The sequence below is a fragment of the Choloepus didactylus genome (assembly GCF_015220235.1).
Source record: "Choloepus didactylus isolate mChoDid1 chromosome 11 unlocalized genomic scaffold, mChoDid1.pri SUPER_11_unloc2, whole genome shotgun sequence".
Taxonomy (NCBI): Eukaryota; Metazoa; Chordata; class Mammalia; order Pilosa; family Megalonychidae; genus Choloepus; species Choloepus didactylus.
In genome coordinates this window covers 1,741,614-1,985,579 of record NW_023637579.1, presented here as the reverse complement: position 1 = coordinate 1,985,579, position 243,966 = coordinate 1,741,614, and the positions used below count along the sequence as shown (strand labels likewise).

General features: G+C 38.9%; 2 protein-coding genes and 2 pseudogenes across 3 annotated transcripts; all 4 read right to left on the bottom strand.

Moving 5' to 3' along the window:
* Positions 1-54,187: 54,187 nt before the first annotated feature.
* Positions 54,188-228,654, bottom strand: LOC119524581 (calcium signal-modulating cyclophilin ligand-like). Of its 2 annotated transcripts, none has more exons than XM_037823282.1 (4): positions 228,401-228,652; positions 93,516-94,086; positions 90,828-90,893; positions 54,188-55,649 (listed from the first exon to the last, which is right to left on the bottom strand). In XM_037823282.1, the coding sequence occupies exons 2-4, from the start codon at positions 94,035-94,037 to the stop codon at positions 55,611-55,613; spliced, it is 627 nt and encodes a 208-aa protein (XP_037679210.1). In that variant the 5' UTR covers positions 94,038-94,086; positions 228,401-228,652; the 3' UTR covers positions 54,188-55,610. The 2 variants fall into 2 exon arrangements, with proteins under 2 accessions (XP_037679210.1, XP_037679209.1); XM_037823281.1 differs by lacking the exon at positions 54,188-55,649 and adding an exon at positions 89,746-90,284 and having other exon boundaries at positions 228,401-228,654.
* Positions 56,982-63,156, bottom strand: LOC119524584 (annotated as a pseudogene).
* On the bottom strand, positions 155,237-156,754 carry LOC119524580 (annotated as a pseudogene).
* Positions 189,404-205,770, bottom strand: LOC119524514 (endogenous retrovirus group K member 18 Env polyprotein-like). The gene is given in 4 exon segments (XM_037823206.1): positions 189,404-191,308; positions 204,951-205,030; positions 205,542-205,565; positions 205,684-205,770. Coding segments are annotated over 4 exon segments (1,110 nt in total). The 3' UTR covers positions 189,404-190,389.
* Positions 228,655-243,966: the final 15,312 nt, after the last annotated feature.

Here is a 243,966-nt window from a genome sequence, read left to right as displayed (position 1 = left end):
GAAGCAAGGGAAGATTAATATTGGGTAGGTAGTTAAAGAATTTAGTTTTATTTCTTTTTATCCATGTTCAGATCTGTCCATTCATGGGTAAGAAACTGTTAGAGAAAGGAGAATCTAACTGCAATTGCCCTATAAATCTGCAAGATCTTTTAACTTGACAATACCAAGTATGCATATTTTTATTTTTAGTTACTGCCTCTTAATTTTGGAGGAATACTCTTTATATTAAAAGTGCATTTTTACATTTTCTTAACATGTAGAGGTTTTTCTTCATGCTTGATTAAAGCATTTAGTTTTTTCTTTCCAGGCTCCATCTATGGAATGGCTATAGGACATTTCAAGATTTTTGTTGTTTTATTTTTCCTTTGTAGGTTATCTAGGGAACTGTAGTACTCAAATATTTGACATCTAAAATATTTGGCATTGCAGATGATATCAGTACATTTTTTGCTTATACTTTGATGACTTGATATAAAATGAAACAAGCTAATAATGAACCATTTGAGTTATTAAAGTGCTACTGTTTAAACCAAATTCCAGGATGAAGCCTGCCCACTTATTATTTTGTCTATTTACTATAAAATAAACTGCATATGACTCTGTGTAAGTATTCTCCAAATTGAATTTTCTTGACACAGTTACTTCATTTTATTGATTTTTCTATATAACATTTATAAATTTTAAAGCAAAAAACCTTTAGACATTTGAGCACAATTTTAAGTGTATACAGCCATTTTTCTCTTGTTCTTTATATTCCATGTTTGTAATAGAAACCAAGTTCAGAGCCTCTTAAACTGAAAATTATTGTTTAGTCCTGCTCTCTCTTTTTTGGTTTTTCCAAATTTTTGGTCAGTTCTCATAAAAGTTTTATTTATAAGGCTTTATGTACAATAGGATTTCAAAAGAGCTTCTGTATTTTCCAGTTTAATCCAAGTTGGTGTTATTCAGAGAAGACATTTTCCCCCTTTGGAAGGTGAGTAGAAGAAAAAATGAAATGAGAAGACTTCTGGTTTTTAATGAGTTATTTTTTGTCAAGGTATGATATAAGTGTCCTCTTTCATTCCTTTGGATATCAGTTCTCCAAGAATCATTGGTTGAAGAGGTTGCTGTGTCCCAGTTCAGTCAACTCAACTGCCTTATCAAAGATCAATTGTTCAGGATGGTGGATTAGGAGAGTCAGGGCAAAAAAATGTCTCCATGAAAAACACTAGATAAAAGACAGAAAGTGATCCAGAATACCAGTTCAAGCATCGCACCAACTGGACAAGGTCTGCTAAATCCACAGGGACTGTGCACATGGTGAATCTGAGAGTCTGCCTTCAGAAATGAGTGAGTGAGGCTGCTAGGGAGCCAGCAGCCATGCTGCAGTCCGAAGAAATTGGGAGTTGGCATTTGGAGAGGGATTAATTTACAAATCCCTGAAACAGCTATGGATCTGGAAGTGAGAGCCACACAGTTGAGCATGCAGAGATTGCCATTCCACCCCAGGCACCTGACTCAGTAGCTGGCATGGATGATAGCATTTTGCACACCTGCAGCAAATTGTCCTGGAGCTAGGAGGATGGCGGTCCACAAAAAGGGGGAAATTACCGTGCCCCATACAGCCCTCTTTTCAGTGGGCTGGGAATGCCCCTGCATGGCACCATGGCCCAGAGCTACACAATGCAGTCAAGTGTGGCAGGAGCCACTGTCCAAACCTGGGCACCCACCTCAGTATCTGGCATGAATAATAGACTTTCACACACCCAGAGCTAATTGTCCTGGAGCTAGGAAGATGGAGTTCAGCTGAAGGGGAATTTACCATGCCCCATACAGCCAAACTCAGCATGCTGGGAACACAGCTGTGAGGTGCAGCTGCCCAGAGCTTCCCTTAGAGACTGCACCCACCTGTGATGTTGCACTCTCTTTCCCCCATAGAGGCCCTTGGAGGAAGAACCAGCAAAGAAGTCCCAGGAGTGCTACATTAGTATGAAGAACATGTGGGTCCATGGAACAGCAGAATGTGGGAGACTGAGCCAAAGGCTTGGACTCCTGCAACAGCTTTAAGTCTCCAGGAATGCCTGGAAGATTTGATTCTTACAGCTGCTCTCCCTCTCTACCAGCTACACACCCTCAATAGTCAGGGCTGGCAGCTCCAAATACACATGGAAATTTAATACACTGACTGGAGTCCCACAAGATTCAGAATGCCACTCAAAACATAGACAAAATTTAGGAGAACTGGCTTGAGGGAAATAGGAGGCTCATGGGTGCCATCTGCTGGTAACTCAGAGAAAGCACACAACACAAAGGTGTAACTCTGACAAACTGATAATTATTGAAATAAATCTGCAAATCCATAAAGAACCCTATCAACAGAAGCAAATGCCAAGAGGCCAAAAACAACAGAACATTTTAAAGCACATGAAGAAACCATTAGATATGGACAATCCAAATCCAAACACCCAAATCAAAAGATAAGAGGAGACACAGTACTTGGAGCAATTAATCAAAAAACTAATGATGAACAACAAGATCATGGCACAGGATATAAAGGACATGAGGAAGACTCTAGAAAAGCATAAAGAAGAATTTGCAAGAGTAAACAAAATGTAGGCAAACTTATGCAAATAAAAGAACTTGATCAAATTTAAAAGATTGTGGATACAGACAGTACTAGATTAGAGGAAGCTGAGGAGAGAATCAGTGGGCTGGAAGTAGCCAGAATGGACAGTGAAAGTACAAAAGAAAGAATGGGAAAAATTGAAAATAACAAAATGGACCTTAGGGATATTATGGACAACATAAAGCATGCAAATATAAGAATCATTGGTGTTCCAGAAGGGGAAGAGAAGGGTAAAGGTCTAGGAAAAATATTCATAGAAATTGTAGGGGAAACTTCCCATACTTTCTAAACAACATAAACACACAAATCATAGATGCACAAAGAACTCCAAACAGAATAAATCAAATAGAGACACTATGAGACATATTCTGATCAGATTGTCAAATGCTGAACAGAAGGAACAAGTTTTGAAAGCAGCAAGAGAGAAGCAATTCACCACATACAAGGGAAACAGCGTAAGACTAAGCAGTGACTACTCAGCAGCCTCCAAGGAGGTGAGAAGGCAGTGATATGACATATTTAAAATTCTGAAAGAGAAAAATTGCCAAACAAGAATTCTTTATCCAGCAAAGCTCTCCTTCAAATTTGAGAGAGAGCTTAAATTTTTTTTCACAGAAAAATGCTGAATTTGCTAACAAGAGACCTGCCCTACTTGAGATACTAAATGGAGCCCTACCACCAGAGAAACAAAAGAAAGGAGAGAGAAGTATGGAGAAAGGTTCAGAACTAAAGAGATTTAGTAAGGGTACATTAAAGGAAATTAAGAAAGAGATGGAAAAGTATATCTGAAAAACATAAACCAAAGGATAGGATGGCTGATTCAAGAAATTCCTTCACAATAATAATAACATTGAGTATTAATGGATTAAACTCCCCAATTAAAAGATATGGATTGGCAGAATGGATTAAAAAATATGAACCATCAATATATAGCTTACAAGACACCCACCTTTAATATAGGGACACAAAAAAAATAAAAGTGACAGGATCAAAAAATATTTCATGCAAGCTACAGCCAAAGGAATGAGGGAGTAGCAGTATTAATCTCAGATAAAATAGAACTTAAATGCAAGGATATTGTGAGAGACAAGAAGGCCAATACATAATAAAAAAGGGACAATAGTTAAAGGAGAAATAACAGTCATAAATGTTTTTGCACCCAAACAAGGTGCCCAAATATATATGAGGCAAACATTGGCAAAACTAAAGGAAACAATAGATGTTTACACAGTAATTCTGGGAGACTTCAATGCATCACTCACTTATATTGATAGATCAACCAGACAGAGGATGAATAAGGAAACTGAAAACCTAAACAATCTGATAAATGAATTTGAATTAACAGACATATATAGAATATTACATCCCAAATCACCAGGATACACATTGTTCTCTAGTGCTCATGGAGCTTCCTTCAGAATACTTCACATGCTGGGCCATAAAACAAGACTCAAAAAATTTAAAAAGTTTGAAAGTTTTCAAAGCACATTCTCTGATCACAATGGAATACAATTAGAAGTCAATAACCCTCAGAGACTTAGAAAATTCACAAATATATGAAGGTTAAACAACCCACACCTAAACAATGAGTGGGTTAAAAAAGAAATAGCAAGAGAAATTGCTAAATATATAGAAATGAATGAAATGAGAACACAACATATCAAAACTTATAGGGTGAAGCAAAGGTGGTATTGAGGGGGAAATTTATAGCTCTAAATGCATACATTAAAAAGGAAGAAAGAGCTAAATCAAAGAGCTAATGAAGCAACTGAAGAAGCTAGAAATTGAACAGCAAACTAATCCTAAATCAAGTAGAAGAAAAGAAATAACAAGGATTAAAGCTGAAATAAATGACGTAGAGGACAGAAAAACAGTAGAGAGAATAAATAATATCAAAAGTTGGTTCTTTGAGAAGATCAACAAGTTTGACAAGCCCCTAGCTAGACTGACAAAATAAAAAAAGGGAGAAGACCCAAACAAACAACATAATGAATGAGAGAGGTGACATTATTGCAGATCCTAAAGAAATTTTAAAAAAATTATAAGAGGATACTATGAACAAACGTATGCCAACAAACTAGGTAATATAGAGGAAATGCACAATTTCCTGGAAACACATGAATAAATTAGACTCACCAGAGAATAAATAGAAGACCTCAACCCACTAATCACAAGGAAAAAAGTCAAATCAGTCATCAAAAATCTTCCCACAAATAAACATCCAGGGCCAGATGGCTTCACAGAATTCGGCCAACATTCCAAAAAGAACTGACACCGAACTTGCTGAAGCTCTTTCAAAACATTCAAGAAAGTGGAACACAACCTAACAAATGTTATGAAGCCATCTTCGCTGTACTTCAAAAACCAGGTAAAGATGCTACAAGAAAGGAAAACTACAGGCCAACCTCCCTAATGAATATAGACGTAAAAATTCTCAAAAATATACTAGCAAATGTAATCAAAAGACACAGTAAAAATCATACACCATGACCAAGTGGGGTTCATTCCAGGCATGCCAGGTGGTTCAATATAAGAAAATCCATCAGTGTATTACAACCAGTAACAAATCTAAGGGAAAAATCAAATGATCCTCTCAATAGATGCTGAAAAAGCATTTGACAAAATCCAGCATCCTTTTTGGATAAAAACAATTCAAAAGTAGAAATTGAAGGAAAATCCTCAATATGATAATGGGCATATATGAAGAACTCACAGCCAGCATAAGGCATCTAAATTGGAAAGGAAGAAGTAAAACTTGTCAATATTTATAGATTATATGATCTTATATCTGGAATACTCTGAGAAAATGATGACAGTTACTTGAGCTATTATATAAATTTAGGAAAGTAGCAGGATACAAAATTAATGCACATAAGTTCATAATGTCCCTACACACTAGAAATGACCAATCTGAAAAGACATTCAGGAGAAAGATACCATTTTCAGTAGCAACTGAAAAAATCAAATACCTAGGAATAAAGTAAACCAAAGATGTAAAAGACCTAAACATAGAAAACTATATAACTTTACTAAAAGAAATACAAAAGGACCTAAAAAGATGGAAAAATATTCTGTTCATGGATAGAAAGGCTAAATGTCATTAAGATGTCAATTGTACCCAAACTCATCTACAGATTCAATGCAATCCCTATCAAAATTCCAACAATATTCTTTGCAGACTGGAAAAGCTAGTTATCAAATTTATCTGGTAAGGGAACATACCTTGAATTGCCAAAAAAAAAAAAAAAAAAACATTCTAAAAAAGAAAAACAAAGTGGGAGAACTTACACTCCCTGAATTTGAAGCTTATTATAAAGCCACATTAGTCAAAACAGCATGGCACTGGCATGAATAGACATATTAATCAATGGAATTGAATTGAGAATTCAGAGATAAACCCCTGATCTATGGTCAACTGATCTTTGATAAGGCTGTCAAAACCACTGAACTGGGACATAACAGTCTTTTCAACAAATAGGGCTGTGAGAGTTGGATATACATATCCAAAAGAATGAAAGAGGACCCCTACCTCACACACTACACAAAAATTAATTCCAAATGGATTAAAGACCTCAACATAAGAAACAGTTCCATAAAACTCCTAGAAAGTAATGTAGGGATACATCTTCAGGACCTTGTATTAGGAGGTCACTTTCTAGACCTTACACCAAAAGCTCAAGCAACAAAGGAAAAATAGAAGGGAACTCCTCAAACTTAAAAGCTTGTGTACCTCAAAGGAATTCATGAAAAAGGTGAAGAGGTAGCAAACTCAATGGGAAAAATTATTGGAAACCATATATCTGACAGAAGACTGATATCTTGCATATATAAAGAAATCCTACAACTCAATGACAGTAGTACAGACAGCCCAATTATAAAATGGACAAACGATATGAAAAGACAATTCTCTGAAGAGGAAATACAAATGGCCAAAAAACACAAGAAAAGATGTTTGGCTTTACTACCTATTAGGGAGATGCAAATTAAGACCACAATGTAATATAATCTCACACCAATTAGATTGACTGCTATTAAACAAGCAGGAATCTACAAATACTGGAGAGGATGTGGGTAAATTGGAACTCTTATTCATTGTTGGTGGGACTGTATAATGGTTCAGCCACTCTGGAAGTCTGGCAGTTCCTTAGAAAACTAGATATAGAGTTACCTTTGATCCAGCAATCTCACTTCTCGGTATATGCCCAGAAGAACTGAAAGCAGTGACATGAACAGATATCTGCATGCCAATGTTCATAGCAGCAATATTCACAATTGCCAAGAAATGGAAACAACCCAAATGTCCTTCAACAAATGAGTGGATAAATAAAATGTGGTATATACACATGTTGAAATACTATGCCACAGTAAGAAGGAATGATGTCATGAAACATATGAAAACACAAATGAACCTTGAAGACATAATGCTGAGCAAAATAAACCAGGCACAAAAAGAAATATTGTATGTTACCAGTAATGTGAACACTGAAAAATATAAAATAAGTGGTTTATAAAGCAGAATTTAGGGGGTCTAGCAATAGACAACAAATAGTGAAGGGGGAACAATAATCTAATAAGAACAGATAAGTTATTGTGGGTAAATTTAATGCTCTGGAAATGCTCAGGAATAACTATGATTTGTTAATTTTGGGAGGAATGGTAGGAACAAGTTTGCCATAAATGTAGTTATTTTAGGTTACTTGTTTTTCTAGTTCCTTTGCTGGGTTATAGTCTAAATATTCTCTTGGGATAGAGTAGAAACATGTTTGGAGTAATGTAGTTATAGGTTATTAGTTTTCTTCTTATTTCTTTATTTTGTTTTTGTTTGAAATGTTTTTATTGTCTTTTTGAATTATCCAATAAAGTTAATTGAAAAAATATATTGAAAAAATATATGCAGAGCCCCACTGAGGAGCTGGGGAAAAATGCAGAGGTGTTGGTTTCCTCACCTGGATGGCTGTTGATATTCTCACAAACATTGAGGACTTGTGGGATGATGGGCTGAGCCCTCTATCACAGGACTTGCCCTTATAAGACTTACTATTGCAAAGGAGAGGCTAAACCTGGTTATAATTCTGCCTAAATGTCTCCCCCTGAACACCTCTTTTTTTGCTCAGATGTGGCCCTCTCTCTCTAGGTAAGCCAACTTGCTGGGTGAAATCACTGCCTTCCCCCCTGCATGGGATCTGACACCCAGGGGTGTAAATCTCCATGGCAATGTGGGATATGACTCCCAGGGATGAATCTGGACCCAACATTGTGAGCTTGAGAACACCTTGACCAAAAGGGGGATGCAAAATGAAACAAAGTTTCAGTGGCTGAGAGCTTCCAAATGGGGTCAAGAGGTCACTCTTGTGGGCACTCTTATGCACTGTATAGATAACCCTTTTTAGGTTTTAATGCATTGGAATAACAAAGTAAATACCTGAAACTAACAAACTGCAACCCAGTAGCCTTGACTCTTGAAGACATATGTATAACAATGTAGCTTACAAGGGGTGACAATGTGATTGGGAAAGTCTTGTGGATCACACTCCCCTTTATCTGGTGTATGGATGGATAAGTAGAAAAATGGGAACAAAAAACTAAAGGAAATATAGGGTGGGGGGGGAATGATGTGGGTGTTCTTTTTACTTTTATTTTTCCCTATTCTTATCTTCAGTTTTTCAGGTACAAGGAAAATGCTCAAAAAAAAAAAAAAAATAGATGGGGGTGATGAATGAACAACTATATAATGGTAATGTGAACAACTGATGGTACACTTTGGATGATTGTGTGGTATGTGAATATATCTCAATAAAATTGAAAAAAAAAGGGCCAATTGTCCACAGATGAAACGGTCTATTTCTGAACATGCAATTCAATTCTGATTGTCAGTATATCAATGTTTATGCCAATACCATGCTATTTTAACCGCTGTGGTTTTGTAATGTGCTTTAAAGTCAGGCAATGTTAGACCTACCATTTCATTTTTTTCTCAAGCTATTTTTAGCTATTTGGGACACACTTCCCTTCCAAATAAGTTTGGTTACTTTTTGTACTTCTGCAAAGTTGTTGCAATTTTAATTGGTATTGTATTGAACCTATAAATCAATTTGCATAGAATTGTCATCTTAACTGTATTTAGTCTTTGAATCCATGAACATGGCATGTCCTTCCCTTTATTTAGTTCTTCCTTGATTTCCTTTAGCAATGTTTTGTGGTTTTCTGTGTATAGGTCTTTTATTTCCTTGGTTAAATTTATTCCTAAATATTTGATTCTTTTTGTTGCTATTGTAAATGGAATTTTTTTCTTGATTTCCTCTTCATGTTGTTCATTACTAGTATATAGAAACACTGCTGATTTCTACAGAAATTCACTTTAGTCTCAGGGAAAACATAGGGTGAAAGTGAAAGTGGGAGAAGTTTATTCCATGTGAACAGTAACCAGAAAAGGATGGGGTTAGCTATTCTAATAGTGGACAAGTAGACTTTAAAAGCAAAACTGTTAAAAGAGACAAAGAAGGACACCATATATTAATAAAAGGAGCAATGTACCATGAAGAATAACCATCATAAATATTTATCCACCTAATCAAGATGTCCCAAAGTACATGAGTCAAACCCTGGAAAAACTGGTAAAGGGCATACATGACAAAAACCTCCACTAACACACTTAATGGTGAGAGACTGAAAGCTTTCCCTCTAAGACTGGGAACAAGAAAAGGGTTCCCATTGTCACCACCGTTATGAACGGTTCAAGCAATTAAGGAAGAAAAAGAATTAAAAGGCATCAAAATTGCAAAAGGAGAAGCAAACTGTTACTATTTGTAGATGACGTACTATATTGAGATTGTCCCTAAAAATAGTATGAAAAAGTACTTGAACAAATAAACAAATTCATAAAAGTGGCATCATAAAAGATCAACACAAAAAATCAATGGTGTTTCTATACACAAGTAATAAGCTATCCAAGGAGGTAATCAAGAAAAGAATTCCATTACAGTAGCAACTAAAAATCAAATAGCTCAGAATAAGCTTAACCAAGGATGTACACAGAAAACTTACATATTTTTATTTCTCATATCTTCCATTAGTACTTCTTTGAAGTTAAATTGATTTTTTGTAGTATACAATTCATTTTTCTTTCTCATTTCCTTTCTTAAGGATATTTTTAGTTATTTTCTTAGTGATTATCCTGGTGATTACAATTAATTTGTATACATGACAATCCAGATTGAGCCACTATTAACAAAGAATAGTATAAAATAACTCTAAATAGTATAAAATATTCAAAAATGACAAACAAAACACCTCCCCTTTCTTTGCACACTGGTTGTGTCAGAGTATGCATTTATGCTTAACCAGACCATTTACAGTGCTGCCTTAGTTTTCATTTGCCTATATTCCAAAGCTTAATTATCAGCCAGATGTGGCAATATAGAGGGTCTTCTTAGTCCTTTTCTGAGCATAAGTGATATTGTAGACATTTGCTTGACTTTCTGGATCCCCATTAAACAGAGAAGTTTTTCAAAACCCTTATTAGCTAAAGTAACTCCTCAGCTTTTGTTGCAGGGTTTTGGTGTGTCTACTGTTTACTTCAGAGGCCATCTTTTCCCCAGGCAGCAGAGCTTGCTTATTTGCAATTCCATATTTTCAAGGAGCATCCTCACTTTCCCCACTGTTTTCCCATGAAAGTGTTCCAAGTTTGGCAAATGATGGTAAAGCACCTTGCATCAGTTTTTCTGGGAATGCCCAGAGACATAAAAATAGAGAAACATGAGTCCTTGGGAACACGATTTGCCCTGCTTCCTCTAGAATCAGGTACACACTCTGAGGACATGGGTTGCAGTCTTCAAGACCACCCACATTTGAAAGGTAGGGATGTAGGGCTAAGGTTAACTGTCCTCCCTCATTTAAGTGATGTAAATTGAGCTTTCATGTGGCAGCTATAAACTTTGAATGTTTCCCAAGGTTATAACAAGTATGATTTTGACAGTTTTTGCTCTTTTATGCATAGTTTCTGAGGAGGGATGAACTCTAGGGACTTCTTAGTCCAATATTTTTGCTGATACACCATCTGCACATTTTAAATGTATGAATTTCCCATATCATGTCAGACCCTCTAAGGCAATGGATTTAAGGGCCTCTGTACTTTGAAATTGTGTGTCAGGTTTTATAACAAATTTCATATCTAGTACCCACACAACAGATTTTGTTCTTGGTGACCCCACATTGACATTTTTTTTTTTTTTTTTTTTTACAAAACAAATTGTACTTTCGATTGTTTACAGTACCATTACATAGTTGTACATTCATCACCTAAATCAATCCCTGACACCTTCATTAGCACACACACAAAAATAACAAGAATAATAATTAGAGTGAAAAAGAGCAATTGAAGTAAAAAAGAACACTGGGTACCTTTGTCTGTTTGTTTGCTTCCCCTACTTTTCTAAACATCCATCCATAAACTAGACAAAGTGGAGTTTGGTCCTTATGGCATTCCCAATCCCACTGTCACCCCTCATAAGCTACATTTTTATACAACTGTCTTCGAGATTCATGGGTTCTGGGTTGTAGTTTAATAGTTTCAGGTATCCACCACCAGCTACCCCAATTCTTTAGAACCTAAAAAAGGTTATCTAAAGTGTGCGTAAGAGTGCCCACCAGAGTGATCTCTCGGCTCGTTTTGGAATCTCTCTGCCACTAAAGCTTATTTCATTTCCTTTCACATCCCCCTTTTGGTCAAGAAGATGTTCTCCATCCCACGATGCCGGGTCTACATTCCTCCCCGGGAGTCATATTCCACGTTGCCAGGGAGATTCACTTCCCTGGGTGTCTGATCCCACGTAGGGGGTAGGGCAGTGATTTCACCTTTCAAGTTGGCTTAGCCAGAGAGAGAGGGCCACATCTGAGCAACAAAGAGGCATTCAGGAGGAGACTCTTAGGCACAAATACAGGGAGGCCTAGCCTCTCCTTTGCAGCAACCGTCTTCCCAAGGGTAAAACTTATGGTAGAGGACTCAACCCATCAAACCACCAGTCCCCTATGTCTGTGGTCATGTTAGCAACCATGGAGGTGGGGTAGGCGAATACCCCTGCATTCTCCACAGGCTCCTCAAGGGGGCAAAAAATATTTTTTTTTTTTTTCCTTGTTTGTCTTTTTTCTTTTTTTTTTTTTTTTAACTTTCCCTTCTTTTTTAAATCAACTGTATGAAAAAAAAAGTTAAAAAGAAAACAAACATACAATAAAAGAACATTTCAAAGAGACCATAACAAGGGAGTAAGAAAAAGACAACTAACCTAAGATAACTGCTTAACTTCCAACATGTTCCTACTTTACCCCAAGAAAGTTACATAATATAGCAACATTTCAGTGAACTTGTTCCTACTACATCCATCAGAAATTAACAGACCATAGTCATTTCTGGGCATCCCCAGAACGTTAAATAGCTTATCTGTTCTTCTTGGATTATTGTTCCCCCTTCCTTAATTGCTCTCTACTGCTAGTTCCCCTACATTCTACATTATAAACCATTTGTTTTACATTTTTCAAAGTTCACATTAGTGGTAGCATATAATATTTCTCTTTTTGTGCCTGGCTTATTTCGCTCAGCATTATGTCTTCAAGGTTCATCCATGTTGTCATATGTTTCACCAGATCGTTCCTTCTTACTGCCGCGTAGTATTCCATCGTGTGTATATACCACATTTTATTTATCCACTCATCTGTTGAAGGACATTTGGGTTGTTTCCATCTCTTGGCAATTGTGAATAATGCTGCTATGAACATTGGCGTGCAGATATCTGTTCGTGTCACTGCTTTCCGATCTTCCGGGTATATACCGAGAAGTGCAATCGCCGGATCGAATGGTAGCTCTATATCTAGTTTTCTAAGGAACTGCCAGACTGACTTCCAGAGTGGCTGAACCATTATACAGTCCCACCAACAATGAATAAGAGTTCCAATTTCTCCACATCCCCTCCAGCATTTGTAGTTTCCTGTTTGTTTAATGGCAGCCATTCTAACCGGTGTTAGATGGTATCTCATTGTGGTCTTAATTTGCATCTCTCTAATAGCTAGTGAAGCTGAACATTTTTTCATGTGTTTCTTGGCCATTTGTATTTCCTCTTCAGAGAACTGTCTTTTCATATCTTTTGCCCATTTTATAATTGGGGCAGCTGTACTATTGTCATTGAGTTGTAGGATTTCTTTGTATATGCAAGATATCAGTCTTTTGTCAGATACATGGTTTCCAAAAATTTTTTCCCATTGAGTTGGCTGCCTCTTTACTTTTTTGAGAAATTCCTTTGAGGTGCAGAAACTTCTAAGCTTGAGGAGTTCCCATTTATCTATTTTCTCTTTTGTTGCTTGTGCTTTGGGTGTAAAGTCTAGGAAGTGGCCGCCTAATACAAGGTCTTGAAGATGTTTTCCTACATTATCTTCTAGGAGTTTTATGGTACTTTCTTTTATATTGAGATCTTTGGTCCATTTTGAGTTAATTTTTGTGTAGGGGGTGAGGTATAGGGGTCCTCTTTCATTCTTTTGGATATGGATATCCAACTCTCCCAGCCCCATTTGTTGAAAAGACCATTATGTCTCAGTTCAGTGACTTTGGGGGCCTTATCAAAGATCAGTCGGCCATAGATCTGAGGGTCTATCTCTGAATTCTCAATTTGATTCCATTGATCTATATGTCTATCTTTGTGCCAGTACCATGCTGTTTTGGCAACTGTGGCTTTATAATAAGCTTCAAAGTCAGGGAGTGTAAGTCCTCCCACTTCGTTTTTCTTTTTTAGAGTGTCTTTAGCAATTCGAGGCATTTTCCCTTTCCAAATAAATTTGATAACTAGCTTTTCCAAGTCTGCAAAGTAGGTTGTTGGAATTTTGATTGGGATTGCATTGAATCTGTAGATGAGTTTGGGTAGAATTGACATCTTAATGACATTTAGCCTTCCTATCCATGAACATGGAATATTTTTCCATCTTTTAAGGTCCCCTTCTATTTCTTTTAGTAGAGTTATGTAGTTTTCTTTGTATAGGTCTTTTACATCTTTGGTTAAGTTGATTCCTAGGTACTTGATTTTTTTAGTTGCTATTGAAAATGGTATCTTTTTCTTGAGTGTCTCTTCAGTTTGTTCATTTCTAGCATATAGAAACATTTCTGACTTATGTGCATTAATCTTGTATCCTGCTACTTTGCTAAATTTGTTTATTAGCTCTAGTAGCTGTATCGTCGATTTCTCAGGGTTTTCCAGATATAAGATCATATCATCTGCAAACAATGACAGTTTTACTTCTTCTTTTCCAATTTGGATGCCTTTTATTTCTTTGTCTTGCCGGATTGCCCTGGCTAGCACTTCCAGCACAATGTTGAATAACAGTGGTGACAGCGGGCATCCTTGTCTTGTTCCTGATCTTAGAGGGAAGGCTTTCAGTCTCTCACCATTGAGTACTATGCTGGCTGTGGGTTTTTCATATATGCTCTTTATCATGTTGAGGAAGTTTCCTTCAATTCCTACCTTTTGAAGTGTTTTTATCAAAAAGGGATGTTGGATTTTGTCAAATGCTTTTTCAGCATCTATTGAGATGATCAATTGATTTTTCCCTTTTGACTTGTTAATGTGTTGTAATACATTGATTGATTTTCTTAAGTTGAACCATCCTTGCATGCCCGGAATGAACCCCACTTGGTCGTGGTGTATGATTTTTTTAATGTGTCTTTGGATTCGATTTGCAAGTATTTTGTTGAGGATTTTTGCATCTATATTCATTAGGGAGATTGGCCGGTAGTTTTCCTTTTTTGTAGCATCTTTGCCTGGTTTTGGTATTAGATTGATGTTAGCTTCATAAAATGAGTTAGGTAGTGTTCCATTTTCTTCAATGTTTTGAAAGAGTTTGAGTAAGATTGGTGTCAGTTCTTTCTGGAACGTTTGGTAGAATTCCCCTGTGAAGCCATCTGGCCCTGGGCATTTATTTGTGGGAAGATTTTTGATGACTGATTGGATCTCTTTGCTTGTGATGGGTTGGTTGAGGTCTTCTATTTCTTCTCTGGTCAGTCTAGGTTGTTCATATGTTTCCAGGAAATTGTCCATTTCTTCTACATTATCCAGTTTGTTGCCATACAGTTGTTCATAATATCCTCTTATAATTTTTTTAATTTCTTCAGGATCTGCAGTTATGTCACCTTTTTCATTCATTACTTTGTTTATATGGGTCTTCTCTCTTTTTGATTTTGTCAGTCTAGCTAGGGGCTTGTCAATCTTGTTGATCTTCTCAAAGAACCAACTTTTGGTGATATTTATCCTCTCTATTGTTTTTTGTTCTCTATGTCATTTATTTCTGCTTTAATCCTTGTTATTTCTTTTCTTCTACTTGGTTTAGGATCGGTTTGCTGTTCATTTTCTAGCTTCTTCAGTTGATCCATTAGTTCTTTGATTTTGGCTCTTTCTTCCTTTTTAATATATGCGTTTAGTGCTATAAATTTCCCCCTTAGCACTGCTTTTGCTGCATCCCATAGGTTTTGGTATGTTGTGTTCTCATTTTCATTTGTCTCTATATATTTAGCAATTTCTCTTGCTATTTCTTCTTTAACCCACTGATTGTTTAGGAGTGTGTTGTTTAACCTCCAGGTATTTGTGAATTTTCTAAGTCTCTGATGGTTATTGACTTCTAATTGTATTCCATTGTGGTCAGAGAATGTGCTTTGAATATTTTCAATCTTTTTAAATTTATTGAGGCTTGTTTTATGTCCCAGCATATGATCTATTCTGGAGAAAGTTCCGTGAGCACTAGAAAAGTATGTGTATCCTGGTGATTTGGGATGTAATGTCCTGTATATGTCTGTTAAATCTAATTCATTTATCAGATTGTTCAGGTTTTCAATTTCCTTATCGGTCTTCTGTCTGGTTGATCTATCTATAGGAGAGAGTGATGTGTTGAAGTCTCCCACAATTATTGTGGAAACATCAATTGCTTCCTTTAGTTTTGCCAGTGTTTCTCTCACGTATTTTGTGGCACCTTGACTGGGTGCATAGACATTTACGATTGTTATTTCTTCTTGCTGAATTGCCCCTTTTATTAGTATGTAGTGGCCTTCTTTGTCTCTCAAAACATCCCTGCATTTGAAGTCTATTTTATCTGAGATTAATATTGCTACACCTGCTTTCTTTTGGCTGTAGCTTGCATGAAATATTTTTTTCCATCCTTTCACTTTCAGTTTCTTTGTGTCCCTGTGTCTAAGATGAGTCTCTTGTATGCAACATATTGATGGTTCATTTTTTTTATCCATTCTGCGAATCCATATCTTTTAATTGGGGCGTTTAATCCATTTACATTGAACAGTATAACCATGAAGGCATTTTGTGAATCAGCTATCTTATCCTTTGGTTTATGTTTGTCATATTTTTCCCTCTCTCTATTAATATCCTTTATTGTACCCATGCCGAATCTCTTTAGTACTGAACCTTTCTCCAATTCTCCTTGTCCTGTCTTTGTTTCTCTGTCTGTAGGGCTCCCTTTAGTATCTCCAGTAGGGCAGGTCTCTTGTTAGCAAATTCTCTCAGCATTTGTTTGTCTGTGAAAAATTTAAGCTCTCCCTCAAATTTGAAAGAGACCTTTGCTGGATAAAGTATTCTTGGCTGGAAATTTTTCTCACTCAGAATTTTAAATATATCGTGCCACTGCCTTCTTGCCTCCATGGTGGCTGCTGAGTAGTCACTACTTAGTCTTATGCTGTTTCCTTTGTATGTGGTGAATTGCTTTTCTCTTGCTGCTTTCAGAACTTGCTCCTTCTCTTCTGTGTTTGACAGTGTGATCAGCATATGTCTTGGAGTGGGTTTATTTGGATTTATTCTATTTGGAGTTCGCTGAGCATTTATGATTTGTGTATTTATGTTGTTTAGAAGATTTGGGAAGTTTTCCCCAACAATTTCTTTGAATACTCTTCCTAGACCTTTACCCTTTTCTTCCCCTTCTGGGACACCAATGAGTCTTATATTTGGACGTTTCATATTATCTATCATATCCCTGAGGTCCATTTCGATTTTTTCAATTTTTTTCCCCATTCTTTCTTTTATGCTTTCATTTTCCATTCTGTCATCTTCCAGGTCACTGATTCGTTGTTCAACTTCCTCTAGTCTTGTACTATGAGTATCCAGAATCTTTTTAATTTGGTCAACAGTTTCTTTAATTTCCATAAGATCATCCATTTTTTTATTTAGTCTTGCAATGTCTTCTTTATGCTCTTCTAGAGTATTCTTGATTTCCTTCATATCCCGTACTATGGTCTCATTGTTCATCTTTAGTTCTTTGAGTAGCTGCTCTAGGTGCTGTGTCTCTTCTGGTCTTTTGATTTGGGTGCTTGGGCTTGGGTTGTCCATATCGTCTGTTTTTTTCATATGCTTTATAATTTTCTGTTGTTTTTGGCCTCGTGGCATTTGCTGAACTTGATAGGGTTCTTTTAGGGTTTGTAGACCTATTGAAGTCCTTATCTCTAATTTATGAGATCTACAGCTTCGTGGAGTACACTTTCTCTAACTAACCAGCAGGTGGCGTCCACAAGCCACCTGTTCTTCCCAAGCCAGTTCTCCCCTGCTTAGCCTTTTTGGTGAGTGGGGGAGTGAGTCTTGTGGGGTCCACTTGGTGTACCAAGCTTGTGTGTGTAGTTGGTGTTGCCTGCCCTGTATGTGGGGCGTGTTTCTGGGCAGTCAGGGAGTGGGGGTTGGCCCTAACAATCAAATCTCCCTGGTGATCCTAGAGTTTTAAAGCTGCTTCAATAGTCTAATCCTTCAGTTCAGTCCTGCCACAGTTTGCCTCTGCCACTGACCCACAAGTCCTTAGTATTGGTGTATGGCTCCTGAGACTTGCAAGTGGGCCCCTCTTCCAGGCTGTGCACCCCCTGGTCCTCTGTTGAGGGATGACTGTTCTATGTCACAGGTAAGTGCCATCCCCCCAGGGCAGTTCTGGGCTGCTGGGCTGTGTAGGGAGGCTCCCAGTCTGCTGAAATGATGGCTGAATGGGGCTTTGTTAATTCACACTGCTCCACCTTCCCAACTCTGGGACAATCAGCTGAGGTTGCAGGGAAGGCTAATGTCCACGCCCAGTTTTGTGGTGTGTGCCTGTTATTTGAAGCACTTCCGTCACACTGGGTTGTCTGGGGCAGCTCTGGGCTATGGGGCTGGCGATGGGCAGGAGTGTTTCCTGTCCACCAGGATGGTGGCTGTGAGCGGACACCCCCCTTTTCTTGGGAAGTTGTGTTGTTTAGTGAATTTTCTCAGCCACTGGATTATTGCCTTTTGTCTCAGAGCTCTCTTAGTTCTGCTCTTGACTTGATGTGCCCAAATTGTAAGTCTTTGAAGCTTTCTGTATTGGGCTTCTTAGAGTAATTGTTTTAGAAAAAGAAAAAAGGATTAAAAAAAAAAAAAGGGCCCTCCTCAGAGATCTAATGGGTTATTGAAATGCTAAGAGACAAAGCAACCAGGGCCATTAAGGAAAGGTCCACAGGGCAGAGAGATCAGCTTTTCTTCGGGATTTGCATATGCGCCTTCTGGCCTGAGCTCCCTCCTTCCCCTTTCTATGATCACCAGAACTCCAAAAATCCTCCGCTTTTATTTTGGAGTTTTTCGTGTTGTTTTTTTTTCTATGCCTGTCTCCTCTCTGCTGGGCTGGCTGCTCTCAGATTCTCTGGTGTCTGGTCTCAGTCTATCTATGGTTGGAGTTTGGATCAGTAGAATGAGTTTCCGATAAGGGCTGCCACTGCAGTTCTCCCTTCTCCTTCCCGGAGCTGACAGCCCCTCCTCCCACGGGACTGAGCCTGGCAGGGAGGGGCTCGGGTCCCCTGGCTGCAAAAACTTACAGATTTCACTGATCTCAGCAGTTCGACGTTTTCATGAGTGTTGTATGAAGTATGCCCAAAGTCATATTGCTCTGTGGTGTCCAGTCCACGCAGTTCCTGGCTTTCTACCTACTTTCCTGGAGGAGTAACTAAAACATACAGCTCACCAGTCCGCCATCTTGCCCCACCTCTGTTCCTGGAGTTTTAAAGCTGCTGCAATAGTCTAATCCTTCAGTTCAGTCCTGCCACAGTTTTTCTCTGCCACTGACCCACAAGTCCTTGGTATTGGTGTTTGGCCCCTGAGACTTGTGAATGGGTCCCTCTTCCAGGCCTTGCAGCCCCCTGGTCCTCTGTTGAGGGATGACTGTGCTATGTCACAGGTGAGTGCCGTCCCCCCAGGGTGGTTCTAGGCTGCTGGGCTGTGTAGGGTGGTTCCCAGTCTGCTGAAATGATGTCTGAATGGGGCTTGTTAATTCCCACTGTTCCACCTTCCCAAGTCTGGGACAACCAGCTGAGGGTGCAGGGAAGGCTAATGTCCATGCCCAATTTTGTGGTGTATGCATGTTATTTGAAGCACTTCAATCACACTGGGTTATCTGGGACAGCTCTGGGCTATGGGGCCAGTGACAGGCAGGAGTGTTTCCTGTCTACCAGGATGATGGCTGTGAGAGGATGCCCCCCTTTTCTTGGGAAGTTGTGTTTAGTGAATTTTCTCAGCCACTGGATTATTGCCTTTCATCTCAGAGCTCTCTTAGTTCTGCTCTTGTCTTGACCTGCCCAAATTGCAAGTCTTTGAGGCTTTCTGTATTGGGCTTCTTAGAGTAATTGTTTTAGAAAATGAAAAAAAGTTAAAAAAAAAAAAGAAAAAGAAAAAGAAAAGGGCCCTCTCAGCAGATCTAATGTGTTATTGAAATGCTAAGAGACAAAGCAATTAGGGCTATTAAGGAAAGATCCAGGGGGCAAAAAGATCAGTTTTTCTTTGGGTTTTGCAAATGATCCTGCTGGGCCTGAGCTCTGCCCTTCCCCTTTCTATGTTCACCAGAACTCCAAAAAGCATCTGCTTTTATTTTTGAGTTTGTCTTGCTGTTTTTTTACTATGCCTGTCTCCTCTCTGCTGGGCTGGCTGCTCTCAGATTCTCTGGTGTCTGGTCTCAGTCTATCTATGGTTGGAGATTGGATCAGTAGAATGAGTTTCTGATAAGAGCTGCCACTGCAGTTCTCCCTTCTCCTTCCTGGTGCTGACAGCCCCTCCTCCCACGGGACTGAGCCTGGCAGGGAGGGGTGCAGGTCCCCTGGCTGCAAAAACTTACAGATTTCACTGACCTCAGCAGTTCCACATTTTCATGAGTGTTGTATGAAGTATGCCCAAAGTCAGATTGCTCTGCAGTGTCCAGTCCATGCAGTTCCTGGCTTTCTACCTACTTCCCTGGAGGAGTAACTAAAACATACACCTCACCAATCCACCATCTTGCCCCGCCTCTGAAGTTAGTTTTATTTCACATTGATACAAACTGTGAAAAAGACATCTTTCCACACTACAGCAAAATTTTCAATGGAATAAGATATCTTACCATAAATAAGATGTTGGTTTGTATAACAGAATATAACTGTTTGTATTCTTCAAAATAAAACACGATGAGTTTGTAAATGATTGTTTAAATGTTTTAAATCCAGACATAAACATATGGCTTAATTATTGACATTCTATACTACACACTGCCAAATTATTTCCATTGTCAATTAGCACCCATTTATACAGATGCAATCCCATCATTGGTTTATCAGTTGGACTACAGCCCCAAGTTTAACAACTCAAAATTACCCAGAAATTTGTTTTCAAATAATTTTACCAGTAATCTGAAAATATTGACTATATAAAATCAAAGGATTGCTATTTTAATGTTTGCACAAAATCTAATTAAAACTCATTTGATTAAAATAAAAATTTTAAAGAAGTTCATTGGAAGACAAAAACAAAGCAAAATTTTCTGATGATTCTAATTTTTCACAGTACCTGTTTTCATACATGTAAAAGTAAGTAAAATTAAATTCTATGCTGCCAGGTGAGTCATCTTAGATCAAATAATCTTAGAAATTAAAATTTTTAAGATAAAATCTTAAATATTTCAGAACATACTAAAGTATGATTGAAGTATTTTTCTTGTTGATTATAGAATATTAAAATCATAGAAACATTCCTGTTTCTTGAACTAAAGACTGTAATAACTCAACAAGTCTAAATTTGAACTAAGATACAATTGAAGAATTAAGTAGTGCAGAAGTTTAATTGATGTCTGGTTTCATTATAAATACATCATAAATATCATACATCTGTGGCTCAGAATGTCAAATTACAGCATTTGTTATCACCTGATATCTATAGCAGGGAAACAATATTTGGATTCCTATGAAAGACAATAAAGGAAGAGCACATGTATTTTCTAGATAGGAGAAAAGAGCATTAAATGGAAAGATAGGGAAAAAAGTCTTGTCCCCAAATAAAAGGGCCATTAATTGAGGGAGCATTACTACCCTTTCATTAACACTAAAGTATCATCCTCATTATTAGGAATTATATAATATCATCTCATTTTGCATTGTCATTTTTATGTATATCAATACCATCTTATTTTGTATTACAATTATGTATATATGAATACATATATAAAACATGGCAACTATATGTTGACAAGGCACTTTTGCAATAAATCCATAGTCTAAGTTATGGCAAGTTAAAATCATTTATATCTTAATTACTATTTATACCTGAACAAGTTTTCTTTAAGCAAAGTAATAATTTCCAAATGATATGTTAAATATTCTGGTGGCATTTTATTATTTTTCTGAATTATATTTGGGAAAATGTAGCCAGCTCCTTTGTCTATTTTGATAGACAAAAAGTTAAAAAAACAAAAAATAATAAAGCAACATTTCAAAGTAAACAAAACAAAGGAATAAGAAAAACAACCTAAAATAACATTGTTTCCAATATGTTCTTACCCCAGGAAAATTAACAAACCATAACCAAACAAAGGAATAAGTAAAGCAAATAACCTAAAATAAGTACATTGCTTCTAACATGTTCCTAACCTACTCCAAGAAAATTAACACACCATAACCAAGGGAATAAGGAAGAACAAATAACCTAAAATAACTACATTGCTTCCAACATATTCCTACCATACCCCTCAAAAACTTAACAAACCATAGTCATTCCTGAGCATTCCCATAACATTAAGATTACCCTCCATAATTTATCTATTCTTATTAGATTATTGGTCCCTTCACCAGTTGCTTTCTGTTGATAGGTCCCCTACATTCTACAATATAAAACATTTATTTTACATTTTTCAAACAGTTCACATAAGTGGTATCATAAAATTTCTCTCTTTCTGTGCCTGGCTTATTTCACTCAGCATTATGTCTTCAAGGTTCATCCATGTTTTCATGTCTCATGTTTCATTCCTTCTACTGCTGTGTAGTATGCCATCATGTGTATATAGCACATTTTGTTTATCATCCCATAGGTTGAAGGACATTTGCATTGTTTCCATCTCTTCACAGTTGTGAATAATGCCACTATGAACATTGGTTTGCAAATATCTTTTCATGTCACTGCTTTCAGATCTTCTGAGTATATACCAAGAAGTGAAACTGCTGGATTGAAGGGTAACTTGATATCTACTTTTCAAGGAACCACTAGACTGTCTTCCAGAGTGGTTGTACCATTATACAAGCAATGAGTAAGAGTCCGTTTTTCCACATCCTCTCCAACATTTGTAGTTTCCTGTTTGTTCAATGACAGGGATTCTAATTGGTGTGAGATATCTCATTGTGGTCTTATTTTGCCTCTCTGTAAAGCACAATAAAAAGAGTTATGCCTGTATTATGAAGCCATAAAAAGCCTTGAAATTCATATACATGATACAATGGGGATGTACTTGAAAATTTTATGATAAGGGAGGAGGAAAATTTCAGATTAGGAGAGACAGGGCAAAAAATATCTCTATGACAAATACTAGATAAAAGGCAGAATGTGCTGGGAGAACCTAAGATAGTGGCTAGGTGAAGCAGGGCAAAAAAACACCTCCATGAAAAATACTAGATAAAAACCAGAAGGTGACCCAGAATACCAGTTTCAGTGATGCACCAGCTGGACAAGGTCTGCTAGAACCACAGGGGCTGTACACTTGGTGAAACTGGGAGTCTGCATTCTGAAATGAGTGAGTAAGACAGCTGAAAGACCTGTGGCCACACTGCAGTGTGTGGAAGCCAGGGGTTGGCATTTGGAGACAGACTGGTTCTTTTAAAAAATAAAAGGGAAAAACCTAGGAGTGGCTGCAGTTGTGATGGTGGGAACCAAGTGGTGAACCATGGCAGGAGTGGGCTGAGCCAACCTCTCAGTGTCTGGCATGGAGGATAGCCCACTGCAGATTCCCTCAGGGCCAAGGGAGTGGATGGGAGAGCCAAAATGAGAAAGAAACCCCACTGCTTGCAGCTGGCTCCCCAGCAGGCTGGAGACACTCCTGCCCAGAGCCATTCCCGTAGCCCAGAACTGTGCCAGTTGTTCCAGAGCTTGGAAGGAGGAACTGTGTGAAAAGGGGGGTTGAGATGTCCCATTCAGCCATCTTTGCATCAGGCTAAGAGTGCCCCTGCACAGCCCGGTGGCCCGGGGCTTCCCTTGAGGGATGGTGCTCACCTGTGATGTAGTACAGCCTTCCCTCAGCAGAGGTCCCGGAAGATCACAGCTGAGAAGGGGGGCCCACTCAGAAAACCCAGGGATGCCATGTCAATGCCAGTGGTTTGTGGGTCAGTGACAGAGGAAACCTCGGGCAAAACTGAAATGAAAGTTTAGAGTCTTGCAACAGCCTTTAATCTCTGGGAACACTTGGGAGGTTTGAATATTAAAGCTGCCCTGCCTACCTAACCACCCAGACACATGCCACACATTCAAGGCAGACAGCTCCCAAAACACACCAAACTGAGTTCACCAACTGAACCCCACAAGAATTATTTCCCCACACACCATAAAGACAAAGTTGAGGAGAACTGACTTGAGGGGTATAGGTGACAAGCAGATGCCACCTGTTGCTTAGTTAAAGTGTGCACCACCAACTTGTATTTCTGAAAATTAGATTGGCATTTTTTTTCTACAACTTGAAAGAACCCTATCAAGCAAAGCAAATGCCAAGAGGCCAAAAATAACAGAAAATCTTAATGCATATGATAAAACCAGATGATATGGAGAATCCAATCGCAAACTCCCAAATCAAAATATCAGAAGAAACACAGTACTAGGCACAATTAATCAAAGAACTACAATCACAGAATGAAAACATGGCAAAGGATATAAAGGAAAAGAAGAAGACCATGACACAGGATATAAGGGACATAAAGAAGACCCTAGAAGAGCATAAAGAAGAAATTGCAAGAGTAAATAAAAAAATAGGAGATCTTATGGAAATAAAAGAAATGGTTGGCCAAATTAAAAAGACTCTGGATACTCATAATACAAGATAAGAGGAAGTTAAACAATGACTCAGTGTCCTAGAAGTCCACAGAACAGAAAATGAAAAACAAAAGAAAGAATGGAGAAAAAAAAATCAAAAAAATCAAAAGATCTCAGGGATATGACAGATAAAATAAAATATCCAAATTTAAGACTCATTGGTGTCCCAGAAGGGGAAGAGAAGTGTAATGGTCTAGAAAGAGTATTCAAAGAAATTGTTGGGGAAAACTTCCCAAACCTTCTACACAATATAAATACACAAAGCATAAATTCCCAGCGAACTCCAAATAGAATAAATCCAAATAAACCCACTCTGAGACATATTCTGATCAGACTCTCAAATACAGAAGAGAAGGAGCAAGTTCTGAAAGCAGCAAGAGAAAAGCAATTCACCACATACAAAGGAAACAACATAAGACTAAGTAGTGACTACTCAGCGGCCACCATGGAGGCAAGAAGGCAGTGGCATGACATATTTAAAATTCTGAGAGAGAAAAATTTCCAGCCAAGAGTACTTTACCCAGCAAAACTCTCCTTCAAATTTGAGGGAGATTTTAAATTTTTCACAGACAAACAAATGCTGAGAGACTTTGCCAATAAAAGACCTTCCCTACTTCAGATGCTAAAGGGAACCCAACCAACAGAGAAACAAAGAAAGGAGAAAGAGATACAGAGAATTTTAACAGACGTATATAGTATCTTATATCCCAAATCACCAGGACACTCATTTTTCTCTGGTGATCACAGATCTTTCTCCAGAAGGGAGCATAAGCTGGGACATAAAACAAGCCTCAAGAAATTTAAAAAAAATTGAATATACTCAAACACATTCTCCAACCACAATGGAATACAAATAGAAGTTAATAATTTTTGAATTGTCACTCCACTATTTACTTCCTACATGATATAAAATACACAAATTCTAATGACATATCAGTGGTTTTGAACTCAATGTAAAATATGTAATTTTTGACAAGAACTATATAAAGGTGGTGGAATGGAGGAGTATAGGAACATAGTTTATGTGTCCTATTGAAGTTAAGTTGATATCAAAGAAAACAAGATTGTTATGGATTGGAGGTTAATTTTAAGCCCCACAGCAAACACAAAGAAACTATCAGAGAATATAACCATAGAGATGAAAAGTAGAGTTTGGGTTAAGAGAAATGGGGGAAGGGGCAATGGGGAGTGAAGAAATGAGTGTAGGGTTGCTGTTTGAGGTGAAGGGAAATTTCTAGTAATGGATGGTGGGAAAGAGCATTACCACATTCTAAATGTGATTAATCCCACTAATGGAAGGCTAGGGAGGGGGTGGAATGGGAAGATTTAGGCTGTATATATGTTTCCACAACTGAAAAAAAAAGACAGTCTAAATAGATGACCACTGAATGCCAAGGATGAACGTAGATGGGATTGGAGGGTGGAGGACAGATGGCTCAAAGGGACACAGTTGAGACATAAGGAAAAGGAAATATAGAATGTAAGCTTTGTATCATTGTTGAATCTCTTGTACTTCTTAGCTGCACTTAATGGGATTGCATAAAAGAATGTACTTGTTCATGGGAATTGTATATGTGAATTATAGTGTTTGTTCAAGGGTGTGTGCAGCTAGCTCTCATAGGTTCAGAAGACAGAGCAATAGATGATGGATGATAGATAGGGAGGGAGGGAAAGAAATAGTGATGTGACAGCATGTTAAAGTTGGTGGATTGAGCTCTCAGGGGAGGGGGGTCAGGGTATGATGGAATTCTGTGTATGGGGTTAGTATTGTTCTTGCAACTGTCCCTATAACTTTGAATTTATTTCAAAATAAAAGCAAAGAAGAAATTGCAAGAGTAAATAAAAAATAGATGATCTTATGGAAATTAAAAAAAACTGTTGACCAAGTTAAAAGGATTCTGGACACTCACATTCCTAGATTAGAGGAAGCTGAACAGTGAATCAGTGACCCCAAAGAGGACAGAAGGGAAAGTGAAAGAGGAAAAGAAAGAATAGGGAAAAAATATATAAAATTCAAAATGGACCTCAGGGATATGATGAAGAATATAAAACTCCCAAATAAGAGTCATTGGTGTTGCCAAAGGGGAAGAGAAGGGTAAAGGTCTAGGAAGAGTATTCAAAGAAATTGTTGGGGAAAACTTCCCAAACATTCTAAACAACAGAAAAACACAAGCATAAATGCCCGATGAATTCTAAACAAAATAAACCCAAACAGACACACTCTGAGTCATATTCTGATCAGATTGACAAATACTGAAGAGAAGGAGCAAGTTCTGAAAGCAGCAAGAGAAAAGCAATTCACCACATACAAAGGAAACAGCATAAGACTAAGCAGTGACTACTCAGCAGCCTCCAAGGAGGTGAGAAGGCAGTGTCATGACATATTTAAAATTCTGAAAGAGAAAAATGGCAAACCAAGAATTCATTATCTAACAAAGCTCCACCTCAAATTCAAGGGAGAGCTTAAATTTTTCACAAACAAATTCTGAGAGAATTTGCTAGAGACCTGCCCTAATCAAGATATGAAAAGAAACCATACCAAGAGAGAAACAGAGAAAGGACAGAGAGATATGGAGAAAGGTTCAATACTAAAGAGATTCAGTATGGGTACATTAAAGGACATTAAGAGAGAGAGGGGAAAAATATATCTGTCAAACGTAAACCAGAAGATGGCAGACTGGTGAGCTGTATGTTTTAGTTACTCCTCCAGGAAAGTAGGTAAAAAGCCAGGAACTGCGTGGACTGGACACCACAGAGCAATCTGTCTTTGGGCATACTTCATACAACACTCATGAAAACGTGGAACTGCTGAGATCAGCGAAATCTGTAAGTTTTTGCGGCCAGGGGACCCGCGCCCCTCCCTGCCAGGCTCAGTCCCAGGGGAGGAGGGGCTGTCAGCTCCAGGAAGGAGAAGGGAGAATTGCAGTGGCTGCTCTTATCGGAAACTCATTCTACTGATTCAAACTCCAACCATAGATAGACTGAGGCCAGACACCAGAGACTCTGAGAGCAGCCAGCCCAGCAGAGAGGAGACAGGCATAGAAAAAAAACAACACGAAAAACTCCAAAATAAAAGCAGAGGATTTTAGGAGTTCTGGTGAACACAGAAAGGGGAAGGGCGGAGATCAGGCCTTGAGGCGCATATGCAAATCCCGAAGCAAGGCTGATCTCTCTGCCTTGGGCACCTTTCCTTAATGGCCCTGGTTGCTTCGTCTATTAGCATTTCAATAACCCATTAGATCTCTGAGGAGGGCCGTTTTTTTTTTTTTTTTTTTTTTGTTTTTTTGTTTTTTGTTTTTTGTTTTTTTTTTTAAATCCTTTTTGCTTTTTCTAAAACAATTACTCTAAGAAGCTCAATACAGAAAGCTTCAAAGAATTGAAATTTGGGCACGTCAAGTCAAGAGCAGAACTAAGAGAGCTCTGACACAAAAGGCAATAATCCAGTGGCTGAGAAAATTCACTAAACAACACAACTTCCCAAGAAAAGGGGGGTGTCCGCTCACAGCCACCATCCTGGTGGACAGGAAACACTCCTGCCCATCGCCAGCCCCATAGCCCAGAGCTGCCCCAGACAACCCAGTGTGACGGAAGTGCTGCAAATAACAGGCACACACCACAAAACTGGGCGTGGACATTAGCCTTCCCTGCAACCTCAGCTGAATGTCCCAGAGCTGGGAAGGGGGAGCAGTGTGAATTAACAGAGCCCCATTCAGCCATCATTTGAGCAGACTGGGAGCCTCCCAACACAGCCCAGCAGCCCAGAACTGCCCTGGGGGGACGGCACTCACCTGCGACATAGCACAGTCATCCCTCAACAGAGGACCCGGGGTGCACAGCCTGGAAGAGGGGCCCACTTGCAAGTCTCAGGAGCCATACGCCAATACCAAAGACTTGTGGGTCAGTGGCAGAGACAAACTGTGGCAGGACTGAACTGAAGGATTAGACTATTGCAGTAGCTTTAAAACTCTAGGATCATCAGGGAGATTTGATTGTTAGGGCCACCCCCCCTCCCCGACTGCCCAGAAACACGCCCCACATACAGGGCAGGCAACACCAACTACACACGCAAGCTTGGGACACCAATTGGGCCCCACAAGACTCACTCCCCCACTCACCAAAAAGGCTAAGCAGGGGAGATCTGGCTTGTGGAGAACAGGTGGCTCGTGGAAGCCACCTGCTGGTTAGTTAGAGAAAGTGTACTCCACGAAGCTGTAGATCTGATAAATTAGAGATAAGGACTTCAACTGGTCTACAAACCCTAAAAGAACCCTATCAAGGTCAGCAAATGCCACGAGGCCAAAAACAACAGAAAATTATAAAGCATATGAAAAAACCAGACGATATGGATAACCCAAGCCCAAGCACCCAAATCAAAAGACCAGAAGAGACACACCTAGAGCAGCTACTCAAAGAACTAAAGATGAACAATGAGACCCTAGTACGGGATATGAAGGAAATCAAGAAGACCCTAGAAGAGCATAAAGAAGACATTGCAAGACTAAATAAAAAAATGGATGATCTTATGGAAATTAAAGAAACTGTTGACCAAATTAAAAAGATTCTGGACACTCATAGTACAAGACTAGAGGAAGTTGAACAATGAATCAGTGACCTGGAAGATGACAGAATGGAAAATGAAAGCATAAAAGAAAGAATGGGGAAAAAAATTGAAAAACTCGAAATGGACCTCAGGGATATGATAGATAATATGAAACGTCCGAATATAAGACTCATTGGTGTCCCAGAAGGGGAAGAAAAGGGTAAAGGTCTAGGAAGAGTATTCAAAGAAATTGTTGGGGAAAACTTCCCAAATCTTCTAAACAACATAAATACACAAATCATAAATGCTCAGCGAACTCCAAATAGAATAAATCCAAAAAAACCCACTCCGAGACATATACTGATCACACTGTCAAACATAGAAGAGAAGGAGCAAGTTCTGAAAGCAGCAAGAGAAAAGCAATTCACCACATACAAAGGAAACAGCATAAGACTAAGTAGTGACTACTCAGCAGCCACCATGGAGGCGAGAAGGCAGTGGCACGATATATTTAAAATTCTGAGTGAGAGGAATTTCCAGCCAAGAATACTTTATCCAGCAAAGCTCTCCTTCAAATTTGAGGGAGAGCTTAAATTTTTCACAGACAAAGAAATGCTGAGAGAATTTGCTAACAAGAGACCTGCCCTACTGGAGATACTAAAGGGAGCCCTACAGACAGAGAAACAAAGACAGGACAGAGAGACTTGGAGAAAGGTTCAGTACTAAATAGATTCGGTATGGGTACAATAAAGGATATTAATAGAGAGAGGGGAAAATATGGCAAACATAATCCAAAGGATAAGATGGCCGATTCAAGAAATGCCTTCACGGTTTTAACGTTGAATGTAAATGGATTAAACTCCCCAATTAAAAGATATAGATTCGCAGAATGGATCAAAAAAAATGAACCATCAATATGTTGCATACAAGAGACTCATCTTAGACACAGGGACACAAAGAAACTGAAAGTGAAAGGATGGAAAAAAATATTTCATGCAAGCTACAGCCAAAAGAAAGCAGGTGTAGCAATATTAATCTCAGATAAAATAGACTTCAAATGCAGGGATGTTTTGAGAGACAAAGAAGGCCACTACATACTAATAAAAGGGGCAATTCAGCAAGAAGAAATAACAATCGTAAATGTCTATGCACCCAATCAAGGTGCCACAAAATACATGAGAGAAACATTGGCAAAACTAAAGGAAGCAATTGATGTTTCCACAATAATTGTGGGAGACTTCAACACATCACTCTCTCCTATAGATAGATCAACCAGACAGAAGACCAATAAGGAAATTGAAAACCTAAACAATCTGATAAATGAATTAGATTTAACAGACATCTACAGGACATTACATCCCAAATCAACAGGATACACATACTTTTCTAGTGCTCACGGAACTTTCTCCAGAATAGATCATATGCTGGGACATAAAACAAGCCTCAATAAATTTAAAAAGATTGAAATTATTCAAAGCACATTCTCTGACCACAATGGAATACAATTAGAAGTCAATAACCATCAGAGACTTAGAAAATTCACAAATACCTGGAGGTTAAACAACACACTCCTAAACAATCAGTGGGTTAAAGAAGAAATAGCAAGAGAAATTGCTAAATATATAGAGACGAATGAAAATGAGAACACAACATACCAAAACCTATGGGATGCAGCAAAAGCAGTGCTAAGGGGGAAATTTATAGCACTAAACGCATATATTAAAAACGAAGAAAGAGCCAAAATCAAAGAACTAATGGATCAACTGAAGAAGCTAGAAAATGAACAGGAAACCAATCCTAAACCAAGTACAAGAAAAGAAATAACAAGGATTAAAGCAGAAATAAATGACATAGAGAACAAAAAAACAATAGAAAGGATAAATATCACCAAAAGTTGGTTCTTTGAGAAGATCAACAAGATTGACAAGCCCCTAGCTAGACTGACAAAATCAAAAAGAGAGAAGACCCATATAAACAAAATAATGAATGAAAAAGGGGACATAACTGCAGATCCTGAAGAAATTAAAAAAATTATAAGAGGATATTATGAACAACTGTATGGCAACAAACTGGATAATGTAGAAGAAATGGACAATTTCCTGGAAACATATGAACAACCTAGACTGACCAGAGAAGAAATAGAAGACCTCAACCAACCCATCACAAGCAAAGAGATCCAATCAGTCATCAAAAATCTTCCCACAAATAAATGCTCAGGGCCAGATGGCTTCACAGGGGAATTCTACCAAACCTTCCAGAAAGAACTGACACCAATCTTACTCAAAGTCTTTCAAAACATTGAAAAAAATGGAACACTACCTAACTCATTTTATGAAGCTAACATCAATCTAATACCAAAACCAGGCAAAGATGCTACAAAAAAGGAAAACTACCGGCCAATCTCCCTAATGAATATAGATGCAAAAATCCTCAACAAAATACTTGCAAATCGAATCCAAAGACACATTAAAAAAATCATACACCATGACCAAGTGGGGTTCATTCCAGGCATGCAAGGATGGTTCAACATAAGAAAAACAATCAATGTATTACAACACATTAAAAACTCGAAAGGGAAAAATCAATTGATCATCTCAATAGATGCTGAAAAAGCATTTGACAAAATCCAACATCCGTTTTTGATAAAAACACTTCAAAAGGTAGGAATTGAAGGAAACTTCCTCAACATGATAAAGAGCATATATGAAAAACCCACAGCCAGCATAGTACTCAATGGTGAGAGACTGAAAGCCTTCCCTCTAAGATCAGGAACAAGACAAGGATGCCCGCTGTCACCACTGTTATTCAACATTGTGCTGGAAGTGCTAGCCAGGGCAATCCGGCAAGACAAAGAAATAAAAGGCATCCAAATTGGAAAAGAAGAAGTAAAACTGTCATTGTTTGCAGATGATATGATCTTATATCTAGAAAACCCTGAGAAATCGACGATACACCTACTAGAGCTAATAAACAAATTTAGCAAAGTAGCGGGATACAAGATTAATGCACATAAGTCAGTAATGTTTCTATATGCTAGAAATGAACAAACTGAAGAGACACTCAAGAAAAAGATACCATTTTCAATAGCAACTAAAAAATCAAGTACCTAGGAATAAACTTAACCAAAGATGTAAAAGACCTATACAAAGAAAACTACATAACTCTACTAAAAGAAATAGAAGGGGACCTTAAAAGATGGAAAAATATTCCATGTTCATGGATAGGAAGGCTAAATGTCATTAAGATGTCAATTCTACCCAAACTCATCTACAGATTCAATGCAATCCCAATCAAGATTCCAACAACCTACTTTGCAGACTTGGAAAAGCTAGTTATCAAATTTATTTGGAAAGGGAAGATGCCTCGAATTGCTAAAGACACTCTAAAAAAGAAAAACGAAGTGGGAGGACTTACACTCCCTGACTTTGAAGCCTATTATAAAGCCACAGTTGCCAAAACAGCATGGTACTGGCACAAAGATAGACATATAGATCAATGGAATCGAATTGAGAATTCAGAGATAGACCCTCAGATCTATGGCCGACTGATCTTTGATAAGGCCCCCAAAGTCACCGAACTGAGCCATAATGGTCTTTTCAACAAATGGGGCTGGGAGAGTTGGATATCCATATCCAAAAGAATGAAAGAGGACCCCTACCTCACCCCCTACACAAAAATTAACTCAAAATGGACCAAAGATCTCAATATAAAAGAAAGTACCATAAAACTCCTAGAAGATAATGTAGGAAAACATCTTCAAGACCTTGTATTAGGAGGCCACTTCCTAGACTTTACACCCAAAGCACAAGCAACAAAAGAGAAAATAGATAAATGGGAACTCCTCAAGCTTAGAAGTTTCTGCACCTCAAAGGAATTTCTCAAAAAGGTAAAGAGGCAGCCAACTCAATGGGAAAAAATTTTTGGAAACCATGTATCTGACAAAAGACTGATATCTTGCATATACAAAGAAATCCTACAACTCAATGACAATAGTACAGACAGCCCAATTATAAAATGGGCAAAAGATATGAAAAGACAGTTCTCTGAAGAGGAAATACAAATGGCCAAGAAACACATGAAAAAATGTTCAGCTTCACTAGCTATTAGAGAGATGCAAATTAAGACCACAATGAGATACCATCTAACACCGGTTAGAATGGCTGCCATTAAACAAACAGGAAACTACAAATGCTGGAGGGGATGTGGAGAAATTGGAACTCTTATTCATTGTTGGTGGGACTGTATAATGGTTTAGCCACTCTGGAAGTCAGTCTGGCAGTTCCTTAGAAAACTAGAGATAGAGCTACCATTCGATCCAGCGATTGCACTTCTCGGGATATACCCGGAAGATCGGAAAGCAGTGACACGAACAGATATCTGCACGCCAATGTTCATAGCAGCATTATTCACAATTGCCAAGAGATGGAAACAACCCAAATGTCCTTCAACAGATGAGTGGATAAATAAAATGTGGTATATACACACGATGGAATACTACGCGGCAGTAAGAAGGAACGATCTGGTGAAACATATGACAACATGGATGAACCTTGAAGACATAATGCTGAGCGAAATAAGCCAGGCACAAAAAGAGAAATATTATATGCTACCACTAATGTGAACTTTGAAAAATGTAAAACAAATGGTTTATAATGTAGAATGTAGGGGAACTAGCAGTAGAGAGCAATTAAGGAAGGGGGAACAATAATCCAAGAAGAACAGATAAGCTATTTAACGTTCTGGGGATGCCCAGAAATGACTATGGTCTGTTAATTTCTGATGGATGTAGTAGGAACAAGTTCACTGAAATGTTGCTATAGTATGTAACTTTCTTGGGGTAAAGTAGGAACATGTTGGAAGTTAAGCAGTTATCTTAGGTTAGTTGTCTTTTTCTTACTCCCTTGCTATGGTCTCTTTGAAATGTTCTTTTATTGTATGTTTGTTTTCTTTTTAACTTTTTTTTTTCATACAGTTGATTTGAAAAAAGAAGGGAAAGTTAAAAAAAAAAAAAAAAAGAAAGAAAAAAGACAAACAAGGAAAAAAAAAAAAAAAGATGTAGTGCCCCCTTGAGGAGCCTGTGGAGAATGCAGGGGTATTCGCCTACCCCACCTCCATGGTTGCTAACATGACCACAGACATAGGGGACTGGTGGTTTGATGGGTTGAGCCCTCTACCATAAGTTTTACCCTTGGGAAGACGGTTGCTGCACAGGAGAGGCTAGGCCTCCCTGTATTTGTGCCTAAGAGTCTCCTCCTGAATGCCTCTTTGTTGCTCAGATGTGGCCCTCTCTCTCTGGCTAAGCCAACTTGAAAGGTGAAATCACTGCCCTCCCCCCTACGTGGGATCAGACACCCAGGGAAGTGAATCTCCCTGGCAACGTGGAATATGACTCCCGGGGAGGAATGTAGACCCGGCATCGTGGGATGGAGAACATCTTCTTGACCAAAAGGGGGATGTGAAAGGAAATGAAATAAGCTTCAGTGGCAGAGAGATTCCAAAACGAGCCGAGAGATCACTCTGGTGGGCACTCTTACGCACACTTTAGACAACCTTTTTTAGGTTCTAAAGAATTGGGGTAGCTGGTGGTGGATACCTGAAACTATTAAACTACAACCCAGAACCCATGAATCTCGAAGACAGTTGTATAAAAATGTAGCTTATGAGGGGTGACAGTGGGATTGGGAATGCCATAAGGACCAAACTCCACTTTGTCTAGTTTATGGATCGATGTGTAGAAAAGTAGGGGAAGCAAACAAACAGACAAAGGTACCTAGTGTTCTTTTTTACTTCAATTGCTCTTTTTCACTCTAATTATTATTCTTGTTATTTTTGTGTGTGTGCTAATGAAGGTGTCAGGGATTGATTTAGGTGATGAATGTACAACTATGTAATGGTACTGTAAACAATCGAAAGTACAATTTGTTTTGTATGACTGCGTGGTATGTGAATATATCTCAATAAAATGATGATTAAAAATAAAAAAAAAAAAAAAAAACATAAACCAAAGGATAGGATGACTGATTCCAGAGATGCCTTCATAGTAATAACATTGAATGTAAATGGATTAAATTCCCCAATTAAATATATATATTGGCAGAATGGATCAAAAAATGAGCCATCAGTGAGTTGCATACAAGAGACTCATTTTAGACACAGGGACACAAAGAAATTGAAAGTGAATGGATGGAAAAAAATATTTCATGCAAGCTACAGCCAAAAGAAAGCAGGAGTAGCAATATTAATCTCAGATGAAATAGACTTTAAATATGGGTGGTATGAGAGACAAAGAAGGCCAATACATACTAATAAAAGGGGCAATTCAACAAGAAGAAATAATCATAAATGTTTATGCACCAAATAAATTGATTGCACCAATGTTCCCCAAATACATGAGACAAACATTGGCAAAACTAAAGGAAGCAATTACGTTTGCACAATAATTGTGGGAGACTTTGACACATCACTCTTTCCTATAGATAGATCAACCAGACAGAAGACCAATAAGGAAACTGAAAACATAAACAATGTGATAAATTAATTTGACTTAACAGATATATATAGAACATTACATCCCAAATCACCAGGATACACATTCTTCTTTAGTGCTTATGGAACTTTCTCCAGAATAGATCATATGCTGGGACAAAAAGGAATCCTCAATAAATTTAAAAATGTCAAATTGTTCAAAGCACACTGTTCTAGTTTGCTAATGCTGCAGAATGCAAAACACCAGAGATGGATAGGCTTTTATAAAATGGGGGTTTATTTCGCTACACAGTTACAGTCTTAAGGCCATAAAGTGTCCAAGGTAACACATCAGCAATCGGGTACCTTCACTGGAGGATGGCCAATGGCATCTGGAAAACCTCTGTTGACTGGGAAGCCATGTGGCTGGCATCTGCTCCAAAGTTCTGGTTTCAAAATGGCTTTCTCCCAGGATGTTCCTCTCTAGCAAGCTTGCTCCTCTTCAAAACGTCACTCACAGCTGCACTGAGTTCCATCTCTTTGAGTCAGCACGTTTATATGGCTCCACTGATCAAGGCCCACCTCAAATGGGTGGGGCCACGCCTCCATGGTAACAGCTCATCAGAATCATTACCCACAGCTGGGTGGGGCACATTCCAAGCAAATCCAACCATCAGCAAAACGTCTCCTCACAAGACGACAAAGATAATGGCATTTGGGGGACACAATACATTCAAACCGGCACATTCCACCCCCTGGACCCCAAAATGACATTATCTTTCCAAATACAAAATACATTCATTTCATCACAATATCACAAAAACTTAAATCATTTCAATAACAAAAGTTAAGTACAAAATCCCATCAAAATCAATTTAGGTGTGGTCAGTCCCAAGGCACAATCTTTCTTTAGCTGTGGAACTGTGAACTTAGAACAAGTTATGTGCTCCCATATACAAAGGAGAGACATTCATAGGATAAACATTTCCATTGCCATAAGGAGAAACAGTAAGGAAAACAGGGTTAACAGGAGCAAAACAGTTCCTAAAACCTGCAGGACAAACTCCATTACATTTCAAAGTCCGAGAGTCATTTACAGAACAATGTTGCATCCTTGGGGTTTGAGAGAGCGGGAGCCTAACTCTTCCCAAGGGCCTTTTTGGCAGCTGTTTTCTCTCTAAATGCTTGGGTGAGTGCTCCAACATTTCCACACATTGGGGAGACCGCCTTCTCAGCCCCACCCTCCTCAAAACTCGGGGCAGCTCCCGGATTCTCTTCCATCTCCAGGGCACATGCTCAACCCCTTCAGAACAGTGTGGTGGCAGCCAGGCTCTCCCCAATTCCCTGGAAATGTGCTCCACCCTCTTTGGGACCTGAGGTGGCAAAACTCTTCCAGAGCATCGAGGCGGAAAGCCCGCCCTCGACCTCCAGGGCAAACTCACCCTTTCCATGCATGTGGGCTGCTCCGCTCACCCAGCCCGAGACCTCTTGACTCCAGACCTGAACCTCCATGGCTCTGTCTTTGAAGAAAGTTTTCCTTTAATTTTTTCCTTGTCTGTCTCCTCCAGTCCAGACTGGCAATGGCTCCGTCTATAAAATCTCACAAAAATTCTGTTGACTTTGTATGAAGCACACAGGGATCAAAGACATTAGACAATAGGACTTTCCACAAATCCTTTCTGCTTAACTCCTTTTCCAATCTTGGCTTGTACTGAAATGGCGGCTGGGTTCCGTGTTTGGTTACATCCTCATGTTGGGCTATAGCTTCAGGGATTCCACCCCCAGGAAGCTCATAATTTTCCAAGCGATCAACTTCTGGTCTCTTTGAACCCAAGAGTTCAGTTCTAAGTTTATCTCTTTCCACTCTCATTTTACTATAAGCTGCAAGGAGAAGCCAGGACACATCCTCCACACATAGTCTGGAGATCTCCTCAGCTAAGTATTCCAGGTTGTTGCTTTCAAATTCCTCCTTCCATCTGACACCAGGAAACAATTTTGCCAAATTCTCTGTCACTTTAAAACAAGGATCGCCTTCCTTCCAGTTTGCAAGAACACATTCATCATTTCTGCTCAAGTCCTCATCAGAAGTATCTTTAGAGTCTATATTTCTATAAACAGTCTCTTTAAAGCAGTTTTGGCCTTTTCTATCAAGCTCATCCCAATTCTTCCAGAATCTTCCCCTTATCTATTTAAAAAGCTGTTCCAACATGTTTGGTATTTGCAAACACAGCAGCAAAAGCACCCCACTTCTCTGGTACCAAAATCTGTTCTAGTTTGCTAATGCTGCAGAATGCAAAACACCAGAGATGGATAGGCTTTTATAAAATGGGGGTTTATTTCACTACACAGTTACAGTCTTAAGGCCACAAAACATCCAAGGTAACACACCAGTGATCAGGTACCTTCACCAGAGGATGGCCAATGGTGTCCAGAAAACCTCTGCTAGCTAGGAAGGCAGCCAGCATCTGCTCCAAAGCTCTGGCCTCAAAACGGCTTTCTCCCAGGATGTTCCTCTCCAGCAAGCTTGCTCCTCCTCAAAATGCCACTCACAGCTGCACTCACTTAGTTCCCTCTCTCTGAGTCAGCTCATTTATATAGCTCCACGGATCAAGGCCCACCCCGAATGGGTGGGGCCATGCCTCCATGGTAACAGCTCATCAGAATCATTACCCACAGCTGAGTGGGGCACATTCCAAGCAAATCCAACCATCACCAAAACGTCTCCTCACAAGACCACAAAGATAATGGCATTTGGGGGACACAATACATTCAAACCAGCACACACACTCTCTGATCACAATGGAATACTATTAGAAGTCAATAACCATCAGGAACATAGAAAATTCAAAAAATACCTGGAGGTTAAATAGCACACTCATAAGCAATCAGAGGGTTAAAGAAGAAATAGCAAGAAAAATTGTTAAATATAGAGAGAGGAATAAAATTTGGAATACAAAATATCAAAACCTATGGGATGCAGCAAAAGCAGTACTGAGGGGGACAATTATAGCTCTAAATGCATACATTAAAAAGGAAGAAAGAGCTAAATAAAAGAATTAATGGAGCCACTGAAGAAGCTAAAAAATGAGCAAACTAATCCTAAACCAAGTAGAAGAAAACAAATAACAAGGATTAAAGCAGAAATAAATGACATAGAGAACAAAAAAACAATAGAGGGAATAAATAACACCAGAAGATGGTTCTTTGAGAAGATCAACAAGATTGACAAGCCCCTGCTAGACTGGCAAAATCAAAAAGTGAGAAAACCCTAACAAATACAATAATGAATGAGAGACGTGACATTAGTGCAGATCCTGAAGAAATTTTGAAAATTATAAGACGATACTATGAACAACTCTATGTCAACAAACTAGATAATGTAGAGGAAATAGACAATTTCCTGGAAACACATGAACAACCTAGAATGACCAGAGAAGAAATAGAAGCACTCAGCCAACCAATCACAAGCTGAGATCTAATAAGTCATCAAAAACTTCCCAAAAATAAATTCACAGGGCCATATGGTTTCACAGGGAATTCTACTAAACTTTCTAAAAAGCACTGACATCACTCATACTAAAACTCTTTCAAAACATTGAAGAAAATTGAACACTAAAAACACATTTTATGAAGCTAACATCATTCTAATACCAAAACCAGGAAGGATGCTACAAGAAAGGAAAACTAAAGGCCTATCTCCCTAATGAATATAGATGCAAAAATTCTCAACAAAATATTTCCAAATCAAATCCAAAGAAACATGAAAAATATCATACACAATGATGAAGTGAGGTTCATTCTAGCCATGCAAGGATGGTTCAACTAAGAAAATCAATGTATCACAACACATTAACAAATCAAAAAGAAAAATCAAATGATCATCTCAATAGATGCTGAAAAATCATTTACAAAATCCAACATCCCTTATTGAAACTTCCTCAATATGATAAAGAGCATATATGAAAAACCCACAGCCAGCATAGTACTCAATGGTGAGAGACTGAAAGCCTTCCCTCTAAGATCAGGAACAAGACAAGGATGCCCACTGTCACCACTGTTATTCAACATTGTGACAGGAGTGCTAGCCAGGGCAATCCAGCAAGACAAAGAAATAAAAGGCACCCAAATTGGAAAGGAAGTAGTAAAACTGTAATGGTTTGAAGATGATATGATCTTTTATCTGGAAAACCCTGAGAGATCAACAATACAGCTACTAGAGCTAATAAACAAATTTAGAAAAGTAGCAGGATACAAGATTAATGCCCATAAGTCAGTAATGTTTCTATATGATAGAAATAAACAAACTGAAAAGACATTCAAGAAAAAGATACCATTTTCAATAGCAATTAAAAAAATCAAGTACCTAGGAATAAACTCAACCAAAGATGTAAAAGACCTATACAAAGAAAACTACATAACTCTACTAAAAGAAATAGAAGGGGACCTTAAAAGATGGAAAAATATTCCATGTTCCTGGATAGGAAGTCTAAGTGTCATTAAGATGTCAATTCTACCCAAACTCACCTACAGATTCACTGCAATCCCAATCAAATTTCCAATGACCTAATTTGCAGACTTGGAAAAGCTAGTAATCAAATTTATTCAGAAAGGGGAGATGGCTCAAATTGCTAAAGACACCCTAAAAAAGAAAAACGAAGTGGAAGGACTTACATTCTCTGACTTTGAAGCTTATTATAAAGCCACAGTTGTCAAAACAGCATGGTACTGGCACAAAGATAAACATATTGATTAATGGAATTTAATTGAGAATTCAGAGATAGACCCCAGATCTATGGCCAACTGATCTTTGATAAGTACCCCCAAACCACTGAACAGGGACAAACAGTCTTTTTAACAAATGGGGCTGGGAGAGTTGGATATCCATATCCAAAAGAATGAAAGAGGACCCCTACCATACACAAAAATTAACTCAAAGTGGATCAAAGATCTCAATATAAAAAACCAGTACCAGAAACTAGAAGATAATGTAGGGAAATATCTTCAAGACCTTGTGTTAGATGGCCACTTCCTAGAGTTTACACCCAAAGCACATGCAACAAAAGAAAAAATAGATAAATGGGAACTCCTCAAGCTTAGAAGTTTCTGTACCTCAAAGGAATTTGTCAAAAAGGTGAAGAGGCAGCGAACTCAATGGGAAAAAATTTTCAGAAACCATGTATCTGACAAAAGACTGATATCTTGCATATATAAAGAAATCCTACAACTCAATGACAATAGTACAGACAGCCCAACTATAAAAGGGCCAAAGATGTGAAAAGATAGTTCTCTGAAGAGGAAATACAAATGGCCAAGAAACACATGAAAAAATGTTCAGCTTCACTAGCTATTAGAGAGATGCAAAGTAAGACCACAATGAGATACCATCTCACACCAATTAGAATGGCTGCCATTAAACAAACAGGAAACTACAAATGCTGGAGAAGATGTGGAGAAATTGGAATTCTTATTCATTGTTGGTGGGACTGTATAATGGTTCAGCCACTCTGGAAATCTGTCTGGCACTTCCTTAGAAAACTAGATATAGAGTTACCCTTCGATCCAGCGATTGCACTTCTCGGTATATACCCGGAAGATCTGAAAGCAGTGACATGAAGATATATCTGCACGCCAATGTTCATAGCAGCATTATTCACAATTGCCTAGAGATAGAAACAATGCAAATGTCCTTCAACAGATGAGTGGATAAATAAAAATTGGTATATACACATGATGGAATACTATGTGGCAGTAAGAAGGAACAATGTCCTGAAACATATGACAACATGGATGAACCTTGAAGAGATAATGCTGAGTGAAATAAGCCAGCACAGAAGGAGAAATATTATATGCTATCACTAATGTGAACATTGAAAAATGTAAAACAAATGGCTTATAATGTAGAATGTAGGGGACCTAGTGATAGAGAGCAATTAAGGAAGGGGGAATGATAACCCAATAAGAACAGATAAGCTACTGTGGGTAAATTTGACATTCTGGGAATGCCCAGGAATGACTATGGTCTGTTCATTTCTGATGGGGATAGTAGGAACAAGTTCACAGAAATGTTTCTATGTTAGGTAACTTTCTTGGGGTGGAGTAGGAACATGTTGGAAGTAAAGTAGTTATCTTAGGTTAGTTGTCTTTTCCTTACTCCCTTGTTATGGCTTGTTTGAAATTTTTTTATTGTATGTTCTTTTAATTTTTTTGATATAGTTGATTTTAGGAAAAAGAGTTAATTAAGAAAAAAACAATGAAAAATATGCAGATCCCCCTTGAGTAGTTGGTGGAGAATGCAGGGATATTGGGCTTCCCCACCTGGATAGTTGCTGATGTGCTTGCAGACATAGGGGACAGGTGGTTTGATGGGTTGAGCCCTCTACCACAGGACTTGCCCTTGGGAAGACTGTTGCTGCAAAGGAGAGGCTAGGCCTCCCTATAATTGTGCCTAAGAGCCTCCTCCCAAATAGGTCTTTGTTGCTCAGATGTGGCCCTCTCTCTCTAGCTAAGCCAATGTGAAATCACTGCCTTCCCTCCAATGTGGGATCAGACACCAGGTGAGTGAATCTCCCTGGCAACATGGAATATGACTCCTGGGGAGGAATGTAGACCCGGCATTGTGGGATAGAGAACATCTTCTTGACCAAAAGGGGGACATGAAATGAAATGAAATAAGCTACAGTAGCAGAGAGATTCCAAAATGAGCTGAGAGGTCACTCTGGTGGGCACTCTTACACACAATATAGACAACTTTTTATGTTCTAGTGAATTGGAGTAGCTAGCAGTAAATACCTGAAACTATCAAACTACAACCCAGAACCTATGAATCTTGAAGATGATTGTACAAAAATGTAGTTTATGAGGGGTGACAGCTTGAATGGGAAAGCCATGTGGACCACACACCCCTTTGTCTAGTTTATGGATGGATGAGTAGAAAAATGGGGAAAGGAAAAACAAACAAATGCACCCAGTGTTTTTTATTTTAATTGCTCTTTTTCACTTTAATTATTATTCTTGTTATTTTTGTGTGTGTGGTAATGAAGGTGTCAGGGATTGATTTTGGTGATGAATACACAACTATATACTGGTACTGTGAACAACTGAATATATGCTTTGTTTTGTATGACTGCATGGTATGTGAATATATCTCAATAAAATGAATTTTAAAAAAACTCCAACATCCGTTTCTTGATAAAAACACTTTCAAAGGTAGGAATTGAAGGAAATTTTCTGAATTTGAAAAAGGTCATATATGAAAAGCCCAGAGCCAGCAAAGTACTCAATTATGAGGGACTGAAAACCTTCCCTCTAAGATCAGGAATGAGACAAGGATGTCTGCTGTCACCACTGTTATTCAACATTGTGCAAGAAGTGCTAGCAAGAGCATTCTGGAAAGACAGAGAAATAAAAGGCATCCAAACTGGAAAAGAAGAATTAAAATTGTCATTATTTGCAGATGATATTTTACATCTGGAAAACCCTGAGAAATTGATGACACAGCTCATAAAGTTAATAAACAAATTTAGCAAAATAGCAGGAAACAAAATTAATGCAGAAAAATCAGTAATGTTTCTATACAATAGAAATGACTGACATGAAGAGAAACTCAAGAAAAAGATATCGTTTTCAATAGTAGCCAAAAAAATCATGTACCTAGGAATAAACTTAAAGATGTAAAAAACATATACAAAGAAAACTACATAACTCTTCAAAAAGATATAGAAAGGGACCTAAAAAGATGGAAAAATATTCCTTGTTCATGCATAGGAAGGCTAAATGTCATTCAGATGTCAATTCTAGCCAAATTCATCTACAGATTCAATGCAATCCCTATCAAAATCCCAAAAACCTACTTTGCAGACTTAAAAAAGCTAGTTATCAAATTTATTTGGAAAGGGAAGATGCCTTGAATTTCTGAAAACACTCTAAAAAAGAAAAACAAAGCAGGAGAACTTACACTCCCTGACTTTGAAGCTTATTATAAAGACATAGTAGTCAAAATAGCATGGTACTGGTACAAAGATAGTCATATTGACCAATGGAATTGAATTGAGAATTCAGAGGTAAACCCTCAGAACTATGGTTGACTACTCTTTGATAAGGCCCCCAAAGCCACTAAACTGGGACATAACAGTGTTTTCCACAAATGGGGCTGAGAGAGTTGGATATCCATGTCCAAAAGAATAAAAGAGGACCCCTATTTCACACCGTACACAGAAACTAACTCAAAATGGGTTAAAAACCTCAACATAAGATACAGTACCATAAAACTCCTAGAAGATAATGTAGGGAAACCTCTCCAAGACCTTGTATTAAGTGGTCACTTCCTAGACCTTACACCCAAAGCACAAGCAACAAAAGTAAAAATAGATAAATGGGAACTACTCAAACTTAAAAGCTTCTTACCTCAAAGGAATTTGTCAAAAAGGTGAAGAGGCAGCCAACTCAATGGGAAAAAATTTTGGAATCCATGTGTCTGACAAAAGAGTGATATCTTGCATCTATAAAGAAATCCTACAACTCAATGACAATAGTACAGACAGCCCAATTATAAAATGGGCAAAACATATGAAAAGATATTTCTCTGAAGAGGAAATACAAATGGTGAAAAAAATACATGAAAAAATGTTCAGCTTCTCTAGTTATTATAGAGATGTAAATTAAGACCACAATGAGATAGCATCTCACACCAATTAGTATGGCTATTAAATAAAGAGTTAACTACAAACGCTGGAGAGGATGTGGAGAAATTGGAACTCTTATTCATTGTTGGTGGGACTGTGTAATGTTTCAGCCACTCTGGAAGAGAGTCTGATGGTTCCTTAGAAAACTAGATATAGAGTTACCCTTTGATCCAGCAATTGCACTTATAGGTATATGCCCAGAAGATCTGATAGCAGTGACACGAAGAGATATCTGCACAGCAATGTTCATAGCAGCAATATTCACAAATGCCAAGAGATGGAAACAAACCAAATGTCCTCTGACAGATGAGTGGTTAAATAAAATGTGGTATGTATGCATGATGGAGTACGATGCTGCAGTAAGAAGGAACAATGTTGTGAAACATATGAGAACATGGATGAACCTTGAAGACATAATGCTGAGTGAGATAAGCCAGGCACAAAAAGAGAAATACGCTAACACTAATGTGAACATTGAAAAATGTAAAATATATATAACGTAGGGGACCTAGTGATAGATAGCAATTAGTGAAGGGGAAATGATAATGTAATAAGAACAATAAGTTATCATTGGTAAATTTAACATTCTGGGAATACTCAGGAATGACTATGTTTTGTTAATTTCTGGTGGGTATAGTAGGAACAAGTTCACAGAAATGCCATTATCTTAGGTTATCTGTCTTTCTTATTCCTTTGCTGGGTTATAGTCTGTATATTTTCTTGGAGTAGAGTAGGAACATTTTGGAAGTAATGTAGTTAATTTACGTTAGTTGTTTTTTTTCTTATTCCTTTGTTTTGGTTTACTTGAAATGTTTTCTTATTGTAACTTAAAAAAAATTTTTGATATAGGTAATAGTTAATTAAAAAAATAATGAAAAAATATGCCGAGCCCTCTTGAGGAAATGGGGGGAAATGCAAAGATGTTGGGCTTCCTCACCTGGATGGTGTCTGATGTTCTCACAAACATTGAAGACTGGCAGTTTGATGTGACATACCCTCTATCATGAGACTTTCCCTTGAGAAGTCTTTTCTGCAAAGGAGAGTCTAGACCTGCTTATAATTGTGCCTAAGGACCTCCTCCCAAATACCTCTGTTGCTCAGATGTGGCCCTCTCTCTCTAGCTAAGCCATCTTGGCAGGTGAACTCTCTGCCCTCCCCCCTACACAGGATCTGACACCCAGGGGTGTAAATCTCCCTGGTAACATGAAATATGACTCATGGGGAGGACTTTAGACCCATAATAGTGGGATGGAGAACAACTTCTTGACCAAAAGAGGGATGGGAAATGAAATAAAGTTTCAGTGGCTGAGAGATACCAAAAAAGATCCAATAGGTCATTCTGGTGGGCACTCTCATGCACAATGTAGATAACTCTTTTTAGGTTTTAATGAAGTGGAATAACTAGTAGTAAATACCTGAATCTATCAAACTAAAACCCAGTAGCCTTGAATCTGGAAGATGATTGTATAACAATGTTGCTTACAAGGGGTGATTATGTAATTGTGAAAGTCTTGTGGATCACACTCCCCTTTATCCCGTGTATGGATGGATGAGTAGGAAAACAGGGGCAAAAGAACTGAGGGAAAAATAGGGTGGGGGGATGATTTGGGTGTTATTTTTTTACTCTTTTTTTATTCTTAATTTCACTTTTTCTGGTACAAGGGAAGTGTTAAAAAATAGATTGGAGTGGTGAATGAAGAACCATATGACGGCAATGTGATCAATTGATTATGTACTTTGGATGATTGTATGGCATGTGAATAAATCTTAATAAAAATGTTATGATAAGTAAAAGAAGTCTTACACAAAAGGTTGCATATTGTATGATTCTGTTTATATGAAATAGTCCAAATAGGCAATTCCATGGATGAAAGGAAGCAGATTAGTCATTGCCAGGGTCTAGGGGAAGGGAGTTTGGTGATGGAGTGCTCAGTGTGTATAGGGTTACCTTTTGGAGTAAGGAAAGTATTTTGGAACTAGATAGAAATAATGGCTGTATTATGCTATGAATGTACTAAATGCTACTGAATTCTACATTGTAGAATGGACAATTGTATATTTTGTGAATTTTACTTCAATGAAAATTTCAAGAAGCATTTCCTTTCAAATATGAGGCATAAAATATATTTATACTTGACATAAGAAAGGTTTCCATAAATCAGTGATGCTGGTTAATGGAGAAGTTTGTTGCATTGGGGAAATTGAATTTGATATTAGTTTTAAGTAAACTTTTGGTAAACAATATATTGCATTTATCAGTTATGTGGAAGTAGCATTATAGAAGAGACAACTGTGCAGGTACTATGCAACTTTTTATAGTATATAAGGAACACCTCATTTATTCTTTTTATTACTACCACCACTTGAAACACTCAGAAGTAAATCAATATAAATTCCACAATGAATTTCATTTTGTTTCTTTGGTTATTCTGATGTGTACTCATATACTTCCTAACACCTCACATTAGTTTCCATTGAAACATAGTTTATAGAGATAACATTCCATTATTACTTTCCTATTACTGATGTAACAATTTACCACAAACTTGGTGGATACCAATGCACAAATTTATTTTATTAGAGTTATCAAGGCCACATATCCAAAATCAGTTCCTCTTGTCTGAATCTGGTGTGTCAGCAAATCTGTATCCCCTCTGGAGTTTCTGAAGATGTTTCCTTGCCTTTTCAGTCTGTAAAGCTGTATTCTTTGTTTTTTTGGCTTCTTGAGTGGGTGTCACTCCTTGGCTGTGGGTTTCTTCCTCTGTCTCCAGCCTACATCATAACATTTTGAAATTTCTGTCTCTGCTGTAGTTGTGAGATTGACTTCTGTCTCCTGTGTATCAAATCTATGTCTGACTTCTTCTTATAAGGACACATATATGACATTTTGGGCATGCTAGTATAATCTGGGATAATGTCTTCATTCCAAGTTCCTTAATTTAATCACATGTACAGAGGACTTTTTCCTATATTAAACTTCACAGTTTCCAGAAACTAAGACCTGGGTGCCTTTGGGGGTCAGTGGATCATTATTCAGTCCATAACATTCAAAGCACTTTCTCCTGGATGGAAACTTGGCACCTAGTTCTCTATGTCTTAGTTTCCTGTCTGCTATGATAAACACCAAGTAATAGGTTGGCTTAAACAATAGGAATTTCTTGGTTCATGGTTTCAGAGACTAAAGGCCTGCTTTTTCCCAGTGTCAGTGGCATTCTTGCTCAGCAAGTATCTTTGGGGCCTTTGACTTTCCTTTACATGGCAATGCCCTTTCCTTCCTCTTCTGGGTTCCACTGACTTGCTCATTTTGGCTCTACCTCATGGCTTTCCATTTTAGAAGGCCTCCAGTAATAGGATTAAGACCCATCCTGATTCAGTTGGCCACACCTTGACTAAAAATAACATCTTCAAAAGGTCTTATTTATAATTGGCTTTCACCCCCCAAAAAGGGATTAAAAATTAAGAACATACTTTTTTAGGATACATAATTCAACCTACCACAACATATGTATTTGTTTTTTTTTTATTTTGAAATAAATTCAAAGTTACATGAATTGTTGCAAAAACAGTACTAGCCCCATACACAGAATTCATCATACCCTGACCCCCCTCCCCCGATAGCTCAATCGACCAACTTTAACATGCTGTCACATCACTATTTCTTTCCCTCCCTCCCTCCCTATCTATCATTCATCATATATTTCTGTCTTCTGAACATATGAGAGTTAGCTGCACACATCCTTGAGCATTCACTATAATTCATGTACGTACTTCCCATGAACAAGAACATTCTTTTATGTAATTCCATTAAGCAAAGCTAAGAAGTATAAGAGATTCAACAATGATACAAAGCTTACATTCTATATTTCCTTTTCCTTATGTCTCAACTGTGTCCCTTCGAGCCACCTGTCCTCCACCCTCCAATCCCATCCATGTTCATCCTTAGAATTCAATTTTTGTCTAGTTAGACTGCCTTTTTTTTTCTTTTTTCAATTGAGAAAACATATATACAGCCTAAATCTTCCCATTCCACCCCCTCCCTAGCCTTCCATTAGTGGGATTAATCACATTTAGAATGGTGTTATGCTCTTTCCCACCATCCATTACTAGAAATTTCCCTTCACCTCAAACAGCAACCCTACACTCCTTTCTTAACTCCGTATTGCCCCTTCCCCCATTTCTCTTAACCCAAACTCTACTTTTCATCTCTATGGTTATATTCTCTGATAATTTCATTGTGGGTCCTGTGGGGCTTAAAATTAACCTCTTAAATCCCTATCAATCTTGTTTTTCTTTGATACCACCTTCACTTCAATAGAGCAAATAAACTATGTTCCTATACTTCTTCATTCCCCCACCTTTATATAGTTGTCTAAAATTACATATTTTACATTGTTTAAAACCACTGATTTGTCCTTAGAGTTTGTGTATTTTTTATCACGTAGGAAGTAAACAGTGGAGTTATAGTTCAAAAATTATTGACTTCTATTTGTATTCCATTGTGTTTGGAGAATGTTCTTTGAGTATATTCAATTTTTTTTTTAATTTATTGAAGCTTGTTTTATGCCCCAGCTTATGGTTCCTTCTGGAGAAAGATCTGTGATCACTAGAGAAAAATGAGTGTCCTGGTGATTTGTGATGTAAGGTACTATATATGTCTGTTAAAATTCTCTATATCTCTCTCTCCTTTCTTTGACTCTCTGTTGGTAGGGCTTCCTTTAGTTTCTGAAGTAGGGCAGGTCTTTTATTGGCAAAGTCTCTCAGCATTTGTTTGTCTGTGAAAAATTTAAGCTCTCCCTCAAATTTGAAGGAGAGTTTTGCTGGATAAAGTATTCTTGGCTGGAAAGTTTTCTATCTCAGAATTTTAAATATGTCATGCCACTGCCTTCTCACCTCCATAGTGGCCACTGAGTAGTCACTACTTAGTCATATATTGTTTCCTTTGTATGTGGTGAATTGCTTTTCTCTTGCTGCTTTCATAACTTGCTCCTTCTCTTCAGTATTTGAGAGTCTGATCAGAATATGTCTTGGGGTGGGTTTATTTGGATTTATTCTATTTGGAGTTCACTGGGCATTTATGCTTTGTGTGTTTATATTGTGTAGAAGGTTGGGGAAGTTTTCCCCAACAATTTCTTTGAATACTCTTTCTAGACCTTTACCCTTCTCTTCCCCTTCTGGGACACCAATGAGTCTTAAGTTTGGACGTTTTATTTTATCTATCGTATCCCTGAGATCCATTGCGATTATTTCAATTTTTTTCTCTGTTGTTTCTTTTGTTCTTTCATTTTCTGTTCTGTGGATTTCTAGGACACTGAGATGTTGTTCAGCTTCCTCTAGTCTTGTATTGTGAATATCCAAAGTCTTTTTCATTTGGCCAATGGTTTCTTTCATTTCCATAAGATCTTCTATTTTTTATTTACTCTTGCAATGTCTTCTTTATGCTCTTCTAGGGTCTTCTTTATGGCACTTATATCCTGGGCCATGGTGCTCTTGATGTCCTTTAAATCCTTTGCCATGTTTTCATTCTTTGATTGTAGTTCTTTAATTAATTTTGCGAGGTATATAGCTTCCTCTGAAATCTTGATTTGTGTGTTTGGAGCTGGATTCTCCATATCATCTGGTTTTATCATATGCATTAAGATTTTCTGTTGTTTTTTGGCGTCTTGGCATTTGTTTTGCTTGATAGGGTTCTTTCAAGTTGTATCAAAAAAAAAGGATATCAATCTAATTTTTCAGAGACGCAGTTGGGTGATGTACACTTTCTCTAACTAACCAGCAGATGGCATATGTGAGTCACCTATATCCCTCAAGTCAGTTCTGAACCTTTTTTCCACAGAGTGTGGGGAAATGATTCCCATGTGTTCAGTTGGAGAACTCAGCCTGGGTGTGCCACTGGAGCCATCCACCCTGGATGTGGGGCACATGCACGGGTGGCCAGGGAGGAAGGGCAGTTCTCTCTCAGTGTCCCACAAACCACCAGACTCAGCACAGCACCCCCAGGCTCTCCAAGCAGATCCCCCCTCCCAGCCATGATCCTCCCTCAACTGAGAGAAAATGCCGTGCTATGTCATCAGTGTGCACCATCCCCCAAGGGAAGCCCCAGGCCACTGGGCCATGCTGTGGGGCTCTCAGCTCATTTCAGAATGCAGAATGTGTGAGGCTGTCTTTACTGCAATGCCTTGTGGTCTGAGAACAGCTGAAGTTTACTCCACAGAGAGAGAGTGAGAGACAGAAAAACTCCCAGGTTCACCCATCAGCCAGATATAGCACCCACTCCTCTGGGCTCCCTATCCTGCAATTCTCCCAAGGTCAGTTGTCACTAAAAGCCTCTGTCTGCTTGTTGAGGATTCACTGTCTGTATTGAGCAGTTAATATTAAAACCTCACTTGGAGCTGGGCTGAGAAAGTGCACGGTGTGGCTTCCGTGAGGGAGAGGCTCTCAGCTCTAGGTTCTCGGCTCCCAGCGCGGGTCTGCAGTTTTACTTACAGATTTTATGCTGTGATCTCGGGCATTCCTCCCAATTCATGTCAGTGGATGTTGAGTGTACAGTCACGTTTGTCTCCCTGCTGCTATTCCAGGTTATTTACTGTTTTTTTTGTTCATTTATGAATTGTTCTGGGGGAGACTAAGTCTTCCACTTCTTTCTATGCTGCCATCTTCCCAGAATCCCTTTATTTGGTTTTTGAAGAGGAGTAGAACAAGTCAAGAAGGCTCAGTTCTAATGCTGGTTCTGCTGCACCTTTGGCAGGCCTGGGGAAAATTACTGAAACTTTCTGTGTGTTTGTTTCTTCACCTCACAAGGAAGGAAAAGGATGAGATCCCTAGTTTTAAACTTTCTGTTTGAAAACTAAGATCATGGCCTTCTAACAATTGACATCCCATATGTAAAACTGATACCAGCTGTGATTATCTTCCTTGGACCAACTTGTTAATTCCAGCTGGGGTTGGAAACTCAGATCACCCAAGAGAGAATATGGGGTAGGCAGGACTGATGACTGGCTCTTATTTGCACTGCCACCTTCAGACACATTGGTGCCAAGTGTGGAGCTGTCACATCACAAAGGAACCCACTGAACACATGGGTGGCAGAAAATTGGGATGCTTACTTATCCCCATGTGGCATCATCTTGTTTAGTCCCATGGATGCTGTGTTGAGTGGAGACTCCCCTCTTCATCCAGCTACCTGGCCCTCCAAGGGCAGGGGAATTTGAGCACCACCTGATTCTTCAGGGCAGGGATGGAAGATCAGCACCCACTCAGCCTCTCAGACACTTACAGCAGGAGACCAGATCACCACTTTGTTCTACCAGGTAGAGAATGGAAGATGAGATTTTTCTGTGTCAGCTGGCAGTATGGATTTGGAGGCTTCTGTGTTACACTTTGGGAATAAATTGTAGGTAATAAGAAAAAACTAGGGAACTCATCAGTGTGTGGTTCCTCAATCTACTAGGCATCCTACATTCTTTCCAGCTTTTGCATCTTTCTATGCTTGTATGTTTGGTTATTTCCAGCATTTCTATTTACAAAAGAGAAAATCTAGGAGAATTTCCTCTTGGCTTAACCAGAAGTCTGTTTTCAGAAGAGAGACAAGTTTTCCCATATGAACTAGAACTTCTTGACCCTAACAAATCATATTGATTCTGATGGCCCTTTGTTGTTTCCTCCCACATCTCTGAAATCCAGAGTGTGGGTCAGGGAATGAAGAAGAAACACAGAAATTCATTTTCTCAACAAATGCTTGGATTTGAACAAGATATACTCTAGTACCAAGTAAGTGGAATATGGTCAAGAATGTCATGAATATAAGTTAGAAATGGGTAAGAGATCATACATCATGGTCTACATGGGAAGGTGGGTTCATTGTCATGTGAGTTCAATCTAATCAGTGTTACAGGTGCTGGTGTTAAGGAAGATGTCAGTCCAGGAATATTGTAGGTCCCTGAGCAGGAAAATTTTTCTGGATCAAGGTTGAATACTGCACATTTTATTGCCTTTTCTTTGCATCACTTCCACTAAGATCTAAATTCTGTGAAGTTGGGAACCCTGTATGTTTTACCATTAGTTCCCAGAAAAACACAGGTTTTGGAACATTGGAGACCTTCAATAAATATTACCAACTAATTACAGTTTTATTTATAAGGGAATAAGTTCATTTATATTGAAGATACTTCTCCATATGGTATGTTTATGTCACTGATTCCTGAATATTTGTGAGTCATGTTGTCCTTCAAGATCACATGATGCTGTGGACCTTCTCCCTAGTTATGCAAATATGCCAACAGAAACAGATATACTATAGCCACCTCAGGTGCTGTTCACCCTTTGAATTCTCCAGCTCAATCTATTAGCATTTCATGGACTTCAGCTTTATAATGAATTTGGGGTGCAGGAAAGGAAATGTGATTGCTTTGAAGAGGGGTCAGAACTCATCCCACAGCTCCTGTCCTTTCCCTAACCAGCCTGCTAAAAGTTTAACCTCCAAGATGGATATTCTCTCTGGGGAGCTGTTTCTTTCTCCCAGGCTTTTCTATATTAGTACTTAATACAGACAAAGAGTGGAGGTTTGTGGAGAAAACTTAAGAAATGGATCACCAAAGCTCAGTGTCACTGGAATGCTTGAATTATTATATGTACCCCTGGCTGTCCTATGGCGTTTTGAAAATGTTGCACTCCTCACATCTACAATGATCTTCCACTTCCTCATCACCTAGATAGCCCTATATTTTGTGGCAAAATCCATGTGGCAGCATGTGTTTATTTTCAGTGATGAATATCCATTAACCATTTGCATAAGTTTTCTCCATTGGCCAATCCAACTAAGATTGGTGACCAGACATGGCCACTTCCTCCCTCAGTTTCAGACCCTCTGTGACCTCCAAGGTTACCTCTCTTCCTGGCCTCAGAGGAACCCAGAATCTCCTTATCTTCAGAATTCTGTTGCTAATCTACACAATCTTGCCCCTAGCCACCCCTTCAACCTTATCTAGTATTTTCCTTGGTCCATTTGCTCCATATGGTCCTCTGTTGTTTTGTGCTGCCCTCAAAACAGACCTATGGTGTTCCACTTAAGGACTCTTGTACTTCATTGTTTCCTCTTTTGACATATGATTTTACCTAGATATCTACATGTTTTCCTTCCTCACTTCATTCAGGTATCTAATAATATATCCTTCATCAGTGAGCCCTACACCACCTGTCTAAGGTAGCAATGTTACTGAACCAAGGCAGTGGATTCTTTGCCTGTGTGCTCAAATGACAAATTCCCAAGAGAAAGAGTTTTATTGCTAACCATGAAGCAGGAGAGCAGATGGCCTACTGATCCAAAATCTGTCTCTCTTAAATGCAATAATTCTGATAGATTTATAGTATCAAAAGTTAGGAAGTCAAAGGGTAAAAGTGAAACTGACTGTGTTCAAACTTCAACTTCCATGTGAGACCAAGGGAAGAGAGGTTTATTTGGTGTAGGATCTATATTTTCTAAACAATATAACTTCTACAGTTTGTTCAAACACTACAATTACATGGAAGTTTGAATAGGAAGTGAGCTATGGTAGATCTGTATAGGTTAGAATGAAATATCAACACATCCTAACATAATTTGGGTGGAGAATAAAGATATATATTTGGGGCCCCCATGAAGAGCTGGGAGAGGGTGCAGAGGTGTTGAACTTCCTCACCTGGATTGTTGCTGATGTTCTCACAAACATTGGGGACTGACAGCTTGATGTGCTGAGCCCTCTTTCTTTGGGCTGGCCCCTATGAAGTTGTTCCTGCAAAGAGAGGCTAAACTGGCTTATAATTGTGCCCAGGAGTCTCCTCCTGAGTTCCTCTTTGTTGCTCAGATGTGCTCCTCTCTCTTTAACTAAGCCACCTTGGTGGGTGATCTCACTGCCTTTCCCACTAGGTGGAACCTGACTCCCAGGGGTGTAAATCTCCCTGGCAATGCAGGATATGCCTCCCAGGGATGAATCTGGACCCAGAATCATGGAGTTGAGAACATCTTCTTGACCAAAGGGGAGATGTGAAATGAAACAAAACAAAGCTTCAAAGGCTGAGAGATTTCAAATGGAATCAAGAGTTCACTCTGGTGGACATTCTTACACACTATATAGATAACACTTTTTAGGTTTTAATATATTGGAATAGCTAGAAGTAAATACCTGAAACTACCAAGCTCCAACCCAGTAGCTTTGACTCTTGAAGATGATTGTATAACAATTTAGCTTACAAGGGGTGACAGTGTGATTGTGAAAACCCTGTGGATCACACTGCCTTTGTCGAGTGTATGGATGGATGAGTAGAAAAATGGGGACAAAAGCTAAATGAAAAATAGGGTGGGATGGGGGATGATTTTGGTGTTCTTTTTTATTTTTATTTTTTATTCTTCTGGATTCTTTCTGGTGTAAGAACAATGTTCAAAAATTGAAGGGGGTGAGGAATGCACAACTATAAGATGATATTGTGAACAGTTGATTGAACGCCATGGATGATTGTATGGTATGTGAATATATCTCAATAAAACTTAATTTTAAAAAAAGTTGGGCAGTTTCTAGGATAATGAGTACAATAGCCCTAGATGACGTTGAGGTGATTTAATTATTGAGCATGCACAGATTGATTACACACTTAATCACAGGATGTTTATAAGAAAATGGCAGCTTTAATATGATGGGCATGATTTTTAGTAGTATAATGAAGCATAGATGACTTGTAAGTTAAAGTCTAAGCTACTGCACATGTAAGAAGGGCCCATTTTGGTTAGCTCCAGCTTCAGTTATCAAGATAATTTTGGACTTAGGGTGGGTTAGCTCTTGATTGACCAAAGATCCTTCATTAATAAATATTAGGGGCTGTCTTTAGTAATCATAAGACTTTAAAGCAAAAAAACTGGGTAAATGGGTGCAAGCGAAGGTTAGTCATAAGGTTTTTACAATCACAAGGGTACAAGATAAAGGCTGTACAATCATTATCAGAGATCAAGCCAGCTAGACTACAGTTCAGGTTTCACATATTTCCCCCTCTGTCTACTCTAACATACCAGAAAGTAAAAATGAATATCTATATGATGATTCAGTAATCATAATTAGCCCTTAAATCCTAATTTCTTGGTCACAGCACCATCTCTGTTCTCTTCTCCTGCTCTTCTCAAGTGCACATATCCCCATCCAGATTATATATCTGATTGTTCTCCCCCACTAGAGTTTAAGTTCCATGGGGACAAGAACTTTGTGTTTTCCTCATTGCTGCATCCCATACCTGAAACACAGTAGGAATATCCAGAATGAACAAATTCTGTGTGCAGAGATTCCACTCTTCCCTGTTCTAAGCTGAGAATCAGTGTTTCCAATGCATTACTCATTTTCTCCACCAGGTGGCAAGAACGGACAGTTTCATATGATGAAGCCTAAGAGATGAAAAGGGAGTGTTGCAAAGTGTTAGAATAAGCTTAGTTTTTCATAATCTCTGGTCTTAAGATGTTGGCTTCTTTCTTAGATGACACCCAGAATATCCCTTAAATTATTTCTTCTTATTCCTCCAAGAGACGAAAAAATAGTACTTTACCAAAATCATTTTCAGTATATCATCTCACTTAAGCTTAACCCCATAATTAGGAGTATTCTCCCCATTTCTGCTGAGTGAAAACAGACTCAGAGTAAGTCCCCCAAGTTTCATAACAGTTAGAGGTGGAACCTATATGAGAGTAAAGTTTTGGCTGTAAACTCTTGCTCCTCCAGGAGACTTCTTTGATTTTATCCAAGATAATTACTCCTTTGATGAGGCTTCAAGAGAACTGCAAGTCTTGAGTTAATTTACATTTCAGAGATCTTCAGACTGTCTGCCTCTTTTTTCCAAAGAGGTTCCTTTTTTTACATAAGGAAAACATCTAGAGCATTTTCTTCCAGAGACCCAAAGTTCACTAACAGCACTTCCTGTTCCAGGTACAGGCAGCATTAAGAGATAAACATCTTCCAGTTGGCTGTTGTCCAGATTTATCATCCTCACTGTAAATACAGGCCAGGAAGACAGAGCAGGTGCATCTGTGAAAGGAAACAGAAAGCCAACTAGTCCTCAGGGATAGGATGTTTTCATTTCTTCCTCTGGGCCCAAGTCTAAGTTGATAAAAAGGTCAGCACAGAAACTCCTTAAATACCATCTGAGAGGGGAAACTTAGGGTTATGAGAGTGTAACAGAATCAGTCACAGAGTTACTGCCAGTTTTGGAATCTTATATCAGGTTTCATGAATCTTTTAATTTCCCTGTCATGCTGTATATGAATTTTCATTTCTAAGGACACCATTCTAGGCAGAGAAAAATCTCAGTAGTACTAGCATGGCTTGATCATGACAAATTTATAAGATCAGAAAAAATAAATATGTCCAAAGGTTTTGATGATGTCTCCTCTCTCCTTTCATTACAAACTTCAGTTAGGTTCCTTATTCTCTCTTCCTGAAACTAGAATGAAAACTTTTTGAGAAAGTGAAAAAACTCAGAAAGCTCTTTGAACTGAGAAACCTTAGAAAACTTGTTGAAACAGGGAGGTTGTGCCTGAGAACACAGCAAATGCTTAGGATTTAGCTTGATGATTATCCAGAAGTAGTACATTTCTCCCTCCTGTAAGAATACTTCTGTTCCCTTATTGTTAACCCTGTAACCTCACTGGGGTCTCCCTGAAGATTCCATCCCCCCACCCCCTCCTGTGAAACACATGGCTACAAGTAACTACAAAGCAGAAAATGATCAATAAAGGTTTAAAAGGAAAACTGCCCAGCTGCCTCTAGAGGGCAAACAAGGTTAATTTAGAAGTCCAGCTTCCCCATCCAGCTGACTCAACTACTAATGCTTCAGTCTGAGTATAAGTTCCAAAGCCATGCTTCAGAGAAGGCTGCATGGCTGTCTGAGTTCAACACAATCTTTCTTCCACAGAATTATACAAACTCAACTATAGAGACTGTCAAAGACATAGCATTCTTTTTGGATCAAACACTTGGCTTTGGAGGACTATCCAAGCCAAGGAAAATGAAATGAGTTAAATCATGACAGAAATCTTTAATAAAATGTATTCTTCAATAATATGTTGGCATAATATAATATGCACATATACTTATGTATGCTCTGACAAATGTCATGGATTACCACCATCAGTTTATCCAATTAATTAAATCTAAAATATGTGGGGGTAAAGGGGGTGGAAAACTAGGCAAATTTTCCACATCTGGAAAGAAATGACAAATTTCTCAGAATTTCCCTGGGGAAAACCTGTGACCAGAGACTCTTTGAAATAAAATACATACCACTTTCCCTCAAAAAGTGACTTCAAATGATGCCATTACAATAAGTTCATTTATCAGAACAGAAGGATTTATTACATTTCATTCTTTGGCTTCAACAACTTCTGGCCTTAAGAGAGTCTGCACCTCAGCTGGGGCAGAGAGGTTCATACGGGCATTTGGCCTCAGTGCAGGTGGTGGAGGAGAGGATGGGAGATAAGAGAGCCACCCTCACCTGAGGAGATGTCTGACCCACCATCTGACTGCCTATCACAGATCTCTAGGTCACTGCAGATGCTCTCAGGGTGCTGTCCCAAGGTTTGCTGGCCATGCAGTCTTTCTTATCACAGCTTTGGCATTTTCAGGGGTCACTTTTCATGCTGCTGTCACCTCAGCATCTCTTACATTCTTCATTCTCTGCTATCTGAGTAGGAATATGGGGTCAGTCCTCCCTGCTGCTTCCATTCACCAAAGACAGTGGCTTGGTTTGGCTTTCAAGTGTTCACTTGAATTTCCATATTGTTCCTTGCTTGGTCCTGTGGGTTGCAGGAACTGATTATGGAACCAGCCACCCCATGTGCTACCAGTTGTGACCTTTGGGACTGCAGCTTGGGCTTCTAAATTGTTATATTTCCCCTTTCACCTGGACAGAATGCCCCATTCAGCATGGCCCAGAGAGGGATGCAAAGCTGTTTCACTGTAGGGCCCTGAATGACACTGAGTCCATCTGGAGGGCTCCACTAGTGCTCAATAAGTGAGTCAGGCCTTTAGTGCTGTTTTCCCCCAGCTGGGATTCCTGAGGGCTCACTAGGCACCTGCCACTGTGATTGAACCATCATCTTCATCAAATTCAATTTTCACCCCCTTTACATTGACTGTGCTAACTCCACAGCCTCCTCCAGGACAGAGAGAAGTGGGTACAATCCTATGGACTACACCAGCTAATGGGAATGCCAGGACCAACACTAACTGCAGCAATAACTGAGCATGCCATGCCCAACAGAGTCACTCCACCTGTGATGGCCAAATTCCTCCAGTGCTTGGAGGTTTTCCTCCCTTCACACCTGCTGAGGATCTTCCTGAAAACACAGACAGGAATTTCAGTGACTATGCCAGGAAATGGGATGCCATCAGTGAGAGAAACCTCCCCCCAGAGCACCAATGAGCCCAGTGGCCAAAGAATTTTTCTGGTCCCCAGAAGGTGCAGTGATTGGGGTTGAGGTAATGCAAGGCTGAGATCACTTTCAGACAAAGCCAACAAAATCCACAGCCACATTCTGCACAGGTCATGTGATTTCACCTTCCATCATTCAAGTTGGTGATGTCAGCAATGCACCATGGGCAGGCTTGATATCATCTGTTTGGGATTCTTTCCCACCTGGACCTGAGGGTGTTTGGTCATTACCTGCAAATTTGTCCCCTACTGATGAGCCATATCACAGGTCTGTTTCAATGCCTGGTCTGCTTGTGGTGATCACACAACTCAGTCCAGCTGCATTCCCACTTGCAGGTCAGCCTGGGCTGCTGGCACAGCAACAGGCACAGATAGCCTACCTGCAGGCCAGGGCCATCCCAGTGGCATTAATCCTGTGATGGTTAGGTTCATGTGTCAACTTTCCAGGTGATAGTACTCAGCTGTCTGGTCAAGCAAACACTGACCTAACAATTGCTGTGAGAACATTTGTGGCTGGCTAATAAACCAACAGGCTGGTTTATTAAATCATCAATTGACTGCAGCTGTGACTGATGACTCACCAAAGGTTGGTGTCTTCCACAATGAGAAAATACAATTGGCTGGATTTAATCCAATTAATCAGTTGAAGACTTATAAGCAAGACAGATAGAGGACCTTCACTTCTTCTTCGGCTGTTCAGTGAAGCATTTCCTGAGTTCTTTGAAGTTGCCGGTTCATTTCCCGAGGAGTTCATTGAACATGTTCATCAAAGATCCCAGTTCATTTCCTGAGGAGTTCATCAAAGTTGCTGGTTCATTTCCTGAGGAGTTCATCAGACATCTTCCTTGGAGTTGACAGTGTGCTGACTGCCCTACAGAATTTGGACTCATGCTTACCCACAGTTGTGTGAATCATTTTTACAAATTTTACAGTCAGAGACACCTCTCATTGATTCTGTTTCCCTAGAGAACCCTAACTAATACAAATCCTAAGGTGTCTGTTTATTTATACACAACAATGATGAATGTATACACCTCTTAGCACTGTATAACCACTATGAAACATCATTTTGTGTTCTACATTTTTCAGATAGCATTCAGTTATTTTCTGATTTAACCTACTCATAATTATGTTTAGAGTTGTATAAAAAATAGAAACTGACAATAAATATAATTTTCAGCCACAGCGTTTACTTCATCAGTATTTGCAAGTACTAATCCATTGAAAATAACTTTGATTTCTTTGCCTAGTATTCACTACAAAATCCTGTATTCAACACTCCCAGATCACTTCACAATCCTACACTTTTATTTATTTTTTATTTATAGGGCATTAGGAAAATTCTGAATTCATGGTTGAATTGTGTGGAAAAGCATTCTTGTTAGATGTTTTCCCCACTCTGATAGTCCTGATGTGAATTCCAGCTGAAGACTATTTCACTTTGATTTTTAGGGCTGACATTTCATCAGCAGGTGATCCTTATCATTGATAAATTCAAAATCACTGAAGAGTCTCCTTCCTTCCTTCAACTAAGTGTCTTATACAATGTGAAAACTCACATATTCTACATACATTGCTCTGTAAATAACAGATTTTTCACATTTTTCATCTAAATTATCTCAAAATTATCTCTAGTTCTCCTCATGTTTCCTCACCCTGGTAAAGATATTCCTATCTGGTTTTCTGGTTTATCAGTTATACCTACTCTGGGCTATGCTTGTGCATGCCCAGGTTGCAGCTCAGCTTAAATCTATTACAGGTATCTAGAGCTGTAGACTGCCTCCCAGGATAGTTGAATCATGTGTAAGTATAGATTGTAATTAAAGACATTTGCACATGGACTGCATTATCATATAATTACACTCCTTTAATATTTTTGGTGTGCTATTTTTCAGTGACAGGGTTACTAACACACCATTGCCATGCTTTTGACCCCAGTGATCCCCTCTCTGACAAGACAAGACAATATCGTGCCAACCATTGGTGTTACTAACAGATGACACTGATCTCCAAATTAGTGTTATTCATTAATATATATAGCCTCTCCTTTGCAGTAACGAGCTTCATAAGGGCAAGTCCCATGATTGAGGGCTCAGCACATCAAACCACCAGTCCCAATGTTTGTGACAACATCAACACCAGTCCAGGTGAGGAAGTCCAACACATCTGCACCTTCCTCCAGATCCTTGGGGCTGGGGGGAGGCTGCAAACATATTTTTTATTATCTGCCCAAATTACTCTGGGATGTGTCACTATTTCACTCCAGCCTATACCAGCCTACCATATCTCACTTCCTATTCAAAGTTCCATACAATTGTGGTGTTTGAACAAACTGACTGAAGAGTTGTACTGTTTAGAAAATTTAGATCCTGTACCAAATAGACATCTCTTCCCTTGGTCTCATATGGAAGTTGAAGTTTTAAAACACAGTCAGTTTCAACCTTTACCCTTTGGCCCAGTTTTCCCTGGTCTTAACCAGACCTGCTTCATTCATGCCACTAATTGAAGTCTGGGCTCTTTTTCAGCTTTTTTTTTTTTTTTTTTTTTTTTTTTTTTTTAACACTGGCTGTATGCACTAATACTGACATTCATATCTGCTGAGCTCTAGCTCTGAGTTTCAGGTGTCTCAGATATATGCATTGTTCCAGAGACCAATCAGGTTATACACTAAGGGATCAGCATCTCAAAGTTTAGAGATAGGCATTACAATTCAGGGATAGAGTTAACTGCTGTAAGAGCTTACAATCTAGGGACTATTACAGTAGTTTTGTCCATGTTAGGTTATGTTCTAAGATTCAATTCTGAGTTTACACATTGTAGTTAGTCCATATTGGTGTGGCATTAAAGTGTTTGCCTTTATTTCTGGTGTACTTCACTCAAATACTGTCTACAGGATCCATTCACCTCATCTTTAAACAGTCTATACTGGGACTGACAAAACTCAGGGGCTGGGAAAGGCCTTTCTTTTTTCTTTTTTCTATTTTTTTTGAAAAAACTATTCTAAGTAGCATATTACAGAAAGCCTCAAAGATTTGCAATTGGCCACTGGACAAGGCAAGAGCACAGCTAAGATAGCTCTGAGAGACAAAGCAATGATGCTAAAGGGAATAAGTTCCCCAAGAAAATGGGATGGTGGACCCAGTTCAGACGGCCAGCCCTCCTTCAGAGTACTCAGTGCTCAGGGGCTGTAAAACAGAAACAAATTTGAGTCAGCCATGCAAGTGACAGGGATAAAGTCTGTGGAGAATTAAAGGCACCTGTGACACCTCTTTACACTGGTGGGGAGCAGTAAGGTTGACAAGCACCACCTGCTGGACAGGACAAGCACAGGTTCTAGAGGCTTCACAGGAGCATCTGACAACCCACAGATTCTTATTCTCAGGAAAACTCCATACCCTCCTCATGAGATTAAGGCCTGTCTGGATTGAGAACATCTGATTGGGGCCAATCATATTGGAGGAGACTTCTCACAAAAGGTTGCACAGAGGTACAGCAAGAACCATAAAAACAAGTGGTGAAAAACTCTCATCAACTAAACAGAAGTTACTGTAGAGGTCTAGAATAAGTTGAATTGAATTCTAAGGAACAGATAGGGAACAAACCCAACCAACAAGAAAACTCTAGGAAAAAGAGTGAAAATAAGCTCCAGGATAAATTAATCAGGAAAAAAAGATGCCTAGATAGCTTAAGATAGCAAGGCACACTAGGAAACACAAAAATATGGACCAGCCAAAGGAACAAACTAACACTTTGACTGAGATACAGGAGTTGAAACAACTAATTAATAACCAAACAGATCTCCTAAATCAAGTCAAAATCAAGTCAAGAATCAATTCAATGAACTGAGGGAAGATATGACAGAAGAGATGAAAGATATAAAGAAGCCACTGGAGGAACACAAGGAAGAACTCAAAGGTATGAAAGAGCCAATGGCAGAACATATAGGAATGAAAGGCTCAACAGAAGATATGAAAAACACAATGGACACTTACAACACCAGATTTGAAAAGGCAGAAGAAATAATAAAAAATTTGAAGAGGAAGAAAGCTACCTAACTCATTCTATGACGCCAACATCATCCTAACACCAAAGTCAGACAAAGATACCACAAAAATGAAATTTATAGACCCATCTCTTTAATAATATAGATGCAAAAATCCTCGAGAAAATACTTGTAAATTGAATCCAGCAGCACATTAAAAGAATTATGCACCATGATCAAGTGGTATTTGTTCCAGGTATGCAAGGCTGGTTCAACATAAGAAAATAAGTTTTGTAATACTCTACGTCAATAAATCAAAATGAAAGAACCACATGATACTCTCAATCAATGCAGAAAAGGCATTTGACAAAATTCAACATACTTTCTTGATGAAAACACTTCAAAGGATATGAATCGAAAGAAGCTTTCTCAATATGATAAAGGCAATGTATGAAAAACCCACAGCTAACATCATGCTCAATGAGGAAAGACTGATAGTTTTCCCCTAAGATCAGGAACAAGACAAGGATGCCCCTGTTACCATTGTTATTCAGCCTTGTGCTGGAAGTTCTAGCTAGAGCAATTAGACAAGAAAAAGAAGTAAAAGGTATCCAAATTGGGGAAGAAGAAGTAAAAATTCACTGTTTGCAGACAACATGATCCCCTATGTAGAAAATCCAGAAAAATCCACAGCAAAGCTACTAATCAATGAATACAGCAATGTGGCAGGCTAGAAGACCAACACACAAAAATCAGTAGTTTTCTTATACACAAGCAATGAGCAACAGAAGGAGGAAATGAAGAAAAAAAATTCATTTACAACAGAAACCAAAATTATCAAATATGTAGGTATAAACTTAACCAAAGCCACAAAACATCTACACAGAGATGACTATAGGAAACTGCTAAAAGAAATTGAACAGGGCCTAAGATAATGGTTCTATAATCATGTAATATAATACTGTTGAATTAATTCTGTGAGTCATTCTAGCAAATTATCAAACCTGAGAGTGGTTTGGAAACCACTGCAGCTTGCAATTGGTATCAGCAGTGTGTGCATTCTTGGGGGCTGCACACTCTATGTATTTGGAAACCAACTCCTTACAGTTGGTGTCACACATCTTGGGCATGAATCTCAGTCTGGAATACTCTGCTATTGAACCTTACAGTTGGCCTACCTTGAAGTATTCTGTGTCAGGAGAAGTGGCATTCACTGGAATGACATGATTCACTGAAGTATATGGTTTGTGACAAAAAAAAAATGAGATTGTGATGGTTGGTAAAACCCAACCACTGGGTCACTCATGGTGTAGAATTGCCATTGTGCTGAAAGTCAGTTGCTAGAGGTAAATGTTTCCAATGGCATTTAAATATGATGTATCCCTCTCTAGGGTAATGGCTCTCTGGATGCATAAGGAAATGCAAACTAACAATACACACACACACACACACACAGACATATATATATACACACACACTACTTTAGATATTGTTCTCTCTAATAGATAAAATGAAGGTTTAAACTGGCAAGCTTGGATCCCAGACCATTCAAGCTACTGCCATGAGAACCATAGAAACTTCTAAAGGGAAAATCTATGTGGAAACAACATGGGAGCATTTTGGTGGTAGAACTCTACTTTTTCCTTTTCTATGCATATCATTTCAATATTTTTATTTTCTACCTGATGCAGTGGTCCCAAGACTGGGGCTGTAACTGCAGGTACTAGATGCATAGAAAATTCTCATGCAAGAAACTGTAACTATACATTTAAGTTATTTCCAGGAATCCTATGGAGCTGAAGGGGTGGATTGTGCCTTTATCAACTTTTATATGCTTACAGAACCCCAGTTTTGTACTGTCATCTCTGCCTTCTATGATCCTAGTAAAGCATTACTGGCCTAACCCAGCAGTGTCCAATAGGGAGAACTTTCACCTCTACTTCAGCCAGCCAGCTTCTCCTGGGAAATTCATTGAAAGTCTTCATTGCAATTGTCAGCTTGCAGCCTGCCCTACAAAATCTGGACTCATGCACCCCCACAGCTGTATGAGACCCTGTGATAAAATCTTATACTATTTACAGATATCTCCTATTGGTTCTGTTTTCCTAGAGAACCCTAATACAACCAGGATGATATAAATGACTAAATTGATGAATAAATGGGGAAGAATAGAATTATCCCCTGCAAATAAATTTTAATTTATTGATAGAGACACTTATTCACAAGCAGGTGGAACATAATTTCCCACTCCTTAAAGATGGGCTCTGTATAGTGACTTCCTTCCAAAAAGTACATACAGTTTTGACAGGGGGAAAAGAGTAACTTTACAGTGGAGAAACCTGACAAATAACACTTCAGCCAGGGGATGAAAAAGGTAAACATCAACAATAAGTGCTTTTGAAAGTGTGTACCCTTGATATGGAGTGATGAGGAAGGAACTTCACCACTTGGTCTCCCTCCCAAAAAACACTGCAGCTTAATCATGAGAGGAAACATCGAGTAAATCTCAACTGAAGCACATTCCACAAAATTGCTGACAAGTACTTCTGAATATTTTCAAGGTCATTATGAACAAAGAATGTCTGAAAAACTCTCATAGCCAAGGTGAGCCTATGCAGACATGGGGACTAAATGCAATGTGGTCTCCTGTAATGGGTTGTGGAATAGAAAAAGCTAAAAACTAAGAAAATATCAAGAAAGAATGGACTGTAGTTAAAAATAATGAATGAATATTGGTTTATGTGCTGGTTTGAATTCATGTACCCCATAAAAGACTATATTCTTTTAATCCACTCTTGTGGGGCAGACCTATTGTGGTTGGGATCTTTTGATGAGGCTAGCTTTCTATGAGTCTGTTGTTTATCTTCCATGTGTTTGTGAATTTTGCAAACTTCTGCCTGTTATTTATTTCCAGCTTCATTCCATTATAATCTGAGAAAGTGTTTTGCATAATATCAATATTTTTAAATTTGTTGACATTTGGTTTTTGGCCCAATATGTGGTCTATCCTAGAGAATGTTCCATGAGCATTTGAGAAAAATGTGTATCCTGCTGTTGTGGGATGCAGTGTTCTATAAACATCTATTAAGTCTAGTTTATTGATCATACAATTTAACATCTCTATTTCCTTATTGATCTTCTGTCTAGCTGTACTGTTCATTGCTAAATGTTCTGTCCATTGAAGAGAGTCATGTATTGAAGTCTCCCACTATTCTTGTAGAGGTATCTACTTCTCCTTTCAGTGTTCCTAGTGTTCACCTCATGTGTTTTGTGGCACTCTGGCTTAGTGCATAAATGTTTATGATTGTTATGTTTTCTTGATGAATTGACCCTTTTTAAATATGTAGTGCCCTTTGTCTCTTTTAATTGTTTTACTTTACATGTCTAATTTGTCTGATATCATTATAGCTACTCCCTCTTTTTTCTGGTTTTTGTTTGCATGATACATCTTTTTCTAATCTTTCACTTTTAGCCTATTTTTGACCCTGGGTCTAAACTGAGTTTCTTGTAGTTATCATATAGATGGGAACAGTTTTTTAATCCATACTTCCAGTCTGTGTCTTTTTTTTCATAGTTAATATTACCTAATTGCATATCTGAAAGTAGCTTAATGAGAAATTTGAGTTGCATATAGGTTACTACAATAAAAAGTTAAAATGAATGATTAAATAGTTTATTTTTTATGGATAGGAAGACATAATGTTATCAAGATGCCATTTCTTCCCAAACTGATCTGTAGCTACAACTCAATTCTATTTATTTTTTAAATTCAATTTTATTGAGATATATTCACACACCATGCAGTCATACAAAACATACATTCAGCTGTTCACAGCACCATCATACAGCTGTGCATTCATCACCAAAATTAATTTTTGGACATTTTCTTTACCACACACACAAAAATAATTAGAATAAAAATTAAAGTGAAAAAGAACAATTAAAGTAAAACAGAACACTGGGAGCCTTTTTTTTTTTTTGTCCCTGTTTTTCTACTCATCCATCCATACACTGGACAAAGGGGGGTGTGGTCCATATGGCTTTCCCAATCACATTGTCACCCATCAAAAGCTACATTTTTATACAATCATTTTCAAGAGTCAAGGATTATTCCCTGTAGTTTGAGTCTGTGTCTTTTTATTGGGGAATGTAATCCATTAATATTTAGTGTTATTACTGTAATGGCAGTACTTTCTTCTACTATTTTGTCTTTCAGATTTTCTATGTCATGTCTTATTTTTTTCTCTCTTTTTACCATTCCTGATAATCTACATTTCTTCATTCTTCTCCAAACCTCTCTCTCCTGTCTTTTCCTGTCAGCCCATATAGCACTCCCTTTAGTATATTTTTTAGCACCAGTCTCTTATTCACAAACTCTCTGTGTCTATTTGTCTTAAAATATTTTAATCTCTCCCACATTTTTGAATGACAGTTTTGCTCAAAATAGAGTTCTTGGTTGGCAGTTTTTTTTTCTTTCAGTATCTTAAATATGTCATACCACTGTCTTCTCCCCTACATGGTTTTGGCAGAGAATTCTGTACATAGTCTTATCAAGCTACCCTTGTATGTAATGGATTGCTTCCCTCTTGCTGCTTTCAGAATTCTGTCTTTGTTTTTGACATTGGACAATCTGATCAGTGAGTGTCTTGGTGTATGTCTTTTGGAATCTATTCTCTTTGTAGTGCACTGTACTTCTTGAATGTGTAATTTTCTGTCTTTCATAAGAAATATTTCAGTGAATATTTCTTCTATTATTCTTTCTGCCCCTTTTCCCCTCTTCTCCCTCTGGGATACCCATAAGAAATATATTTGTGTGCTTCATGTCATCACTCAGCTCCCTAAGACCCTGCTCATATTTTTCCATTCTTTTCACCATCTGTTCTTCTGTGTGTATTAATTCAAATGTCTTTTCCTCCAATTCTCTAATCCTTTCTTCTGCCGGTTCAAATCTACTGTTGTATCCCTCCATTGTCCTTTTCATCTCCTACAATATGCCCTTCATTCCCATAAGTTCTGCCATTTGTTTTTTCAAGCTTATGGATTCTTTTTTATTCCAGTGTCTTCTTAGACACTGAAATAAACTTAGGTTGATTCCAGTGTCTTCTTTGTATACTTCATCTCTTTTGCCATATCTTCCCTCATTTCATTGAGTTGACTTTTGAATTGATTTAGGAGATTTGTTTGAGCATCTTTATCTTTAATTAGTTCTTTCCTCAGTTCATTGAATTGATTCAACATTATTTGTCTCAGCTCCTGTATTTCAGTTGCACTATTAGTTTGTTCCTTTGGCTGGTCCCTATTTTCATGTTTCCTTGTATTGCTCATTATCTTAAGCTGTCTAGGCACCTCATTGTCTTGATTAGTTTATTCTAGGGTGCATTTTCTCTCTTTTACCCAGGGCTTTCTTTTTTGTTGGCTTTGTTCTCTAACCTTTGGTGTTATTCTTATTCTAGTTCAGCTTATTCTAGACTTCTAACTTAGGTTCCATGTAGTTGATCAAGGTTTTTCACCTCTGTTTTTTCTGTTTCTTGCCCTGCCTCTATCTAGCCTTTGTTTTTGTGAGAGGATCTCCTCAGATATGGTCAACACCAGTCAGGTTTTCCCAGTCCAGAGAGGCACAGTTCTCAAGAGTATTGAGTTTCCCTGAGAATGAGACTCTCCTTTTAGGGCTCTAGACTCTGTGCTTTTCACATTCTGTCCTGCAGGTTGCACTTGCTAGCATGCAGCTCCCCCACCAGTGTAAGGAAGTTCAGTGTCTTTAATTCTGTGCAGACTCTGCTCCTGTTGGGGGCATGGCTGACTGGAGCTGGTTTCTGAATTCCAACCCCTCAGATCTGGATTCTTTGAAGTTGGGCTGCCAATTGAGCTGGGCCACACCACCCTTTCCTTGGGGGAGTTATGTCCTTTGGGGAATTGTCTTCCCCACTAGGTTAATTGCTTTTTCTGTCAGATCTATTTCAGCTGGGTCTAGAGAGAGGCTTTCTGTAAAGAGCTACTTAGAATAGCTATTTTAAAAAGAAAGAAGGAAAAAACATCCCTTTTTGAGGCCTTTCCCCATTGTCAGTATGGATTATTTAAAAATGTGTGCTTTAGGGTATTGTCTCTTTCACCTGGATAGTTACTCCCCAAGAGCTTTTACTGCTCCATTGCTCGAGGGCTATAGATGTAAAAAGATAAGAAGTCACAGCAATATAAGAAGAGTGAAAAAATGTAGAAAAAAAGCCCAATCCTTTTTGGAGCCTTGGAATGGGTACCACTTCTGTGTGCCCCCCCTTCCTGGTGCCTAGCCCTTCTCTAACACCCGGACACCCCCAACTGCAAAAGTTAATTTATTAATTTGTTTATTCTGCATTTGAGGCTTGGTTGAGCCCTCCTTCTGTCTCCCAGCAGATTCTTATTTCCCTTCAGCAAGCCAGCTGTAGGTTCCTCCAACAGCTTTAATTCTGTCCTTGCCAGGGGGCTATTGAAGTCTAAGAAGATAAGGAGTCAGATAGCAATAGAAGTAAGGGGATGAAATGTAGGGAAAAAAAGAAAGAAAAAAAAACTAAGTTTCTTGAGGCAGCAGAATGGTTTCATGCTTCTCTGTGTCCCCATTTCTTGGAGACCAGCCCTTGTCTAACACCCTGAACACCTCCAACTCCAAATGCTAATTAAATAATTTGTTAATTCTGCTTTAGATGCTGGGTTGAGTCCTCCTTATTGTTCCAAACAGATTGGTTTCTTCCCCTTTAGGGATCCAGCTGTAAGACTGCCAATGGGTTCTCAGTGGGGATGGGTGCCAAACCCCTCATTGGGGGAACTTACAAAATTCCAAATTTCCCTGGGACCTCAGCTGTTCCACTTGCTCCAGGGTAGTGTATGATGTGTGAGTGGTCACTGGAGACCCTGAGAATGCTGTTTCATACAGTTTCTGGCTAATTACCAGCTGCCCTATAGGAGTGACTACATTCCACATCTCACCACTCTGCCATCTTACCTCACCACTTCTCTGTTGCTTTTTTGCTCTCAAATTTCATTTATTTGTGTTCTTAAGCTTTTTTATTTAATTCCCTCGGGTGGCTTTGAGTTTAGTTTGCTGTTTTTTTTTTTCTAATTACTCCAGATGTGCAGTTGTCTTTGATTTTAGCTCTTCCTTTTTTAATGTAGGCATTTAGGGCAATAAGTTTCCCTCTCAGCACTGCCTTTGCTGCATCCCATAAATTTTGATATATTGTGTTCTCATTTTCATTTGCCTCATGATATTCACTGATTTCTCTTGTAATTTCTTCTTTGACCTACTGTTTAAGAGAGCCTTGCTTAGCTTCCATAAATGAATTTTCCAGTTCTCCTATTATTGACTTCCAGCTTCCTTCCATTATGAACAGAGAAAGGGCTTTGTATAATTTCAATCTTTTTAAATTTATTGAGACCTGATTTGTGACCCAACATGTGTTCTATCCTGGAGAATGACCCATGAGCACTTCAGAAGAATGTGGATGTCCAGTGAGTGCACCAGTTTTCTGTGTGCAATGGTGACTGCCTGCTTTGGTTGTGGTTTGTGCCCTGTGCAGTTTGGCAGGGAAGAGGGCCTCAAGACCAGGTACTCCCAGCCATTTCTGGGGTTGTAACTGTGATACTCTGGGTCTGCACAGGCATCCAACCCTTCAGCTCAGACTGTGCTCAGTCCCTTTCTGCTGTCAACCCACAAATCTCTTGGCTTGGTGTAGGGCTCCTGTCACTTCCATGCATTCAATTCCCCTGCATTTTGGCTGTGTACCATTGGCTTTCTGTGGGACAGGGGTTGTGCTGTGTGAAGCCAGCTGAATCTGGAGTTCCCTTTAGAAGGCTCTCAGCCACAGTGCTGCAAAGGAGTGGCTCAGCCCATTTCCAAGGTGGTTGCATATTGTGTGGAAAATAACCCACTTCCACAATAGTCAGCTTGCTGCAGTGGCTTGTCCCTGACTTTGGGGTCTTCAGCTGCAGATGTGCAAAGGGCTATCACCCATGCCAGTTACCAAGGCATGTGCCTGGAGTGTGGAAGGCACTCCTCACCACTCTCAACTGCAGCTCCTGGTCACATCTCCCTGGCCACTCCCCAGGTCCCACTCCAACCCACCTGAAACTGCAGCATGAGTCTGGCTGCTGTTTACTCAGGATCTCTCCAGATCAAAGACTTACATGATTCCTAATTCAGCTCTTGGCTTCCCCAATTGCTCAGTCACTATGAATTTATAAGTCCTTGCTCAGCCAGTGGGATTCTGGAACCAGAATTCTGGAGCAGTTTCTGTCTTTTATCTAGTGTTTTTCATGGAGGAGAATTTTCTCTGTCCCTCCCCATCCACCATTTTGGATCTTCAGTCTCTAGTGTATCTTTTCTTGCTCTTGAAAGTCATATTAATTTAACTCCTATTTCATTCACAACTTCAATAGGGAAATGCAGTGTACTGGCTGGTATAGATAAAAATATATTAAACTTTTTTGAAGTAAAGAAGATGTTTAGCATGGTTAGATCATAGTCTTGAAGTTTGTGTGAAACTAGTGTCACTGTATTTTTATTTCTTTGCACAGCCCAGGAGCAGAAACCATTTTTTTCTGGAGTATGGAGGAAATTCAGATGTTGCTATATGAAAATATTTTCCCCCAAATGAGCCTCATACTTTTATAAACATAACTTACCCATGAAAGGAAAGTGGGAAGCTGCCTTTTTATCTTTACTTTGTGGGTATTTAGTCATTGTCATGAAATCTGTGTCAAATTCCTGCTGTTTATATTTTGGATATTATTTTGTCTGCATAAGGTGGTGACCTTTCCATAGAGTGATCTGGGAGTCCAGAATTATCAGAACCAGAAATTAATTTGTACTGTCTGTGTCTAAAGACCAAAAAAAAAAAATTCACAAGAAATTGTTCAGATCTCAGAACTTTATTAAGCACTTTATGAATTGGATAGTCTGCTAGTATGAAGCAGTTATTTACCCCAGAAAAGGCCATATTCTTTTAATCCATCCATGTGGGTGCTGACCTATTATGGGTGGGACCTTCTGGTTCAATTGAGATGTGACCCAGCCCGTTCAAGATGGGTCTTCATCCCCTCAGTGGAGTCCTTTATGAGAGGATAAAAGACAGGTAAAGCCCAGAGAAACTTGAGAGGAAAGCCCCAGAATGCTAAAAGAGGACCCACAGGAACTAGGAGAACCAGAGGCTGAAAGCAGTGAAACCTGGGCACAAAGGACCAGCAGACACCAGTCATGTGCCTCCCCATGTGACCCAGGTGTCCCACATGCCAGCAGCCTTTCTTGAGTCCAGGTATCATCCTGTTGATGTGAAAATGGGATATTTTCACAACCTAAGACCTGTAAATTGTAAGTTAATAAATTCTCATTGTTGCCATTGTAAAAGGAAAACCATTTCTGGTATGTTGCATTTCTGCAGCTTTAGTATACCAAAACAAATTTGGTTGGAGAAGTGGGGTGCTGCAAGATGCAAATACCAAGAATGCTGGAACAGCCTTATAAAGGATAAGGGGAAGATTCTGGGAGAATTGTAAGGTGCTTGATAGAAAAGATCTAGATTGCTCTGAAGAGACTGTTGGTAGAAATGTGGACTCTAAAGATATTTCTGATGAGGTCTTATACAGAAATGATGACTGTGTTATTGCCAAAAGAAACAAAGGCAATCTTGTTTTAAAGTGACAGAGAATTTGGCAAAATTGAGTTTTGGTGTCAGATGTAAGATAAAATTTGAAAATGACATACTTGGCTATTTAACTGAGGAAATTTCCATTCTAAATGTGGAAAATGCACCCTGGCTTCTCCTTGCAGCTTATGGTAAATTGCATGAGGAAAGAGATAACCTGAGAACTGAAATCTTGAGAACAAAGAAATTGAAAACTGATAGTTTTGAAAATTTTGAGCTTCTGAAAAGTGAGTCCCCAGAGAATAGTGCCCCATGTGAGATCTGACCAAACTTCAAACAGTCAGCCATTTCAGTTTGTGTCAGAATTGGAGATGAAGATATCCAGAAAGGATTTGTGGAAAGTCCTATTGTGTGACGATTGGGACCCTGTGTACTGCATTCAAAACCAATGAATTTTCTGGAGATTTGTATGAACTGAGTCACTGCTGGCCTGGACTGAAAGGGAGAGAAAAGGGACAGATTGAAGGAAAAATAACCTCAAAAGCAGAACCACAGGAACCGAGGTCTATAGTTGAGCCAGGAGAGCAGACTCACCCATGCACATGGAAAGGGAGAGTTTGGAGAAGGAAGGCCTTCCTCCCTCTTTTTCAGGAGACTGCTCCTGTCCAAGGCCTCAGAGAGAGTGGAGTGCATTCCCCAGGGATTGGGGAGAGCCTGGTCTCCACCTCACTGTTTTGAGGGGTCTGAGTATGTGCTCTGCATATGGCAGAGACTTCAGCTGCTACTCAGATGCTTGAGGAGGGTGGGGCTGAGAACATGACAGATTGTTGCTATCTTGACTTGGGTAATCATGAAAACATTAGAAATTTATCAATCACTATAGGAGAACTTACTGAATCTACTGCTAGAGCTACAGCTACACAGCAACAGTTATTAGATTTATTAGCTCAACTAACTTAAGACAATGTGCCGGTTTGAATGTATTATGTCCCCCAGAAAAAGCCATATTCTTTGATGCAATCTTGTGGGGCAGACAGAATAGTGGGGATTAAGTTGGAACGTTTGAATTAGGTTGTTTGCATGGAGATGCGCCCCACCCATCTGATAACTGATAACTGATGATAACTGATGGGATACTCCCATGGAGGTGTGACCCCACCCATTCAGGGTGGGCCTTGATCAGTGGAGCCATATAAAACATGCTGACTCAAAGAGACTGAACGGAGTGCAGCTGTGAGTGATGTTTTGAAGAAGAGCAAGCTTGCTAGAGAGGAATGTCCTGGGAGAAAGCCATTTTGAAACCAGAACTTTGGAGCAGACGCCAGCCATGTGCCTTCCCAGCTAACAGAGGTTTTCTGGACGCCATTTGCCATCTTCCAGTGAAGGTATCTGATTACTGATGTGTTAACTTGGACACTTTATGGCCTTAAGACTGTAACTGTGTAGCCAAATAAACCCCCTTTTTATAAAAGCCAATCCATCTCTGGTGTTTTGCATTCTGCAGCATTAGCAAACTAGAACAGATTTTGGTACCAGAGAAGTGGGGTGCTTTTGCTGCTGAGTTTGCAAATACCGAACATGTTGGAACGGCTTTTTAAATGGATAATGGGGAGTTTCTGGAAGAGTTGTGAGGAGCTTGATAGAAAAGGCCAAAACTGCTTTAAAGAGACTGAACGGAGTGCAGCTGTGAGTGATGTTATTTGAAGAGGAGCAAGCTTGCTAGAGAGGAACATCCTGGGAGAAAGCCATTTTGAAACTAGAACTTTGGAGCAGACACCAGCCACGTGCCTTCCCAGCTAACAGAGGTTTTCCGGATGCCATTTGCCATCTTCCAGTGAAGGTATCTGATTACTGATGTGTTACCTTGGACACTTTATGGCCTTAAGACTGTAACTGTATAGCCAAATAAACCCCCTTTTTTATAAAAGCCAGTCCATCTCTGGTGTTTTGCATTCTGCAGCATTAGCAAACTAGAACAGACAAAGACATTGTTTGCTTGACTACTTATTAGCTGAACAAGGAGGCATTTTGCCATTGCCAACACCACCTCTTTTACCTAGGAATACACCTCTGGGGAGGTTGAGACAGAATTTCATTAAATAAAGTCTTCCTCAATGCCATTTTTAAATCTCTTTGATTTCAGCTGGTTTAAAACATTAGACTTGAGCTTAGGGGCATAATATGAGATAGGCATTTGGGCATTTTATTAGTCATAGTAGTTATTATAGTCTCCTTTATGAACTGTTTTCCCTCCACATTGTTAAATGGGGGTATGCAGCTACTTGTGAACCAGCAAATGCTTTTTTCATGCCTGGAAAAAAAAAGAGATGAGCAAGGAAAAATTGACATCATCATGACCAGGTATGAGCTCAACATTAAAATAACCTGCAGCAGGACCTAACATGGTGGCTAGGTGAGACAAAGCAAAAAAAACACCTCCACAAACAATACTAGATAAAAGCCAGAAAGTGACCCAGAACACCAGTTCCAGCTATGCACCAGCTGGGCAAAGTCTCCTAAATCCCCAGGGACCATGCATTTGTTGAAACCAGGAGTCCACATTCTGGAATGAGTGAGTGAGCTGGCTGAAAGTTCAGCAGCCATGCTGCAGTGTGGGGAAACCATGGGTTGGCTTTTGGAGACAGACTAGTTCTTTAAAAAAAACAAACAGGAGTGGCTGCAGTTACTATGGCTAGAACTGTGCAGTGAAGCATGGCAGGAGCATGCTGGGCCAATGTGTTGGTGTCTGGTGTGGAGGATAGACTGCTGCTGATTGTCTCAGGGCCAGGGGGGCAGAGGGCAGCCAAAAGGAGAAAGAAACAAAACCCCATGCAGCCATCTCCCCAGGGGGCTGGAGACGCTTCTGCCCAGGGCCAGAGCTATAGCCCAGAGCTGGGCCAAGGGTTCCAGTGTGATGGGAAGTGTTTTGCTCAACACTGCACACATGCCACAATATCAGCCATGGACAGTGGCTTTAGGCACCCACAGCTAATGGTCCCAGAGCTGGGAAGGCAGAGCTGTGCAAAAAGGGGGAAATTAACATGCACATTTCAACCATCTGTAAAGCAGGCTGGGAATGCCCCTGCATGGCCTGGTGGCCCAGGGCTTCCCTGGAGGGCTGGCATGCACTTGTGATGTGGCACAGCCTTACCTCATCAGAGGTCTTGGAAGAGCATGGCTGAGAAGGGGGGCCCACTCAGAAATCCCAGGGACCCTATGCCAATACCAAAGACTTGTGGGTCAGCAGCAGGGACAATCAGTGGCAAGACTGAAATGAAGGCTTAGGCTTTTGCAACAGCCTTAAATACCTGGGAACACCTGGGAGGTTTGACTATTAAAGCTGCCCTGCCTCCCTAACCACCCAGACACATGCCCCACATTCAGGGAAGACAGCACCAACAGCACACCCAAACTCAGTGCACCAATTGAACCCCGCATGAATCAAATCCCCACACACCACAAAAACAAAGTTGGGGAGAACTGACTTGAGGGGAATGGGTGACTTGCGGATGCCATCTACTGGTTAGTTAAAGTGTACACCACCAAGCTGTACATCTGACAAATTAGAGATTGGTATTTTTTATATCCTGAAAGAACCCTATCAAGTAAAGCCAATGCCAAGAGGCCCAAAACAGAAAATCTTACAGCATATGATAAAACCAGATGATATAGAGAACCTAAACCCAAACACCCAAATCAAAAGATCAGAAGAGACACAGTACTTGGTGCAGTTAATCAAAGAACTAAAGACAAACTACAAGAGCATAGCACAGGATATAAAGGACATGAAGAAGACCCTAGAAGAGCATAAAGAAGAAATGGCAAGAGTAAATAAAAAAATAGAAGATCTTATGGAAATAAAAGAAACTTGGCCAAATTAAAGAGGATCTGTATACTCATAATACAAGTTTAGAGGAAGTTGAATGAGTCAGCATCCTCAAGGACCACAGAATGGAAAATGAAAGAACAAAAGAAAGGATGGGGAAAAAATTGAAAAAATTGAAATGGATCTCAGGGATATGACAGACAAAATAAAACATCCAAATTTAAAACTCATTGGTGTTCCAGAAGGGGAAGAGAAGGGTAAAGATCTAGAAAAAGTATTCAAAGGAATTGTTGGGGGAAAACTTCCCAAATCTACACAATATAAATACACAAAGCATAAATCCTCAGCAAACTCTAAATAGAATAAATCCAAATAAACCCACTCCAAGACATATTCTGATCAGACTGTCAAATAGTGAAGAGAAGGAGCAAGTTCTGAAAGCAGCAAGAGAAAAGCAATTCACCACATACAAAGGAAACAGCACAAGACTAATGAGTGACTACTCAGCAGCCACCATGGAGGCATGAAGAGAGTAGCATGATATATTTAAAATTCTGAGACAAAAATTTCCAACCAGGAATACTTTATCCAGCAAAACTCTCCTTCAAATTTGAGGGAGAGATAAAATTTTTCACAAACAAATGCTGAGAGATTTTGCTAAAAACCTGCCCTACTTCAGATACTAAATGGAGCCCTTCTGACAGAAACAAAGAAAAGAGAGAGAGATAGAGAAGTTTACTGACATATTTAGAACATTAGATCCACAATCACCAGGACACACATTGTTCTCTAGTGATCATGGAACCTTCTCTAGGATAGACCATATGAAGGGACATAAAACAAGCCTCCATAAATTTTTAAAAACTTGAATTTATTCAAAGCACATTCTCTGACCACAGTGGAATACAAGTAGAAGTCAGTAACCATCAGAGACTTACATTCACAAACTGGAGGGTAAAAATGAGGGGAATATTAAAACATTCCCAGATAATCAAAAACTGAGGGACTTCATCACCAGTAGATCAGTCCTATGAGAAATGCTAAAGAGAATTGAGCAGGTTGAAAGGAAGGGACCCTATTCAATTGACTGAAACCACATGAAGAAACAAAGATTTCCAGTAAAGATCACATGGCAAATATAAATACCAATATTACTGTATTTTTGATTTATAACTCCACTATTTACTTCCTACAGGATGTAAAATACATAAACTGTAATGATAAATCAGTGGTTTGGGACTCAATGTAAAATAAGTAACTTTTGACAAGAACTACATAAAGGTGGGGGAATGGAGGAGTATAGGAACATAGTTTATGTGTTAAGTTTATTGAAGTTAAGTTGGTATCAAAGAAAAACAAAATTGTTGTAGATTTATGAGGTTAAATTTAAGCCCCACAGTAAACACAAAGTATCAGAGAATATGACCATAGATATGAAAAGTAGAGTGTGAGTTATGAGAAGTGGGAGAAGGGGCAATGGGGAGTTAACAAATGAGTGTATGGTTTCTGTTTCAGGTGAAGGGAAATTTCTAGTAATGGATGGTGGGAAGGTGATAGCATTGCAGCATTCTAAATGTGATTAATCCCACTAATGGAATGCTAGGGAGGAGTTGGAGTGGGAAGATTTAGGCTGTATATATGTTTCCACAATTGAAAAAAAAAAAGACAATATAAATAGATAATGACAACTAAATGCCAAGGATAATCCTGGATGGGATCTGAGGATGGAGGAGAGGAGGCTCAAAGGGACACAGTTGGGACATAAGAAAAAAAGGGAAATAGAATGTAAGCTTTGTATCAATGTTGAATTTCTTGAACTTCTTAGTTGCACTTAATGGGATTGTGTAAAAGAATGTTCTTGTTCATGGGAATTGTATATGTGAATTATATTGTTTGTTGAAGGATGTGTGCAGCTTGCTCTCATGTTCAGAAGACAGAGCAACAGATGATGGATGATAGAGAGGGAGGGAGGGAGGGAGGTAAAGAAAGAAATGGTGGTGTTACAGGATGTTAAAGTTGGGGTTGGGGTATTGGGGGAGGGGGTTTGGGGTATGCTGGAGTTCTGTATATGGGGTTTGTATTGTGTTTGCAACTATTCCTGTAATTTTGAATTTATTTTAAAATAAAATTAAAAAAAAAAAAAACCTGCCATTGCTACTCCAAGACCTTAGGCATTAACAGACAGTCATGCTGAACAGCAAAAATTTTGATCACAGCTGTCAGTGGTTAAGAGCCATATCAAAATGGGGTAATTGTTAAATATATTAAATTAGGCTTGAGGTAGAGTCCCTCATGCTAAGCCCTGTGTAAGCAAACTGAAGCTTACCTAAGTTCCTATGCCTTGTAAGTGCCTGTTCTCCCAGTACCTGAAACCTGAGACCCCAATCATAACTTCTTTTTTTTTTTTTCTGCAGCTTACTTCCTCTAACTCTAAGCTAAGCCAGGGAAACTTTCCTGTACTAACCAATGAGATTATTTTTTAAGTCATCCTTGTTCTGCCTGCATAAGCCTTGGTCTTTGTTTTTAGACCTCCCATGTTTTATGGATTGGATGCTACCTGTTTTGGTTTGCTAAAATTCCAGAATGCAATATACCGGCAGTGTATTGGCTTTTACAATGGGGATTTATTAACTTAAAATTTACAGTTCCAAGGCCATGAAAGTATCCTAAAGCCATCAACATCATGATACCTTGATTCTGAAGAAAGGATACCTCTGTCACATGGGAAGGTACCTCGTGATGCTGCTAATCCTTCTCCCATGGGTTCTGGTTTCAGTGACTCAGCTCCTCCAGGGGCCTTTTTTCTCTAAGCTGTCTCCAAACTTCTCTGGATGTTTCTCTTTCTGTTTCTCTCTGTGTTCTATGGACAATTTCTGTCTTTTATCCTCATAAAGGACTCCAGTAAAAAGGATTAAGACCCACCTTGAATTGTTTCTCAATCAAAACAACCTAATAAAAGGTCCTGCCCACAGTAGGTCTGCACCTACAATTTGCTTCTATTTTTTTTTTTTTTTTTTTTTAATCATCATTTTATTGAGATATATTCACATACCACGCAGTCATACAAAACAAATTGTACTTTCGATTGTTTACAGTACCATTACATAGTTGTACATTCATCACCTAAATCAATCCCTGACACCTTCATTAGCACACACACAAAAATAACAAGAATAATAATTAGAGTGAAAAAGAGCAATTGAAGTAAAAAAGAACACTAGGTACCTTTGTCTGTTTGTTTGCTTCCCCTACTTTTCTACACATCGATCCATAAACTAGACAAAGTGGAGTTTGGTCCTTATGGCATTCCCAATCCCACTGTCACCCCCTCATAAGCTACATTTTTATACAACTGTCTTCGAGATTCATGGGTTCTGGGTTGTAGTTTAACAGTTTCAGGCATCCACCACCAGCTACCCCAATTCTTTAGAACCTAAAAAAGGTTGTCTAAAGTGTGCGTAAGAGTGCCCACCAGAGTGATCTCTCGGCTCGTTTTGGAATCTCTCTGCCACTGAAGCTTATTTCATTTCCTTTCACATCCCCCTTTTGGTCAAGAAGATGTTCTCCATCCCACGATGCCGGGTCTACATTCCTCCCCGGGAGTCATATTCCACGTTGCCAGGGAGATTCACTCCCCTGGGTGTCTGATCCCACGTAGGGGGGAGGGCAGTGATTTCACCTTTCAAGTTGGCTTAGCCAGAGAGAGAGGGCCACATCTGAGCAACAAAGAGGCATTCAGGAGGAGACTCTTAGGCACAAATACAGGGAGGCCTAGCCTCTCCTTTGCAGCAACCGTCTTCCCAAGGGTGAAACTTATGGTAGAGGGCTCAACCCATCAAACCACCAGTCCCCTATGTCTGTGGTCATGTTAGCAACCATGGAGGTGGGGTAGGCGAATACCCCTGCATTCTCCACAGGCTCCTCAAGGGGGCACTACATCGTTTTTTTTTTTTTTTTTTTTTTTTCCTTGTTTGTCTTTTTTCTTTTTTTTTTTTAACTTTCCCTTCTTTTTTCAAATCAACTGTATGAAAAAAAAAGTTAAAAAGAAAACAAACATACAATAAAAGAACATTTCAAAGAGACCATAGCAAGGGAGTAAGAAAAAGACAACTAACCTAAGATAACTGCTTAACTTCCAACATGTTCCTACTTTACCCCAAGAAAGTTACATACTATAGCAACATTTCAGTGAACTTGTTCCTACTACATCCATCAGAAATTAACAGACCATAGTCATTTCTGGGCATCCCCAGAACGTTAAATAGCTTATCTGTTCTTCTTGGATTATTGTTCCCCCTTCCTTAATTGCTCTCTACTGCTAGATCCCCTACATTCTACATTATAAACCATTTGTTTTACATTTTTCAAAGTTCACATTAGTGGTAGCATATAATATTTCTCTTTTTGTGCCTGGCTTATTTCGCTCAGCATTATGTCTTCAAGGTTCATCCATGTTGTCATATGTTTCACCAGATCGTTCCTTCTTACTGCCGCGTAGTATTCCATCGTGTGTATATACCACATTTTATTTATCCACTCATCTGTTGATGGACATTTGGGTTGTTTCCATCTCTTGGCAATTGTGAATAATGCTGCTATGAACATTGGCGTGCAGATATCTGTTCGTGTCACTGCTTTCCGATCTTCCGGGTATATCCCGAGAAGTGCAATCGCTGGATCGAATGGTAGCTCTATCTCTAGTTTTCTAAGGAACTGCCAGACTGACTTCCAGAGTGGCTGAACCATTATACAGTCCCACCAACAATGAATAAGAGTTCCAATTTCTCCACATCCCCTCCAGCATTTGTAGTTTCCTGTTTGTTTAATGGCAGCCATTCTAACCGGTGTTAGATGGTATCTCATTGTGGTCTTAATTTGCATCTCTCTAATAGCTAGTGAAGATGAACATTTTTTCATGTGTTTCTTGGCCATTTGTATTTCCTCTTCAGAGAACTGTCTTTTCATATCTTTTGCCCATTTTATAATTGGGCTGTCTGTACTATTGTCATTGAGTTGTAGGATTTCTTTGTATATGCAAGATATCAGTCTTTTGTCAGATACATGGTTTCCAAAATTTTTTCCCATTGAGTTGGCTGCCTCTTTACCTTTTTGAGAAATTCCTTTGAGGTGCAGAAACTTCTAAGCTTGAGGAGTTCCCATTTATCTATTTTCTCTTTTGTTGCTTGTGCTTTGGGTGTAAAGTCTAGGAAGTGGCCTCCTAATACAAGGTCTTGAAGATGTTTTCCTACATTATCTTCTAGGAGTTTAATGGTACTTTCTTTTATATTGAGATCTTTGGTCCATTTTGAGTTAATTTTTGTGTAGGGGGTGAGGTAGGGGTCCTCTTTCATTCTTTTGGATATGGATATCCAACTCTCCCAGCCCCATTTGTTGAAAAGACCATTATGGCTCAGTTCGGTGACTTTGGGGCCTTATCAAAGATCAGTCGGCCATAGATCTGAGGGTCTATCTCTGAATTCTCAATTCGATTCCATTGATCTATATGTCTATCTTTGTGCCAGTACCATGCTGTTTTGGCAACTGTGGCTTTATAATAAGCTTCAAAGTCAGGGAGTGTAAGTCCTCCCACTTCGTTTTTCTTTTTTAAAGTGTCTTTAGCAATTCGAGGCATCTTCCCTTTCCAAATAAATTTGATAACTAGCTTTTCCAAGTCTGCAAAGTAGGTTGTTGGAATTTTGATTGGGATTGCATTGAATCTGTAGATGAGTTTGGGTAGAATTGACATCTTAATGACATTTAGCCTTCCTATCCATGAACATGGAATATTTTTCCATCTTTTAAGGTCCCCTTCTATTTCTTTTAGTAGAGTTATGTAGTTTTCTTTGTATAGGTCTTTTACATCTTTGGTTAAGTTTATTCCTAGGTACTTGATTTTTTTAGTTGCTATTGAAAATGGTATCTTTTTCTTGAGTGTCTCTTCAGTTTGTTCATTTCTAGCATATAGAAACATTACTGACTTATGTGCATTAATCTTGTATCCCGCTACTTTGCTAAATTTGTTTATTAGCTCTAGTAGGTGTATCGTTGATTTCTCAGGGTTTTCTAGATATAAGATCATATCATCTGCAAACAATGACAGTTTTACTTCTTCTTTTCCAATTTGGATGCCTTTTATTTCTTTGTCTTGCCGGATTGCCCTGGCTAGCACTTCCAGCACAATGTTGAATAACAGTGGTGACAGTGGGCATCCTTGTCTTGTTCCTGATCTTAGAGGGAAGGCTTTCAGTCTCTCACCATTGAGTACTATGCTGGCTGTGGGTTTTTCATATATGCTCTTTATCATGTTGAGGAAGTTTCCTTCAATTCCTACCTTTTGAAGTGTTTTTATCAAAAACGGATGTTGGATTTTGTCAAATGCTTTTTCAGCATCTATTGAGATGATCAATTGATTTTTCCCTTTCGAGTTTTTAATGTGTTGTAATACATTGATTGTTTTTCTTATGTTGAACCATCCTTGCATGCCTGGAATGAACCCCACTTGGTCATGGTGTATGATTTTTTTAATGTGTCTTTGGATTCGATTTGCAAGTATTTTGTTGAGGATTTTTGCATCTATATTCATTAGGGAGATTGGCCGGTAGTTTTCCTTTTTTGTAGCATCTTTGCCTGGTTTTGGTATTAGATTGATGTTAGCTTCATAAAATGAATTAGGTAGTGTTCCATTTTTTTCAATGTTTTGAAAGAGTTTGAGTAAGATTGGTGTCAGTTCTTTCTGGAAAGTTTGGTAGAATTCCCCTGTGAAGCCATCTGGCCCTGGGCATTTATTTGTGGGAAGATTTTTGATGACTGATTGGATCTCTTTGCTTGTGATGGGTTGGTTGAGGTCTTCTATTTCTTCTCTGGTCAGTCTAGGTTGTTCATATGTTTCCAGGAAATTGTCCATTTCTTCTACATTATCCAGTTTGTTGCCATACAGTTGTTCATAATATCCTCTTATAATTTTTTTAATTTCTTCAGGATCTGCAGTTATGTCACCTTTTTCATTCATTATTTTGTTTATATGGGTCTTCTCTCTTTTTGATTTTGTCAGTCTAGCTAGGGGCTTGTCAATCTTGTTGATCTTCTCAAAGAACCAACTTTTGGTGATATTTATCCTTTCTATTGTTTTTTTGTTCTCTATGTCATTTATTTCTGCTTTAATCCTTGTTATTTCTTTTCTTGTACTTGGTTTAGGATTGGTTTGCTGTTCATTTTCTAGCTTCTTCAGTTGATCCATTAGTTCTTTGATTTTGGCTCTTTCTTCCTTTTTAATATATGCGTTTAGTGCTATAAATTTCCCCCTTAGCACTGCTTTTGCTGCATCCCATAGGTTTTGGTATGTTGTGTTCTCATTTTCATTCGTTTCTATATATTTAGCAATTTCTCTTGCTATTTCTTCTTTAACCCACTGATTGTTTAGGAGTGTGTTGTTTAACCTCCAGGTATTTGTGAATTTTCTAAGTCTCTGATGGTTATTGACTTCTAATTGTATTCCATTGTGGTCAGAGAATGTGCTTTGAATAATTTCAATCTTTTTAAATTTATTGAGGCTTGTTTTATGTCCCAGCATATGATCTATTCTGGAGAAAGTTCCGTGAGCACTAGAAAAGTATGTGTATCCTGTTGATTTGGGATGTAATGTCCTGTAGATGTCTGTTAAATCTAATTCATTTATCAGATTGTTTAGGTTTTCAATTTCCTTATTGGTCTTCTGTCTGGTTGATCTATCTATAGGAGAGAGTGATGTGTTGAAGTCTCCCACAATTATTGTGGAAACATCAATTGCTTCCTTTAGTTTTGCCAAAGTTTCTCTCATGTATTTTGTGGCACCTTGATTGGGTGCATAGACATTTACGATTGTTATTTCTTCTTGCTGAATTGCCCCTTTTATTAGTATGTAGTGGCCTTCTTTGTCTCTCAAAACATCCCTGCATTTGAAGTCTATTTTATCTGAGATTAATATTGCTACAACCTGCTTTCTTTTGGCTGTAGCTTGCATGAAATATTTTTTTCCATCCTTTCACTTTCAGTTTCTTTGTGTCCCTGTGTCTAAGATGAGTCTCTTGTATGCAACATATTGATGGTTCATTTTTTTGATCCATTCTGCGAATCTATATCTTTTAATTGGGGAGTTTAATCCATTTACATTCAACGTTAAAACCGTGAAGGCATTTCTTGAATCGGCCATCTTATCCTTTGGATTATGTTTGCCATATTTTTCCCTCTCTCTATTAATATCCTTTATTGTACCCATACCGAATCTCTTTAGTACTGAACCTTTCTCCAAGTCTCTCTGTCCTGTCTTTGTTTCTCTGTCTGTAGGGCTCCCTTTAGTATCTCCAGTAGGGCAGGTCTCTTGTTAGCAAATTCTCTCAGCATTTCTTTGTCTGTGAAAAATTTAAGCTCTCCCTCAAATTTGAAGGAGAGCTTTGCTGGATAAAGTATTCTTGGCTGGAAATTCCTCTCACTCAGAATTTTAAATATATCGTGCCACTGCCTTCTCGCCTCCATGGTGGCTGCTGAGTAGTCACTACTTAGTCTTATGCTGTTTCCTTTGTATGTGGTGAATTGCTTTTCTCTTGCTGCTTTCAGAACTTGCTCCTTCTCTTCTATGTTTGACAGTGTGATCAGTATATGTCTCGGAGTGGGTTTTTTTGGATTTATTCTATTTGGAGTTCGCTGAGCATTTATGATTTGTGTATTTATGTTGTTTAGAAGATTTGGGAAGTTTTCCCCAACAATTTCTTTGAATACTCTTCCTAGACCTTTACCCTTTTCTTCCCCTTCTGGGACACCAATGAGTCTTATATTCGGACGTTTCATATTATCTATCATATCCCTGAGGTCCATTTCGAGTTTTTCAATTTTTTTCCCCATTCTTTCTTTTATGTTTTCATTTTCCATTCTGTCATCTTCCAGGTCACTGATTCGTTGTTCAACTTCCTCTAGTCTTGTACTATGAGTGTCCAGAATCTTTTTAATTTGGTCAACAGTTTCTTTAATTTCCATAAGATCATCCATTTTTTTATTTAGTCTTGCAATGTCTTCTTTATGCTCTTCTAGGGTCTTCTTGATTTCCTTCATATCCCGTACTAGGGTCTCATTGTTCATCTTTAGTTCTTTGAGTAGCTGCTCTAGGTGTGTCTCTTCTGGTCTTTTGATTTGGGTGCTTGGGCTTGGGTTATCCATATCGTCTGGTTTTTTCATATGCTTTATAATTTTCTGTTGTTTTTGGCCTCGTGGCATTTGCTGACCTTGATAGGGTTCTTTTAGGGTTTGTAGACCAGTTGAAGTCCTTATCTCTAATTTATCAGATCTACAGCTTCGTGGAGTACACTTTCTCTAAGTAACCAGCAGGTGGCGTCCACGAGCCACCTGTTCTCCACAAGCCAGATCTCCCCTGCTTAGCCTTTTTGGTGAGTGGGGGAGTGAGTCTTGTGGGGCCCAATTGGTGTCCCAAGCTTGCGTGTGTAGTTGGTGTTGCCTGCCCTGTATGTGGGGCGTGTTTCTGGGCAGTCGGGTAGGGGGGGGTGGCCCTAACAATCAAATCTCCCTGATGATCCTAGAGTTTTAAAGCTACTGCAATAGTCTAATCCTTCAGTTCAGTCCTGCCACAGTTTGTCTCTGCCACTGACCCACAAGTCTTTGGTATTGGTGTATGGCTCCTGAGACTTGCAAGTGGGCCCCTCTTCCAGGCTGTGCACCCCGGGTCCTCTGTTGAGGGATGACTGTGCTATGTCGCAGGTGAGTGCCGTCCCCCCAGGGCAGTTCTGGGCTGCTGGGCTGTGTTGGGAGGCTCCCAGTCTGCTCAAATGATGGCTGAATGGGGCTCTGTTAATTCACACTGCTCCCCCTTCCCAGCTCTGGGACATTCAGCTGAGGTTGCAGGGAAGGCTAATGTCCACGCCCAGTTTTGTGGTGTGTGCCTGTTATTTGAAGCACTTCCGTCACACTGGGTTGTCTGGGGCAGCTCTGGGCTATGGGGCTGGCGATGGGCAGGAGTGTTTCCTGTCCACCAGGATGGTGGCTGTGAGCGGACACCCCCCTTTTCTTGGGAAGTTGTGTTGTTTAGTGAATTTTCTCAGCCACTGGATTATTGCCTTTTGTCTCAGAGCTCTCTTAGTTCTGCTCTTGACTTGACGTGCCCAAATTTCAATTCTTTGAAGCCTTCTGTATTGAGCTTCTTAGAGTAATTGTTTTAGAAAAAGCAAAAAGGATTTAAAAAAAAAAAAAAAAAAAACGGCCCTCCTCAGAGATCTAATGGGTTATTGAAATGCTAATAGACAAAGCAACCAGGGCCATTAAGGAAGAGTGCCCAGGGCAGAGAGATCAGCCTTGCTTCGGGATTTGCATATGCGCCTCAAGGCCTGATCTCCGCCCTTCCCCTTTCTGTGTTCACCAGAACTCCAAAAATCCTCTGCTTTTATTTTGGAGTTTTTCATGTTGTTTTTTTTCTATGCCTGTCTCCTCTCTGCTGGGCTGGCTGCTCTAAGAGTCTCTGGTGTCTGGCCTCAGTCTATCTATGGTTGGAGTTTGAATCAGTAGAATGAGTTTCCGGTAAGAGCAGCCACTGCAATTCTCCCTTCTCCTTCCTGGAGCTGACAGCCCCTCCTCCCCCGGGACTGAGCCTGGCAGGGAGGGGCGCGGGTCCCCTGGCCGCAAAAACTTACAGATTTCGCTGATCTCAGCAGTTCCACGTTTTCATGAGTGTTGTATGAAGTATGCCCAAAGACAGATTGCTCTGTGGTGTCCAGTCCACGCAGTTCCTGGCTTTTTACCTACTTTCCTGGAGGAGTAACTAAAACATACAGCTCACCAGTCTGCCATCTTCTGCTTCTATTTTTAATGGGAAAAAATTCTTCATTTCATTGGAAGTTCAGTGTTTTTTAAAATTATTTCTAAGCAATTACTTCTATGATAATAATTCACCCTAAGATATAAATGATAAACTGTTTCTGCAAAGGATGTCTTGATGAAGGAAACAGAAGGTACTTAAATGAGACAAAGAAAGTAGACACCCTCTAAGGGGAAAAGCTGATGGTAAACCAAGGGCCTGGAAGACTAAAACATGCTTTGCCTGATACCTAAAACTGTATCTTATGTACATACTGTTTAAAGGACCCTTCTCCAGAATATCAGGTTCTGGGTTCTTGCCTAAAATTTAGCAGCTATTGACACAGATGTGGTCTTGTTCTGTTACTCACACCAAAGACCCACTGTGTAGAAACAGGTTAATATTGCTTTAATGGTGGCAGATTAGATATTTGGCCTGTTCATTAGACATAAATGAATCTGCTTTTTTTTGAGACCAGCTCTTGATGCACAATGTCACAAATCCAATATAAGAAGAGCAGAATGCACATGTTAGTGGATGAAAAATGCTAGTATATTGGAGAAAGTCATGGAAGTATACAATGTTGGAATTGTGAACTCTCTGGGTAATTTCCATTTTTTTCTGAGAATGTAGGTGAGGGGAATAGTCCAATGAGAAGTTACAGATTGATTATAAAGTGCTAAGGGGTTAGGCAGGAGACCAAGTGCTTTTTGGCCAAACATTTGTTAGCTGTTAAGGCAATTTAGTGCCCAGGCAAATACCTTATCAGAGCATCCACAAATAAGAATATAGCCTGGCAGAACAGTGTGACTCCAGCCAAGGTAATGCTTTTTATACACCCATTACTATGAATACTATCATTTGTCCTTAGTAACTGAGGGTCCATGATATTGGGAATACAAATAAGGAGTCAGTGGAAATTTATTGGTATTATAAATCCTTCTTATAGACATGTTCTTAAATCTGAAAGTGAATGTGCTTTATTTTTTTTTCTTTTACATTTTTGCTTAATAGGAGATTATTGGCTCATGGTATTGAGATGAGGGGAAGTCCAAAATCAAGGTGTCATCAAGGCTTTTTGCCAGAAAACTGGCTTTCTGCATTCTGAGACTGGCTGCTGGAGATTCCTTGTCCTTGGCTTTCTGTCACATGCACACACATGGCAGTGTTTTCTTTCTCTTCTATGTTCTGTTGGCTTTCAACCTCTGGCTGCTCCCTTTGACTTCTATTTCTATGTTCAATATCTTTGCTTATAAGGACTTGGCCATATTATATAAGGCCCACCATTCACTTTGGGCATACCTTGACTATTAAAATTTTCAGAGGTCTTCTTTACATATTTGGTCCATACAGGACCAAGGATTGGAACTTGAACTTGCTTTGTGTGGAAGACATGATTCAATCCCCAACAAATGGCTTTCTGTGTAAATCAGATTAAAAGTCAGAATCCTTCTACCCACATACAGAATTCTGTAATCATGCCCCTCTATGCATGTTATTACCTCATCTCTTACTACCTTTCTCCTCACTCTGATCCAGCCACACTTAAACTTAGTATTCTTTGTGTTTTCCAGGCACAGTCTCACTGAAGGCATTTGCACTGACTGTCCTTCCCTCCTTTCCTCTGTGCCTGTTCCTTTAAGTCTTTGATGATTTGTCACCTTCTCTGTGTGGCTTACACTGACTTCTCCATTTCAAATTGATATCCCCATCCCCACCCCTACACTCCCAGTCTACCTTATTCTATTCTCTTCCTCCAGAGAATTAACTCATTTTCTAATAAGTGATAGAATTTGTTTATGAGTCATTGTTTATTTTCTGTCTCACTAGAATTTAGCTACACATGTAGCTACTTTTTCTGGTTTGTTTACTGATATTTCCCAAAATCTACATGAGTGTCTGACACATAATAGATTGTTACCAAATATGTGTCAAATGAATTTGGTAAAAAAAAAAAAACAATTAGATCAGAAAAATGCATTCCTAGAGTCTGGTATATTTCATCCCATGCTGTTTTTTTTTTAAAACAAATTCAGTTGTACAGAATTTCCTTTAGAGAAGCCAATTTGCAATTTGGAAAACAACTTGGAAACAAAGTAGATTAAGCAGTTAATATATGGTGGTGGTGTTGGACTACCTGAAGTTGATTCCTCCTTCTGCTATGTAAAAAGCTCTGAGATCACCATATTTATAATATTTTGTCAAGGTGAATAGGTGAAATAACTAACCATATAGTTAATCTTTTTTTTTTTTTTATAAAACGGGGGTTTATTTCACTACACACTTACAGTCTTAAGGCCACAAAGCGTCCAAGGTAACACATCAGCAATTGGGTACCCTCACCGGAGGATGGCCAATGGCCTCCGGAAAACCTCTGTTAGCTAGGAAGGCAGCTGGCATCTGCTCCAAAGCTCCGGCCTCAAAACAGCTTTCTCCCAGGACGTTCCTCTCTAGCAAGCTTGCTCCTCTTCAAAACATCACTCCCAGCTGCACTCTCTTTCCTCTTTGAGTCAGCTCATTTATATAGCTCCACCGATCAAGGCCCACCCCGAATGGGTGGGGCCAAGCCTCCATGGGAACATCTCATCAAAATTATCACCAACAGCTGGGTGGGGCACACTCCAAGCAAATCCAACCAGCACCCAAGGGTCTGCCCCACACAAGACCACAAAGATAATGGCATTTGGGGGACACAATACATTCAAACCGGCACAGTGATGAATACACAACTATGTGATGACACTGTGAACCACTGATTGTATACTCTGGATGGATTATACCTGTGTGTGAATATATCTCAATAAAACTGCTTAAAAATTAAAAACTTTCAAGCATCAAATGACAGAATCAAGAGAATGAAAAGGCTATCTATAGAACGGGAGAAAATATCTGCAAATCATCTATCTAATAAGGCATTAATATTCAGAATTTAAAAAGAACGCCTACAACTCAACAACAAAAAGACAAATAATCTAACTGAAAAATGGGCAAAGCACCTGAGTAGACATATCTCCAAAGAAGGTACACTAATGGCCAATGAGCACATTAAAATATATTCAACATTGTTAGTCATTAAAGAAATGCAAATGAAAACCACAATGAGATATTACCTCACACCCATTAGAACGGCTATTATTTCAAAAATGGAAAATAACAAGTGTTATTGCAGAGAAACGGGAATCCTCATACATTGCTGCTGGGAATATAAAATGGTACAGCTGCTGTGGAAACAGTTCAGCAGCTCAAAAAGTTAAACATAAACTTTACTATATGACCCACCAATCCCACTTCTAGGTATATACCCAAAAGAATTCAAAGTAGAGACTTGAACAGATATTTGTACACCAGTGTTCACAGTATTAGTATTCACAGTTGCCAAAAGATGTAAGCAACCCAAGTGTCCATCAACAGATCAATGGAAAAACAAAATGTTCAATATAAAAACAATGGAATATTATTCAGCCATAAAAAGGAATGGGGTTCTAATACGTGCTACAACATGGGTGAACCTTGAAGACATCATGTTGTGCGAAACAGATACAAAAGGACAAGTATCATGATTTCTCTCATAAGAAATACTTAGAATATGCAAATTCATAGAAACAGAAAGAATACAGGTTACCAGGAATGTGGACAGGGCAGGAATGAGGAGTTAATATCCAGTCAATGTAGAGTTTCCGTTTTGGGTGATAAAAAGGTTTTGGGAATATGTGGTCATGATGATGGCACAACATTGTGAATGTAATTATTAATACACTGAAATTGTATACTTGAAAGTGGTTAAAATGGGAAACATTATGTTGTATACAGTGACCACAATGAAAATTCAGGAAAAAAAAATTCTAAAAGAGAGAGAGTAGAAGGGAAAAAAAAAATAGCCATATTTCAGCAAAACACTCACACAAACTCCATTCCACAAAGGAGGTTATCTTCTTTACCAGGCAAGCCAAGCCCCATAAAACTGTGTATGAACATCTGTAGTTAAGCAGACCAGGCAAACAATGATGTTCACCATCATTTTGTCCTTCAGTTTTTGCCAAATATTTCTTGCAAATATCCGGCCCTCCACATAAAGATAAAGTGCTGTCCAGTAGGGAGCACAATGAGCTAATTATACCCATTTTTAAATTAATTTCCTTTAGATATTAATTCTAAATAAATAGATAAAAATGTATTACTAAATGTATTAAGTAATTAAATTGAACACTTTCTTAGGTAAGGATTACTCAAACTCTCTGTCATGAAGGACTAGATTTTCCCCAAATCTGTTGCGGACAAACATTTTTGTAACACATAATAAAAATGTGGCAATGCCACATTGTTATAAAAGTTTTTAATTATTTATCTCTGAACTTAACTCATTCCAAACAGAAACAGTTTGAAGATCCACTGGGGCCAACCACATGAGTAGCACTGATTCAGACCACAAATACAGCTAAGTCTTTAAAAAGTTCTAAAATTAGTGAGGCATTAATCAATCTAAATACATCACAACAAGGTAGGAAAAAAAAAATTTACCTTGGGAAAATACTTGTATAATCCCATGTATGCAAGTTGTAAGGTAAGAAATGGAGCAAATATGGACTGTGAAGAAAGAAGATAAAATTATTTCTAACATAATAATTCAAATCACAATAAATTAAACAAACAGCAGCTATAAAATTCCAGCAAAAATCTGTAATAAAACATTTAATGTTAGTGGTTGAAATAATCTTGTTCCTACAGAAGGCTGAAGAAAATAAAGGGAGCTGGTTTTCTAACCATAAAACATGTTTTCCCAAGTTATACAACTCTTTCACATTTGGGACATTTAATGTTCCAAAACAATGTCTTCGTTCATAAAATTTTTCTTTTAAATTATTTAATGTATTGAATCGTGATAAAGATAAAACAAATCATGCAACAACATTTCCCTTCCTAGAGGGAATTAACTAACAACTTTGCAAACACACATAAAAGGACGGACCTAATTTCTCTCTCTATGCCCAACTCAGCAAATAAATTCATTAACCTCCCCGCAAGGAGGGACATAATTCCTAGGGGAATGAATCTCCCTGCCAACGTGGGAAACGATGGCCAGGAATGAGCCTGGCCCTGGCAGTGAGGGATTGAAAATGCCCACTCGACCAAAAGGTGGAAAAAAGAAAGGTAACAAGCTGAGGTCACAGTGGCTGAGAGATCCCAAATAGAGTCAAGAGGTTATCCTGGAGGTTTCTCCTAAGCAAACTCCTGCTAGACATCCCAAATGGCCACAGTACACCATGCCCTTACGAAAAGTAGTCCCCAAATACCTAAGTCCCTACCTGAGATTCTATAAAATATTCACTTGCTAAGTTTTATCTCTCAGAAACTTAAATTCACCAGAGTGTCCCGATGCCAAACAAGTCCTAAAACCCAGAGGCAACAGCTTCTTTAAGAACAACAATCAGATGCAGCCCCCTTCCCCATTGTGCCAAAACCCCCTTTCAATATGAACAAGTCATGGTGCTCACTGCCTAGACACCCCTGAAGATGGAGAAAGAGATTAGTAAGAGAAAGGGGTAGCAACAAACAAGGTAAGATTTAACAAAGGTCTATGAATACCGAAACTTTATATAAATATATATATATTTTTAGGTGCTGGGGTGTTGGAATAGCTGTGGAACTATAACCCATAACAATTTTTGAAATTACCTATATAACTGTTTGTTGAATTGTACATCGAAAGTTAACACCTTTCTGTATGTATATTTTACAATGATGGAAATAGCTGAATTTGTGGAACAGTGACACATGACATTCTTTGAAATTTGCTAACTACTTGTTAAACTGTACTTTGAAATTTATCACTGGTATGTATATATGTTACAGCTCATAATAAAAAAAGGTATTAAAAAAGGGGGGGCCTAGTACTCAAAACAGACGCCATACATTCTTAAGACTTTGGGGCAAGGAATTAACTCTAACAGCCTTATCTCTAGCCCTCAAATGGTGAGCTGTTCTTATAGATAAAGTAGCTTGGTTATCTGCCTTCTCAGACAATAATATAGACAAGATCAAAATAATACTTCATTTACATGATTACTTCTTAAACTAAAAATATCATGGAGTACAGGAGCAACAACTACTAGATCAAAGTACAGAGATCTAGAAGAGCAGTGAGAAATAACACTTGAAAATCTGATAGCAAAGAAAACAACAAAATCTCACGCAAAAATGAGGCACAAAAATAGGACATCATAACTTTAAAATCATGAAAGCACAGAGCCCTTCAGAAAGAAACAAAAAAGCAGCTACAGATCTCACTAAATGCTGAAAGCATCTGTGATCTTTGTAATGACGACTGTAGGTCATGAGGGAAAAAAATTAAATCTGTTCAATAGAGTTCTATTTAAGAAAACATTTGTACAAAAATAGATTTTAAAAAACTTCTTTTGCTTAATGAAGTAAACCTTAATTATCTGGAAATTTTATTGATGTGCTTTGTCCATGGTAAGTATTCTTAAAATGTCTACTGAATGGAAACACTTCAAAGAGCAAGATGCTTATCCACGAGCTAGGTTTCTCTGTATTTCCTCTACATACTGTAAAAGAAAACCAGTAAATCCTAACTTTCAGCCCAGAGTCATTTCATGGTACCATGAAAACTGTCACCAAGATAATACAGCATTATAAAATACTGAAATGCCTTCTGAACTGTAGAAAAACTATATCATGTTCAGGATAGCGGGAATTGTATTTTAATGTTTCAAATTATTTGAAAATTGGTAATTAATATATAGTATATGTGAGTACTTTACCCTTTGGTTCTGGAATGAAGCTGCCTAGGTTTAAATCCCAGCTGTCACTTAGTAGCTGTGTGACCTTGGACAAATGATTTAACCTCTCTAAGCCTCTGTTCCCTCATCTATAAAACATGAATTAAACATGGATTCAAATGATAACTATTTCATAAGGATGAAAATTAAATGAATTATACATAAAGCACTTAGAATGGTACCTGGCATGTAGAAAGAGTTTGGTACTTTTAAGCTCTATATTTAACCAGAACACCCCATTCTATAACCAAGGTGAATGGAAAAATGTATAATACATCAAACAGTCATATAAATCTAGTAAATATTATGTTAATATTGGCAATGAGTTCTATGAATTGAAAGCACTCATTATTATAACAAATTTTCAGCTTCCATTTTGTAAGCTAATAGTCAGCAACTCTTTTCTTACCAAGTATTTGCAAACAAAAGCCCTGACTCCAAGGGCAAGGAGAGCACATCCCACCAATCTAAATATTCGAAAAGAGTCAAATTCTTCTGTTGTACTTCCATCTTCCAGATTGGGTTTCTCACTAATTAGCTGTTTCCTTAGCTTCATTGCTTCTTCAAATCTGGAGAGATATTGTTCTAGACCACGGCGAGAACCCCTCTGGACAATGTCTGTGGTCAGGTCCCCTCTGTTCCGCTGCCGGAGCTCAAGGTTGCCATCATTACTGCAGTCAGGTGGTATAATGAAAGAGTCCAGGTTTTCTCCCAGCTGGGTCCCTTTTACCTCGGCCATACCACCCTGCTGGTCAGTTGTTCCTGTACTGACTGAATCACCCAGCACTACTCGCTTTGAAACTGAAGGAACGGCAAGGGAGTTCAGTTTATCACTGTCCTGCTGCTTTGATTTTGTTTGACTTTCTTCTTCTGCGCCGCCCCCGGGCCTGTGAAAGCCCATGATCCGGTTGATGCGCTGTTCCGAGTTCATGAGGAGCTTTCTCCGCCGCAGCCGTGGTGGATATAACCATATAGTTAATCTGAAAAAAAATCTTGACTTTTCAGTTTTTTCTCCAGTACTTGTTTCTCTTAAGCATCAAAACCCCATAAATATGGCCATTCATTTTATTCTTTACAAAGGCCATCCTTTCAAGATAAGGAATCATATCTCCAATCAAACTATAGAATTCCAAAGTTGTATATTTACATGTCTTTCTCAAACATACTAGCAATTAAATTATAAAAATGAATTCACTGGAAATAGATTTAAATTACATATAAATTGATTGTTTTTCATTAGTGGTGGTAGCCAGATAATAGTTGAGAAGTTGGTAAGAGATGAAGAGATTATTTAAATCTTTTTATCAAGGAACAGGGATATAGAGAGAAAGAAAACCAGGAAATAAGTTAGAACATCACTTTGAGTAGGGGAATGAAAACCTTTGTTTATAACAGTATAGGTGAAACTGGAGTGTATGTGCAGAGGAGAAAGAGAGGATGGATAGGGAGAAGTTGAACATGAAGGACAGTACAGGCAAAGAACTTTTGAAATTAGATCTGAAGAGGCGGGGAGAGAATCTAAACCCCCATAGAGCTATCAACATTGGCTGAAAATAAATACCTTTTCCACTGCAGCGGGAAATAGGACACAAGATGGGTATGATGCAGGTAGACTTGTATGAAGGAGGGCCTGAAGTTGAGGCAGCTTCCAAAACATGGCCACTATTTCTTCCATGGATTAAGAAGGAAAGCCCTCTGAGAGTGAAGAGGAAGGTGATAGGTGTTATGTGTGCATGCATTCCCTTACGCATTTATTCAGCAAGCACTTGTAGAATGTTGCCATATGCCAAGCTCCATGCTAGGACTAGAGATGGTGGCCAGAAATGAAGTAAACAGTGGAGTGTGTCAGACAATTCTACCATGAATCAGTGAGGTAGCCACAAGGAGAGGCTTTAGCATAGTAAATTCTTAAGTTCTGCACTGCAGCATCGAAACCACTATCAGTTAATAAATGGATTCTAGTTGACTGGGTGTTCAGTTCTGGGAGAGGAACATTTTCAATTTGTGGATGACTTCAAATAATAGATAGGATGAATAATACATCCAGAAATATTTATCATTATGTATACAAACACAGGTTAATATGTATGCATACATTTCTATTCTGTCAGCAGAGAGAGCCAAGAAGTAATCATACCCCAGATAGCAATGAGCATACCCAGCACTCACATCCTGGTTTCTAATACCATCTCCAATAGAAGGACCCAGAACTTTTTGGAGACATGACGGATACAGGATTTGGAAAGGGAATAGAAAAGATTATCATGGAGCACTTTTGGGTGTCACAAAATTAGGAAGTGCTCCAATGTGTATGCACATGCACAATGATGGTGCTAAGTTCATGGGACAGAGTGCTAACTGAGAGAGTTCCCAGTGGCTGAAGCAGGAACAATCTGAGCAACAAAAGAAATAAAAGTTTTTGATTATAACCCAAAGTATTAACTAATATCCACGGATCCCTAATATAAGTAAATGACTGAATACATAAATGTCAGAATAGACAAATCTCTCTTACAGAAAAAAGTAACTTTAGAAACACTGCTTCAGCCAATTGGTCAAGTTTACCAACAGTGATGAGTTAGAATGATAGTATACACCCTAAATATGATGTGATGAGTGTGCTGGTTTGAATGTATTGTGTCTCCCAAATGCCATTGTCTTTGTAGTCTTGCAGGGTAGACATTTGGTGTTGGTTAGATTTGCTTTTAATGTGCCCCATCCAGCTGTGGGTAATGATTTTGATGAGATGTTCCCATGGAAGCGTGGCCCTGCCCATTCCAGGTGGGCCTTGATCAGTGGAGCTATATAAATGAGCTGACTCAAAGAGAGGGAACGGAGTGCAGCTGGGAGTGTTGTTTTGAAGAGGAGCAAGCTTGCTAGAGAGGAACCTCCAGGGAGAAAGCCATTTTGAGGCCAGAACTTTGGAGCAGACACCAGCTGCCTTCCTAGCTAGCAGAGGTTTTCCGGACGCCATTGGCCATCCTCCGGTAAAGGTACCCGATTGCTGAGGTGTTACCTTGGATGCTTTGTGGCCTTAAGACTGTAACTGTGCAACCAAATAAACCCCCATTTTATAAAAGCCTATCCATCTCTGGTGTTTTGCATTCTGCAGCATTAGCAAACTAGGACAATGAGAATGGCATTTTATCTTTGTAATCTTCCCCCAAACCTCAAATCCCATTTTAATCATGAGAAAAACCTTAGACACCTGCCAGTTTAGGGATGTTCTACAAAATATGTAACCAGTACTCAAAACTGTCAAATTTATCAAAAACAAAGTCAGGAAAGCTGTTACAGAAAATAGAAACCTGTGGAGATATAACAACTAAATGTATTGTGATATCCTAGATAGGATCCTTGACAGCTTCTAAAAGATACTAGATTAAAAACTAAGTGCATCACCTGGGGGCAAGATGGCAGCATAGAGAGGAGTGGAAGCTAAGTAGTCCCCCTGGAACAACTACAAAAAACCAGAAACAACTAGTAAATAATCCAGAATAATTGCAGGGGGACAAACGAGACCACCCACTCATCATACACCAACCTGAATTGGGAGGAATGCCCAAGAACACAGCATAAAATCTGTAAGTAAAACCTGCAGATCCAAGTCATGAGACCCCCTCCCCCATAGCCCGAGCTGCAGAGCCTCGTGGTGCCAGAGAGAAGCTCTCTCCCAGCAAGCGAATACAGCTCAGCTGAGCTCCAACTGGGGTTTTAAGTAGCGAGTGTGAACTGCTCACTACAGGTATGCATCCCCAAAAAACAGAGGCTTTGGGTGATGACTGACCTTGGAGAGCTGGAGGGTCACCTTGGACTGGGTCTTAAGGGGACTATCTGTTTCTTTTTTGGCTCAGTGGAGAAAGCCCCAGTCATTTTCAGTTTCCAGGGCTGTGATTCGAGGAAGGGTGGAGACAGCACAAGCAGAGAGTGAGACCATTGAAATGCTAATGACCTCCACCTGAGGGGTCTGTCTTCTCTAGGAGGAAAGGAGTGGGGCCCTTTCCATTCAGAACCAGACCCTAGAGCCTGGGGGAACACGGCCATACCTCCTCACACCAGTCAAGAATTATAGGCTAACAGGCATCACCTGCTGGGCAGAAAAGCACAATAACCTGAGGCATCAAAGGATGGAGAAATTTTCTAAGACACACCCTCAGGGAAACCAGATACTGAATATTTCTTCCCTCTGGGACCTGAGCCTGTTCTGGTCTGGGAAAACCTGATTTGGATAACCAAGGAAACCATGCCTAGACAACAGAAAATTACAACCTAAACTAAGAAAAACAAAGTTATGGCCCAGTCAAAGGAACAAATGTACACTTCAACTGAGATACAGGAATTTAAACTAATGCTAAATCAAATAAAAAAGTTTAGAGAAGATATTGCAAAAGAGATAGAGGCTGTAAAGGAAACACTGGGCATATATATGGCAGAAATAAAAAAAACAACTAGTAGAATCTATGAAAATGAAAGGCACAACACAAGAGATGAAAGACACAATGGAAACATACAACAGCAGATCTCAAGAGGCAGAAGAAAACACTCAGGAGCTGGAGAACAAAACACCTGAAAGCCTACACGCAAAGGAGCAGATGGAGAAAAGAATGAAAAAATATGAGCAACGTCTCCGGGAATTCAAGGATGAAACAAAGTACAATAATGTATGTATCATTGGTGTCCCAGAAGGAGAAGAGAAGGGAAAGGGGGCAGAAGCAATAATAGAGGAAATAATCAATGAAAATTTCCCATCTCTTATGAAAGACATAAAATTACAGATCCAAGAAGTGCAGCATACTCCAAACAGAAGAGATCTGAATAGGCCTACGCCAAGACACTTAATAATCAGATTATCAAATGTCAAAGACAAAGAGAGAATCCTGAAAGCAGCAAGAGAAAAGTGATCCATTACCTACAAAGGAAGTTTAATAAGACTATGTGCAGATCTCTCAGCAGAAACCATGGAGGCAAGAAGGAAGTGGTGTGATATATTTAAGATACTGAAGGAGAAAAACCACCAACCAAGAATCCTATATCCAGCAAAGCTGTCCTTCAAATATGAGGGAGAGCTCAAAATATTTTCTGACAAACAGACAATGAGAGACTTTGTGAACAAGACACCTGCCCTGCAGGAAATACTAAAGGGAGCACTACAGGGTGATAGAAGACAGGAGTGCATGGTTTGGAACACAATTTTGGGAGATGGTAGAACAACAATGTAAGGACACTGTACAAAGATAATTATGAATACAGTTGAGAGAGGAAGGTGGGGAGCATGTGAGACACCACAAGAAGGGAGGAAAGATAAAGACTGGGACTGTGTAACTTGGTGAAATCTAGAGTATTCAACAATTGTGATAAAATGTACAAATATGTTCTTTTACGAGGGAGAACAAGCAAATGTCAACCTTGCAAGGTGTTAAAAATGGGGAGGCATTGGGGGAGGGATGCAATCAGCATAAACTAGAGACTGTAACTAATAGAATCATTGTATTATGCTACCTTTAATGTAACAAAGGTGATATCCCAAGGTAAATGCAGATAAGAGGGGGGGATAGGGCAGGCATGTTAGACACTTGGCATTGGTGGTATTGTCTGATTCTTTATTCCACTTTGATTTAAGGTTATTTTTCCTTTTGCTGCTTCCTAGCTGTCATTTTTTTCCTCTTTCTTTTGCCTCTCTACCTTCTTTGACTCTCCCTCCTGCCTTTGTAGAAGAAATGTAGATGCCCTTATATAGATAGTGGTGAAGGTGGTGAACACATAAATGTATGACCATGCAGAGAACCATCGATCATTTACTTGGGATGGAATGTATGGTGAGTGAACAAAACCATATTAAAAGAAAAATGGGTTGACGACAAAACCTCGAGGGCAATATACTGAGTGAAATAAGCCAGACACATAAGGACAATTATTGCAGGGTCTCACTGATAGGAACTAATTATAATATGCAAACTCATAGACATGAAATATAAGGTACCAAGATATAGGACGAGGCTTGAGAATGGGGAGTGGTTGCTTAGTATGAGCAGAATGTTCAATTAGGATGAACTTAAATGTTTGGAAATGAACAGGGGTGTTGGTAGCAAGATGTGAGAATAACTAACAGCACCAAATGGTGTGTGAATGAGGTGGAAAGGGGAAGCTCAGAGTCATCTATGTCACCAAAAGGAAAGTTGGAGGTCAAAAGATGGGAATGTATGAAACTGAATCCTATGGTGGGAATGTCCATGATCAACTGTACAAATACTAGAAATCGCTTCCATGAACCAGAACAAATGTGTGACAATACAATTAGAAGTTAATAATATAGGGGCATATAGGGAAGAACTATATACCTATTACAAACTATATAGTACAGTTAGTAGTATTTCAACATTTTTCCATAAACAGTAACAAATATACTATATCAATACTATGAGTCAACAATTGAGGGGGGTTGGTTAGGGATAAGGGAGGATTAGAGTTTCCGTTTCTTTTTTTCTGTTTTCAACTTTCACTTTATTTCTTGTCTGGAGTAATGAAAAGTTTCTAAAAATTGAACAAAAATTAAGTGTGATGGATGCACAGCTGTATGAGGGTACCCAGGGGCAAGTGATTATACACTTTGGATCTTTGGATAATTGTATGGTATCTGAACAATCTCAATAAAAATGAAAAAAAAAAAAACTAAGTGCATCTAAATAATATATATATTTAATAATGTATTGATATTAATTCATTCATTTTGACAAATGAACCACAGTAATGTAAAATGTTAATAGGGGAAACTGGTGAGTGGTATATGGGAACTCTGTACTGTCCTCTCAACTTTTCTGTTAGATTTACACTATTGTAAAATAAAAAGTTTATAGAAAAATAAAAAGTCACTTTTTATGTGGCAGGCCATATACTCTTTGATATTTGTGAAGTCATTCAGATATCAAGAGATGAACACAAATTGAATTAGTAAAAATTTGATCTATAGAGCACCTTCTTTGTAGAGACTCCCAAAGGCTAATGGAATATTTTCTAGTGTATCTCTCATGTCTTGCAGCACAGAAAGCAGGTGGGATTATGAGTACTTGAAAATTGTCAGTATTTGGGGTTTTAGAAATCCAATGTCCCAGAAGGGATCACTGAGCATAATTTTAATTACAGATGGAGTATCTTGGAGAATATAGCACATTTTACACTGAGAACAAATTTGACTTTCCAGGAATTTCTGAGCATGTAAAGGCCTACATTTAAAATGATCCAGGGCATCAGAGTACTGTTTCGTAAATTGCTTCTCCCTCACATTAGCTAATGTGTTGGTGCCTTAAGGGTGATCACAGATTTGGAAATACTGGGCTGTAAGGATGGTGTGCACTGGGAAAAGAAAAAAGCTCAATTAATTTACCATTATTTTGTCACTGTCTCTCATATTATTATATGTTTTTTCCTGTTCTGCACCTTGCCTTTTTTTTAAATGCAATTTTATTGAGATATACTCACACACCATATAATCCATGCAGAGTGTACAATCAGTGGTTCACAGTATCATCGTGTTGTTGTGCATTCATCACCACAAGTTTAGAATGTTTTCATTTCTCAGAAATAAAAAGTACTCCCAAACCATCCCATACCCCTTATCCTCTCCTATATCTTTTTATCATTATTTTATTACTCTTCTACCCACACATGGGGTAAAGAGAGTTTCAGTCAGAAGGTAATCACAGTCACAAGGTAATCACAATTATAAAGTCATATGATTAGTTTTTATCAAATATCTTTTAGTTGTTCAAGGATCCTATCCAGGATACCACAATCATTTAGTCATTATGTCTTCATGGGTTTCTATTTACTGTAACAGATTTCTTGACTTTGTTTTTGATGCCTATACAGTTTACTTATACAGTTATCACCAAGAATCAAGTCTACTGGATTACAGTTCAACAGGTTCAGGTATTTTCTTCTAGCTATTCTAATACACTAGGAGCTAAAAAGGAATATATCTATGATGTGTAATAACCTCCAGATTGACCTCTCAGCTCTGAGCTCTCACAGCCACTGAAACTTTATTTTGTTTCAGTTAATTCCCCCTTTTGGTCAAGACAACATTGTCAATCCCACAATGCCAGGCCAGAATCATGCCTGGGAGTCCTAGCCCTTGTTTCCATGGAGACTTACACCACTGGGTGTCATGTCCCTTTTAGGGGGGAGGGTAGTGTGTTTATTCTCAGACTTGGCTGAGAGAGAAAGGTCACACCTGAGCTTTCTTAGGCATAATAAGTAGACTTAGCTTCCCCTTTGCAGTACTAAGTTTCCTAAGGGCAAGCCCCAAGATGGAGGGCTTGATTTATTAAATCTGGAGTCCATAATGCTTGGGAGAATATTGGGAATTCCCAAGGTGGGAAAGTTAAATACTTCTACATTTCCCCCCAGTCCCTCAAGGGACTTTTTTATTTTTGCAAATACTTTTTATTTTCTGCCCCAAATACTCAAGTTCATCTGGGTGTCACATTAACCTGTAGAGAATAACAAGATCTCATTTCCTATTCTAGGTTCAATGCAACCTTGTTGTTTAAAGTGACCATACAGGTTATATTACTTAGGGTCCTCTAGGAAATCAGAACCAACAGGACATATCTGTAAATATGAGATTTTATAAAAGTGTCTCTTGCAGCTATGGGGATGGACAAGTCCACATTCCATAGGGGAGGATGCATGAGTCCAAATTCCATAGGGAAGGCAGGGAGTGGGCAACTCCCATGAAGGTCTTTGATGAACTTCCCAAGAGAGGCTGGCTGGCTTAAGAAGTTAAGGTTCTTTCTCTTCTTCCTTAATGGTCTTCAACTGATTGGGTTAAATTCAGCTGACTGAATTATCTTATGGAAGAAGACATTCCCTTCTTGATATAATCAGCCACAGATACAGTCAGTTGACTGATGATTTAATAAAGCAGCCTTCTGGATTATTAACCAGTCACTAATGTCTTTGCAGTAATGGTTAGGCCAGTGCTTGCTTGACCAGACACCTGGGCACCATCACCTTGCCAAGTTGACACATGAACATAACCATCACAGTCCAACCCTTCTCAACTTGGTGGCTATACATATCATCTTAAACCGTACTTAATCTCTAAATGGAATACAGTAACAGACATATGTCTCATCAAACAGTACTCAGCTGTCCTGCATACAACCACAAATGCACTAAATCTCTCCAGAATAAGGTGCAAGTTCTAGGGTAATATTCACTCTTAAACTTGATATCTTATAACTTAAATACTATGAAATTAACAGTACAACCAATGTCATAGAATAAGGACAACAGGCAGAGAAGAGAACAAAGATATTTGCTTTATGTACAAAAACAAACATGCAACAAGGAGGAAATATTCATGCCATCATAGTCCTCATTTCTGTAACTGGTCACATTGTTGTAGTTTGTATTTGTCACTCCCTTCTTCCACTACCCATTCCATGTTCCCTTTATCCTCAAGCACTTCAGCTGGCCATTGTTTGGCTGACGGTGTGACCCAAATCTTCATTCCTGAAGTTTCGGGGCCATTGATTGTCCTCCCTGGATTGGGTTGTTACAGTTTTCCATTGACTTTAATCACAGGGTATGGTAGTACATAGAGACACCTTTGGGGATCTCCTGTATTCCAGGAAAACTCTTCTTTACCTCCAATATGTAGTTGCAGTCTTATTTCCCCTTGATAGGGTAATCACCCCAGCCAGTACAGTAGTCCCATTCCTTGTCTGTTCCTTTCCAGGTGGCAGTTTTAACTTCCAGTTCAATGGAATTATTGTTGTGTCCTGATGGGTGCACTCCTCCTTTTGGAACTAAGACTTGTAGACCAGCAGAGCTTAAGGTTGCAGGCATGGGAAGCAAACAGTTTCCTAGTGGATCATTAAGAGTGATAATGAGTAGGGCCACTCCCACTTCCACCCCTTGATTCCTGGACCCATGAATCCTGGTAATGGGAGAAACAGCACCATACAGTGGACACTGATTCAGAGCATACACAGCCTCCTGGAGAACACTGCATCAGCCCTGTAAGGTGTTGCAACCTAGTTGGTGCTGCAGTTGAGTCTTCAATAGGCCACTCTATCACAGTATCAACCCAGCTGCTCCTGAATGATGGGGAACATGGTAAGACCAGAGAATCAAGACCATGTGCTCATTCCTTCACTTCATTTGCTGTGAAATGGGTTCTTTGATCAGAAGCAAAGCTGTGTGGAATACCACGATGATGGATAAGGAATTCTGTATGTCCATGGATGGTAGTTTTGGCAGAAGCATTGCATGCAGTGAAGGCAAACACATATGCAGAGTATTTATTTATTCCAGTTAGAACAAATTGCTGTCCATTTCATGATGGAAGTGGCCCAATGTAATCAACCTGCTACCAGGTAGCAGGCTGATCACCTTGGGTAATTGTGCCATATCAAGGAATGAGTGTGAGTCTCTGCTGGTGGTAGATTGGGTACTTAGGAGTGGCTGTGGCCAGGTCAGCCTTGGTGAGTGAAGTCCATGTTGCTGAGTCCATACATAACCTCCATCCCTACAACCATGACCACTTTGTTCATGAGCTCATTTGGCAGTGACAGGAGTGGCTGGGGAAAGAGGCTGACTGGTATCCAATGGGTCATTTTTTCCTCTTTATTAAAATTTTCCTCTGCTGAAGTCACCCTCTGGTAAGCATTGTTACAGGACTCAAATATCTTCATTTGTTTTGCCCAATCAGAAAGATCTATCCATATACCTCTTTCCCAGACTTTATCAGCAGTTTACCAATCATATTCCTTCCTCATGCCTCACCATCCAGCCAAACATTTAGCAGCAGCCCATGAATCAGTATACAAATGCACCTCTGGCCAGTTTTCCTCCCAAGCAAATTGACTGACCACATTTACTGCTCAAAGTTCTGTCCACTGGGAGCATTTCCCCCTACTAATGTCCTTCAGGGTCATTCCAGAAAGATGCTGCAGTGGTACAGCTGTCCACTTTTGGGTGGTACCTGTGTATTTTGCAGAACAAACTGTAAACCAGGCCTGAGTTTTCTTTTCCTCAGTCACCTGATTGTAAGTAACTCCCCAAAAAGGCCATAGCTGTGGGCTGGGAGACAGAAGGTAATGTGGCAGGAGTTGGGCTATGGGCATTTATTTGGGCCACTTCCTCATGTAACTTATGCCTTCAGGACCCAGTCAGGCCATATCTCATATATATCATTTCTATTTTATGATGGCATGCTGCTGTGCATACCCAACTTTATGGCTTTGTGGTCAGACAACACCAAGCTCATGATAGCTCAGATCTCATGGTAACTTGGTGGCCCATGGTTAAGCCTTCTGTCTCTACTGAGGCCCAATAACAGGCTGGAAGCAATTTCTCAAAAGGAGAGTACTTACCTGGAAAGGATGGTAAGGCTTTATTGCAAAATCCTAAGGGCCTGCGTTGTGATTCTCCTATATGACACTCACTCATCCTAAACACATTCTCTCAATTTCTGTGGCTTCATAGTCACTATGTGTTGTGGAAGTCCTTGTCCTGCTGGTGGAACCCTGGAACTGCTCTTCTAGAGTGCTTTCTGTCCTTTATCTAGTGTTTTTGATGGAGGACAATTTTCCTGTGTCTCTCCTAAAACACAATCTTCCCAGAATTCTATTTCTTTTCTTTTTATGGCTTCACTGTATTCCAGTGTATGGGTATAATACATATTGGTTATTCATTAATTAGATGATAAACATTTGGCTTGTTTCCACCTGTTGGATATTGTGAATTATGGTGCTATGATTATTTGTATACAGTTACTTCAATATTTTCTTTCAATTTGGAGCATATATTAATGAGTAGAATTGCTGAATCATCTGCTAATTCTGTCTAAAACTTACTGAGAAACTGCCCAAATGTTCTCCACAATAAAATATTGTATATTCCCAACAGCAGTGTAAAAGTGTTCCAATCTCTCCACATCCTCAACAACAGTTATTTCAGATTTTCAGAAAACCATCCTTGTGTGTGTGATGTCTCATTGTGGCATATCCTGGGAACATATATGTGTGCTAGTTTAGCACATTATAACCTGAAAGACTAAGGATGTGCTTATCAAAGGTTTTTTGTCTCAAAACCTGCAATGGCATCCCACAGAACTCTAACAGAAAACTGTAGAATGGAAGTCAGATTGTAGCTAGGGCAAAGATTGCTGCTTGGCATGTAAGGAAACATTCCTTGGAGAGAGAGTAAATTCAAATTTATGTGAAGAGAGATATCCCAGGGCCATGCACATATGCCCAGAACAAGGCACATGTGCAGAAAGTCCTGAGAGGGCCCTATGCTTCTGCCTCAGGTTCTTCTTTAAAATTATTTTTCTAATGCTCAACTTTGAAGTAGAGCACAGGCCAAGATCAATCTTCAAAGACTGGGAAAGATGGCTTTTTCTTTTTCTTTTTCTTTTTCTCTGTCATAGCACTAACTGGAAACAAGCTTAAGGACATACACCTCTCAATTTCATCAATAATACATTAATCTATCAAAATATCTATGTTGCAACAAAATATTTCAAAACATACAAAAATAGGAAGTGATGTTCCAGGTAAAAGAAAAATATTACAGTGTTAGAAACTACATCAAAAGAGGGGCCAGACCTATTACACACTAAACAAACATTTTAGAATGGTCCTGTGCCAGTTTGAAGCTTATGTGCAACAAGAGTGCAAGGCAGAAACAGCAAATGATGGCCCATCCACAGGAAGATAAAAATCCAGAAAACATCAGTGAGTAAAACCAGAATGTGGGCACAAAAAAGATTTGTGAAACAATGATCATAAAAATGTTCAAGGATGTTAATGCACAGATTAGATTGGCAATGTGTGAATCCACCGCCCAATCTTAGCATCACAGAAAGAGACAACCAGATATTTTGTGCCTCCTTATAGAAATATACAGAAAACACAGGAGAAAGGGGAACCTTTTAAACATCAGTACGATGCAGTCAACAAAATTCAGACTGTGGGAAACTATACAGCAAAAATGACAAATAAAAAAGAGAGAGGGAAGGAAATCAAATTAAAAGACCTATCAACTAAATGCAATGTTTGTACCTTATTTGGTTCCTGATTCAAATAAACTGATCATTATATATGTATGGAAATATGAAAACTGACTATATACTTGATGATATTAAAGAAGTGTTATTAAGTCTTAAAAAAAATGTTCAAGGAGATGAAGGTAAATACAGAGAAAGAACCAAAGGATATCAGGAAAACAGTGAAAGAGGAATGTGAGAGTCTTAGTAAAGATACAGAAATTTGAAAGAAGGAAAAAACTGAAGTACTGGAGTTGAAGACTAATAACTGAAATGAAGAATTCTGAGGAAGGTTTCAATATCAGATTGTAACTGGTAGAAGAAAGAATCAGTGAACTCAATTACCAGACACTTGAATCAGGCTGAGAAGAATAAATAAAAAATAAATGTAGAATATGAAAATAACTTAGGAAACTTCTGGGACACTATCAGGTGTGCCAATACATGCATTATGGGAGTCCAGAAGAAGAGAAAGAGGGGCAGAAGGAATAGTCAAAAAACAGAAGCCTTTCTAACCTACCAAAAGTCATGGAAATGCACATCCAGGAAACCCAGGGAACAGCAGCATGATAAACATGAAGAAAAATACATCAAGTCTTATATTGATGACAACATCATATACAAAGGACAAGGAGAGTGTTCTGAAAGCTGCAAGAGAAATGCAGTATGTTATGTACAAGGAGTACTAATTAGAATGGGTGCTAGTCTGCCATCAGAACCTGAAGGCAAGAAAAGAGTGGGTTGAAATAAAGTGCTGAAAGAAAACAACTGCCAACCAAGAACTTGATAACCACTATGTCTTTCAAAAACAAGGGAGAAATTAATTCAAGGTAAAACTGGGGTAGTTCATCCCCACTAGATCTACCCTATGAGCAATGCTAAAGACATTTCATCAGACTGAAAGGAAAGACTACTAGTCAGTGGTTCAGAGTAGCTGAAAGAAATAAAGTCCTGCAGTAAAGGTAACCCATTTATTATAAATGCTAATGTTACTGTAGTGTATTTTTTGGTATGCAAGTCCACTTCTTCCCACATGTGCTGAGATGAAGTGAATGAAAAGGAATGATAAATCTTCACTTGTGGACATGCAGTGTACAAAGGTATAATTTGTAACAAGTACTAAAAAAGGTAGAGTGACAGAGTGGTAAAGGAAAAGTAAACAAGTATGTTGTTGAGTTCACGTAGGTATCAAAACACTTATGAGTGGTATATACTTATAATGTTAAATCTTAACCCCATAATAGCTGTAAAGAAAATATATTAAAAATAGACCCAGATAGAAAAGAGAAGGAAGGCACTTAATATGATATGGCACAAAAAATCAAATAAACATAAATGTAGGCAAAATGGAAGAATTGGGGGGCAAAAAGAATAAAATCCTAAGACTTATAAAGTCTGAATACTAAAATGGAAAAAGAATGTCCTGCATTATCAATAGTGACTTTAAATGTGAATGGGTTAAATTCTCCAGTCAAAAGGCAGAAATTGTCAGACTGGATCAAAAAGCATGCCCAAAGTATATACTCTCTATGAAAGATTAATCTTAAATTGAAAGATACAAGTAGATTCAAAGTGAAAGGATGAATAAAAAAGTATGACGTGCAACTAGTAGCCAAAAGAGAGGTGGCATAGCTATACTAATCACAGATATAAGAAAGATTAAGTCAAAAATAGTTAAAATAGGCAAAGACGTACACAATATACTGATAAAGGGGTCAGTTCAGCATGAAGACATAATAACTATAAACATATATGCACCTAATGGTAGATCCTCCAAATATATGAAACCAATAGTTTCAGATTTGAAGAGAGAAATTGAAGGTTCTATGTTAATAGGAGACTTTTATTTTCTTCACCTCTTTTTTGCTTTTTATAATTGAAGTACAGCTTGTATACCATAAAAGTACACAAATCTTAGGTGAAAAACTCAATTAATTTGTGCATATCTGTGTAGACTCTTAATGGCTCATCTTTTTAAAAGCCGAGGGAATCATTTTTCTTTTATGGTTAAGGTTCTCATGTCCTGTTGAAGAAACCTTTGCCTACCTCAAGGTCATGAACCATAGTCTAGTTTTTTTTCTTGTTTTTTTTTTCTTGTTTTTTTTTTTTGTTGTTTTTTCGTTTTTTAGTTCTAGAAGATTTACAGTGTTAGCTTTTACATTTAAGTTTATGGTGTGTCTTCAACTCATTTTGTTTACTCTATGAGGTGTGGGTCCTGATTCATTTTTGCCACATAAAAAGCCAGTTATTTCTGGTTTCTTTGATCCCAATAGTTCAGTTCTCAGGTCATCCCTTTCCTCTCACATTTTACTTTAAGTTCCAAGGAGAAGTCAGTCTGCATTTTCCTCACAGGTTGGAAATGTCTTCAGCTAAGCACCTAAGTGAATCACTTTTAAGTGCTGCCTTCCACCCAATATCAGAGCCCAATTTTACCAAGTTCTCTGCCATTTTAAACTAAGAATCACCTTTCCTCCAGTGTCCAATAACACATGTATCATTTCCATCCAAGTCCACATCAGAAGTACCTTTGGCATCCATATTTCTATCAAAAGTCTCTTCAAAGCAATATAAGCCTTTTTTTTTTTATCACAGTTTGTAATTGCAGCCTCTACCCATTACCTGACACCAAAATTTCTGCATTTTGGCATTCACAATAGCAGATCCCCATTCCTTGTACCAAAATCTGTTTTAGTTTCCTAGGTTGCTCAAAGTAGATATCATGAATGATTCACCTTAAACAATGGGAATGTATTAGCTTAGAAACCTATGGTTTTGCAGTCATGAAAAAGTCCAAATTAAGGCCTCATGAAGGTTATGTTTCCTCCTGAAGGCTGGCTGCTGGTGATCCTTGGCATCTGTGCCACTTGGCAATGTGCATGGCAGCATCAGCATGTCTCTACCTTCTCTTTCATGTATTTCAGCTTCTGGCTCTCATTCACTCTCTTTCTTTCCCTTTAATATTCTGTTTATAAGGCACCCTGCAAGAGGGTTAAGACTCACCCTGAATAACCTCATCAAAAGATTATACTTATAAAGGGTCCACAACCACAGGAATGGATTATATTTAAGAACATTTTTCTGGGGCACATGCAGTGCCAGTCCACCACATTGTTCCATAAGTTCCTCAGGCTCTGTTCACTTTTCATTTTTTCTTCTTTTCACTTCTCAGACTGGCAGATTTCAGCTATCTTCAAGTTCACTGATTCTTTCTTCAGCCAGCCCCATCCTTTGTTTTAGAGATGTTATAGATTTGCAGGAATATCATAAAATGTAGAGCTCCCAGATACTATGATATTAACCCCTTGCATTAATGTACATCTCTTACAATTTAAGAGGACAGTTGTATAATTGTACTATGAACTATAGTCCATCATTTACAATAAGGTTCACTGTTGTACAGCATTTTTTGTTTTGTTTTATAAGTTTTATATCCTGACTGAATTAAAATTAGTGCTTCTTTTTTACTTCAATTGCTCTTTTTCACTCTAATTATTATTCTTGTTATTTTTGTGTGTGTGCTAATGAAGGTGTCAGGGATTGATTTGGGTGATGAATGTACCACTATGTAATGGTACTGTAAACAATCAAAAGTACGATTTGTTTTGTATGACTGCGTGGTATGTGAATATATCTCAATAAAATGAAGATTAAAAAAAAAAAGAAAGAAAAAAAAAAAAAGAAAACAAGGCACCAGGAATGAGAGTCCACAGAAATAACTTATAGAAGAGTTAGATCTACAGAGTCTTTAGATATATGTTTAAAAAAAAAAATTAGTGCATATCAGGGAGATCGTACATTTGTCCTTTTGTGTCTAGATTATTTCTTTCAACATGAAGTCTTCAAGGTTCATCTGTGTTCAATGAATCAGAACTTCATTCCTTTTTATGTGTGAATAATATCCCATTGCATGTATATACGAGATATTTTTTATTTATTTATGGATGGATGGACTCTTATTGAAAGTGGTGTATTGAAATCTCCTTCTGTTAATATAGAATCGTCTACTTTTCCCTTCAAATCTGTCAATATTTGCTTCATGTATTTGGAGGCTCTGCTGTTAGATGCATATATATTTATAATTGTTAGATCTCCTTGTTAGCTTTTCCCCTTTATCAGTATCTAATGTCCTCCTTTGTCCCTTGTAATGGTTTCTGACTTATAGTCTATTTCATCTGATTTTCATACAGCCACCCCAGCTCTCTTTTGGTTGTGATTTGCATGGTATATATTTTTTCCATCCTTTCACTTTCAACCTAGTTATATCTTTGAATATAAGTAGAGTTGCTTATGTAGAGCATATAGTTGTGATGTGTTTTTTCATCCACTTAATCTCTGCCTTTTGGCTGTAGAGTAAATCCATTTACATTGAAAATAACTACCGATATGAAGTACTTTATTTTGCTGTTTTTGTATTTTGTCTTCATGTCTTATGCCTTTTCACACTCAGTTCTTCTGTTCCTGCCTATTTCCTTCCATGTGTCTTGATTTTTTTTGTATTGTACCATTTTGAGTCTCATTTCCTTCTGAAAATATTTTTCCTTGGTGTTTTTTTTTTGTTGTTGTTACCATGGGGTTGAAATTCAGTATCCTGAAAATATACCAATTATATTTGAATAGACACCAGCTTATATAGAATACTGTACAAACAGTTCTCTCCTGACATTTTGTACTTTTTACCAATTTCAACCATATACATTGTACTGCTAAAACAATTTGTCATTGATTTCTATGAATTTGCATCTTAGCACCTGTAAGAAATAAATGGAGCTATATACCAAAAATAAAATACTATAGTACTGGTATTTGCAATTACCCATAATATTACCTTTATCAGAGCTTTATGCTGCTTTGATCCACTGTGTAGTGGCCTTCCTTTCAGGCTGAAGATCTCCCTTTAGTCTTCATGTTTGTACAGATCTAGTGATATTAACTCCTTTTATCTCAGAATGCCTTACTCTCATTTGAAATTTTTTTCTTTCAGAACAGTATTTCAAACTACTGCCTTGTGTCCATGGTTTCTGAATATAAATTGGAAATTAACTTAATTGGGATTATCTTGTAGATAACGTTTTACTTTTCTCTTGCATCTTTCAGGACACTGTCCTTATCCTTGGCATTAGACAATGTGATTACTATATGTCTGAGTGTGTTTGTCATTGGATTGATCCTGTGTGAAGTTTGTTGAAATTCCTTTTTTTCTATTGTGATTGTTCACATACCATACAATTATCCAAAGATCCAAAGTGTACAGTCTGTTGCTCCCAGTACCATCGTACAACTCTGCATCCATCACAATTTTTGTTCAGTTTTTAGAACATTTTCATTTCTCCAGAGAAGAAATAAAGACAAAAAAAGGAAACTCAAATCCTCCCATATCCCTACCCTCCATTGTTCACTTGTAGTATTAGTATAGTACATTTGTTACTGTTTATGAAAGAACATTGAAATAATACTAACTGTAGTATATAGTTTGCAGTAAGTATATATATTTTTTCCAATATGCTCCTCTATTATTAACTTCTAGTTGTAGTGTCATACATTTGTTCTTGTTCATGGAAGAGATTTCTAATATCTGTACAGTTAATCTTGGATATTGCCCACCACAAGATTCACTATTTTATACATTTCCATCTTTTAACCTCCAGCTTTCCTTCTGGTGACATACATGACTCTGAGCTTCCCCTTTCCACCACATTCATGCACCATTCAGCATGTTAGTTATTCTCACAATGTGCTACCATCACCTCTGTTCATTTCCAAACATTTAAGTTCAACCTAGTTGAACATTCTGCTCATAGTAAGCAACCGCTCCCCATTCTTTAGCCTCATTCTATATCTTTGTACCTTATATTTCATGTCTATGAGTTTCCATATTATAATTAGTTCCTCTCAGTGAGACCCTGCAATATTTGTCCTTATGTATCTGGCTTCTTTCACTCAGTATATTGCCCTCAAGGTTTTGTCATCAACCCATTTTTTAAGATGGTTTTGTTCACAACCCATACATTCCATCCTAAGTAAACAATCAGTGGTTCCCTGTATAGTCACATATTCGTGTGCTCATCACCCTCACCACTATCTATATAAATACATCTCCATTTCTTTCACAAAGCAGGAAGAAGAGTCAAAGAAGGTAGAGAGGCAAAAGAAAGAGAAAAAAAGAAAAAAAAAAACATGACAGCTAAGAAGCAGCAAAAGGAAAGATAACATTAGATAAAAGTATAAGAGTCAGACACCACCACCAATGCCAAGAGCTGCACACCCCTTCCCTATGCCCCCCCTTATCTGCATTTACCTTGGTATATTGCCTTTGTTACATTAAAGGAAACATAATACAATGATTCTGTTAATTATAGTCTCTAGTTTATGTTGATTGTATTTTTTCCACAATACCTCCCTTTTAACCCCTTGCAACATTGACATTCATTTGTTCTCCCTCATGAAAAAACATATTTGTACAATTTATCACAGTTGAACACTCTAGGTTTCACTGAGTTATATAGTCCCAGTCTTTATCTTTCCTCTTTTCTTCTGGTGTCCCACATGCCACTAACCTTCCTCTTTCAACCAGATTCATAGGTATCTTTGTTCAGTGTACTTACATTGCTGTGCTACCATCATCCAAAATTTTGTTCCAAACCTCTCCCTCTTGTCTTTTTATATAAGTCTGTAGTGCTCCATTTAGTATCTCCTGTAGAGAAGGTATCTTGTTCACAAACTCTTTCATTGTCAGAGAATATTTTGAACTCTCCCTTATACTTGAAGGACAGTTTTGTGATACATAGGATTCTTGTTTGGCAGTTTTTCTTTCAGTATCTTAAATATATCACACCACTTCCTCCTTGCCTCCATGGTTTCTGCTGAGAAATCTGCACATAATCTTTTTTTTAAACTTCATTTTGAAATCAATTCAAGCTTGCAGGAACAGTTGCAAAAATAATACAAACCCCATACACAGAACTCCAGCACACCCCAACCCCTCTCCACCAGTACCCAGATCCACTAACTCTAACATTCTGTCACTTTACCATTTTTTCTTTCCCTCCCTTCCACCCTATCATCCATCATCTATTGCTCTGTCTCCTGAACATGAGAGCAAGCTGCACGCATCCTTGAACAAATAATATAATTCACATATACATTTCCTATGAACAAGAATATTCATTTATGCAACCATCCTAATTGTAGTTAAGAAGTTGAAGAAATTTAACATTGATATAAAGCTTACATTCTATATTTCATTTTTTTTCTTATGCCCAATTCTGTCCTTTTGAGCCTTTTCTCCTCCATTCCCAGATCCCCTACAGGATCATCTTTGGCATTTAATTGTCATTAACTATACAGGCTGTCTTTTTATTTTTTTAATTGCAGAAACATATATACAGCATAAATCCTCCTATTCTGACCCACCCACAAGCTTTCCACTTAGTGGGCATAATCACATTCTCAATGTTGCAATGCCATCACGTTCCCACTATCCATTGCTAGAAATTTCCCTTCACCTCAAACAGAAACCCTACACTCATTTCTTATTAATTTCCCATTACCCCTCCCCTCACTTCTCATAACCCATACTCTTCATCTCTATGATCATATTCTCTGATACTTTCTTTGTGTTTACTGTGGGACTTAATTTAACATCCTAAGTCTATAAACAACCTTTTTTTTCTTTGATACCAACTTAACTTCAATAAGACACATAAACTGTGTTCCTATATTCCTTCATTCCCTCACCTTTATGTAGTTCTTGTCAAAAATTGCATATTTTGCATTGAGTCCAAAACTGCTGATTTGTCATTACACTTTATGTATTTTTGATCTTGTAGGAAGTAAACAGTGGAGTTACAAATCAAAAATCATAAATGATTATGCACCCAATCATGGTGCCACAAAATACATGAGACAAACACTGGCAAAACAAAAGGAAGCAATGGATGCTTCCACAATGATTGTGGGAGACTTCAACACATCACCCTCTCCTATAGATATATCAACCAGACAGAAGACCAATAAGGAAATTGAAAACCTAAACAATCTGATAAATGAATTTGATTTAACAGATATACATAGAATATTACATCCCAAGTCACCAGGATACACATTCTTCTCTTGTGATCACAGAACTTTCTCCAGAAGAGACCGTATGCTGGAACATAAAACAAACCTCAATAAATTGAAAAAAAAAAATTGAAATTATTCAAAGCACATACTCTGACCACAATGGAATACAATTGGAAGTCAATAACAATCAGAGACTTAGAAAATTCACAAACATCTGGAGGGTAAAAATGAGGGGGAGATGAAAATATTCCTGGATAAAAGGTGAGGGACTTCATCACCAGATCAGTCCTATAAGAAATCTTAAAGCGAATCATACAGGTTCAAAGGAAGAGACACTAAACAACTGACTGGAACCACATGAAGAAATAAAAAATTTCCAGTAAAGATCACATGGTAAATATAAATACCAATACTACTGTATTTTTGATTTGTAACTCCAAGAAGTGAAGGAAGGGGCAATGTAGCTTTCATGAAATATTTTTTCCATCCTTTCAATTTCTTTGTTTCCCTGTGTCTAAGATGAGTCTCTTGTATGTAACATATTGATGGTTCATATTTTTGATCCATTCTGCCAATCCATATCTTTTAATTGGGGAGTTTAATCCATTTATATTCAATGTTATTACTGTGAAGGCATTTCTTGAATCAGCCAGCCTATCCTTTGGTTTGTGTTTGTCAGATATATTTTTCCCCTCTTTCTTATTCTCCTTTAATGAAACAATATTGAATCTTTTTAGTACTGAACCTTTCTCTATCTCCCTCTCTCCTTTCTTTGTTTCTCTGTTGGTAGGGCTCCCTTTAGTATCTGAAGTAGGTCAGGTCTTTTATTAGCAAAATCTCTCAGCATTTGTGAAAAATTTAAGCTCTCTCTCAAATTTGAAGGAGAGCTTTGCTGGATAAAGTATTTGTGGTTGGAAATTTTTCTCTCTCAGAATTTTAAATATGTCATGCCACTGCCTTCTCACCTCCCTGGTGGCCGCTGAGTAGTCACTACTTAGTCTTATGCTGCTTCTTTGTGGTGAATTGCTTTTCTCTTGCTGCTTTCAGAACTTGCTCCTTCTCTTCTTTTTTTTATATATTCATTTTATTGAGAAGTAGTCACATACCACACACTCATACAAAACCAAATCATAGATTCAATTGTTCACAGTACCATTACATAATTGTACATTCATCACCCAAATCAGTCCCTGACACCTTCATTACCACACACACAAAAGTAACAAGAATAATAATTAAAGTGAAAAACAGCAATTAAAGTAAAAAAGAACACTGGATGCCTTTGTCTGTTTGTTTGTTTCCTTCCCCTATTTTTCTACTCATCCATCCATAAACTAGACCAACGGGAGTGTGGTCCTTATGGCTTTCCCAATCCCATTGTCACCCCTCATAAGCTACATTTTAATACAATTGTCTTCAAGATTCATGGGTTCTGGGTTGTAGTTTGATACTTTCAGGTATCCACCACCAGCTACCCCAATTCATTAGAACCTAAAAAGGGTTGTCTAAAGTGTGCATAAGAGTGCCCACCAGAGTGAACTCTTGGCTCCTTTCAAAATCTCTGCCACTGAAGCTTATTTCATTTCCATTCACATCCCCCTTTTGGTCAAGTAGATCTTCTCCATCCCATGATGCTGGGTCTACATTCCTCCCCAGGAGTCATATTTCACATTGCCAGGGAGATTCACTCCTCTGGGTGTCTGATCCCACATAGGGGGGAGGACAGTGATTTCACCTGCCAAGTTGGCTTAGCTAGAGAGAGAGGGCCACATCTGAGCAACAAAGAGGCATTTGGGAGGAGGCTCTTAGGCACAGTTATAGGGAGGCCTAGCCTCTACTTTGCAGCAACAGTCTTCCCAAGGGCAAATCCTGAGGTAGAGGGCTCAACCCATCAAACCACCAGTCCCCTATGTCTGTGGGCATGTTAGCAACCCACGCGGTGGGGCAGGCCAATACCCCTGCATTCTCCATCAGCTCCTCAAGTGGCCTCTGCATATTTTTTTCATATTTTTAAACTTTTTTTTAAATCAACTGTATGAAAAATAAAAAACAAAATAATTTTAAAAAACATACAATAAAAGAACATTTCAAAGAGACCATAGCAAAGGAGAAAGAAAAAGACAACTAACCTAAGCTAACTACTTTACTTCCCACACGTTCCTACTCTACCCCAAGAAAGTAACCTAATATAGCAACATATCTGTGAACTTGTTCCTACTATACCCATCAGAAATTAATAGACCATAGTCATTCCTGGGCATTCCCAGAATGTTAAATTTATCCACGATAGCTTATCTGTTCTTATTGGATTATTGTTCCCCCTTCCTTAATTACTCTCTATCTCTAGTTCCCCTACATTTTACATTATACACCATTTGTTTTACATTTTTCAAAGTTCACATTAGTGGTAGCATATAATATTTGTCTTTTTCTGCCTGGCTTATTTTGCTCAGCATTATGTTTTCAAGGTTCATCCATGTTGTCATATGTTTCATTAGATCATTCCTTCTTACTGCCATGTAGTATTCCATCGTGTGTATATACCACATTTTATTTATCCCCTCATCTGTTGAAGGACATACGGGTTGTTTCCATCTCTTGGCAATTGTGAATAATGCTGCTATGAACATTGGCATGCAGATATCTGTTCGTGTCACTGCTTTCCAAACTTCCGAGTATATACCAAGAAGTGCAATCGCTGGATCGAATGGTAACTCTATATCTAGTTTTCTAAGGAACTGCCAGACTGACTTCCAGAGTGGCTGAACCATTATACAGTCCCACCAACAATGAATAAGAGTTCCAATTTCTCCATATCCCCTCCAGCATTTGTAGTTTCCTGTTTGTTGAATGGCAGCCATTCTAATCGGTGTGAGATGGTATCTCATTGTGGTCCTAATTTGCATCTCTCTAATAGCTAGTGAAGCTGAACATTTTTTCATGTGTTTCTTGGCCATTTGTATTTCCTCTTCAGAGAACTGTCTTTTCATATCTTTTGCCCATTTTATAATTGGGCTGTCTGAACTATCATCATTGAGTTGTTGGATTTCTTTATATATGAAACATATCAGTCTTTTGTCAGATATATGGTTTCCAACAAATTTTTCCCATTGAGTTGGCTGCCTCTTTACCTGTTTGAGAAATTCCTTTGAGGTACAGAAACTTCTAAGCTTGAGGACTTCCCATTTATCTATTTTTTCTTTTGTTGCTTGTGCTTTGGGTGTAGTCTAGGAAGTGGCCACCTAACACAAGGTCTTGAAGATGTTTTCCTACATTATCTTCTGGGAGTTTTATGGTGCTTTCTTTTATATTGAGATCTTTGATCCATTTTGAGTTGATTTTTATGTAAGGTGTCAGGTAGGTGTCCTCTTTCATTCTTTTGGATATGGATATCCAACTCTCCCAGCCCCATTTGTTGAAAAGACCATTATGACCCAGTTCAGTGACTTTGGGGCCTTATCAAAGATCAATTGGCCATAGATCTGGGTGTCTATCTCTGAATTCACAATTCAATTCCATTGATCTATATGTCTATCTTTGTGCCAGTACCATGCTGTTTTGACAACTGTGGCTTTATTATAAGCTTCAAAATCAGGGAGTGTAAATTCTCCCACTTGGTTTTTCTATTTTAGAGTGTATTTAGCAATTTGAGGCATCTTACCTTTCCAAATAAATTTGCTAACTAGCTTTTCCAAGTCTGCAAAGAAAGTTGTTGGAATTTTGATTTGGATTGCATTCAATCTATAGATGAGTTTGGGTAGAATTGACATCTTAATGATATTTAGCCTTCCTATCCAAGAACATGGAATATTTTTCCATCTTTTAAGGTCCCCTTCTATTTCTTTTAGTAGAGTAATGTAGTTTTCTTTGTATAGGTCTTTTACATCTTTGGTTAAGTTTATTCCCAGATACTTGATTTTTTTAGTTACTATTGAAAATGGTTTCTTTTTCTTGAGTGTGTCTTCAGTTTGTTCATTTCTAGCATATAGAAACATTACTAACTTATGGGCATTAATCTTGTATCCCGCTACTTTGCTAAATTTGTTTATTAGCTCTAGTAGCTGTATCATTGATTTCTCAGGGTTTTCCAGATGTAAGATCATATCACCTGCAAACAATGACAGTTTTACTTCTTCCTTTCCAATTTGGATGCCTTTTATTTCTTTGTCTTGCCAGATTGCCCTGGCTAGCACTTCCAGAACAATGTTGAATAACAGTGGTGATAGCGGGCATCCTTGTCTTGTTCCTGATCTTAGAGGTAAGACTTTCAGTCTCTCACCATTGAGTACTATGCTGGCTGTGGGTTTTTCATATCTGCTCTTTATCATATTGAGGAAGTTTCCTTCAATTCCTACCTTTTGAAGTGTTTTTATCAAAAAGGGATGTTGGATTTTGTGAAATGCTTTTTCAGCATGTATTGAGATGGTCATTTGATTTTTCTCTTTTGATTTGTTAATGTGTTGTAATACATTGATTGATTTTCTTATGTTGAACCATCCTTGCATGCCTGGAATGAACCCCACTTGGTCATGGTGTATGATTTTTTAAATGTGTCTTTGGATTCGATTTGCAAGTATTTTGTTGAGGATTTTTGCATCTATATTCATTAGGGAAATAGGCCTATAGCTTTCATTTTTTGTAGCATCTTTGCCTGGTTTTGCTATTAGATTGATGTTGGATTCATAAAATGAGTTAGGTAGTGTTACATTTTTTTTGTGTGTGTTTTGAAAGAGTTTAAGATTGGTGTCAGTTCTTTTTGGAAAGTTTGGTAGAGATCCCCTATGAAGCCATCTGGCCCTGGGCATTTATTTGTGGGAAGATTTTTGATGACTGATTGGATCTCTTTGCTTGTGATTGGTTGGTTGAAGTCTTCTGTTTCTTCTCTGGTCAGTCTAGGTTGTTCATATGTTTCCAGGAAATTGTCCATTTCCTCTACATTATCCAGTTTGTTGGCATACAGTTTTTCATAGTATCCTCTTATAATTTTTTAATTTCTTTGGGATCTGCAGTAATGTCACCTTTCTCATTCATTATTTTGTTTATATGGGTCTTCTCTCTTTTTGATTTTGTCAGTCTAGCCAGGGGCTTGTCCATCTTTTTGATCTTCTCAAAGAACCAACTTTTGGTGTTATTTATCCTGTCTATTGCTTTTTTGTTCTCTATGTCATTTATTTTGGCTTTAATCCTTGTTATTTCTTTTCTTCTACTTTGTTTAGGGTTGGTTTGCTGCTCATTTTCTAGCTTCTTCAGTTGATCCATTAGTTCTTTGATTTTGGCTCTTTTGTTCTCTTTAATATATGTATTTAGTGCTATAAATTTCCCCCTCAGTACCACTTTTGCATCATCCCATAAGTTTTGGTATGTTGGGTTCTCATTTTCATTCATCTCTATATATTTAGTAATTTCTCTTGCTATTCCTTCTTTAACCCACTGGTTGTTTAGAAGTGTGTTGTTTAACCTCTAGGTATTTGTGAATTTTCTAAGTCTCTTAGGGTTATTGAATTCTAATTGTATTCCATTGTGGTCAGAGAATGTGCTTTGAATAATTTCAATCTTTTTAAATTTATTGAGCCTTGTTTTATGTCCCAGCATATGGTCTATTCTGGAGAAAGTTCCATGAGCACTAGAGAAGAATGTGTATCCTGGTTATTTGGGATGTAGTGTTCTATATATGTCTGTTAAATCCAATTCATTTATCAGATTGTTTAGGTTTTCAATTTCCTTATCGGTCTTCTGTCTGGTTGATCTATCTATAGGAGAGAGTGATGTGTTGAAGTCTCCCACAATTATTGTGGAAACATCAATTGCTTCCTCTGGTTTTTGCCAGTGTTTGTCTCATGTATTTTGTGGCACCTTGATTGGGTGCATAAACATTTATGATTGTTATTTCTTCTTGTTGAATTGCCCCTTTTATTAGTATGTAGTGGCCTTCTTTGTCTCTCAAAACATCCCTGCATTTAAAGTCTATTTTATCTGAGATTAATATTGCTACACCTGCTTTCTTTTGGCTGTAGCTGGCATGAAATATTTTTTCCATCCTTTCACTTTCAATTTCTTTGTTTCCCTGTTTCTAAGATGAGTCTCATGTATGCAACATATTGATGGTTCATTTTTTTATGATCCATTCTGTGAATCTATAACTTTTAATTGGGGAATTGACTCCATCTACATTCAACATTATAACCATGAAGGCATTTCTTGAATCAGCCATGTTATCCTTTGGTTTATGTTTGTCATATATATTTTTCCCTCTGTCTATCAATATCCTTTAATGTACCCATACCGAATCTCTTTAGTACTGAACCTTTCTCCATGTCTCTCTCTCCTTTCTTTGTTTCTCTGTTTGTAGGGCTCCCTTTAGTATCTCCAGTAGGGCAGGTCTCTTGTTAGCAAATTCTCTCAGCATTTGTTTGTCTGTGAAAAATTTAAGATCTCCCTCAAATTTGAAGGAGAGCTTTGCTGGATAAAGTGTTCTTGGTTGGAAACTTTTCTTACTCAGAATTTTAAATATGTGATGCCACTGCCTTCTCGCCTCCATGGTGGCTGCTGAGTAGTCACTACTTAGTCTTATTCTCTTTCCTTTGTATGTGGTGAATTGCTTTTCTCTTGCTGCTTTCAGAACTTTCTCCTTCTCTTCTGTATTTGACAGTGTGATCAGAATATGTCTTGGAGTGGGTTTATTTGGATTTATTCTATTTGGAGTTCACTGGGCATTTATGCTTTGTGTATTTATGGTGTTTAGAAGATTTGGGAAGTTTTCCCCAACAATTGGTTTGAATACTCTTCCTAGACCTTTACCGTTCTCTTCCTTCTGGAACTCCAATGATTCTTATATTTGGACATTTTATATTATCTATCATATCCCTGATGTCTATTTTGATTTTTTCAATTTTTTTCCCATTCTTTCTTTTGTGCTTTCATTTTCCATTCTGTCATCTTCTGGGTCACTGATTCATTGTTCAGCTTCCTCTAGTCTTGTACTATGAGTATCCAGAATCTTTTTAATTTGGTCAACAGTTTCTTCAATTTCCATAAGATCATCTGTTTTTTTCATTTAGTCTTGCAATGTCTTCTTTATGCTCTTCTAGGTTCTTCTTGATGTCCTTTATATCCTGTGCCATGCTCTTCTTCATTGTTCTAGTTTGCTAATGCTGCGGAATGCAAAACACCAGAGAGAGATTGGATTTTATAAAAAGGGGGTTTATTTGGCCACACAGTTACAGTCTTAAGGCCATAAAGTGTCCAAGTAACACACCAGTAATCGGGTACCTTCACTGGAGGATGGCCAATGGCATCCGGAAAACCTCTGCTGGCTGGGAAGGCACGTGGCTAGCATCTGCTCCAAAGTTCTGGTTTCAAAATGGCTTTTCTCCCAGGATGCTCCTCTCTAGCAAGCTTGCTCCTCTTCAATATGTCACTCACAGGTGCACTGAGTTCAGTCTCTTTGAGTCAGCACGTTTATATGGCTCCACTGATCAAGGCCCACCCTAAATGGGTGGGGCCATGCCTCCATGGAAATATCCCATCAGTTATCATCTACAGTTGGGTGGGGAGCATTTCCATGCAAACAACCTAATCCAAACGTTCCAACTTAATCCCCACTATTATGTCTGCCCCACAAGATTGCATAAAAGAATATGGCTTTTTCTGGGGGGCATAATACATCCAAACTGGCACATTCATGTTCTTTATATCCCGTGCCATGTTCTCATCATTCATCTTTAGTTCCTTGGTTAGTTGCTCTAGGTACTGTATCTCCTCTGACCCTTTGATTTGGGTGTTTGGGCTTGGGTTATCCATATCGTCTGTTTTTTTATATGCTTTCAAATTTTCTGTTGTTTTTGGCCTCTTGGCATTTGCTTAACTTGATAGGGTTATTTTAGGATTTGTAGACCACTTGAAATCCTTATCTCTAATTTGATGTACAGCTTCATGGAGTTCACGTTCTCTAACTAACCAGAAGGTGGCATCCACGAGCCACCTGTTCCCCTCAAGCAACTTCTCCCCTGCTTTGCCTTTGTGGTGAGTGGGGGAGTGAGTCTTGTGGGGTCCAATTGGTGTACCAAGCTTGCATGTGTAGTTGGTATTGCCCACCGTGTATATAGGGTGTGTGTCTGGGTGGTCAGGGAGGGGGTGCAGCTCTAACAATCAAATCTCCCTGGTGTTCCTGGAGTTTTAAAGCTGCTGCAATAGTCCAATCTTTCAGTTCAGTCCTGCTGCAGTTTGTCTCTGCTGCTGACCCACAAGTCCTTGGTATGGCCTCTGAGACTTGTGAGTGGATCCCTCTTCCAGGCCTTGCACCCCTGGTGCTCTGTTGAGGGATGACTATGCTATGTCACAGGTGAGTGCCATCCCCGCAGGGTGGTTCTGGGCTACAGGGCTGTGTAGGGAGGCTCCCAGTCTGCTGAGAGGATGCCCCCCTTTTCTTGGGAAGTTGTGGTGTTTAGTGAATTTTCTCAGCCACTGGATTATTGCCTTTTGCCTCAGAGCTCTCTTAGTTCTGCTCTTGTCTTGACCTGCCCAAGTTGCAAGTCTTTGAGGCTTTCTGTATTGGGCTTCTTAGAGTAATTGTTTTAGAAAAAGAAAAAAAAGGGCTCTCCTTGCAGATCTAATGGGTTATTGAAATGCAAAGAGACAATGCATTTAGGGCATTTAAGGAAAAGTCCAGGGGGCAGAGAGCTCAGTTTTTCTTTGGGATTTGCATTTGAGCCTCAAGGCCTGAGCTCTGCCCTTCCCCTTTCTATGTTCACCAGAACTCCAAAAAGCCTCTGCTTTTCTTTTTGGGCTTTTCTTGCTGTTTCTTGCTATCCCTATCTCCTCTCTGCTGGGATGACTGCTCTCAGATTCTGTGGTGTCTGGTCTCAGTCTATCTGTGATTGGAGTTTGGATCAGTAGGATGAGTTTCCGATAAGAGCTGCCACTGCAGTTCTCCCTCGTTGTTCTCAGGGCTGATGGCCCCTCCTCCCATGGGACTGAGCCTGGCAGGGAGGGGCGTGGGTCCCCTGGCCACAAAAACTTACAGATTGTGCCTATCTCAGCAGTTCAATGTGTTCATGGGTGTTGTATGAAGTATGCCCAAAGTCAGATTGCTCTGCAGTGTCCAGTCCATGCAGTTCCTGGCTTTCTACCTACTTTCCTGGAGGAGTAACTAAAACATACACCTCACCAATCTGCCATCTTGCTCCACCTCCTCTTTCTCTTCTGTATTTGTTAGTCTTATCAGAATATGTCTTGAAGTGGTTTATTTGGATTTATTCTATTTGGAGTTCACTGAGCATTTATACTTTGTGTTTTTGTATTGTGTACAATGTTTGGGAAGTTTTCCCCAACAATGTCTTTGAATACTTTTTCTAGAACTTTACCCTTCTCTTCCCCTTCTGGGACACCAGTGAGTCTTATATTTGGCAATTTTATCTATCATATCCCTGAGGTGCATTTTGAATTTTTTCAATTTTTTTCCCCATTCTTTCATTTGTTATTTCATTTTCTGTTCTGTGCCCCTTGAGGTCCCTGATTTCTTGTTCAGCTTCCTCTAGTCTTGTACTGTGACTATCCAGAATCTTTTTAATTTGATCAACAGTTTCTTTTATTTCCATAAGATTATCCTATTTTTTATTTACTCACAATTTCTTCTTTATGCTCTTCTAGGGTCTTCTTCATGTCCTTTATATCCTGTGCCATGCTTTCATTGTTTGTCTTTAGTTCTTTGATTAATTGCTCCAAGTACTGTGTCTCCTCTGATCTTTTGATTTGGGTGTTTGGGTTTGGGTTCTCAATATCATCTGGTTTTTACATATGCTTTAAAATTTTCTGTTTTGGGCCTCTTGGCATTTGCTTTACTTGATAGTGTTCTTTTAGGATATGTGAGACTATTGGCAGGCATATCTCTAATTTGTCAGATGTACAGCTTGGTGGCATACACTTTCTCTAGCTAAGCAGCAGATGGCATGTGCAAGTCACCTATTTCCCTCCAGTCAGTTCTCCCCAACTTTCTCTTTGTGGTGTGTGGGGGTCTGATTCCTGTGGGGTCCAATTGGTGCACCAAGTTTGGGTGTTTTGTTGCTGTCCACCCTAGATGTGGAGCATGTGTTTGAGCAGTTAGGGAGGGAGGACAGCTGTAATAATCAAACCTCCCACGTGTTCCTGGAAATTTAAAGCTCTTGCAAGAGTACAAACCTTCATTTCAGTCTTGACACAGATTTTCTCTGCCACTGACTCACCAGTCCTTGGTATTGGTGTATGGTCCCTGGGATTTCTGAGTGGGTCACTCTTCCCAGCTATGCCCTTCTAGGGCCTCTGCTGAGGGAAGGCTGTGCTACATCACAAGTGTGTGCCATCCCTCAAGGGAAGACCTTGGCCACCAGGCCCTGTAGTGGCATTCCCATCCTGCTGTAGGAAGGGCTGAATGGGGCATGTTAACTTCCCCCTTTTGCACAGCTCTGCCTTCCCAGCTCCAGAACAACTAGCTATGGGTGCATGAAAAGCTATTGTCTATGCCTGACATCGTGGCATGTGCATGTGTTGCTGGAAACACTTCCTGTCACACTTATTTTATTGGCAGAGCTCTGGGTTGTGGCGCCAGCCCCAGGATGGAGAGTTCCCAGCCTTCTGGGAAGATGGCTGCAAGGGGCATGGTTGTTTTCCCCTTTTGGCTCACCTGTACCTTCCTCACTCTGAGGTAATTAGCAGTGGGTGTGTGAAAGGCTATCTTCCATGCCAGGTATTGAGGTGTTCACACAACCTGTTCCTGCCACACTACACTGTGCATTTCTCACTGCCATATCTGCAGCCACTTTTGGGTTTTTTAAAAAAGAACTAGTCTGCCTCCAAACACTAACCCATGGTTTCTCCACACTGCAGCATGGTTGCTGGACATTCAGCAGGTTTACTGACTCATTTCAGAATGCAGGCTCCTGGTTTCACCAAGTGCTCTGTTCCTGTGGGTTTAACAGGCCTTGTTCAGCTGGTGCCTAGCTGGAACTGCTGTTCTGGGTCACTTTCTGGCTTTTATCTAGTATTTTTCATGGAGGTGTTTTTTGCCCTGTCTCTCCTAGCTGCCATCTTAGGTTCTCCCCTGCACATAGTCTTTTTAAGCTTCCTTTGTATGTGATAGATACACATACAAAGTGCTGCTTTCAGGATCCTCTTTTTGTCTTTGATGTTTCATAATATGATTATTAAATGTCTTGTCATGGGTTTATTCAGGTCTATTCTGTTTGGAGTATGCTGCACTTCTTGGATCTGAAATTTTATGCCTTTCATAAGAGATGGTGTTCCAGTTTGCTAATGTTGCCAAAATGCAAAACACCAGAAATTGATTGGCTTTATTAAAGGGGTTTATTTGGTTACACAGTTACAGTCTGAAGGCCATAAAATGTCCAAAGTAACACATCAGCAACTGGGGTACCTTCACTGGAGGATGGCCAATGGGGTTTGGAAAATCTCTTTTAGCTGGGAAGGCATGTGTCTGGCATCTGATCCAGAGTTCTGATTTCAAAATGGCTTTCTCCTGGGGTGTTCCTCTTTAGGCTTCAACTTCTCTCCAAAATGTCACTCTCAATTGCTCTTGGGATGTTTGTTCTCTCTTAGCTTCTCTGGAGCAGAAGTCTCCTTTCAAAGGTCATCTCTAAAATGTCCCTAAGCTGTTGCTCCTTTTTCAGCTTCCTTGCATTCTTCAAAGTGTTCCTCTTGGATGTAGCAAGCATGCTTCTGTCTGAGCTCATATAGTGCCCTAGTAAACTAATCAAGGCCCATGCTGAATGCATGGGGCTACACCTGCAAGGAAATCATCCAGAGTTATCCAGAGTTATCATCTAGAATTGGGTAAGTCAGATCTCCATGGAAACACTCAAGAATTGCAATCTAATAAATACTATACATCTGTCCACATGAGATTACATCAAAGATAATGACATTTGGGGGACACAATACAAACTGGCACATTCCATCCTCTGGACCCAGAAATGACATGATCTTTCCAAATACAAATACATTCATCCCATTGCAATATCACAAAAACTTAAATTATTTCAGTAACAGTAGGTAAGTACAAGATTCTATCAAAATCAATTACAGACATGCTGGATCGTAAGGCAGAATTCTCCTTTAGTTGCAGATCTGTGAACTTAGAACAAGTTATGTGCTTCCAATATACAAAGGAGGAACAGTCATAGGGTAAACATTCCCATTGCCATAAGGAGAAATGGAAAGGAAAACCAGGTTTAAGGTACCAAAACAATTCCTAAAACCTGCAGGGTATACTCCATCAGATTTCAAAGTCTGGGAGTCAGTTACAGAATAATGCTGTTTCCTTGGGTCTTGTAAGAGTGGAAGTCCAACCCTTCCCAAAGGTTTTCTAGCAGCCCTTTTCTCTCCAAATGCTGGGATGAGGACTCCAACATATCCTCATGTTGGGGAGACCAACTTCTTGGCCCCACCTTCCTCAAACATTGGGGCAGCACCCAGATTCCCTTCCATCTCCAGCACACAAGTTCAAACCCTTCAGAACAGTGGGGTGGCAGACAGGCTCTCCTGAATTCCCTGGAAATGTATTCCACCCTCTTTGGTGTTTAGGGTAGCAGAACTTTTCCTGAGCATCAAGTTGAAAGGCCTGCCCTCAATCTTCAGACCAAACTCACCCTTTCCATGCATATGGATACTCCACTCTCCCAGCCTGAGACCACTTGACTCCAAACCTCAATCTCCATGGCTCTGTCTTTGAAGAAATTTTTCCTTCAATTTGTTCCTTGACTGTCTCCTGCAGTCCAGACCAGCAGCAGCTCCATCTATAAAGATTTTCCAAAAATTTTGTTGGTTTTGCATGAAGCACACAGGGGTCAAGGCCCTCAGACAATAGGACTTCCCACAAATTCTTTCTGGATAACTCCATCTCCAGTCCTGGCTTGTACTGAAATTGTGCTTGGGTTCCTTGCTTGGTTAAATCTTCACATGAGGGTATAGCTTCTGGGGTTCTACCCCCTGGGAGCCCAGAGTTTTTCAAACCATCAGTTTCTGGTTTCTTTGAAACCATGAGTTCACTTCTTAGCTTATCTTTCTCCACTCATATTTTACTGTAAGCTGCAAGGAGAAGGAACCACATGTAGTCTGGAGATCTCCTCAGCTAAGTATTCCAGGTTGTCACTTTCATATTCTGCCTTCCATCTGACACCAAGACACAGAAATTTTGCCAAATTCTCTGCCACATTAAAACAAGTATCATCTTTCTTGCAGTTTGCAATAACACATTTCTGCTCAAGGCCCTGTCAGGCATCTTTAGAGTCCATATTTCTACCAATAGTCTCTTCAAAACAGTCTAGGCCTTTTCTATCAAGCTCCTCAAAATTCTTCCAGAATTTTGCCCTTATCCATTTAAAAAGCCATTCCAACATGTTTGTTATTTGCAATCTCCCAGCAGCCTCACACTCTCAGTACCAAAATCTGTTCCAGTTTGCTAAAGGTGCCAGAATATAAAGCACCAGAAATGGATTGGCTTTTATAAAAGGGGGTTTATTTGGTTTCACAGTTACAGTCTTAAGGCCATAAAATGTCAAAAGTAGTGCATCAACAATTGGGACCTTCACTGGAGGATTGCCAATGGGGTCTGGAAAACCGGTTAGCTGGGGAGACATGTGGCTGACATCTGCTCCAGAGTCTGGTTTCAAAATTGCTTTCTCCCAGGATGTTCCTTTCTAGGCTTCATCTTCTCTACAAAATGTCACTCTCAGTTTCTCTTGGGATGTTTGTCCTCTCTTAGCTTCTCCAGAGCAAAAGTCTGTTTCAAAGTCCATCTCCAAAATGTCTCTGTAAACTGCAGCTCCTCTTTTAGCTTCCTTGCATTCTTCAGTGTCCCTCTTGGCTGTAGCAAGCTTGCTTCTTCTATCTGAACTCATAGTGCTCTACTAAACTAATCAAGGCCCATGCTGAATGGGCAGGCACACCTTGAAGGAAATCATCCAGAGTTGTCATCAAATCAGAGTTATAACCTACACTTGGGTGGGTCACATCTCCATGGAATCAAAGAATTGCAATCTAATCAACACTAATATGTCTGCCCTCACAGGGTTGCATCAAAGGTAATGGTGTTTTGGTGAACACAATACATTCAAACTGGCACAGATGGGAAATTTTTCATTATTTCCTCTAATATTTTTTCTGCCCCTTTTTCCTTCTCTTCTTCTTCTGGGACACCAATGATATGTACATTCCTGAATTTTGTTTTGTCTTTAAGTTCCTGCAGACATTGCTCATATTTTTCCTTTCTTTTCTCTATCTGTTCTTTTGTGTGTAGGCTTTCAGGTGTCTTGGTCTCCATTTCCTGAGTGTTTTCTTCTGCCTTTTGAGATCTGTTGTATGTTTCCATTGTGTTTTTTGTCTCTTATGTTATGCCTTTCATTTCCATAGATTCTGCCAGTTCTTTTTTTGAACTTTCAATTTCTGCCTTATGTATGCCCAGGGTTTTCTTCATAGCCTTTATGTCTTTTGTCATATCTTCTCTAAACATTTTGAATTGATTTAGCAGTAGTTGTTTAAATGCCTGTATCTCAGTTGAAGGGTAAGTTTGTTTCTTTGACTGCACCATACCTTCATTTTTCTTAGTGTAGGTTGCAGTTTTCTGTTGTTTAGGCATCTGATCTTAGCCACCCAAATCAGGTTTTCCCAGAAAAGAACAGGCTCAGGTCCCAGAAGGAAGAAATATTCCATATCCAGTTTTCCTGGTGGTGTGTCTTCTAGGATTGACACCCCCTCTGCTTTTCCACCCAGCAGTTGGCATCTGTCAGCCTGTCACTCCAGGCTGATGTAAGGAGGTGTGGCCCATGGCTGTTTTCCCCCAGGCTCTGGGGTCTGGTTCTGAATGGAATGTGGTAGTACTGGGCCCCACCTCTTTCCTCTTGGGAAGATATGCCCCCTACATGTATGTCATTTGCATATAAATAGACTCTTTGTTTCTCTGACTCTGCTATCTCCACTGTTGTCTGGGTCAGAGTGCTACAAATTTAAAATGGCTGAAGCTTTCTGTACTGCAGAGCACTAGGAGCTGAAAATGGTTGTGGCTTTCTCCACTGAGCAACCCAGATTTAGAGCAAGTGAAAGGGACAGAAAGTCACCTTTCAAGGTCAGTCTACATCCCCCAGATTCACCCATCAACCAGAGATAGCACTGGATTCTTTGCACTACCTGTCATGAGACAGATATGTCCCCTGACACTCCAAGGTCATTTGTCACTAAAAGCTGCTATCTTCTTGTTGTGGATTCATAGTATGTATTGAGTGGTTAACATTAAAACCCCAGTTGGAGCTGGGCTGAGGTAGAGTCACTTTTTCAGAGAGTGCTGCTCTCTAGCACTGTTAGGCTTTGCATTCAGGCTGCCATGAGGGAGGGGGCTCTTGGGTCAGGTCTGCAGTTTTTACATACAGATTTTATGCTGTGATAATGAGCATTTCTTCTATTCCAGATTGTTGTATGATGTGTAGACAGTAGCAGTCATCTCTCAGCAGTTATTCCACATCTTTTACTAGTTGTTCCTGTTTTTTTATTAGTTGCTCTGGGTAGACTAATTTGCACTCTTTATACCTCCATCTTCTCCTTCTTCTGTATCATGCATTTGTATTGCCTTTTCAAAGGGGCTTTCCAGGGGTGGTGGCCTGAGATCTAAGAACAGCAGCCTGGGCCCTGCAGCCAACACATCTCCCTGTCATCTGGCTCAGCACTAAGGAGTGCAGAGATTCTTGAATCTCCTATTCATGTCTTTCATTAAACTTGCATAGTTTTCTGCCATTACTTTTTAGAATATTCCTACCATGTTCTCCTGTTACTCCTCTAGTGCATTTATTGTTATGCTTGATTGTGTCCCACAAATCTTGTAGGCATTTCTTATTCTTACTTGTCCTTTTAATTTCCTCATATTCTTTAGTTCTTTCTCTGTTTTCCTTTATCTTTTTGAACATATTGAAGATCATTATTTTAAAGTCTCTCTCCAGTAAGCCCAAAGTCTGATCTTTTGGATGGTTTTGGGATTTTTATATTTTGCCTTCAGGTGACCTATCATTTCCTGGTTCTTTGTCTTGGAATTTTCTATTATATACTGTACATTTTATTCTGGGATTTAGTTCCTTAGCTGTCTGTTCCTTAAGTTTCTACATAGCTATTGATATAAGATTATCACTAGCTTGGTTGCTTGAAGCTAATCACAAATAAACCAAAGCAAAAATCCCCTTTCACTCTACAAATTGGCTTTTCTTTAGCTGATGGTCTCCTTCTGAACAATAAGATCAGCCCAAGGCTGATATCCAAATCCAATGGAGTGAGATCTAGAATTTAGTGTTGAGGGTATTATGTTGTTTACATCACATGTGAAAGAACCAAGGTGATTTGGGGCAAGTGAACCCAGAAGGGCAGGTGCAGGTTGGAGCATGGAGTGAGAGTCCATTGGACATGGATGGATGTTGGAGCACCAATGCTAGTTCATCAGCCAAGCATGTTTATATATGAGGAAATCCAGACTGCTTTCTCTGATGGTGGAGACCTAATTCTGTATGAGGCATTGGTCAGGAATTCCTACATTTTGGAAAGAGAATTATTAAAAGTTCCTGAACACCATGGGATCATTAATACATAACACTCAGTTATTTTCATATCCTTATTTGTAAAATGAAGGTATTCATATCTTCATTATTTGCTCAAGAAGACAGGACCACTTATGTCTTGATCCTGGGAGAGGATAAATTTCCCCCTATTTCTCTTGGAGCACACTTCATGTTCATATTGATTGGGCTAGGTTTACTCCAAGGTGATGGATTTGGGATTCATGACAGGTAGTTCTGGGAATTGTGGTCAGGACTTGAGTCTGAAGGCTTCTATCTCTTTTCTCAGCTTCACTCACCTACTGCCTATCTGGTTGTGAGAGAAAATCCAAAGAAAAACAGTTGTCAGCTGAGCTATTAACAATGCAACCACAGGTGAGTAGGGAGTTCTTTACCTGAAGTTATACCACTATTGTCAGTAAATGGGGAGATTTCTCCTATTAGCATAAACATTCTGAGTCCATTCATGTGATACTCAAGGATCTGATCTTCAGTTTGTTTATCCAGACTCTAGAAAAGTTATGGTAAGTTTGGACTCATCAATAAGTAATCTTCCAAACATTACAATAGTTTGTTCTAGTCTCCATTAAGGTTGTGTATTCTTTTAAGAGATGAGTGATGTTTTCTTTTTCTCACCTGAAGTATGGCCTCATTGGAGAAGTAATGCCTTCATGGATCATATCAGTACTTGAAGTTGGCTTAGGCATGCAGTGAAGATAGGTGATAGAGATGAGTTAGAGCAGAAGTTAGCAGTCAGTGGGAGGCTGATATTTCCACAGGTGCTTTCAATTAATCCAGCTCTACATGTGCTGGGGTATAAGACTGGGCATTGTTGACCTGAGCACTGGAGAAGGTTTAGAAATAAAAGTAAATGAGGATTCATTTATTTATTTTCCCCAATTTTATTTTCTTAAAGTGTTGATAGAATATATTTGCACATTTTTTGAAATGTAGAAAACTAAAATTTTCCTTACAAATATTGTTCCCAGTTAATTTTTGTAAATCAACTTTATTCAAATTTTATAAATGGATGCAATGCATAAGAAGTATTGTTCCCTTAGAAATCCTTGAGAATGGGGTTCTTCTTCCACAGGAATGGTTAGACTAGGGCCATTTTTCATTGGACAATTGTCTCAAAGGTCACTGACCTGTGATTGTGCACCAACTGTAGTTAACATTATCATGAACAACTGAGTTATGCAGAATTGAAGAAGGCAGCACTTATGGATCCAGTGTTCTGTATGAAACCTTTTCAGTTCTGCAGAAATCTAGATATTGCTTCAAAGTTGCTTGCTACATTAATAATTAGACCAGTGAATTGAAGTAGAAAGTGCTTCATATATTAACACATTGGATCTGTTCAAATACATAACATAAAGTTAAACAGTGTTATAAATGAGAAGAAAGTAAGGCAATCCAATTCATGAGTAATGTTACTCCAGTCAATTTTTACAAATGATATATCGTGGCTATTTCTTGCTTTATGATGACTGTAGTTTTACCCAAAGTTGGTGGAAAATATTTTAGTTAATGGATGCTCTAGAGCAAGTATTATAATCAGCCTCAGAAAGTCATGATTTCAAGTCATTTGGGAAATTTCCAGGTTTATGTCACACCACATGTCATGTAATAATCCTTAAAAAGCAATTGTATATACTTAAAATGTTTGTGTTTGTGAGTGTATCTTAAAGGCAGATGGCAATTGAGCATTGAGATTAATCTTACTGGACCTTCAAACACATTTTCAGCTTTATATGCACAGTCTGCTTCCTCAGTGCTGTGATTTTGAGTATCACACTCATGACTTTGTTAAGGATGGGCTTGTTTGAATACAAATTTCTGTCATAGGAGTTAATGTGCTTCAAAGTTGTAGCTGTAGACTTCACCCAGGAAGGGTGGACATTGCTAGACACATTCCAGAGACAACTGTTCAGAGAAGTGATGCTGGATGATATCAGTCATCTGGTCTCAGTGGGTGAGTCTCTGAAAATTAACTATCATGTATCTATCAATGATCCATCTAAAGTATCTACTATCTGTGTAGCTATCATCATATATTTTTAAGTACATATTTCAGCTTCCCCATATTGTTGTATAACCTTTTTATATTCTTTGTATGTGTTTATGTTTTATACTGTAAATATATTTAAGTTATTTGACATTTCTTTATGCTTTATACCAACTAAATGAAATGTTTTCTAACTCTTTATTCAAAACTCATTCACCCTGTAGAATTTAAACTTCTTGACCACAACTTAATGTCTTTCTTGAATTTCAGTCTCCAACATCAAAGCAATGCTGAAAGTCAGTGAACAGTTTTTAAATGGAAAAATAAGGGACTGTACATTTTGAAATTATTCTGCTCTAAGGGTATGCCATGGTTTTTCACAATAGTAAAAGTACCACATATATCATGTTTCACATATAATTTAGATTGTTTCTGTGGAGTTTATGCTTATTGGATTGTTTTTGAAAGTAATAATCTACAGTAGAAACAATTTCTCTCTATTTGGAATTTGGAGGATTTTGTAGTCTCTGAACTTGTGCATGTGTGGCAACAACCAGAGGTCCCCACCATAATGAGAAGAAGGTCAAGTGTTACCCTTTGCTTGTGAAATATTGTCAATGTTCTGTATTCAAGTGTGCTTTTATATATTTTGCCTTTGTCCCAGTTTGAATGTATTGTGTCCCCCAAACACCATTATCTTTGTTGTAGTCTTGTGGGGCAGACGTTTTGGTGCTGATTAGATTTGCTTGGAATGTGCCCCACCCAGCTGTGGGTGATGACTCTGATGAGATATTCCTATGGAGGCATGGCCCCACCCATTCAGGGTGGGCCTTGATCAGTGGAGCCATATAAATGAGCTGACTCAAAGAGAAGGAACTCAATGCAGCTGTGAGTGATGTTTTGAAGAGGTGCAAGCTTGCTAGAGAGGAATGTCCTGGGAGAAAGCCATTTTGAAACCAGAACTTTGGAGCAGATGCCAGCCACATGCCTTCCCAGCTAACAGAGGTTTACCAGATGCCATTGGCCATCCTCCAGTGAAGGTACCCGATTACTGATGTGTTACCTTGGACACTTTATGGCCTTAAGACTGTAACTGTGTAAACAAATAAACCCCCTTTTTATAAAAGCCAATCCATCTCTGGTGTTTTGCATTCCACAGCATTAGAAAACTAGAACAGCCTTACTGATCTCCAATGCTTACATTTTTCTTTGATAGCCTGTTATGGATTTATAATATACTATTAACACTTAACTCAGATTTTAGGTATCTTTTTTCCTACAAACAGGATGTGAGGTCTGCAAATTAGATGTGCTTTCCCTTTTGACACAGAAAGAGGTAGTGTGGAGAGAAGGAATGGAATTTCTCCAAAACCAGAGCCCAGGTGAGTTCTAGCAACCTGTGCATCAGTAGTGGATGGGCCTTGTCAATAAGTCCTTGGAAGTATCAACTTCAGGTTTCCTTAATTAGGTTATGATTTCTGAAATGTAGGTGAGGATATTGGGGAAGTTTTCTTCATATATGGTCATTATTCTATAAACTTAGCAAGCTGTACTGAAGTATCTTTGATTTTGCAAAGAGAATATTTTTATACTATTGGAACTAAACTTTCACTTAATGAATCTTGTCCTTGCCTTACTTTTGGCAGATTTTCCCTCTTTTTACCTCCGTGTTATACCAACTTCTTTCTGTTTTTCTCACATTTCAGTCCTGAAAAGGTTCTCTGATTTTCAATTTCCTGTTTTCTTCTGCCTAGAGTATTCCTTAATTTGATGTTATTTGTCAGCCAAGTGTCAATGTTTGAAACATAGTGATGGATATTTTGGACTTGAAATGTTTTTATTCCCATAATGCTTCTCCAACAATGTATGATTTTCCCCCAGATAATTATAGGGGTGGAAATTGCCTGTAAAAAGCAAGAGATGATATTAATGCAACTTATCTTCAGGAACAAGAATTCTGAGGATGCATCATTGTAAGCTTCATTGGTGTTAACCATAGTTTTCCAAATAAATGCATGGAGATTGAATAAATGAGGAATTCAGTACAGTCATCTAGCTGTAGTTAATGTTGGAGTTAAAAGCTAATCCAGAAATCTGGGGAGGTGGGGGGCAGGGGAGAAAGATGGTGGTATAGAGAGGAGTGGAGTTTTGTTAGTCCCCTGGAACAACTAATAAATAACCAGGAACAACTGGTAAATAATATAGAGAAACTGCTGTGGGACAACTGTGTTCACACATCACACACCAACCTGGATTGGGTGGAATGTCTGAAATTGCAGCATAAAAACTTTAAGGAAAAACTGCTGAACCAGTCCAGGAGCCCCTCCTCCCATGGCTATAAGACACCACTGTAGGAGGAAAGTAGGAGACCTAGAGCAAGTGAACATAGCTCAGCCCAGCTCCAACTGGGGTTTTAATTAACAAATGTGGACAGCTGAATAGAAGCTACAAACATAGACAAACCCCTAGCAAGCAGACAGAGGCTTTTAGAGATGACCTTAAAGTCCCAGGAAAGGAAGTCCAGAAGACTAGGTGCTCTCTCTGAGCAACAGGCAAAACTGTTGGGCCATTGACTGGCTCTGAAAGGTGGCTTTCCCTTTTTCTCACTCTCAACCTGAGTGATGCAGTGGAGACAGCCTCAGCCATTTTCAGTTCCCAGTGCTCTGAGGCAGACTGGGATGGCAATAACAGAGTCAGAGAGACAAAGGAGCAATTCAAGTGCAAAGGATGCCTCCCTAGGGGCTGTGTCTTCCCTAAGAGGAAGGAGGTGGGGCCTATCTGTAGTGCCAGACTTCCCTTCAGACTCAGAACTCAGGACCTGGGAGAAAACAGCCAAAACAGAAACTAAAGGGGCCACACCTCCTTACATCAGTCAGGAGCAACAAGGTATCAGGTGCCACCTGCTGGGGAGGTTAGAAAAAGCACAGTGGCTAGAGGTTTCACACAAAAGTCAGTCATCCTTTTAAGACACACCTTGTGTGAAATTGAAACTGACTATAACCCCATTCAGAGAAGAAGAAATGGCCCATTCAAAGGATGAAACTTACACCTCAATTAAGATACAGTTAAGATACAGTTGAGATATTGTTTCACTTTAATGAAACAAAGATTTTCAGAGAAATATGCTAAATCCATTCAAAAACCAAATCAGAGTTCAGAGAAGATATGACAAAAGAGATGAAAGATATAAAGTAAACACAGGGCAAACATAAGGTAGAAATCAAAAGTTTATAAAAACAACTGGAAGAATCTATGGAAATGAAAGGCACAGTACAAGAGATGAAAAACACAATGGAGACATACAACAGCACATCCCAATAGGTAGAAGAAAACACTCACTAAATCAAGAACAAGACACCTAACATCTTACAAAAGAACAGATATGGAAAAGCATGGAAAAATATGAGCAACATCTCAGGGAATTGAATGATGACATGAAGTGCATGAATGTACATCATGGGTGTCCCAGAAGAAAAGGGAAAAGTTCAGAAGCCATAATAGAAGAAATGCTCAATGAAAATTTCCCATCTCTTATGAAAGACATAAAATTACAGATCCAAGAAGCACAGTGTACCCCAAACAGATCTGAATAAACCCACACCAAGACAATCAGATTATAAAATATCAAAGAGAATCCTGAAAGAAGCAAGAGAAAAGCAATCCATCACATACAAAGGAAGCTTGACAAGACTTTGTGTGGATTTGTCAGTAGAAGCCATGGAGGCCAGAAGGAAGTTGTATGATATACTTAAGATACTGAAAGAGAAAAACCACCAAACAAAAATCCTATATCTTGCAAAACCATCTTTCAAAAATGAGGGAGAGTTCAAACATTGTCTGACAGACAATGAGAGAGTTTGTAAACCAGATACCTGCTCTACAGGAAATGCTAAAGGGATCACTACAGACAGATAGGAAAAGACAGGAGTGAGAGGTTTGGAACAGTTTTGGGTGATGATAGCCCAGCAATGTAAGTACACTGAACAAAGATGACTGTGAGTATGGTTGAAAGGAAGGTTAGGATCATGTGGAACACTGGAAGGAAAGAGGAAAGATAAAGACTGGAACTGTATAACTCACTGAAACCTAGAGTGCTCAACAATTGTGATAAAATTTACAAGTATGTTTTTACATGAGGGAGAACAAATGAATGTCAACCTTGCAATGTGTTAAAAATGGGTGGTATTGGGGAAAAAGTACAATCAATGCAAACTGGAAACTATAGTTAATATAAGTACTGTATTATGCTTCCCTTGTTTTAACAAAGGCAATACACCAACACTAAATGACTATAAGAGAGAGACTTAAGGGAAGGTTATGGGACTCTTGGTATTGGTGATGTTGTGTGACTCTTATTCTGCTTTAGTTTAATTCTGTCTTCCATTTTGTTGGTTTTTAGCTGTCAGTGTTTTCTTTCTTTTTCTTTTTTTTTGTCTCTGTGCCTTCTTTGACTCTTCATCATTTGATGAAGAAATGGAGCTCTAATTATATACATAGTGGTGATGGTGGTGAAGGCATAAATATGTGATTATACAGGGAACTGTCAACTGTTTACTTAGGACAGAATGTATGGTGGGTGAACAGAACCATCTTAAAAGGGTTGATGAAGAAACCTTGAGAGCACTATCTTGAGTGAAATAGATCAGACACATAAGGACAAATATTGCATGGTCTCACTGATGTGTACTATTATTTGTAAATTCATGGACATGAAATATAAGTTACCAAGATGTAGAACAAGGCTAAAGAATGAGAAGTTGCTTATTATAAGCAGAATGTTTAACTCGGTTGAACTTAAGTGTTTGGAAGTGGAAAGAGGTAATTGTATCACGTTATTCAGAGTATAAGTAACAGTGCTGAACGGTGTATGAATGTGGTGGGAAGGGGAAGCTTAGAGTCATATATGTCACCAAAGGAAAATTGGAGCTTAAAATATGGGAATGTATAAAAGTGAATTTTTCACTAGACTATGAACATGATTAACTGTACACATTTAGAAATCTCTTTCATGAACATAGACAAATGTATGACAGTATAAGCAGAAGTTAACAATAAGAGGAGTAATGGGGAAAGTATACCTAATTCAAACTATGTACTACAGTTAGTAGTATTTTAACATTCTTTCATCAATAGTGACAAATGTACTATACCAACACTGTCATTAATGGAGGTGGGGTGGGTAGGTGTATGGGAGGATTTGTGTTTTCTTTTTTGTCTTTATTTCTTTTCTGGAGTAATGAAAATGTTCTACAAATTGAAAAAAAAAACATTTTGGCGTTGGAGACACAGATTTACGATGGCACCTTGGACAACTGATTATTCTCTTTGGATCATTGGATGATCATATGCTATGTGAACAGTCACAATAAAATTTTAAAAAGGGCTATGTCACTGTTCTTAAAAAAAACCCTAATCCAGCTAAAATCTATGATGGTTTGAATTTAGGGAAATATTAAACTGGACACAAACTCTGAGCTTTTGTAAAAGATGATTGCATAAACAAGGTTCACATATATAAACTTTGAAACATCATGATCTTCAAAATTGGAGAGCTCTGAAATTGGGATGGTATATTAGAGAACATTTCCATGCAGAAGGTGAGTAATGTGTATATGAAAATTAAATGGGAAAGATTTTAATTGTAGATTTTTTGCTGAAGGATTAGTCACATTATATGTAGGGTAACAAAGTAATGTATATATATATATCGACAAATGCTTGATGCTCCCTTATCTAATTCCCCACAACAGAGATCTCAGACTCAGAAGAATTCCTTTCAACGTAATTATTTGCAAGAGGATTCCACCCTCAGATCCACAGTAACTCACCATGCATTAATTCCCTTGAGAAAGAAAACATATTTAAGGAAACCGCTTAGAAAATTCCTCAATGAGCACTCATCATTTAATAAACATAAGCAGCTTCACACTAGAAGTAAATCCTATGAATGCCTTCAAAATGCTAAAGCCTTTATTAAAAGTGCTGGCCACAAACAATATGATAGAAATCAAACTGGAGATAAACCATATAAATGCTTTCTATGTGGGAAAGCATTCATTGGATTAACTGACTTTGTACAACATGAGAGAATGAACACTGGAGGGAAACCTGACGAATGTAACCTATCTGGAAAAGCCTTGAGTCAGTCATCTAATCTTCAACAAAATGAGAGAACTCACTCTGGAGACAAACCCTATGAATGCATTACATGTGGGAAAGCCTTCATTTATTATTCTACACTTAGAGTACATGAGAGAACTCACACTGGAGAGACAGCATATAAATGCCATGTATGTGGGAAAGCCTTCAGAGCTCTTTCTCACCTCAAACGACATGAGAGAACTCACACTGGAGAAAAACCCTACAAATGCCTTACCTGTGGGAAAGCCTTCATTGATATCTGTACCCTCAGATGACATGAGAGAACTCACAGTGTAGAGAAACCGTATGAATGTCATACATGTGGGAAAGCCTTCAATAATTGTTACAACCTCAAATGACATGTGACAACTCACACTGGAGAGAAACCCTTTGAATGTCACACATGTGAGAAATCCTTCATTGATATCTATGCCCTGAGACAGCATGAGAGAACTCACACTGGGGAGAAACCCTATGAATGTAATCTGTGTGGGAAAGTCTTCACTCGACCTTGTATTCTTCAACAACATGAGAGAACTCACACTGGGGAGAAACCCTATGAATGTCATATATGTGGGAAAGCCTTTAGTTATTGTTGTGCCCTCAAACGACATAAGAGAACTCACACTGGAGAGAAACCCTATGAATGCTCTACATGTCAGAAAGCCTTCATTGATTTTTCTGCCCTCAGATGACATGAGAGAACACACTAGAGAATCTTGGTGAATGCCAATACATGTGATAAAGCGTTAATTTGATATTCTTAAGCAACATGAGAGAAACACACTGGAGGGAAACCCTATGAATGCCATACCTGCAGAAATTAATGTTGAGTATTGATCCAAAATTAAGAGGAAGTAACTAAAAGCATACATACTTGGTATTGTCAAGTTAATAGATTTTCTAGATTTGCATAGGAATTGCAGTTAAATTCCCCTTCCTCTAACAGTTCTTACACATGCATGAATGGCTGGAAACATGGATAAAAACAAATCCAAGTAAATTCTTTAATTACCTATACAATACTGATCTTCCCTTGCTTCATAAAAAGGGCAGTTTGATGTACTAAAATTGAGCTTTATTAAGGAAACTGTTAAACACCCTGTATTATACAGAGCATTTCTTTAAAAGTAAAACATAAAACCATTGGTATATTTTGGAGAAGGAAAACTTATGCATGGGGCATCACCGTATGGTAATTTGCATGTTCACTCATTTCAAGATATAACCCTATTATACCCAGTGTAGATTAGTTCAGGTAGTGATTTTTGAAAAGTTTCAAACAGAATAACCATAACCTAAATTACTATGGCTAATCTTACATATCTGATTTACCTAAAAGCCAAGAGTTATAAGATATCAGACTTTTAGATAGCCATCATCTAAGCTTATGATTTACTTTAGGCTAACAATTATTAATTGTTACATTAAAACTACAAAATAGATTTTTATAGAGCAAGAAAATGCTTTTCTGTCAAATCTTTTCTGTCAAACACTTTATGGCCTTAAGGCTGTAACTGTAACCAAATAAACCCCCTTCTATAAAAGCCAATCCATTTCTGTTGCTTTGTATTCCAGCAGCATTAGCAAACTAGAACAGATGGAAACAACTTAAGCTTGGCTTCTGACAACCTCAGCCCCTGGCTAGGAAAGGGTCTGCTGAGACATAACAGCACATCTGTTTACACCAGTGGGGAGCTGTGGGCTGACAAGCACCATGTGCTGGGCAGAATAGGAAAATCATAAATTCCAGAGGCCTCACCAGAAAGTCTGAAAATCTGGGATTCTTCCTCAGGGAAACTTGATATTGATTACACAGTCTTCTTCAGACCAGGGCCCATCTGGTCTGGGAAAATCAGATTGGGGTAATCAAGGAAACCAAATGCCTAGACAGCAAACTATTATGAGTCACACTAGGAGAAACAAAGGCCCAGTCCAAAGAACAAAATTCAAATGAGATACAGGAGTTGAAACAACTAATTAAAGATATTCAAACAAATCTTCTAAATCAAATCAATGAGCTGAAGCAAAATGTGGGAAAAATGATTAAGGATATAAAGATGATACTGGGTGACCACAAAGAAGAATTTGGAAGCTTGAGAAAACAAATGGCAGAACTTATGGTAATGAAAGCCAGAGAAGAGATTAAAAACACAGTGGAGACATACAACAGATTTGGAGAGGCAGAAGTAAGGATTCATGAACTGGAAGACAGGACATCTGAAATCCTGCACACAAAAGAACAGATAGGGAAAAGAATGGAAAAGTATGAGCAGCAACTCAGGGAACTGAATGACAACATGAAGTGCATGAAAATACATCTGATGTGTGTCCTAGAAGGGGAAGAGAAAGGAAAAGTGGCAGAAACAATATTGGAGGAAATAATCACTGGAAACTTCCCATTTCTTTTGAAAGACATAAAATTACAGATGCAAGAAGTGCAGCATAACCCAAACACAGTAGGTCCAAATAGACCTACTCCAAGACAGGTAATAATCATATTCTCAAATGTCAAAGGTAAGAGAGAATTCTGAAAGCAGAGACTAGCAATCCATCACTTACAAGGGAAGCTCAATAGGAGAATGTGTGGATTTCTCAGTAGAAATCATGGATGTGAGAAAGCAGTAGTATGATATATTTAAGATACTGAAAGAGAAAAGCTGCCAACCAAGAATTTTATATTAGAGAAAACTAACCTTCAAAAATGATGAAGAGTGTAAAATATTTTCAGACACTGAGAGAGTTTATGAACAAGATACCTGCTCTATGAAAAATACTAAAGGGAGCACCACAAGCAGATAGGAATAGACAGGTTCAGAGAAGAGTGTGGAAATGAAGAATATCACTAAGGTTCAAAAGAAAGAGAAAAAATAGAAGTAGAGTAAAATATGACACATAAAATACAAAAGACAAAATGGTACACAGTAGACTTCATGTTGAGTAAAATTAGAAAGAAAAGGACAAATACTGTATGGTCTCAGTATTATGAACTAACATTAATGAGCAATCCTTGAAAGTTGAAGTTGAGAACACAGGATATCAGAAGACAGAGGGTAGAGATGGGCATTTGATGCTGAAGGAGAACAGAATGTTCACAGGATTGGTTGTATAGATCCAGAAATATCACAGTACTGTGTAATGGTAGCACAATATTGTAAGTACTCTGAACAAAGATGAGTGTGAGTATGGGTGAAAGAGCATGGCTAGGGGCATGTTTGATACCAGAAATAAAGACAGAGGTGAGGCTAAGCCAACTTCTAATTGTTCCTGAGAGTCATTCCCAGAGAACCTCTTTTGTTGCTCAGATATGGCCTCTGTCTGTTAGTCAACTTCGCAGGTAAACTCACTGCCCACTCCCTTATATGGGACATGACTCCCAGGGATATAAATCTCCCTGGAAACATGGGATGTGACTACTGGGATTGAGCCAGGACCTGGCATCATAGGATTGAGAAAGTCTTCTGGACAAAAAGGGGAAGAGAAATGAAACACAATGAAGTTTCAGTGGCTGAGGCATTTCAGTTGGAGTCAAGAGATCATTCTGGAGGCACATCAAGCATTATATATATATCCTTTTTTAGTTTTTAGTGTATTGGAATAGATAGAAGGAAATATCTGAAACCATTGAACTGCAACCCATAGCCTTGATTCTGGAATATGATCATATATGTATGGCTTACATGGTGTGACCATGTAATTGAGAAAACCTTGTGGCTCATACTCCTTTTATCCAGTGTATGGACAGATGAGAAGAAAAATAGGGACAAAAAGTTAATGAATAATACAGTAGGAAGAGGTCTATGAGATGTTTTGGGTGTTCTCTTTTACTTTTATTTTTATTTTCATTTTTTAAGTAATGAAAAGTTTAAAAATTGATTGTGGTGATGAATGCACAACTATATGATGATAGTGTGAACAATTGTAAATTTGATGATTGCATGGTATGTGAATATATTTCAGTAAAATTGCATTAAAACATTGAAGTCAACCTCAAACCCTGCTGTTGCTTTATTAATTATGTTGAAGTAATATTCTAAATTCTTTGTCATCATTTGAAGAATGTTCACAGCATCTTCACCAGGAGATTTCATCTCAAGAAACAACTTTCTTTGCTCATCCGTAACTCCTCATCCATTAAAGTTTTATCATGAGATTACAGCAATTCAGTCAGATCTTCAGGCTCCACTTCTAATTCTGGTTTTCTTGCTTTTTCCACCACATCTGAAGTTACTTCTTCCTCCAAAATGTTGAACCCCTCAAAGTCATCCATAAGGGTTGGAATCAACATCTTCCAAACTCCCATTAATGTTGATGTTTTGATATGTTCCCATGAATCATGAATGTTTTTAATGACATCTAGAATGGTGACCCCCTTCCAGAAGGTTGTCAACTTACTCTGCCCATATCCATCATAGGAATCACTATCTATTGCAGTGATAGCCTTCCAAAGTGTAATCCTTCATTAATGAAATTCAAAGTTAAAATTGCACTTTTATACATGGGCTGCAGAATTTATGCTGTTTTAACACTCATGAAAACAACATTCATCTCATTGTATGTCTCCATCAGAGGTTTTGTGTGAACAGGTGCATTGTCGTTGAACAGTAATATTTTGAAAGAAATATTTTCTTCCCAGATGTAGTTCTCAACTGTGGGCATAAAATGCCCAGTAAACCATGTGTAAACAGATGTGCTGTCATCCAGGCTTTGTTCCATTTATGGAGCACAGGCAGATTTAGGATAATTCTGAGAGGCCCTAGGATTTTCAGAACAGTAGTTGAGCAGTGGCTTCAAAGTAAAGTCATCAGCTGCATTAGCCTTGAGCAAGAGAATCAGCCTGTCTTTGTAGCTTCGAAGCCAGGCACTTTATTCTCTCTAGCTTTGAAAGTTCTGGATGACATCTTCCAATAGAAGGCTGTTTTATTTACATGGAAAATTTGTTGTTTGCTGTAGCCAACTTCATCACTAATCTTAGCAAGGTCTTCTGGATAGGTTGCTGCAGCTTCTACAGCAGTACTTTTTTATATTGTGGAGGCAGCTTCTTTGCTTAAACCTCCTGAACCAACCTCTGTTAGCTTCAAACATTTCTTCAGCAACTTCCTCACATTTCTCAATCTTCAAAGAATTGGAGAGCTTGAGAATTGTTCTGGATTAGGCTTTGGCTTAAGGGAATATTATGGCTGGTTTGATTTTCTATTCAGACCACTCAAACTTTCTCCATATCAGCAATAATACTGTTTTGCTTTCTTCCTTCATCTGTTCACTGGATTAGCACTTTTGGTTTTCTTCAAGAACTTTCCTTTGTATTGACAACTTGGCTAAATGTTTTGGGCAAGAGGCCTAGCTATCTGCCTATCTTTGCCTTCAACATGCCTTCCTCACTGAACTTAATCATTTCTAACTTTTCATTTAAAATGAGAGACATACAGCTCTTCCTTTCACTTGCACACCAAGGGGCCATTGCAGAGTTATTAACTGGCCTAATTTCAATTCTGTTGTATCTCAGAGAATAGGGTGACCTGTGAAGTGGGAGAGAGACAAGGGAATGTCCAGTGAGTGGAGCAGTCAGAATACACACATTTATTAAGTTCACCATTTTATATGGGCAAATTTCATGATGCCCCATAATAGTTACAATAGTAACATCAAAGATCACTGATCACAGATCACCATATCAGATATAATAATTAAAAAGTTTTAAATACTGTGAGAAATACCAAAATGTGTCACAGAGACACCAAGTGAGAACATCCTGTTGGAAAATTGGTACTGATAGACTTGCTTAGTGCAAGATTGCCACAACCTTCAGTTTGTAAAATACACACCTGCAAAGTTCCATAAAGCAAAGCACAATAAAAAGAGTTATGCCTGTATTATGAAGCCATAAAAAACCTGGAAATTCATATACATGATACAATGGGGGTTTACTTGGAAATATTATAAGAAAAAGAAGTATTACACAAAAGGTTGCATATTTTATGATTCTGTGTCTATAAAACAGTTGAAAGAGGCAATATCATAGATGCAAGGAAGCAGATAAGTGGTTGCCAGGGTCTGGGGGAAGGGAGTTTGGTGATTAATCCTCAATGTGTATAGGGTTACCTTTTGGAGTAAGGAAAATGTTTTGGAACTAGATAGAAATAATGGCTCCATTATGTTGTGACTGTACTAAATGCTACTGAATTCTATACTGTAGAACTGATAATGTTTATGAATTTTGCTTCAATAAAAATATTCAAGAAACATTTCCTTTAAAATATGAAGTATAACATGTTTATACTTGACATAAGTAAGGTTTTCAAAAATCAGTGATGCTGGCTAATAGAGAAGTTTGCTGCATTTGGGAAATTGAATTTAATATTTGTTTTAAGTAATCTTTTGGTAGACAATATATTGTATTTATCAGTATGTAGAAGTGGCATTATAGAAGAGACAACTCTGCAGGTATTATACACATTTTTATAGTGTATAAGGAACACCTCATTTATTCTTTTTATTACCTCACCTCTTGCAACAGTCAGAAGAAAATCAATATAAATTCCACAATGCATTTCATTTCATTTCTTTGGTTATTCTGATGAATACTCATATATTTCTTTACACCTCACATTAGTTTTCATTGAAACATAGTTTATAGAGATAACATTCCAATAGTTTCCTATTGCTGGTGGAACAATTTACCAGAAACTTGGTGAATTTCAACAGCACCTTTCTCAAGACCAGGTATCCAAAATCAGTTTCACTGGTCTGAATCTGATGTGTCAGCAGAGCTGTATCCCCTCTAGAGGCTCTAAAAGAGAAGATACTTCCTTGCCTTTTCAGTCTCTAAAGCTGCATTCTTTGCTTTTTTGGCTTCTTGAGTGGGTGGCATTCCTTGGCTGTTGGTTTCTTCCTTTGTCTTCAGCCTTCATCATAACATTTTGAAATTTCTTCCTCTGCTGTAGTTGTGACATTAACTTCTGTCTTCTGTGTATCAAATCTATGTCTGACTTCCTCTTATAAGGACAATTTTATAACATTTTGGGCATGCTAGTATAATCTGGGATAAGGTCTGCATCTCAATATTCTTAACTTAATCACATGTGCAAAGGCCTTTTTCCTATATTAAACTTCACAGGTTCCAGAGGCAAAGACCTGGGTGTGTTTGGAGGTTAGGGGATCATTATTCAGTCCTTAACATTCAAAGCACATTTAACTGGGTGGAAACTGGCACCTAGTTCTCTGTGTCTTAGTTTCCTATCTGCTATGATAAATACCACACAATAGGTTGGCTTAACAATAGGAATTTCTTGGTTCATGGTTTCAGAGACTAGAAGGTCTCCTTCCTCCAAGAGTCAATGGCATTCTTACTCAGCAAGTATCTTTGAGGTCCTTTACTTTCCTTTACATGGCAATGCCCATTCCTTTCTCTTTTGGGTTCCACTGACTTGTTCATTCTGGCTCTACCACATGGCTTTCTGTTTTATAAGGCCTCCAGAAATATGATTAAGACCCATCCTGATTCAGTTGGCCACACCTTGACTAAAAATAACATTTTCAAAAGGTCTTATTTATAATGGGCTCTCACCCAAAGAAATGGAATTAAAGATTAAGAACATGCTTTTTTTTGGGTACACAATTCAACCTACCACAACATATATATTAGTATTTTGATGAGTAGATCAAGTCAATAAGACTCAGTTCTAATCCTGATTCTATTGCATGTTTAGCACGTGGGCCTGTTTAAAATTGTTGAATCTTTCAGTGTGTTGGTTTCTTCACCTCAGAGGAAAGGAAAAGGATGAGATCACTAGTTTTCAACTTTCTGTTTTAAAAATAAGATCATGACCTTCAAACAATTGACATCCCATATGTAAAACTGATACCAGCTGAGAAGCTGTGATTATCTTCCTTGGACCAACTTGTTAATTCCAGCTAGGATTGGAAACTCAGCTCACCAGGGAGAGAAGATGGGGTGGGCAGGACTGGCTCTGATTTGCACTGCCACCTTCAGACCCATTGCTGCCACGTGTGGAGATGCCACCTCACAAAGGAGCTCACTAAATACATGGTTGGCAGAAAATTGGGATGCTTACTATCCCCACATGGCATCATCTTGTTTAGTCTCTTGGATGCTGAGTTGAGTGGAGGCTCAACTCTGCATCCAGCTACCTGGCCCTCCAAAGGCAGGGGAATTTGAGCACCACCTGGTCCTTCAGGACAGGGATGGAAGATCAGCACCCACTCAGCCTCTCAGACACTCTTACAGGAGCAGATCAGATCACCACTTTGTTCTGCCAGGTGGAGAATGGAAGATGAGCTTTTTCTGTGTCTGCTGGCAATTTGGGTTTGGAGGGTCCTGTGGTACACTTTTGGGATAAATTGTAGGTAATAAAATCTAGGGAACTCATCAGTGTGTGGTTCCTCAATCTACTAGGCATCTTAGATTCTTCCCAGCTTTCAGCATCTTTCTGTGCATGTTTGTTGAGTTATTTCCAGCATTTCCAATTACAAAAGAGAGAATCTAGGGGAATCTCCTCTTGGCTGAACCAGAATTCTGTTCTCAGAAGAGAGACGAGGTTTCCCAGATAACCTAGAACTTTTAGACCCTAATAAGTTATGTTGACTCTGATGGCCCTTTGTTGTTCTCTCCCACATCGCTGCAATCCAGAGTGTGGGTCAGGGAATGAAGAAATACAGAAATCCATTTTCTCAACAAATGCTTGGATTTGAACAAGATATGCTGTAGTATCAAGTAAGTGGAATATGGTCAGGAATGTCATGAACATAAGTTAGAAATGGGTAAGAGATCATACATCATGGTCTACTTGGGGGGGTGGATGCATCATCAGGTGAGTTCAATCTAATCAGTGCTGTAGGTGCTGATGTTGAGGAGGATGTCAGTCCAGGAATGCTGCAGGGTCCTGAGCAGGAAAATTCCCCAGAATCCTGGGTCAGGATTGAATATCACACATTTTATTGCCTTTTTTTTTTCATCACTTCCACTAAGATCTAGTCTGTGAAGTTGGGAACCCTGTATATTTTACCACTTAGTCCCCAGAAAAACACATGTTCTGAAACATTGGAGACCTTCAATAAATATTACCAACTAATGTTGTTTTATATATGATGGAATAAATTCAATTATATTGAAGATGCTTGTCCATATGGCATGTTTATGCCATTGATTCCTGAATATTTGTGAGTTATGTTGTCCTTCATGATCACATGATGCTGTGGACCTTCTTCCTAGTTATGCAAATATGGAAACAGAAACAGATATACTATAGCCACCTCAGGTGCTATGTTCACCCCTTGATTTCTCCAGCTCATTGTATTTGCATTTCATGGACCTCAGCTTTATAATGAATTTTGGGGGTAGGAAAGGAAAAGTAATTGCTTTGAAGAGAGGCCAGAACTCATCCCGCAGCACCTGCCCTTTCCTTAGCCAACCTTCTAAAGGTTTAACTTCCAAGATGGATATTCTCCCTGGAGAGCTGTTTCTTTCTCCAAGGCTTTGCTATATTAGCACTTATTCCAGACAAACAGTGGACATTTGTGGAGAAAGCTAAGAAACAGATCACCAGAGGTCAGTGCCACTGGAATGCTTGAATTATATGTGTCCCTGGCTGGCCTATGGCATTTTGATAATGTGGCACTCCTCACATCTACAATGATCTTCCACTTCCTCATCGCCTAGATAGCTGTATATTTTGTGGCAAAATCCATGTGGCAGCATGTGTTTATTTTTAGTGATGAGTATCCATTTATCATTTGCATAAGTTGTTTTCCAGTGGCCCATCCAAGAAGGATTGGTGACCCAACATGCCCTCCTCCTCCCTCAGTTTCAAGCCCTCTGTGCCCTCCAAGGTTACCTCTCTTCCTGGCTTCAGAGGAATCCAGAATTTCCTCATCTTCAGAGTTCTATTGCTAATCTGCACAATGTTTTCCTCAGCCACCCCTTCAACCTTAGCTAGTATTCTCCTTGGTCCATTTTCTGCATACAGGCTTCTGTTCTTTTGTGCTGTTTCTTAAAACAGAACTAGGGTGCTCTACTTAAGGACTCTTGTATTTCATTGTTTCCCCTTGTCACATATGATTTTTGCATAGATATAAGATGGTTTTCTTCCTCACTTCATTCAGGTGTCTAAATAAAATACCCTTCATCAAAGAGTCCTATGCTACCTAAGTTAGCAGTGTTACCAGACCAAGGCAGTGGATTCTTTGCCTATGTGATCAAATGACAAATTCCTCAGTCCCTGATGTTTCAAGGAGAGAGTTACTTTTTGTTTTTTTTTTTACATTTTATTTTGAACTTAATTCAAAGTTATAGGAACAGTTGCAAAAATAATACAAATCCCATACACAGAACTCCAGCACTCGCTGACCCCGATACCCCAATCCTCTAACTTTAACACATCACACCACTATTTCTTTCCCTCCCTCCCTCCCTCTCTCCCTATCTGTCATCCATCATCTGTTGCTCTGTCTTCTGAACATGAGAGCTAGCTGCACACATCCTTGAACAAACACTATATTTCACATATACAATTCCCATGAACAAGAACATTCTTTTGTGTAATCCCATTAAGCACAGCTAAGAAGTACAAGAGATTCAACAATGATACAAAGCTTACATTCTATATTTCCTTTTCCTCATGTCTCAACTTGTCCCTTTGAGCCTCCTGTCCTCCATCCTCAGATCCCATCCAGGGTGATCCTTGGCATTCAATTGTCATCTATTTAGGCTGTCTTTTTTTTTCTCAATTGTGGAAACATATACAGAGCCTAAATCTTCCCATTCCAACCCTTCCCTAGAATTCCATTCATGGGATTAATCACATTTAGAATGTTGTAATGCTATCACCTTCCCACCATCCATTACTAGAAATTTCGTTTCAACTCAAACAGCAACCCTACACTCATTTCTTATCTCCCCATTGCCCCTTCCCCCATTTCTCTTAACCCATACTCTACTTTTCATCTCTATGGTCATATTCTCTGATAATTTCTTTGTGTTTACTGTGGGGCTGAAAATTAACCTCTTAAATCCATAACAATCTTGTTTTTCTTTGATACCAACTTAACTTCAATAGGACACATAAACTATGTACCTATACTCCTCCATTCCCCCACCTTTATAGTTCTTGTCAAAAATTGCATATTTTACATTATGCAAACCACTGATTTGCCATTAGAGTTTGTGTATTTTATATCATGTAGCAAGTAAATAGTAGAGTTACAATTCAAAAATTATTGACTTCTATTTCTATTCCATTGTAGTCAGAGATTGTGCTTTGAATATGGTCAATTTTTTTTCAATGTATTGTGGCTTGTTTTATGTCCCAGCATATGGTCCATTCTGGAGAAAGATCCATGATCACTAGAGAAAAATGAATGTCCTGGTGATTTGGGATGCAAGGTTCTATACATGTCTGTTAAAATTCTCTATAACTCTTTCTCCTTTCTTTGTTTCTCTGTTGGTAGGGCTTCCTTTAGTATCTGAAGTAGGGCAGGTCTTTTATTGGCAAACTGTCTCAACATTTGTTTGTTTGTAAAAAATGTAAGCTCTCCCTCAAATTTGAAGGAGAGTTTTGCTGGATAAAGTATTCTTGGTTGGAAATTTTTCTTTCTCTGAATTTTAAATATGTCATGCCACTGCCTTCTTACCTCCATGGTGGCTGCTGAGTAGTCACAACTTAATCTTATGTTTCCTTTGTATGTGGTGAATTGCTTTTCCCTTGCTGCTTTCAGAACTTGTTCCTTCTCTTCAGTATTTGACAGTCTGATCAGAATATGTCTTGGAGTGTGTTTATTTGGATTTATTCTATTTGGAGTTCACTGGGCATTTATGCTTTGTGTATTTATGGTGTTTAGAAGATTGGGGAAGTTTTCCCCAACAATTTGTTTGAATACTCTTTCTAGACCTTTACCCTTCTCTTCCCCTTCTGGGACACCAATGAGTCTTAAATTTGGATGTTTCATTTTATCTATCATATCCTTGAGATTCTTTTTGATTTTTTCAATTTTTTTCTCCATTTTTTCTTTTGCTCTTTCATTTTCTGTTCTGTGGACCTCTAGGACACTGAGTTGTTGTTCAACTTCCTCTAATCTTCTATTATGAGCAACCAGAGTCTTTTTAATATGTCCAACAATTTCTTTTATTTCCATAAGATCTTCTATTTTTTTATTGAATCTTGCAATTTCTTCTTTATGCTCTTCTAGGGCCTTCTTTACATCCCTTTTATCCTGCTCCATGGTCATCTTCATGTCTTTTATATCCTGTGCCATGTTTTCATTCCTCAATTGTAATTGTTTGATTAATTGTGCCAAGTACTGTTTCTCTTCTGATATTTTGATTTGAGTGTTTGGGATCAGGTTCTCCATATCATCTGGTTTTATCATATGCATTAAGATCTTCTGTTTTTTTGTTTTTTTTTTTTTTTTTGCCTCTTGGCATTTGCTTTGCTTGACAGGGTTCTTTCAAGTTGTAAAAAAAAAAAAAAAAAAAAAAAAATCAAATTTTTCAGAAATACAAGTTGATGGCATACACTTTCCCCAACTAACCAGCAGATGGCATCTGTGAGTCACCTATACCCCTCAAGTCAGTTCTCCCCAACTCTGTCTCTGTGGTGCATGGGGAAATGAATTCTGTGGGGTTCAGTTGGTGAACTCAGTTTGGGTTTGTTGTTGGAGATGGCTTCCCTGAATGTGGGGTCTGTGTCTGGACGGTTAGGCAGGCAGGGCAGGTTTAATATTCAAACCTCCCAGGTGTTCCCAGAGATTCGAGGCTGTTGCAAGAGTCTAAGCCTTCATTTCTGTTTTGCCCCAGATTTTCTCTGTTGCTGACCCACAAACCACCAGCATTGGTGTAGCATCCCTGGGTTTTCTGAGTGGGCCCCCCTTCTCAACTGTGATCTTCCAGGACCTCTGCTGAGGGAAGGCTGTGCTATGTCACTAGTGTGCATCATCCCTCAAGGGAAGCCCTGGGCTGCCAGGCTATGCAGGGGCACTCTCTGCCTCATGCAAAGATTAGCCTATAATTCTTGACTGATGTAAGTTCTGAATGAAAGGCAGGTAGTGGAGCTGGGCCCCACCCCTTTCCTGTTAGAGAAGATGGGTACCTCAGGGTGAGGTCATTAGCATTTCAATGGTCTCACTCTGCCTGTGCCACACCCCCATCTGGGTCACAGAACTGGAAAGTGAAAATGGCAGAGGCTTTCTCCACTGAGTCAAAAAAGGAACACTAGTCTGAGGTGACCCTCCAGCCCTCCAAGGTCAGTCATCACCCAAAGTCTCTGTCTACTTGTTGGGGATTCATACCTCGTAGTGAGCAGTTCACACTTGCTAATTAAAACCCCTGTTGGAGCTCAGCTGAGCTATATTCACTTGCTGGGAGAAAGCTTCTCTCTGGCACCATGAGGCTTTGTAGCTTGGGCTGTGGGGTAGGGGTCTCCCAATTTGGATCTGCAGTTCTTACTTACAGATTTTATGCTGTGACCTTGGGCAATCCTCCCATTTCAAGTTAGTGTATGATGAGTGGACAATCACGTTTGTCCCCCTGCAGTTATTCTGAATTATTTACTAGTTGTTTCTGATTCTTTTTTCTAGTTGTTCCAGGGGGACTACTTAGCTTCCACTCCTCTCTATGCCACCATCTTGGATTATCCAAGAGAAAGTTTTATTGCTGGGCATGAAGCTGGAGAGCAGAAGACCTATAGATCCAAAATATGTCTCTCTAAACTGCAATAATTCTGATGGTTTTATAGTATCAAAAGATCGGCAGTTTCTAAGATAATGAGTACAATGGCCACAGATGATGTAGCAGTGATTTAATTACTGAGCATGCACAGATTGATTACATGCTTAGACAGAGGATGTTGTAAGAAAATGGCATCCTTAATATGATGATGGGCATGACTTTTAGTAGTATAATGAGGTATAGGTGACTTGCAAGTTAAAGTCTAACTTGCTGCCCATGTCAGGAGGGCCAATTTTTGTTAGATCCAGCTTCAGTTTTCAAGATAACTTTGGACTTGTGGTGGGTTAGCTCTTGTCTGACCAACAACCATCATTAGTAAATATTAGGGGCTCTCTTTAGTGATAATAAGACTTCAAAGTAAAAAAGCTGAGTAAATGGGTACAAGTGAAAGTTAGTCATAAGGTTTTGCAATCACAGGGGCACAAGGAAAATGGTATACAGTCATTATCAGAGATCAAGCCAGCTAGATTACAGTTCAGGTTTCAAGTATTTCCCTCTGTCTACTCTAATATACCAGAAAGTAAAAGGTAATATCTATATGATGATTCAGCAATTATAATTAGCTCTTAAGTTCAAACATCTTTGTTACAGCATCATCTCTATTCTCTTTTCCTGATCTTAAGTACACTTATCCCCATCCAGGTCATATATCTGATTGTTTTCCCCCACTAAGTTCCATGGGGGCAAGAATTTTATGTTCCCTCGTTGCTGCATCCCATACATGAAACACAATAGGAACATGCAGATTTAACAAACGTTGTGTGCAGAGATTCCACTCTTTTCTAAGCTAAGAACCAATGTTGCCAATGCATCACTCATTTTCTCCACTAGGTGGCAAGTATGGACAGCTTCATATGTTATAGCCTGAGAGATACAATGGGAGTGTTGCAGTGTTAGAATTAGCTTAGTTTTTCATATTTTCTGGTCTCAAGATGTGGGCTCCTTTCTTAGGTGACACCCAGAATCTCCCTTAAATTATTTCTTCTTATTCCTGCAAGAGATGAAAAAATGGCACTTTAACAAAAAATTTTCAATGTATCATCTCACTTAATCTTAACCTCATAATTAAGAGCATTATCCCCATTTCTGCTGAGTGAAAAAACTCAGAGAAAGTCCCCTAAGTTTCACAACAGTTAGAGGTGGATCCTACATAAGAGTAAAGGTTTGCTTGTAAACTCTTGCCCCTCCAGCAGACATCTTTGATTTTATCCAATATAATTACTCCTTGATGCTTCAAGAGAACTGCAAGTCTTGAGTTAATTTGCATCTCAGAGATCTTCAGACTGCCTCTTTTTTCCAAACTGGTTCTTTTTTTTACATAAGGAAACACTCTAGGGCATTTTCCTCCAGACACCCAAAGTCCACTAACAGCATTTCCTGTTCCAGGTACAGGCAGCACTAAGAGATAAGCATATTCCAAGTTGGCTGTTTTCCAGATGTATCATCCTCACTGTAAACACAGGCCAGGAAGACAGAGCAGGTGCATCTGTGAAATGAAACAGCCAGCTAGTAAGCAGGGAAAGGATGTTTTCACGTTTTCCTCTGGGCTTAAGTCTAAGTTGGTAAGGTCAGCATGGAAACTCCTTAAATACCATATGAGAGGGGAAACTTAGGGGCCTGAGAGTGTAGGAGAATCAGACAGTCACAAAGAAGTTACTGTCAGATTTGGAATCTTATATCAGGTCTCAAGAATCTTTTAATTTCCCTGTCATGCTGTGTATGACTTTTTTCATTTCTAAGTACACCATTCTAGACAGAGAAAAAATCTAAGTAGTACCAGCATGGCTTGATCATGAGAAATTTATAAGATCTGAAAAAATAAATATATCCAGAAATTTTGATAATGTGTCCCCTCTCTCCTTTCACTAAAAATTTCAGTTAGTTTCCTTATTCTCTCTTTCTGAAACTGGAAAGAAAAACTTTTTGAGAAAGTGAAAAAAACTCAGAAAACTCTGAACTGAGAAATCTGAGAAAACTTTTTGAAACAGGGAGGTTTTACCTGAGAACACAGCAAACACTTAGGATTTTGCTTGATGATTATGAAGAAATAGTACATTTCTCCCTCCAATAAGAATACTTCTGTTCCCTAATTGGTAACCCTCTAACATCCACTGGGATCTCCCTGAAGCTTCCACAGCTCCTCTGAAATATATGACTACAAATAACTACAAAGCAGAAAATGGTCAATAAAGCTTTAAAAGGAAAGCAAAACTGCCTATACAGGGCAAACAAGGTTAATTTTAAAGTCCAGTTTTCCCATCCAGCTGGCTCAACAAATTATTCTTCAGTCTGACCATAAGTTCAAAAGCCATGCTTCAGAGAAGGCTCCATGGCTGTCTGACTTCAATACAATCTTTCTTCCCCAGAATTATACAAGCTCAACTATAGAGACTGTCAAAAACATAGCATTCTTTTTGGATGAAGTACTTGGCTTTGGAGGACTATCCAAGCCAAGGAAAAGGAAATGAGTTAAATTATGACAGAAATGATTAATGAAATGCATTCTTCAATAATATGTTAACTTAATATAATATGCAGATATACTTATGTATGCTCTGACAAACTGCATTGATCAGAACCATCAGTTTATCCAATAAATTAAAACTAAAATGTGAGGGGATAATGGGGGTAGAAAGCTAAGGGCAAATTTTCCACATTTTATCTGGAATGAAATGACAAATTTCTCACAATTTCCCTGGGCAAAACCTGTGATGAGAGACTCTTTGAAATAAAATACATACCACTTTCCCTCAGAAAGTGACTCTAAATGATGCAGTTACAAGTTTGTTTTTCAGAACAGGAGCATTTATTCCACTTAATTCTCTCGATTCAACACCTTTTGGCCTCAAGACAGTCTGCCCCTCAGATAGGACAGAGAATTTCATATGGGCTTTTGGTCTCAGTGCACCAAGGGCTCTGGGGGTGGAGGAGCAGGATGGGAGCTGGGTGAGCCACAGTCATCTGAGGAGATGTCTGGCCCACCATCTGACTGCCTATTACGGATATGTAGGTAACTGCAGATGCTCTCAGGCTGCTGTCCCAAGGTTTGCTGGTCATGCATCTTATTACAGCTGCAGCATTGTCAGGGGTCCCTTACCCTGCTGCTGTCACCCCAACCTCCTTTACCTTCTTCTTCATTCTCTGCCATCTTAGTATGAATATGGGATTAGTCCTCCTTGCTGCTTCCATTCACCAACTGATAGTGGCTTGGTTTGTCTTTCAAGTGTCCACTTGAATTTCCATATTATTCCTTGCTCCACCCTGTGGGTTGTAGGAATTGACTACAGAACTGTCCATCCCATGTGCTTCCAGTTGTGTCCTTTGGGGCTTCAGCTTGGATTTTTAAACTGTTATATTTCCCTTTGCATCCAGACAGAATGCCCCACTCAGCATGGCCTAGAGAGGGATGCAAAGCTGTTTCACTGTAGGGCCCTGAATGACACTGAGTCCACCTGGAGTGCTCCACTAGTGCTCAATAACTGAGTCAGGCCTTCAGTGCTGTTTTCCCCCAGCTGGCATTCTTGAGGTCTCACCAGGAACTGGCCACTGTGATTTGACCATCATCATCAAATTCAATTTTCACCACTGTTCCAATGACTGTGCTAACCCCACAGCCTCCTCCAGGACAGAGAGAAGTGGGCACAGTCCCACAGACTACACCAGCTAATGGGAATGCCAGGACCAACACTAACTGCAGCAATAACTGAGCATGCCATGCCCAACAGAGTCACTCCACCTGTGATGGCCAAATTCCTCCCATGCTTGGAGGTTTTCCTCCCTTCACACCTGCTGAGGATCTTCCAAAAAACAGGAATGCCAGTGACCATGCCAGGAAATGGGATGCCATCAATGAGAGAAACCTCTCCCCAGAGCACCAATGTGCCCAGTGGCCAAAGAATATCTTCTGGCTCCCTAGATTCTTACTAGAAGATGCAGCCAGTGATGCTGAGGTAATGCTGGTCTAGGATCCCTTCCAGACAAAGCCAACAAAATCCACAGCCACATTCTGCACTGGTTATGTGATTACAGCTTCCATCATTGAAGTTGGTGATATAAGCACTGTATCATCATCAGGCTTGATATCTTCTGGTTGGGATTCTGTCCTCTACCAGGACCTGAGGGTGTTTGGTCATTACCTGCTAATTCTGTCCCCCCTGTTGATGAGCCATATCCCAGGTCTGCTTCAACACCTGGTCTGCTTGTGGTGATCACACAACTCAGTCCAGCTGCATTCCCACTTGCAGGTCAGCCTGGGCTGCTGGCACAGCAACAGGCACAGACAGCCTACCTACAGGCCAGGGCCATCCCAGTGGCATTACTTCTAATGTATCTGTTTATTTATACACAATGATGAGTGTATACACCTGTTAGCACTGTATAATGTCTATGAAATATCACCTTGTGTTCTACAGTTATCAATGAGCATTTAGTAATATTCTGATTCAACCTACTCATAATTATGTTTACAGTTGTATAAAAAATAAAAACTAACAACAAATATACTTTTCAGCCACAGCTTTTACTTCATCAGTATTTGCAAGTACTAATCCTTTGAAAAGAACTTTGATTTCCTTCCCTACTCCTCATTACAAAATTCTGTATTCAACAGTCCCAGATCACTTCACAATCCTACACTTTTATTTACTTATTTTTAATTTATAGGATATTAGACAAAATTCTGAATTCATGGTTGAATAGTCTGGTAAAGCATTCTTGTTAGATGTTTCCCCCACTCTGATATGCCTGATGTGAATTCCAACTGAAGACTATTTCACTTTGATTTCAGGGCTGAAATTTTATCAGTAGGTGAACTTTATCATTGATAAATTCAAAACCACTGAAGATCCTCCTTCATTCCATCCACAGACTGTTTTATTCAATGTGAAATCTCACATATTCTCCACACATTCCTCTGTAAGTAACAGATTTTTCACATCTTTCATCTAAATTATCACTATCAAAATGATCTCTAGTCCCCTAGTGTTTCCTCCTCCTGTTAAAGATATTCCTATCTGGTTTTCCAGTTTATTAGTTATAGCTATTCTGGGCTATGCTTGTGCATGCCAAGGTTGGAGCTCAGCTGAAATCTATTACAGGTATCTACAGCTGTAGGGTTCCACCCAGGATAATACAATCATGTTGTATAAGGATAGAGTGCAATTAAATACATTTGCACATGGATTACATTATCATAGATTAACACCCCTGTAATTTTTTGGTGTGCTGTTATTCAGAGACCAGGTTACTAACATGCCATTGCCATGCTCTTAAAACGAATGATCCTCTCCCAAAGACAAGACAATATCTTGCCAACCATCAGTGTTACCAACACATGACACTGATCTCCAAATTAATGTTTTTCATTAATATAATAAAAATGAACTGATGAAAAATTAGAAAAGAAGTTTTTAGATAGGATTTCAAAGTAGATTTACAATAATTAAAGTAAGAAATTTTAAGTTGAAAGAATGGAAAATTGACTTGCCAGAGTGCTACAATTTCAAGTAAAAGCAATGTAAAACCATATCAGAGAAGAGACCTATTGGAATACAAAAGAAAAGAAACACTGATAAAAGTCACTTGTAGACATGGAAAACAAGCTTTAAAATTAGCAAGACCAAAATGAATAAAGTAAAACATTTTAAATAAGTACAGAGAAACTGAAAGCTGTTGAAGCGAGTCTGGCAACTGAAAATAGATGTTATTAGTAAAGATAACTAAGGGAATGATATGAAAAAATAATTCAGGTTTTAATTGAATAAAAATATTAAAAGAAACGCAATTTGAGAGTTTGTGACATTCTCTGTGCAGGTAAACCAATAAAAATTAATAAATTCCCCTTACACTGAAACTCAAAGATAAATATTATTTAAACAAAAGGGGGGAAAATCTCAAGTAAAATATGGGAGAAATTCACTTCACAAGAGAATGCCTACAAAGCATTCAGTAAAACAATTGTGACACTTATAACCAAGTAAATTCTTCCTTAAATATCACAGCAAGAGATTGACTTAGAGAAAACCTATGTGTAAGTGCAACTTATAGATAAACTGAAAATAATTTAAATCATCAAAAACACAAAATGACAGTGTCACATATGGGAAGAAAGTCAAAGAAAACTCAATTAAGATACAATTTTAGGAATGATCTAAGATGGTGGCATAGAGAGGAGTGGAAACTAGTTAGTCCTCCTGGAACAACTAATAAACAACCAGGAAGAATTAGTAAATAATCTGGAAGAACTGTGTGGGGACAAACATGACCATCCACTCATCATACACCAACCTGAATGGGGGAGTGCCTGAGATTGCAGCATAAAATCTGTAAGTAAAACTGTGGATCCAAGCTGGGAGACCCCTCCTCCAACAGCCTGAGCTGCAAAGCCTCATGGTGCTAGAGGGATGCTCTCTCCCAACAAGCAAATATAGCTCAGCTGAGCTACAACTGGGGTTTTAATTAACAAGCATGGACTGCTTTCTACAAGCTATGAATCCCCAACCAGCAAACAGAGGCTTTGGGTGATGACTGACCTTGGAGAGCCAGAGGGTGGATGCAGACTGGCCCTGAAGGGGGCTTTTTGTCCCTGTTTCAGCTCTGTGGAGAAAGCCTCAGCCATTTTCAGTTCCCAGCACTCTGACCCAGAAAAGGTGGAGATAGTACAGGCAGAGTCTACTCAAATGCTAATTATGTCTCCCTTGGGGGTTATCTTCCCTAAGAGGAAAGGGGAGGGGTCCAGCTCTACTACCCATCTTCCATTCAGAACCAAACCCCAGAGCCTGGGGGAGAACAACCACAGTCCACACCTCCTTACACTGCTCTGGAGTTAGAGGCTGACAGGCACCACTTGCTGGGCAGGAAAGCACAGTGACATGAGGCATCACATGGTGTACCAATTTTCAAAGACCCACCTTCAGGAAAACTGAATAGTGAATTATTTCCTCCTGGGACCTGAGCCCATTCTGGTCTGGGAAAATATGACTGTGGTAACCAAGGAAAACATGCCTAGACAACAGAAAACTACAACCTACACTAAGAAAAATGAAGTTATGACCCAGTCAAAAGAACACATTTATGCTTCAACTGAGGTACAGGAATTGAAACAACTAATAATCAATTCAAAAAGTTTAGGGAAGAGGGCAGGGAAAGATGGTGGAATGGTGAGGTGCAGAATTTTGTCTCTCCCCTAGAGAAGTTAGCAATTACCCAAGAACTATATGAAACAGTGTTTCTGGGGTCTCCAGTAACCAGTCACACATCGGATGCAAGTTTGGAAATGGAGGAAAAGCTGAGATCACAGCAAACATTTTAAGTTCCCTGGACCAAGGGTCTGGCACCCCTCCCCACCCAGACCTCACAGACTGTCTTGCTGCTGGCTCCCAGAAAGGGAAAAAAATAAAAAACAGCAATCTGCTGAGGTCAAGAAGGAGGGCTCAACCCAGCCTGAACTGCAGAATTAATTAGCAAATTAGTTAACTAATTTTCAGAGCTGGGGTGCTAAAGAAGGGCTGGGCTCCAAGAAGGGGGTGCACATAAAAGCAGGCACCCATTCCCAGGCTTCAAAAAAAGCCATTTTCCTCCCCTACATTTTGTCCCATCTGGCTTCTCACTGATCCTTATCTTTTGGCATTTCAATAGTCCATGGCAGGTGTGGAATTGAAGCTGCTGGAGAGTAATTATCAGACAGTAGCCCAAAGTACATCTTTAAATGCTCTAGTACGATACTGACAAAACTTCCAGGCTGGGGAAAGACTTTTAAAAGGGACTCCATTTTTTTTTCTTTTTCTTGTTTTTCTTCTCTATTTTTTTAAATCTAAAAGTAACATATGTGGTTATGTTCTATTAGAAAGCCCAGGTTGAGGGGCTAGGCTGCGCTTGGGGGAAGACAGAGTACCCGCAGCATCTTTGAGTTCTAGATTCACTTTTTGTAAAAATTTTTATTGGCTTTGTTCATATACCATATAATTATCCAAAGATCCAAACTGTACCATTAGTTGCCCCTGGTACCTTCATACAGCTGTGCATCCATCACTGCACTTAATTTTTGTTCAATTTTTAGAAACTTTTCATTACTCCAGACAAGAAAAAGTGAAAGATGAAAAAAAAATAAATAAAAGGAAATTCAAATCCTCCCATATCCCTAACCAACCCCGCTCAATTGTTGACTCGTAGTGATTGTATAGTACATTTGTTACTGTTTATGAAAGAATGTCGAGATACTACTAACTGTAGTATATAGTTTGCCATAGGTAAATATTTCTTCCCTATATGTCCCTCTATTATTAACTTCTAGTTGTCACATATTTGTTCTGGTTCATGGAAGAGTTTTCTAATATTTGTACAGTTAATCGTGGACATTGCCTATCATATGATTCAGTTTTATACATTCCCATCTTTTGACCTCCAACTTTCCTTCTGGTGACATATGACTCTGACCTTCCCCTTTCCATCTCATTCACATGCCATTTGGCACTGTTAGTTATTCTCACATCTTGCTACCTACACCTCTGTTCATTTCCAAACATTTAAGTTCAACCTAGCTGAACATTCTGCTCATACTAAGCAACCGCTCCCCATTCTTAAGCCTCATCCTATACCTTGGTACCTTATAATTCGTGTCTATGAGTTTACATATTATAATCAGTTCTTATCAGTGAGACCCTGCAATATTTGCCCTTATGTGTCTGGCTTATTTCACTCAGTATATTGCCCTTGAGGTTTTGTCATCAACCCATTTTCTTTAAGATGGTTTTGTTCACACACCATACATTCCATTCTAAGTAAACAATCAATGGTTCTCTCTGTACAGTCACATATTTATGTGTTCACCACCTTCACTGCTATCTGTATAAGGGCATCTACATTTCTTCCACAAGGCAGGAGGGAGAGTCAAAGAAGGTAGAGAGGCAAAAGGAAGAGGGAAAAAAAAGACAGCTATGAAGTAGCAATAGGAAAAGTAACCTTAAATCAAAGTAAGGATTCAGACAACACCACCAAAGACAAATGTCTAACATGCCTCCCCTATCCCCCCCCCCTTATCTGTATTTACCTTGGTATATCATCTTTTTTACATTAAAGGAAGCATAATACAATGATTCTGTTAGTTACAGTCTCCAGTTTACATTGATTGCATCCCTCCCCCAAAGACTCCTCATTTTTAACACCATGCAGAGTTGACATTTGCTTGTTCTCCCTTGTAAAAGAACATATTTGTACATTTTATCACAGTTGTTGAACACTCTAGATTTCACCAAGTTACACAGTCCCATTCTTTATCTTTCCTCCTTTCTTCTGGTGTCTCACATGCTCCCAAGCTTCCTCTCTCAACTGTATTCATAGTTATCATTGTTCAGTCTACTTACATTGCTGTGCTACCATCTCCCAAAACTGTATTCCAAACCATGCACTCCTGTCTTCTCCTATCACCCTGTAGTGCTCCCTTAAGTATTTCCTGTAGGGTGGGTGTCTTGTTCACAAAGTCTCTCATTGTCTGTTGGAAAATATTTTGAGCTCTCCCTCATATTTGAAGGACAGCTTTCTTGGATATAGGATTCTTGGTTGGCAGTTTTTCCCTTTCAAGTATCCTAAATATATCACACCACTTCCTTCTTACCTCCATAGTTTCTGCTGAGAGATCCACACATAGTCTTATTAAGCTTCCTTGGTATGTGATGGATTGCTTTTCTCTTGCTGCTTTCAGGATTCTCTTTGTCTTTGACATTTGATAATCTGATTATTAAGTGTCTTGTTGTAGGCCTATTCAGATCTATTCTGTTTGGAGTATGCTGTGCTTCTTGGATCTGTAATTTTATGTCTTTCATAAGAGATGGGAAATTTTCATTGATTATTTCCTCTATTATTGCCTCTGCCCCTTTTCCCTTCTCTTCTCCTTCTGGGACACCAATGATATTTACATTTTTATACTTTGTTTCATTAATTTCCCAGAGATGTTGCTCATATTTTTTCATTCTTTTTTCCATCTGCTCCTTTGCATGTAGACTTTCAGTTGTTTTGTTCTCCAAATTCTTGAGTGTTTTCTTCTGTCTCTTGAGATCAGCTGTTGTGTTTCCATTGTGTCTTTCATCTCTTGTGTTGTGCCTTTCATTTCCATAGATTCTACTAGTTGCTTTTTTGAACTTTTGATTTTTGCCTTATGTATGCCCAGTATTTTCTTTACAGCCTCTATGTCTTTTGTGAAATATTCTCTAAACTTTTTGAATTGATTTAGCATTAGTTGTTTAAATTCCTGTATCTCATTTGAAATGTATGTTTGTTCTTTTCAGCCATAGCTTCATTTTTCTTAGTGTAAGTTGTAGTTTTCTGTTGCCTAGACATCTGACCTCTTAGACCACCCCAAATAGGTTTTCCCATATGAGAACAGGCTTAGGTCACAGAAGAAGGAAATATTCAGTATCTGGTTTCCCTGATGGTTTTTCTTAGAGGGCTGACACACCTGTGCTTTTCTGCCTGGTAGGTGCACCTGTCAGCCTGTCACCAGCTGGCATAAGGAAGTGTGGCCCGTGGCTCCCCTCCCCCAGGCTTTGAGGTCTGGTTCCAGAAAGGCAGGCAGTAGAGCTGGGCCCCTCCCTTTCCTCTTGGGAAGCTATGCCCCCTCCAGAGAGGTCAGCTGCATATCAATAAGTTCTTTGTTTCTCTGACTCTGCTGATCACAGTGTTTTGATTTTAAAATGGCTGAGGCTGTCTTTACTGCAAAGTACTGTGGGCTGAAAATGGCTAAGGTTTTCTCCACAGAGAGAGAAAGGGACAGAAAATCTCCCAGGTTCACCCATCAACCAGAGATAGCACCCAATCCTCTGGGTTTCTCTTCCTGAGACAGATATGTCCCCCACCTCTCCCAAGGTCAGTTGTCACCAAAAGCCTCTGTCTGCTTTTTGGGGATTCACTGTCTGTATTGAGCAGTTAACATTAAAACACCAGATGGAGCCGGGTTGAGAGTGTACTGCTCTCTAGCACCACACAGCTTCCATGAGGGAGGGGCTCTCAGCTCTTGGCTCTCAGTGCAGGTCCACAGTTTTACTTACAGACTTTATGCTGTGATCTCAGGCATTCCCAATTCAGGTTGGTGGATGATGAGTGGAAATCCATGTTTGTCTCCCCACAGTTATTCCAGGTAATTTACTAGTTTTTTGGTCATTTGTGAATTGTTCCATGGGGAGTCTAACAGTCTTCTACTCCTCTCTATGCCACCATCTTAGCTCCTCCCTCACAAAATCACTTTTGAAGAATGTCTCCACCCTATCTTTAATTGGCAACCTGGACTGACAAAGGAATCTAGCTGGAGATGCCCCAAAGAGGAAAGGGGAGAAGGGAATAGTGCCCCTGAGAGACAACTGGAGTTCCTAGGATTGGGAGAGTGGACAGAGGTCCAGCTCAACTGGCAGTCCTCCTTCTGGGAACTAGACACCAGGGACTGGAATTCAGATTCCTACTTCAGTCAGCCACAGCCCTGAGAGGATGAGTCAGGAGAACTAAAGTCTCCATACCTCCTTACACTGGTGGGGGAGCTGTGGGCTAGCAAGTGCCACCTGCTGGACAGGAGAGGAAAAGCACCAATTCTAAAGGCCTCATAGGAGGGTCTCATTCTCAGGAAAACTTCATACCAAATGAGACCTGGGCCTCTCTAGACTGGGAAAATCTGACTGGAGTTGACCATATCTGAGGAGACCCTCTCACAAAAAGGCTACATAGAGGCAGGGCAAGAAACAGAAAAAACAAGAAGTGAAAAATTCTGATCAACTAAATAGAACCTAAGTTAGAGGTCTAGAATAAGTTGAACTGAATAACAGAGACCAGAGAACAAAGCCAACCAACAAGAAACTGTTAGGTAAAAGTTAGAAAACAAGCTCCAGAATAAATAATCAAGACAATCAGATGCTTAGACAACTTAAGATAACAAGCCATACCAGGAAACATGAAAATATGGACTAGATAAAGGAATAAACTAATAGTCCAACTGAGATACAGGAGTTGAGGCAACTAATGCTAAATAAATTCAATGAACTGAAGGAAGATATAGTGAAAGAGATGAAGGATATAAAGAAGACACTGGATGACAATAAAGAAGAATTTGTAAACTTGAAAAAACAAATGGCAGAACTCATGGGAATGAAGGCCACAATGGAGGAGATGAAAAACACAATGGAGGGACACAACAGTAGATTTGAACAGGCAGAAGAAAGAATCAGTGAACTGGAAGACAAGACATTTGAATTCATACACACAAAATAACAGATGGTGAAAAAAATGGAAAAATATGAGCAGGGTTTTAGGGAGCTGAGTGACAATATGAAATGCACAAATACACATGTTATGGGTATCCAGAAGGAGAAGAGAGGGGAAAAGGGACAGAAAGAGTAATAGAAGAAATATTCACTGAAAATTTCCCAACTCTTAGACAGAAAATTAAAGATTCAAGAAGTACAGCATACCCCAAATAGAATAGATCCCAAAAGTCCTACTCCAAGACACTTACTGATCAGATTGTCCAATGTCAAATACAAAGAAAGGATTCTGAAAGCAGCAAGAGAAAAGCAATCCATCACATGCAAGGGGAGGTCAATAAGGCTACAGATTTCTCCACAGAAACCATGGAGGCAAGACAGAGGCATGATATATTTAAGATACTGAAAGAGAAAAACTGCTAACCAAGAATTCTATATCCAGCAGAACTTTCCAAAAATGAGGGAGAGATTAAAACATTTTCAAACAAACAGACACTGAGAGAGTTTGTGAATAAGAGACCAGCACTACAAGAAATACTAAAGGGAGTGCTACTGGCTGATAGGAAAAGATAGGAGAGAGAAAGTTGGAGAAGACTGCAGAAATGAAGATTATCAGGAAAGGTAAAAGGAGAGAGAGGAAAAAATAAGACATGACATATAAATTCCAAAAGACAAAATGGTAGTAGAAAGTACTGCCCTTACAATAATAACATAAATGTAAATGGATTAAACTCCCCAATAAAAAGACACAGAGTGGCAGAATGGATTAAAAAACAGGACCCATCCATATGCTGTCTACAAGAAACTCACTTTAGACACATGGACAAAAATAGACTGAAAGTGAAAGGTTGGAAAAAGATACTTCACACAAACAACAACCAGAGAAAAGCAGGAGTAGCTATATTAATATCAGACAAATTAGACTTCAAAAGTAAAACAATTAAAAGAGGCAAAGAAGAATGCTACGTATTAATAAAAGTGTCAATTTATCAAGAAAACATAACAATCATAAACATTTATGCAGCAAGCCAGAATGCCCCAAAATTCATCAGGCAAACACTGAGATCACTGAAAGGAGAAGTAGACACATCTACAATAACTGTTGGAGACTTCCATACACCACTTTCATCAATGGATAGAACATCTAGACAGAATATCACTAAAGAAATGGAGATGTTTAATTGTATGATAAATGAACTAAACTTGACATTTATAGAACACTACAACTAACAACAGCAGGATACACTTTTTTCTCAAGTGCTCATGGAACATTCTCTAGGATAGACCACATGTTCGGTCACAAAGCAAGTCTCAACAAATTTAAAAATACTGATATTATACAGAACACTTTCTCAGATCATAATGGAATGAAGTTGGAAATAAATAAAAGGCAGAAGGTCATAAAATTCACAAACATATGGAGGCTAAATAACACCCTCTTAGAAAACCAGTGGGTAAAGGGAGAAATTACAAGAGAAATTAGTAAATACCTTGAGGCAAATGACAATGAAAACACAACTTATCAAAACTTATGGGATGCAGCAAAGATGGTGCTGAGAGGGAAATTTATTGCCCTAAATGCCTATATTAATAAGAGAAGAGAGAGCAAAAATTGAAGAGTTAATTGTGCACCTGGGGGAATTAGAGAAAGAACAGCAAACTATCCCCAAAGCAAACAGAAGGGAAGAAATAACAAAGATTAGAGCAGAAATAAATGCAATTGAGAACAGGAAAACAATACAGAGAATCAACAAAACCAGAAGTTGGTTCTTTGAGAAAATCAATAAAATTGATGGACCACTAGCTAGGCTAACAAAAAGAGAGAGAGGATGTAAGTAAATGCAATCAGAAATGGAAAAGGAAATATAACTACTGACCCTGCAAAAATTAAGGAGATAATGAGAAGATACTATGAGCAGCTATATGCTAATAAAATGGACAACTTAGATGAAGTGGACAACTTTCTAGAAAAGCATGAACAATCAATATTGACTAAAGAAGAAATAGATGACCTCAACAAACCAATCACAAGTAAAGAGACTGAGTCAGTCTTCAAAAAGCTACCAAAAAGGAAAAGCCCAGGACCCGATGGTTTCACTTGTGAATTCTACCAAGCATTCAAGAAAGAATTAGGACCAATTCTGCTCAAACTCTTCAAAAAATTTGAAGAAGAGAGAAAGCTACCTGACCCATTCTATGAAGCCAACATCACCCTAACACCAAAATCAGATAAAAATACTACAAAAAAGAAAAGTATAGTCCAATTTCTTAAATGAATATAGATGCAAAAATCCTCAACAAAATACAAATCGAATCCAGCAACACATTAAAAGAATTATACACCACAACCAGGTGGGATTTATTCCAGGTATGCAAGGCTGGTTCAACACAAGAAAATCAATTAATGTAATATGCCACATCAATAAATCAAAGCAGAAGAACCACATGATCATCTCAATCAATGCAGAAAAGGCATTTGATAAAATTCAACATACTTTCCTGATGAAAACAATTCAAAGGATAGGAATAGAAGGGAACTTTTTCAATATGATAAAGGCAATATATGAAAAACCCACAGCTAACATCATACTCAATGGGGAGAGACTGAAAGCTTTTCTCCTAAGATCAGGAACAAGACAGGGATGCCCACTATCACCATTGTTATTCAACATTGTGCTGGAAGTTCTAGCTAGAGCAATTAGGCAAGAAAAAGAAATAGAAGACATCCAAATTGGAGAGAAAGAAGTAAAACTTTCAGTATTTCCAGATGACATGATTCTATATGTAGGAAATCCAGAAAAAATCTACAGAAAAGCTACTAGAACTGGTCAGTGAATACAGCAAAGTGGCATGCTATAAGATCAACATGCAGAAATCTGTAGTGTTCCTATACACAAGTAATGTGCAACAAGAGGAGGAAATCAAGAAAAAAATCCCATTTACAATAGCAACGAAAAGAATCAAGTATTTAGGAATAAACTTAACCAAGGACACAAAAGACCTTTACACAGAAAAGTATAAGAAACTGCTAAAAGAAATTGAACAAGACAAAAAAAGGGAAGAACATACCATTTCATGGATTAGAAGACTAAACATAGTTAAGATGGAAAATTCACCTAAACTGATTTATAGATTCAGTGCAATACCAATTCAAATCCCAACACCTTACTTAACATAAATAGAAAAACCAGTAACCAAATTTATTTGGAAGGGCAAGGTGCCCTGAATAGCCAAAAATATCTTGAGAAAGAGGAATGAAGCGGGAGGTCTCACACTATCCAACTTTGAAGCACATTACAAAGCTACAGTGCTCAAAACAGCATGGTACTGGCATAAGGATAGATATACCAACCAATGGAATTGAACTGAGTGTTCAGAAATAGACCCTTGCATCTATGGACAACTGATCTTTGATAAGGCAGCCAAGCCGAAGCAACTGGGAAAGAGCAGCCTGTCCAATAGTGTTTGGAGAACTGGATATCCATTTCCAAAAGAATGAAAGAGGATGTCCATCTCACACCTTATACAAAAATTAACTCAAAATGGATCAAAGGCCTAAACATTAACAGCAAGACCATAAAACTCTTAGAAGAAAATGTAGGGCAATATCTTTAAGATCTTGTGATAGGATAGGAGGTGGTTTCTTAGACCTCACACCCAAAGCATGAGCAACCAAAGAACAAAGAGACAAATGGGATCTCCTCAAAATTAAACACTTCTGTACATCAAAGGACTTTGTCAGAAAAGTAAAAAGGCAACTTACACAATAAGAGATGATATTTGGAAACCACATATCAGATAAGTGTTTAATATCCCAAATATATAAAGGAATCCTGCATCTCAATAACAGAAAGACAAACACTCCAATTAAAAAATGGGCAAAAGACATGGACAGACATTTTTTCTGAAGAGGAAATACAAATGGCTCAAAAACATGAAAAACTGCTCAACTTCACTGGCTATTAAGGAAATGCAAATCATAACCACAATGAGATATCATCTCACACCTACCAGAATGGCCATTATCCAAAAAACAGAAAATAACAAGTGCTGGCAAGGATGTGGAGAGAGAGGCACACTTCTTCATTGTTGGTGGGAATGTAGAATGGTGCAACCACTCTGAAATACAGTGTGGAGGTTCCTCAGGAAGCTAAATATGATTTGCCTTATGACCCAGCTATTCCATTGCTAGGTATATACTCAGAGGAACTGAAACTTAAGTTACAAACAAACATTTGTAAACTGATGTTTATCGCAGCATTATTCACAATTGCCAAGAGATGGAAACAGCCCAAATGTCCATCAATGGATGAGTGGATAAAGAAACTGGTATATACATGATGGAATATTATGCAGCTGAAAAAGAGCCCAGACTTCAATTAGTGATATGAATGAAGCAGATCTGGTTAAGACTAGGGCAAACCATGCCAAAGGGTAAAGGTCAAAACTGTGTTTTAAAACTTCAACTTCCATGTGAGACCAAAGGAAGAGATGTCTATTTGGTGTAGGATCTATGTTTTCTAAACAGTGTAATTCTACAGTTAGTTTGTTCAAACACCACAATTACATGGAACTTTGAATAGGAAGTGAGATATGGTAGGTTAGTATGGGTTAGAGTGAAACAGTGACACATCCCAAAGTAATTTGAGCAGAGAATAAAAAATATATTTACAGCCCCCCCCCCCCCCCCCCGAGGAGCTGGGGGAAGGTGCAGAAGTGTTGGACTTTCTCACCAGGACTCATGTTGATGTTGTCACAAATATTGGGACTGGTGATTTGATGTGCAGAACCCTCTACTATGGGACTTGCCCTTATGAAGCTCATTACTGCAAAGGAGAGGCTAAACTTGCATATAATTGTGCCTAAGAGTCTCCCCCTGAGTACCTCTTTGTTGCTCAGATTTGGCCCTCTCTCTCTCTAACTGACCCACCTCAGCAGGTGAACTCACTGCCCTTCCCCCTACATGCAACCCAACTCCCAGGGGTGTAAATCTCCCTGGCAATGCAGAATATGACTCCTGGGGATGAATCTGGACCCAGCATCATGGGATTGAGAATATCTTCTTGACCAAAAGGGGGATGCAAAATGAGATGAAATAATTTCAGTAGCTGAGAGATTTCAAATGGAGTCGAGAGGTCACTCTGGTGGACATTCTTATGCACTATATAAATAACACCTCCTAGGTTTTAATGTATTGGAATAGGTAGAAGTAAATACCTGAAACTACCGAACTCCAACCCAGCAGTCTGGACTCCTGAAGATGACTGTATAATAATGTAGATTACAAGGGGTGACAATGTGATTGTGAAAAGCTTGTGGATCACACTCCCTTTATCTAGTGTATGGATGGATGAGTAGAAAAATGGGGACAAAAACTAAATGGCAAATAGGGTGGGATGGGGGATAGCTTGGGTGTTCTTTTTTTACTTTTATTTTTTATTCTTATTCTGATTCTCTCTGATGTAAGGAAAATGTTCAGAAATGGAATGTGGTGATGAATGCATAACTATATGATCATACTGTGAACAGTTGATTGCATACCATGGATGATTCTATGGTATGTGACTATATTTCAATAAAACTGAATTTAAAAAGTTTAGGGAAGATATGGCAAAGGAGATGAACCATGTTATGAAAACACTGGGTGTATATAAGGTAGACATTGAAAGTTCAAAAAACAATCTGGCAGAATCTATGGAAATGAAAGGCACAACACAAAGGATGAAAGACACAATGGAGACATAAAGCAGCAGATCTCAAGAGGCAGAAGAAAACACTCAGGAACTGGAGAACAAGGCACATGAAAGCCTACACACAAAAGAACAGATAGAGAAAAGAAAGGAAAAATATGAGCAATGTCTGGGAACTTAAGGAAAAATGAAAAGCAAGAATGTACATGTCATTGGTATCCCAGAAGGAGAAGAGAAGGGAAAAGGGGCAGAAGCAATAGAGGAAGAATCAATGAAAATTTCCCATTTCTTATCACAGACATAAAATTATGGATCCAAGAAGGGCAGCATACCCCAAACAGAATGGATCTGAATAGGCCTATGCCAAGACACTTAATAATCAGATTATCAAATGTCAAAGACTGAGAGAGAATCCTGAAAGCAGCAAGAGAAAAGCAATCCATCACATACCAAGGAAGCATGATAATACTATGAGTAGATTTATCAATAAAACCATGTAGGCAAGGAGGAGTGGGGTGATATATTTAAGATACTGAAAGAGAAAAACCACCAGCCAAGAATCATTTATCCAGCAAAACTATCCTTCAAATATGAGGGAGAGCTTAAAATATTCTCTGACAAGCAGACAATGACAGAGTTTGTGAAAAAGATGCCTACTCTACAGGAAACACTAAAGGAAGCACTGCAGACAAAAAGGAAAAGACAGGAGTGAGAGGTTTAGAAAACAATTTTGGGAGATAGAAGCACAGCAATGTAAGTACACTGAAAAAAGATGACTGTGAGTATGGTTGAAAGAGGAAGGCTGGGGCCATGTGGGACACCAGAACAAAAGACAAAGGGTAAAGATTGTGACTGTGTAACTCAGGGAAATCTAGAGTTCTCAAAGATTGTAATAAAAGGTACAAATATGTTTTTACATGAGGTAGAACAATTGAATGTCAACAAAAATAGAGTGGGATTGGGGGAAAATACAATCAATGCAAACTAGAGACTATAATTTACAGAAAGATTGCATTATGCTTCCTTTAATATAACAAAGGCATTATACAAAAGCTAAATGCATATGGAGAGGTGGGAAATAGGGGAAGGGTATGCTACTCCTGGCATTGGTGATGTTGTCTGACTCTTTATTCTACTTTAGGCTAATGCTATCTTTACTTTGGTTGCTTTCTAGCTGTCAAGATTTTTGTTCTTGTTTTTTCTCTCTTTGTCTTTTCTTTTTCTTTTGTCTCTCTGCCTTCTTTGACTCTTCCTCCTTCTTTGTTGAAGAAATGGAGATGATCTTATATAGATAGTGGCAATGGTGCTGAATATATAAATATGTGACTATACAGGGAACCAAGGGTTGTTTACTTAGCATGAGATGTATGGTGTGTGAAAAAAACCATCTTTAAAGAAATGGGTTGATGAAGAAATCTTGAGGGCACTATATTCAGTGAAATAAGACAGACACATAAAGGCAAATATTGCAGGGTCTCACTGATATGAACTAATTATAATATGTAAACTCACAGACATGAAATATAAGTTACCAGATTATAGAATGAGGCTAAAGAATGAGGCAGGTTGCTTATTATGAGCAGAACATTCAACTAGGGTGAACTTAAAAGTTTGGAAATGGACAGGGGTGATGGTAGCATGTTGTGAGAATAACTAACAGTGCAGAAAGTTGTGTGAAGGTGGGAGAAAGGGTAAGCTCAGAGTCACATATGTCACCAGAAGGAAAGTTGGAGGTTAAAAGTTGGGAATGCATAAAACAGTGAACCTTGTGGTGGACAGTGTCCATGATTAACTATACAAATATTAGAAATTTCTCTCATGCACTAGAAAAAATGTATGACACTGTAATGAGAAGTTAATAGGCATATAGGAAAAATATATACCTATTGCATACTATATACTATGATTAGTGTGTTTTAGCAATCTTTCAATAGTAATAAAAGTACTATACCAAAACTATGAATCAATAATGGAGAAGGGGCATAGTTTGGGGTATAGGAGGATTTGAGTTTTCTTTTTTTCTCTTTCTTTCTTTTCTGGAGTAATGAAAATGTCCTAAAAATTGAAAAAGAAACTGTGTTGATGGATGCACAGCTGTATGATGGTATCATGGGCAATTGATTTTACACTTCAATCTTTGGATAGTTGTGTGGTATGTGAGCAGCCCCTAATAAATATATAAAGATTTTAGTGGAAAAGCTTGTTATCAAATTTGTTTGGGAGGGAAATGGGACTTTAATTGCTAAAAACATTCAAAAAAGAAGAATGAAGTGGGTGGACTTACACTTCCTGACTTTAAAGCCTACTATAAAGCAAGAGTGGTCAAAACAGCATGGTACTGGCACAAAGATAGAGCTATGGATCAAAGGAACAGAATCAAGAGTTAGAAAATAGACCCCCAGATCTATGGTTAATTGTTTTTTTTTTCAATTTTTTTAAAATCTTCATTTTGCGATATATTCACATATCATGCAGCCATGCAAAACAAATCGTACATTCGATTGTTCACAGTACCATTACATAGTTGTACATTCATCACCTAAATCAATCCCTGACACTTTCATTAGCACACACACACAAATAAGAATAATAATTAAAGTAAAAAAGATCACTGGGTGCCTTTGTCTGTTTGTTTGTTTCCTTCCCCTATTTTTCTACTCATCCATCCATAAACTAGACAAAGGGGAGTGTGGTCCTTATGGCTTTCCCAATCCCACTGTCATCCCTCATGAGCTACATTTTTATACAGTTGTCTTCAAGATTCATGGGTTCTGGGTTGTAGTTTGATAAGGCCCCCAAATCCATTGAACCAGGACAGAACAGCCTCCTCAACAAACAGGGCTGTTAGAACTGAATATCCATATCCAAAAGAATGAAAGAGGACCTCTAACTCACACTGTATACAAAAATTAACTCAAAGTGGATCAGATACCACAATATAAGAGACAGTACCATAAAACTCCTAGAAGATAATAAACTCCTAGAAGATACAAGATTTAGTAATAGGAGATAGCATTTTAGTTCTTACACCAAAAGCACAAGCAAGGAAAGAAAAAATAAATGGGTACTCCTCAAAATCAAAAGCTTCTAAGCCTCAAAGGTCTTTGTCAATAAGGCAAAGAGGAAGTCAGCTCCATGGGAGAAAATATTTGGAAAGTATATATATGATAAGAGACTAATATCCAGCATATATAAAGAAATCCTACAACTCAATGACAGTTGTACAAACAGCCCAATTATAAAATGGGCAAAATATATGAAAAGATTTTGTTTTCAAAGAGGGAAAATGTATTTTTTTTCAAAGAGGAAGATCAAAGGGCTAAAACACACATGGAAATAATGTTCATCTTCACTAGCTCTTAGAGAAATGCTAACCAAAATCACAATGAGGTATCTCAGACTAATAAGAATGGCTGTCATTAAACAAACAGGAAACTAGAAATGCTGGAAAGGATGTGGAGAAATTGGGGCACTTTTCCACTGTTGGTGGGAATGTATAATGTTAGAGCTGCTGTGGAAGACAGTTTGGCTGTTCCTCAGAAAGCTAAATATCAATTTACACTACAACCCAGCAATTCCACTGCTTAGTATATAACCAGAAGATCTGAAAACAGTGACATGAACAGACATTTGCACACCAATGTTCATAGCAGCACTATTCACATTTGCCAAGAAATGAAAACGATCCAAGTGTCTGTAAACAGATGAGTGGATATACAAAATGTGGTATAGTATATGCAATGGAAGACTACACATTGGTAAGAAGGAACAAGGTCTTGAAGCATATGACATGAATAAACCTTGAAGATATAATGGTAAGTGAAATAACTCAGACACAAAAGGAGAGATATGCTATGTTACCACTGCTATGTTCTCCATGAACAATGTAAAATTAGTGTCTTACAATGTAGAAAGTAGGGGACCTAGAGAGAGACAGAAGGTAGTGAATGGGGAATGATAACCTAATATGTTCAGATATGGATTGATTGGGTTCAGATATGAGTGGATAGGGGTGATGATTGTTAACCGGGTTATAAGTATCAGAGCTGCATTGAAGGTGAACATGATTGAAAGGGGTTATATAAAGGCATGTACCCCAAGATTAGCAATACAAATACAAAGTGCTTGAATGATATACTTCTAAGGTATTACAGTGTTACAGAATTAACATCAGAGTGGTAGATGGGAAAAACTACCTATTGCATACTAGGGACTATAATTAATAGGAATAACTTACTAGTACCACAAAAATACTAGGGATAAATAATTATGGGCTGATAAGAGCTTTGGTGTGTTTCAGGTCATGAAAAATCTTTAAAATGGAGAGTGATGATAATTGTACAACTAAATGAAGATAATGGGAGACACTGTTTATCTTGGACATAACATACGTTATGTGAAATTAGCAACTGACTAAGTCAAGCCCTTGATCTTGTGGCTGGCTCTTTTGAAATTTACGGCTGTAAAGGGGAGATTAAGCCCATGTATAATTATGCCTAGGAGTAACCTCCAGAGAACCTCTTTTGTTACTCAGATGTGGCCTTTCTTTCCAGAAGCCCAACTCTGCAAGCGAATTCATTACCCACTCTCCTAGGTGGGACATGACTCCCAGGTGAGTCTCCCTGATGACATGGGACATGAATACCAGGAATGAGCCTGAACCTGGCATCAAAGGATTGAGACTGCCATCTTGACCAAAAAGTGGAAAAGAATGGTAAAAAAAAAAAAAGGTTTTGGTGGCTGATATTTCAAATAGCATCAGGAGGCTAAACTGGAGGTTACTCTTTTGCAAGCTTCTGCTAGGTATTACAAAGACCAGAGTATGCCATGCTCAAATCAATAGCAATCCCCCAAATAGTAAAAAATACACTGTTTCCTTTGACTCTATAAAAGCTTCACTCACTGAGTTTTTCAGAAACTTAATTCTTCAAAGTGCCAGATAAGTACCCAGACCCAGAGGCAACAGCCACTTCAAGAACATCAACTAGATGCATTCCCTTCCTCCATGATGTTGACACCCATTTTCAATATGAGCAATTAGGGAGGTCACTGTCCTGATATTCCTGAAGTGATCAAATGAGAGAGAGGGGTAGCAACAGAAAAGACAGAATTTGTAAAGAATTATGAATACTGAATCTTTATATAATTTTTTTATTTTCTATGGTATTACAATAGCTACCAGGAAAGGACTGAAATTGTGGAACTGTAACCCATAATATTCTTTGAAATTTGCTCTCTACTGAAAAACTGTACTTTGAAAGTTGTCACTTTTGTGTATATATGATATATTTCACAATAAATCTGTAAAATAAAATAAAATACAATAAAAGTCTTCAAGCAGTGCCTAACCAGGAAAAAAAGAAATAAAGAGTTTTAGGATGGAGTCAATAAAAACTATCAGGAATTAAATATAAAATCTATTACAAACAAATTAACTACACATAATATTGAGAAGCCAAAGTTTTAAATACTTCCAAATCACTCATTCATCCATTCTTTCAAAAATACATACATGCATACACACATATATATATATAACCCAAACTGTCAAGAAAGCTAGAGCCATGACATATGCCTTTGGTGCCATTAGGATGGCTAAATACACAGCTGAGGCTCACCTCATCTCTTATCCACCACGAAGAAGGCATTTTCCTTCCTCATTTGGGCCCTAATATTTTACAGCATTCTCTTGCATTCAGAGTCAGCCTTGTGGTTGCCTAGCCCTCCCTTGACTTTGTGGATGCTTTGGCTTGCTGCACTGATGTGATATCAGGTACCTCTTTGTTTCCACACAACAAATCAATGTGATTCAAAACTCTGTCAAAAATATATTTGTTCACACTCCCGTTTGTCTAGTTTGTGGATGGATGAGTGGAAAGGTGGGGGAAGGAAACAGACAACGACGCCCACTGTTCTTTTTTTACTTTAGTTGCTCCTTTTCACTTTAATTATTATTCTGGTTATTTTTGTGTGTGTGTGGTAATGTGGGTGTTGGGGATTGATTTTGGTGATGAATGTACAACTACGTACATGAACAATCAAATGTACGATTTATTTTGTATGACTGCATGGTATGTGAATATATCTCAATAAAATGAATAATAAAATATATATATATATATATATATATATATCTGTTATCTATTTAATAGTCATTTCTATTCTTTTAAATTCACAAATGCTGTGGGGAAAAGGGATATATTAAGTGGGTTCTCCCAAATCCAGCTCTGATAATGGACTAGGCATGAGTCCAGGTGCTAGAGACAAAAATGGCAAGTTAAACAAAAGGACATATTCTTGTCTTCTTGCCTCTACCTTATAGCAATGTACAGAATTGCAAATACAAGCCATATAATAAAAGTAAATAGCTTCAAGATGAAGAAAGTATTGAATGCAAACAAATCTATCTGCTAGTTAATACTGAAAATGTAAGCCTATAATCTCTTATTGGAACATATAGCAAAACCTATCCTTTCCTGATGTTCAACATCAAATATATCCCTGGAAATTCAGCAATGATTACAGTAGAATGAATTTAACTATTGAGAAGTTGGCAGGGCTCAGCAGACTGTGCTTTCTGTTCAGTACCTGAGACCTTCAGTTTTGCTGCTGGCACAAGGCCACCTATAACATTGGTTAGGTCCCAACTGCACCACAGGAAACAGGGAGATGTGGATCCTTGGAGCTCAGGCTACAATAGCTCCATGGAGGTAGAGGAACAAAACCTCTGGATGAACTCTTCTTGGGGAAGATCTAATTTGCTGCAACTGGAAAATGTTCCTCATTAATTTATGTCATCATAATCATTACATCATTTCACTGTGGTGGCAGGGATTCAGTTCTGGAATTCCATCTAGAAAAAGCACTGGATCCTGGTCTTTTTTTAATTTTAAATTCAGTTTTATTGAAATACATTCACACATCAATCATCCATGGTATACAATCAACTGTCCACAGTATGTGGATCCTAGTCTTTTGAAGGCTTTGAGACAACCAGAAATATCTGCCCTTGAGCCTACCTTGTGATGTTATCTACTTCCCTTCCTGGCTAGTTTGATTTTTAAGTCTCCACAATTAAACCAGGACTCTGATTGAGCTTCTCACAGTTGAACGATATGTGCCCATAGTTCAACACCCTGTAATTTAGTTAGAAGTTTTACACATATCACTAGTCTCTGCATATCTTTGTTGGTTCAATACAAATCATGATCTCACAGAATATTTACTCAAATGCCCATCTTCAAAATGGCCCTAGTTTTCCAGATTGTTTACACAGAGTTCACTGCCTTGTTCATATTGGTAAGTAGAAAACATGACTCTCATTTGAGTTCCATGAAAGTCACTTTCCTGTAGTTTATGAAGGATGGCAGCCACAGTCTTCAAAATTTATTCAATCCATAACTACAAACTCATACAAACACACCACACACACATACATACACATGGAAACACAAATGAATTTACAGAACTCTCATCAATACTGTTGATAATTCAGAAAGTCTAAATACTTTCATAATTGAATTTGAAGAGTTAAATGTCTTGAATTTTATTTTTTTAAATTCAGCCTTCAATATAGAATCTGCTCACTTACATCATGTTTCCATGAAAAAAATAGAAAAGTTAAATGAGGGAAAAATTAAACATAGAAAAACTTGGGAAATCACTGTTATCAAAAGGCTTCTGAAGAAATCTATGAGAGAAAACATATAGAGAAAATATGCCAGTAGAAGGAAAAAACCTATGTTCATGGGGTTTCTCACCACACCATTTTTATGATAAGTAATTATTAGAAACAATGAAGTGTCCAGTGCTAAAAGTCCCACTGTTCAGCCTGTGGACTTTCAGTTAGTCCCATGTTTTCTGTCTAGTCTAACTGCCTATGGGGGTGATTGGTGTCTCTAGAGAGTAAACCTCCAGCCTGCCACAGTGGGAGAGTGACATAGGCTTCTGACCAATCTATATTCAGAATTTCATTTAATCCTCTAATTTTTCACCCCCACAGCAGCACCACAGGGTACCTCATGTCTCTGGTCAGAGATTTGGAGGGAACAGCAGCACAAATCAGCTTGTTTGTACCTCTACCACTGTTGCCTGCAGTGATTTCTAATGTTTGCTAACAAGTTACTAGTCATATGTCTGAATTCCTGATTTCAAAATTTTATTATTCTTTTCTTCTTGTCTATTCTATTTATTAATAGAATTCAGAATTATGACTAGTAACTTGATAGCAAACACTAGAAACACTTGACTCTCAGTTTAGCGAATTATGTGAGAGAGCACAGGTAAATGCCCATGTTCATTTTTCAGTGATTACTGGGAAGTGTCTCCTAAACTTCTTATACTTATTTTCAAACCCTGTTTAATATGGTGTTCTAGAACTCTTAAAGTAAGTATTTGTGTGTACATGTGCTGTGCATTGAAGATAAGTGGGATGAGCTCTAGATTCAAATACTTGGTGGAACAAAAATTTAAACATTATATATTTAAATCCAAACATAATTTCCTTTTTCTTTTGCCCTCAAATTTAAAATTCCTGAAATATTAATGTATTTCTTTTGCAAATAACATTGACTCTTTTGTCGAAGTAAGTGTAGTTTTGAGAAACTAACATAATCAACCTTAACTTGAACTTAAAAATAATTTTTCAAAATACAATAAGGAACATGTTTTTTCCCACCTATACACAGTAGAAGAGCAAATCTTCAAAACTACAAATTTTATCTGTATAGAGTTTTTTGTCTCTGACCAATGAAAGATTATAAAATGATAAAATTATTTCAGTTTTTACCCCCCATTTCCTCTTATAGTGCATACAAATATATTCACATATGTCCATTTATGTCTGGAAATGCAAAAATAGAATCAACAAATATTAAGTACCAATTTTATTCATCTGGTTCTTTATTTATTCCATAATGTCTTCAATGCAAATGGCAGAAACTCATCACAAACTAACCATAACACAAAGGGTAACTAATTTGTTTGAATACCTGGGTTTTCCAAGATTTTATTCAGCTCCAAGTGTGCTGAATAAAGGCAAGATGTGAAATGATATCTTTAGTTTTAGTGTTCACTCATTCTCTCTCTCTCTCTCTCCCTCCCTCATCCTCCCTCTGTGTATGTGTTTGTATGCATATGTGTGTATATGTATGTGTTTGCATGTATATATGTATACATAATCACACTTTTTCAGATGAATTTTATTATTCCTTTGACAATAATTTTCAAACAAATATTCAAAATGAGTGTTATCTTTTAACATAAAACCCTCAGGAAGCTAATTTATACAATGAAAGAATGGAACATTGTTGTAAGTATTCTTTTGGAATTTCCTTCTGTTAGTGTAGCTTAGAGCCACTAACTTAGAGAGGGAAAATGCTGCATTCATTATATATTCATAACATATTCACTCATTCTGATCTGATATACTTTTTCTTAGGGGTCTTGTGATTTTTAATCTGTTTAGCATCTGCAATCCCATGCATGTTTGGGATTTCCCACCTTTATTAGCCATAATGGGAGGGACCTAATAGGGGATGAAAGTGCAGACACTTGCCTTCATAGACTCCCTTGCAGCTGGGGAATGGTCAAGTAAGGTACATCCCACAAATAAGATTCAGCCTCGGAATCAGAGCATCTGGCCTGTTCCACAGGGCAGGAAGAGAGGTGGGAGGGGGTGTCCAGGATAGGGAGGAGAACTGAAGGGCTGATGTTAGCTCAGCTTTTCTTATGTTCCCAAGGACTTGACTTTCTTCAGAGTCTGGGTTGGCAACAAGGGAGGTGGGCAGTGATGAATTGGTGTGGTCCTGTCATAAATTAAAATAAAGTAAAAAAAAAAAAAACCCTCATGAATAAATGCATAGCCCAAATGAGGGTAGGAGCACCTCTGTGTATGTCTCCCTTCACAAATATCTGAAAAACCAAGTAGAAGAAAAATAAATAAGGATAGAGTGGTTACTGCCAGCTAAGTGCCTATAACTACCTTTTCCCACAGAGGCCTTTGGGGAGCAGGCTGGAGCTACATCATCCTGCCTGTACCCCAGTTCATTGAAGGATCACACTGATAAGAAGGGAAGGCAAGGAAGCAGAGAGAGGACAGTGGGGTGGGTGTGGGAGGAAGTAAGTGTGTGGGATGAGCTGGATTAATCATAGCCAAGGTCAACCCCTGCGAACCACCAGGGAATGTAGAAGCATGAGCAGCCTATTGATGGCCTCGAGGAGCACATCATCCCTGTAGCCCCTGCCCACTCACAGCCTGGGACAGCCCCACCTTCTACTCTGGGAGGCTGTGGGAGGTGATGGCAACAGGCTTGTCAAAGGACAAGATCCTATGCCCAGCAGCTTGGGGAAGATCCTGCCCAGCTCTGTGGAAGGAGGCAGGCACAGGCTTCAGTATGGAGGGTGGCCAGAGCCCCTCTCCCTCACCTCTGTAGCTGGGAGCATCTGCCAGCTCTACTACTAAGGACTGGACCAAGTCCACAGATGCACAGGCATGGAGCCCAGGGTCCTGAGGACAGGATATCTTGATGCTTTGCTTGGAAGAGAAGGAGGAAGTAGTGGGTAGAAGTCTAAGTGAGCCTGGGGAGGGCTGATAGGGAAGTCCACCACCAGATCCAAATGCTCCACCCTCAGACAGCCTCACAGTAAACCCCAGAGACCCAGTCTCCACTTTCTCCCTGGAGCAGGAGAAAGTGTGGCCTGTGGAATTTTATTTTTTATTGTTAGCTTTTTGTGGTTTGGAGGAAATACTCTTTGGAACCTGTTTTGTGGAAGAACGTTGTTGTACCTTCCCCTCTTCCAATTCTTTGGTCTCCTGTAGGGGTTAGGGTGGGAGGGGGAATTTCTGGGCAGGGAGAGAACTGAGAAACTCAAAACCTCCAAAGGTGCCAGGCCCAGGAGGAGAGGAATTTGGTCTATGACAAGCAGCCTCATAATTTTTTGCCTTCCAGCTCCAACCTCTCTTCCAAATAAGGACCTATCAGGGGAAGAACAAATAAGCTCCCTAAATAGTCACATTAGAGGCCTTTTAGTTAGCCCTCATCCAGCTTCACTGCCAACAACCTTCCATGGGAACACCCTGACCCTCCTTGCTGTTCACTATGAAATTTTCCCTAGGTCCTGCCTACCTTGGGGTCTCTGCCAAATGCAAGAGATACTTGTTGATCCCCTTGCTGTGGCTGGCCTTGAATAAACAGTCTGTTCTCACATCAATTCAATTTATTTCTGCAGAACCAACTTCACAAGAAAGAGGAAAGTATGGAGAAAGGCAGGAGAGAGGAGCAGGGTCCCAGGAGAAACACACCAGTCCACTATCTGCAGCTGCCCAGGAGGGGGCAAATGGCCACCAGGCAACTATGGTCTGCAGACACTCCTTTGTCTCTCAGAGCCTTTGGAAGCTGAAACCTCTTAGACATATTGGGGTTAATGCTTTTGAAAGCCATGGAGGTGCCTATGTCCTCTGCAGCTGAACCCTGGTGAGACCTTGCTGCAGCATCTGCACATCTCCATCCTCCATTGCCAAAGTCCTCCAGCATGGCATGCTGCTGCACATGCCCAGTGGACTGAATTTGTTGTTTCTGTGCAACATGCAGCTGTTTCCACTGAGCACCTACCCATCTCCAGCAGTGTCATTATAGGCTCCATGGAGCTTTTGATCTTCATCCTCCATGGAAAGTCTAGTGAGAACAGCCTTCCTTTTGACATGCTTACTTTTTCTTTTGGCTGCCTCTGCTGCCCACCATGTCAGGTAGGAGCATCTCCATTCACTCCTTCCTTTCCAGTTAAAAATCAGATCTGGATCCCTGGATACTGGTTGGGTTGGAATATCTTTTCTGGGTGGAGGATAAGGCTGGATCTTTCCAAAAGTTGGGATTTCCTAGTTTAATTAGGTTGTTGAGGTCACTGTTCCCTGAGGAAATAGGGATGGTCTTCCTGATCTCCAGGCCAAGTAGAAGTTTTGCAGGCACTAACTCTTGTTCCAGTACTACCAACCTGACCTCTGGCCCTTTGTAGGCCACCTATTTATTGTACTTCTGAGTATTCCTAGATTACTGAATGGAGATGCCAATTGAGGTGGCTTATGGTTGGCAGTGATGCTATGCTTTACCTTGTTGCCTGGAGAAAGACTGATGTAATTGTTTAGATAACTGAGGGCTAGGAATTCTAGGTAAATGGGGAGTGACCTCCATGTGCACTCAATTATAACCCAGCAACAGATAGATGGTCATCACCTTACTCTAAGAGTCCATTAGGGAATTTCAAATCTTTTGTGTGTAACCCAAGGAAACTATCCAATCAGCCTGCTGGGAACACTTGCTCTTACAAAAGTATGTCTATATAAGGCTTTAGTTTATCCTCTTCATGCACCCACCTTCATCCATGGATCCTTCATGTATTTCTCCAATGTTCCTTTCTTGTGAGGACTGAGAATAAGCTATTCCTTGAGCCAGTTTTCACACTTCCTGGACATGGAAAATGGAACATTGTATTCTCTGCATAGTACCTGCTCCCACAGATATTGATGTCCTGTACATCAAAAGAATGGGAGCTGGTGACCATTGTATAGATGATGACTCCCAGGTTCCACACATCCATCACAGGTCCATCACAGCCTCTGCCCAAGAAGTGTTGTCAGGAGCATAAGGGAGACTGCCACACAAGACCAAAGGTAAATTCATAGTTTTACACAAGTATGCAATCTTGATATTCACTTCATCCTCCAATTACAGATTTTCTGCCTTTTAGACTCTATGAACAGTACACTTCTAGTAAATGTAGGACACAGAATACCGTATTGGAAAGAATTTTCTCAGGCCTCCTTTTCTTTCATACTGCCCTTAGCGATAAGATAATCAAATACCTCCCATACACTTGACTACTCTAGGACAAGGTACTGGGCTTTCTCACCAGCAATGTATGAGACTTCCACTTTCTCTACATCCTCACCAACACTTATTTTCCTGCTTTTTTTCCAGAGAACAAATTCTAGTACTTGTGAAGTGATGTGTTATTGTGGTTTTGATTTGTATTTCCTAATCAACTAATGCTATTGAACATCTTTACAAGTACTTTTTGAAATATGAATGTTTATGTTTTAACCAAGTCTATTAATCTACATTTTCTTTTGTTACTTGTGGTTTGATTCCACATCCATTGCTAAATACAAAGTCATTGAGATTATTTCTACCTTTTCCTCTAATAGCTTTATGGGTGGAAGTCTTACATTTTGTCAGTGATCCATTTTGACTAATTTTTAGTCATGGCATAAAGAGGGTATCCATGTTCATTCATTTGAAAGTGGAAATACAGTTGTCCCATAACAAGTTCTTAAAGAGACTGTTCATTTCCCATTGTATAGACTTGGAAACCTTTCCAAATATCAATTATTCATAGATGTATGTGTTTATTTCTAGACTATGAATTCTATTCATTTGCTCTATGTGCCCATACTTAAACAATTATGATACTGTTTTTATTATTGTAGCTTCACTGTAAGTTTCAAATTGGAATTGGAAGTCCTCCTAGTTGGTACCCTTTTGAAAAATTATCTTGGCTACACAGAGCCCATTGCAATTTCACACAAATTTGAAGATCTGCTTTTACAATTGAAAAAAAAAAAAAAAGCCTTTGGGATTTTGATACATTGTGTTGAATAAGTAGATTGCTTTGTTCTGTGTAGATATGCAATATGAAGAATTTTTACCCATGAAAAAATTTTATCCTTCAATTTATTTGGGTTGTCTTTAATATTATCCGGCAATGATTTTAAGTTCAGTGTAAACACATCTTTAATCTCCTTAGCAAAATTTATTCTCCAGAATTTTGTTCTATTAAATAATATTGCATATAGAAATGTTTTCTTAATTTCCATTTTGGACTGTACACTGCAGGTTTATAGAAACACAACTTATTTATGATTTCACTGCCATTTAACAGACCCACTCACCAGCACAAGAATCCAAAGCTTGAAACAGCCCATTAGAGTCTCAGGATAGCCCCACAAAGAATTACTGGGAAGGGCATTGTTCCAGCAAAGCATGCAGCATGGCCCCATAGGCTACAGTCCACACACAACATCAGCAGCAGGAATGGAACCCCAAAGAGGACCATTCTTCCCTGGTCTGAGTTAAAGAGAGCTCAGCCAATGTTAGACAGCTCCCACAGGAAGGTGACCAGGATAACTTTCCCTGTGGTGGGACCCCATACTCTTGTTCTTCCAACAGCTGAGGTCATAAAGGAACTGATGGGAGCTTCTTCAGGGTTCTATGTAGATGTATGCACATCACATCTGTCAAAAGGAACTTCAGTGATCCTTAAAGGAAATAAAAAGAGGAGATAATCCTTAGGAAGTCCAGATACACTCACTAGACACTCCAGGGAGGATGAAGATCACAAGCTCCAAGGAGCGCAAAAATATGATATGAGAGATCAGCAGTTAATGAATGCAAGCAGCCGTGAGTGGGACCTGAGCAACCAACACATGCTGCTGTGACGTGTCACACCAGACTGGGGGATGCTCTGTTGGGCAGGACAGAGGTGTGCAGATGCCACGGCAGGGTCTCAGCCGTATCACACTGGGGAGGAGTCCACCAATCCAAGCCTTCATAAAGACTGCCATAAAAATCACAGAGGAGCTTCTTCTTTAACAGGTTTCCAGGAGACATGTGAGAGTCAAGATGAGGGCCACTGTTCTTCACCACCAGGCTGAGAGAAGTACAGGAGAGGAGAGCAGGGCCTCAGGGGAAGCATAACAGTGGAGTCCTTGAAATTAGGCCCAGGTGGTGTGTGGAGTGGCTGCCTGGAAGTGAGGGCTTGCTGAGTCCCTCATCTGGTCTTCCATTCATTTCCTGGGGGTCATTTAAGGATGAAGTTCTTTTTTTAGATTAGTATCAATGGTTTTGAAGGCCTTGGATGACCCAGATATACTTCTAACTTGTGCCCCATGAAGACCCACCATGGCAGTTTGCACAACACTATCCTCCACTGAAGAATGTCCTCCTGGCCCAGTGTCCCACAAATGCACAGCAGCCTGTAGAACTTGTGCAGGTCATACTCATAGCCATAGTCTCCCTAATCATCTTTTGGGGCTCCAGGGAGCTCATGATCTTCATCCACCATTGAAAGTACTGTGAGCATGGCTGGGCCTCCTGATGATTGAACATCTCTACCTGGTATTTCCTCTCCCCTTTCTCTTACTTCCTGATGGCACATCCCAAGCATCTATTGCTCCAGATAAATTTCATAGACTATCTCATGGTCCCTTGTGTGTCCTGGCTGTTGACAGAAGGGGAGGCTGGCCTCATGCCACAGGGCAAATTCTGCTGCTTATCCATCATGTGGTGTTTCCTCAAATGGGCTGTATCCCTTAGCAACAGCTAGGGAGTTACTGGTTCTTTTGTTTATTCAGTGTCTCCATCCCTTCCACAGCTTATGTGGGCAGAGGGTGAGACCACAGGGCCAAGCTTGTGACCTGGGCTGTGCTGGTGTCTTCCCAGTGCCAGGCTGAGCTGCACCAAAGCCATCAGAGGTCTCTGGTGCAGCTGAGGCAGGAGTCTTGGGGTTGTCTTGACTCCCATGCACTTTGGCTTTCTCTGCCCTTCTCAGTGAAGGCTGGGTCAAGGCTGATCCTCTCCAGAATAGGGATATTGAAGGGTGAGCAGTGCAGGTAGAAAAGTTGTGTGTGGAGGGTTCAGTACTGTGCTTCTCCCTTTCCTGGCCTAGCAGTGGGCTGACAGGAATGGTTGCTATACTCCAGCACTTCCTCCCTGTAGTGAAATGCCTGTATTTATGAATGCTTTTAGATAAGGAATATGAGTGGGTTCACTAAATCTCTGCTGCATGTACTTGGCAGGTACAGTGTGCTGTTTCACATGCTTGAGGATGGAGTGCTGCAGTGTATCTGAAAAGGTTAGGGTTGGGCTGCAGGACAATGGTTGAGCTCTCCTGTTCCTGTCTGTTTTGTCCCAGTGGCAAGTAGGTTCCCATAATTTCAACATGCTTTTCTTCACTTAGTGATTCCCTGATATCTTCTCTAGTGTACTCCATGGATACATCAATGCTGTGCACTGGGAACACAGGCAATCTGGGAAAGATTCCACATAGTGCTCTAGTTCTTGATGTTGATAGCCCACATTTACCCAGAAAGCACTCATGACATGCTGTATCATTGCTCTTTTACAAGGGTCTATGGTAAGACAATTTTTTGATCAAGATTACACAGCCCACAGACAAGTATAATGGAACATAGAACTCCCCCCTCTTACCTGCTTCTGTAGATCCTGGAAGGTGTGTGGATCAAAAGGTAGATCCCCATTCACTATTTTATAGAGAATGACTCTGAGGCTCCAGACATTGATGGCAGATTCATCATAGAATTGCCCTTGGAATATTTTGAGAGTTTTATAATGGAGACTGACATACAAGGTTTTCAGCCTCTTGCCACTGGTAAATTTGTTGCTTAACCCATATCTGTAAATATTATGTTCCAATCAGCATCCAGCAGCAGGTTTCATACCTTAGGTCTACATGCGTGATATGCTTTTGTTGGCAATACTGCAAAGATACTGTCTGTGTGAATTTGATTCAGGCTTCTTGTTATTCCATAGGGCCATGGGCCACTATAGATTCACAGAGTTCTCCTCCACTAACATACTCCATAATGAGATAGAGTGATTTGTCATTTTTTGATTATTTTAAATAATTTTATTATATATGGATGTTTCATGTCTTCAGTATACTCACATCTTGGGAAGGCATGTGGAGGCTGGTAGAGTTATATTCACTTTGCAGATTATTTTTATGGCTACTTCTTGGCCTGTGAAACTGCTGTTTTACCTTGGAGCAACCACCATTCCCAATGGCTCCTGGGAAACTATAGTTCCCAATATGGGTCTCCTTCTCAGCACACATGGCTGAGAAAGCCTGAAACATGGTGGTTGTCTGCTGGGCTGGAGCCCTGGTATCATGAGGTAGACTTTTCAAATGGAAAGACTTGGTGATAAGTTGGTCAAAATCACAGAAAATGCCTCCCATCTCAAGTCTACCAGATGATATGATCTAATAAACAATGAAATCATATGGAAGGGGAGAAATGAACAAAATAAAATAAAAAGAAACTAAAAAGTAAGCATGGATTGAAAAAGAAAATCAACAGGAAGTGGGACAAGATGGTGGAGTGGTGAGGTGTTGGTTTTAGTTACTCCTCTGGGGCAGGTGGTAGATAGCCAGGACCTGTGAGGAAAAGCCACTTTGGGGAAATCTGTGATCTGTCATGCATCCTATTACAGTCTGGAAAGGCTGGAGCAGCTGAGATCAAGGTGAAACCTGTTTCCCTAGCCCCTCCCTGCTAGGCACAGCAGACTCTCTTGTAGCTGGTATCCTGAGGGAGGAGGAATCAGTTTGTGCTGGGAAACTGGGAGGCTCAACCGAGCCCCTGTTATGGAATTGATTAACAATTGAATGCTGAATAAAAGCCCCAATAACAGATAAACTGAGACCAAACACTAGAGAATCTGGGAGCAATCAGCCTGGCAGAGAGGAGCCAGGGCTTTTGAAAACAGCAAAATGAAACAAACAAAAACAAAACCAAACAAACCAAACCAAACCAAACAAAGACTTTTGGAGTTGGGGGTTAAATCTGCAAACTTGGCACTTCTCTGAAAAGCCACTTTCTCTGGTTTCTTGTTTCCTCTTTTCCTGCTTTCCCACTCCTTACCTTTTGGCATTTAAATAGCCCATCTGAGCTCCTCTGTCAACCTGTGCCCACCCCCAAGGGCAGAATTAAAGTTCTCAGAAGGCTTAACTTTTGTCTATACTTGGACTGAGAAAACTCAGGGGCTCAGAAAGACTTCCCTTTTTTCTTTTTTCCTTTTTCTTTCTCTTTTTGAAATAACTATTCTAAGTAGCATATTACAGAAAGCCTCAAAGATTTGCAATTGGCCACTGGACCAAGGCAAGAGCAGAGCAAAGATACCTCTGAGAGACAAAGCAATGAGTCTAGCGGTAGAGACAATTCCCTTAAGGGAATAACTTCTCCAAATAAAGAGGGGAGGGGGCCCAGCTCAGGTGGCCAGCTCTCCTTCAAATAACTCACTGCTGAGGGACTGTAAAATAGAAACCAACTTGAGTCAGTGATGCCCCTGACATGGATACAGTCTGTGGAGAATTGAAGACACTTGTGACACCTCTTTACACTGGTGGGGAGCTTCTGCTTGACAAGCACCACCTGCTGAAGAGGATAAGCACAGAGTCTAGGAGCCTCACAGGAGGGTCTGACAAACTGTAGATTCTTATTCTAAGGGAAATTCCATACCCTCCTCATGAGACTAAGGCCTGTCTGGACTGGGAACATCTAACTGGGGTTGATAATATTGGAGGAGATTTCTCACAAAAGTTACACAGAGGTAGAGCAGGAACCAAAAAACAAGAGGTGAAAAACACTGACCAACTAAATGAAAGTTACTGTAGGGGTCCAGAAGAAGTTGAACTGAATGCCAAGGAACAGATAGAGAACAAACTCAACTAACAAGAAAACCCTAGGTAAAAGAAAATGAGCTCCAGAATAAATTTATCAAGAAAACAAGATGCATAGACATCTTAAGATAACAAGCCATACTAAGAAACACAAAAATATGGACCAGCCAAAGGAACAAACTAACATGTTGACTGAGATACAGGAATAGAAACAACTAATTAATAACCAAACAGATCAAAATCAAGTCAAAATCAAGTCAAGAATCAATCCAATGATCTGAAGGAAGTTATGGAAAAAGAGATGAAAGGTATAAAGAAGACATTGGTTGAACATAAGGAGGAACTTGAAGGTATGAAAAAGCAAATGGCAGAACTTATGGGAATGAAAGGCTCAATAGAAGATATGAAAAACACAATGGACACTTACAACACCAGCTTTGAAGTGACAGAAGAAAGGATAAGTGAACTAGAACACAAAACATCTAAAAACCTACACATAAAGGAAAAGATAGGGAAAAGAATGGAAAAACTATGAACAGGGTCTTAGGTAACTTGTTGCTGACAGGGCGGTGCAGGAATGAGACACAGACACAAAGTTAAGAATTAAGGGAGCAGGGGACCCACTGCATCTCATGTTAAGTGGATGCTAATGTACCTGTGCTCCAGCTATTTATTTGTTTCAGAAGATAAGAGAGTATATGCTAAGTGTCCTAAGGCTTGCAGAGCACACCAGATATCTATCTTTACATCCTGTTGCATATCAGAAGGAACAATCTAGGTTTAGGACAATGGTAAACATTGTCATCATAGTCACAAGAGACATATCTTTACAAGGTGTGCCTGCATAGCATTCCATGCAGGCCTGCAGCCCAGCATTCCAGGCCACCACCCTGGACATGGTGTAGGTAACATGAAAGACTTGGTTCCCCACATGTCCCCATTTTTGTTTCTTCAATGCAGATAGGATGGACCAAGCAGCTTCTTTCTGCTTTAGGTCTGAGAGGGTTTTTCTCATGCATCTGAGGACTAAACAAAGACAAAGCAAAATTATTAAGATCAGGAGAATACTACCTAAAAACCAACCACCAAGAGATTTAACCCATATAAGGGGATTTAATCATTCAAGGCCTTTAGTGATGCCTTGCATAGTTTCAGTTTCAGTAAGAGAATCTAAGTTAGCACTTTGTATATCATTTACTGTTTCCTGTAGTTTTAGAAAATCCAATGTAAGATTATTATAGTGTCCAAGTAAATGTTTTTTAACTTCACTCCAATTAAAAAGTGTGTGATTATATTCATGGGGGGGTCACACAAAACATGGACATATTCCAGTCACATTTTAACTTAAATTGATACCATACATTCTCAACCTCTTCTCCTAGGAGAACAGCATTTTCTAGGTCTACAAGGTGAGCATTAACTTCCTTGTCAATTTGTAATTGCTCGCCCCAAGCCTTGCTTGCATTCTTGTGCCATTTTTGGACAAATCCGGTGGTCTCAATGGATTGATGTAAGGCTGTTCCTGCAACAGCACCAGTTGTGGTGAAGGCTATTATATCTATAATAAAAGCTATTAATAATCCAAGAAATCTTTTTGTTCTTTTATATATCTTTTCTAAAATTTGCAGTAACATATGCATATCAGGTGATGAATCCCAAGGTCTATGCTGTGAAACAGGGAGCCATAGACCCTTTTGTTGTCCAAGAACTACAACAGTGATGTTGCTAGAATTTATGGTGTTATTTAAACAAGTATATAATGAGCAACTCCAACTGGCTAGACAAGTAATTTCTTTAGTAGTAGTGTTAATAGTCAAGTTTCCTACCCAGAACACATAGGGGTCTCTGACACAGGTTTGTATTCCAAAAGTATCTATTTTTGTGAAATTTAAAGCATAATTAGTCTTCTCTGTATAATTTCCATTCCATCAGGAAATATTATGTAAACTAATAGGAAGCCTCCAAAGTGTATCTTGAACATAAGAATGATTTAAAGTATGTCTAGGTGGAGACCAGTCAACACCATGCCAAATAATAGGATATTTAGCCTGAGCATATAGAGAATTATTAAGTGTGGAATGGTTGTGGCTATGCACTCTCCATCTTAATTTTTTATGATTTGAGCAATTTGCATTGGTGCAATTCTGAACTGCATACCCCTTAGGGGACCAGTCAGTTACAATTCCAAAGGAACCATTCTGCACCAACACTCCACTAGTTGCTCAACAATCACTCCAATGTACCCTCTGCATTTCTGGCAACCAATACCATGGGATGTGGCAAATAGGCCATTGCGGGGCATGGTCAGTAATAGTAATATTTTCATTGCAAGCAAAACTATATCCAGATACTAAAAATAAAGAGGATTTTGAAATATTGTCATGTTTAGGTATGATTGATAACCATGCCTGCCAAGTTAACTTTAAGCACCAATCAGCTTGTCCCATACATAAGGTCAAGTGTGAAAAAGCCAATGGTTGTGAATAATGTTTTCCCTCATCCTCAGGAAACTGAGGAAGTTGCTTGTCTATTGGAGGAGGCAACCAAGAACCATTGCTAAAATACACAGTAGGTGAGGGATGATCCCACTCTATTGGTTGCAGCAATGGAGGGTTAGGAATGTAAGCCCAATAAGTGTAATTTCCTGAATGAGCACATGCTGGAGATATACTCACAGCAACAGCAATAAGAGCCAACATTGCTGCAGTCAGGTTAGGACCTGTTACTGGCAGCATGGTTTGCTGCACTTGTTTTTCTGCATCCTGACACAGCTTTTTAATCTGACCCCAAGTTGGATGTCAGGCTTCCCTAGTTTGGGGTGTTGGCCCGATCACTGTTGTCTTCAGTGTCAGACCCTGGAACTGCATCACTGGCAGCTCGATGTCCCACAGAAATTTTCTTTTCTTTGCTGGGTCCATGGTACAGCTTCAGTCATCGGGCCAGTATCCAAAGTGGTGCTCGTCCATCACTTGGGGAATCACAAGAATAACCTCATCCCCATATTAGCAATTCTCCATTGTCAATTCATTACTTAGCATGTCCTTTCACCATATAGGAGGTGCTTTATGGAAATAATGTTTCAGTGTTTTTTCAGCTGGAAAATGTTCTGCAGCAGTGCCACCCAGTTTTTCACAAAAATTTAGAAAATTTAAAGCAAATAAAGCTTTTGATAATCATTCATGGGGAGTTCCATCATCTTCCCCTTTTGTTTTGTTAACATAGTTTTCAAAGCGTGATGGGCATGCTCAACAATAGCTTGTCCTTAGGGATTATAAGGAACACCAGTGGTATGACAAATGCTCCAAGTTGTAGTAAAAGTAGCAAATTTTGCAGATGTATAGGCTGGGCCATTATTGGTTTTTTTTTTTTTTTTTCCCAATACATGAACTTTTATTCAGGGCTTACTTACAGGGTGAAAAGTCATGGAGAGATCATGACAGCTCTCTTAGGCCAGGCAGACATTGCTTTCGCAGGGAAGATGACCAAGTGATGCAAAAAGGGCAGAAAGCCTTTTATAAGGGTTTAAGACAAAGACCATCCTAAGGGTGGGGGGAGCACAGATGCAGGAATAGGTCATTTTGACCTAGGGGGTGGTGCAGGAAGGACTAGAATAACACTTGAACAATTACATTTTGCTCTTTTTGAGAGACTAGGAGCCCCTCACTTCCTGCCTGCTTCCCATAAAGTTACATTTTAAGGTCAATTTACCCTTTTTCTCTTTACTGGCTTAGAAAGACAATAGGATAAACATTTAGCTGCCTAAGTCATGCAGACTGCTGTGCACCAAAGATCTCCAGGTCTGTTTTGCTCAGGCCATGGGTTGCCACAATCCACCCCCGCACAACAGTTTGCCTTGACGATAGGACAGACTTTACATTTATAATTCACAACAATACAATAAACAACATAGTAATAATACATTGGTACAGATTGATAACAAACCTATTATCAAGTGGTGCTATGGCCAGGTTAATGAGTTTTACTATTTAGCACAAGTACTGCCTGGGCTAAAATAGCTAAAGGATAACACTACCAGGCATTTTGCTTTATTTTATATTTAGTTTTTACCATTTTTTCAACCGTGATCACAGAAATAAATTTCCCTTTCTACCAACTTTCTGCAACTTTCTATATTCATTCAGGTTTTGTTCCATATCCCCTATTTTTTTTTTAATCTTCATTTTATTGAGATATATTCATATACCACGCAGTCATACAAAACAAATCGTACTTACGATTGTTCACAGTACCATTACATAGTTGTACATTCATCACCTAAATCAATCCCTGACACCTTCATTAGCACACACACAAGAATAACAAGAATAATAATTAGAGTGAAAAAGAGCAATTGAAGTAAAAAAGAACACTGGGGACCTTTGTCTGTTTGTTTCCTTCCCCTATTTTTCTACTCATCCATCCATAAACTAGACGAAGTGGAGTGTGGTCCTTATGTCTTTCCCAATCCCCTTGTCACCCCTCATAAGCTACATTTTTATACACCTGTCTTCGAGATTCATGGGTTCTGGGTTGTAGTTTGATAGTTTCAGGTATCCACCACCAGCTACCCCAATTCTTTAGAACCTAAAAAGGGTTATCTAAAGTGTGCGTAAGAGTGCCCACCAGAGTGACCTCTCAGCTCCTTTTGGATTCTCTCTGCCACTGAAGCTTATTTCATTTCCTTTCACATCCCCCTTTTGGTCAAGAAGATGTTCTCCGTCCCACGATGCCAGGTCTACATTCCTCCCCGGGAGTCATATTCCACGTTGCCAGAGAGATTCACTCCCCTGGGTGTCTGATCCCACGTAGTGGGGAGGGCAGTGATTTCACCTTTCAAGTTGGCTTAGCTAGAGAGACAGGGCCACATATGAGCAACAAAGAGGCATTCGGGAGGAGGCTCTTAGGCACAACCATAGGGAGGCCTAGCTTCTCCTTTGCAGCAACCGTCTTCCCAAGGGTAAAACCTGTGGTAGAGGGCTCAACCCATCAAACCACCAGTCCCCTATGTCTGTGGTCATGTTAGCAACCATGGAGGTGGGGTAGGCGAATACCCCTGCATTCTCCACAGGCTCCTCAAGGGGGCACTGCATCTTTTTTTTTTCCTTGTTTTTTTTTTTTTTTTAACTTTCCCTTCTTTTTTAAATCAACTGTATGAAAAAAAAGTTAAAAAGAAAACAAACATACAATAAAAGAACATTTCAAAGAGACCATAACAAGGGAGTAAGAAAAAGACAACTAACCTAAGATAACTCCTTAACTTCCGACATGTTCCTACTTTACCCCAAGAAAGTTACCTAATATAGCAGCATTTCTGTGAACTTGCTCCTACTATATCCATCAGAAATTAACAGACCATAGTCATTCCTGGGCATCCCCAGAACGTTAAATAGCTTATCTGTTCTTTTTGGGTTATTGCTCCCCCTTCCTTAATTGCTCTCTATTGCTAGTTCCCCTACATTCTACATTATAAGCCATTTGTTTTACATTTTTCAAAGTTCACATTAGTGGTAGCATATAATATTTCTCTTTTTGTGCCTGGCTTATTTCGCTTAGCATTATGTCCTCAAGGTTTATCCATGTTGTCATATGTTTCACGAGATCGTTCCTTCTTACTGCCGCGTAGTATTCCATCGTGTGTATATACCACATTTTATTTATCCACTCATCTCTTGAAGGACATTTGGGTTGTTTCCATCTCTTGGCAATTGTGAATAATGCTGCTATGAACATTGGCGTGCAGATATCTGTTCGTGTCACTGCTTTCCGATCTTCCGGGTATATACCGAGAAGTGCAATCGCTGGATCGAATGGTAACTCTATATCTAGTTTTCTAAGGAACTGCCAGACTGACTTCCAGAGTGGCTGAACCATTATACAGTCCCACCAACAGTGAATAAGAGTTCCAATTTCTCCACATCCCCTCCAGAATTTGTAGTTTCCTGTTTGTTGAAAGGCAGCCATTCTAACCGGTGTTAGATGGTATCTCATTGTGGTCTTAATTTGCATCTCTCTAATAGCTAGTGAGGCTGAACATTTTTTCATGTGTTTCTTGGCCATTTGTATTTCCTCTTCAGAGAACTGTCTTTTCATATCTTTTGCCCATTTTATAATTGGGCCGACTGTACTATTGTCATTGAGTTGTAGGATTTCTTTATATATGCAAGATATCAGTCTTTTGTCAGATACATGGTTTCCAAAAATTTTTTCCCATTGAGTTGGCTGCCTCTTTACCTTTTTGAGAAATTCCTTTGAGGTGCAGAAACTTCTAAGCTTGAGGAGTTCCCATTTATCTATTTTCTCTTTTGTTGCTTGTGCTTTGGGTGCAAAGTCTAGGAAGTGGCCACCTAATACAAGGTCTTGAAGATGTTTTCCTACATTATCTTCTAGGAGTTTTATGGTACTTTCTTTTATATTGAGATCTTTGGTCCATTTTGAGTTAATTTTTGTGTAGGGGGTGAGGTAGGGGTCCTCTTTCATTATTTTGGATATGGATATCCAACTCTCCCAGCCCCATTTGTTGAAAAGACCATTATGACTCAGTTCAGTGACTTTGGGGGCCTTATCAAAGATCAGTCGGCCATAGATCTGAGGGTCTGTCTCCGAATTCTCAATTCGATTCCATTGATCTATATGTCTATCTTTGTGGCAGTACCATGCTGTTTTGGCAACTGTGGCTTTATAATAAGCTTCAAAGTCAGGGAGTGTAAGTCCTCCCACTTCGTTGTTCTTTTTTAGAGTGTCTTTAGCAATTCGAGGCATCTTCCCTTTCCAAATAAATTTGATAACTACCTTTTCCAAGTCTGCAAAGTAGGTTGTTGGAATTTTGATTGGGATTGCATTGAATCTGTAGATGAGTTTGGGTAGAATTGACATCTTAATGACATTTAGTCTTCCTATCCATGAACATGGAATATTTTTCCATCTTTTAAGGTCCCCTTCTATTTCTTTTAGTAGAGTTATGGAGTTTTCTTTGTATAGGTCTTTTACATCTTTGGTTAAGTTTATTCCTAGGTACTTGATTTTTTTAGTTGCTATTGAAAACGGTATCTTTTTCTTGAGTGTCTCTTCAGTTTGTTCATTTCTAGCATATAGAAACATTACTGACTTATGTGCATTAACCTTGTATCCCGCTACTTTGCTAAATTTGTTTATTAGCTCTAGTAGCTGTATCGTCAATTTCTCAGGGTTTTCTAGATATAAGATCATATCATCTGCAAACAATGACAGTTTTACTTCTTCTTTTCCAATTTGGATGCCTTTTATTTCTTTGTCTTGCCGGATTGCCCTGGCTAGCACTTCCAGCAGAATGTTGAATAACAGTGGTGACAGCGGGCATCCTTGTCTTGTTCCTGATCTTAGAGGGAAGGCTTTCAGTCTCTCACCATTGAGTACTATGCTGGCTGTGGGTTTTTCATACATGCTCTTTATCATGTTGAGGAAGTTTCCTTCAATTCCTACATTTTGAAGTGTTTTTATCAAAAACGGATGTTGGATTTTGTCAAATGCTTTTTCAGCATCTATTGAGATGATCAATTGATTTTTCCCTTTTGACTTGTTAATGTGTTGTAATACATTGATGGATTTTCTTATGTTGAACCATCCTTGCATGCCTGGAATAAACCCCACTTGGTCATGGTGTATGATTTTTTTAATGTGTCTTTGGATTCGATTTGCAAGTATTTTGTTGAGGATTTTTGCATCTATATTCATTAGGGAGATTGGCCGGTAGTTTTCCTTTTTTGTAACATCTTTGCCTGGTTTTGGTATTAGATTGATGTTAGCTTCATAAAATGAGTTAGGTAGTGTTCCATTTTCTTCAATGTTTTGAAAGAGTTTGAGTAACATTGGTGTCAGTTCTTTCTGGAAAGTTTGGTAGAATTCCCCTGTGAAGCCATCTGGCCCTGGGCATTTATTTGTGGGAAGATTTTTGATGACTGATTGGATCTCTTTGCTTGTGATGGGTTGGTTGAGGTCTTCTATTTCTTCTCTGGTCAGTCTGGGTTTTTCATATGTTTCCAGGAAATTGTCCATTTCCTCTACATTATCCAGTTTGTTGCCATACAGTTGTTCATAGTATCCTCTTATACTTTTTTTAATTTCTTCAGGATCTGCAGTTATGTCACCTTTTTCATTCATTATTTTGTTTATATGGGTCTTCTCTCTTTTTGATTTTGTCAGTCTAGCTAGGGGCTTTTCAATCTTGTTGATCTTCTCAAAGAACCAACTTTTGGTGATATTTATCCTCTCTATTGTTTTTTTGTTTTCTATGTCATTTATTTCTGCTTTAATCCTTGTTATTTCTTTTCTTCTACTTGGTTTAGGATTGGTTTGCTGTTCATTTTCTAGCTTCTTCAGTTGATCCATTAGTTCTTTGATTTTGGCTCTTTCTTCCTTTTTAATATATGCGTTTAGTGTTATAAATTTCCCCCTTAGCACTGCTTTTGCTGCATCCCATAGGTTTTGGTATGTTGTGTTCTCATTTTCGTTCGTCTCTATATATTTAGCAATTTCTCTTGCTATTTCTTCTTTAACCCACTGATTGTTTAGGAGTGTGTTGTTTAACCTCCAGGTATTTGTGAATTTTCTAAGTCTCTGATGGTTATTGACTTCTAATTGTATTCCATTGTGGTCAGAGAATGTGCTTTGAATAATTTCAATCTTTTTAAATTTATTGAGGCTTGTTTTATGTCCCAGCATATGATTTATTCTGGAGAAAGTTCCATGAGCACTAGAAAAGTATGTGTATCCTGGTGATTTGGGATGTAATGTCCTGTATATGTCTGTTAAATCTAATTCATTTATCAGATTGTTTAGGTTTTCAATTTCCTTATTGGTCTTCTGTCTGGTTGATCTATCTATAGGAGAGAGTGATGTGTTGAAGTCTCCCACAATTATTGTGGAAACATCAATTGCTTCCTTTAGTTTTGCCAGTGTTTCTCTCATGTATTTTGTGGCACCTTGGTTGGGTGCATAGACATTTATGATTGTTATTTCTTCTTGCTGAATTGCCCCTTTTATTAGTACATAGTGGCCTTCTTTGTCTCTCAAAACATCCCTGCATTTGAAGTCTATTTTATCTGAGATTAATATTGCTACACCTGCTTTCTTTTGGCTGTAGCTTGCATGAAATATTTTTTTCCATCCTTTCACTTTCAGTTTCTTTGTGTCCCTGTGTCTAAGATGAGTCTCTTGTATGCAACATATTGATGGTTCATTTTTTTTGATCCATTCTGCGAATCTATATCTTTTAATTGGGGAGTTTAATCCATTTACATTCAACGTTATAACCGTGAAGGCATTTCTTGAATCAGCCATCTTATCCTTTGGTTTATGTTTGTCATATTTTTCCCCTCTGTCTATTAATATCCTTTATTGTACCCATACCGAATCTCTTTAGTACTGAACCTTTCTCCAAGTCTCTCTGTCCTTTCTTTGTTTCTCTGTCTGTAGGGCTCCCTTGAGTATCTCCAGTAGGGCAGGTCTCTTGTTAGCAAATTCTCTCAGCATTTGTTTGTCTGTGAAAAATTTAAGCTCTCCCTCAAATTTGAAGGAGAGCTTTGCTGGATAAAGTATTCTTGGCTGGAAATTTTTCTCACTCAGAATTTTAAATATATCGTGCCACTGCCTTCTCGCCTCCATGGTGGCTGCTGAGTAGTCACTACTTAGTCTTATGCTGTTTCCTTTGTATGTGGTGAATTGCTTTTCTCTTGCTGCTTTCAGAACTTGCTCCTTCTCTTCTGTGTTTGATAGTGTGATCAGTATATGTCTTGGAGTGGGTTTATTTGGATTTATTCTATTTGGAGTTCGCTGAGCATTTATGATTTGTGTATTTATGTCGTTTAGAAGATTTGGGAAGTTTTCCCCAACAATTTCTTTGAATACTCTTCCTAGACCTTTACCCTTTTCTTCCCCTTCTGGGACACCAATGAGTCTTATATTCGGACGTTTCATATTATCTATCATATCCCTGAGGTCCATTTCGAGTTTTTCAATTTTTTTCCCCATTCTTTCTTTTATGCTTTCATTTTCCATTCTGTCATCTTCCAGGTCACTGATACGTTGTTCAACTTCCTCCAGTCTTGTACTATGAGTGTCCAGAATCTTTTTAATTTGGTCAACAGTTTCTTTAATTTCCATAAGATCATCCATTTTTTTATTTAGTCTTGCAATGTCTTCTTTATGCTCTTCTAGGGTCTTCTTGATTTCCTTCATATCCCGTACTATGGTCTCATTGTTCATCTTTAGTTCTTTGAGTAGCTGCTCTAGGTGCTGTGTCTCTTCTGGTCTTTTGATTTGGGTGCTTGGGCTTGGGTTATCCATATCGTCTGGTTTTTTCATATGCTTTATAATTTTCTGTTGTTTTTGGCCTCGTGGCATTTGCTGAACTTGATAGGGTTCTTTTAGGATTTGTAGACCAATTGAAGTCCTTATCTCTAATTTATCAGATCTACAGCTTCGTGGAGTACACTTTCTCTAACTAACCAGCAGGTGGCGTCCACGAGCCACCTGTTCTCCACAAGCCAGTTCTCCCCTGCTTAGCCTTTTTGGTGAGTGGGGGAGTGAGTCTTGTGGGGTCCAATTGGTGTACCAAGCTTGCGTGTGTAGTTGGTGTTGCCTGCCCTGTATATGGGGCGTGTTTCTGGGCAGTCAGGGAGGGGGGGTGGCTCTAACAATCAAATCTCCCTGGTGATCGTAGAGTTTTAAAGCTGCGGCAATAGTCTAATCCTTCAGTTCAGTCCTGCCACAGTTTGTCTCTGCCACTGACCCACAAGTCCTTGGTATTGGCGTATGGCTCCTGAGACTTGCAAGTGGGCCCCTCTTCCAGGCCGTGCACCTCGGGTCCTCTGTTGAGGGATGACTGTGCTATGTCACAGGTGAGTGCCGTCCCCCCAGGGCAGTTCTGGGCTGCTGGGCTGTGTAGGGAGGCTCCCAGTCTGCTGAAATGGTGGCTGAATGGGGCTTTGTTAATTCACACTGCTCTACCTTCCCAACTCTGGGACAATCAGCTGAGGTTGCAGGGAAGGCTAATGTCCACGCCCAGTTTTGTGGTGTGTGCCTGTTATTTGAAGCACTTACGTCACACTGGGTTGTCTGGGGCAGCTCTGGGCTATGGGGCTGGCGATGGGCAGGAGTGTTTCCTGTCCACCAGGATGATGGCTGTGAGTGGACACCCCCCTTTTCTTGGGAAGTTGTGGTGTTTCGTGAATTTTCTCAGCCACTGGATTATTGCGTTTTGTCTCAGAGCTCTCCGAGTTCTGCTCTTGACTTGACCTGCCCAAATAGCAAGTCTTTGAAGCTTTCTGTATTGGGCTTCTTAGAGTAATTGTTTTAGAAAAAGAAAAAAGGATTAAAAACAAACAAACAAACAAACAAACAAAAAAAAATAACGGGCCCTCCTCAGAGATCTAATGGGTTATTGAAATGCTAAGAGACAAAGCAACCAGGGCCATTAAGGAAAGGTCCACAGGCAGAGAGATCAGGTTTTCTTCAGGATTTGCATATGCGCCTCAGGGCCCTTCCCCTTTCTATGTTCACCAGAACTCCAAAAATCCTCCGCTTTTATTTTGGAGTTTTTCGTGTTGGTTTTTTTCTATGCCTGTCTCCTCTCTGCTGGGCTGACTGCTCTCAGATTCTCTGGTGTCTGGTCTCAGTCTATCTATGGTTGGAGTTTGAATCAGTCGAATGAGTTTCCGATAAGGGCTGCCACTGCAGTTCTCCCTTCTCCTTCCCGGAGCTGACAGCCCCTCCTCCCCCGGGACTGAGCCTGGCAGGGAGGGGCGCGGGTTCCCTGGCCGCGAAAACTTACAGATTTCGCTGATCTCAGCAGTTCCACGTTTTCATGAGTGTTGTATGAAGTATGCCCAAAGTCAGATTGCTCTGTGGTGTCCAGTCCACGCAGTTCCTGGCTTTCTACCTACTTTCCTGGAGGAGTAACTAAAACATACAGCTCACCAGTCTGCCATCTTGCCCCGCCCCCCATTATTGTTTTTTAAAGCATGGGGCAAGCCCATAGAGGCAAAATGGGCAAAAAGGTGTGTATGAACATGTTGAAATGTTTCACTAGTTTGTGCTGTGGCCCAAAGAAAGCCAGTGTACATGTCAATGCTGACATGAACAGTGGCTAAGCAGCCAAAGGAAGGAATATGAGTAACATCCATTTGCCAGAAATCATTGGGGGCTAGACCACAAGGGTTAACACCAGGGTCCTGCAAAGGTGGAGCAGTAAGGAGTTGACAATTAGGACAAGAAGAAACAATATCTTTAGCTTGTGTTCTAGGAAGGGGAAATTGATTCATGAGTCCTTGCACATTAAGATGAGTAAGTGAGTGGAAATGAGAAGCTTCTAAAATAACAGGCAGTAAAATTTTATCTGCAGCAGCATTGCCAGCTGCTAAAGGGCCTGTGAGGTTGGTATGGCAATAAATATGGGTAACATGAAAAGTTGCTGCATGAGCATGAATAGCTGATTGTAGCTCAAGAAAAAGGTTAAATAAACAAGGAGGCAACTGTTGCTTAATGGATGCTGTTTCAATTTTACTAGCTACATGAACAACATAGGCAGAATCAGATAAAATATTAACAGCCTCAGGAAAATCTGTTAAGATGGCTATTACAGCAGCCAGTTCAGCTTGCTGGACAGAGAAATGAGGCAGTTCTAAAACTTTGGACTTAGGACAAGTATAGGCAGCTCGACCTTTAGATGACCCATCAGTAAAAACAATGGGAGCATTGATTAAAGGCTCACTAGATGTATACTTAGGTAGTATCCATTGTGTACATTGAATGAACTGGAAAAGGTCTTTTTTTGGGTAATGATTATTCAACTGGCCAACATAATCAGCTAGAGCAATTTGCCAAGTTAGATGTTGTTGCAAAATAACTGAGAGTTCTTTAGCAGTTACAGGGAGCACAATCAAAGGTCAAAACTATTGAGTTGTTTTGCCTTTTTTTTTGGCTTAAGCAACTAAGTAGCTAAGAGATCTAGATAAGGGGAAATGGATTTTACAGAAGAATTGGGTAAGAATAACCATTCTACAAGCTTATCATTTTGCAAAAGCAAACCTGTGGGGGATTTGGGAGTGGAAAAGATAAGTAGAGACAAAGTTTGTGTAGGATCAACATGGGACACTAGAGCTTGTTGAATTTTAGCTTCCACTGGTTGCAGTTTCTTTTCTGCAGCTGAAGTTAAAAATCTAGGGCTATTTAATTTAGAATCCCCACAAAGGAGAGAAAACAGGTTGGAAAGCTCATAGTTAGCTATACCTATTTTGGGGCAAAGCCAATTAATATCTCCTAGTAATTTTTGTAAATCATTTAAGGTAGTGACAGCATCTCTGTGGAGTTGCACCTTTTGGGGTTGAATTGTAAGTCTATTGATACTAGAACCCAAATACTGCACAGGCAAAGTGCATTGCACTTTATCAGTCGCAATATGCAAACCCACAGCCTGTAAAGCCTTCTGAACAGCATAGAACAAAGATTCTACTTCAGTCTCCTGAGGTGTAGAGTACAAAATATCATCCATATAATGGATTATATAAGCTTTAGGAAAATGTAAATAGGCTGTAAGTCATGGTTGACATAATATTGACATATTGTAGGACTATTTAGCGTACCTTGTGGTAAAACCTTCCACTGATAGCATTTAGAAGGGATTTTATTGTTAAGGGACAAAATAGTACAAGCAAATTTTTCCTTGTCTTGATCAGCTAAAGGGATGGAAAAGAAGCAGTCTTTAATATTGATGACCACTAAAGCCCAGTTTTCAGAAATCATGCTAGGATTGGGGAGCCCAGGTTGTAAAGGTCCCAGGGGCTGAATGACAGCATTAACACCTCATAGGTCAGTTAACATTCTCCATTTTCCTGATTTTTTCTTTATTGGGAACACAGGAGAATTCCAAGGACTAAAAGACTCTTCAATATGCTGCAAGGACAATTGCTGCTGAACCAATTCATGTAAAGCTTCTAATTTTTCTTTTGTAAGTGGCCACTGATCTACCCATACTGGTTTTGTTGTCTTCCATACTAATGGGACAGGTTGGGGAGGCAAATGAACAGTGGCTGCCATTAAAAAGGTTTATATCCTAAACCAAATTGATCACATTTTGGTGTGACTTGTATGGTTGAAGGGGTACCTTGCAAACATACGCCAAGCCCACAGCGAGGGACATACCCCATATTTGCCATCATGTTGTGGCTTTGAATACTGTACACTCCACTACGAGGAGGGATATGTACAGTAGCACCCCATTGTTCAAGTAGGTGTCTGCCCCAAAGATTCAGAGGCAGAGCAGCCACATAAGGTTGTAGAGTGGTCTTCTGTCCCTCAGGGCCAAGGCAAGGCAAAATATGAACACTTTGCATAAGTCCTTGAGGGGAGCCTAGGCCCACAACAGTAATTCATGCCTGTTGCAATGGCCAATGTCAGGGCCAATGTTGTTGACTAATAATAGAGACATCTGCACCCATATCTAGAAGCCCAGTAAAGCTATGCCCATGAATTGTAAGAGTACACATACGGCGCAGCTCCTGCAGAGCCTCTGTGAGAAAAATTCCTGCCTTGCCTGTGCTACCAAAACTTCCATTTTCCTTGTTTTTAGAGAAGGAACCAACAGGTACATAAGGTAATAATAGGAGTTGAGCAATTCTTTCTCCTTTATGGGCAGTCCATAGAATAGAAGAAGACATGACCACCTGAATTTCCCCAGTATAGTCAGAGTCAATGACTCCAGTGTGTACATGAACACCCTTAAGATTGAGAGAACTGCATCCAAGCAAAAGACCCACCATCCGTTTAGGTAAGGGGCCATAATAGCCAGTGAGGACCTTAACAAGAGGATTATTGTGGAGAAGACATACCTCAGCATTGGCAGCAAAGTCTACTGCTGTGCTTCCTGCTGTAGCTGGGGAAAGCTCCAAGACAGAGGGCTTGGAGTTGGTGGAGGGACAGCATGCAGATTTTGATGTTGGATTGGGAGTGCTCCCTTTCTGTGAGGAACTAGAAGCCCGCCCCAATTGCCATTTTCTGAAAGGGAGGTGCCACCCTTATGTAAAGCAGATCAGCACTGGTTAGCCCAATGTCAACCTTTTTGGCATTTAAGGCACATACCAGGCTGCTTCTGTGAAGATTTATTTTTAGAGCAACTGCATTCTTTTCTGGTATGACCAATTTTTCCACAGGAAAAGCATTTTCCTGGGAACCAAGAGCCAACTCTCAAATTAGCCATGGCTTGAGCCATCATTTCTGCTTTATAGTCTTCAGTTCCAATATCTTGGCATAAACAATTGTAGCCAGTAAGATCAGTTTTACCTTTAAATGGGGCAATGGCTTGCTGGCAATCCTTATTAGCATTTTCATAAGCTAATAGCTGCAAAATAGTGTCAGCAGCCTCCCGATTATTAATCTGTAATTTTATGGCCTCTTGAACCTGAGCAATAAAATCTGGATAGGAATCTTTTGGCCCTTGCAAAACCTTTTGAAGGGATTGGGCAGCTTTACGTTTTGCCTCAATTCTTTCCCAAGCTCTCAAACAGCAATGGTGAATTTGCTCAATTGTCTGGTCATTATAGATGGATTGATTTTCAATGGTGGAATAGGCTCCTTGTCCCAGTAATTGATCAAGATTTATGTTTACATTATTATGCCAATTATGAGAGGCTTGTTGTTCTGCATGCTCTGCCCACCAAGTTCGAAACTGTAAATATTCCCCAGAGCTAAGAACTGTACAAGCCAATGTGGTCTAATCAATAGGAATTAGATGAGAGCCCTCTGCTAAACCTTGAAGAATACCAAATGTAAAGGGGGAGTGAACCCCATAACTTTGAACAGATTTCTTCAATTCTTTAAGACTCACAAATGGAACATGCTCATGGGAGAAACTATAAGTTCCATGAGGATAATTAGCATCTTGGCCAGGGGGCATCTCTTCATGAACTGTAATGGGGAAAGCAACAGGACAGCACATATCCTCCAGATCTCCATGCTGTCTCGCTTCTGCCAGACCCTGCTGTATGCCAGAGAGGTGGGCAGGTGTAACTACTGGGGTACAGCTATGCACAGGAAGAGGCAGCAGAGGAGGCAGGTGCCATTCCTCCCAGCAAGGTGCAGAAGGAGGTTTTGGGCATTGACAAGAATAAAAAACTTGAGCAGATTTTACTGGATCTTTTTCACCCTTATCATCATCAGAAAGAGGATTGGGACTAGTATTGTCATCAGACTCATCTTCTTCCTCATTATCATCAGTTTTTAAAGGCTCAAGAACAGACTTAATTAAAGACCATGTAGACCAAATAGTAATAGGTAAATTAACTCCTTGCATATGTTTTTGTTTCAATTCCTTACCTACCCACTCCCAGTCATGCAATTCAAGGGAGCCAAGGGTAGGGAACCAAGAGCAATATTTTTCAATAACCTGCAGCAATTCCAAGATTTGTGATTTTCTCACCTTGACACCACTGGCCCGCAGCAGCTGCCACAAGAGGGAAATATAGGGCACATATTTATTGTGTCCTTCAACATTACCCATTACCCTGCTTATAATGCTCAGGGTTGTTCTACAAGTAATGCATACAAAAGACAGCTGTTACCTCCACCTGAGTTCCAGAACCATTATATCTCAGTCGTTCAAGCAATTCTTCTGTCAGGGACCAGGTCCAGTTCTTTGAGCCCCACATTGGGTGCCACTTGTTGCTGACAGGGTGGCACAGGAATGAGATGCAGACACAAAGTTAAGAATTAAGGGATCAGGGGACCCACTGCATCTCATGCTAAGTGGATGTTAATGCACCTGTGCTCCAGCTACTTGTTTGTTTCAGAAGATAAGAGAGTATATGCTAAGTGTCCTAAGGCATGCAGAGCCCACCAGATACCCGTGTTTACATCCTGTTGCATATCAGAAGGAACAATCTAGGTTTAGGGCAATGGTAAACATTGTCATCATAGTCACAAGACACATATCTTTACAAGGTGTGCCTGCATAGCATTCCATGCAGGCCTGTGGCCCAGTATTCCAGGCTGCCACCCTGAACATGGTCTAGGTAACATGAAAGACTTGGTTCCCCACAGTAACTGAATGACAACATGAAACACATGAATATACATGGTGTCCCAGAAGGATAAGAGAAGGGAAAAGGTGCAGAAATAATAGAAGAAATAATCACTGAAAATTTCCCAAAGCTTATGAAAGACTTAAAATTACAGATTGAAGGTGTACAGCATACCCCAACATAATAGATCCCAATAGACTTACTCCAAGACCCTTACTGATCAAACTGTACAATATCAAAGACAAAGAGAATTCTGGAAGCAGCAAGAGAAAAGCAAGCCATCACATATAAGTCAAGCTGAATAAAAGTATGTACAAATTTCTCTGCAGAAACCATGGAGGTGAGAAGGCAGTGTAATGATATATTTAAGATACGCAAAGAGAAAAACTGCCAACCAAGATTTCTATACTTGGCAAAACTGTCTCTCAAAAAAATGGAGAGATCAAATATTTTCAGACAGACAGACACTGAGAGAGTTTGTGAATAAGAGACCTGTGCTTCAAGAAATACTAAAGGGAGTGATAAAGGCTGATAGAAAAAGACAGGAGAAAGATTTGGAAAGAGTTTAGAAATTAACACTATCAGGAAGGGTAAAAGAAGAGAGAAAAAAATTAGATATGACATATAAACTCACAAAGACAAAATGATAGAAGAAATTATTGTGCTTTCAGTAATGACAGTAAATATCAATGGATTAAATTCTCCAATAAAAAGACACAGACTGGCAGAAAGGGTTGAAAACAAGGCCCATCTATATTCTGTCTACAAGAAACTCACTTAAAACACAAGGCAAAAAAATAGGCTGATAGTGAAATTTTGTAAAAATATGTATCACAGAAAAAACAACCAGAGGAGAAAAACTAAGATCGTGGCTAGCTGAGACAGGGTGAAAATACACCTCCATGAAAAACACTAGATAAAAACCAGAGGGTGATCCAGAATACCAGTTACAGCGATGTGCCAGCTGGACGAGATCTTCTAGTTCCAAAGGGGCTGTATACTTGGTGAAACCAGGAGTCTGCATTCCAAAATGAGTGAGTGAGCTGGCTGGAAGGCCCACAGCTGTGTGGCATTGTGGGGGAGCCAGGGTTTGGCATTTGCAGACGTACAGGCTCTTTAAAAAAAAAGAGAGAGAAAAAACCCCGAGTGGCTGCAGCAGCAATAGTGGGAACCAGGCAGTAAAACACAGCAAGAGGGAGCTGGGCCAGCCTCTCAGTGTCTGGCCTGGAGATAGCCTGCTGCAGATACCCTTGGGTTCAGGGGAATGAAAGAGTGGGGAGCCAAAAGAAACCCCGCAGCTAGCAGCTCGCTCCTGGGAGGGCTGGATAAACTCCTGCATGGGGCCATGCCCACAGCCCAGAGCCCCACCAGTTGTCCTGGAGCTGGGAAGGAGGAACTGTGCAAGGAGGGGGGTGTGGAGATGCCATATTTGGCCATTTTTGCATCAGGCTGGAAGCGCTCTGGCACAACCAGTGGCCTGGTGCTTCCCTTGAGGGATGGCATGCACTGGTGATGCAGCATGGCATTCCCTCAGCTGAGATCCTGGAGGATCATGGCTGGGTGGGACCCACTTGGAGAACCCAGGGACACTATGCCAAGTCTGGTGGTTTGTGGGACAGTGAGAGAGGGTCTGAGGCTGAAATGCAATGAAGGCTTAGACTCTTGTGGCAGCCTTGAATCTCTGGGAACCTGGGAGATTTGAATATTAAAACTGTCCTTCCTCCCTGGCCACCTGTACACACACCCCACATTCAGGGTGGATGGCTCCAGCAACACACCCAAGCTGAGTTCTCCAACTGAACACCACAAGAATCATTTCCCCACACACTGCAGGGACAAGGTGGAGAAATGACTTGAGGGGTATAGGTGACTCACAGATGCCATCTGCTGGTTAGTTAGCGAAAGTGTACGCCACCAAACTGTGTTTCTGAAAGCTTAGATAGGTTTTCTTTTTCAACTTGAAAGAACCCTATCAAGCAAAGCAAATGTCAAGAGGCCAAAAACAACAGAAAATCTTAATGCATATGATAAAACCAGATGATATGGAGAATCCAACTCCAAACACACAAATCAAGATGTCAGAAGAAACACTGTACCTCACAAAATTAATCAAAGAACTACAGTTGAGGAATGAAAACATGGCAAAGAATTTAAAGGACATGAAGAAGACCATGGCCCAGGATGTAAGCAACATAAAGAAGACCCTAGAAGAGCATAAAGAAGACACTGCAAGAGTAAATAAAAAATAGAAGATCTTATGGAAATAAAACAAACTGTTGGCCAAATTAAAAAGACTCTGGATATTCAGAATACAAGACTAGAGGAATCTAAACATCTCAGTGTCCTAGAAGTCCATAAAACAGAAAATGAAAGAGCAAAAGAAAGAATGGTGAAAAAAATAAAAAATAAAAAATAAAAATGGATCTCAGGGATATGATAGATAAAATAAAACGTCCAAACTTAAGACTCATTGGTGTCCCAGAAGGGGAAGAGAAGGGTAAAGGTCTAGAAAGAGAATTCAAAGAAATTGTTGGGGAAAACTTCCCAAACCTTCTACACAATATAAATACACAAAGCATAAATGCCCAGCAAACTCCAAATAGAATAAATCCAAATAAACCCACTCTGAGATGTATTCTGATCAGACTCTCAAATACTGAAGAAAAGGAGCAAGTTCTGAAAGCAGCAAGAGAAAAGCAATTCACCACATACAAAGGAAACAACAGAAGACTAAGTTGTGACTACTCAATGGCCACCAAGGATGCAAGAAGGCAGTGGCATGACGTATTTAAAATTCTGAGTGAGAAAAATTTCCAATCAAGAATACTTTATCCAGCAAAACTCTCCTTCAAATTTGAGGGAGAGCTTAAATTTTTCACAGACAAACAAATACTGAGAGTGTTAGCTGTGGGCTTTTCTTATTTAACCTTTATCATGTTAAGGAAGTTTCTTTCTATTCCCAGTGTTCTAAGTATTTTTATCATGAAGGTGAGCTGGATTTTGTTAAACACTTTTTCTTTATGAAATGTGATGGTCATGTTTTTTCCCTTATTCTGTTAATGTAGTCTACTACATTAATTAATTTGCTTATGTTGATTCAACTCTGCTTTAACAGGGATGAATCCCATTTGATCAGGGTGTATAATTCTTTTAATTGCTGCTGGATTTGATTTGCAAGCATTTTCTTGGGAATTTTTGCATACATATTCATGAGATATTGTGCTTATATATTAATAAGGAAATATACTTTTATTTTTTATCCTGTCTTCTTCATACCTATCTGGCTTTGGTATGAGGGGGATGGCCTTGCAGAATGAATTACAGAATGCTCTGAACTCTTCAAATTTTTGGAAGATTTTGAGCAGAGTTGGAGTTAATTCTTGGAATGTTTCACAGAATTCCTTGGTGAATCCACCTGTTTCTGGGCATTTCTGCATTGGGAGGTTTTTGATGACTGATTCAATCTTTTAGTAGTAACAGATTTGTTGAATCCTTCTATTGCTTCTTGAGTCACTGTAAGTAGTTTTTGTGCTTGTGAATTTACCCTTTCATCTAGGTTATCTAATTTACTGGTGTAAATTTTTCTTTGGTTCTCTTACACTCCTCACTTCAGAACAGTTGATGTTAATGTCTGTCTTTTCATTTTAGATTTTTGCAATTTTTAACCTTTATCTTTTTTCTTTCTCTGTCTAGCTAAAGGCTTGTCAACTCTTTTTATTTTTTCAAAGAACCATGTTTTGCTTATGCTGATTCTTCCCATTGTTTTGGTATTGTTTCATTTACCTATGCTCTAATGTTTGTTACTTCTTTCCATCTCAGTTTGGGTTTACATTTCCCTTTTTTATCTTTTCTCCAGTTTTTAGGTTAGGACTCACTTCAGGTGAAGAGTTTCTTTTTTAATGCAAGCATACAGACATATAAATTTCTCTCTCAGCATAACCTTCACTGCATCCCATAAATTGAGTAAGTTGTAATTTCATTTTCATTTGTCTAAAGTTATTTCCTAACTTTGCTTCTGATTTTCTGTTTAAAATATTGTTTGAGAGGGGATCCAAGATGGTGGATTAAGAGAGACAGAGAAAAATTCTCCTCCATGAGAAACACTAGATAAAATACAGTAAGTGCTCCAGTATACTGGTTCCAGGGTTCCCCTGGCTGGGCAAGTTCTCCATACTCAGTAACTCTGCACTTGCAGAAAATGAGACTGCCTTTGGAAACATGAGTGTCTGAGGCTTCTGGGGAAATGGCAGCCAAGCCATGACATGGTGGAGAGAAAGGGAGAGACAGTGTTTGGAGGTGGGTTAGTTTAAAATCCTGGCAAGTGTCTTGGAAGCCAGCAGCTAGAGCTGCAGTTGAACACGGTGGATTGTGCCTTCCATGCCTTGGGCACACAACTCAATATCTAGTGTTGGTGGCCCATGGAGTGCACAGCCTAGAGCCAGGGGTGGCACATAGAAATGCCAAGAGCCCTATGCCTATCCCAGGAACAGGGCCCACAGCAGAGAAGGAATGCAGGGAATCTGATCTGAAGGGTTAAGCACAGGCTACAGCACCAGAATATTCCAGCCACAGCCCCAGGAATGGCTTGGAGTACTGGGTCTTAAATCCATCTTCCCTGCCTAATTGCACAGGGCACACCCCCTAAACTCAGGGCTGGAGATCCCAACAGCACACAGAAAACTGGTGCACTGATTGGACTTCCAAAGGGTTTGGACCCCCACTAACTGCAAAGAAGAAGTTATGGAGAACTGGCTTGAAGGTAAGAGGTGAAACAAGATTGTCATCTACTGTAGGTCAGGGAAAGTGCACCCCACCAAGCTTTAGCTCTGTCAAATTATAGATAATTGTTTAAATAAGCCTGAATTTCCTAAAAGAAGCTTATCAAGAAAAGCAAATGCCAAGAGGTCAAAAACAGAAAATTTTAAAGCCTATGAAGAAACTAGAAGATACAGATAACACAAATGCCCAAATTAAAAAACCAAAGGAGACACAGAACTTGGAGCAATTAATCAAACAAATAATCACAAACACCAATATCATGGCTCAGGATATAAAGGACATCAAGAAGAACTTAGAAGAGCACAATGAGTAATTTACCAGAGTAAAGAAAAAATAGAAGAGCTTATGGAAATAAATAATTGTTGATCAAATTAAAAAAGATTCTTGGAAGAAATAGCAGCAGATTAGATGAATTAGAGGAAAGAATAAGCAAAATCAAAAAAAGTGTTAAGGAGAGTGAAAGTAGAAAACAATGAATGGAGAAAAAATTGAAAAATGTGACATGGATCTCAGGGATATGCTGGAAAAATGAAGTGCACAAATATAATTCCACAAGGGGAAGAGAAGTGTAAAGGTCTAGGAGGAGTATTCAAAGACATTGTTTGGGAAAACTTCCCAACCCTTCTAAATGCCAATGTTTGGGAAAACTTTCCAATCCTTCTAAATGCCAGAAATATGCAAATCATAGATGCCCTATAAACTCCAAGAGAATAAATCCAAACAAGCCCAGTCCAAAACATTCTGATCAGATTGTCAAATGCTGATGAGAAGGAGCAAGTTCTGAAAGCAGCAAGAGAGAAGCCATATACCACATACAAGGAAAACCACATAAGACTAATTAGTGACTGCTCAGTGGTTACCATGGAGGCAAGGCAGCAGTGGTATGATATTTAAAATTTGAAAGAGTAAAATTGCCAACCAAGAATTCTTTATCCAGTGAAGCTTTCCTTGAAATTTGAGGTTGAGCATAAAATCTTCACAGACAAGCAAATGCTGAAAGGATGTGCTAACAGACCTTCCCTGCAAGAAATAGTAAAGGGAGGCCTACTGGCAGGGAGAAAAAGAAATGAGAGAGAGATCTGGAGAAGGGCTCAGAACTACAGTGTATTATTAAGGGTACATTAAAGGAAATAAAGAGAAAGAGGGGGAAATATAGCAGACAAATTAAAACCAATGATATGATGGCTGATTCAAGAAGTGCAGTCACAGTAATAATATTGAATGTGAATGGATTAAACTCCACAATAAAAGATATACATTGGCAGAATGGATTTAAAAATATTGACCATCAATATGTTGCTCACAAGAAACTCATACCCAGAGACACAAAGAAATTCAAAGTGAAAGGATGGAGAAAATTATTCCTTGCCAACTACAGACAAAATAAAGGAGGAGTAGCAATATTAATCTCAGATATAATAGAGTTTAAATGTATGGATGTTATAAGAGACTATGAAGGTCACTATATGCTAATAAAAGGGAAAATTCACCAAGAGGAAATAATCATAAATGTCTATGCATCCAAGCAAGGTGCACCAAAGTACATGAGACGATGGCAAAACTGAAGGAAGCAATAGATTTTTCCACAATAATTATGGGAGACTTCAATACATCACTGTCTATAGCTAGATCAGAGGATGAATAAGGAAATTTAAAACATAAAAATTGTGATAAATGAATTTGACTTAACTGATATATATAGAGCATTACATCCCAAATCACTAGGATACACCTTCTTCTCTAGGGCTCACAGAAATTTTTCTAGGATAGACATATTCTGGGTCATAAAACAACCCTTAAAATTTTTTAAAGAATTGAAATTGTTCAAAGCACATTCTTTGACCAAAATGGAATATAATCAGAAGTCAATAACCATCAGAGACAAAATTCACAAATATCTGGAGGTTAAACAACACGCTCCTAAACAATCTATGGGTTAAAGAAGAAATAGCTAGAAAAATTGCTAAATATATAGAGATGAATGAAAATGACAACACAACATATCAAAACCTATGTGATGCAATGGAGGCAGTATAGAGGGAAAAATTTATAGTTTTAAATGCATACATAGAAAAGGAAGAAAGAGCTAAAATCAAATAACTAATGGGACAACTGAAGAAGCTAGAAAATGAAGAGCAAACTAATCCTAAACCAAGTAGAAGAAAAGAAATAACAAAGATTATAGTGGAAATAAATGACATAGAGAAAAAAAGCAATAGAGAGACCAAATAACACCAAAAGTTGGTTCTTTGAGAAGATCAACAAGATTGACAAGCTCCTTGCTAGACTGACGAAATCAAAAGAGAAGACTCATATAAATAAAATAATGAATGTGAAAGGTGACATTACTGCAGATACTGAAGAAGTCTGAAGAATTATAAGAGGATACTATGAATAACTATATGCCAACAAACTAGAAAAATTAGAGGAAGTGGACAATTTCCTGGAAAGACATGAACAACCTTGACTGATCAGAAGAAACAGAAGATCTCAATCAACTAATCACAAGCAAAGAAATCCAATCAGTCATCCAAAAGCTTCCCATGAACAAATGACCAAGGCCAGATGGCTTCACAGGGGACTTCTACCAAACATTCCAAAATGAACTGATACTGATCTTGCTTAAAGTCTTTGAAAAAATTGAAGAAAATGGAACAGTACTTAATGCATTTCATCAAGCAAACATGACTGTAACACCAAAACCAAGTAAAGATGCCACAAGAAAGGAAATTTACAGGCCAATCTCCCTAATGAATATAGATGCAGACAGCTCATATATAAAATGGGCAAGAAATATGAAAAGATAGTTCTATGAAGAGGAAATAAAAATTGTCAATACACACATGAAAAAATATTCAACTTCACTAGATATTAGAGAGATGCATATTAAGACAACAGTGAGATACAATCTCACACCAATTAGAATGGCTGCCAAAATGTCTTTGTAAACTTCAGCTGCTCTCTCAGCTCCATGTATTATTCAAGGTGTCCCTCTTGTCTGTAGCAACCTTTCTCCTTGTGTCTGAGCTTATATAGTGCTCTAAGTAAAGGAATCAAGGCCCATGCTGAATGGGCAGGGCCACAACTCTATGGAAACTATCCAATTAGAGTCATCATCCACAGTTGGGTGGGTCACATCTCCATGGAAACACTCAAAGAATTATGATCTAATCAACACTGATACATCTGCCCGGACAAGATTACATCAAAGATAATGGTGTTTTGGGGACATGATACATTCAAACTGGCACATTCCACCCCTGGACCCCAAAATGACACGATCTTTCCATATACAAATACCTTCCTCCCATTGCAATATCACAAAAAAATTTAGTAACAATACTTAAGTACAAAACCCCATCAAAATCAGTTACAGGCATGTTCTGTCCAAAAGCACAATTTTCCTCAGGCTCTGTACCTGTGAAACTTGAAACAAGTTATCTGCTTCCTATATACAAAGGAGGGACAGTAATAGCATAAACATTCCCATTGCCATAAGGAGAAACAGAAAGGAAAGCAGGGACTAAGGGACCAAAAGAGTTCCTAAAACCTGCAGGGAAAACTCCATTAGATTTCAAAGTCTGAGAGTGATTTGCAGAATGATGTTGCATCCTTGGGGCTTGAGGGAGTGGGAGTCTAACCCTTCCCAAGGGCCTTTGTGGCAGCCCTTTCCTCTCCAAACACTGGGGTGAGTGCTCCAAAATAGCCACACATTGGGGAGACCACCTGCTGGGCCCCACACTCCTCAAACATTTGGGCAGCACCAAGATTCTCTTCCATGTCTGGGGCACACACACAACCACTTCAGAACAGTGGGTGGCAGCCAGGGTCTCCCCAGTTCCCTGGGAATGTGCTTTACCCTCTTTGAGGCCTGAGGTGGCAACACCTTTCCTGAGCATCAAGGTGGATGGCCCATCCTTGACCTCTGAGGCAAACTCACCCTTTCTATGCATATGGGCCACTCCACTCTCCTGTTTTCATAAATGAAAGCTCTTCCTTGGAACTTCCCATTCTCACATTGAAAATGTTGAAAGAGGATTGCCTACTGGCTTATTCCTTCCTCTTTGCTCAGAGCATAAACAAACATTCACTGTACAATCCTTGGTTATGTAGTGCATTTTATGGCACCTGGCCATCCCCATTGCTATATATGTTACCAGCAGTGTAGGAGTGAGGTCCCTTACCTACCGAAAACAGAAGAGGTATGCATGTAGAATACCTCCCTAGGGCTTCAGAGGGGACCTGCTGGCCATTGGAAGTGATGTTCACTAGTGAAGCTGATCTTGCTTTGTCTCTTCTCTATGTGATTAAGCAGTGTTCCATCTGCCTGGTTAAGTTGGTGTTTTGTGGGCAAATCCAACATATATATGGAATTGGTTGGCATCTCTCAGGTAGGACTCAGAACCTACCACAAATGTCTCTTACCCAAAAGGTTGGTATGAACATGATCACCAAAAAAGCACCCCATGGCAAGGTGGAGGTATAAGAATTCTTCAGTTCAGTAATCCTGGTATGGTTTTGGCACCCTGGGAGACAACAGGCTGAGTAACTTGCCTTCCTCTACCTTTAAGGAACAAATTGAAATGTGAGAAAACTTTATGTTAAGAAACATGAACCAGTTTGATGGCTGGCTGAGAATGGATATGTGAGTAGTGGGCCCTAGAAACATGAAGGAATCTTTACCTGGCTCCTGTTGCACACTCCTAGAGCACCCACCAACCATCATGGTGTTTCAAGGATGTTAAATGTCTCCCAAGGGGAATCTGAAATATTCTTCCACAAGTGAAACACAGAAATTAAAATATATATTAAAAAGCCAGGTGACTATCATGTGGCATGGTTATTGCATATATTCAAAAAGGTGCCAATCTAGACTTAGATGCCTTGATCAAAATGGCACAGCCTGAGGAAATTATTTACTGATCCCCTGCTAAAACACATTTTTGCCCACACAGAACAGCCAACCAGGCAAACCCATGCCACTTTTTGTCTGAGACCTTTGGAGCATGATAGCATTGTTCCCAACTGTGTGGAACTTCTCAACAAAACCCCCAAGGAAAATTGTTCATGAGGCCATAACTGCCCTCTACATTAAGGTAATATACATGGCTATATGATTCCACTCCTGGGCAGGATGTGGATGAGACAGTACTCCCTCAAACACCACTGGAGGTATTCATGAGACAAGGGATTCTCCAGTGGAAGACACCCATGCCCCTTCTGTTCTCCCTGGGGATGAGTGGGCAAAATGATGGAAAATATTCTACACCACATCCCACTTTCTTATGGAAGCAACACAGATGCAGGCTAGATAGATGGAAATCAGGATAAAAGAAGATGCATTCAAGAGCCAGATAGGGAAGACAACGGAAAAACACCAGGGAAAGACAAAAGAAGTGGTGAGGTCCACCTTCATGGGACTGTGACTTTGATTACTAAAACAGGATACAGAAATTGCTGTGATGCATCTGGAAGATCACTGCTAATGCCAACACTAAAAGGAGAAAGGGGCCCTCTAAAGTAGATGTTGAAGCAATCATAGGAGCCAATAAAGAGCAGCAGGAAAAGGATAGGAAGGACTGGAAAGATTTAGCATACTGCATAGCTGCTCTTTGCTGAGTATTGAGTGAAGCATATCTTCCCTGTACTCTTATTGGGAAAGTGAGGAGGGCAGTTCCAAGGGTAAGCATACAGAGAACAATATGGAAAATGATTCACCTTGACTGTAGCCCAGTATTATGATCAATGGCAGCAACTAAATACCAACCCCTGCTTTGAATAGCAGCTTTTAGCCTATTATTCAACCTTAGTGGAGACTGAAAATTTAGCCACTGATGTGCCCTCTGTGACTCTAGGGCCAGAACCGCCCATGGTTCTCACTAATCCTACAAACAAAGACAAGTTCAACAAAGCATCCTGATTAAATGGAAATGGTACATCCAAGAGCAAGCCCCAGCAGGACCTTAAGGAGTGAATTGGCAGCATGAACAAAGTTCTATTTTGCTGGATGGGGCCAGATAGCACACAGAGGTTGGTCCAGCCTCACCCTTGGTTATGTGCAGCAGTCCAGCTGATGATATGGCTCAGTTCAGAGATCAAACTGCAAAACTCATAGCTGATGGACTCCATTAGGCCACTGCAGGAATCTGTTCAAAGAATAACCACCTTTTGATTGAGACTGGAGGGTGTTCTGTCCAATGGGTTGAACTCCACGTGGTGGTCATGGTTGTTCAGACTACTCCACCAACATTCTGCTACATATTTATGGAGTCAGTGACATTTGCAAACTATCAATATTGTCCAGGGACTGGCAAGTCAATGATTGGATTATAAGAAGCTCCTCAATGTGGGCACAGGTGCTATAGCAACAGCTTGTGAGGTGGGAAAATGAATATGTCACCATTATTGATACCCATTATAAATGCTATTTGAAACAAAAACACATGGAACTTCCATGCTGATCAACCATGCACCCAAGTTGCCATGACTGCCTACTGCATCTGCCACAGGATACAGCCCAATCCAGAAGCAAGAATGGGTCAAATCATGAGAAATCACTCTAGAAGAATCAGAGGCCAAAGGCAGAGCAGTCATGTAACAATGAACTCAGGTGACACATCATGGTGTGATGGACCATATCAGGTAGGGATATCAGGACTTGCATGTAAGTTTGAACTCAACCACATTAATCTGCTACCCCTATCATGGGTTCCAATGGTGTCTCACCACTTGAGAGATCCAAGATGTGATACAGCAATTCACATTCAGCATGCGGATGCTGCCTTGAAGAAACTCATGGGCTATGTGAATTGATATACAAGACTCCAATCAGATGAAGATATCCCATTTACAACTCACATGGCTCAGCAATGAGTGTGCTCCCATGGTGTGACAAAGGCCTATCATGCTCCCTACAACCTTCAAGAAAATGGGGCAATAGAACATTGGATTGGATGGCTCAAGTAACAGCTACCCAATGACCATAAGGGAGAATTTATTGAATGGTACCCCTGTGTAATTAAGGCTACTGCGACATTGAAAGCTGTATTCCAGTAGAAGGCAAACATGACAACAGGTCACATGGAACCAGGAGCCATGGGATTTTAGAACACAAAGTTCCCAGATGCAGCCAAGCATAATTCCTAAGAAAGGAAACTCCTGGTGTACTATTGGGCTGTGGTAGGAATAGAAATGATTGTCAAAATCTCTCAGTCCTCCTGAGGATAGAAATCCCCATCTTATCCTCAGTTCTGGGTAATCATTACACCTACCCAGGCAGTGTCAAATGATAAGAGTATCAAGTGGAAGTGGTAAATCCAGGAGTTGATTGCCCGGGTTCCCAGGAAGTGAAATGCTTGCATACACAGTTGGCAAAAGTGCCCATCAAATATGAGCATGTTGAAATATGAGAAAAAGTTCATTTTCCACATGCATTGGAGTGACAATGCCAACTCATGGATATCCCCTCAGATGCTCAGTGCTGATTCACTCATGGGTAAGCCAAGCTGAAATCATCTGGCATCCTTTGGGTGGCAGCCACTGTTCCCCTTGTATCAGTCAGATATATACCACCTCTAGCACTGGAAAAAGTGGACAATAGGCTGAAGAGTGAGTGGTTTTAATACTCTTGGAACACTTGGATCTAAGCACCCCCATGTACCAATGGTTTAGCAGTCTGGTCTGGTTTGTGAACAAAAAAGATTGGAGAATTAAAGGTTCCTTAGTGTAGCAAATGGACCTTTGAAATAACTGGCTGTATGGAAAGTCACCATTTATATTACTCACGTTTATGAACATGGCAAGAGTCCTGTTACAATGGAGGTCATTGGAATGACAGCAAATAAAGGAAACACCAAATTGCTTTTTACACCTGAGGCTAGAAATCCTAATGGGAGGCTGAGCATGATCCCTTCCAGGAGGATGAGGATAATGGGCTTAACCTCAGTGACTTCCATGAAATAGCTGTATTTCCCATGACTGCTTCCACTTCAGGCTGGATACAACACTGACTAGGATATGCAAATTCTGACACTCTGAAAGAGGGCAGTAACATGGATTACCTCTCAATAAATTTCTAGTATATATAAATTGAGACCTACTTTTTCTTCAGACCAGGGGAAATTCCTAAAATTTGTAATGGCCTCTAATTTTCTTTTGCAAATCTAAGTGGTTTCTATATACCCAATATTTCATCAGCAAACAAAAAGCTTCAACCCCCCTTCCAGGTTTTCTGCTTTTTCTTTTCACTCTTTGACTTACTACACTACACAAATTCACTCTTATGTCTATATATAGTGGAACTTATGACAGAACACAACCTCTTCTTGGTCTCTATATTTAGAGTAAAGCAATCAGTCTTTCAATATTCCATAAAACATAAGGTATATGGATGAGAACAGAAATACTTCATGTCCTCTGTTTTAGTAGGAAAGTATTTCCAGTCTTTTAAAATTAAGAAATTACATGAAAAATTTTCACATATGCATGCTCTGGATAATTCAAAAATTAATGTCAAGGACTGGATTTCCACATCGGACTATCATAATGGCATTGCCAAAGGGCCATATGGATTTTGGAATCTATTTCCTTTGATTATTAAGATAATTAGTTCAGTGGGTTCTGACGGATACTTCCTAAATGGTCATTAATGAGGGGAAATGGTAACTATTTGGACCTCTGCTTCACTCAGTGAACTACTGTGTGCAGGACCCTCTAACCAAATGTTAAATATTGTTGTGATTTAGATGAAGTATTGCTCCATCTATGATCAGAAAGAAAGCAAACATACATATTCCTACCTTTCAGGTATTTAATTACTAACCAAAAAATGTCCATCACTGATCCACTAGGGCCAACCAAAGAGGCATATTCATTCACCCTTGAAAACTCCCAAAGCAGACTTCACATTCCCCCATCCCCAAAGTATATCATTTCCACCACTGGTCTATAAAATGAAGCCACCAAATAGCCAATAATTTGTCTAAACCCCTCAAACAATAACCCTCAGAGAGACAAAATTACACATGCCCCAAACCTCCCCTACTTAATAAATGATTCACCATTATTTTATATTGAATACATTCCCCATCATCAAATTTCTGGATCTCCCTTATGGGATTTCATCCTACTAATAAAGACATTTTCATCTTTTGTTTTAGTGACTTTTCCCTCTCCTTTCATGTTATTGTGGTTATTCTCAAATTCAGTATTTTTAGCAAACCAAGGCCCGTGTTTCACTGAACAGTACACAGTAATTACAGATCTAGTGATTCATTCCTATGGAGTCCACACTTCTTAAAGGATAAATTACAAATTAAGTCACTCCCAAATTGAGTACATAGAATTCCTCACAAGTAATTTCTTTGGCTTGCTTTTCAGAGTAGCAGATGAGGACTTTCAGCTTCCAATAGATGTATGTTGTGAGCTGTCTAATATGGCATATCATCACACCAACTACTAAAGGCTTCATGTACAAGTTTCTATATATTATGTCCCTCAGAAAAAACCATGTTCTTTGATATAATCTTGTGGGGGCAGATGTATTAGTGTTGATTCAGTTGGAACATTTGGATTAGGTTGTTTCCATGGAGGAGTGGCCCTGGCCCCATGCACTCAGTGTGGGCCTTGCTTAGTTTACCAGAGCACTATATAAGCTCAGACAGGAGCTCACTGCTGTAGCTGAGACAGACATTTTGAGGAATGCCATTTTGAAATGCAACCTGGGAGCAAGCAGACATTGTGGCTGAGACAGACATTTTGGAGAATGCCATTTTTTCACGAGTAGAAGAAATATTTTTATTAATCTTTGCCAAAGTGTTATTAGATACTATAAATACAAATTCATTTTGTTATTAGGGTACAAATCTCCCACTTCATGCATTCATCAACTACTTCTAAATTAATTTATTCCAGATTGTTGTAGATTTAGGATTAAAATAAAGGGATTATGTTAAAGGTTTCTAACATAAATTATGCACCTAGCAGCAATATTTAATGCATCTTTTAATTTAATGAATCTTTTACAAGCATGACACTGGGATAGTGGCCATATGGTTGTTTTATTTTTAATTCATTTTAACTGAGATATATTCACATACCATGCAGTCATACAAAACAAAGTGTACCTTCAGTTGTTTACAGTACCATTATATAGTTGTGCATTCATCACCAAAATTAATTTTTGACATTTTCATTACCACACACAAAAAAATAATAACAAAATTAAGTGAAAAGGAACAATTAAAGTGAAAAAGAACACTGGTGGACTTCACTTTTTTCCTTCCCCCATTTTTCTACTCATCCATCCATAAACTAGACAAAGGGTGTGTGGTCCATATGGCTTTCCCAATCACATTGTCACCCCTCATAAGTTACATTTTATATGGAGAATGTCATTTTGAAATGCAACCTGGGGCCCCCCCCCCCAAGTAAATGGAAACTTAACGTCAGCCAATCACATTTCCTCCACCTTGCTTGCAGGTTTCCCCTTCTATGAGCTTCTCCTTTCTACCTTCCTCAGGGAGTTCCCCTTCTACTGCTTTCTGAATGTGGAATCAGGGATGCGTGTCTGATTCATGCATTGCTCAATAAAGCTGTGAGATGCAAAAAAAAAAAAAAAAAAAAACAGAAATGCAACCTGGGAGCAAGCAGATATCTTTTATAAAGCAAATCCATTTCTGGTGTTTTGCATTCCAGCCACATTAGCAATAAGAACACCTTTGCTACAAAATGATATTCTATGGGTGGTTTCCTATACAAGTTTCCCTATATTAACTTAAATAGTACTGATGACTAAAGGCACTACTGTATTGATTACACAGCGTCTCTCAGTGTGTAAATTTCTCTGACATGCTTAAAGTTTAAACTATGGCTGAAATCTGTTTCATATTCAATACTTGTATTGTGACTTGTCTCATTCCATCTAAGGTGAGAATATTGACTGAATGCTTCCCCTAAACTGATGACATTCATAGGTTTCCACTCAAGTTGAATAATTTCATGTTACTAATTTAGAAAATTAAGGTGTCCCCATACAGATGACATTCTTATGGCTTCTGTCTACTGTGGCATTCTTCATGTTGCCTGAGGGAGGAAGTATGAGCAAAAAGCTTCCTACATAGATGACATTCATGGGTTTTCTCTGCAGACTAAGTTCTCTCATGTTGTCTGAGTGTAGAACAATGATTGAAGGACTTCCCACATGTAGGGCAGTCATAAGGTTTCTCTTCAGCTGTTTGTTCTCTCATGTTCTGTAAGATTAGAATATTGAAGATTTTCCCACATACATGGCATTCATAGGTTTCTCTCTGATGTTTGATAATCTGATTAAGTGTCTTGGCATAGGAATATTCAGATCTGTTTGGGGTACAGTGCTGCTTTGATCTGTAATTTTATGTCTTTCATAAGACATGGGCGGAGAAGTGACTTTCATGGCATATTTTTTTTTTTCATCCTTTCACTTTAACCTAGTTACATTTTTGAATTTAAGTAGAGTGCTTGTATAGAGCTACAGTTGTGATGTTCTTTTTCTCCTCTTAATCTCTGCCTTTTGGCTGTAGAGTGAATCTATTTACATTGAAAATAACTACTGATAATGAAGTACTTTATTTTGCTGTTTGCTGTTTTGTCTTCATGTCTTGTGTCTTTTCACCCTCAATTCTTCTGTTACTGCCTATTTCCATATGTCTGATTTTTTTTGTATTGTATCATTTTGAGTCTCATTTCCTTCTGAAAATCTTTTTTTCATTTGTTTTCCTTTCTGTTGCCATTGGGTTGAAATTCAGTATCCTGAATATACCAATCATATTTGATTAATACCACTTATATAGAATACTATACAAACATTTCCCTCCCCACATTTGTACTTTTACAGATATATCCATGTACATTGTACAGCCAAAACAATTTGTCATTGTTTTTAATGAATTTTCATCTTAGCACCTGTAAGAAATCAGTGGAGTTATATAATAAAAAAATGCAATACTATAGTACTGGTATTTGCAATTACCCATAATATTGCCTTTATCAGAGCTTTATGCTGCTTTGGTCCACTGTCCAGTGGTCTTCCTTTCAGGCTGAAGAACTCCCTTTAGTCTTCATGTTAGGATAGATCTAGTGGTAATTAGCTCCTTTTATCTGGGAATGACTTACTCTCTCCCTCAGCAAGAAAGGAAGCCTTGTTAGATACAGAATTCTTGGTTTGAAATTGTTTTCTTTCAGCACTGTAAGTATTTCATACTACTGCATTCTTGTGTCCATGGTTTCTGAATATAAATTGGAAGTTAATTTTATTGTGATTCCCTTGTAGATAACTTGTTGCTTTTCTCTTGCAGTTTCAGGATATCTCCTTGACCTTGGCACTAGACATTGTGATTACTATATGTCTGAGTATGGTTGTCATTGAATTGATCCTGTATGAAGTTTGTTGAGATTCTTGAATCTCATATTTCATGTCCTTTGTTAAACTTGCCTAGTTTTGTGCCATTATTTCTTTGAATATTCCTTCTACCACTTTCTTCTCTTTCTGTTACTCCCCTAATCTGTTCATTGTTACACTTGATTGTGTCCCACATATCTCTTAGGCTCTGCCTGTTCTTTCTTACTTTTCCTTTTATGTTTCCTCATATCTTTTAGTTTTTTCTCTGTTTTCCTTTATCTCTTTGAAAATACTGAAGATTTTAAAGTCTTTCCAGTAAGTCCAAAGTCTGGTCTTTTGGGATGGTTTTGGGATTTTTATCTTTTGCCTTCAGGTGATCCATCATTTCCTGTTTCTTTATCTTGCAATTTTATGTTACACACTACATTTTAATAATTTAAGATGTTAACTTGGGGATTTAGTTTCTTAGCTGTCTGTTCCTTAAGTTTGTACCTAGCTAGTGATATAAGATTATCTTGATTGCTAGGAGCTAATTAACACAAATAAACCAGGGCAAAAATCACCTTTCCCTTTCTGCAGATTGGCTCTGCTTTGGCTAATGGTCTCCTTTGGAAAATAAGCTCAGCCCAAGGCAAATGGGAAGTGTATGGTCCTCTGTCATATCCAAGACTGGGTGGAGCTGGAGCTGGGGAATCTGCTTCTTTTCCTGGGCTTGGGCTTCCTAGATGGCATAGGAATTCCCCATTTACAGTTTACAGGGGTTTAAATGAATGCCCTCACTTCTCCTTTTGAAATAGGCCTCCTCCCCCTCCTGGGTGCTGTCTTGTGTTACTTAATGCAGGTTATCCTTCCCTCCAGGCTGCTTCAACTTAATTGTTTCTCACACTATCCCAGCTATCTGCATAGAGCTATCTGCATAGAGCGTCTCTGGTCTCAGGACAAATTTTGAGAATATGCGCAAGACGTATTTCCAGACTCAGTCTTTCAGACTTCTCCCTGAAGGATTGGTACTGACATGTGCACCCTGCTAGAAGTAAATACCTGAAACTATCAAACTGCAACCCAGTTACTTGGACTCTTGAAGTTGATACTATAACAATGTAGCTTATAAGCAGTGACAGAGTGATTGTGGAAGCCTAATGGATCGCACTCCCTTTATCCAGTGTATGGATGGATGAGTAGAAAAATTGAGACAAAAACTAAATGAAAAATATGGTGGGAAGCAATGTAGTTATTTTAGGTTATTTGTTTTTTCTTATTCTTTTGTTTTGGTATTGTTTGAAATATTTTTCATTGTTTTTAAATTTTTTGACACAGGTTAAAAAAACAAAAATAAACAACAATAAAAGAAAATTAGGGTGGGGGACATTTTGGGAGTTCTGTTTTACTTTTATTTTTTATTCTTATTTTTACTTTTTCTGGTATAAAGAAAATGTCCAAAAATAGATTGGGGTGATGAATGCACAACTATATGATGGTACTATGAACAGTTGCTTGTACACCATGGATGACTGTATGATATATGAATATCTCAATAAAACTGAATAAAACAAAACAGAGAGAATTAACAAAACCAGAGGCTGATTTTTAGAGAAAATCAATAAAAATGATGGACCCTTAGCTAGACTGACAGAGGAAAAGAGATTGAAATAAATAAAATCAGAAATGGAAGGGACGATGTTACAACCGATCCCACAGAAATAAAAGAGATCACAAGAGGATACTATGAGCTACTGTATGCCAACAAACTAGAGCATTTAGATGAAGTAGACAACTTCCTAGAAACAGATGGACAGACTACCCTGACAAAAGAATAGAAGACTTCAAAAAATGAATCCCTAGAAAAGATACTGAATCAGTAATGAAAAATCTCCTAACAAAGAGAAGCTTAGGACCAGATGACTTTACAGGTGAACCCTAATAAGCATTCCAGTAAGAACACCAGTCCTGCTCAAAGTCTTCCAAAAAACTGAGGGACTGCTATATGTCATTCTACATCACCATACTACCAAAGCCAGACAAAAATACTACAAGAAAAGAAAAGAAAACTTCAGACCAATCTCTCTAATGAATGTAGATGCAAAAATCCTCAACAAAACACTGGCAAACTGAATCCACTAGCACAGTAAAAGAATGATACACCATGATAAAGTGGTTTTTATTCCTGGCAGGCAAGGGAGGTTCAATACAAGAAAATCAATTAATATTATATACCACATTAACAAATTGAAGAGGAAAAACCACAGAATGATCTCGATTGGTGCAGACAACACATTCAACAAATCAAACACCCTTTCTAGATAAAAACACTTGGAAAGATAGAACTGAAGGAAATTTCCTCAACACGATAAAAGGCATATATGAAAAACCCACAGCTAACATCATACTCAATGGGGATAGACTGAAAGCCTTCTCTCTAAGATCTGGAACAGAACAAGGATGTCCATTCTCACTATTGTTTTTCAACATTGTGCTGGTGATTCCAGCTGGAGCAATTAGGCAAGAAAAAGAAATAAAAGGCACCCAAGTTGGAAAGGAAGAAGTCAGACATTGTTCTTTGCAGATGACATGATCCTGTACTTAGAAAATTCTGGAAAAAAAATGGAAGAAAGCAACTTGAGCTAATAAACAAGTTCAGCAAAGTAGTAGCAAGATACAAAATCAACACACAATAATCAATGATGTTTCTATAAATTAGTAATGAGCTGAGGAGGTAAAGAAGAAAAAAATTCCATTTAGAAAAGCAAATAAAAGATTCAAATATCTAACAATAAACTCAACCAAGGATGAAAAGGACTTACACACAGAAAACTACAAAATATTGCTAAAAAAAAAAGCAAAGAGGACATAAATAAATGGAAAGACATTCTGTGTTCATGGAGTGGAAGGCTAAATAAATGTTGTTACGATGTCAATTCTACACAAATTGATCTACCAAGTCAAGACACTATCAACCTAAACCCCAACAGCTGGCTTTGGAGATCTAGAAAACCAATAATCAAATTTATCTGGAAGAGCAAGGTGCCCTGAACAGCTAAAAACATCTTGAAAAAGAAAAATGAAGTTGGAAGTAGGTCTCATACATCCTGGCTTTAGAGCATATTAAAAAGCAACAGTGGTTCAAAACAGTAAGGTACTGGCCTAAAGATAGATATACTGGCCAATGGAATCAAATTGAAAGTTCAGAAAAGACCCTCTCATCTCCAGCCAAGTGATTTCTGATTAGGCAGTCAAAGATATCAAAGGACTTTGTCAAGAAAGTCTAGCAAAAAAGGCAGCCTATTCAATGGGAGAAAATATTCAGAAATTACTATCTGATAAGGGTTTAATATCCAGAATATATAAAGAAATCCTACAACTCAACAACAAAAAGTTGAACAACCTAATTTAAAAATGGGCAAAAGACATGGATAAACACATTTCCAAAGAGGAAATACAAATGGGTTTTCTTTTTTTATGTCTATTAGTTTTCATTTTCGGGCAATGAAATGGTTGAAAAACTGGCATGATGACTGCAGAACTAGGTAATTATACTGTGAGACACTGATGGTATACTTTGGATGGAATATACAGTACATGCATATATCTCAATACAATTTGCAGGGATAAAATAGCCAAAACACATGAATAGACACTTGTCCAAAGAAGAAATACAAATGGCGAAAAAGCTTGTGAAAAAATGCTCAATTTAATTAGCTGTCAAGGAAATGCATATCAAAACCACAGTGAAATACTGTTTCACACATACCAAAATGGCAATTAACAAAATAACCAGAAAACTACAAGTGCTAGAAAGCATGTGGAGAAATAGGTACACTTATTCACTATTGGTGGGAATATAAAATGGTGCAGTCACTCTGAATGACAGTTTGATGATTCCTCAAAAGCTAAGAATAAGTTGTCATATGGTCCAGCAATCTTGTTACTAGGTACATACTTGGAAGAACTAAAAGCAGGACATGAACAGACATTTGCACACCAATATTTATAGCAGCATTATTCACAATTGTCAATAGATGAAAACAACCCAAAACAGTGGATAAACAGACTGTGCTATACACAAATGATGGAATATTGCACAGTAGTAAGAAGGAATGAAGTCATGATGTATGCAATAATGTGAATGAACCTTCATAACATTATATTGAATGAAATAAGCCAGAAATAATAGAACAAATATTCTATCGCCTCACTAATATGAATTAACTATAATGAGCAAATTCTGGGAGTTAATTTCAAGAGCATAGATTATCAGGAGATAGAAAGAGGATAGAAATTGGGCAATTGACAATTACAGAGTACAGAATATTTAATAAGGCTGAGTGTATAGGTTCAGAAATGCATAGCACAATACTGTGTGATAGTAGCACAATACTATAAATGTAATTCTCAATAGAGCTGAGTGTGAGGACGGTTGAAAGAGAAAGACCAGGGTAGTGTATGTCACCAGAAGAAAAGCTATAGGAGAAAACGTGAACGCACAGGTTAGAGTTTTGGGGTAAGTTGGCCTTTCTATGCTCTCATTTCCACTCTGTGAAGTGGGAACAATAAGAGGACCTACCTATTATTTAAGCTTATAACCCCTGATCCTGAGACCACCCCTAAGGATGACCATGAGTGGCAAATTTTATTGACATAATTTGTCAAGTTGCTTATCTTCTCTTTGCCTAAGGTTTCTCATCTACCAATAAGAATAATAATTATGATTATTTCCTAAGTAATATTTTGTGAAAAAAAATGAGTTAGTACATTCTAAGTACATAGAATTTTGTCTGATGTACATTAAGTTTTCATGCGATATTTATTATGACCTGATAACCCTCCTATGCTTTCAAAGGAAAGGTTAACTCCCCTTTGGGAAGTTTTTATCAAATTAGAAAAATGCATGCAAACTGATAAGAACCATAAGGAAGAGTTGAACTAGCAACCCAACAGACCTATATACAAGCACCTTCAACCACCTAGAATACGAGCGATTGCTCACAATTTTCTTAATACCTACTATCTTTCTGAAATCTTAATGCTCTATAATTAGAACAGCAATATCTCTTCAAATTAGTTTTCATTGACTGAATATCAAATAACATAATTAAAAACTTTTACCTGGTATTCTCGGGCGGGTGCTGCCAGCGCACTCTCCCCGCCCCACTCAAGACCAAGGGCGGCCAGGGTTTACCGGGGCCAGCGAGGCAGCCGCCGCGCCTCTGGGAAGCTCTCCGCCCTCAGGCCAGGTCAGCGACCAGCTCCCACCAGGAAAGAGGCGGCCTGCGGGAACGACGGACTCACGAGAGCCTGAGCAACGGACTCACTTAAGTAGCCGTCGCCATCTTACTTGCGTCACTGCCGCGTGGCGTGCCCCAGGCCGTTGCTCCCTTTGTGGTCTCACGCGATCTGAGAACCGCGGGAGTTCCCGGGAATACGGAACTGTCGCGATAATACGGAACTGTCGCGATAATAGGCCTTTCCTCGGGCACAGCGAAAGGAGGAAGGAACGCGCTTCCGCTGTTACCTGCTCTTGCCGGTGAGGCCAGAGGAATGGCTAACCCCTTCCCGGGTGGAAGGAGCCTGCGGAGCCGTGGAAGCCCATCTCCCTAAACTATCACGATGAGGAAAGTAAAGAAAGAACCCCCGTATTTTATCAATTTTAATGTGCATATTCTTTCTTTTTTAACATGTCTAAAAAGTCAGGATGTGTCTAAATGAATGGTGTGTTCTTGCTAAATTGGCAGCATTTTCTCTTTCTTAGTGACACAGCGATCAAACACAGTAGGTAGAACTCCAACCCAGTTGATGGGGCCTGTGAAGCCAATCCGTCTTGGAGGGTCTGCAGGCAGAGTCCCCTTAGCTCCTGAACTTCTTTAAAAGGCTCAGTGTGGTCATCTGTGGTTTTGGGAAAGCTGCGCTGTGCGATTGCCATGTGGTGGACCCAGTCCCAAGCTTGGAATTCAGTTTTCCAACCCGGGCAAAGAGTCTCTGGAGAGACAAGATTTGAGAGAAAAGCCTTTTGTTGCTCTATTAAAATTTCTTTTGCAGTTTTATTTTTAGTTAATAATTATTAGCGAATATCAGTGAATATGGAAACTACCACATGGTGATGCCACATGCATGAGTTTTCCTTCTCTAAAATATGCCAGTACTTTAATGCTTTACATTTAGAGAAATGGTCTATGCAATACGGGGGGGTCTAACAGTTTTGTAACATATTAAGGCTCAATTTTAGTGTGTCAAATTGCCTTTTTCATGAAGCAAGGTAAGATTAATATTGGGTAGGAAGTTAAAGAATTCAGTTTTATTTCTTTTTATCCATGTTAAGGTCTGTGCATTCATGGGTAAGAAACTGTTAGAGAAAGGAGAATCTAACTGCAATTGCTCTATGAATCTACAAGATCTATTAACTTGACAATAATACCAAGTATGTATGTTTTTCTTTTTAGTAACTGCCTCTTAATTTTGGATCAATACTCTTTATATTAATTTAAGGTGCATTTTTTACATTTTCTCTAGATATAGAGGTTTTTCTTCATGCTTGATTAAAGCATTTATTTTTTTCTTTCTAAGCTACATCTATGGAATATCTATAGGAAATATCAAGATATTTTTTGTTGTTTTATTTTTCTTTTGTAGGTTATCTAGGGATGTTTTGGTTATTTGGAACTATTGTAGTCAAATATTTGACATCTAAAATCTTTGGCATTGCAGATGATGTGAGTACATTTTTTGCTTATACTTCAATGACTTGATATAAAATGAAACAATCTAATAATGAACTATTTGAGCTATTAAATGCTACTTTTTAAATCAAATTCTGGGATGAAGTCTGCCCACTTATTATTTTATCTATTTACTATAAAATAAACTAAATGTGACTGTGTGTAAGTATTCTCCAAATTGAATTTCTTGACACAATTACTTCATTTTATTGATTTTTCTGTATAACAAAGATTTTTAAATTTTAAAGCAAAAAACCTTTAGACATTTGAGCACAATTTTAAGTGTATACCACCATTTTTCTCCGGTTCTTTATAATTCATGTTTGTAATAGATAGACACCATATTCAGAGCCTCTTAAACTGAAAATAATTTTATATTCCTTCTCTCTCTTTTTTGTTTTTTCCAAAGTTTTGGTCAGTTCTCATAAAATTTTTATTTATAAGGCTATATGTACAATGGGATTTCAAAAGAGCTTCAGTATTTTCCAATTTAATCCAAGTTCATCACAAAATACAGTAATCCCATCATAATATCACAAAAACTTAAATCATTTCAGTAATAATAGTTAAGTACAAGATTCCATCAAAATGAATTATACATGTGGTCAGTCCTAAGGCATAATTTTCCTTTAGCTGTGGATCTGTGAACTTAGAATAAGTTAAGTTTTTGTGATATTATGATGGGGTTAATGTATTTTGTATTTGGAAAGATTATGTTTTTCTGGGGTCCAGAGGGTGGAATGTGCTGGTTTGAAAGTATTATGTCCCCCAGAAAAAGCCATATTCTTTGATGCAGTCTTGTGGGGCAGACATTTTGGTGCTGATTAGATTTGCATGGAAATGCACCCCACCCAACCGTAAGTGATAACTCTGATGAGATATTTCCATGGAGGCATGGCCCCACCCATTCAGGGTGGGCCTTGCTCAGTGGAACCATATAAATGAGCTGACAGGCAAAGGGAACTCAGTGCAGCTGACAGTGACATTTTGAATAGGAGCTACAGCCAAGAGAGACACTTTGAGGAAAGCACAGGAGCTGCAGATGAGAGACAGTTTGGAGATGGCTGTTGAAAGCAGACTCTTGCTCCAGAGAAGCTGAGAGAGGACAAATATCCCAAGTGCAACTAAGAGTAACATTTTTGAGGAACTACAGCCTAGAGAGGAATGTCCTGGGAGAGAGGCATTTTGAAACCAGAACTTTGGAGCAGGCACCAGCCACATGCCTTCTCAGCTAACAGAGGTTTTCTGGACACCATTGGCCATCCTCCAGTGAAGGTACCTTATTGCTGATGTGTTATCCTGGACACTTTATGGCTGTGTAACCAAATAAACCCGCTTTTATAAGAGCCAATCCTTCTCTGGTGTTTTGCATTCTGGCAGCATTAGCAAACTAGAGCACTCTAATTCTTTTTGTTCCCTATGTCATTTATTACTGCTTTATCCTTACTTTCCTTCTACTTGGTTTAGGATTCAATTGCTGTTCATTTTCTAACTTCTTCACTTCCTCCATTAGTTCTGTGATTTTAGTTCTTTCTTCCTTTTTGATGTATTTGTTTAGTGCTATAAACTTTCTCCTCAGTACCACTTTTGCTGCATCCCATAGGTTTTGATATGTTGTGTTCTCCTTTTCATTCATTTCTATATATTTCACAATTTCTCTCACTACTTCTTTAACCCATTGATTGTTTAGCAGTGTGACCTCCGAGTATTTGTGATTTTTCTGTCTGTGATGGTTATTGACTTCTAATTGTATTCCATTGTGGTCAGAGAATGTTCTTTGAAGAATTTCATTTTTTTAAATTATTTGAGGCTTGTTTTGTGTCCCAGCATATGGTCTCTTCTGGAGAAAGTTCCATGAGCACTAGAGAAGAATGTGTATCCTGGTGATTTGGGATGTAATGTTCTATATATGTCTGTTAAATCAAATGCATTTATCCAATTCTTTAGGTTTTCAATTTCCTTATTGGTCTTCTCTCTGTTTGATCTATCTATAGGAGAGAGTGGTGTATTGAAGTATCCCACAATTGTGGAAACATCCATTCCTTCCTTTAGTTTTGCCAGTGTTTGTCTCATGTATTTGGTGGCACCATGATTGGGTGCATAAACGTTTATGATTGTTATTTCTTCTTGTTGAATTTCCCCCATTATTAGTATGCAGTGTCCTTCTTTGTCTCTCATAACATCCTTGCATTTAAAGTCTATTTTATCTGAGATTAATATTGCTGCTCCTGCTTTCTTTTGGCTGTAGCTGGCATGAAATATTTATTCCATCCTTTCACTTTCAATTTCTTTGTGTCCCTTTGTCTAAGATGAGACTCTTGTATGCAACATATTGATGGTTCATTTTTTTATCCTTTCTGCCAATCTATATCTGTTAACTGGGGAGTTTAATCCTTTTACTTTCAATGATATTACTTTGAAGGCATTTCTTGAATCAGCCATCCAATCCTTTGGTATATGTTTGTCAGATATATTTTTTCCCTCTCTCTCTTTTTGTCCTATAATTAACCAATATTGAATCTCTTTAGCACTGAACCTTTCTCCATATCTCTCTCTCCTTTCTTGTTTCTCTGTCGGTAGGGCTTCCTTTAGTATCTGAAGTAGGGCAGGTCTTTTATTAGCAAAATCTCTCAGCATTTGTTTGTCTGTGAAAAATTTAAGCTCTCCCTCCAAGAATTATTGGTTGGCAATTTTTCCCTCTCAAAATTTTAAATATGTCATGCCATTGCCTTCTCATATCCTTGGTGGCTGCTGAGTAGTCACGTCTTAGTCTTATGTTGTTTCCTTTGTATGTAGTGAATTGCTTTTCTCTTGCTGTTTTCAGAACATTCCCTCTCTTAGGTATTTGACAATGTGGTCAGGATATGTCTTGGTGTGGGTTTATTTGGATTTATTCTACTTTGAGTTCACTGGGCATTTATGCTTTGTGTATTTATGTTGTGTTGAAGGTTTGGGAAGCTTTCCTCAACAATTTATTTGAATAGTCTTTCTAGACCTTTACCATTCTCTTCCCCTTCTGAGACAGCAATGTGTCTTGTATATGATGTTTTATTTTATCTATCATATTGCAGAGGTCCATTTTGATTTTTTCAGTTTTTTTCCCCATTCTTTCTTTTGTTGTTTCATTTTCCATTTTGTCATCCTCCAGGTCGCTGATTCATTCTTCAGCTTCCTCTAGGCTTGTACTGTGAGTATACAGAATCTTTTTAATTTTGTCAGCAGTTTCTTTTTTTCCATAAGATAATCTCTTTTATATTTACTCTTGCAATTTATTCTTTATGCTCTTCTAGGGTTTTCTTCATGTCCTTTATATCCTGTGTCATGCTCTCACTGTTTGTCTTTAGTTCTTTGATTAAGTGCCCAAAGTACTGCATCTCCTCTGATCTTTTGATTTGGGTGTTTGAGTTTGGGTTCTCCATATCATCTGTTTTTTTCATATGCTTTAAAATTTTCTCTTGACATTTGCTTAACTTGATAGGGTTCTTTTAGTATATGTATGCTAATTCAAAGTCTAATGTCTAATTTGTCATATCTACAGCTTGGTGGCATACACTTTGTCTAACTAACCAGCAGATGGCATCCATGAGCCACCTATTCCCCTCAAGCCAGTTCTCCCCAACTTTGTCTTTGTGGTGTGTGGGGGTCTGATGCTTTTGAGGGTCCAATTGGTGCAGCAGGTTTGGGTATGCTTTTGTTGCTGTCTGCCCTGAACATGGAGCATGTGTCTGAGCACTTAGGGAGGGAGGGCAGCTTTAATAATCTAACCCCCCAGGTGTTCCTGGAGATTTAAAGCTGTTGTAAGAGTCTAAAACTTCAGTTCAGTCTCACCACAGATTGTCTCTGCCACTTACCCACAAGTCCTTGGTATTGGTGTACAGTCCCTGGGATCTCTGTGTGGGTCCCTCTTCCAAGCCATGCCCTCCTAGGGCATCTGCTGAGGGAAGGCTGTGCTACATCACTGTGTGCACCATCCCTCAAGGAAAGTTCTGGGCCACTGGGCTGTGTAGGGGAATTCCCATCCTGCTGAAAGGATGGCTGTATGGGGTGTGTTAATTTCCCTCTTTTTGCACAGCTCTGCCTTCCTAGCTCCAGGACAATTAGCTGTGGGTGCACGAACAGCTGTTGTCCACACCTGATTTTGTGGCATGTGTGCATGATGCTGGAAACACTTCCCATCAAATTGGGTTTTTTTGGCACAGCTCTGGGCTGTGGTGCCCATGCCAGGAAGCAGCATTCCCAACACTGGGAAGATGGCTGTAAGAGGCATGGTCATATTTACCTTTTGGCTAACGTATGCCTGCCTCACTCCAAGACAATTAGCAGTGGTTGCAGGGAAGTCTATCATCCACACCAGATATTGAGGCATACATACAGCCCATTCCTGCTGCACTTCACTGTGTGGTTCTTGCTGCCATATCCACAGCTGCTTGTGGGTTTCTCAAAACATGAACTTGTCTGATTCCATATGCCAACCCATGGTTTTTCCACACCACAACATGGCTGCTGGATATTCAGCAGGCTTACTCACTCATTTCACAATACAGACTCCCAGTTTCACCAAGTTCATTGTCCCTATGGATTTAGCAGAAATTGTCCAGCTGGTGCATTGCTGGAACTGGTGTTCTGGGTGACTTCCTGGCTTTCATCTAGTGTTTTTCAGTGAGTTGGTCTTCTCTTTGCCCTGTCTCTCCTAACTGCCATCTTCCAGAAGTCCTCCTTAGGTTTTGATATGTTGCATTCTCATTTTCCTTCATCTTCAGATATTTACAGATTTGTATTGTGATTTCTTATTTGACCTACTGATTGTGTTTTTTAACCTCCATATTTGTAAAAGTTCCAGTTATTCAGTGATTATTGACACTATGATCACAGAAAGTGCTTTGAATGATTTCAATCCTTTTAAAATTATTAAGAACTGTTTTGTGCCGCAGCATATGATCTATCCTGGAGACTGTTTTGTGTGCACCTCAAAGAAATGTATATTCTGGTGTTTTGGGGTGCAAATATATATATATACATAAAGTCGAATTCATTTATCACCTTGTTTAGGTTCTCTATTTCCTTATTGATCCTCTGGCTGGTTGTTCTATCTATAGAAGAGACTGGTGTGTTGAAGTCTCCTATATTGTAGAAGTGTACAATGTTCCCTTCAGTTTTGCCAATGTTTGCCTCAGGCACTTTGGAGCTCCTAGATTGTGTGCATAAACATTTATGATTTTTATTTCTTCTTGGTGAATTGCCCCTTTTATTAATATATATTGTCCTTCTTTGTCTCTTATGACTTCTTGATATTTAAAGTCCATTTTGTCTGATATTAGTATAACTACCCCAGCTTGCATTGTTTGCTACTTCCATAGAATAGTTTTCTCTTTCCTTTAGCTTTCAAACTATTTGTATCTTTGGGTCTATGAAACAGCATATAGATTGATCATTTTTAAAAATCCACTCTGTCTATCTGCATCTTTTAATTGAGGAGCTTAATCTATTAACATTCAAAGTTATTTCTCTAAAGGCAGTTCTTGACTCAATCATTTATTCTTTGGTTTTTACTTGTCTGATCTATTTTTCCCTCTCTCTTTATCTTCTAAGTTACCCTTACTAATAGCCTTCAATTCTGTGCCCTCATCCAGACTTCTCTCTCCTGTCATTTTTTTCAGCCAACAAAACTCCCTTTCTTATTTCTTGTAGGACAGGACTCCTGTTAAAAAAATCCTCTCAGCATTTCTTTGTGAAAATTTTAAATTCTCCCTCAGTTTTGAAGGGAGATAGTGAACTCTTAATTTGAAAATTTTCTGTTTCAGAATCTTAAATGTATTTTACCACTGTATTGTCTCCATGGTGCCCAGTGAGTAGTCAGCACTTAGTCATAAGTGGCTTCCCTCTTCAGTCTGATTAGCATGTGTCTTGGAATAGGTATACTTGGATTTATTCTACTTTGAGTTTGTTGGGCTACTCATATTTGCATATTTATGTCTTTTATAAGGGATGGGAAGTTTTCTCCAGTTGTCTCCTCAAATAATATTCCTAGGCTTTTACTCCTCTTCTTTTGTGAGGCTGATGATTCTTACATTTGTGCACTTTGTGTTGTCAATCATTTCCTTGAGATCCAATTCAAATTTTTCCATCTTTTTCACCATTTATTCTAATGTGAATTTGAATTCAGTTGCTTATACACTAGTTCATTTATTCTTTACTCTGCCTCTTAAAATCTGCTGTTGTGTGTCTCTAGTATATTTTTAATTTGATTTACAGTGACTTTAATTATCATAACATCTACTATTTTCTATTTATTGTTTCAACTCTTCTTTATGCTCTTCTAGTGTCTTCTTTGTTTTTAGTTTTATTTTAAAATAAATTCAAACTTACAGGAACAATTGCAAACACAATATGAACCCCATACACAGAACTCCATCATATCCTGATCCCCCTCCCCAATACCCTGATACACCAACTTTAACATCCTGTCACACCACCATTTCTTTCTTTCTCTCCCTCTCTCCCACCCTCCCTCCCTCCCAGTCAATCATCATCTATTGCTCTGTCCTCTGAACATAGGAGAGGAAGCTACACACATCTTTGAAAAAACAATATAATTCACATATACATTTCCCATGCACAAGAACATTCTTATATGCAATCCCATTAACAACAGCTAAGAAGTTCAAGAAATTAAACATTGATACAAAGCTTACATTCCATATTTCCTTTTTTTTTCTTATGTCCCATCTGTGTCCCTTTGAGCCTCCTCTCCTCCATCCTCAGATCCCATCCAGGATCATCCTTGGCATTTAGTTGTCATCTATTTAGACTGTCTCTTTTTTCAATTGTGGAGACATATATACAGACTAAATCTTCTTATTCCACCCCCTCCCTAGCATTCCATTGGTGGGATTAATCACATTTAGAATGTTGCAATGCTATCACTTTCCCACCATCCATTATTAGAAATTTCCCTTCACTCCAAACAGGAACACTACATTCATTTCTTAACTCACCATTGCCCCTATGCCCCTACTTCTTGTAAACCCTGCTCTAGTATTCATCTCTATGGTCATATTCTCTGATACTTTCTTTGCATTTACCATGGTGCTTAAATTTAACCTCTTAAATCTATAACAATCTTTTTCTTTGATACCAACTTAACTTCAATAGGACACATAAACTATGTCCCTATACTGCATCATTCCCCCAAATTTCTGTAGTTCTTGTCAAAAATTACATATTTTACATTGAGTTCAAAGCCACTGATTTATCATTACACTTTATGTATTTTAGATCCTGTAGGAAGTAAATAGTCAAGTTACAAATCAAAAATACAATAGTACTGGTATTTATATTTACCATGTGATCTTTACTGGAAACCTTTATTTCTTCATGTAGTTTCAGTCAATTGTTTAGTGTCCCTTCCTTTCAGCCTGCACAAATCCCTTTAGCATTTCTTATAGGACTGATCTACTGGTGATGAAGTCCCTCAGCTTTTGATTATCTGGGTATGTTTTCATCTCCCCCTCATTTTTAACCTCCAGGTGTTTGTGAATTCTCCAAGTCTCTGATGGTTATTGACTACTATTTGTATTCCATTGTGGTCAGAGAACATGCTTTGAACAAATTCAATTTTTTTTAAATTTATTGAGGCTTGTTTTTTGTCCAAGTGCATGGTCCATTCTGGAGAAAAATCCATGGTCACCACAGAAGAATGTGTGTTCTGGTGCCCTGGGATATAATGTTCGATATATGTCTGTTAAAATTCTCTATATCTGTCTTTCCTTTCTTTGTTTTTCTGTCAGTAGCCTCCCTTTAGTATATGAAGTGGAGGAGGTCTTTTATTAGCAAAATCTCTCAGTGTTTGTCTGTGAAAAATTTAAGCTCTCCTTCAAATTTGAAGGAGAGTTTTGCTGGATAAACTATTCTTGGTTTGAAATTTTTCTCTCTCAGAATTTTAAATATGTCATGCCACTGCCTTCTCACCTCCATGGTGGCCACTGAGTAGCCATTACTTAGTCTTTTGTTGTTTCCTTTGTATGTGGTGAATTGCTTTTCTCTTGCTACTTTCAGAACTTGTTCCTTCTCTTCAGTATTTGACAGTCTGATCAGAATATCTCTTGGAGCAGGTTTATTTGGATTTATTCTATTTGGAGTTAGCTGGGCACCTATGCTTTGTGTATTTGTATTGTGTAAAAGGTTTGAGAAGTTTTCTCCAACAATTTCTTTGAATACTCTTTCTAGACCTTTACCCTTCTCTCCCCCTTCTGGGACACCAAGGAGTCTTAAATTTGGATGTTTTATTTTATCTATCATATCCCTGAGATCCATTTTGATTTTTCAATTTTTTCCCCATTCTATCTTTTATTCTTTCATTTTCTGTTCTGTGGTCATCTAGGAGGTTAAGTCATTGTTCAGCTTCCTCTAATCTTGTGTATTGAGTATCCAGAGTCTTTTTAATTTGGCCAACAGTTTCTTTTATTTCCATAAGATCTTCTATTTTTTTATTTACTCTTGCAATTTCTTCTTTATGCTCTTCTAGGGTCTTCTTTATGACCTTTATATCCTGTGCCATGCTCTTCTTCATGTCCTTTATACCCTGGGCCATGCTCTCATTGTCTGTCTTTAGATCTTTGATTAATTGTTCCAAGTACTGTGTCACATCTGATCTTTTGATTTGGGTGTTTGGGTTTGGGTTCTCCATATTGTCTGGTTTTATTATATGCTTTAAGATTTTCTGTTGCTTTTGGCCTCTTGGCATTTGCTTTACTTGATCTCTAATTTGTCAGAACTACAGCTTGGGGGCAAGTTCTTTCTCTAACTAACCAGCAGATGGTGTTCATAAGTCACCTATTCCCCTCAAATCAGTTCTCCACATCTTTGTCTTGTGGTGAGTGGGGAAATGATTCTTGTGGGTTTTAATTGGTGCACTAAATTTGGGTGTGTTGGTGCTGTCTGCCCTGAATGTGGGGAGTGTGTCTGGGTGGTTAGGGAGGCAGGGCATCTTTAATAATCAAACCTCCCAGGTGTTCCTGGAGATTTAAGGATGTTGCAAGAGCCTAAGCCTCCATTTCAGTCTTGCCACAGATTGTCTCTGCTGCTGACCCACAAGTCCTTGGTATTGGTGTTGGGTCCCTGGAATTTCCAAGTGGGTCCCCTTCTCAGCCATGCTCTAACAAGACCTCTGCTGAGGGAAGGTTGTGCCATGTCACAAATGTGAGCCAGCCTTCCAGGGAAGCCCTGGGCTGCCAGGCTGTGCAGGGGGCATTCCCAACCTGCTGGGAAGATGGCTGAATGGGACATGTTAATTTCCCCCTTATGGCACAGCTCCACCTTCCCAGCTCCTGGACATTTAGCTGTGGGTGCACTAAAGACCACTGTCTACAGCCAATATTGTGGTGTGTGTGCAGTGCTGCAGGAAAGACTTCCCATTATACTGGGTTTCTTGGCATGGCTCTGGGCTGTGGGTCCAGCCCTGAGGAGGAGTGTCCTCAGCCCACCAGGGAGATGACTGCAAGGGGCATGGTTTCTTTCTCCTTTTTTGCTCCCCTCTGCTCCCCTGACCCCAAGACAATCAGCAGCAGGTGTGGGAAGGGCTCTCCTCCACACCAGACACCAAGGTGTTGGCACAGCCTGCTCCTGCTGTGCTTCACTGCATGGTTTTCCCCATCATATCTGCAGCTGCCCCTTGGTTTTTTTTAAAGAACTAGTCTGTCTCCAAATGCCAACCCACAGTTTCCCCACACTGTAGTATGGCCACCAGACTTTCTGCCAGCTCACTCACTTGTTTCAGAATGCAGATTCCTAGTTTCACCAAATGCATACTCCCTGGGATTTAGCAGACCTTGTCTGGCTGGTGCATTGCTGGAACTGGTCTTCTTGGTTGCTTTCTGGTTTTTATCTAGTATTTTTCTTGGAAGTGTTTTTTTGCCCTGTCTCACCAAGCTGCCATCTTAGGTTCTCTCCTCTAGTATCTTGATTTCATTTATGTCTGTAGCCAATCCACTGAAGTTCTTTAGGAGATTTGTCTGAACATCTTTGATTATTTGTTCCAAATTCTTTGTCTCCTCCAGCTTTTTAATTTGTTCATTTGGCTTTGCAATATCTTCTTGCATCTTCATCTGCTTTGGGATATTTTTGTTGGTTTTTCTGTATTTGTTTATCTTGATAAGGTTATTTTCAAAGTTGATTTCCCTCACTCATTTAAGATGTTTTAGTTGCTTTGGTTTACATTGAAGATCTCCTTTGGCACTTGAGCAAATGAGTGGACTTGACAGACTTGTCAAAAATCAATTGGCCATAGATGTGAGGGGCTATTTCCAAAACCTCAATTCAATTCCATCAGATAATATATCTATCCTTGTGCCAGTACTGTGCTGTTTCTCCCACTGCAGCTTTATACTACACTTTAAAGTCATATTTTGCTTTAAATAAAGCAATGTCCTATAGTTTACTATGTATAAGTCCTTTACTTCTTTGGTTAAATGTATTCATAAATGTTTGATTTTTTTAGTTGCTCCTGTAATTGCAATTTTTTTCTTAACTTTCTTCTCAGTTTGCTCATTATACCACTGATTTTGGGTGTTGAGTTTGTTGAATTCATTAAATAGCTCTAGATCCCTTGTAGATTTTTCAGGACTTTCTACATATAGGATCATTTCCTCTGCAAATGATTAAAATTTTTATATATTTCTATTTCTTTTTCTTGCCTAACTTCTCTGGCTAGAACTCACTCTACAATTTTGAATAACAGTGTAGACAGTGAGCATCCTTGTCTTGTTCCAGATTTTAGAAGGAAAGCTTTCAGTCTTTCACCTTTAACTATGATGTCAGCTGTGAGCTTTTCATATATTCCCATTATCATGTTGAGGAAAGTTTTTTAAGTGCTTTTTTTTAAAAATTGACAGTGCTGGATTTTGTCAAATGCATTTTCTGCAACTGTTGAGATGATCATGTGGTGTTTTCCCTTCATTTTGTTGATATGGTATATTACACTATTTTATGTCAAGCCAAGCTTGCACACCTGGCATAAAACCCTCTTGATTGTGGTCTGTAATTCTTTTGAAGTGCTGGATTTGATTTGCAAGTATATTCTTGAGAATTTCTGCATTTATTCATAATACAAATTGATCTATAATTTCCTTTATTGTAGTTATCTTTACCTGGCTTTGGTTTTGGCCTCATATAATGAGGTAGGTATTTCCCTTCTCTTAAATTTTTGGAAAAATTTGAACAGGACTGGTGTGAATTCTTCTCTGAATAATCAGTAGAATTCATATGTGAAGCTAACTTTTCCTGGGCTTTTCTTTCCTGGGAGGCTGTTGATGGCTGATTCTCTTTACTTCTAATGGACATGTTTGAACATCTTTGATTAGTTTTCCAACTTCTGAGTCTCCTCTGAAGTTATTTATCCCTTGACTGAGCCATATTTTTCTTTTTCCTAATGTGGCTTATAACTTTTTGCTGACATTTAGGCATCTGATTATCCTGACTAATTAACTCTGAATGTCCATTTCTCCCTCATCTAGGGCTTTGTTGTATATTGGATTTATTACAGCTCTTCTTTGACACTTTGTCCAAATTATTCCAGATGTTTAGAATAGCCCCTGTTTAACTGTTCATTTTTCTCAGCTCTTCTCCATATGATTCTTGTCCTGGATATGTGGTGCAATTTTGCAGATTCCACTTTTATTTCAGTTGTAATACCACCAACAGAAAGCTTCTTTTTCCTCTGTTCCTTCTCTGGGAGTGTTGATCTCTTTTATTGGTTTTTGCATGTAATTTTCTCTACAGTCCCTATAATTTATTTAAATTTTCTCCCTAACTCAGTGCCATATTTTTCTTAAATATTTCAGTTCTAGGACCCATCTCATTTTATAGAAGTTCAGTTTAATGACCTCCCCTTTTTAATGGGAGGGTTTTCTGCCCCTGTTTTCTCCCCATTAGGGTTTGCCAGCCTGAGGAGGTACATGGGGTCAATCCCAAAATCTGGGTCACTTCCAAAATCAGTTTTGCATTTAGGTGGTCCAGCCAACAGAAATTGCATTGAGTGTGGTCCCAAGAGTTTGAGCCAGAAGTTGTACCATGGTCTCTTCTATTTTGCCCCACTGGGGGCCCTTTTTTATGCAGCATTCCTCCGTACCTTCTGTTCAGCCTGGGTCCTGTGGTATAGGGTCCCTCTGCCCAGATATATATGGGGATCTAACTCACTATGGTGACTGGCTCTATAGTTTCTGTCTGTGGTGGGAGTGACCTGAGCCACTGACTCTGAGTGACTCCCAAGCCTAGTGGGAAAGAGTGATGGGAAGGGAATCAGGCTGTCAGGTCCAGGACAGAAATTTCCTACCTGATATTTGTCTTTTCCTTTGAGTCATGATTTGTGGAGTACTTCTGCAGTCCCTACTATCCTTCAGAGTTCAACCTTCCCTAGATATTGGTGGTGTTGATGGTGACTTAAAGATGTGGCCCTTCCTCATGGCTGTGGGGTCAGTTAACAGAAGGTCTGCATTTTTTGGGAAGGCCAAGAAAGCTGATCTTTCTGGGGCTATTAGAGCAGTTTTTAGTACCATTCCTTATCCCCTCTGCAGGGAACTTTGTATCTAGTCTGTTACCCAGACATATCTTGGCCCAGATATGGTTGGAAAAATCTACTTTGGAAAGTCATCCCAAGCATGCCCTCTTCCCAGAATTTTCCCTCTATGCAAAAGCAGCTAGAGGCAATGAAAAGCATATAAAAACTGTAGAAGCAGATAATCTGAGACAAAGGATTGCTGGCTTCAAACAACTCAGAGATCAAGTATGACCCTGGGAAACAGATGGGCAACCAAACTCCTGCAAACAGGGGAACTCCAAAAACAACTAAATAGCAAAACCCCAGTACAGGACAAAAGCCAGGAAATAGGGGGAAAACCTTGCACACTGCATTCACCTTGGACAGGCATTCCTGATAGGAGGGCTAAAGCTGAAGAAAATTTCTGTCATGTCACCAGCTCATTACAAAACTGCAAAACTGATCTCCCAGGAAAGAAACCCCAGAATTAGCATTTTCAAGTACTAAAATATTCTTTATACAACAAAAGAGCACAAGACAAAGAAACAGGAAGTAATGGTCCATCCAATGGAAGAGGATAAAAATATAGAAAACACCAATGAAGTTGAAAATATGGACATGCTGAACAAAGTCCTTAAAAAAAATCTTAAAAAATGCTCAAAGAGATGTAGGAAAATACAGAGAAAGAACTAAAGGATATCAGAAAAACAATGAATAAGCAATATGAAAATCTTAGTTAAGAGGTAGAAGTTTAAAAATGGAAATAAAACTACTGGAGTTGAAGGCAACAATAACTGAAATTAAAAATTTCCAGGAGGGATTGAAGGGCAGATAGGAGCTGTTAAAAGAATCATCAAATTTCAAGACAAAACACTTGAAATAAATCAGACTGAGGAACAGAAAGAAAAGAGAAATACTAAAGGTGAAAATAAGCTAAGTTACTTCTGGGATACAAACAAGCCAACAATATATGCATTATGAGAGTCTCAGATGGAGAAGACAGAAAGAAGAAGGACTATTCAAAGAAATAGTGTCAGAGAACATTCCAAACTTCACAGAAAACATGAATATACACATCCAATCAGCCCAGAGAACACCAAACAAGATAAAAATGAAGAAAACTACACTCCGTTATACATTGATCACACTATCAAATTTAAAAAATGAGACATTTCTGAAAGCTACAAGAGAAAAGCAAGTTGTTATATACAAGGGAGTCCCAATTTGATTGGCTGCTGATTTCTCAACAGAAACTATGGAGATAAGAAGGCTGTATTTTAAAATACTTAATATGCTGAAAGACAACTGCTCTCAGGTGCTGGTGTGTAAACACAGGGGAAGCAGAGTAAACTGTTTTGGGGAGACATGTCTCAGCTCATTTATTTCTTTTCTTTAGAACTTCTGGAACCATCATTCCTAAATAAAGA

Coding starts and splice junctions, on each gene's coding strand:
- LOC119524581 (XM_037823281.1), bottom strand. CDS start 94,037: ATGAACTCGGAACAGCGCATCAACCGGATCATGGGCTTTCACAGGCCC. Junction 90,894..93,515: donor CTTTTGTTTGCAAATACTTG/GTAAGAAAAGAG, acceptor CTTTCTTCACAG/TCCATATTTGCTCCATTTCT. Junction 90,285..90,827: donor TATACAAGTATTTTCCCAAG/GTAAATTTTTTT, acceptor GCTTAACTACAG/ATGTTCATACACAGTTTTAT.